Below are 271655 nucleotides of genomic sequence, written 5' to 3'. Positions count from 1 at the left end.
TTATAATCAGGGATATAGATGAAGAAGCAAACAAATAAGGAAATTAAGATTATGATCAGTGCGGGCCGCCTGGGTGTCTCAGTTGGTTAAGCGTCTGTCTTTGGCTCAGGTCATGATCCCAGAGTCCTGGGATGGAGCCCCATTGGGCTCCCAGCTCAGTGGAAAGCCTGCTTCTCCCTCCCCCACTCCCCCTACTTGTGTTTCCTCTCTTGCTGTTTCTCTCTCTGTCAAATAAATAAAATCTTTAAAATAAAATAAACTTTAAAAAAAAGATTATGATCAGTGCTCTAAAGGACATAGATTGGGGACATGACTTGAAACAGGTGTTCAGACAAGCCCTTTGTACAAAGGAGTCAACTTTGCAAAGAATCAGGGAAAAGCTTTCTTGGCAGAGGGATCAACATGAGCAAAGGGTCTGATGTAGGATAGGCTTTGGCAGAAAAGTTGTCTACAGACCAAAGAGAAGTTCAGAAAATGCAAGGTATATATTTTATAAAGACGGTCACATTTAGAATTTCAACTTGGGATATTTGGGATACTTAATCCAATTCACTGTTAGGAAACCAGCTTGAGCAGAGAAGTATGGTCTATGCCAAATAACTTAGTGAATTGGTCTGGCCCCAAAAGCAAAGCAGCTTGAAAAATCAAAATTAAAAATTAAAGGACCTTTATCCGCTATTGAAAATAAAAAGCATTTTACAACCCGAGGGAGTGATCCCCTCAGACAACCCAACAGCAGCTAGAAATGGGTAAAAAGAATCCTTTTTCTTCCAAAATAGTTACTCTGAGCAGGGGAAGACTAACAAAAATTTGGACTTCTCAAGGACAATTTTTCTGGGTGTTTACTGTCTACTATAGACGTTAGAGAAGATCTCAAACCATATCTTTGAAAGCTGCAACACATTTTCATCCTTAATGACGGTGGCCTGGTTGAGAACCAGTGATGAAATGAACACCATGATAAAGGCCTTTTCCTCTATCTGGCTGTGTTGTTTTCAAAGCACTGTCACTTAGGGCAGGCCATTTAATCCTCACAACATCCCTTATGGGTAGGCAGGGTAAGGACTGTTGCTCTCACCCTTTACAGAAGAGAAAATGGAGTGTCAGGTAGCAACAACACAGGGACACCAGAAGTAATCATTAGTACCCAGGTTTCTTCCCTGTCTGCTACAGATCATCTCTAGCATTTACACGTCACTAATAAAAGCAGCAAAGAGACTCCATGGGAAGCACATGGACTTCAAGCCAACAGTGGTGTATGGAACTGCCTTCTGCTAGCTCATGAGAGCCGACTATTAAATTTTCAGGAATTTTGGGGTGCCTGGGTGGCTCAGTGGGTTAAAGCCTCTGCCTTTGGCTCAGGTCATGATCCCAGAGTCCTGGGATCGAGCCCCACATCGGGCTCTCTGCTCAGTGGGGAGCCTGCTGCCTCTTCTCTCTCTGCCTGCCTCTCTGCCTACTTGTGATCTCTGTCTGTCAAATAAATAAATAAAATCTTAAAAAAATTTTTTTTCAGGAATTTTGCCAGCTGTTAAACAGAATAGTTATGAAAAATTAAATTATATAAAACTTCCAATTAAATAAAATTTAAACAAAGCTAATGTCTATTTAAAAACTCATCACTTCCAAACTATTTTAATGTATTTTATTATTATTTGTGCTCTTGAGGTTACTTACATATATTGTGCCTGTCTGGTGAAAATTCTCTATACCGTGTTACTGCCCATTTCTTCTCAATGCTGTATTCAGTGACTTCACTTTGGTGGCTTGAAATTGGCTATGAAAGGAATATTTACACCATGGAAATCAGCAAGGGCCACAGACAGGGCTTGACTTAGGCTTCGTTAATTGTCTAGACTTAAGAAAGTGACAGAGAAACTGTTAAAGCAGATCCAACTTTAAAAAGTGTGTTGTATCTATAGCTGTGACATGGTGAATGGCACAGGACATCCAGTTCAGCAAAGGAGCCCTCACATCATTGACAAGTAAGTACCCATATACATGTTTGCTGTTTTAGTTTTATCGTAAATACTAACCAAGAGGCATGCCAGAATCACATTTGGAAAGCTGGCTGTTAAACATTTATCAGCATACCACTGGATCTGCATCTGCTATGACAATTGGGACACTTCCTGGCTTTGTGACCTTAAGTAAGTCACTTAGATCATTAGCCTCAGTTTCCTTCTCCATGTTCAAATCCCTTGAACATGGCAGGAGTTTAGGGGGACTGACCTGTGTGCAGTTGAAAATCAGCACATAACTTTTGTTCCCCCCCCAAAACTCAACTACCAATAGATTACAGTTGATCAGAAGTCTTACCAATAACATAAACAATTGATTAGCACATCTTTTATGTATTATACATATGTAAACTTGAGAAAAAAATGCTATTAAGAAGATCATAAGGAAGAGGAAATATATTTACAGTGCTGTACTGTAGAAAATCCATGAATAAGTGGACACATAGTTCAAACCCACATTGTTCAAAGGTCAATTGTATTTCTTCTCACTGTATTGTAAGATTTAGAATAGATGAGATGCCCTTGACCATCATATTCTTCTTCCTTCTCACTGGTAGATCCCTCTCTCACTACAGTTTGTATATGGATAATGCTCTCCCAGTCTCCCTCATAGCCTCAAGCACAGTGTCCCAATCCATGTGCCAGCACACACTAGTTTGTCCTGAATGGGTTAGCAATGTGACAAAGTATTGATCCCTTAAGCCCTTGGAATATTTGAGTGAGGATCAGCTGCTGCAACCTGAGACTGTCCTGTGTGGCCACAAGCAACCTCACTCAGATGCCCCTCTATGTCATAAAAATATTCTCTTTCTGTTTGTGTCATGATGTGAAAAAATTGAGAAGCATTGGCTTAAGGCATGTGTACATGATGCAGTTCTGACCAATGGAACTTGGGGAAAAGTCTTGGGAGATGGATCTGGGAAAGATTTTCCTCCCTAATAAGAAGAGTCACCCGAGAGACAATGCCTTCTTCAACCATATGCTGTTACATCTATGTATGAGCTGCAACTTCTGAGCCATCTTGCAAAGAACGAGTGTAACATGGAGAAGGTGAATAATGACAAAAGGTTGGTCCTGCACATTGTTGAACCATTGAGCCATCCCTGCAACACTTGCCTTCGGAATTTATTTTGGGAGTGGATGATATTTCTCATTGTTGAAGCCACTTTTATTTTTGTAGTCAGTTATTTGTAGCTAAAAGCAACCAAATACAGCAGAACTGGTACATCCTTGACACCCAGTGAGTGCTCAGGAAGGTTAGCTAATTACCAAATTAGATCTTTTGCCTTTAGAAAATCTGATGAGGTGAGGTGTATACTTACCTTATCCCTTGATATTTGAAGGATTTGTTCTGTATGTAGATTCACTTTTAATCTTTATCTTGATTCTTTCTTAGAAGTGTTTTTAATTGGGTAGTAAAAACAGTAATTGAAAAATGAAGTCATTTTAGGTTTGAGAGCTATTGATTCAGAGACGTTGTTACGCATTTTCTTTTCTTGAAAGCTCTAGACAGACTAGAGCATTATCACATGAAAAAGGTGATAGAATCCCATCAGGTTCTGCAAAGTAGAACAAGAACCAATTCATGGGGATTACAGAGAGCACAATTCTAGTTCAACATGAGGGAAAGGGAATCAACAGGGACTAGAATATGCCAGGGTCTATACCAGGCCCCTTATGGGTGTTATTTAATTCTCACAACAACTTTGCAAACAAAGATCCTTCCCTTCTCTCTCTCTCACCCCCCCATTTTACAGAAAAGGAACCTAAGGCAGAGAAAAAGAGCTCTTTTGCAGACCTGAGACCGTGAGTCCAAAGTCACTGCTTTTTCAGTCCCAGAAGCTGACTGGGCCTTCTTGCGCTGTCTTTCTCTCTTCTTGAGGAAGTTTCCCATCCACGAAAAAGAACAAGTCCAAAAATGGTGCCCTTGCTGAAGATGTCTTGGAAAAATAAGTACACAGCACATCGAACAGCGAAATATTTCTCAAGCTCCATATAAAATCATCACTTATCTTAGAATTTTGTTTGCAGCTGTCACAAACTCCATTCTCCTGCCCTCTCCACTCAAGAAAAATTTCTCTCCTCCTGTTTCCTAAAACTTTGTCCTTTCTTTTTGGCTGATTCTTTACAAATCCTACTTAGCAAGACAAAAACCAGCATAACAGCCATTGACGGCCACCCTAGGGGTTTTTAGAAAGCACCCCGCCATTGGTACAAACATGGCAGAGGCCTCTTTGTAGAGAAGTAGCAGGTAGAAGGAAGAATTCAGATTAGCCTGAAGACTGACAGCTATAGAGCCTGCCAGGCGGGTCCATGGTAAGTGTGAGACCCGGCTCGGTATGACGACAGGCAGTAGCAAAAACTTCATTTTGTTTGAAGATATTCATAACAATCATTTTTAATATTTTAAACATGTTAAAGCCAAAGAGGATATTCCAAAGCCTATCTCTGCTGTTTATCCTGTGGACAAGTCATTAACCTCTCTCAGCCTTGGTTTCTTCATCAGGAACACAGGAATAATCAACATGCCACATGGCCCAATAGCAGTGGCACAAGAAAATGTATCTGTGACTTTAAAGCACATCATGTGATATTTTTAATAATAACACATTGTAAATGATTGGACACATCCATGCAATATTTTGTCCCTTCTCTAGGCCTACATAGGCATAGGTACAGCTAAAATTATTCTTTTTTTTTTTTAAGATTTTATTTATTTATTTGACAGATCACAAGTAGACAGAGAGGTAGGCAGAGAGAGAGGGGGGAGCAGGCTCTCTGCTGAGCAGAGAGCCCAATGTGGGGCTTGATCCCAGGACTCTGAGATCATGACCTGAGCCAAAGGCAGAGTCTTAACCCACTGAGCCACCCAGGTGCCCCTAAAATTATTCTTTTCAAGATTTGTTTTGACATCTAGCCCATTGGCTTACTGAGGCCCTGTGGGAATGTATGTGTGACCTATGACAAGGGTCCTCTCCTGGAGGATTCTGTCACCCCCACCACTGCCGACCCTTTTTAAGTGAATTTCCACTTCATGCCATCTACACCCAGAGGTGACCATTTGGTTCTGAACCTAAACTCTAAATTGTTCTTACACTGCTTTAAAAGAGGGACTCCAAACCCCATGTTTTATGTGTTACAGTATTTGTAATTTCCAAACCCTATGTTTTATGTGTTGTAATGTTTGCAATTTTTATATTACAGACTTGAGTCACCATCATGCATTTTATCTAATCGATAAAGATAAAGGTATTGAGTACCTCAAAAATGCCAAGCAGTGTTCTAGAGGCTGGGGATACTATGGTGAAGAAGAAAGTCAGTTTTCATAGAGCTTACTTGGGGTTAACAGAAAACAAACAAGATTCTTACAGAGGAATAAATACTCTAAAAGATGTAGAGCAAATTATGGTGTGGTCCAGCAGGATGGGAGAGGGAACAAAGGAAAGGTTACCTTACGGCAGCTGGTCAGAGAAAGCCTGTTATAGGGGTGGCAGCTGGGCAGGCCTGGATGACAGAGGAAACCACCATGTAAACATCTAAAGGAAGACCCAGGTAAGAGCAAAGGCCCTGGGGTGGGAGTGCTCTTGACATGTCAAGGAATGGAGAGAACTCTGGAATTTTCGGGGCACGGTCAAGGTGGGACAGAGTGCTATGTAGAGTGCTATGTAGGCAGTTGCCTATAGACCACAGCAAGCATATATATATATATATATATATATATATATATATATATATATATTTAAGTGTGATGGAAAACCACTGGAGGTTTTCATGCAGGGAAATGATGTGATCTGATTTATGTTTTGCCCTTGCTGCAATATGGAGAAGAGATTTTAGAAAAGTAAAAGTGAAAGTAGAAAAATCCTTTCATGTCAGCTTCATAAATCCTTGAAGAGGAAGTGAAATTAGTCTTCAGCTTTAAATGGCATAAAATGATTACATATTGGTGGAGAGGAATGAGGTCTTCTAGAGAGCTCTTATTACTGGAGTTTCTGTTTTCATTTTCTGAGAAGGATGCTTAGATATTTTTGCCAATGACTCATCATGTAACCTTTCTTGGTTAGTATACTAAAATGTAGCAAGGAGTACCTTGTAGGAAAGGCTAAATTAAGAGTAGGTAAGATAGACCCACATTCAAGTGGTTCAATTTCAGGTGAATACCTCCCTCAAAAATACTCTCCAAGAACCTTATTATCCTCTCCCTCCCTACTTAATGCTCTCCTAACACACATCTGAAGGCTGAAGACCAAAATTCCACTAGTTATTTAGATCTTGTGCTATCCAGTGAGAATAGTAGTTTAAGTGTCCTTACCTAAGGCAGAGATTTTTAATATGAAAATCTTTAGATCTTTTGATTGTTAAATTTTAATACATGGGAAGCAAGTTGCATTGACATGCATTAGTGGGGTAGGGTAAAGCAAATTTAGGAAGGTACTCGGTAAAGACCTCAATAAATCAAAGATGATTCTACTTCTTCCACTGCCATATCTAGGTTCAATCTCACTCATGGACCAATGAAAAAAAGATAAGTACTTCACATGTTTAGTCTTCTTATTTGCTCCTGAGATTTCGTCCTTTAATTTGAAGGTCATATATTGGTAATCTTCAAGGCCTTTTCTAAAGGCCAGAATAGGCCTTTGAAAAAGAACCATGACTAATTTTATGTTTAATCTTGTAATTAGTACATTGCAGATATCCAAGAAATATTTCATAATAAAAGTTATTATGGCTATTGTATTATACCTGTAGAATCTATGATCTCTGCATTAGCGAACCAAACAATTTCTGCCAATAGTGACAAATTCAGCCTGTGCACTAGCTGATATAAATCATAAGCACCTATCATTGGGAAAAATAATCCATCATTCAAAACTAAGTACTGATTAGGAACCTACAATGTGTCAAATAACATTAAATATGGAGAAGGATGTAAATAATAGTTGCTATAGCATATCGCAAACCTCCTGTTTACCAGACTCTGATATATGTATATCAATTCTATTAAAAATATCTTTTAGGGCGTCTCGGTGGCTCAGTCAGTTAAGTGTCGACCTTCAGCTCAGGTGATGATCCGGGAGTCCTGGGATCAAGTCCCGTGTCAGGCTCCTTGTTCAGCAGGGAACCTGCTTCTCCAGGTCTCCCTGCTTGTTCTCTCTCCATCAAATAAATAAATAAATAAACAAATATATGTATAAAAATTAGAAATATTTTGTTGTTTAAATTACATTTATGGCCACCAAAGTTCTTGAAAAGAGTATTTAATAAAATATATGGATCTGTACTTTTAAAGAACCATATGTATATCTTGAGGTGGGGGTCAGTAAAATTACTGACCTTTGTCCAAGTAGGCAAGACATACAAAGCTCTTTTGTGTTGTCAATCACAACAAAAGTATGGGAAGGTTAAAGGGAACGATGTGAGTACTTGAAACATGGGAGGCCCCCCCAAAAATCTTGGCTTGATATAAAATACCAGTGATTTATATGGCCTGTGAGTCATGTGTATCGTATCTGGGTTATGTGCCCATAAACATTGCCCTAAAGGCAGTCAGAGTATTTGGACTGTCATCACTAAATGCACCATCACATGTCAGTCCTGCCTGAATTCAAAAGCAAGAACCAAAATACAGAAACACATGGAACTGACAACTAAAATTTCTGTCCTGTACTTAGATTCTAAAGGGCAGCATTACAAAAGGGTGTTTAAAAGTCCATGAAATGCTACTTGTAACTCTATTGAATTTGGATTAGATAGATCCTTTTTGGTTATTAATATTGGTTTGAGCTGTTAAAGGGTAAGAAATTTCATTGACTTAATAAAATGTTCTAGATGATGTAAATCACAACCCCCACACCTACGAAAAGAATTGTTAGTCAAACACCAAGTTGGAATAAAAACATAATTTGTGTTAAATCCCATTAAACATGGCAAGAGACACAAATAATGGCTACCATTTATTGAGTGCTTCCTTTTTTGTTAGAATCGTTATTTCCACAATAGCTAATTTAACCCCAACAATATCCCTTCAAGGTAGCTGTTTTTACTATATTTCATGAATGAGACATGGGAGCTCAGAAGGGTTAAGTAACTTGTCCAAATTCATAGAACAAGTGAGTGGATGAATTTGACCACCATGTGACTCCAAGCTTGCTGGTTTTTATAACGCAAATTTGAAGTTTAAAACATAATCCTAGCTCTATTAAGGCATCAGGTTATTCAAAGACCCTGTGGCCTGGGGAGTCAGATCACAGGGTTTTAGTTTTGGCACTGATGCTATGCCACTGTATGCAATATAGGCAAGTCATCTCATCCTTCTGAATTTTGAGCTTCCACATATGTAAAATGAAGGGATTGAGTCAAATAGTCCTTGCAGTTCCTTCCATCTTCAACATTCTACTACTCTAGCAATGAAAAAACCATGACTCTGGAACTGAACTTTTTTTTCTTCCACATTCTGGTACCAGTAATGTACATTTCTTTAGGAACCACAACCTCTTCCTCTCAATAGAATTTCTTCCTCTGACCCCAGAATCTGGTGCAAGTTTAGGCACATGACCTAAGTGGACCAATTAGAGTAAATCCTAGGAATCATTTGGGAGTCATTAGAAGAAAGACATCCTGTTCCTCTGTGGTTGTTAGCAGTAAGGATGCTGAGAGTTTGGAGTTTCTTGGGTCATGTGCAAAGATAACTTCTCCTCTGGAGTGTTTAGTTCCTTGAGGCAATATATTCTCTATTTGGTTAAGCCAGTTTAAATTGGGGTTTCTCTCTGGTTCATAAAGTCACAATAGGGGTATTCCTTGAAGGATAGGTTGAATTTGCATTCAGTTGGATTTCAGTGGGGAGAAAGCTCTGCCCAGAATCTTCGAAATGGGCATGACTCTTTTAACTAGATTAGAAGCAAAGTATAAAGAGGTAGTTAGATACCAGGGATGAAAAGCAGTATGAGACTAAATTGTTAAAGATGTTGTAAGGGTCCAGGAGGACTTTAGACTTGGGTGATTATGTCAGATTTTATGTTTCAAAAAAGACCCCTCTCATATTTTGAGTTCTACCTCTCCTTTTCCAAACCTTGCCGTTGTTGCATCAAAAGGTGGGGGAAGATACATCTCTTTACCCATTAATCTTAGTTAAGCCTTTAAAACTGTCTCAACAAATAGATTGTGATTGAAGCAACACTGCATTATTTCCAAGGCTAGGTCATACAGGCAATATGGTTTCCCTATGGGTTCTCTCTCTTTTGGAACATTTGCCCTTGAAACCATACTACCATGGTGTAAGCAGAGACTGTATGTAGGTATTTTAGTCGACAACCTGTGTAATAAAGAATTTGGCCTTTCTCCCTAGTTCCTGGGAAGTAGCCTTTAAAACCTTGGAACATCCCAAGTGCTAGGAGTATCTTTGTTATTCATCACATTCCTGATAGTTTATGCTAATTAGTTGACTAACAATGGGACCTTTCATAATTTAAACAAACGTGATGACTCAGGATCTAAGCTGACCATGCCAGAAAGACCAATCATGAGACTAGACATTTGGGGTTTTGGAGTGGGTGAGATTAGCCCAACCTATGGGAAGGGGTGGCGGATGGTTGGAGATTGAGTCACATGGCCAGTGATTTATGGAAGGCAGTGATCATGGAGGTTTAACATTATGCTCAGAGTTGGAAGTCATTGTAGGGTTTGTCAGCATCAAAAAACATATTAGAAATAGCAGGTTTATTTCAAAGAGCTTGTTGCATCCATTCCCATAGTAGTAATGACAAATCCAGTGTGACTAGCAGCCACAGTTAAGGGAAAAGGGGTTGGGGGAAGTCAAAAAGAAGTAGAAGGCGAGGATCCCAGAGCCATCTAACGTAGACAGCCTTCTAAGATGGTTACAACGATCTCCATCTCCGGCTACTCACATGGTTTTGTAATTCCCTCCCCTTGTGTATGGGCTAGACCTCCTTTCTAACAAACAGAATGTGGCAAAAGTGATGAGCTGTTACTTCCAAGATTAAGTTGCAAAAACCATTGTTTCTGTCTTGCTAGAACTCTGTCTCTCTTTCCAGCTTGTTTGTGCTGATGAAGGAAGCTGGCAGGTGTGAGCTGTCTTCTCCATAGAGAGGTCCATTTGGCTAGGAACTAGGGGCAGCCTCCAGCCAATAGCAAGTGAGGAACCAAGGCCCTTGGTCCAACAGTCTGGAGAAACTGTATCCTGTCAGAATCCTGCCAACAACAGCATGTATGAGCTTGGAAGAGGACCCATCCCCAGTTGAGCCTTGAGGTCATGGCAGCTTTGGCCAACATTTTGAATTTTAGACCGTGGGAAACCTTGAGCCAGAGGACTTAACTAAGCCATTCCCAGGTAATTGACCAGAAACTGTGAGGTAAGATGAGTTTGTTGCTTTAAACCATAAAGTTCTGGGGGTAATTTTAAAGCAGCAATTGATAACTAATATGGCATCTAAGCCCATGATTTCTATATCACTTCTAACAATATTGCAATGATGCTTAAAAATGTTTTTGTAACACAGCTCTCTCTGTGTCCCTAAATATATGTGGTATATTTGTTTAAAGTTATGGTAACTAAAAATAAGTTTCATCTTGATACATTTTTGAAAAGTTAACAACATCTTTTGAAGTAGTTAGAGAAATACTGTATGTAACATCCCAAACCCAGGGGCGTCTATAATTTTGGAAACGAAAATGGACTGAAAGAGATTATATTCTCTTCTTTTCTGAAGACATATAACTCCTAGCAAGTTTATTCCAGGTTTGTTATTTATAGTTTTCTTTTTTTATTTTAAAAGATTTTTTAAAAAAGATTTTATTTATTTATTTGACAGACAGAGATCACAAGTAGGCAGAGAGGCAGGCAGAGAGAGAGGAGGAAGCAGGCTCCCTGCTGAGCAGAGAGCCCAATGCGGGGCTCAATCCCAGAACCCTGAGATCATAACCTGAGACGAAGGTAGAGGCTTAACCCACTGAGCCACCCAGGCATGCCTATTTTTATAGAGTTTAAAAAATTTATTCATTTGAGACCTAGAGGCAGAGAGAAAGAGAGCATGAGCAGGAGAGGCAGAGGGATAGGAGGAAGCAGGCTCCCTGCTGAGCAGGAAGTCTGACTCAGGGCTGGATCCCAGGACCCAGAGAGCCAAAGGCAGATGCTTAACCATCTGAGCCACCCAGGTGCCCTGCTACTTATAATTTTCTTAACAGATTATCAGAATGTAGATAGGTCTAAAGAGTCCAGAGTTGTAAATAGGGAGCGTGTGGCCCATTAACACTGTACAATAATAATTCTTCTTTAATTCTCTCTCTCTATATATATATATATATATTTGTCCCACCAAAGTGTGCCCCTCTAATCCCTGGAACGTGCAGCTGTGTTACCTTACGTGGCAAAAGGAAAAGGCAGATGGCATTCAGCGAAGGGTATTGAGGTAGGAAGATTATCGTGGATTACCCAGGGCACAGTGTAATCACAAGTGTCGTTACAGGAGTGAATCAGGAAGAGTAGAGTCAGAGAAAAAGATGTGATGATGGAAACAGAAGTCAGAATGATATGAAGAAAGAGGGTCACAAACCAAGGAGTTAGGTGATCTCCAGAAGATGGCAAAGGCAAGGAAACTGATTCCTCCCTAGAGCTTTCAGAAGGAACATGGCCTTACAGGCAGATCTTATTATTTCTGATCTCCAGAATGGTAAGATAATACATTTATGTTGTTTGAAGCTACTGCGTTTATGGTAATTTGTTACAAGAGCAACAGGAAGCTAGGGCATATACTTTACTTATTTAGGATCTTAATTTGCTTGTTACTGCTATTAGGAGATATTTTCAAATCTAATTTAATAATGTCATTTTAGTACAGAAAACCAACTGAGCATCATCTTCACTTGGAAAGCTTTTTAAAAATACAGTTCCCTGACAGAAGAAAGAGGAATTAAGGAGTCAATCCCATTTACAATTGCACCCAAAACCATAAAATACATAGGAATAAACCTAACCAAAGAGGCAAAGAACCAATAAAGTAAACTATGAAGAAAACTATAAAGTACTCATGAAAGAAATTGGGGAAGACACAAAGAAATGGAAAAACGTTCCATGCTCATGGATTGGAAGAACAAATATTGTGAAAATGTCTATGCTACCTAAAGCAATCTACACATTGAATGTAATCCCTATCAAAATACCATTCATTTTTTTCAAAGAAATGAAACAAATAATCCTAAAATTTAAAGATTTTTTTTTTTTTAATTTGTCAAAGGGAGAGAGAGCAAACACAGGCAGACAGAATGGCAGGCAGAGGCAGAGGGAGAAGCAGGCTCCCTGCCGAACAGGACGCCAGGATCATGACCTGAGCCAAAGGCAGCTGCTTAACCAACTGAGCCACCCAGGCATCCCAATCCTAAAATTTATATGGAACCAGAAAAGACCTCGAATAGCCAAAGGAATATTGAAAAAGAAAGCCAAAGTTGGTGGCATCACAATTCCGGACTTTAAGCTCTATTACAAAGCTGTCATCATGGGACGCCTGGGTGGCTCAGTGGGTTAAGCCGCTGCCTTCAGCTCAGGTCATGATCCCGGGATCCTGGGATCGAGCTCAGCATCGGGGTCCTTGCTCATCAGGGAGCCTGCCTCTCTCTCTGCCTCCGCCTACCTTTCTGCCTGCTTGTGTGCTTTCTCCCTCTCTCCTTCTGACAAATAAATAAATAAAATCTTAAAAAAAAAAAAAAAAAGCTGTCATCATCAAGACAGCATGGTATTGGCACAAAAACAGACACATAGATCAATGGAACAGAACAGAGAGCCCAGAAATAGACCCTCAACTCTATGGTCAACTAATCTTGGACAAAGCAGGAAAGAATGTCCAATGTTAGAAAGAGAGCCTCTTTAACAAATGATGTCGGGAAAATTGGACAGCCACCTGCAGAAAAATGAAACTGGACCATTTCCGTACACCACACACAAAAATAGATTCAAAATGGATGAAGGACCTCAATGTGAGAAAGGAATCCATTAAAATCCTTGAGGAGAACACAGGAAGCAACCTCTTCAACCTCAGCCGCAGCAGCTTCTTCCTAGGAACATCGCCAAAGGCAAGGGAAGCAAGGGCAAAAATGAACTATTGGGATTTCATCAAGATCAAAAGCTTTTGCACAGCAAAGGAAACAGTTAACAAAACCAAAAGACAACTGACAGAATGGGAGAAGATATTTGCAAAATATCTTGCAAAATATGTCAGATATCTGACCTATCAGATAAAGGGCTAGTATTCAAAATCTATAAAGAACTTACCAAACTCAACACCCAAAGAACAAATAATCCACTCAAGAAATGGGCAGAGGACATGAACAGACATTTCCGCAAAGAAGACATCCAGATGGCCAACAGACACATGAAAAAATGCTCCACATCACTCGGCATCAGGGAAATACAAATCCAAACCACAATGAGATACCACCTCACACCAGTCAGAATGGCTAAAATTAGCAAGTCGGGAAATGACAGATGCAGGCGAGGATGTGGAGAAAAGGGAACCCTCCTACACTGTTGGTGGGAATGCAAGCTGGTGCAGCCACTCTGGAAAACAGCATGGAGGTTCCTCAAAAAGTTGAAAATAGAACTACCCTATGACCCAGCAATTGCACTACTGGGTATTTACCCTAAAGATACAAATGTAGTGATCTGAAGGGGCACGTGCACCCGAATGTTTATAGCAGCAATGTCCACAATAGCCAAACTATGGAAAGAACCCAGATGTCCATCAACAGATGAGTGGATAAAGAAGATGTGGTATATATATATACAATGGAATACTATGCAGCCATCAAAAGAAATGAAATCTTGCCATTTGCGACGACGTGGATGGAACTAGAGGGTATTATGCTGAGCGAAATAAGTCAATCAGAGAAAGACAATTATATGATCTCCCTGATATGAGCAAGTGGAGGTGCAATGTGGGGGGGTTGGGGAATAGGAAAAGAATAAATGAAACAAGACGGGATTGGGAGAGTGACAAAGCGTAAGAGACTCTTTTTTTTTTTTAAGCATAAGAGACTCTTAATCTTGCAGAACAAACTGAGGGTTGCTGGGGGGAGGGGGGAGGGAGAGGGTGATGGGGTTATGGACATTGGGGGGGTGGTGTGTGCTGTGAACTGTGTAAACCTGGCAATTCACTGACCTGTACCCCTGGGGCTAAAAATACACCATATATTTATTAAAAAAAAAAAATACAGTTCCCTGAGCTTTATCCCCGGGTAGTCTAAGTTGGGAAGTACTGCTCTAGAATTAAGTGTGGCTTGAAAGGAGAGCCCACTCTAACAGGGTAGATGGTTAGAGTGTAAATAGCACTTTTAAGCTCATTTATGGTTAAGATATGTTTTTAACCAGACTTTTATAATTAGACTAATTGTTTTGTTTGTTTGTTTGTTTGTTTGCTTTTTAAAGATTTTATTTATTTATTTGACAGAGATCACAAATAGGAAGAGAGGCAGGTAGAGAGAGGGGGGAAGCAGGCTTCCTAATAAACAGAGAGCTCGATGTGGGGCTCGATTCCAGGACCCTGAGATCATGACCTGAGGAGAAGGCAGAGGCTTAACCCACTGAACCAAGTGCCTCTGAACCAAGTGCCCCAGACTAATTGTTTTTTAAACCTAGGATCTGGACTTCTCCAGCATTTACAGATTTCCCTCTTATGACTCTATTTGATGAAGGAACTTGGATGCAAGCATCACAGAGAGAAGCTGACTGCTATCCAGTGATGGTGAAAAAACAAAATAAAACAACAAAATGAAACAACCCTCAATGGGAGTGGGAGTAGGTACTGACACAGATGTACCAACACCACAGTGGGTTGAAGATTGTTCTAGTGCCCTGGGGCTACCATGACAAAGTTCCCCAAACAACCAAAACTTACTGTCTTACGGTTTCTGGGACAGAGTCTAAAATCAAGGTGTTGGCAGGGACATGATCCCTCTGAAGACACTAGGGAGGGATCTGTTCCAGGCCTGTCTCCTAGCTTTTGGTAGCTTTGTTACAGCAGCCTAATGAAAATCTTCATGTAGCATTTTCCCTGTGTGTATCTGTTTCCAAATTCCTCCTCTCTCTCTTTTTAAATATTTATTTATTTATTTGAAAGGGAGAGAGCACATAAGCAGGGGGAGCAGCAGAGAGAGAGGGAGAAGCAGACTTCCTGCTGAGAAAGGAGCTTGACATGAGATTCCATCCCAGTACCCCAAGATCATGACCTGAACTGAAGGCAGACACTTAATCAACTGAGCACCCAGGCACCCCAAATTCCTTCTCTTGATGAGGACACCAGTCATATGGGAAAAGGGGTCCATCCTACTTCAGCAAGACCTCAACTTGAGTCATTACATCTGCAAAGACCCCATTTCTAAATAAGGCCATATTTTGCAGTCCTGAGGGTTAGCATTTCAACCTATGAATTTGGGGAAGACACAATTCAAACCCAAAACAGGGATGTAGGTCCTGGGAGACTAAAAACAAGGCTTGTCAAGAAGATGGTGGGATAATCAGAACCACCTTTTTTATTCTCATAGAGACTGTCCCAAGTAGGTGTTTTTCTCCCTTGCTCTGAGACGAGGAATCCAAGACTGAGGAGGACGAGGCAGTTGCTCTGGGTTCACGCAGCCAGGGGCAGAGCTGGGCGCCTGCCCAGGTTTCTCTGGCTCCAAAGCCTAAGCTTTCAATCACTTTACTGTGCCACCTCCAGGAACAGTCACAAGAGCGAAAGACCTGGTTTGTAGGCGCAGTTCTGCCACAAAATAGCATGAGACATTTAATAAATCATTGAACTTCTCTAGGGCTTAATTTTCTCTCCAGTAAAATGAGCCTAATAATAATATATGGGGAAGCACAAGTACTTCATAGATTGTAAAGCATCCTGCCATTGTGATAAGTGTTATTAAGAGCAGCATCAGCATAAGGCAAAGACAATTAACATGTTCTCAGCGGAGAATGAAAATATGTTTCTGTTCCCTTGGTTTTTAGGCTTTGTATTGCTTTTATGACCCTCCACCCTCCCTATGTGGGCCTCTCCATCAGTCCATACACCTATCATTTAATCTTTCACTTAATTTAGACCTCCTGCCTTGAATAGACAATGAATTCCAGGCTTTTTTTTTTTTTTTAAACCAAGTTTCCTGGGGCATGTGGGTGGTGCAGTTAAGCATCCAACTCTTGGTTTCAGCTCAGGTCCTGATCTCACGGTGATGAGATCGAGCCTTGTGTCTGGCTCCATGCCCAGTGGGGATTCTAGTTAAGCTTCTCTCTGCCCCTCCCCCCATGTATGTGCGTGTGCACATTCTTTCTCTCAATAAATAAATAAATCTTGTGTGTGTGTGTTTTTTTAAACAAGTTTCCAAAATTAAAACTATTTTTTTTTTTGAGACAGTTCTTTGGGTAGCTAAGAAAAAAATATATAGTGTCTCAGTTCAGGCTGTTATAACAAAGTACAATAGACCAGGTGGCTTATAACAGACATTTATTGCTCACAGTTCTGGAAGCCGAGAAGTTCAAGATCAAGGTGCTGACAGATTAGGAGTCTGATGAGGCCTGCTACCTAATTCATAGAATGGCTACCTTCTCACTGTTTCCTCATATAATGGAAAGGATGAGGGAGCTCTCCGGGGTCCCTTTTATAAAGGCAATAATCCCATTCATAAAGGCTCCATTCTCATGATCTAATCACCTCCTAAGACTATCGCTTTGGGGCTTAGGATTTCAATATATGAATGGGGGGGGTAGGAAACATGCATTCCGTCCAAAGCATACAGAAAATGGGGCATTGGATCTCTCTTTTTTTGGTAAAGATTTTATTTATTTATTCATGGGAGACAGAGAGAGGAGGCAGACAGAGGCAGAGGCAGAGGAAGAAGCAGGCTTCCCAAGAAGCAGGGAGCCCGATGTGGGACTCGATCCCAGGACCCCAGGATCATGACCTGAGCCGAAGGCAGATGCTTAACCATCTGAGCCATCCCGGCGCCCACATTAGATCTCTTTAGAAGCTTGCTAAATTCTCCACCATCCTTTGCCTGTTGAATATCTACTACCAAAGTGCAAAAGGCAAACACAACTAAAGAGAAAACCAATTAACCCACTTAACAACTTCAGGTAAACCTATTTATTTTTCTAGTTTAGCTTTTGTTTACATTTTTGAATTGACAAAAAATACATGTTCATTAAGAAGATTAGAAGTTACCTAATAAAGAGGAGCCTGGATGGCTCTGTCAGTGAAGCCTCTGACTCGACTTTGTCTCAGGTCATGAACTCAGGGTTGTGAGATTGAGTCTCCTGTGAAGCCTGCAAAGGACTTGGAGTTTGCTTAAGATTTTTTCCCCATCTCCGTTTGCCCCTCCCCCTCTAAAAAAAAGTTACCCAATAAATACAAAGAAAAGAATACTTACCAATAACCTCATATCCAAGAAAAGAAACCATTAACATTTTGGTTATTTGGGAAAAAGTGGACTTTTACTGAACACTTTGCTTTTTAAATTAGTATTGAAGGGGCACTTGGGTGGCTCAGTTGGTTAAGCCTCTGCCTTTTGCTCAGGTCATGATCTCAGGGTCCTGGGATGGAGCCCCGCATCGGGCTCCCTGCTCAACAGGGAACCTGCTTTTCCTTCTTGCTCTGCCTGCTACTCCCCCTGTTTGTGCTCTCTCTCTCTGTCAAATAAGTAAATAAAATATTTGAAAAAGTAAACTTAGTATCTTTTAATGTTCTTTAAGAAAACATGATTTTTAATTACTATATAATAGTCCATGCTATGATGTATTATAATCCATTTAACCAATTCCCTATTGTAGAGAGATTGTATTCAGATTGTTTCCATGTTTTGTTATTCTAAACAAGGCATGGAGGATATCCTTTTACTTAAATGTGCACATCTAATGATTTACTTAAGATATGTTCAGAAAGTGAAATTACTAGGTTGGAGAGCTTTCTGTATGTATTACTCTACCAGTCAAACAACAGGAATGACTGCAGGAATTTATTGCAAGGTGTTGGGCAGCCCACAGATGAGTCAGGAAAGCTAGAACCTCAGGCTTAGGTAATGGGCAGGAGTGAAGGAAGGCCGGGCAGCCAGAGCCCCAGCCAATGTCTAACCGATGACCCAGTGCAGCAAAGGACTCTTCTACTCCTACCACTGAGGTGGAACGGGAGCCCGCACCTGCGGTCGCTGCTGGCACAGGGCCTGGACATCAGACACCAGGCTGGCACCACTACCGGATGGCTCTTGGACACTAGATGTTGCTGTGGCAGCCAGAAAGTTCTGCTCACTTCCAGCTTCTAGGCATGATAAGCAATGGACACACAATCTTGGGTCACTACATATGAGAGCCCAAACCTAGAGGCTGGGAATGAGAATGCTGGGTGTTTGCACCTCCTACAGGAAGAGATGCCAAGACTCACAAGGTGGAAGAGTCTTCTCACTGCCAGTCTGTAGGCAAAAATTAGTCTCTTAGTCTTGCTTTAATTTGCACTTACTTGTTTGCTAGAGAGGATGGATTTTTTTTTTTAAGATTTTATTTGTTTATTTGACAGAGAGAGATACAGCAAGAGAGGGAACACAAGCAGAAGGTGTGGGAGAGGGAGAAGCAGGCTTCCCGCTGAGCAGGGAGCCTGATGTGGGGCTTGATCCCAGGACCCCAGGATCATGACCAGAGCAGAAGGCAGAGGCTTAATGACTGAGTCACCCAGGCACCCCAAGATGGATCTTTTGGATAGAACTATTGATAGTTTATGATTTTTCTTTTGTTAACTCCTTAATCACATCTTTTGATGCCTTTCTGTAGGAATATTTCTATCAGAGCATATATCTGCCTTTTTGTAAGTACTACTTTTAATAGACTATGAACACTTTGACAGCCAAATATGTTTTTCCCAATTTGAACTTTAACTTCCTTTAGGTATTTGTAATTTTTTAAAATTTATTTTTGGGGGTGGTATTTGTAATTTTAGACTTAAAATTAAATCTATCACCTTTTACCATTAGGGTTTGTTACTTTGCTTTTAAAATTAGGCCCTTCCCCAATCAGGAGTTAGATAAATATTCACCTATATTTTCTGGCTAATCCAAATAAATCTAATTTCCAAATCTTCAGATGAAAGGGTCAAGCTGTTACAAAGTTAAGTGGAGATCTACATCCTAAAACATGGGAGAATCCACCAAAATTAAGTAAATACAATACAGGAGGGGTGTTTTTTTCATTTCAGCACTCCTGCGGTTGTGAGAAAGCCGATTGCAGAAATTGTGGGTTAGAAGTAGATCAGCTAGTTAATAGTGCATTCTATTATGACCTCACTTTGATGTTGTAAGAAAGTGAAAAAATGAAGTGGCTTCTTATTCAGAATAGTGGAGTTTAAAAACAAACAAACAAACAAACTCTGAGTGGTGGGATGGATGTAGGGAAATACTGAAGAAGCATGGAGAACGCTAATGTGGTCGGAGGACAGTGAAATATTCCGTTATGATTTTTTATTGACTGGAAGAAGTTGCTTCTGAATCCCTCCCACGTTGTAGTTGGTATCATAAGAGCTGGTAACTTGCTAAATGGGAAGAGCCAAAGGCAGGCGAGTCTGGGGACATGCAGCATGTGGCCCTCCAGAAGGGCCACAGAACGAGTCAAAGATCTGCGGGGAACGGGTGCATCTGGGCAGTGTTAAGAAACGGGCCTGGGAACTAATAACCATGGGATTCACGTCAGGAATGGTGTGGGAGTAGCTGTTTCCATCACCGCTGCTTCACCCCGTCAGTAAGGGGAAGATTCCCGCCCTGGGATTATGGGGATGGCTGTGACACCTGACATGGAACCGGTAAAATCAAGTTTATTGGTCACACCTCCTTAGCTTGGAAGAGGACACTCCAAGCCACACCAGGTCACACAGGGGTGGCACTTAGGGTCAGAGCGAACAAGTAGGGGCTGTGAGAGGTAGGCTTTGTAGTATCAAGAGGCTAAAGTGCCACCTGACTCCCAAGGGAGAATGGGATTGGTTTGTTTGAATAACTCGGCAGGGGGGGTGCCTGGGTGGCTCAGTCAGTTAATGTCTGCCTTAGGCTATCACGAGCCCAGGATCCTGGAATCAAGTTCTCACATTGGGCTCCCTGTTCAGCAGGGAGCCTGCTTCTCCCTCTGGCCCTCCCCCACCTCATCCCTCCCCTGCCCCGGCCTCTCTCAAATAAATGAATGAATGAATAAATAAATAAATAATCAATCCTTGGATAATTCTGTGGGCTGGCAGGAAACCGCAACCTGCTACTCAGGGATAAGCAAGTGGTGTGCCCGGTCCCGGTGATAAGGAGGGTTGTTTGGGTAAGAGACCTTATCCACATGAAGAGTGCAGGGAGGGGAACTTGCAGTTAGGCCACTGGAAGACCTCTGGATTTTATAAGGTGTCAAAACAGCAAATAATATCGAGCCTTCATGTCAAGCCTTATACCATGATAACATTGCAGGAGATTGGTTGGTGGTGGGCTCTAGCGGTTAGAAGGAGAGAAATTCAAGTCCTGGGCGGAAGTTACTTTATGGTTTCAGAAATCGGGGGATCTCAGAACCAAATGGCACAAACAAGAGAAAGTATCAGGACAGGATGGGAGTCAAAGGTTTGAGGTAAGAAGGATCCCACCCATGGTAGCAGTCAGGAGACTACACGTTGCCCCAAACCAGTGCATAGTACAGTGAGTAGAGAAGACAATGTCTATCTGGAACTTAACTTGTTCTTTGCAATAAGTATGAATCCTTCAGCCAACAATGTGCATGTTGCACTGGGAGAAAAGGAGAAGGGAAAGTGAATGCGAGGGGACTGGTCTCTGGAAACCCTCATGTCACTGAAGTGATGGCAGCAATAGAAGCAGCCAGACAAACTTCTGGGGACTTCCCAGGGATGTTTTGTCACAGGATGTTTTGACATAAGGCGCTGGGGTGGTGATTTCCAAGCAAGCCAGACCTCTCTTGGACCTAGGGTTAGCATCATAAAGTCCAATGTCTCACAATATTCAGTGTTTCATGAAGTATTTGATGAGCACTTATCAAACACCCAGAATTCCACATTAGGTTGCATAGGACAGAATTCCTTCCCTGAGGAGGTTCCTAATCGGCTTGGAGGAATTACTAAATTACTAAAATTTGATGCCAGACACCTGTCCCTGTCTTCCCTCTCCCTAGAACATTGTTTCCCTTGTATCTCCTTCCCATCTATCTGGTTAGTTACCTTCAGATGTTTTCAGATGTCTCGACCATGTCCTCACTGGTGTGATTATTTTATTAATGTGGGGAAGACAAACACTGTTTAAAGAATAGAAGCTTCTTGAAGGTGCCTGTTTTATTCATTGGAACCTGGCATATGCTGTGCCTCGGTGACTATTTGTTGAAAGAATGAATGAATGAGAGAAGCATTCTTTCAGCTTAAGGGAACATGTTTCTCACAGTGCTAGTGCCCCCTAAAATGTTAAGTTGTTCTGCAGACACAAAGAAGTCCATGGTCAGATAAGTTGGGACACTTTGGATCAAACAAAGTTGGACAGGTTCCTTCTCGGCGGGACTTCTCAATACTTCAATATGCTAACGTGAATTATGAATTTCTAGTAGGAGGAAGGTCAAAACCAAACAGGGAGCCATATATGTCATTGATACTTCATTGTGACTGAGTTTGATCAGCCCCGTGTGCGTGAGTGAATGATGGAGGGAGTGATGAAGAAGTAGAAGAAGTTATGGGTTCTGATGCGGAGGATCTCTGCTTCCCCGTAGCCCGCCCCCAAACTCAGAGCCCATGGACTCCTCGGAGCAAAACCAAGTGAAGTCCCATATATCTGAGGCTAGGGGACTGTTCACAACTCGCCCCCTCACCACGGAATCTTGGCCCAGCGATCCCGGCTTGGACCCGAATTCTCCTTACTGCTGTTCTTACCAAAAGACTTCTTACTTACATCTGCCATGGAGGGACTTTATCTATTTGTCATCTTCAATAAAAAGTGACTCTGGCAATGTGGTATAAGGTTGATATGTCCCAAGAAACAGACCTGCTGTCTGTCTGGTTCTGTTTTCTTTGATTGCTTTTGAAATCTACCATTCCTCTTTTCACCACTGGCTTGGGCTACAGAGCAGTACTGGTTTCACTCAAATAGAATATCTATTTGGAGGTGATTGAAAAAACAAAGCTGGTTAAAGGAAGGGTCAGGCCAGTCCTAAAGATAATTACAATAGAAGTAAAAGGAGGACACATGAGCCAGACGGGTATCCCAAACTTGCTTGGTTTCTATATTCCAAACATTGACTTGTGGGAGACCGTGTTTGAGGGTGAGTGTGGGGCCATGCCTGGTGCCTCACAGGGCATGCGGCGTGTGAATGAGGTTGGATAGAACCGAGTTGACGCATGGCTCTGAGTCCTTGGGCTTCCAACAGGTCCCCACAGTAACAGGGAGAGTATCGATGGGCACAGCTAAACTCCTGGGTAGGAAGAGTCTGTCTCCAGCCCTTCTTTTCCACATCTTGCTGGGGGACTCAGACTGCGTCCTCCCTAAGGTCCCATTGCTATTTTCAACCTCGGCCTGCTGGAGGAGCTGACTTAACCCCCATTCCATTCATTCAAGGTCCCGATCCTAGTTTTAAAACGGATGGTTTAAAAATGTGACTACTTCTTTTGTAAAGCCTTTGGATTTTCACAAGGGTTTTCTAGCAGATGCCAAACAATGGGAAATCAGGCCTTGGGTGGGTATTTCAGGGTCGATAGTCCGTCTTCCCTTCAAGGCCTCAGCTGAGGCCGCTGATCTTCCCTTCAAGGCCTCAGCTGAGGCCGCTGGTCTTCCCTTCAAGGCCTCAGCTGAGGCCGCTGTCTGCTCCGGCTTGGAGGCTGGCACAGGGACAGGTCTCTGCTGTGCAGTAAAGGTGGGTGAAAGGGCAGCAGTGCTCCAAGTGGAACTGAGAATAGAAAACAGCACATGGACATGGTATTTTGCCCATGGATTGGGGATTACTGCCCTAAGCAGCCAGGCTTTTTCCAGTCGAGTTTTACACAGTAAAATAAATGTGTTCTGCACTTTTAGTGTTTAAATAAACATGAAGGATTTATTTCTAGCCATAATGTAAATTGGTGATGTGGAAAGTTATGGAAAGAGAATACATGCTAAAACTTCAGCCCTCCTGGTTTCTGTCACTGTTCTGTGTGCTTAAACAACACTGATTTCTACATAAATAACTTACCTCTTATATACGATCTGTAAGATATTTTATTCTAAGAATATATATATACATACATGTATATATATGTATATATGTATATGTGTATATATATATGTATGTATGTATATAAGAATAAAATATCTAGGATAATATCTAGAATAAAAATATATATATAATTTCCCCCCACTAGAGTTTCTGATTTCCTATATTTGTGTTTAAAATTATAACTGGACACAATGACTTGAGATATACATTCCTAAAATTTACCCAGGTATAGTGGCTTTCCACCTATTTTTTTACTTTGACTTGCAGTAATGAATCTATTTTCCCTTGGACTCTAACACATACACACAACTGAAATAAAAGTTTCAAAAACTAAGCTTACACTTGTTATGTGCAATGCACTTTAGTATTTTTATTCTGTTCTCCTCTACTCATTTTTCTTTCTTTTCTAAAAAAAAGGGGGGGGGGCGCCTGCGTGGCTCAGTGGGTTAAGCCTCTGCCTTCAGCTCAGGTCATGATCTCAGGGTCCTGGGATTGAGCCCCATGATGGGCTCTCTGCTCAGCAGGGAGCCTGCTTCCTCCTCTCTCTCTGTCTGCCTCTCTGCCTACTTGTGATCTCTGTCTGTCAAATAAATAAATAAAATCTTAAAAGAAAAAAAAGGATTGGGAATCCCCAGTTTGATAAACACTGCCTTAGGAAAGCTCTTGCACACATATATAGAAATGTTTGTAGGAGCACTGTTGCAAATAGGGAAAAAAGTAGGAAAATTGCATCCAGCCAATGATAAACATTGTGTATAGAATAATGACAGAGGTAAAACTTGGATTGGGGAGTTAGGAAAGGACTTTTTGAGGAAATGACATTTAAATTTAAATTAGAAGGCAAAGTCTGGAAAATAGCATTATACACTGAGCAGGCCTTAAATAAGCAAAGAACTTGGCATTCTCAAGGAACTGAAAGAGGCTAATGTGGTTGGGTCAGAGTGAGCCAATAGGAGAGACACGTGATGAGATTGGGCTGGTAAGAGGGAGATAAATTATGCAATACTTGAAAGTCAAACATCAAAGGTAGCAGACTTTTTTACAGTGAACAAATCGATGGTTGCCAGAGGAGAAGTGGGAAGGGGGGTGGGAAGTTGGGCAAAATGGGTGAAGGGGAAAGGGAAATACAGGCTTCCAGATACGGAATGAATAAGTCACAGGAATAACAGGCACAACATAAGATATGCCGTCAGTGACGCTGTAACAGCAATGTAATGGGACAGATGGGAGCTAGACTTGTGGTGAAAGAGCATCGAGTAAAAACTTGTCAAATCACTAAGTTTGTGCACCCCAAACTAAATAACATTGTGTGCCAACTCTATTTAAAAAAAAAAAAAAAAGAATATACTTATAATGATGAGCACTGAGTAACATAAAGGATTGTTGAATTCCTGAGACTTATTGTACACCTGAGTTTAATATAACCCTGTATATTAATTATACTTGACTAAAAACTGAAGGAAAAAAACAAAGATAACAGAGCTCCATCCAAGTGCCATGGGTAGCCATTGAAGGGCTATTTTAAGCTGGGAAATGACATGATCAGCTTTATCTTTTCGATCATTGCCTGGCTCTTTTGTGAAGAATGGATTAGAGAAAGTATGGAGGAAAATTAGTTAAGAAACTATGGTGTAAGTCTGTGGTGGTTTGGATTGTTGCTGGGGTGGAAACAGCTAGAAGTGGATTGATACAGGTTATATTTTAGAGGTAAAATTTATAGGACTTGGTGATGTCTTATTTGGATTTGAAGTTGGGGTTGAAAAAAGAAGGTGAGATGGAAGGTAAGGGCTAAGTCAAGCAGAGAAATGGAAAAACACAATTGCACTACTAGGTGGATGGGGGGATAGGGCAACGGCCTGATAAGCATTAAGGAGGGCACGTGATGTAATGAGCCCAGGTGTTACATGCAACTGATAATCACCGAACTCTATCCCTGAAACTAGTAATACACTGTATGTTAACACATTTGAATTTAAATAAAATAAATAAAAAATTTTTTAAACAGGGTGCTATGTCAAGCGCGATGCCCCCAGTATTCTAGCAAGACCACCTGGGAAAATGAAGATGTCATTTACTGATGTAGAAGACCAAAGCGGGAAGCACATCTGAGTGGGCAAAAATGAAGAGTTTGACTTTATAAATCTTCAGTCTGAGGTGTCTATAAGCCATCCAAATAGAGAGTCAAGTTAGTAATCACCTATGCAAAAGTGGATTTCCCAAAAGAATTACACTGGAGATACACATTTGAGAGTCCACTGCCTACACAGATGTAATCATTCTGGAATGACAAAACAGCAAGTGAAGAAGATAAAGACCAGGAGAGGGCCATGAAGAGAGCCAACATTTAGAAGTGGCTTGAGAAGGAGGAATCAGAACAGGAGTCTGAGATACTATGGCCACAGGGGCAGTAGTGAGCCAGGAGTGTGCAGTCTCATAGGAGACAAGTGAGAATGGTTTAAGAACTGGTAATGGTCAATATGTCAACAGCTGCTAAGCAGTTCAGTATGATAAGACTGAGAAGTGTCTGTTGGATTTAGTTATATAACTGTCACAAGTACCTTAGCAAGAGCTTTTTTTATAGATTGGTGGCAGAGAAGAAGGAAAGGACAAAGAGATGGTGAGTGAGGATGATGATGGCTTGTGAGACTAGGCTGGAAATGAGAGAAGAATGATCAGAATACGCACAGAGGAAAATGTATCAACATGGAGTCTTTTTTGTTTGTTGTTTGTTTGAGGATAGACTATATAAGATGCTTTGAATATTGTTTGGAAAGTTTGGGTGGAGAATAAGAGGCCAAAGATGCAAAACAGAGAGTCTGACTACTAGAGCAAGAGCCTGAGTTGGAAGGCAAACCAGATGTGGCTGAATGACTTTCAATTAGATGAAAGATGTCTCTTCTACTGTGGAAAAGGGAGAGAAAGAGTGTGTGGGGGTCCAGGGCATTCTGTGGGATTGGCGGTTGGGAGGCATGGTCTGATGAATGCAATATTCTCTGTGAGAAATGAATTAAGAAGGTGATTTAGTTTGGGACGTTTCGGCTGCAAGGAACAGAATATCCAACCAAAAGCTGCTTAAACAAATAAAGATTTAGTTTTCTCCCTTAACATAGAACCCAGGGCCAAGCAGTTGGAATTTGAAGATAGCTTTACATTCTAGTTTTCATTTAGTGAACTTGTTGTCTTAAACTTGTCCATGAATAGAAATTCTACTTTTCATAATACAGCTAAATCTACTCTGTGCAAAGTTACAGATAGTAAGAGAGAAAGAGGGGTAGAAGATAATGGGCCCTTATCAATTCAGGCTCACAAAGGATCAAGGGCTGTTCCTAGTGGGACTTCCTGGAAATGATGCTCCCTGGGGTTGTACAATGTTGTAGCAAGAGTTGCTAAGTGCATAGTAGAATCCACTGCAGATTTCTGTTGGGAGAGTCCAGACCATGTGCAAGGATGGTAGGTATAAATAAACTAACAAGGGAGTGTTTGATGTGGACAGCCAACTGAAGATGTTCACTTAAGGAAAAACAAATGTGGATTTACAATATTCAAGAATCTTTTGGTAAAGAGTAGTGAAAATGTTAGCCTCCTAGTCTGAACAAATAAATAAAACTAACTTTGATTCATGGTTTTTTTTTTTTTTTTTTACTCTAAGCTGTATTGTTTACCTATGGGAAGTCAGCATCCAACTTTTCACTTCTTCCTCTTTGAAATCCAGCAAAATATGTAACTGAGGCACAATCAGAGACACAGCTGAAAGTATTCACCTGATGCTTTTTCACTCTTGTGCACGGTGAAGATTCAGGGACTAGATTTCATGCAGATTGGTTCTGGCCAGCATGCTTTTTACCATCATGAATACATGAATTCCAAGATGAGAGAGAAGTCCTGGAATCTTGCCAAGGATAAAACAAGATACGCCACCGTCAACATTTCTTCTAAGTGATTAAATGAAAGTTGCCATCCCTTCACTGCCACACCCCATATCATAATTCAAAATATCCCGATATTGGCCCCAAGCCCCATTTCTAAAACTATGCTTCACTTCTAATGGAAATATGTTATAAATGCACGAATTCCTATCATGAGTTTATGATGCCTTAATTAAAGAAAGCTTTTCTGATAATACTTTGAAATATCCCTTGATTTACTGCATCAGAGCTTACATCACTGTACAATTCCCCACAGTAAGATTTTAAAAAGGCGAAGTGCATGAATTTCTTCTATAAAGCCAAAAAAGGATAATTGCCAGAGGGAGGTGAGAACAGAGGACCAGTAGGGCATTTTCAGGTGGATCAGTGTAGAAAAACTTACTCATATTTCCTTGGAAAGTCTTTGTGTTCCTTTGAAGATTCACATAACACCGGTTAAAAACCACTGACTTAGCTCAAATGTGATTTCATGTCGCTGAAATAAAATCAGGATTTCATCAACAAGGACAAACCTACAATGTCTGCAACAGATGGTCTTCTGAGAGTGAGGGGCAAAGGGAGTCAGAGAAATAGTCGTTGGGAAAAATGGGAACTCAGACTTCCTAGAGAACAGAAGTAAGATTGCTGGGTCATGTAAACCACCCACTGAAATCTGTAATTGAGATTTTATTGTGATACTAACCAAGATTGGTTCTGTGACTTTTAGACAACAATCAGCGGCTCAGGCATCGACACAGGGGAGGTGGATGGTCAAGTTCATACGGGGCTGGGGTCCTGTAAGTGGATACTGTGGAAGAAGAGGTCAGGTAAGCCCAGCATTTTTGCAACAGGATAATTGAGTGGATGTGCCCAGGAATTGAAGCTGGTGTGGGGGAAGGGAGGACAAAAGTACAAACAAAAACAAAACAAAAGAACCAAGGCAAAAGGATCCATGGATCTAAAAGCCCAGTGAGGCCAAGGAAGAAAGCTGAAAAGGGGAGGTCACAGATGAGAATGAGATGTTTGAAGTTGTGGTTTGTGAGGTGATAAATTTCTGATTTTTAAAAAGTTCCGGGTATAACCATGGGAAGCTGGGGGAATGGTGATCATCAGGCATCAGGAGTTTAAAGAACTGAGATGTAGAGATGTTAGGCCCTTGCATAATGAGATCTTCAAAAGTAATGGTCGGAGCCTCATAGAGAGGAAGGTCCTTTAGTCAGTGGGAGCAGGAAGCAGAAGTGATCAGCAGACTCTTATTCCAAGGTGCGTAGGGCATGGTGGAGTCTGTACCGTGTGAACCAAAGAGAAGAAGCATGTAGAGTGAAGAGGAATCGTCTGAAAGTGTCTCTGGAGAGTGAGAACACTTCCACTTCCCAACTCTGAGGGGTCTGGTGCTTCTCACACTATGAGCTCTTTGTACATGAAAGAGAGTTTCACTTGCCCTTCTATGGTTGAAGTAACATCGTGATTGTTTGTAGTTTCCTGAGCACTCTCATGGAGCTAACCCTGAAACTTGGCGTACCCAACACTGAGAAATATAATCAAAGTGGGAAAGATGCAGTTGACCCTTGAAAAACATGGGACCCTTGAACTGCAGTGTCCACTCATTTGCAGACATTTTTCAGTAAATATATGCACAGTACTGTAAATGTATTTTCTCTTCTTTATAATTTTCTTTATAACATTTTCTTTCCTCTAGTTGACTTTATTGTAAGAATATAGCACAGAACACAAAATATGTGTTAATTGACTGTTTATGTTATTGGTAAGGCTTCCAATTATCAGTAGGCCATTAATAGTTATGTTTTGGGAAGTCCAAAGCCATATGTGCATTTTCTGCTGTACAGGGATCAGAGCCTTAGCACCTGTGTTGTTGAAGACTTGATTATATTTAAAAATTCATATTTTCCAAATGCATGGATGTTTATTTTATAGAAAAAAAATGAGAAGTTGCATTTTTCACTTTTTTCAATTTTCAGCCACTTCTTCGGTACCCTTTTTTCCTGAATTTAGGTAAGATATAGGCCTTCTTCACGTATTGCATGGAACACTGGGTGTGGTGCATAAACAATGAATTTTGGAGCACTGAAAAAAAAATAAATATAGGCCTTCTTACTCTATGGGAAGATATTAGAATACAATTTATTTTTTTCAAATTCTACCAACGGAATAATTTTGGATTCTGTGGCCTGTACCTACTTTTCCCTGTACTTACAGGGTGAGTGTCAGGCACAATGCCAGGCACAGAGTTAATGGTTAGAAAAATATAGTCCTTCTCCCCTCCAAGGAAATTAATCTAAAAAGAAAGACAGTATAGATTGCCATTAGATACCTCATTAATTTATTTATCCATCCATACATTGATTTATCCATCATTTGTCTGTTCATCCGTTTGTCAACAAACATTTATTAAGCATCCAATTTGGGCATAGTGTTGTCTTCGCAGCTTTGACCATGGCCCATCTGTAGAGATCCATAAACTGTAATTATGGGTCTGGTACTAAAGTTATTTCTGGTATTCCTAAAGGTAAAAAGATTATTAAGGTATTCCTTAAGGTAAAAATTATTAATAATTGACATTTGGTAAGAGGCATGTGTCTGACCACCAAAATGCTCTAAGAAGCAGTATCATGTGTCTAAGAGCCTGGATTTTTAAATCAGATAGATTTGGATTCAGTTGGATGTCTGCCAAGTTTAAACTCTGTGCTCTTCAATGTCCTCATCTGTAGATTGGGAATAACACCTATCTCATGGAGTTGTTGGAACTAAGCAAGATACTATTCATCTAGCACTTAGCAAAGAAGTGCTTAGTAATTGACATGATGTCACTGACAAGTAATTATTAAGGTAAATAGAAACAGACAGAACTGTGTGACAGCACTCCATCACTTCTTTCTTGCCTTCCTTACTGTCAAATTCAGTAACAACCATTTCGGAAAGAAAGGATGTGAAAACACAAACAAACGAGTGCACACAAACACACACACACACACATACACACAGATCTGTGAACCCACAGGCAGAGCAGAGAGCCCTGACAGCTCCAGGAGTGCCTGTAACCTCTGTGACAGAAGGCTTTTTCCATTTTACTAAGGATGAGCTGTTCAGAGTGCCAGTCGGAAAATCCCCTTGTCTAACAGAATTTGAATTACATTGGTGCGATGCTTTACCTGGGGCTGAGAAAGCCGCTCACTCAGATCTGGCCATGGCAGAACTTTGCCCTGGTTCAGTTTCGCGTTTTTGACCCTGTCTGCCGCTGTGGCTTTGCCTGATCCGTGAGTGGTGGTTGTTCATTCCTATCTGTCAACTAAAGCATTAACTTCCGGTTGACCAGAGGCTTTTTAACTGCCTGAGCATTGGCTGTGAAGATGTTAAAATGTCCTGAGGCCAGATCCCACCCCAAGAGGATCTGATTTAAATGATCTGGAATGCAGCCCGGGCATGGGGCTTTTTTTTTCTTAAGGTGCCCCCGAGACTCTGATGAACAGCTGGGCTCCAGAATCCAGGCCCTAGCGCCCAAGCTCCAGCTGAGGTCACAGAGGAGTTCCCATCTATATTGTGAGAAGTGGATGGTACCTGTACACACCCAAAACACTCTAGTCACCTGCTGTCCTTGCAACCTCACTGAGACACCGCAAAGTTCGTGTTTGGTCAACAAGATGGTGAAGTGCAAGGCCAAGTTTTTCTGTCTTGTGGTCAGCACCTGGGAGCAGAGCTCCATGTTTTATCATTCTTAGGCATTTCTCCTGGCTACCATTCCAAAAGTGCCATGGGCAGCGACAGCTGCTCTTGTCATGTGAAAAGCCATTAGAGTTTCTTCACAAAGTTGTGGTGAAGACAGGACATCAGAGGCATGGCAAAGTCTGGATGAGTGGCAAGGGCTGGAGAGAGGAGAAAATGCTGGCTGAGGCCATGAATCAGAGCCATCTTGTGTTGCTCAAAGCTCATCACAGTTCTTCCTATGGTTTACAGTGTGGACAGCTGCCAGCGCTCATGAGGGTAAACAATGGCTGGAGTGGAGAGTTCAGATAACTGTGCCTACAGAAATCTCTTGGGAGACTTGGTGGTATCCAGATTATCCTTTCCGTTCTGATTCATTAGGTCTGGGACAGGGTCAAGGAATCTGTACTGTAACAGGTGCCACAGGTGGTTTTCCTGCAGGTGCTCCCCCGATACTTGAGGATCCTAAGCAAATTGATGGTCAATTATATTGAACAAATCCAAAATATGAGGTTGCATTAGAGAAGCATACAGTATAGTTGCTGTTAGAAGATGTATGTATATTCACAAGCCTGTACCCCTGGGGTTAATAATACATTATATGTTAATAAAAAATAAAATTTTTTTAAAAAAGATGTATGTATATGAGTATAAGAAACAAGGACCTTAAAACAGGAGATAGGATATGATGACTGCTATAGAAAAAGGCAAAGCAAGCATGTGGGAACTGAAATGTGACATATGTCACATTTGTCACATTTGGTTGAGAGGATCAGCAGAAACTTCATGAAGGAGGTAGTACTGAATTAGACTTGGATGTGTGGATAGGCGTTCTGTAGGTGGTAATGGGATAGAGAAGAGAAAAATATTATTGTACTGGAGATGTCAAGTATTTCCTGCCTACCCACAGTCCCTTCTAAGGAGACCTGACCCACCCAAGGCCTTAGCTGATTGGACAGTAGATCATATGATCCCACCTCTGGTCAGAGTTGATTCGACCAGATATTGCCATTTGATTAGGGTAAGCCCACCTACAGGCTTGCTGGCCACCTTCCTTTGATACGGTTTCCTCACAAAAATATGCTCTTCTCTTGAGAATAGGAAATTGGGACACTGAGAGACTGAGTGACTTAAAAGAAAGGTTATGTCAAGGAAAATTGTTGGGAATTGTTTTGGGGCATAAGAAAAACAAATCTGTGTTTTGGAAGACTTTTAAAATTATTATTCAGTACATTAAAATATACGACTTTATTAAATTAGGTTTAGTGAAGTGGAATGAAGTGGAATGGAGAATGGATTAATGATGGCGGGACAATTGGGAGGTTACTTTGACAGTCTAAGGAAAAAATAATAACAACTAGCACTTATCTAGCATTTATTAGATTGCAGGCATAGTATTTGAGGCATTATTTCATTTAATGCCAACAATAACCGTATTAGGTAAACGCTACTGGTATTCCCATTTGAAATGGGAAATGAAGCTCAGACAAGTAAAGCAACTTGCCCAAGGTTATGTCTTACAAGTAGTGGAGGCAGAACCAGTGCCTGAACATGATATGCTTGATTTCAGAACTTCTGCTTTGAACCAGTACTCTATGCTCCCCAGATTGCGAAGTGAGAGCTTTTTGGCACTGGGGACAACAGGCATGAGAAGAAGGGGATGATGGCAGGAGGCTGCATCCACGTAGCACTGACATGTATACAATCATGGAATGGTAGAATCAAAACAGATCTTAGAGACCATTTAGTACCGTAACCTTTTTATGGACAATGCTTCAAGACCCTGAAAGGAGAATACTTCTTCTGTGAGCTCCCTGGGCTACAAGCAAAGACTTAACATGGAAATTAATGTCGAGGAGAAAGGGGAAGGAAGAATCAACAATACTTTTGAGGTTTCACATCCAGGTGACTGAGAGGATAGAGGTAGGGCCTGATTGTGATGCTGAGTTTGAGGTCCTGATGGAACATGAAGACGGAGATTTCCCATGAACTATAGGCTAAGTTTAAAGATTGGCTGAAGTCATAGGAGAGGGTGAGATCATTGGAGAGACCCTAAATAGAGGGATGAAAGTCAAGACAGAATGAGAGACAATGAGAGAGAAAAAAAAATCCATAAAAAGTATAGGGAAAGAATAGTAAGAAAGATAGGAGGACTTTCAGAGAGTATAAGGTAACTAAAGACAACATAAGAGAAATTTCAGGAGGGAGAGGATTCAGTTTCAAATGCTACAAAGAGGTAAGGGAGGATGCAACTGAGAACAGGCCTTTGCATGGTGAGGAGGAGTCAGAGTTTGTGGTGGCAAACAATACAAACCAACTTTGGCTAGCTTCAGAAAAGGGTGAATTGGAAGAATACTGGGTAACTCAAAACAATAAGAATGGAGAATCAGACTAAGAACATTGGTAGGAGCCAGAAAAGCTGGAGTTAGGGAACATAGTTAGGGTTTTGCCCAAGAAACTGTTGGGTGAAGAATTGCTGTGGGGTCCACCCCTCTGACATATTCATTGCATTTAGAAAGTTCAACCTCACCCCTGCTTCTACAAATAATTCCTAACTGATTGTGTGTCCTTGCTTCATTCCTTCTGAAAGCATAGTTCCTTTTGCCTTTTTAGCCAATTCCATTGGCCAGACCTAGATCATGTACTCCCACTCTCACAGGGAGAAGGACAAATCTGATCTTTTTCAGCTTGCAACAGGGTCAAAAAATCTGCATCCACCAAGCCTCATAAATGGGAAGTTCTCACATACGAAGTTGTTTCTTTGCTGGATAACCCCAAATGGTCATCATATCACTTGAGACATTTGAGACCAGGATTGCAGATAAGGCTTTAGTGGCAAAGATCGTTTAATGGAATTAATGGATATTAAGGAAGTTTTAGCTGTAGTATAAACTACTCCCCCAAATGGGAGAACACAGTTGAAGAAAGAAACCCTTTAGAACGGGAAAGACAGGGACAATTTGTAGGTAAGAGAGAAGGCATTCATTAGAGATGGAGGAGTGATACGAATAAGTCTCATTGGCCAGTGGATTTTCAGCACCTAGGATAAGAAGAACGGAGGAAGGAAAAGGAGGAAGCAAGCAGAGAGAGAAAGAGAGAGAGATGCAAGAGAACATAGATGTACAGATATACAAAGTCTGCTGGGGAGAAGAGAGGATCCGGTTGATGGTAGGCATATTTGTTGGGTTCTCATCAATTTAATTTGGGACTTTCTTTAGCAGCCACATCCCAACACCCTCACGGATAATCATGGTCCTAATCTCTGCTCCTGACTCAGCACATTTTCTATTTCTCTTTCTTTTTTTTTTTTTCCTTCTTTCACCAGTTTTATAATAGGCACCATGCCCTGATTTTCAGCCCAGTCCAGCTCAGCTTGCAGTCCATGAATTAAATGTAATGCATTCTAATTTGTTCTGATGTTATGCTGCTGCTCTTTGAGTGGGGCAAAGAGATCTGTCCCAGTACCATTTATACCGTTTTGGTTGAGCTTCTCAAAATCTCTAGCTCTCATTTGTTAAATCTGGCAAGGTTTAGAGGTTCGGTAGGCATTGAGGAAGAAAATGTAGCTAAGTGGCCCTGGAAGAGATTACATCCAAGACTTAGATCTCTTTATACAGTGTTCAGCACAAAGGGAAAGGGTAGTCAGTTGGGGTCAGTGGCTCCTTCCCAGAATCTCTTCTGCTATCCAAGATAATCAAGTCTAAAAGAGTGCACTTTTTCTACCTAACTCGATTTCACCAAAATGTTCATAAGGAAGATTTAATTACATGACAATGGACAGCAAAAATGAACAGCTTCACTCCTTTGTTGTGGCTGTCTTTTCATGTAGACTATTCATTTGCCAGCTTGGTGTCTGATGCCCCTAGAAAGATTTCTTTAAGACCTAAAGCATAAAAGATGCCCCGAATATGAGAACCTGTGAATTCATTAAACTAACATACATTCTATCAATTGTGAAATAAAATAAGAAACAATAGGGCAGGTTTTAAAATGATTTCTGAAAAAAAGGCTGACCACCACCAAGAGACATGGCAAAGGATATAAGCAACTGGTGGAGATATAAAAAGGTACAATAACATTTAATATGAGACATATATATCCTTCATCACTTTAAAGGAAAAAAATATATTGCTATAGAATATGCATATGAAGCTGATTTGGACAGTGTTTTTAATCATTGTGGTATCTCAGGTTTATTACCTCGTAGTATTTCCAGTTTAAAGCAAAAAAAAAAAAAAAAAAAAAAAAAAAAAAGGGTGGGGGATAATATTAACCCTAGCTCTACTGTTTGACAGATAGTGAGTTCTGGAGCCAGAATGCCTGGATATAGGGAGCATGTACCACCAATAGCAAGCTCAACCACACAATAGCTATGCAACCTTGGCCAAGTTTACTTAACCTCCTCATACTTCCATTTCCTTTTCTGTAAAGCACAGCCAGTGAACATACCTACATTAGAGGGTCACTGCTAACATTAAATGAGTTGATGCATGTAAAAACACTTGAGTGTCTGGCACAAAGCCCTCACGAGATGTTCTCTATCATAATTTACCAGTTGGAGAAATGGAAGTACAAGACATAATCTACATATACATTTAGTTGGATCCTCAAATTAGCCAAAAATTTGTCAAATATATTGCTGGAAATAGGAAAACTTTTAAAAGAACAATAATAAAATAAATGCTTACATTTCCAGGCATCACAATATACAAATACAGTCAATCAATGCATTCAATAAAATACCGTGAGACTATTCCAATAGTAAACAGAACAATGGCACACTACAGAAATCTTTGAAAACAATCCCAAACACACAAAAATTAACCATCTGACAAAAATGACACTTAAAAATTGAATCTGAAGAAAAGTTAAGCCACGCAATAAATGGTGGTGAGACAAATGGTGAACAATAAAGAAAAGTTGTCAGAGGGGCGCCTGGATGGCTCAGTAAGTTAAGCGTCCCAGTCTTGGTTTTGGCTTAGGTTATGATCTCAGAGTTGTGGTATTGAGCCCCACATCTGGATTGGGAGTCAGCTTGAAGGCTCTCTCCCTCTGCCACTGCCTCCTTGTGTGTACTCGCTCTCTAAAATAAATAAATAAATAAATCTTTAAATATTTAAGAGAATTAGAAAACAGAAAAGTTGTCATATATATTTTTTATAATTTATACCAAAATTCAGATGGATTAAACAGTCAAACATAAAAACAAAATAAAAATACAAAAAGATGAAAAACAGGTATAGTTGATAAAGATAAATATTAATCAGACTTTAAGGTGAGAAATGACTTTAATATTGAAATTAAAAGGAATCATTACTAAAAAACAGCTTGATTTAAATATGCAAAAATGTGAAACTTCTGCATATTAGAAAAATCAAAGATTTTATTTATTTATTTGACAGAGAGAGAGAGAGATCACAAGTAGGCAGAGAGGCAGGCAAAGGGAGAGGAGGAAGCAGGTTCCCTGCTGAGAAGAGAGCTCGATGCAGGGCTTGATCCCATGACCCTGAGAGGATGACCTGAGCCAAAGGCAGAGGCTTAACCCACTGAGCCACCCAGGTGCCCCGAAAAATCAAAGATTTTTTCATGTAGGGAAAAAAGTTGCATATGATGTTAACACTCTTAATATATAAAGTTCACTTACAAATCTGTAAGAAAATACAGTGCCCACAGAAATGGAAAATGGACAAAGGACATGCGAAATCAATTCCCAAAAGAAGAATCTTAATGGCTAATACATTAAAAAATTTAACTGGACTAATATTGAAAGGAAACAAAGTTTCAAAGTGAGATACTGTATTTTTCTCACAAAATTTAATTAAAAATTACCAATTTTTGATAATTATAATTCTTATTATCTGTCGGGGTTTGGGGAATAAATATTTTACTGTTTTAAGAGTGTATTTTGCTACAACCTTTCTGTGGTTTTTAGTGGTAAGTGTTAAAGGTCTTAAAAATGCTTATACCCTTTGGGCAGTAATCCCACTTCTTAAAATTAATCTGAGGGAAATTACCAGGAATGTGACCAAAGGTCACAGAACATCTGTATGCTGTGATATTTGCAGAATATCTTTATCTGCAAAGATATTCATTGAACATTTCTCCTAATGAGAAAAATAGAACAAACAAGGGACTGGGTAAATAGATTATGGTTTTTCCGTATAAAAGAATCATATGCAGTTATTAGAAGTCATATTATAGGAGACTACATAATGATATGAAAAACTGCTCACCGTAAATTAAGGGAAAACAATAGCTTATAAAACAATATGATACCAAGATTTTTAATATGAATTTTTAAAAATCTAGAAGGATACACTTTAAAGTCTTTCTTTTTTTTTTTTTTAAGATTTTATTTATTTATTTGACAGACAGAGATCACAAGTAGGCAGAGAAGCAGGCACAGAGAGAGGGGGAGGCAGGCTCCCAGCTGAGCAGAGAGCCCAATGCAGGGCTCAATCCCAAGACCCTGGGATCATGACCTGAGCTGAAGGCAGAGGCTTTAACCCACTGAGCCACCCAGGCACCCCTACACTTCAAAGTCTTAACAGTTGTTCATTTCTAGCTGATAAAATTGAACGTTCTTTTATTTGTCCTCTTCATACATTTCTTTATTTTCTATATTTCCTCAGAGAGTGTGTACTATTGTCTTAGACGAAATGTTAATTGAGATAATTGTATGCTCACATGCAATTGTAAGAAATAATCCAAGGAAATCCCAAGTACCCTTTATACAGTTCCCCCAATGGTAACATCTCACAAAAAATACAGTATCACAAGCCAAAATATTGACAGTGATGCAATCCACTGATCTTGTACATATTTCTTATTTCATTGTGCTTGTGTGTGTGTGTTGGGGGGGTTCTACGCAATTTTATCATATCTGTAGGTTCAAATATCCACCATTACAGGCAAGTTACAGAGCTGTTCCTTTATAGTAAGAAGCATCCCTCCTGTTGTGTTTTATACCCACAGCTACCTCCCTCTTCTCCCATTCTCCCTCTGGATCCCAACCCTGGAAAACACTGATCTGTTCCCTGTTTCTCAAATTTCTTATTAAATAAGGTAAATAAATATTTCTATTTGTTAAAGAATTTAAACTATGGAATGTTAAATAAATGGAATTGTTAAATGTTCAAAATGTTAAAGTATATTAAATATTGGAACATTAAATGTTAACATTTAAACATTAAATGGAATAACACAATATATAACCTTTTAGGACTGGCTGTTTTTTTACTCAGCATAATTCCCGGAGATTAAACTAAACTGTTGCATGTACCCATAGTTTCCCTCGCTCTCTCTCTTGCTCTCTCTCTCTCTCTCTCTCTTTTTTTTTTTTTCAGCTGAGTAGTATTTATGATATGGTTGTGTTACAGTTTGTTTAACAATTCATCTGTTAAAGGACCTCTGGGCTGTTTCCACTTCAGGGCTATTATGAGGAACATTTGTGATGAACATTTGTCAACTATGAGCATTTGTGTACAGGTTTTCGTTTGGACATCAGTTTTCATTTTTCTGGGATAAATGCCCAGAGTGCAATTGCTACATTGTATGGTATTTGTGTGTTTAGTTTTCTGAGAAACTACCAAACTGTTTTCCAGAATGGCTGTTCCATTTAACATTGTCACTAGCAATATAAGAGTGACTTAGTTTCTCCAGATTCCTTGCCAGCATTTAATGTTCACTTTCCTTTTCACCCTTCTGATTGATGTATGGTGCTATCCTATTGTAGTTTTTAATTCAAAATTTTCTGGTAGCTACTAATGGTGAACATCTTTTCATGTGCCAATTTTCCATCTTCAGTGAAATATCTGTTCATGACTTTGACCATCTTCTTGGATGATTTGGAGTGCTGGGTTTTTTGTTTGTTTGTTTCTTTTTCTTTTTTTTAGTGTTGAGTTTTAATTTTATATATATTCTAGATACCATTCTTTTGTTGGTTATGTGGTTTGCAAATATTTTCTCTCAGTCTGTACCTTGTCTAGTTACCCTAACCATGCAGTCTTCAACACAGCAAATCAATCTTTCTTTCCTGCTTTCTTTTTCTTTCTTTCTTTCTCTCTCTCTCTCTTTCCCTTCCTTCCTTTCTTTCTTCCTCCTTTGTCCCTTCCTTTCCTTTTTGCCTGCCTGCCTATGCTTGTCCAGTTGATTTTAAAACCTGTCTAAAGAGGGACATCTGGGTACCTCCTGATTTTGGCTCAGGTCATGATCTCAGGGTTATGAAATGGAGCCCCATTCTGGGATCCACACTGGGTGTGGAGCCTGCTTGGGATTCTCTCTCTCCCTCTCCTCTCTCTTTCTCTCTCAAAAAACAAACAAACAAAATAAAGAAAACCTGTCTAAAGAGTATTTGAAACACTAGGTATTTTTGATAGTGCAAATGTAAGATTGCTGGGTTGTATAAAAACCGGTTAATGTCCAAAAGGCCACACTGTAATATTTGGGGTTACCCATTCCACCAGACAGAAATTATTTGCATCTCTACCAGACAAGAATCTGTAAGTTCACCTCCACTCCTACGGTTGTAAATTCCCCAGACAATAGAATGTCAAGCTCAGCACGACAATGCAAGAGCATTGAGTAACATTTTTTGCTTCTGCCCTAGTTTAATAGTGTGCCAGGAACACAAAATTAAACTAGAGCCAGTGAGAATCTTCATGTTTGAGTTTTAAGTGGTAGACTTCAAAATCAATGCAAACTTCAGGTTCTTGGTAGAATGTTTAGTTTGGGACAGAACACCCGTGCTGACCAATCAATGGAACAAATTGCTAGGTATGTTCTTTTCCAAATCCGTTTGAGAAAGACTCAATAGGCTTACCTTACATCTTCTTGGGCAGTGGTTCATAACCAGAGAGTGACTCAGGAGCTTAACTGACTATGACACCCAGATGTCTCTTAATTTAAGCATTCATTAACAGTAGAATGGATTTTAAAAAAGGTAAACATATGGTGCAATCAAAGAATACATTTAACAGTGAATGTATGCAAACTGCTTTTATTTATTTATTTATTTATTTATTTATTTAAAAAAGATTTTATTTATTTATTTGACAAACAGAGATCACAAGTAGGCAGAGAGGCAGGCAGAGAGAGAGAGAGAGGAGGAAGCAGGCTCCCTGCTGAGCAGAGAGCCCAATGCGGGGCTCAATCCCAGGATCCTGGGATCATGACCTGAGCCGAAGGCAGAGGCTTTAACCCACTGAGCCACCCAGGCGCCCCGCAAACTACTTTTAGACTCCACAAAAAGCTCATAAACATGACAGTGAATGAAAGAAGCAAGATACATGATATGACTCCATTCATAAAAAGTTTAAAAACAGACAAAATTAAACTATGCCAATAGGGATGCTTACAAAATTGGTATAACTATAAAGTAGAGTAAGGGGGCACTTGGGTAGCTCAGTAGGTTAAGCACTGCCTTCAGCTCAGGTCATGATCCCAGTGGGATTGACCCCCTGCTTCTCCCTCTCACTTTGCTGTTCTCCCTGCTCATTCTCTCTTTCTCTCTTTGTTAAATAAAGAAATAAAGACTTAAAAAAAATAAAGTAAGAAATGATGAACTCAGATGCCAAGATGGTAGCTACCTCTGGGGAGGGTAGGGAAGGAGTTTATTTAGAAAGGAGGGCACTGGGGCTTCTGGCCTGGAAATGTTCCTTCTTGATTAGATGGTGTTTTGCAGATGTTCACTTCATAAATTTTGCTTTAAATAGTAGCACATTTATATTTTACACTGCTTTCTTTGTGTGTGTTGTAGTTTATATTTTGAAAAATAAACAAGAGGAGATCCTAACATAAAGGTCTATGTGTCAGGAGTGAGGAGGTGGAGAAATCACCTTTTCTAGAAACAGAAACCACTTTCAGGTCATTGACGTAGGACTGAAGGGTAGAGAAGTTAGTGGAGACCTTGATTAATGAAACTGAACCACTTTCAGGATTGGTTGTCTGGGTGTCACAGTCAGCTAAGCTCCTGAATCTTGGTTTCGGCTCAGGTCATGATCTTGGGTTATGAGATGGAGCCCCTTGTTGGTCTCTGTGCTCAGGGTGGAGTCTGCTTAAGACTCTCTCTCTCCCCCTCTGCCCTCCCACCCTGTTCTCACTCACTCTCTAGCTCTCAAATGAAGAAATAAATGAGTAAACAAATAAATAAAAAACAATTTAAAAAATGAACACTTAAATTCTGTTCAGTTTTTGGTAAATAGAATTGTGCAACCGCAAACATTCTTGTATGTGTTTTACTGCCACTGTGCCAATAGATTTACCAGGGTAAATGCCTAGGAGGGGAATTTCTGGGTCATAGTATGTGAATCCCTCTGATTTGACTAGATAAAGCCAAAGATGTTTGCTAGTTTCCTCTCGCCAACAGTTCCCATTGCTCCATGTGAGCAGATGTGTTTTTAGAGTTCTGGTAATTTCATACAGTGAGGCCTTTTTCCTTTGGTCCTGCGGATTCATGCACTCTAAAGTAGGCAGGTTACCTAAAGCCCAGATTGAGTCTAATTCCAAAAGACAAGAGGTATCAAAGTCATCTTCACTAAGAAGGTGGCCGTACTGCCGTGATATCACTGAAACTTTGCCAAAGAAAGGATATTATTTTGACCACAAGATGCTTTTGTGAAGCATAACAATATTTGTGGCATTGCATGACATCAGCACAAAATAAGAACAAGATATTAATTGACAATTCTGCCACTCAATAAATCACACTGTTTTTCTGTTTCCTTCCAGACCCGGCTCAATATACTACTTCAATTTTTTATATAATAGTAGTCACTACATGGATATGTTTTGTCTTTTGCTCATCCCCTAGACAAGATAGCATGAGCATTTTTTTTATACTTTGGTACATAAGCTTCCTAATAATTATGTTATTCACTGTGCAATTTTCTGCCAATTGTTGCAGGTGTAGGGGAGATAGCTGTGGTTTTAGTGGCCCCCCCAAGTCCCATCCTTCATTCCCCACAAGCAACACCAAATAAATATTCTAAGGAAAAAAACATGTACTCTGTCTAAACGCAGATTTGAGCCCCCCGTCCTGACTCCAACAAAATTGCATCCTAAACCCTTACCATGTGGAAATGCTGGAGTTTTCTGACTGTCAAGAGCATACCATTACTGACTTCATTGTTTTCCTGGTGGAGAGCCTTCAGATTGCTTCTAATGCCTTGAAATTTTAAATCGTGCCATTCACATAGCCATTTTCCTTCCTTAAGATTATTTTCTTAGCATAAATTCTTAGAAAGTGTTAATGAGGGGCACCTGGGTGGTTTAGTTGGTTAAGCATCCAAACCCTGATTTTGGCTCAGGTCGTGATCACTGCAGTCTTGGGATTGAGCCCCACGTTGGGCTCCCATTCAGCAGGGTGTATGCTTGAGGATTCTCTCTCTCCCTCTGCCCCTTCCCCTACTTGTGTGCACTCTCTCTCTCTCTCAAATAAATAAATAAATCTTAAAAAAAAGAAGAGAGTTAATGAGTCAGAGATGAATGTTTTTTCTGGATCTTGATATATAACACTAAAAGACTTTACAAAAGTGATGTTTCAGTTCATATTTGCACTAAGGATGTAGGAATGTACACACTATTCTGTAATGTCTAGACTACATTAATCAGGATTCTTAGTCTCAAATTAAGGGATTTATGGGTGGATAGAATAAGTCTTAGAAGCTCCACAGCTGTGAAGGATACCCACACCACACTATACAGGGATGTTCCAGAGAAGATTGTGTTGTTGTCTTCAGGACATAGCACCGCAGCTCATCCACTGAGTCTTGGCCGTTGCTGATGCCGGAAACTCTGCTGCCCTCAAAGCTGGACCCATCTACTATTATTACCATCAGGAAATGAATTCTGTGTATCATCTGCTTCCTCCTATTTCCCTCTTCCATATCAGATTTTTTTTTTAAGATTTTATTTATTTATTTGACAGAGAGAGCACACAAATAGAGGGAGCAGCAGGCAGAGGGAGAGGGAGAAGCAGGCTCCCCTCCAAGCAGGGAGATGGATGCAGGACTTGATCCCAGGACCCTGGGATCATGACCTAAGCCAAAGGCAGACACTTAATGACTGAGCCACCAAGGCACCCCCCATATCAGACTCTTAATTGGCTATATTTATAGGTTACATATCAACATCCCTGTTGCAAAAGAACTGGGAAAATGAGTTTTGTATTTTTCTTTCAAAGGCATGATTCATAATTTGACAACTTTCCCAAATATAAGAAATTTGTTCAGAAGATACTGGTGGCCACCAACATGAGCTATGTCTGCCTCACCTTCCATAGCTGTGAACCATAGCTAATTAAATTGCTTTTGCTAATTAGCTATAAAATAGGTTTTTTAGGGGCACCTGGGTGGTTCAGTGGGTTAAGCCTCTGCCTTTGGCTCAGATCATGATCTCAGGGTCCTGGGATCGAGCCCCATATTGGGCTCTCTGCTCAGTGGGGAGCCTGCTTCCCCCTCTTTCTCTCTACCTGCCTTTCTGCCTACTTGTGATCTCTCTCTGTCAAATAAATAAATAAAATCTTTTAAAAAAGAGTTCTTTTTACTACTTGAATTTCCTTTCAAGTTTCTGTGTACCAATTTTATATTCACTTGCAGAAACTATCAGTGCAACTTCTTCGTCTATCAGAAATATTAGAAATATTTCTATCAGAAATATCTGTGAATATATTTATTAATGTATTTCTCATAGCTGTGTAGAAACTTTGTTATACTGTAGAGATTAAACTTAGTTGTCAACATTTTCATCTTTCAACATCTCAGTGTCATAATAATTTCTATGCTGGGTGAAGGTCAGGTAGGCTCAGTTTGTCTGGTCTTTGTGGCCCTTCATTGCTATGATACCATTTATTCTAAGAGGTGGCTGGTCTCTTGACCTATGCCCAGAGAATTCCAAGTAACTCATAAAAGGGAAGAAAAAGTGAATCTGAAACACCTATATTTGTTTTGTGCCTTTGTACATGTCACGATTTCTAGTTACTTTAGGAAGCATGAGAACATTATGACTATAAGTGGCTGAGATCCTCGTGTCTCAGGCGATATTTTTTTAACCAGAAAGCTAGACAGTCCTTGACATCTTCCTCTTGTCTTCATCATGGATTGATGAAACAGTCAAGGGAAATATTTATTCTTTAAGTCCAATATTTCATCCAAAGGGTAGTTAGTTTACAAACATTGACCTCAATCTGAACCAAAGCCCTAATTCTGCACTCCAGAGATGGCCATTTTAAATATGAGGGATAAACAGCTCAGGTATTTTTATCAAGGTTATAAACGCTTTACCACTAGAGTCATAAATCGGGTATTTTTCAGTTTGGGGCCCTTACTGTTATCATCTCATATGCCCATTATACAGAATTACACAACGACCAAGTCACATTTTCAAAAGCCAAGGCACGAGGCAGTATTCTTTGGGGTAGAAGGCCATGCCCTCTTCTCCACCAATAAAAGTACAAAATATAAAGCTTACCTCATAGACCATCGGGCAAATGCCTAAATCCTGGATCAATCTGCCCATGTTTTCTGATGCACAGGGCTTTGGCCTCGCTAATGCTGCCTGTGATTATAAATGTCTGGAAAGCTCTTTGATGGATGAATGGTACTTTCCACCACTTGGTGAATGGTGTGCTCCCATGCATAATAAAAATAAATACAACCAACATGATTGCATTTCAGAGAAGGGGTAGTAGAGCAGGGAGCAACCAATCAAAAGTATCTAAAGTACCAAATTATGCCCTTGAGGAGTCATCTTGCATATCCTTGCTTCTGTTACCATGGTAGTAAGGACTGCTTGGGATATGCAAAGGCAATTTAAATGCATTTAGGCCACAGCTTACTAGGGGATAATCTTAGGAAAATCAGAAGCAAGTAAACACTAACAGCTAGTAAGAGAAGCAGTATTAAAAACCATTCTCCATCTTGCTCGCTTTTTTATTTAGTGAAAAATAAAAAGTTTTGGACATCTGGAAATTATGTCTGCTTCTAACTTGGGCTTGGGATGACTCATTTCGAGAAAGCGCCACAATTTCCATATGTTAGAACACAGAAATTTGAGGCTGCTTGTTTTTTTAAAATTTAATTTTTAGACTCAAAGGTATGAATCTGCATTATTCTCCCTGGGGCCAGCCTCAGGAGTGTGCAGACCAGGGACAGACAGATTCTCCCACCCAACCCCCTGCCCCACAATCTGAAAATACAACTCCTCACCTACCCGTCAGCATTGCATATTCATTTCTTCAAGCTCTGGTGACTTTTCAGCCTTCCAGAGTCTCCAGAGGGAACTCAAAGGCCCCTTGGAGAAACTTGCTGAACCTTACCAGTTGTGATCTGCTAACACCCTGGTAGGAACTTGAAAAGAGGGCTCAAGATGAACGTAAAAGAAAGAAGTGCAGCTAAGAAACACAAATGCCTATTTCTTAATTTTCCCCACAAATGCCTATTTCTTAATTTTCCCCTAGGGCACTGCTTGGTTTCCCAAAGGGGACAAAAGCCTCAGGAGACTTTGTTCATTTTCTCATTTTGTTTAACCAATACCCGTGTAGCCCTTGCTAAGATCTTAGACACCATTCTGGGTATTTTACAAATCTAGCTCATTTGTTCCTCATGACTACCATAAAAAATAAGCACTATTGATTATTTCCAGGAGAAAGAGGAGGAAGCGGGCACACAGCTTGAGGTAAAAGTCCCAAGGGTCCCCAAGAGACCGTAAGTGGAGAGCTGAAAATCCGGATCCAGGTCCAGACATGGCTCCAGGGTCCCCGATCTGAACCATTCCACACCACTCCATATAAAAACCACCTTGTTGTTTTTTTTTTTAACTCTCTTGGAAAGCTTTGGCATTAGGGTATGTAGATAAGGAAAGAGGTCCATTTAATGGAACAGCTCGCTCCCAGAATTCAGCTTTCAGGTGAGAATGTATAATGTTGACTCATCTGCTTTGTGTAACACTTAGAGAGCTACCGCAACTCCTGCCTCTGTATTCATCTTTGAATGGAGATTTTGATGTTGATTAGGTAAGAGTTCTAATTTTCATATAAAAGAGAGGTTGAACTCCCCCAGGAGGCAATCTGGCTTCAGCTTGATAGCCTGTGAAGGAAACCATTTCTTGTTCATTTGAAAGCAGAGAATAGTGGGATGGGAGAAAAAAATGGGGATTCGAACTATTTTGTGGAATCTGAGACTTCTCTTAGCATCAGGGGAATTGTCTTGGTCTGTGTTGTGAAGGTGGCATGACCCCTTCTCTAGAAGGGATGGGAGTTATTCACTATTTCCAAGCGTACAATTGCTTCATTATGTCCACACCCACATTTTTCTGTTTATAGCCAAAGAAAAGGCCCATTGTTGATGCCAAATCACTACCTGAAACAAGCATATTATAATTCACTTAAAATATCTTGGACCGTTCTGGGGAATGGTATATTTTATTTGACTCCGGAAAGCAATTTTCAATCATCCTTTACTTAGGAAAATACTGTTAAAACTTTCTAGGTATTAAAATGACGTTGATATTTAAACGTGTTAAGTCTTCGAAGGAATTACAAATAATCCTCCACAACCCTCAAAATCTATGATTTTTTTACTTTTTAAAATGTTACAAGTATTTGCATATTAGTAGCTTATCCACAGAAACCTGGGTTTCTGGCCTTTGGAAGCTACAGAGGACTGAAGTGGTTGTAAGCCATTGTTCAGAGACTATTGCATTCCAACATCTCAAAGGAGAGTGATTTTGGTCCCCCAGGGGATGTTTCTTTGGCAATAAGGAGAGAACTGGTGGTGGGATGTTTTTATAGGCATTTAGTGAGTTGTGGGTAGAGATCCTACAGTGCACCAGACAGTTCCCTACAACAAAGAATATCGAGACCACGGTGTGATAGACAAACCCTGCAATGGAGAGTTTCCAAAACTTTTATGTAGAACTTTTTACAAAGACCCCTCATTTTATGTTGCTTGCCTTATAAGCCCCTTGTATAGGCAGCTAGTCAGTCTATATTGGAATTTACCAGATTGTGATGGGTGCCCAGGACCATCAGGAACTCCATGGTCACAGAGGGTCAGAGAAGCACTATATCAGGGCTTAAGCTTCCAAACCACACTAAAAACAATTTTGCAAGCTTGCCCAAGAGCCTAACTTTCATGTATAGCTTAGAAAAGATATTTGCAAAGTTCTAGTCTTGAAATGAACTCTTGGAATGCATCTGCTTGAAAACTGGGTACCTTAGTTCACATCACTGGGATAACGGTTCTGTCTGTGTTGTTCAACCTCATGCTCTCTAGCTCCTTGGAGTATTAGAGAAGAAGTCACTGAGAGTAGCATGTTCTGTTGGCAGAGTACGAAGTATGAGGAAGTGGTGCTACAATGACGGGCTTTGGGTACAAATGTCATCACCTTTGTGGTCTTCTTGGCTCTATTCTCCATATATTGCAGAGATTTGTCTGAATGACATGAAGTCGTTTATCCAAATCATGTGTTCCAGGGTCTGAGCACATAGTAGATGTTCAGTTAATGCTAATTCTCTTCTCCCTACCTATTTTTCCTAGGGAGAACTCCTCTCTTCCTCTCCTAGCTCGTCAAAATGAAATAACCACCCATTTCACATGGAGCCTTGTGTCCTCCCCTCTGGGTAGACAAAGACCTCAGGCGGTGACCACAGGCCTTGAGGAGCTGACAGCATCTTTATGCAACAGAGACTCACACTGGCACACCCTGCTTGGCTAATGGAGTGTGATCTGGTTTTCAGCAGCCCCCCCCCCCCCCCTTGCCCTTCTCCTGGCACACTGTGCAGGGTACAACTTAAACTATTGTATACTTTCTCCATTTTAGAACTGCTCTAACTGTAAAGAGCACACATTTTCCTTTGCCCCTGATTCTGTGAGCAAACACACCTGGGTCAAGGTCACAGTGTGGGCACCCAGAGGCAGAACTGTCTTATCTCTGTGTTTGACATGTATAAGGCAGGTGGCTTCTCAGCAAGTCTTGCCTAACCACCAGGGTCTAGAAATCTAAACTTGAAGGGAAGCAATAGGAAGCCTGATTTTGGCTCACAGGGCCACATAGCATTCTCTGACTCCTAACTCTATTACTCTGTAGAAGAAAGAAGTAAGATTAGCATTTCAGAAATTCCGCCAATAATATTATTAATCCATGAATCCATGTTGACATTTACTAAACAGTTTTTCAGCATGTTCATATAATAGGTGCAGTGCTAGATCTTGGGGGTATAATTTTGAAGCAGACACAGTCTCTGCTCTGAAAGTACCTGTAGCCTAGTGGGGAAGAGAAACAAGTCACAACAAGAGGGTGTAACTAATTCTTCAATAGAGGTATATATGGGGTGCTTTGGAAACATGGGACCAGATCAGGAACGTAACTCAGCCTAAGAGGTGCAGAAGAATCCAAGCTCTTCTCAGGAGAAGTGACATCTGAACTAAGGCTTGAAGGCAGAGAAAGAGTCTTTTAAGTACATGAGGAGGTGAGCAGGAGAAGGGCATCTAGGGTGATGTTCAAATGTCTGGCTTGGACGGCGAAGTGAATAATGGTGGCCTGTAAGAGGGAGAAGAGTTGTAGACATGTTGCCTGGTAATGATGGTCTGTGTTTCAAATGAAGGTCGTCCAGTGACTGGGTGGATATGGGAGTTTGGAAGAAAGAGAAGCAGAGAACAGCACGTTTTTAATGAAAATCTAATATATGCCAGATACCGTGTTAAGTGATTTACATGCTTTATTTCACCCATTTTGGTCAGGCTTTGTGAGTTTTATATTACTGTCTCCACCTTACAGACAAGGAAAGCAAGGCCTTTCCAAACCCACACAATGACAGAGCTGCAACTTGAATCCAGGCTGTCTGCACCAAAGCCTGTGATCTTTCCAGGATCTCTGGGAGAGAAGATGGGGGTGGGGGTTGGGAGTCTCTAACCTAGAAATGATGGCTCATTCTGCATCTCCATTTGTCTTATTAGGATTGCATTCAGGTGTTCTTCTCATGGTGATTTATGGCATATAGCTTAATTTCCATCAGGTATTCCTCTTTTTCCTTTTTCTTGCCTTTTTTTTTTCTTTGTAAGTGCTACTCAAGTAGTAATATTTTTTTTTCTTTCTTTTCTTTCTTTTTTTTTTTTTTTACTAAGTGGAGCCCAATGCCGGGCTTGAACTCATGACCCTGAGTTCAAGAGCTGAGCTGAGATCAAGAGTCAGATGCTTAACCAGCTAAGCCACCCAGGGGCTCCAAGTCATAATATCTCTTAATGACTGTTTATTTTTTCTTATCTTATGAGTCAAAATTTGGGGTAGATTTCAGTCGGTCTTAATGCTACTGCTATGTCAGGTAAAATAGTTTGTTGGCTGACTTCCAACCAACCACAATTTAATCTCCTTTGACAGGAACATAACATTTTCATAGCAGGAGAACTGATCATTACAGCTGACTAAACTCAGCTTACATTTTGTCTCAAGAAGATAAAAAGTTTATCCCAGGAGCTAGAATTAGCATACACATTAGAGGAACTGCAGCTGGTGATGTCACAAAGCATTTACTTGAGTTTATTTTCGAGGTTGCCAAAGTAGGAAACCAGTCCCCATTTACTCCGATGAGAATTTAATTTTCTCTCTCTCCCCTCTACTTTTTTTGTCTCTCTGACACTTTTCTTTCTTTGTTGTTAACATACTTGAGTTCGGTTTTTAAACTTATAATCCTTAAAACTGGAATATGAAGCCTTTTTTTGAGGAAATTTTTATCTGACCATATTACTAGGCATGGGGGAATATCCAGACTGTTTGGATGTCCTAGTTTCCACTCGCTTCTCATTGACATTAAGAGAAAGTATCAAAAATCCTATTTAAGGGCGCCTGGGTGGCTCAGTGGGTTAAGCCGCTGCCTTCGGCTCAGGTCATGATCTCAGGGTCCTGGGATCGAGTCCCGCATCGGGCTTTCTGCTCAGCAGGGAGCCTGCTTCCCTCTCTCTCTCTCTCTCTGCCTGCTTCTCCATCTACTTGTGATTTCTCTCTGTCAAATAAATAAATAAAATCTTTATAAAAAAAAAAAATCCTATTTAAATAATCTTGTGCCCAAGGTATTTATTGAGTAACAAACACAGATCATCCAGTAGAGGGCAGTGCTGACTTATTCGTGGATGCCTTCAATGCCTTATTCGTGGATGCAAAATTTAGTACAAAATAAAAGCCTTAATTTTTTTTTAATTGAAATATAGTTAAAACACAATGTTATATTGATTCCAATTGTACAATATAGTGATCGGGTCAGTCTATCCCTTTTGCTGTGCTCACCACAAGCATAGTGCCATCTGTCACCATAGGTTGTCATTACAGTATCATTGACTGTATTTCCTAACTTTTGCCTTTTATCCCGTGAATTATCTCCATAACTGGAAGTCTGTCCCGCCCACTCCCCTTCACCTATTTTGTCCATCCTCTGACACCCCACCTCACCTCCCCACCCCCACCCCCACCGCTGGCAACCATCAGCTCCTTCACTGTATTTATGTGTCTGTTTCTGCTTTTTGTTCTTTCTTTCTTTATTATCTATTATTCTTTGAAAGACAGCCTCTGACAGACAATAGGTAGTTTCACCTAAAATGCTTTGAATTCAGCAGAAGTGCCTTTGTTACAAAGAAGAAGTGTGGCCATCAGCTTTGCTGTCTGAACATCCAAGTTTCTGTGCTGTCTCAGCCCAGGTACTGATGAAAAGGTATCCTTCTGAGTGCTGAGCCAAAACTAAGGTGGTACAGACACTATGTCCCACTCTCCCAGGCCCAGGGCCCATCAGTGTTCCTGTACAGACTTTGGCATGAGGCTTGTCCTGGGGAAGATGATTCAGAGTGTCAGTGGTGCCTGCTGTCCCTAACTGGTCCTCAGGCTGGTCTGTGGCTCCTTTGAAGAGAAGGGTTTGAAGCTGGTACGATCTGGTGGAGTTAAACAAGCCTTTGTGAGGCCAATCAAAGAGACCAATATATAAGGCATGGGGGAAGGATGAGATGACTCTTTCTTCCCTTCTTCAGGAAACCAGTGACTACCCTACAGAATGGAAACATTGGAGAAAGAAGCCTTGACACCAGACTTAATGTTCTTGCAATCGTGGGTGGAAGCAATGAGGTTTCCACAACTACTTCTGTAGGAGTCAGTCATGGACAAGTGGGAGTAGAGGCAAAAGATTAGGAGAGATAGTTGAGGTTGTTGCTGACATTCTGCTTTGTAAGTTCACCTAAATTTCCTCTTTAGGGATACTCGACTGTAGATGGGAGACATCAATTTTTTTTATAAGTACATCATCATATTTTTTAAATTGAGATAAAATCGACATATTAGTTTCAAGTGCCCAACATAATGATTAGATATTTGTGTATAATGCAAAATGATCATTGCAGTAAGCCTAGTTAACGTCCGTCACCACATAAGGTTACAACTTCTTTTTTGTGATAAGAACTTTAAAGATCTACTCTCTTACCAACTTTCAAATACACAATACAGTATTATTAACTCTAGTCACTATGCTATACATTACAACTCCATGATATTTACCATATAACTGGAAGTTTGTACCTTTTGACTACTTGCGCACTCATTTTGCCCACCTCACACTCCATGTCTCTGGCACCACCAATCTCTTCTCTGTATCTATTAATCTGCTTTTATTTTTTAAGGTTCTACATATAAGTAAGATCACATGGTATTTGTCTTTCTCTGTCTTATTTTACTTAATATAATGCCCTCAAGTTCCATCCATGTTGTCACAAATGGCAAGATTTCATTCTTCTTAGGGCCAAATAATATTCCATTGTATGTGTATACCAAATTTTTTTGATCCATTCGTCCATCAGTGGACACTTAGGTGACCTCCCAGTCTTGGCTATTATGAAAAATGCTGCAATGAACATGGGAATGCATGTATCTTTTCAAGTTAGTGTTTTTGTTTCCTTTGGATGAATACTCAGAAGTGGGATTGTTGGATCACACGGTAGTTCTATCTTTTTTTTTTTTTTTAGGAATCTCCGTACTGTCTTCTATATTGACTACACTGACTTATATACAACCAACATTTCCTTTTCTCTACATCATCATTAACACTTGTTATTTTTTGCCTTATTGATAATAACCATTCTAATAGGTGTGAGGTGATAGCTCACTGTAGTTTGATTTGTATTTTCTTGATGATTAATGATGTTGTGTACTTTTTCATGTACCTGTTGACCATCTCTAAGTCTTTGTAAATGTCTATTCAGATCCTCTGTGCATTTTTTAAAATTTTTTATTTTTTTATAAACATATAATGTATTATTAGCCCCAGGGGTACAGGCCTGTGACTTGCCAGGTCTACACACTTCACAGCACCCACCATTGCACATACCTCTCACCCAATTTCTATAACCCCACCACCCTCTTCCGACCCCCTCCCCCCAGCAACCCTCAGTTTGTTTTGTGAGATTAAGAGTCTCTTATGCTTTGTCTTCCTCCTGATCTCATCTTGTTTCATTTATTCCTTTCCTACCCACCACATAGCATCCCCACTTCCTCATATCAGGGAGATCATATGATAGTTGTCTTTCTCCAATTAACTTATTTCGCTAAGCATAATACCCTCTAGCTCCATCTGCATCGCCGCAAATTCCTCTGCCCATTTTTAATTGGATTATTTGTTTTGTTGCTACTGAGTTGCATGAGTTCTTTATATATTTTAGATATTGTCCCTTTTTCAGGTAACATGATTGGCAAATGTTTTTTCCCATTCAGTATGTTGCCTTTAATTTGTTAGTGATTTTCTTTGCTATGCAAAAGAATTTTACTTTGATATAATCTCATTTATTTCTGCTTCCCCTTTTCTCTCTGCCTGCCTCTCTGCTTACTGTGATTTCTCGCTGCCAAACAAATAAATAAAATCTTAAAAAATAAAAAGAAAAAAAAAAGAAACTATAGGCCAATATTTTTTATGAATACTGATGCAAAAATCCTTAACAAAATATTACAAACCAAATCCAATAGCATATTATGAGGATTAAACCCCATCATCAACTGAGGTTTATCACAAGAATTGCAAGGGTGGGCTGCCTGGGTGGCTCAGTGGGTTAAGCCTCTGCTTCAGCTCAGGTCATGATCTCAGGGTCCTGGGATTGAGTCCTGCATCGGGCTCTCTGCTAGGCAGGGAGCCTGCTCCCTCCTCTCTCTCTTTACTTGTGATCTCTCTGTGTCAAATAAATAAAATCTTAAAAAAAAAAAAAAGAAAGAAAAAAAAGAATTGCAAGGGTGATTCTATGTAAGAAAACAAATCACTGTAACACACTACATTAATAAAATGAAAGGAAAAGAAACCATGATCATCTCAATTGATGCAGAAAAAAAATTTGAAAACACTCAGAAAACTAGGATAAAAAGAAACTTCCTCAACATGATAAAGGACATTTAGGAAAAATCTGCATCTAAGATCAAAATCAATGCTGAAATACTGAAAGTTTTCCCTCTAACATTAAGATCAAGACAGGAAAGACTGCTTTTACAGCTCCTATTTTTGAACTGGAATTGCTGCCCGGGGCAGTTGAACAAGAAAAAAACCAGCCAAATAAAAAGAGCCAATCAAATTGGAAAGGAAGAAGTAAAACTTTCTCTATTCACAGATGATATGATCCTATTTCCCAAGAATCCACATAAATACTATTAGTGTTAATAAATTCAACAAAATTTTGGGATACAAGATCAACATGCAAAAATCAGTGTGTTTCTACATACCAGCAATGAATAATACACAAAGGATATTAAGAAACAATTCAACTTGCAATAGCATCAAAAAGAATACAATAACTAGGAATATATTTACCCAAATAGATAAAAAACAGAAAACTACAAAACATTGCTGAAAGAAATTAAAGACAACATAAATGGAAAGACATCCCATGTTTATGGACTAAATCTTAATATTGTTGGGGCGCCTGGGTGGCTCAGTGGGTTAAGCCTCTGCCTTCAGCTCAGGTCATGATCTCAGGGTCCTGGGATCGAGTCTCGCATCGGGCTCTCTGCTCAGCGGGGAGCCTGCTTCCCACTCTCTCTGTCTCTGCCTGCCTCTCTGCCTACTTGTGATTTCTCTCTCTGTCTCTCTCTGTCAAATAAGTAAATAAAATCTTAAAAAATTTTTTAAAAAGATCTTAATATTGTCAAGATGACAATACTACCCAGCACAATCTGACATTTAATGAATTCCCCATCAGTCTTCAAATGGCCTGTTTTACAGAAATGGAAAACTGATCCTTAAATTTATATAGAGTTGTGAGTTGCCTGGAATAACTAAGAGTCAAAAAGAACACAATTCATGTGTAGCTTGTAACAGATTAGGAACAGAAGGCTAAAAAATACAATGCATAGGTTTTGACAAATGTGTAACAGCATATATCTATGATTATGATATCATACCGAGTATCTTCACTGCCTTAAAAATTCTATGTTCTGCCTGTTCTTACCTCCTTCCACACCATCAAACCCAGACAACCAATGATCTTTTTACTTACAGTTTTGCCTTTTCCAGAATGTCATATAGTTGGAATTATACAGTGTATAACACTTTCAGATTGGCTTCTTTCACTTAATAATATGTATTTAAGTTTCCTTTATGCCTTTTCATGGTTTGATAGCTCACTTTTCTTTAGTACTGAATAATATTCCATACTCTGGATATACCATAGGTTGTGTATCCATTCACCTACTGAAGGACCTCTGGGTTGCTTCCAAGTTTTGGGAATCATGAATAAAGCTGCTCTAAACATCCTTGTAAAAGTTTTTGTATGGATATATATTTTCAGTTCATTTGAGTAAATACCAAGGAGCATAACTGCTGGACCATATGGTAAAAGTGTGTTCTACTTTGTAAGAAATTACCAAACTGACTCCCAAGAATGGCTATTATCATTTTGCATTCCCCCAGTAATGATTAAGTGCTCCTTTTGCTCCACATTCTTGTCTGCATTTGGTATCGCTGGTGTTTTAGATTTTGGTCATTCTAATAAGTATGTAGTCGTATCTTATGGATGTTTTATTTTGCAATTCTCCAATGGCATATGATGTTGAACATCTTTTCATATGCTTGTCATCTACATACCTTCTCAATATACCACAGTTTAGGTCTTCTGCCCATTTTTAAATTGGTATTGTTGAGCTCTAAGTATTCCTTGTATATTTTGGATAACAGTCCTTTATCAGATGTCTTTTTTGATACTTTCTCCTTGTCTGTGGCTTGTCTTTTCATTCTCCTGACCCAGTCTTTTGCAGAGCAGATGTTTTTCAATTCTTTTCTTTTTAAAGAATTTACTTATTTATTTGACAGAGATCACAAGTAGGCAGAAAGGCAGGCAGAGAGATAGAGAGTGGAAGAAGCAGGCTTCCTGCTGAGCAGAGAGCCTGATGTGGGGCTCGACCCCAGGACCCTGGGATCATGACCCGAGCCAAAGGCAGAGGCTTTAACCCATTGAGCCATCCAGGCGCCCCAGATTTTTTCAATTTTAGTGAACTCCAGCTTATCAAACACTTCTTTCATGGATCGTACCTTTGATGTTGTATCTAAAAAGTCATTACTATACTCAAGGTCATTTATGTTTTGTCCTCTGTTATCTCCTAGGAGTTATATAGTTTTGCATTTATATTTAGGTCTAATATCCACTTTAATTTTTGTGAAGGCTATAAAGTATGGGTCTAGATTCACGTTTTTGCATATGAATGTTGAGTTGTTCTATACCATCTGTTGAAAAGATTGTTTTTTGCTCCATTATATTGTCTTTGCTCCTTTGCTAAAGATAAGTGGACTATTTTTGTGTGGATCTATTTATAAGCTCTATATTCTGTTCCATTAATCTATTTGTCTATTCTTTCAATGCCACACTATCTTGATTTCTGTGGCTTTTCAGTAAGTCTTTATTCTTCAGTATCATGTGTCTATTCTGGGCTTTTGTCTCTCCATATTAACTTTTGACTCAGTGTGTCAATTTCCACAAAATAACCTGCTGGAATCTTTATTGGAATTGCATTGAATCTATAGATCAATTGGGAAGAATTGACACCGTGCTGAGGGTGCTTCTGGAAGAGAGTCAGATTTGAACCAGCAGACTGTGTAAAGGTCACCCTCACCATTGTGGGTGGGCATCATCCAATCCATTCAAAAAAACAGAAGGAGGGCAAATCTGTCCTATGCTTGAGCTGCGATATCCATCTTCTCCTGCCCTCAGTCAGCAGTACTCCAGGTTCTTGGGCATTTGGTCTTGGACAGTGACTTAAACCATCAGCTCCTTTGGTCCTCAAACCTTCAGACTTGGAGTGAATTGCATCACTTGTTTTTCTGGTTCTCTAGCTTACAGACAACAGATCATGGGACTTCTTGGTCTCTGTAATTGTATGAGCCAATTCCTATAATAAATCTCTTACACACACACCCATAGCTTATTGGTTGTGCTTTTCTGGAGCCCTAATATACTCTTCTATCTTAGCATATCAATTGTACTTTTTTTTTTTTTTAAGATTTTATTTATTTGAGAGAGAGAGAGAGCGCACCAGCAGTGGGGGAGGGGCAGAGGGAGAAGCACACTCCCAGCCCTGTGCAGGCACTCCATCCCAGGACCCTGGGATCATGACCTGAGCCAAAGGCAGACAGGAGACCAACTGAGCCACCCAGGTGCCCTCAATTATACTTTTTAAAAAACTTTTTAAAGTGGTTGCCCTAGAGTTTACAATATGCATTTATAATTCATCAGAGTTTACTTTCAAATAACATTATTTTGCTTCACAGGTAGTACAAGCATCTTGTAACACCAAATTATTCCTACTTTAAGATAATTACAAATTTACGGGAAGTTGCAAAAATGGTACAGAGAGGTCCTGTGTACTGTCCACATCGTGTTCCCCACTGGTAACATTTTACATAATTTTAGAACAATAACAGAACCAGGAAATTGTTATTAGCACAATCCAAAGACCTTATTAAAATTTCACCAGTTGCACATACATATATCTGTGTGTAGGTTTGTGTGCATGTATGTGGTTCTATGCAATATTCTCACGTGTAGATTTGAGTAACCACCACCACTGACTAGAACGTTTATTGCTATATGCAAGGGGAAGTTTGAAACGAGTCATTTAATGAGAGAGTAGGGAGCAGGGACAGAGGCAGGGAAGGAGAGAGACAGAGAGGGAGAGAAGAGAATCATACAGTGAATTGTTCATGTCTAAGAGACTCAAGATAATGTGGCAATCAGCTATCTAAAGAGACTATCAATTCAACGATATGCAGACCTACATGTGGCTAACAGGCAGTGAAATTTTCCTAGTACGGAACCCCGTAAGATCACTAAAGATAAGGAAATAATTTATATGAGACCCAAGACTATTCAAGTAAGACCATTTCTGCCTGCAGAATATGAGAATAGTAAACAATAACCCGAATGCTCCTAGGATTATAGGCAAACAGAGGCAGAGGAATGCAGGAATGTTTCCCTTAAGCAGGGAATAGAAGAAGGAGCATGTGTCCACCATGGCCAGACTTTAGCACTCCTGGACTGTGGCCATTTGGCACTATGAAAACAAAGCATATCTAACAAATTCCCAAAAGTATCTAGGGGTTGTGATATCTCCAATCAAAAAGCACAAATGTCTTCCTCTTCTACAGGAAGAATATTCTTCTCCCTAACTTCCTCAGTTCCTGTTTCCACTCACTGGGGCTTTCTTTCTTTGTGTTTTTTATTTTTTTCCTCCAGAAACTGCCAATGAGGGGGCATTTGGATTTTTTTTGTTTTGTTTTGGAAGATCTGGATTTTTAAAGTTTTTTTTTCTTTTTTTTAAGATTTTATTTATTTATTTGACAGAAAGAGCAAGAGAGCACAAGTAGGCAGAGCAGCAGAGTAAGAGGGAGAAGCAGGTTCCCCACTGAGCAGGGAGCCTGATGTGGGGCTTGATCCCAGAATCCTGGGATTATGACCTGAGCCAGAGGCGATGCTTAACCAACTGAGTCACCCAGGTTCCCCTAAAGTTATTTTTATATATGCTTTTATTATGGAAAGTGAAAGTTTTCTTACACATGACTGTCTTCCATCCTGGCTGATCTATCTCGAGTAGGCCTGAGCCCATACCATCAAAAGTGACCATTACCAATAGGAGAGAAGGGGATACCAAGGTTACCAATTGTACAAAAGGCCTTGACTGAGACTTTATTCAAAGCATTTTAATGGCACTCAGGGAAGACTGGTTTGTTAAAATCTAGCAATTCTTTTTCTATCAATCTAAGAACTTCAGAGAGGGGGCGCCTGGGTAGCTCAGTGGGTTAAAGCCTCTGCCTTCCGCTCAGGTCATGATCTCAGGGTCCTGGGATTGAGCCCCGCATTGGGCTCTCTGCTCGGCAGGGAGCCTGCTTACCCCTCTCTCTGCCTGCTTCTCTGCCTACTTGTGATTTCTCTCGCTGTCAAATAAATAAATAAAATCTTAAAAAAAAAAAAAAAAGAACTTCAGAGAGGGTCACCTGGGTGGCTCAGTCAGTGATAAGCATCTGCCTCTGGCTCAGGTCATAATCCCAGGGTTCTGGGATGGAGTTCCACATCAGGCTCTTTGCTAAGCAATGAGTCTGTTTCACCCTCTACCCTTCCTCCCTGCTCATGATCTCTCTCTCTCTCCCTCTCTCAAATAAATAAGTAAAATGTCAAAAAAAATTTTTAATTTAAAAAAGGAACTTCAGGGAGGTTTAACTTCCAAGAAAAGGAGAATTCAATTTAATGTGGGCTTACCGTTTGTTGTATTAACCCACTAAGATGGGTACTGCGGACTCTTCAAAAGAAGCATTCGTTTTGTTACTTGATCTCAAGGAGGTTAAAGTTTCACTGGGATAATAGCATATTAATCCTGAAAATAATTAGAGATCTCAGATATAGTTCCCATCAGAAGTAATTTAAAAAGAGGTGAGACTAGGGAAGAGATGGTGATGGTTCTGGAGAGCCACATACAGCTTTCTGGAGGAGGATGGACATGGGGAGCTGGGGGTAGTGGTATGCAACAGAATTGGAAAGGGAGAAGGGAGGGATGTTTAAGGAAATGTAATTATTGAAAGTAACATTCTTCAACACATTTCAGAAACCAGAAGCTTGGCAGGCAGACTGGAAAATAAAACATTGAGGAGGGGAGCTGATGTCTGTTGCACTTTCATCGTTTTAAAGTTGTATTTGGCTTATGCCAAGGAATAGCCTTTCATATCAGAACATAAGGTAGTCCAGGAATTAAAAAGGATGTAATTTCTATAGCATCAACACCTACAACATTCTCCATGAAGACTCTCTTTTGTTCTCAACCATGACCTAATTTCTATGCACTTTAAGTGGGTGCCTTGGAGGCTTGTAGATCAAAACCCCTCATCTTAAAATTCTTAATTTTAACATAAGTAGGTGTTTAGAAGGAAGCAATGACACACTTTGAAGCTTATTTGTAGTGGAAAAGTATCAAGACTAGTATCTTGACATTCTGTGTACTTAGTAGTGTTCTTAAATCCTGTTTTTATTGTGCCATTTACTTTGGGAGGCATATCTTGACTTAAGAACAAGGATGTTTAGCAACGAACTAATATTTGTTTTGCCAAAACAGTCAGCTAAGAGTAAGTTTGTGTGCTGTCAGAAGCACATTTTAGGGTATTAAATTATAGCATATGGTGTTAGTCTTTTTCCTTTGGTTGTGAAAGGACCTTGTCCTGAGGGTCTATTGGCCTTGACTCATGGGGACTTGTTTGATGGCCGCTTACCTTCAGCACCACCCTGGCTTCATGAAAAGATACAGAGACATGAGTAGAGGGAGCAGCCAGTGCTCTTTCCAAATGGGAATGAAGAAGGGGCTGAATGGAGAATGCTTTCCTCCTTGATTCTGGCAGTTGTTTCTCTGCTCATAATGGAAATCAGGTAGCTTATATTTGAACCCACTTTTTACAATTATTGGACTTTTATAAATGGTTGAAATTCTGTTTCCATTCTGAATGGACTAATCCAGGAGAGGCCAGGGTTCCATTGCTCTGCCTATTGTGCCCCATGGGCCTCTGGGGAGCCCTTTCATTTATTCATCTGTCTTTTATCCACTTTGCACACTTGGGATTCAGTTTTGAGATAAATTCTGCTCAAAATAGGAAGAAGCAATCCTGGGTACTGCGGACTCTTCAAAAGAAGCATTCGTTTTGTTACTTGATCTCAAGGAGGTTAAAGTTTCACTGGGATAATAGCATATTAATCCTGAAAATAATTAGAGATCTCAGATATAGTTCCCATCAGAAGTAATTTAAAAAGAGGTGAGACTAGGGAAGAGATGGTGATGGTTCTGGAGAGCCACATACAGACGCTACTGTGACAAGAACTTGCTGAGTATCTTTGCCAGAGGCAGCAGATTCTGAGGCTGGATTTTTCTCACTGGTAAAGACAACAAATGAGGACAATTAGGCACTGGCAAAGATATTTCCGATAACAGTTGTTTTTCTGATCATAGTGGCTGATCCTTTAAACATATAATTGAATTTTAATGGGACGCCTGGGTGGCTCAGTTGGTTAAGCAGCTGCCTTCAGCTCAGGTCATGATCCCAGCGTCCTGGGATCGAGTCCCACATCGGGCTCCTTGCTCGGCGGGGAGCCTGCTTCTCCCTCTGCCTCTGCCTGCCATTCTGTCTGCCTGTGTTCGCTCTCTCTCCCCCCCCCCTCTCTCTGATAAATAAATAAAATCTTTAAAAAAAAAATAAACATATAATTGAATTTAAAATGAACTATGCTTCTATTCAGGTAAAAGGAAATTCATGATGTTGAAATTTGTATATTAACTTGTTCTCATTTTCCAAAGTAAGACTTGCTAGTGAGGAGAAATGACCCTGTGGTGTTATTACAGTTTGTGTGTTAAAGATACAGCTCTGTTCCCCTTTCACCTTCCCCAGAACTAGAGTTTCTGGTGGAGAATCCAGGTGTGCATCCATGCTATGATTTGGCTTGGGACACTAAATCTAAATCAATTCTTATATTTTACAGAAGGGAGACAGGGTCAGAGGAAACTCTTGGAATTTTATCGGTGGAGTGAGACTCAGTGTAGTATCTTTAAGCACCATAGTTTAAAAGTCATTTATCATCATCAGAAGAAAACCCATATTGCAAAGGTAACAAACTAAAGAGGGCAAATCTTGAGCAATATTATACCAAGTTGTAATTGAGGTAAACAATCGGTTAAGATCAAAGTTTAGCTAGTGTAGGTCTTCCTAGAATCAGACCCATATCACAACAGTACCTGATGCATCACAATTGAAAACATTCTTATTGCTTTCACGTGCAAGGGTAATTCTTTAGGTCTAAAATATATGTTTATGAACAAAGTGCGTCTTTCAGGTTGGAATCTAAGAACTAAAGGAAACAAATAACAATTAAAAACTACAATTCTCATAATTATAAAAGAATACATATAATCACTGTGTATGAGCTACTGTGTCCTTCACAGGCATTTTCTCATTTAAACTTCTCTATTCTTTGTAGGTACCTAAAGACAAATAATTTACTTAGGCTGCCGAGGACGGCACCAGCTGGGCTCAGGTCTCCAATTCTGCTCCTACAGCCAGTGTTCCTGCACAGTTTGACTGAAACTGTACTTTCCCGTCCAGGAGCCAGGCAGGTGTCTTTTGCAACAGCTTTTCGAATCTGAACCGACAAGGTGGCAACTCAGAGTAGGGTTCATTGGATGGGGGTGGAGGGTGAGTGCCTGGCATGGGTGGAAAATTGATAGTCTGTTCCTTTCATTGAGTTAAAGAAAGAAAGACGAGGATGGTGGGAATCGTGATCCTAGGTCGGACCAACTGTGCTCTTCCTTTTGACACAACCTAGCCTTGAAACAACAGGAGTTGTTCTTGATAGGACAAACCTTGTGGCTGCTGTACGAACAGCCGTCCCGCCGCGACTTCAAGCCCTCCCTGCCTTCTGTCCCCTCTGCAACCTTTCTCAGGCGCAGACGCAGGCGGAGCGAGCGCAGCAGTTTCGGGGTTCGGGACTCCGGGCGCTGCGTGGGGCGATTCCCAACATCCTCCGCTCAGCCCAGGGCGCGGCTCCCAGCCGGCGGGGTTGGAGGGGCGGTGTGAGGGCGGTGCGGAACTGGGCGCTTCGGGACCGCCCCCCCACCAGCCTCCCCCCCCCCCCACTAGCTGGGCGGAGCCGCGCCGCTCTCCGGCCTTGGGGCTGGCGGCCGCGCTGAGTCCTGTGCGCTCCTGCGAGGTCAGTCTTCCTCCCGCCGAACCGGGCGCGCGCGGCCGCGATGAGCTGGGAGTTGCTACTGTGGCTGCTGGCGCTGTGCGCGCTCGTCGCGCTCGTGGTGCAGCTGCTGCGCTTCCTGCGGGCGGATGGCGACTTGACTCTGCTGTGGGCCGAGTGGCAGGGGCGACGCCCAGGTGAGGCCCCGCAGCCGCGCCACCCGTGGGGGGATGGGGGGATGCCGGGCTCCGTGCGGCCGTGCCCGGTGTCGCCGCATCCCTCCGGCTGGCGTGGAGCTTCCCCGCCTTTCCTTGGGGCTGCCTGTGGGGGAGGAAAAAGCCGTGGCCAACGAGGCGGTCCTGTCCCTTTGTCTCTCGCGGGGGTCAGCGAGGTCTTGCCCGCTTGGCGAACGAGGAGGGCGCCGGAATGGGCGGAGCGCCCTCGGGACCCGAAATTCTTACCCGGGCTCCCAGGGGCTCTGCTGCTGCGTCCACGGAGTCCACCACTTTGACGAGCAGTGCCGGTCCCCTGAGTTTGTAAAGGAGCCAGCCTCCTTTTGATAACCGGAGCCCGGTTCATCTCCTTCCTCAAGTTGTCGCGAGTGGTGAAGTAAAGTGAGTGTCCGGACTTACCCCCCTACGCACGTACTGGGATGAAAGTATCACCCCGGAAAGAACTGGATTTTGCCCGGGGCGAGATCATCGCTGGCATCCTGAGGGGCATTCTGCCTCTCCCACTTTCATCTGTACCCTGGTTAGAATTTGGTGGTTGTTTCCTAAACACATTCTTTGTGCGCAAGCGATGTGACACGACCTCTAGCCTTTACAGCGACTCTTGCAAAGTAGGCGTTATTAATCTGAGGTACCCGGAGCTAGGCGTTGGATCTGTGAGCACTAGGGGATGTGGGGTTTGCCTGGACCTAGTTTCCTGTGTGTCCATACCCAAAACACATGTGAGGAAGTTTACTCTTCTTTCCAAGCAGTCCTGGGAGGGCAGGGCAGCGATATGGCTCCCAAGGGTGTCAAAACTGGTTCCTGAGGATTAAAGTCTTAGAGGGTACAGTGCTTTGTGTTCCTCTAAAGCTCAGCCCTACCGCACAAAGTCTTATTCCTTAATATTTCATTTGTCTCGTTGCATTTTCTTGGGGATAACATCTGGAGTGCTGACATTATTGAGTTGGTGGAAATACACCTATGCAGGGTCAACGCTACAAAACGGTGTCAAAGAGGTGCTTGTGATTGTCAGACCTCTGGATGAGTCCTTCTCTTGTCCGATGGCTGCCCTCTGCTTTGTGGATATTTCCATTTGATCCTGAGTGCTTTTGTGTTAATTTTGATTTAGGATTACCTAAAAATAGTTTTTTTAATTTAATTCTGCAAAAGTTATCTGATCCATTAGTTATGTAAAGTGCTGAAGAGGAAGAATGTTGCCAATGCCTGAATGAATAATTAACAGCTGGTTAAAGTTATTATCACATATCAAGCAAAAATTAAAAGTTGACCAAAAATAGTTTTTGGAAATTCATTTAATCTTTTCAGTGTTTTACTTTAGTTGGAAAAATAATTTTGAAGGATTTTAAGATACATTTAGTTACATTGCTATTATTATGAACTTTTAGAATAGGGTAACTTGCATGCTAATGGCTTTTAAATTTTAATTTAACTTTGTTTTTAAATTTAGTCATTCTTTTTAAAAATTTTTTTAAAAGATTTTATTTAATTATTTGACAGACAAAGATCACAAGTAGGCAGAGAGGCAGGCAGAGAGAGAGGAGGAAGCAGGCTCCCTGCTGAGCAGAGCCCCCCCACCCCCATGCGGGGCTCCATCCCAGGACCCTGGGATCATGACCTGAGCCGAAGGCAGAGGCTTTAACCCACTGCGCCACCCAGGCGCCCCAAATTTAGTCATTCTTAAACCTGTGTTGACTGTAGAGTAAGGTTTCGAGAACTCTTTGTTTATGTATAAAGTACAGAACACATAAATGGGGGTACAGTATATCTGGTGTTAAAAATTTGAGGGAGTTTTTAGGGAAAAAAAAAAAACACTAGAAAGTATACTGTGGGTTGGGAGTGTGATAATAAAACAAAGTTAAAGGCACATGGAGTTACACTCAGGTCCCCATCAGATTCCCAGAACGATTTAGACTGAAAAGATAGGCAGACTCTATTAAGGTAAAAAAAATATAGATACATAGATAGATATACAATAGATAGGTTTGTAAATAAGTAAATCCTCCTTGTCTTCTCCATTGGTTTATTATTTTGTCACCTTAGAAAATAGACAATATACTCACATGCTACAAAAGTTAACAACACAAAAGGATATATGATTAAAAGCTGCCCCCAACCACCAAGTATGCTTCTCTGAAGTCAACCAACTTTTCCCATCTTTTATGTATCCTTCTAGAGAAATTCTCCATGTTTCCAAGGGTGTATCTCCCATGGTGAAATTGAAGGGTGACTATAGATACTGCACAGAGATCCAGAAAAATCCATGGCACAAGTCCAGAGTAGGAAATCTCCAGCAGCAGCAGTAGCAGCAGCACACCAGAGGAAAATTCAAGTTTTAGTTGGCAGTAACCACCATGTGAGTGGTGTCTCAAATGACTGCCAAAAAAGATTTGGCAGGTGTGGGAGGCATGTAGTGTGTGAAGCAAAACAAGGCAGTCCACAGTAGGTATCTTCTGAATGGCTGCTTGTGTTATGCCTGAGTTTTTGTGTCCGAGAGACCACCAAGGAGCCAACACCGATGCAATCGCACGAGGGTTTATTTGGCAAGCTTAAGCTTGGACCCAAGTGTACCCCGACACAGCGGAGCAGGGACTTGGACCCCGAACTGGATTACAGTCAGAGTTTTTAAAGGCAGATTAGGGGTGGCACCCCTACTCGGATTGAGCCACAACTGTTGGCTCAGCAGTAGGTGAGGACAAAGAAGATGTTCAGAAGGGCTGTCAGGGTAAAGAAGACTGTCAGGATATTGGAGGCCTGGTTATTATCAAGTCAAGGCCATTTCCCCCTTTAATGAGGCACTAACATGACGACAATTGGGAGTTTCCTGGTGGAATGTCACATTCCTCCTATCAAGTGTTCTTGTTAGTGAGGTTTAGGTTTAACTTTATTTCCATTTTCTTCTGCCTCAACCTCCTTCAGTTTTATAAGTAACTAAATTACTTATCTCTGGAAGTTGGGCTATTGATAAGATAGCTTCTTTATTGTAAATCTCTAGGATATTTATAAACCAAGGGAGACTCCTGTCTTGCAGGATTGTGGTCTCTGCTAGTTAACTATTTGTTTTTCTTTTAGGGCAGCCAGGGGTGCCTGAGGAATGTCACACATATTACTGAGGGGAGTGGGTGGAGAGGGGTACAAGGTGCCAGCTTTTTCTTTGTCAAGATGGCTGTACTTACGTCAGGGCTAGACTCGAGGTGGGTACAGCCTTGTTTTTCTTGGCCTCCACACTTGTATGTGTCAAGGCCTCTGTGCTAGACCCTGGGACACCCTGGTGGCCAGGCAAGCCATTGCCCGGACCTCATGGGAGTCCTGGATCCTTCTCTGGCCAGTTCTGTTCAATAGGAACATTGCCCAGCTAGAGTTTGTACAAAGGGGTGTGAGCCAAGTAGTGAAGAAACCTGAAGCCATGTCATCTGAGGGAAGGTCACAGATATTGGAGGTGTTTATTTACCCTAAGAGAAGCAAGAGATGAGAGGATTTAGGGAAGACACGTAAGCTATCTTCAGATACACAAGGGACTGTCAATATGTGAGCCAGGCGTGATTTATTTTTTCTGTTAATACAAGCAGAGCTGTTGCCAACTGATACGGAGCTGCAGAAGTTAAAGGTAGATCACAATATAAGAAAGAATCCTTGACTCCTTGAATGATCAGACTAGTCCAAGGAAGGAGGGGGTGCTTTGGAGAGAACTAGCTTCCACATCCTTTGAGGGAATTAAATAGACGTTAGTCAACAGCTTGAGGAGAGAATTCTCAAACTGGATTGGGGCTGGAACTCTTGTGAAGTTTCCTTCTAACTCTGAGAATCTGCTTTTAGAGACTCTGTAGGGGACGCCTTTGTGTCTGTTAGATTCTCTGGAACTGGGAAACAAAAGTTGGTGCTAAATACACAAGTTTTCTTCTCCAGGCTGGGCCAGAACTCTAGGTATCCTGAGGTAAGCAAGACCCTAATGGTTTTCATTATTTGTTTCAAGTCATATTTGCTTAGTGGTGTAAACAGGAAGAAATTTTTGTGAGCTGTATGCCAGTTAGTAAATAGTTAGTTTTATTTACTCTCTAGTTTGAGTATTGCAGAATTTTGGAATAATGAGAGGTCAGTCTGAATGTACATTCTGTTCTTCCTGAAGGAGTCCTCTGTTGTGCATTTCCATAGAAGTCCATCGTATGACAGGAAGGCATTGTCGCCTAGACATAGTATTTGGGATGTTTCCAGCCTTGATTCAGATACTTACGTGAAACCTCTTTCCTGAAGACAAGTTTTGTTTTCTTGAACATCTAAGAAACAGTTGAGTTTTATAGGATTGATCATATTAAAATGTGGGCACCACTGGTCAGGGTGTGGCTTTGGAGCTAGATGTACCTGAGCTTATATCCCAGCTCTGCTGGAGTGGGGTGCTTACTCCACAGTTACTGATGTAGTTCTTTCTCTATTCCAGTGTCTGTGCTAGGCGCTGAATAGTGAACAAGGCAGACAGGGTCCCAGCCTTAAGGGAATTTGCAGTCTAGTGGGGTAATGTCTGTAATCCTGTTTCTTTTCCTTGTTTATAAAATTAAGATAATTCTTACTTCATAAGTTTCTTGTGAGGGTTCTAATAAGGTAATGTGTTTAAGCATGTAGGAAGTAATAAGAAGTATTAAACCTTTATAGTTAAGAACCCCCTTATCCCTGGCTGGAGAAATTAGAGTATGCATATTATTGGGTGAATATTCTGTGTGTTGCTGCTGTAGAGTCTATTTGTTAAACACTTTTAGCAATGAGTAGTTAACATTTTACTAAGCACTGAGTATGTGTCAGACTCTGCTCTGGATATTTATTTTAACTCATTTTTTTCTCAACAATGCTATGAGGGAGATTTTACTAATCCAGTTTTCCAGTTGTGGAACATTAAGGCACCAAGCTTTCACAGCAGGGCGTTTCCTTGCTGTGTGTGGTGGAGCCAGGATCTGAACCCTGGAAGTCTCCAGAGCTTGTAATATGTTACTAGACAGGTTTTAGCATGGTCTGACTAAAACAGTAAACTGATTTCCCAATTTTATTTTTTATGATCTCAAATCAGAAGTGTGTGTGGTGGGGCGCCTGGGCGGCTCAATCATTATGTGTCTGCCTTTGGCTCAGGTGCTGATCCCAGCATCCTGGGATCCAGGCCCACATGGGGCTCCCTGCTCAGCAGGAAGCCTTCTTTTCCCTCTCCTGCTTCCCCTGCTTGTATTCCCTCTCTCACTATCTCTCTCCCTCTCTCTGTCAAATAAATAAAAATCTTAAAAAAAAAAAAAAAAGAAGTGTGATTCCTTGTTTATTTTGTTTTTTACTTATTTGAGAGAGAGAGAGCAAGCAGGAACAGGGGGAGTGCCAGAGCAACAAGCTGACTGCCCACAGAGTGGGGAGGCCCAATGCGGGGCTTGATCCCAGGATCCTGGGGATCATGACCTGAGCCAAAGGCAGACACTTAATTGACTGTGCCAACAGACGTCCCTGTATTCATGCCTTTTTAAAAAAAAAAATTAGGTAGGAGGGGTTTCTGAGGATATTAAATTAAAAACTTTTAAAATCACTTTATTGAGGTACGATTAGCATGTAAAAAACGGTACATATTTAATGTATACAACTCAGTGAGTTTGAGGTAAGTGTATACCTGTGAGATCATCACCAGTATCAAGGCCGTAAATAGAGGATATTTAAACTTTTAAACCCCACATATTATTGTCTTCATATTTAGTGGTATTGTTTATGACTATCTTTTTTATGGGTGTAATCCACAGCCCATTTCCTGCTCACTGCCCACGTTTTTCTCCCTAGAATGGGAGCTGACCGACATGGTGATATGGGTGACTGGAGCGTCGAGTGGGATCGGTGAGGAGCTGGCTTACCAGCTGTCTAAACTGGGAGTGTCCCTTGTGCTGTCCGCCAGAAGAGTGCAGGAGCTGGAAAGGGTGAAGAGAAAGTGCCTTGGTGAGTAAACATAAAATGGCAGCAGTGCTTCCTAGAAGTAAACCAGAATCCGAATTCAAATACAATTCTGAGAATTTTAAGAGGAAAGAGTGGGATTTTCCCAGGCAGTCTCCTCTGGTTCCAAATGCTTCCAATACTCAGATTCAAATCTTCTTCATGAGCTGCCCTTGCCTTTTTCTTCTCTTTTCCTGACACCTTTCTAGTTCACTTTTTTTTTTTTTTAAGCCTTATTTCTAGCTAGTTGACATACAGTATAATATTCGTGTCAGGTGTACAGTGTACTGATTCAGCACTTCCATACATCTCCAGGTGCTCATCAAAGTGAGTCACTCCTTAATCCCATAACCTATTTAAACCCCTCCCCTCAGCCACCTCTCCTCTGGTAACCATCAGTTTGTTCTCTAGAGTTAGGAGTCTGTTTCCTGGGTTGTCTCTCACTCTTTTACCACTTTGCTTGTTTATTCTGCTTCTTAAATTCCACGAATAAGTGAAATCATGTGGTATTTGTCTTTCTCTGACTAACTTATCTACTGACATTCTACTTTCTACTTCTTAGCTCCATCCATGTCTCTGCAAATAGCAAGATTTCATTCTTTTTTTTTTTATGGCTGAGTAGTATTTCATTGTATATACACACCACGACTTCTTGGTGCATTCATCAATCGGTGGACACTTGGGCCACATCCATATCTTGGCTATTGTACATAATGCTGCCATAACATAGGGGTGCATGTATCCCTTTGAATTAGTGTTTTTGTATTCTTTGGGTAGGTACCCAGTAGTGCAATTACTGGATTGAAGATAGTTCTATTTTTTAGTTTTTGAGGAAGCTTCATGCTGTCTTCCACAGTGGCTGGACCACTTTGCATTTTGACCAACAGTACATCAGTGTCTTTCTCTCCACATCCTCACCAACATGTGTTGTTTGTTGTGCTTTTGGTTTTAGCCATTCTGACAGGTGAGAGGTGACATCTCATTATAGTTTTGATTTGCATTTCCCTCATGATAAGTGATGATGAGCATCTTTTCATGTGTCTGTGGGCTATCTGAATATTTTCTGTGGAGAAATGTCTGTTCATTTTTTTCTGCTCATTTTTTTAAAGGTTTTTATTTGAATTCCAGTTAGTTAACATGCAATGTATTATTAGTCTCAGGTGTACAGTTCACTGATTCAGCACCTGGAGCTCATCGTGAGTTTGCGCTCCTTACTCCCCATCACCTATTCAGCTCACCTCCCCCCTCTTTGCCCCCCTCCCACCTCACCTCGAGGAGCCATCAGTTTGTTCTCTATAGTTGAGTCCGCTTCTTGGTTTGCCTCTCTTTCTTTTTTCTTTATAGTTGTTTCTTTTGTTTCTTAGTGCTCGCTTTCGCAGTATACATACTAAAATAGTTTTGTTTCTTAAATTCCACATATGAGTGAAATCATGTGCTATTTGTCTCTCTCTGACTGACTGACTAACTTCGCTCAGCATAATATTCTAGCTCCATCCTTGTCATTGCAAATTATGTCTACTTACAAATTGGGTTGTTCATTTTGGGGGAGTTGAGTTTTTGTAAGTTGTTTATATGTTTTGGATACTAGGCTTTCACTGGATATGTCATTTGCAAATATCTTCTCCCATTCAGTAGGTTGCCTTTTAGTTTTGTTGATGGCTTCCTTGGTTGTACAGAAGCTTTTTATTTTGATGTAGGCCCAATAGCTTTTGTTTCCCTTGCCGCAAGAGACATAGCTAGGAGGAAGTTGCCGTAGTTAATGTCAAAGAAGTTACTGCCAGTGTTCCCTTCTAGGATTTTCGTTTGTTTGTCTTTTTAAGTAGGCTGCAATCCCAGCCTGGAGCCCAGCATGGGGCTTAAACATAAGTGACCCTGAGATCAAGACCTGAGCGGATATCAAAAGTAGGATACTTAGCCGACTGAGCCACCCATGCACCTCTCCCTTCTTTTGATGGTTTCCTGTCTCACATTTAGGTCTTTAATCCATTTTGAATTTATTTTTGTGTATGCTGTAAGAAGGTGGTCCAGGTTTCATTCTTTCACATGTTGCTGTCCAGTTCTCCCCACACCATTTGTTGAAGAGTCTTTTTCCCATTGGGTAGTCTTTCCTGCTTTGTAAAAGATTTAATTGGCCATATCATTGTGGGCTTATTTCTGGATTTTCTATTCTGTTTCACTGATCTATGTGTGCCTTTCTACGTTTCTTTTGCACTGACCCTTGCTATTAGGGAGTGACCACCAATTCCTTCAAATGCTGGTGGGTTTTCAGTGACCACATACCTTTTTATTTTTGTCTTAGAGAAAGAACAGTTTGATTGTTATGTACGGCATACATGTATGTAACCACAGAAATTTAATTAGAAAGGATCCTTAATTTTGCTAAAATGTCAGCTATTAAAGTCATATGGGATGCTATAAGATTTTTGTTATAAAAATGAAAGAGCAAAAAAAAAAGGAAAGAATAGGAATTGAATAGGTTTTAAAATGCAGCTTGAGATCATATTCATATTCATAAATTGAGCAACCATGTTAATTTTTTATTTTTGGGGGCCTGGGTTTGGTATAGTTATAGTCACATGAAAGCAGTCTCAAGTTATAAAGTGATTATTTCTCATGGGGCATTTAGTCCCTAAAATGAGATAATTTTGAATTTTCAGGCAGACCATTCTTTTGGTTATCTGTCTACCTGTTGTTCTTTAAACATTAACCACCCAAAAAAGGGGAGTCAACAGACAGGTCCGCAAGGCCTCTTTCCCAGTGTTGCTATCAGAGGCCTCTTGGGTTTTGCGCAGCGACACTCCCATGGTAGCTGTTCCTCCAGCTGTTGAGACTGGCAAGTCCTGTACTGGCAGAAGCAAACCATGTCCGCATTTCTTGGCTGGAGGGAGGCTGGTTGTTTTCCTTTCTTCTGTCCGATCACTGGTGCAAGCATTTCCATTTCTCTTAAATAGTTCATGTTTCACAGTTTAGACTTTCCCATAAATCCTTTCTACCCCTTTTATTTCCTCTCCTTGCTTGTTTTTCTAATTGGCATTACTTATTGCATTTTTTTCTTTTTTCTTTTTTAAGATCTTATTTATTTATTTGAGAGAGAGATCACAAGTAGGCAGAGAGGCAGGCAGAGAGAGAAGGGGAAGATGCAGGGCCTGATCCCAGGACCTTGAGACCATGACCTGAGCCAAAGGCAGAGGCTTAACCCACTGAGCCACCCAGGCGCCCCACTTGTTGTATATCAATATTAGGGCCTTATTCTTTTGATGAGTAGCCACGGAAAGGGCCAATCTAGCTCCATCTGTTTCTTGATTGGGTATTTCAGGATTGTGCCCTGTTCCTTGTTTGCTTCCTGGAATCCTTTTCTCTGGAAGGAAGTGCCTATGTGTCATGTGAGTGGGGAACTCTGAAGGCCTAAATTGTTTTTCTTTTTCATGTGTGTAAAGGGCAGCTATACTTTGTGCACCTATCATAAGACAAATGTACCTCTGTAGTTCTAAAGAAATAGCTCTAAAATTTCTGCTTTTTTTTTTTTTTTTTGCTTGTAGCTTAATCTTGATTTCTTTTAGAGCATGTTCCAATGTTAGACTGTATATATTCATGTTGAGGAGAGCCACCCTACTTCCTGGGGACCCAGCTAGGTTTTTGTTTAATAAGATGTTGTCTCAGGGGACACCTGGGTGGCTCAGTGGGTTAAGCCACTGCCTTCGGCTCAGGTCATGATCTCAGGGTCCTGAGATCGAGTCCTGCAACGGGCTCTCTGCTTAGCAGGGAGCCTGCTTCCCCCCCCCCCCATCTGCCTTTCTGCCTACTTGTGATCTCTCCCTGTCAAATAAATAAATAAAACTTAAAAAAAAAAAAAAAGATGTTGCCTCGGGGCAGGTGGTTGGCTCAGCAGTTAAAGCCTCTGCCCTCAGCTCAGGTCATGATCCCAGGGGATGGAGCCCCACATCAGGCTCTCTGTTTGGCAGGGAGCCTGCTTCCCTCTCTCTCTCTCTCTCCCTGCCTCTCTGCCTCCTTGTGATCTCTGTCTGTCAAATAAATAAATAAAATCTTAAAAAAAAATGTTTAAAAAAAAAAAGATGTTGCCTCATTACCACCAGTCCTCTCGGTCACTGAGAGAAATTCTTCCACAAAGCCGCCAGAAATGAGTTTGTTGCCAAGTCGAATTGTAGGGTGGGTGTTAAACCTAATGCAAGTAGTGAGAAGCCTGATTGAACTCTCATGACTTCGGTACTAATTTTTAAATGTGTTTATCTAGAGAATGGCAATTTAAAAGAAAAAGATATACTCATTTTGCCACTTGACCTGACTGACAGAAGTTCCCATGAAGCGGCCACCAAAGTGGTTCTCCAGGAGTTTGGTAAAGTAAGGAGCCATTTTGAATCAACAAGTCTTGCTTTGACACAGATATGAAAGAGATTCCCATCTTTGTGCTATACTGAAAGGGCTTTAGGTAAATGGGTCCCTGTGCCCATGAGTCTCTTATACTCACAGTCTTGGCTTTATGTAATTTGTACTTTCCATACCTTAATAAGTACTAATTCCTTGATGTAAACAAAAGAAAGTAAAAATTCACTGTGCCTTTTATTTTTGTGGTATTTATAAAAAGTCACTTATGATGGGAAATTATTTCCATAGGTGAATTCTGGTTTTATTTTCTCTCTTTCTTGCTGACTTTTGGAAATTCACCATTCCACTGATTTTTTTTCAAGTTAATGATACAACAGACTATCCCTAAGAACTGCATCAATCCATTTACAGGTCATCCCCAAAGTGCCTTTTTCTGATTTTATTTAACTAGATTGACATTCTGGTCAACAATGCTGGAAGATCCCAGCGTTCTTTGGGTGTGGACACCAGCCTGGATGTCTTCAAAGAACTAATAGAACTTAACTACTTAGGGACAGTGTCCTTGACATTGTGTGTTCTGCCTCACATGATCGAGAGGAAGCAAGGAAAGATTGTTACCGTGAATAGCCTCCTGGGTATCATATCTGCACCCCTTTCTACTGGATACTGTGCCAGCAAACATGCTCTGCGGGTAAGGCTGCTCTGATGGTACTGATCTAAATATGTATATGGGAGATATGGCCATTTCTGCAAGAGGTTATGGGAACTGGGCAGTGATGTAAGGAAAGAGCAAGAATGACCCATGGAGACTTCTGTTAGAGGACATATCCAGAAGATGCTGAAAAGGACTTGAATCTCACAGGCATCTTCCTAATTCAGCAAACACGTATCAAGTATCTATACTGTGCTATGCCATGCACTACAACATGGAGATATAAAGAAATGGTCCCTACCCTCAAGAAGTGTTTAGTCTTGTCAGCCTGTCACCCTTATCTTCATCTTTACCAGATCTTTGTGGCAAATTTGGGATCTACACCTCATTTCTTCCACACACACTTGAGGTTGTATTTGTCATTCTCATTTTTGTGGCTTCTTTTTCTTTCCCCATTGTAGTGGGCATTTATTTTCTCTGATCTAACTATATGTGCATGTCAGAAATAGGAGCTCCCCACTGGATGAGTAGCCCTGGGCTTCATATCCTTACTAGGACTAGGCTTGAATCTGCTGACCATGGCTTCACTGAAAGAAAAGCTAGTCATGGCAGAGGCTAGGAGAAAAGCTTGACTTGGGTTGCTTAAGTTCCTGGATGTAAATATTGGAAAGACATGAAGTTTTCATGTTGGCTTCAGGATAGATATGAAAACATATTATTAAACTGTAACATGGAACAAATTAGATCCTAAGGCCAATAGGAGACACATAATTTATAATTAATGTTGTTGAGGGTCATTGTAAGTAGCATGTTACACTGTTGGAATAATGAGATACAACGGCTGAATGGTCCTCGCAGTTTCATGAAGATCTGAAGCTTGTTCTTGAGGGAACCCTCTTTCCACTGCAGAGAGTGGACAGTTGCAGAGTGGTGAACCGGTGACCACACTGCACACATCCCCATATTTGGTGCTGGGTTAGTAGTCACTTCTTGCAGAGCCATTGGGCAAGTCTCAGGCAGGCAGATAAGGGAAGGCAGTCAACTTTCTCATGACATGCAGAGTGCTTTCAGTGAAACACAGCCTGGCCTGCCCTCCAGGACTCACTGTGGTGCTGCTGGATTTGATCGTCGGCTACAACATGGCAGGTTGAGACTCTATAGTTAGTTAAACCAGTAGCTGAACCCTGGGACCAGGAAGCACTTTTCTAAGAATGTTTTTCCTTTCTTGATTCCCAGCAAGCTCTAAAGTGAATTTGTTTATCATTGCAAAGTTTATACTCTGTACCAGACGTGATTGCAGACAAGGGGGTGCATTAGCATCTGACATGTTGGCTTTCGTGGTGTCCTCATCCTTTTTTGCTACACAGAGGCGAAAGGTTAAGGGTATGAAAGTTCTTGAATTTACAAAAAGCCTTTTTTCCTGTCCGTTTGAGGTAGACACTTTATTAATCTCTGACTCAGGAGCCCTACCTGCCCCTGTTGATTGGTGGTCAGCATTGGAAGCTGGTAACTGGTTAATGGTGGACATTAAAAGAACACATTCTGAGTTAGCTGTTTAGTCTCTTCAGTTGTTAACTCAGCTTATACCTATGCAGTCTTGGAACATTTCCTAATTTAGAAAAGAGATAAGGGGAAGTAGATGTTTACTCCCTATTCGGTTTAGAAATAGCCAGTATCTTTAAATCTATAGAGTCTAGCTTGTGTTTACAAAAGCCATCAAGTAAGCACACATACTATTTTTTAACCAGCCACGTACTCTCTTGCTAACCCTAAAAGTAAATGTCTGCTGAAATGAATTGTCTGTTAAAATAGTAATATACATAGAAAATTCTTCTTCCTCTTTGATAATTTCTCTTAGGTATTACTAACCCCTCTCTCTCCTTCTTGTGCCAGCACTGGCACTTTAGACCACTTTGAGGGATAAAAGTGGCCCAACCTCAGTGATTCTCAGTGGAGAACACACACCTCTTTGGGAGTGGGGAGCTAGGGATGGTCTGAGCAGGGTATGTCAGAATAATCTCCAGGGATGGTTTTCCACTTGTCCAGCATATACCATAAAAAATCACTGATGCCATGAGCCACCACTGCCAAGAGGGGCGAACCATTACTACCGGAAGGTGACAATGCCTGAATATGCCTGTCCTATATTGCTCCCAGTCTTACACTTAAAGTTACTTAGTAAGGTTGCCCAATTATATTTCATATCTTTTAGTAGGCATTTCAAAGCGTATTTTGATAATTGTCCCCCATAAAAAGTTAAAAGAAAAGTAATTTCATGCTAATAGCAAATATGAGATATGTGTATTTAATTTTATTTGCCTTTTTTTTTTCATATTAGGGTTTTTTTAACTGCCTCCGAGCTGAACTTGCTACATACCCAGGTATAGTTGTATCTAACATTTGTCCAGGACCTGTGCAATCAAATATTGTGAAGAATTCCCTAGTTGGAGATGTCCAAAAGGTAAAAGTGCCTCAGAGAATAATTTAAATGATTTAGTGGTTATATATTGATATTGTATCACTATGTCTCAGGGCTTAGAATTTTTCTGACATGTTAGACCAACATGTTACCATGTTATGAATGATTTACAATACTTAACCTTATGGCACCTGGAACACTGTTAAGGTTAGCTGATGGTGCTTTGGCATTAAGTTTTAATAAAGGCTAAAGAAACTGAGAAGATACTGCTTATAAATAATCCACTGTTATGTGGGCTGTCAATATTCTTAAAGCCTAGCTTCTGTCAATTCATAAGTCATAGTGACATTGAAAGGTTCTGTCTGGCTGAATTGTAGTACATGAAATCTTCTGGGATTTTCAAGAGGGGCAATGGCGAAGGAGCTTAGGAAAAGCTTTGCCAAACTGAGGTAATTTTAGGTTAGCTTCACCTGTGCTAAGCACAGGCCTGTGCTTCCCTCAGATCATGAATTACACATAGTGTTACCCAGTGGAAGGCAAATGTCCTGTGAAGAATTCAGTCTCACTCAATCATACAAAATCCAACAAAAGACCGTGAAATTTTTCTTCTTTTCAATGAAGGTCGATTTCTGCTGAGACATAAATCTATTTCTGCATGTATGTAAAAGTTTACAGATACCATTTATATCTTCACATTTTCTGTGGAGGCTCTAGGGTAGAATAGAATGAGTGTGCTCTTCTAGGAATGAGGTGATTTGGACTGTAGAAATGGTTACTGCTAATGGTCTGTGGGAGCACAGCTGAGTCACTACCTCTCTGGGCCTCAGTTTATTTGTAGAATGATAGGGGGTTAACTAGATGAGCAGTACCAGATTTGTTCACTACCAGAAACTGCATTTATTCTCTTCCTCCATTTTATCCCCATGGTGTCCATGTCTCTTGCTAAGTGGATTAGTAATTTGTTTAAAAACTTTTATTGCTAAAATGACATATAGTTATCAGTAAATACATTAAAGGTGATCTAAGGAAAAGCAAAGAACCTTCATCTTTTGTTGAGCCTGCACCATCTTATCTGGTAAGTATATGATTTCTCTTAGGCTTTTGGATATATTACAAATAGCTTATAGACACCCATTAGTAGCTATGGGTACTGCAAATGGGCATGAGTCCCACTGAAAGAGTCACTCCACTAGATGACCTCTATGTCCTTTCTAGCTTAAAAGTTCTGTGAAATATCTTGGATAAATACTCAGCATTCACTTAATTTCCTTTTGTTAACATTTTCTTAGACCATAGGCGTTGATACTGACCAGTCCCACAAGATGGCGACCAGTCGTTGTGTGCGGCTGATGTTAATCAGCATGGCCAATGACTTGAAAGAAGTTTGGATCACGGATCAGCCTTTTTTATTAATAACATATTTGTGGCAATATATGCCTACCTGGGCCTGGTGGCTAACCAACAAATTAGGGAAGAAAAGGATTGAGAACTTTAAGAATGGTTTGGTAAGACCCATTTATACACTTTTTTCTTCTTTTTTAAGATTTTATTTATTTATTTGACACAGAGAGAGAGAGACAGTGAGAGAGAGGGAACACAAGCAGGGGGAGTGGGAGAGGGAGAAGCAGGCTTCACGTTGAGTAGGGAGCCTGACACGGGGCTCCATCCCAGGACCCTGGGATCATGGCCCAAGCCGAAGGCAGACACTTAACGACTGAGCCACCCAAGCACTCCTACCGCTTAATACAGATCAGTCTTGTAGGAAAGTATGAATTTTCCAGTGCTTGAAAACTTTTCTTACTGACCCTCCATCCACCTCATGATATATATAAAAGAGATAAAAAGAATTGTGTCCCCTGTGCATTTCTGTTGGTTTACTATAAATTACTACTGGTCTTAGAGAAAGAGGTTTCTTCAAGGTAAAATCAAATCAAAGATTGACATTCTGTCTTCTACACTTCCTGACCAGTGCATGGGTCAAAATATTCTTTCTCTACTGCTTTCCACAAGTTCCTACCTGGTATGGGTTTCTTGGGTTGATACCTGGCCTTCCCTCCCACTTCTCCCCAGGATGAAGTATACCTCAGCCCGTGCTTAACTCTGTCAAAGCTCTTACCGCACTGTTAAAACATATGCACTCTCTCTGTGTAGTGCTGGTTCCTTTGGCCTCATTCTGGAAGCACTGTGAATATGTGATGTGTGCCAAAATGTCTATGTCTGAGAAAAATACGGTGATTATTCATTCTTTTGGCACTCATTCTTAAAGAAAAGTGAGGAATATTATGGGCTATTTCTGAGAAAATTGTGACCATCACAAGGGTTTGATGTATAAAGATCACAGAAAATGTAATGAGTTAAGCCAAAAATTATAGATAGGATAATGGAAAGAAAAGCCATTTCTGTGGATGGTTTCTATCATAAAATATGTTTTCAAAGACTGTTTCTTCTAGAAGTAAGTTAGCAGGGTTTGATATATATAGAGAATTATTCAGTGGAAGCATACCATATGTATCATTATGTAATCTACTACTATTTAAGCGATCCACAATTTGTTAGGCACTTAATTTATTCCCAGTTTTTGCAGGACAGTGAACATGAATTAGTGAAAAAAGTAAACAACCAAAATGCTTAAAGAGACTTAAGGGTTATAAAACTTCCTTGATGCATTAAACAAGTTCCAAGCTGGAAAAATCCTGAAGGCCATTCATTGGCTACCAAGTTGTAATGTGGACAATTTATAGTGTTTTGGTAATGTTGGGATGTAGGGTGGGATTGTTCCAAAGGTAGAGGTTCATCAAAGATTTACATCTGACTTTTTTTTCTTTTTAAGATTTTATTTATTTATTTGACAGACAGAGATCACAAGTAGGCAGAGAGGCAGGCAGAGAGAGAGAGAGAGAGAGAGAGAGAGAGGGAAGCAGGCTTCCTGCGGAGCAGGGAGCCCGATGCGGGGCTCGATCCCAGGACCCTGAGATCATGACCCGAGCCGAAGGCAGCAGCCCAAACCACTGAGCCACCCAGGCGCCCCTACATCTGACTTTTGAACTCGGAGGACAACTGGTAGAATGGTATTGTGCCCAGTGATGGATGAGAACTGAGAAAGAAAGGGCTTCACGCTGGGAGGTGACATATAACGTCCTGTTTGAACATGGAGCCTCATACCCAGGCTCCCTGGGTAGAAATCCCAGCTCTATCCTGTGACCTCATCCCTCAATCTCAGGCAAGTTCTTCTCTGTCCGTCAGTCTTCCCATCAGCAAAATGGAGATTAATGATGCACTTAGTCATAGGATTGTCATAGGGAGTGAGTGAGTAAGTACATGGAAAGCTCTTAAAACATGTCTTGGAGTGTTATGCTTGTTAAGTATTAGCTCTTAATGCTTTTGTTTTGATGGTAGCAGGATATTTAGCTAATTGATAAAGATGAAAGAGTTCAGCGACAGGGTAGGGAGAGAATACATTGTAAAAGTGATTGATTGGGTTCACGAGAAGAGGGGACCAGGGGCGAGAGCTCTGTTCAGTGCCACTATAGCAGTTGTGCTTTTTGGAATGTCCACAATAACATTATTTTGTCTTGTTTATAGATTATCTAACTGTAAAATAGACAGTACTCAGTAAATCAAGCATTTGATTAAATCAAGTCCTTTCTAAAATGATGGCTTTTCTCTTCCTACCACTAACTTTAATATATTATTACATTGTCTTTTTTTTTTTTTTTAAATAGGTTTTATTTATTTATTTGAGAGAAAGTGTGAGCAGAGGGGAGGGGCAGAGGGAGAGGGAGAAAGAGAGTCCTCACTGACATGGGCTCAATCCCACAACCCGAGATCATGATCTGAGCCAAAGGCAGATGTTTAAGCAACCAAGCTACCTGGGAGCCCCTGCTTACTTCATGGTCTTATCGTTAATCACTTTTTTTTAAAAAAGATTTTATTTACTTATTTGACAGAGAGAAATCACAAGTAGATGGAGAGGCAGGCAGAGAGAGAGAGAGGGAAGCAGGCTCCCTGCTGAGCAGAGAGCCCAATGCGGGACTCGATCCCAGGACCCTGAGATCCATGACCTGAGCTGAAGGCAGTGGCTTAACCCACTGAGCCACCCAGGCGTCTGTTAATCACTTTTTTAATGATAAACTGCATATCCTTTCATTTCCCAAGGATATTTCTGAAATAAAATCCCTCCTTCTTTACACGAAATCATATCAACTAAAGAAAAAAATTGTTCCTCACTTTTTTTTTTTTAAGATTTTATTTATTTATTTGAGAGAGATACAGTGAGAGAGAGCATGAGCAAGGAGAAGGTCGGAGGGAGAAGCAGACTCCCCATGGAGCTGGGAGCCTGATGCGGGACTTGATCCTGGGACTCCGGGATCATAACCTGAGCCGAAGGCAGTTGTCCAACCAACTGAGCCACCAGGCGTCCCTGTTCCTCACTTCTTTAATTCAAGTTTTCTCCCTGTTTTTTCCCCATTATTTTCTATATTATATATATAAATAAATATATATATCCATCTACTTATTGAAATTTGCTTATAAAGCATCTATGTTAAGATGATGCCAATATAGCTTATCCCAAACTAAATGTACTTATTGATAATACTTGAATTTATTTCTGTTGCTAGGAACATTATGTCTGGAACTTTGTTTTTATGAATGTACGTTATTTTTCAGGATCAAGAACAATAGCTGCACTGAATTGTGTTATTTATTATTTATTATTTTGTTCTTAGTGGAAATTCTTAGAAGAGTTAAATGTATATCTTGCCCAATGAAATGTCACATCTTAAGAATTACTGAGTTGCCTTGGTTTACCTTTTTAAGCAAGATTCTAGAAGTTCACAAATCATTTTCGAGTTATCTGTCAGATACTACAATTCTAAATACCCTGGCCTATTCTTTGTATTTATTTATTTATTTATTTTTTAAGGGTTCATTTATTTAGAGAACGAGCAAACATGAGCAAGGGGAGGGGCAGAGGGAGAGAATCTCAAGCAGACCTCTGCTGAGTGTGAAGCCCCAGAGTGGAGCTCGATCTCACAACCCTGAGATCATAACCTGAGCTGAAATCAGGAGTTGGAGGCTTAACCAACTGAGCTACCCAGTGCTCCAATTCTTTATATTTATTATAGGTATGATATGCTGGTCCAGAAGAGTAATGGTAGATATTTCAGCATTTAAGAAATGCCATGGGCAGATGCTAATATGATATTTATACCTGATAGAGGATATAATGATGCTAAATCCTACAGAGATATTTTTGTGTAGGTCTAGAATTCTGGCTATGATTTTTATTCTAATTTAAGCATTTGCTCAGGTTTTATAAGGATTCTTAACAGTGAATCATAATGCTATAGCTCCTGAAAACAGAAGGACTTTGTAAAAAACAAAATAGGGTACATATAAGGAGGGTCTGATTCATGTTACTGTCACTTTGTTGCAGGATGCAGATATCTCTTACTTTAAAGCCTGGAAGACAAAACATGACTGAAGGAGGAGTACTTGTATTTTTTAAGCCACCGGAGGTAAAATTGAAAAACAGCAATCTTCTTATACACTGAAGACTAACTTACGATTTTACTTTCAGTAGATACAACTTTTCTTTCAACATGTAATAATTAATAAACTATTACCATGAATCTTGCAATAAAGATATTAACACATACTGCATTCTTGGATAAAAAAAGCATTTTTTGTATTTTTTTAATTAATTTCAGAGGTAGAGTTTAGTGATTCACCAGTTGCATATAATACCCAGTGCTCTCACATGCTCTCCTTAATGCCCATCACCCTGACCCCATTCCCCCCACCCACCTCCCCTCCAGCAAAAAAAGCATTTCGAAATAACTCTAGCATATATACGTAAGATCTAGTTTAGTAGAATGCTAACCCAAGAATTATAGTAAACATAAATGTATGGAATAGTACACAAAGCAGAGTATGGAGAAAAGAGATAATAAAGAAGTATCTGAAATGGACCTGTCTCTAAGGTACTCACACTCTTAGAAGAGCTAACAGGTACAGACGACTACAATTTGAAGCAGCAAACAGGGCTCATAGGAGCCATCATCAAGCCTCTGCCATATGCACTTTGCTGTACTGAAGTGCTTTGTATGAGTTAGTTCATTTATTCCTCATAACAACCCACTAAGGTATGTGGTATTATCCTTCTTTATAGAGGAAGAAATAGATGCTCGAAGCAAGTAGGTATTACTCTCCCCTCAGGTGGCTATCCTTACGAAAAGGGGAAGATGACAGAGGTAGACCATGGGGTACAGCAGCAATGGAATAAAGAGGGTGTAGTATGGGGATAAAATAAAATACACAAGAGTGCTCTTGTGCAACCAGTGATGAAAATGGGCATTATGACTAATTGATTACACTGCACCCGGGGTAGAAATAAGACGAATTAATGGAACAATTCTAGAATGCTACAAAATAACATTGTCATATAGCATGATATAGACTGTAAGCATAAATAACTCAGAAAAGGGAGAGATTTGAATATAGAATAGTGCGACTTGAATATGATAACCACTACACTATAGAAACCCCTCTGTAGCATAGAGAATAGTGTGGAAGTCATTTGTGGAGAAGACGATTTGCAAGATCTTTGCAAGATTTCAAGATGAGCCTTGAAAGGGTGGAATTCAGACAAAGGTTTCAAGAGATTGGAGTACAGGTCGGTTTTTATTTGTCATGAAGTCTACAGACCTTGTCATTGTGCTTGCCAATGTTTAGGGTTTGTTGAGAATATGCCAGCCTTCCAGAATGTTATGAATGAAAACTCATAGAGACTGAAATTAGCATGGTATGAGGATGAAGGAAAAATGAGAGTTGAGTTTGCTCAATTACTCCAGCCAATCAAGGGTAGAAGAGGCATAAATAAATTAAAATGACTTTAAAAATTCATCTGTATGGTATTCTTCTATGGCATGTACAATTATATACTTTATTATGTATAAACCCTTTCTTTTTTGATCTTTTTTGTGAGCAACCCAAGATGGAAAAGCAGCTTTTTGTCGAAGTTCATTTTGTCAAAAATAGTCAAGGACTGTGAAACCAAGTGTTCACATACTGACTTTTTAAAAAGTTTATTATTTTGCCCTGACCTCTCATTTCCTAACCATTATCTTAAATGGCCCTTGAAGATGGGAAGGAAACGGTGTACTCATTCCATCAATGCTGAAAGGCAGATATGGGGTTGTGCAAGGGGACAGCTGGTGAGCTGGTTAGCACAGTTACCAGTAGAAGCTATGGCTTTAGATTTAGTCTGCTCAACTACTGGGTGCACCAGTAAGTCTCGTGAGACCTCACTCACAATCAGTTATTCAGAGGCTAAATAACATATCCTACCAAACAAATATCCCATTATTTTAACATCTATTATTATTTTTAACACTGAAGTGTAGTTGATGTACTGTGGGCTGCACATATATAAAGTATTCAATTTTATATGTTTTGACATACATGGCCACACTTGTGAAATCACTGCACAACCAAGGCAGCAAATATATTCATCAGCCCCAAAAGTTCTTTTGTGCCCTTTGTAATTATTTCCCCTGCCTATCCCACCCCAGGTAACCAATGATGTGCTTTCTGTTACTATAGATTTGTTTGCATTTTCTACAGTTTATATAAATGAAATAACAGTTTATACACAGCTACTGTTGGTGGGAATGTAAAATGGTACATACAACTAATTTGAAAAAGTTTCACAGTTTCTTAAAATTTAAACCTACACCTACCCTATGCTCTAGCCATTCTAGTCCTAGGTATGTTCCCAAGAAAAATGAAAACATATGTTCATACAAGGACTTGTAAATGAATGTTCATAAAAGCTTTTACATAATAGTACCACACTGTAAAAAACCCAAATTCCACAACATGAATGAAATAAACTGTAGAATAGTCCATATAATGGGAGTACTACTCAGCAACAAAAAGGAATGATCCATTGATACATGCAACAACATGGATGAATCTAAAAATAAACCAGAGCATCTGAGTCTAGATTTTTTTCTTTTTCAGGCCATTTTAAATTAAAAATTCAATTTCTTTAGTGATTATAATATATTGAGTTTGTCTATTTCATCATTTTTTAGTTTTGGCTGAGTTTTAGGAGTATGTGGCTTTTAAGAATTGTCTAAGTTATCAAATTTATGAATATAAATTACATTCAGAGTTACTATTGTAAGATGTGAATTTAGTGCCATTGTATTATCTGTAAAGTCCCTGTTTCTGTATATTGTCTTTGTTCCTTTCTGGTCTATGTTACTTTTGGGCTTTCTTTTCATGTATAGGATCCCCTTTAGTATTTCTTGCAGGGCTGTTAAGTGATCACAAATTCTTTTAGTTTCTGTTTGTCCTAGAAGATCTCTATCTCCTTCCATTCTGAATGACATCCTAGCTGGATAAAGTATTCTTGGCTGCATGTCTTTCTCATTTAATACACTGAATATATGCCAGCCCTTTCTGGCCTGCTAGATCTCTGGATAGGTCTGCTGCCAGCCTAGTGTTTCCACCATTGTAGGTTATGAGATTTGCCTTGAGTTGCTTTCAGGATTTTCCTTTTATCTCTGAAATTTGCAAGCTTCACTATTCTATTTCGGCATGTTGGTCTATTTTTATTATTTTTGAGGGCTTTTTTGGACTCTACCTTTTGGACTTGAATACCTGCTCCCTTCACCCAAATTAGGGAAGGTCTCAGTTATGATTTGCTCAAATATATCATCTCTCCCTCTATCTTTTCTTCCCCTAGAACTCCAATAATTCTATTATTTTTTCACTTTATGGTAGTGCTGATTTCTGGTCTTTCCTCATGGGAAAGTTAGTTTTTCTTTCTTTCCTCAGCTTCCTTACTTTCCATCATCTTGTCTTCTATGTCACTGATTCTTCTGCTTCACTTACCCCAGCTGTTAGAGCATCCAATTTAGACTGCATCTCAGCTAAAACATTTTTAATTTGGACCTGATTAGATATATTTCTGCACTAAGAGTTTTTCTAGTGTCTTTTATGCTTTTTTCGAGCCCAGCTAGTAACTTTATCATCATCATCCTGAGTTCTAGCTCTGATATTTTACTTATAGCTATATCAATTAGATCTGTGCCAGACACTATTACTTCTGGTTCTTTCCTTTGTTGTGAATTCCTCTTCTAGTCATTTTGGCCAGGGAAGAATGGACAAATGAGAGAACAACAACAACAAAAAATATCAACCAAAACCCAAGTGAAATACATAGTAGACAAATCTGAAGAGGTCAGAAACCAAAAAATTAGAGAAAAAATGGAGAAAAGAGAGAATATAATCTTCCAAGTGGACAAATTAGGGTGATCTACTTGGTCCTGGGTGTATTTGTTAGAAGACAATAAATCCCAAAATTGTAAAGAAAGCGGTCTCTCTCTCTCTCGCTCTCTCTCTCTATATATACACACACACACAAATAAATTGAATACAGGGAAAGGAAGCCAAAAATGAAGAATATATCTATAAAATGTAAAAATGAAAGTTAATAAAAAGATTAAAAAACAAAGAATTGAAATAGGAAACGAGTTGAAAAGGAAAAAAAGAAAAAAAAAAGGAAAATTTTAAACTGAAAAATAAAGGAATCATGAGAGGAAACCTCAAATTCTATATATTATTTTTGTCCTAGCACTGGAGTTTTGCAGTTCTTTGTACTTGGTAAGGTTGGTGTTCCCCTGATGTACCAGCAGGTCCTCTGGGGGAGAGGTCCACTGCACTGATTTTCAGGTGTCTTTGCCTAGGAGTTGCACCACCCCTTCCCAGGGGGCAGAGCTCAGTACAAGCTGCTTTGGGTTGTTCTATGTGGCTTTTTTTCCCTGAAGGCTTACTACACTGCTTTAGAGGATGAATATAAAAATGGAAGCACCCAATCTCCAGTGCTGGAGCTGAAAGATCAACTCCTCCCCAACTCCCACCCCCAGTAAACCCTCAGGGAAAAATCAATCTGTACTTTTGTGTATACCAAACTCTGCAGACTTCTGCAGCATGTGCTTGTGCCATTCCTCCAGTAGGAGGGAGGAAGGCGGAGGGTCACCGCATTTCTGTCCTTTGCAGGGCTCCTGCATGGACTGTGGTGGCCAGATTGTTCCCTGGTTCGTGGTTTATGGCAAACTGAGCTGAGAACCCCCTCCCAGGCTCACTGACTATAGCCAGTTTCTCCACTCTGATGCTTGGGGCTCTGCTGGCACAGGTATCCCCATTCTTTCTGTGACCATAGGGTTCTGTGACTGTGAGACCACACAAGCCTCACCCACGATTCTGTCCTGCTTTGCCACCTGAGTGCCTTTCAGGCAGGAATGTCTCTTGGAGGAGATTTTTAAAAGTTCCATTTTGTGTTCTGGGGCTATATCACTTTCTAGTAGCTGGTCTATGGGGCTCCCTTGCCCACTCCCCCATCCCACCATTTACCTTATGATATATCCCCCTTTGATTCACTGCTCTGTACCTCCTACCTTGTGAAAAGTGGCTGCCTTTCTATGTGTAGAATTCCACCAATTCTTTTCTTACATTTCAGGTTGGGTTTGACCTGAATTTCAACCATATTAAATGTCAAAACAAAACAGCACACAAATAATCCAATCAAGAAATGGGCAGAGGACATGAACAGACATTTCTGCAAAGAAGACATCCAGATGGCCAACAGACACATGAAAAAGTGCTCCATATCACTCAGCATCAGGGAAACACAAATCAAAACCACAATGAGCTATCACCTCACACCAGTCAGAATGGCTAAAATCAACAAGTCAGGAAATGACAGATGTTGGCGAGGATGCGGAGAAAGGGGAACCCTCCTACACTGTTGGTGGGAATGCAAGCTGGTGCAACCACTCTGGAAAACAGCATGGAGGTTCCTCAAAATGTTGAAAATAGAACAGCCCTATGACCCAGCAATTGCACTACTGGGTATTTACCCTAAAGACACAAACGTAGTGATCCAAAGGGGCACATGCACCCGAATGTTTACAGCAGCAATGTCCACAATAGCCAAACTATGGAAAGAACCTAGATGTCCATCAACAGATGAATGGATCAAGAAGATGTGGTATATATACACAATGGAATACTATGCAGCCATCAAAAGAAATGAAATCTTGCCATTTGCGACAATGTGGATGGAACTAGAGCGTATCATGCTTAGCGAAATAAGTCAAGCAGAGAAAGACAACTATCATATGATCTCTCTGATATGAGGAAGTGGTATGCAACATGGGGGCTTAAGTGGGTAGGAGAAGAATCAATGAAACAAGATGGGATTGGGAGGGAGACAAACCATAAGTGACTCTTAATCTCACAAAACAAACTGAGGGTTGCTGGGGGGAGGGGGTTTGCGAGAAGGGGGGTGGGATTATGGACATTGGGGAGAGTATGTGCTTTGGTGAGTGCTGTGAAGTGTGTAAACCTGGCGATTCACAGACCTGTACCCCTGGGAATAAAAATATATTATATGTTTATAAAAAATTAAAAATTTTAAAAAAACAGCAAAGTTTGAAAATACTATAAAATTTAATATTTCAAATAAATAAATACACATTATGCAACCTTCAACAGGATCCATTATCATCACATAAAAACACTGATATGTGTGTATATCTTCTAGGAATGTTAAAATTACATAGTTGTTGACTTCTATAAAGCAAGCCACCTATCACATATTTAAGAAAGCATTAATAAATTCATTACTTAATCTCATACAAATGTTTTATATTTGCTAAAGCCTACCACAATCCATAGGGCGCAAATATTGGCCAACTATTTCTAACTTTTGTGTTAGACAAAGTTTTTTAAACATTAAGATAGCTGAGAGAATCAACTTTACAGAGCTTAGCTTTTCTCAGGTATCTGACTTGGAGGAGGAGAGAGAGAAGTCCAGTGAAGTTATGAGAGATCACATTGTTACTTTTCTAGAATGAAAAAATAAAGACATCTCATTTTTGACGATACACTTACAAGTCAAAATGGGCTCTAATACAAATGTATGTGAAGAGGTTTTGAAGAATAAATTGGATATCCCAGGGGAGGATCAGCTGCTTGTACTGTAAGGTTTCTTAAAAGTAGTGGATGAGCTTGTATACTATATCGTTCCTCATCATCGTTTGTGGCATAAAGCAATTCCCATGACAGATTGGCCCACTGACCTTTAACAGCTTCAGCATTTAACTTCCCAACTTGGATCAGCAATTCTTGAAGGGTAAGTACTCTCCCAGTGTAAACACCCTTCAGAGTATAAAAGGTGGGTGGGAAAGGAGAAGACAAAGTTACCTTCAGGCCTTTACATTTTATTTGTAAATTTAGAGAAAAATTCCATTGTAGTTAGGCAAACTTAAACAAAAAGTGGTATATTAAAATATACACAAGAGTTCCTTGTCTTCAGAATCAAGATTCACTTTTATTTGGTAGCTCTCTGAATAAGCTTGATGTGACAGCCATTCATTCAATAACCTAAACAGCAAAATCTCAGCTACTTCTGTTTCCTTTCCTTCTCTATTCCTTCACCCCATCTGGCCTTAACAATGCATAAGTCATAGATAGTAGTCAGTGGACAATCACACAATAAGTTCTTTTTAAAAATTTTTGAGATATAATTCACATTCCATACAATTTACTCATGTAAAGTGTTTAATTCAATAGTTTTTTTTTTTAGTATATTCAAATGTATACAAGCATCTCCAAATTAGGACATCTTCATGATCTCAAAAGGAAACTTGTGCTCTTTAGCTATTACTCTCTTATCCCATCATTCTCCCAGTTATAAGCAACCACTTACGTACTTTCTATAATTTTGCCTTTTATGAAATTATCATATGAATGGAATCATAATGATGGTGACTGGCTTCTTTAGCATATTTTCAAGGCCCATTCATTCATATATCAGTACTTTATTCCTTTTTATGGTAGACTAACATTCCATTGCATGGAAAAACCACATCTGTCTGCTTACTGATTCATCAGTTGATGGACAGTTTGGTTGTTTCCACCTTTTGTCAGTTATGATTAATACTGTAATAAACATCCATATAAGAGTTTCTATGTGTATCTATGCTTTCATTTTTCTTGGGTCTATACCTAGAAGTGGAATTACTGAGTCATATGGTAACTCTAAGTTTAATCATTTAAGAAACCGCCAAAATGTTTTCTAAATGGTTGTACCATTTTACATTTCTGCCAGCACTGTGTTAGAGTTCTAATTCTTCACATCCACCAATACTTATTATTTGCCTTTTTGATTTCAGCCATTTTAGTATGAACTTGTATGAAGTGATACCTCACTGTGGATTTGGTTTGCATTTCTCTCATGACAAATGATATTGAACGTCTTTTTATGGGCTCTTTTATTGCCCCATTTGTATGTCTCCTTTGAAGAAATATCTATAGAGATACTTTGTTCATTTTAAAATTAGCTCATATTTTATTTTATTTTTTTTTCTTTTTTTCCCCCTCCCTTAGCTCATATTTTAAATAAAAACACCTTTTTATTATTGCATTGTAAGGATTTTTAAAATATTCTAGTAACAAGTCCCTTATCATTTATATGCAAATATTTTTCCCATTCTGTGAGTTGTCTTTCCACTTTCTTGATTGTATCTTTTGAAGCACAGAAGTTTTTACTTTTGATGAAGTCCTATTTATCTATTCTTGTTTTGTTTTGTTTTCATGCTTTTGGTATTATATCTCAGAATCTACCACCATATTTAAGATCATAAAGATTTACTCCTCTGTTCTCTTCTATGATTTTTATGGTGTTAGCTCTTATATTTAGAACTTTGATTTATTTTGAGTTCATTTTTATATATACTATGAAGTAATGGCCTGCAGTTGGTTGAATGGTATCCCTCAGAGAAGATATATCTCCAATCCTAATCCGTGGTACCTGTAAATCTTGTTTAGAATATGTTTTTGCAGGTGTAATTAAGAATCTTAAGATGAGGTCATCCTGAATTTAGGTGATCCTAAATACAGTGGTTATGTCCTTAGAAAGGGATACAAAAACTGACATGGGGGTGGATATAGGAAAGGTGTCCATGTGAAGACAGAAACAGAGATTGGAGTTATGCTGTCACAAGCCAAGGAATACCAGGAGTCACCAGCAGCTGGAAGAGCAAGATTATTCCCTAAAGCCTCTGGACAGAGTATGGCCCTGCTGGCATCGTGATTTCAGGCTATTGACCTCCAGAACTCTGAAAGAATAAACTTCTGTTGTTTCAAGCCACCCAGTTCACAGTAATTTGTTGTAGCAGCTCTGAAAACTAATATGGGGTCCGATGACATTCTTTTGAATGTGGCTATCTGTCTCAATACCATTTGCTGAAGAATGGTCTTGGCAACCTTATTAAAATCAGTTTATCAAAGCCACATGCATTTATTTCTAGTTTTGAATCAATTTCATTGATTTTTATGTCTACCTTTATGCCATTGCCATACTGTCTTAATTGCTGGTCTGTACTAAGTTCTGAAATTTGTGTTAGTCTGACAATTTTCAGATTGTTCTATATATTCAAGGTCCCTTGAAATTCCATATGAATTTAAGAAACAGTTTGCCAATGTCACAAAGAAGCCAGCTGAGATTCTGATGGGTATTGTACCAACTCTGTGAATCAACTGGGGAGTAATGTCATCCTATCATTTTGAGCCAGGAACATAGGATGTTTTTTCATGTTATTAAATCTTAAATCATTTCTTTCAACAATATTTCATAGCTTTTGGAGAATATGTTTCATGCTTTTCTTGCTAAATTTCTTCTGAAGTATTAAGTAGAATTGTTTTCTTAACTTCATTTTTAGATTGTGTTTTAGATTTTAGATTACTAGTGTATGGAAACATAATAGATTTTTGTATGTTTATCTTGTATCCTATAACCATGCTGTACTTAATAGTTTTAAGTTTTTTAGAGAATTCCTTAGAATTTCTATATGTAAATTATTTGTGAATAGAGATTTCACTTCTCCCTTTCCGGTCTGAGTATCTTTTTTTTTCTTGCTTAATTACCTTGGCTAGAATCTCTAATATATAATGTTTAATAAAAGTGTTGAATAAAATCCTTTACTACTGATCATAAGTGAACTATCAGCTTTTCACCAATAAGTATGATGTTAACTATGGATTTTTCACAGATGCCTTTATCAAATTGAGGAAAACTCCTTACTATTCCTAGTCTTTGGATTTTTTTGTCAAATCCTTTTTCTGTGTCTACTGAGATGATTATACAGTTTTATTTTTTTTATTCAATTGATATGGTATATTACGTTAACTGATTTTCAGTGTTAAGGCAACATTAGATTTCTGGGATAATACCACTTGGTTATGGTTTTATAATTCTTTTATATGTTGCTGGATTCAGTTTGCTATTATTTTGTTACAGATTTCGGTAACTACATTGATAAAAGATATTAGCCTGTAATTTTCTATCCTTGTAATGTTTCCTTATGCTTTTGATATCAGGGTTAATACAGGCTTTAGAGAATGCACTGGTAAGTGCTCTTTTTTTCTTGAAGAGTTTGTGAAGAACTGGTATTATTCTTTAAAGTACTTGGGGGGGCATATGGGTGGCTCAGTCATTAAGCATCTGCCTTCAGCTCTTGTCATGATCCCAGGGTCCTGGGATCAAGCCTCTCATTGTGCTCCCTAATCAGTGGGAAGCCAGCTTCTCCCTCTACCACACCTCCTGCTTGTGTTCCCTCTCTCACTGTCTATCTCAAATAAATAAAATCTTTTAAAAAAATACTTGGTAGAATTATGTAACAAAGCCATATAGTTTTCAGATTTTCTTTACAGTTAGTATTTTGATCACTAATTCAATCTCCTTAGTTGTTATAGGTCTGTTCAGATTGCCTATTTCTTCTTGAGTCAGTTTTGGTAGTTTGTATTTGCAGGAATTTGTCCATTTCATCTAAGTTATATAATTCACTGGCATAAAAGTGTTCACTGTATTCCTTTGTAATCATTTTTATTTCTATAAGGTCAGTAGTAACATACCTCTTTTTTTCATTTTCTATTTCATAATCACTTATCTTTATTAATTTCTTTCTTCTATTTGCTTTAAATTAAGTTTACTCTTCTTTTTCTAGTGTTATAAGATGGAAGGTTAAGCTATCGATTTGAAATCTTCTTTTTTTTTTTTTAAAGATTTTATTTATTTATTTGACAGAGAGATCACAAATAGGCAGAGAGGCAGGCAGAGAGAGAGAGAGAGAGAGAGAGGAGGAAGCACAGAGCCCGACGTGGGACTCGATCCCAGGACCTTGAGATCATGACCTGAGCCGAAGGCAGCGGCTTAACCCACTGAGCCACCCAGGCGCCCCTCTTTCTTCTTTTTAAATAGACACTTTAAAGCTATGAATTTTCCTCTAAAAACTGCTTTAATTGCACCTTTCAAGTTTTGCTATACTGTCTCTTCTTGCCATTCATTCATCTCAATGTATATTCCAATTTCTTCTTTGACCACTGGCGATTTAGGCACGTGTTGTTTAATTTCCACATATCTTGTTAGTTTACTCTGCTAGTTTACTCAATAAACTGTTATCTGTTTAGTTTACATATCTGTTAGTTTACTCAATTTCTTTCTCTCACTGATTTTTAATTTCATTTCCTTCTGGTCAGAGGATACATTTCAATCATTTAAAATGTATTAAGTTTGTTTTATGTATTAGCATATGATTTACCCTGGAGAATGTTTCATGCACACTTCAGAAGAAGATGAATATTCAGATGAATAGAATATTCAGATGAATATTCTATTGTTTTTAGATGGAATATTCTACAGTTGTCTGTTTGGTGTTATGGGTTTATAGTGTTATTCAAGCATTCTGTTTTTCTGTTGATCTGCCTGTTTGCTCTATCCATTACTGAAAGTAGGGTTTTGAAGTCTTAAATTATTATTATTAAATTGTCTACTCCTTTCTTCATTTCTGTCAATTTTCCTTCATATATTCTGGTGGTTCATTGTTAGCTGCATACACAATTGTTCTAGCTCCCCGATGGACTAACCCTTTTATCACTATAAAATGTCCCTCTTAATCTCTAGTAACATTTTTTGTTTAAAAGTCTATTATTTTCTGATAATAGTATAGGTACTCCAGCTTTCCTGTTGTTGCTGCTTGCCTGATATGCCTTTTTCACCCTTTTACTTTGTTTTTTTTATCCAGCCTGACAATCTGCCTTTCAACTGTTTAATCTTTTAATGTTACTAGTGATACAGCAGGATTTAAGTCTGTCATTTTCCTTTTGTCTTCTATATCTCTCCTTTTTTGTCCCTCTAGTCCTCTTTTACTACCTTCTTTTGCATTAAGTGAATATCTTCTAATACTGAATTTTAATTTCTTTAGTGATTTTTTTCGCTTAAAATTAAGTTACTTTCCTCAGTGATTGTTCTAGGGCTTGCCATAAATAACTTACCAGAATCAGCATTAGTTTACACTAATTCTGGTGAGATAGGAAACAATAATCCTGTATAATTCTACTCTCCTTTTGCCCCTTTTTGTGGTATTGTTATACGTATCACACCTATAATGTTTCAAGCCCAATAATTTATTATTATAATTACCATTTTATATACTTTTATGTCTTTTAAAGAAATTTAAAGGGAACAAGTATATATTTATCACTTTTGCTACGTTAGCTTCTTATTTATCATTTCTGGTTCTCCTTTATTCCTATGGATTCAAGTTACCATCTGGAATCATTTCTTTTGCTAAGTACAGCTTTATTTCCATGGACTTCTATTCTGCAATCACTGGCAAGTATATTACATTTCTGTATGATAGAGGCCCAACAATACATTGATATCAGGAAGCATGATACTACCACCTTTGGTCTTATCAAGATTGCTTTGGATATTAGGGGTCTTTTGTGGTTCCATACAAATTTTAGGATTGTTCTATTTCTGTGAAAATGCCACTGGAATTTTGATAGGAATTGCGGTGAATATGTAGACTGCTTTGGGTAGTATGCACATTTAATAGTACTAATTCTTCAGCAGGGAGCCTGCTTCCTCCTCTGGCTCTCTGCCTGCCTCTCTGCCTACTTATGATCTCTGTCTGTCAAATAAATAAATAAAAACTTTAAAAAGAAAAAAATAGTACTAATTCTTCCAGTCCACCTTTCCATTTATTTGTGTCTTCTTCAATTTCTTTAATCAATGTCTTACAGTTTTCAATGTAAGGTCTTTCATTTCCTTGGTTAAACTTACTCCAAGTTATTTTATTTTTTAGATGTAATTGTAAATTGTTTTCCTAACTTCTCTTTCTGACAGCTTGTTATTGGTGTATAGAAACAACAGATTTTTGTGTATTTATTTTGTATCCTGCATCTTTACTAAAGTTGCTTATTATTTCTAAGTTTTTTGGTGGAGTACTTAGGATTTTTTATATATAATATCATGTCATCTGCAAATAGTGACAGTTTTAATTCTTCCTTTCCAAATTGGATGACTTTATTTCTTTTTCTTGCCTAATTACTGGGGCAGGACTTACAATACTATGTTGAATAAAAGTGGCAAGAGTGGGCATCTTTGTCTTGTTCCTAATCTTAGAGGAAAAGCTTTTAGCTCTTCACCACTGAATATGATGTTGGCTGTGGGCTGTCATATGTGACCTTATTACTGAGGTACTTTCCTCCTATACCACTTTGTTTTTTCTTTAAACATGGTTTCTTTCAGTCCTTTGAACATTTTTATAATGGCTACTTTGAAATCTTTGTTAAATCTGCCATCTAGTCACTCATAGGCAATTTACCCCCCCCCCAGTATATGGGTCTGACTTTCCTGTTTCTTTTTATGTCTTATAATTTGTGTTCAATATTGGACATTTTATATAACACCACTGCAATTCTGAGGATTGACCCTTGCCCCCATACCAGGTCTTGTTATTTATTTATTTGTTTAGTAAGTGGCTGGATCGCTTTAGTGAAGTTAATGCCCACTCTCCCTACAAGTGTGAAGCCTTTGATTTTGGTTCCTTGGGGAGTGCAGCCTTGTGAATGTCCACAGTTAATCTGAGATAGCAGTAGTTTTAGCAGGGCTCACTTCATCTGTTAATTGCTCACACCCAGATGCTAAGCTCCAATGATCGCCAGGTGGTTGCTTTATGTTTTCAACAATGTCCTGGGAAGTAAATTGTTTCATAGACTAATCCAGTTAAACGTGGGCACATTTTTTTTGACCCCAGGAGGGCTCTTCTCTACTGTTTCTTCCCCTGGTTCTGTTTACCTACTCAGCCTACAGTTTAGTTTATGTCTCTAACAAATTTACCAGTAGCCCCTTAATTACTTTTTACCACAGCTCCATTGTTTTTGAGAGCATCTTAGGTGTCAACGTATCTACACCGTTGCAAGTGAAATAATTTCCTTTGGGAGAAATTTAGAAATTGGTTTTGTTTTGTTTTGTTTTATGATTGACTTCTCCCACTGGGCAAAACCTCTTAGCCAGAGCTCTGTATCTGAGGGTGAGACAACAGCATGCTTCTCCCTGAGAGACATCTCTGCTTTAGGAGGCAGAAGGCAGCAGTAATCTCAGGTCTTCTTGACTTGCCTCTCCTTGTGTGGAACCTCCACCTTCTATGAGGTAAGGCTGGTCAGGGCCCCATTATTCTCAGGGGCACCAAGTCCACAGTAAAGCCTCTATCCAAAAAGATGGGGTGGCCAAAAAGGAGTTCTCACCTCTGAACTACACATGCTCAGAACCTAGCCTCACAGCAGGTAGCTGGAGGTAAGATAAATGCTAAAGCTCTGACTCTCCCAGGAAAACAGTCTTCCAACTAGGAGCAGAAGTGAGAAGGAATCCTTCTTGTTTAGATCAGTCTGAGGAGTTTCTGTCTTGCTGAGTTGGGAAGGAATGGGATCTTGGTCCAAATACTGCAGTCTCTCACTACTCTTATTGGGTTTTAGTTGAAAATTTGAATAAATATTTCTTCCTTTGCAAATGCCCTTAGGATCATTTCCAAGTCTTTAAATGGTTGTTTTTTAAAAACAACTTTCATTATTTTTGATGGGGAGGAAATCTACAGAGCTCTTCAAGCTGCAATGCCAGATACAGAACCTCCAATGAGCGTGTAACATTGAATCACACTGTGCACATCTGATGACATTTTAAATGTAATGAGAACCACCATGTTTTTCTTTTTTTAAAAAAAGTTATTTCCTATTTGGAGTCTCTGAATTTTTACAGGTCAGTTTGCTTCAGATAAAACACTGATGTCAGCAAAAGGAATACTTTGCCACTTACAAATTAGTTTTTCTTCTAGGAGTCAAATCCAAAGTGATAATTCATGACTCAGATTTGGCGTAGGAATATAATCCATTTAGCCAAATATGTTATAGCATATTAAGTCTACTTGGCTATCTTAGTGCAGTTATTGCACATTGGCTATACATTTTAAATTAGCTCATATTGGGTTTGCAAAAGTAAATAATTAGTCATTCTAGGATTGTACTATGCTGGCCATGAAGTCATGATTACAAAGGCCTTAATGATATGATTAATATATCCATACCCATAATGTTGTATCTCTATCACTTAAATTTTAGTTTTTTTAAGGTCAATACAGGAAAATGTTTAAAAACACATTTTTAAACTTACCATATTAGGGTCATATCCCAGAGAAAACAAGTATGGTTTTTCTTGTAAAATTGCTTCCTTCCACTTTTCATCAGATACCAAACCAATGTACCAGTCAGTTTCATATTCTTCAAGGCAGTTAGTCAGCTCTTTAAAGTCTTCTATTGGACCTAAACTTGCTTTATCAATCATTAGTTTCAGAGTATACCTTAACAATGGAGAAATAAAGAATTTTAGAAGTTTTAATAAAATTTATAAAATCAACTTCATAGATGAAATAGACTCTGTTCAATCTATATTTTTAAGACATTGCACTAAAATCATACATATTTCAGATAAAAAGATCAGGAAGAAATGATGGAGTGAAGTAAAAAAAATCCAGTAAGTCAAATGAAAAACAGGTTCTCCATATAAAATAAAAGGAAATGGAAATTAAAATGTAATCCTGATATAATCACTGTACATACTAAGCATTTCTTTTATTTTTAGGAAAGTGATTATTATTATTATTTTAAAATATTTTATTTATTTATTTAACAGAGAGAGACACAGCGATAGAGGGAACACAAGCGGGGGAGTGAGAGAGGGAGAAGCAGGCTTCCCACAGAGCAAGGGAGCCTGATGTGGGGCTCAATCCCAGGGCCCTGCGATCATGACCTGAGCCTAAGGCAGACGCTTAATGACTGAGCCACCCAGGCACCCCAGAAAGTAATTATTTGTTATAGTTAGAAATGAAGAAGTATCTCCTTTTAGGTTTTGTTTTTTTTTTTTTAAGTCAGTATTTTTCTGCCAGTTACAGTTTATGTATAATCAAAATGAATTACCTGAAAGCTTTCAGTGCTAGTTGGAACAGTTCTGGCTTTTCTGTGAGCCAATCCAAGGCAAGAGACCAAGGCAAAACGCCACTGTAAACTCTCAATATATGACCAGGACTCGGAACCATATTGTCTACTCCAAATAAACTAAAATAACAAGTCATTACTGCATGAACATAAAAGTCTTTTAAAACTCTGTCCTTTGCAATTTCTTCCAGGACACTTGAGGTATTTTCTTCTGAATGAAAACATTCCAGCTGCTTTAACACAAATTGGTACCACTCTTCTGGAAAGAGTGAGCTCATCTCCCTCATCTTGGAATTAGGCAAACAGCTAGATGTCCACTCTTCAGGTAAGCGTAACAAGTGAGAATGAGAACAACTGAACTCCACAAGGGGGATATATGCCACATCTTTTTGTTTTCCTTTGTCAACAACAGGGTATCCCAATATAACTGACTTGTAAAGACTGTTTTCAGGAACTGTGCCTCCAGAATGCTCACCAATACCCTGAGACTCTACTGATCCTGGAATAGGAAAATTTACACCTGGTACAACTTTTAATTGATCTTTTTCTTCTTTTCCTTTTCTGATAGTTGGCTCATCACCAAAAACATTATCATCAGACCAATCATCCAAAATTTCTGAATTTAAACTATCTGAGTCTTCTGGGGTTTGGGTTTGTGGTGAAGTATTCAAAGCAGGCAGGATTATTAGAGATGCTTGCCCTTTATTTTCAGTTTTGTGAACAACCTCCTGCACATGAGGCCTTCTGGAACAGTACTGAAGAAGTATCCACACAAGTACTTTAATAAGGTCACCTTTAAATTCTTTTAAATTATCATGAGAATCGATTATGCCAGATAGAACATTCCTGGCATCAGAATAGAGTTTTACTGGCAAAACAGAATAGGGTGTCAAGACATTTCCAAAGTGTTCATTAATAGAACATACTCTTGAATATTCTTGTTCAAAGGCACTTTGAAAAACTTCATCAACACTTTGAGCTTCAGCAGTATGACAGGATGTCTCTTGCAATTCTAACCCCTAAAGAAGAAAGAGAAAGTACTTGAATTTATGATCACTTATTACATAGAGAAAAGCAACTACTTTTATATATTCCCATGGATTGGATTCTCATAATGAAAATATGGAAAACACACACACACAAAATTCCTTAACTCAAGAGCTACACATTTACTCCAACTTATTGGCACTTCAACACATTTGATGCTGCATATAGAGGTTAAAAGTTATGGTACTACTTTATGGGGTGCCTGGGTGGCTCAGTGGGTTAAAGCCTCTGCCTTCGGCTCAGGTCATGATCCCAGGGTCCTGGGATCGAGCCCTGCATCGGGCTCTCTGCTCGGCAGGGAGCCTGCTTCCTCCTTCTCTCTCTCTACCTGCCTCTCAGCCTACTTGTAATCTCTGCCTGTCAAATAAATAAATAAAATCTTTAAAAAAAAAAGTTATGGTACTACTTTAAAGGAAATGACAGAAATGCCACTAGAAATTGGCAAAACAATTTAATTGACTATGACCATAATTTTGAAAGACTATACCTATAGTGAAGGTTGAATCATACTTACAAAATACTTTTCTTTTTTTTAAGATTTTATTTATTTGATAGAGAGAGAGAGAGAGAGAGATTGAGAGAGCACAACCAGGGGAAGTGCCAGAGGAAGAGGGAGAAGCAGGCTCCTTGTTGAGCAGGGGATCATGACCAGCCCAAGGCAGATGTTTACCTGGCTGATCTACCCAGGTGCCCCAAAAAACTTTTTTAAATATAAAATTTTGGGGGGCGCCTGGGTGGCTCAGTGGGTTAAGCTGCTGCCTTCGGCTCAGGTCATGATCTCAGGGTTCTGGGATCGAGTCCCACATCGGGCTCTCTGCTCAGCAGGGAGCCTGCTTCCCTTCCTCTCTCTCTGCCTGCCTCTCCATCTGCTTGTGATTTCTCTCTGTCAAATAAATAAATAAAATCTTAAAAAATATATATATATATAAAATTTTTTGGAGGGCAAAAGGCAAAACTGGAATTATTTAGCATATACAGTAGTTTTCTATCCTACTTTAAATGGCAGCATTATTCTACTGTGGATATTCTGGAATTTATTCAATCATTTTCCTGTTCCAGTTATTTATTTATTTGTTTATTTAATTATATATATTTTTAAGATTTTATTTATTTATGTGACAGAGAGAGAGAGAGAGAGAGAGGTCACAAGTAGGCAGAGTGGCAGGCAGAGAGAGAGGAGGAAGCAGGCTCCCTGCTGAGCAGAGAGCCAGATGCAGAGCCTGATCCCAGGACCCTGAGACCATGACCTGAACTGAAGGCAGAGGCTTAACCTACTGAGCCACCCAGGCACACCTGTTCCAGTTTTTTAATTATAATAACATTATCATCATCATACAGATTTATGTATTTGGCTACTGTCTGTCTCCTCCAACTATAATGTAAACTCCAAAAAGCAGTTCTCTTTTGGTTACTAGTATGTCTGCCATGCCTAAATCAGTACTTGACACAGTACTGGTATGCAGAAAATATATGTTGATGAAATGAATACTATGAATGTGTTTTTAATTTATTTTTTACTTATTTATTTTTTAAAGATTTATCCATTTATTTGAGGAAGGGAGGAGTAGAAGAGGAAGCGAGTCCCAAGCAGACCCTGCGCCCAGTGTGGAGCCCAATGTGGGGCTCAGTCCTGAGATCATGACCTGACTGATCATGACTCTTGGCTGAAACCAAGAGTCTGATGCTCAACTGACTGCATCACCCAGGCACCCCTAAATGTGTTTTTTTGTGAATTTTAAACACATTTTTATTACTTCTCTATAAGGAATAATTTGAAGAGGATGCAGCAGGCCACTGTTTACTATTACTATTGCTATCATTGTTTACTTATTTATACATTTTTACAAAGTTACCAGTGCATTTAATAAAAGACAATGCTGTCAGGTTGTATTAGGGTCCAGAGAAAGAACATAGGATATGAACATCAGAAGCCATTTTTAAATCATGGCTTTACCAGGTATTTGCACAGAATCTTGAGTAGATCACTTACCAAGATTCCTTTTCTCTTTCAAAGAAAACTAATCCTAGCACATAGGATTGTAAAGATTTAAGTAATAAAAGTGCTTTGTTGGGGTGCCTGGGTGGCTCGGTCAGTTAAATGTTGGACTCTTGATTTTGGCTCACGTCATGATCTCAGGGTTGTGAGACCAAGCCCCACATCCAGCTCCACACTGAGCCTGGATCTGCTTAACATTCCCTCTCTACCTCTCCCTCTGCCCCTCACCCCTCACAATCTCTAAAAATAAATAATTTTTTTAAAAGTGCTTTGTAAACTTTAAGGCATATAGCATATAAATGTTGGTAAGGTGGTATTGCTAAGCCACCTGTGTCCAAAAAACTGAAAAGAAAAAAAGACTGCCATTAAAAAAATGTATCTTTACATATATAATAGAGCGCAGAAGAGCAATGAAGGAGCCACATTATTAGGCATTATAAAACATACCATTTTAAAAAACAGAGCCTAAATGAAGCAATGAAAATGCCCTCAATATTTTTTTTTAAAGATTTTATTTATTTATTTGACAGAGAGAGATCACAAGTAGACAGAGAGGCAGGCAGAGAGAGAGAGGAGGAAGCAGGCTCCCTGCTGAGCAGAGAGCCCGATCCCAGGACCCTGAGATCATGACCTGAGCCGAAGGCAGCGGCTTAACCCACTGAGCCACCCAGGCGCCCCTGCCCTCAATATTTTTTAAACATTTTTTTTTTATAATGCCCTCAATATTGCATGAGATTTGCCTTCTCTTACTTACACAGGTTAGACTAGGTTCTCAAACTTCAGGTGAGTCAGAATCACTGGATGGCAGTTAAAACATGGGTTGCTGGGCCCTCCTCTAGTTTCTGATTCAGTAGTTCTGAGGTGGTGCCCAAGATTGTTCCTTTCTAAGAAGTTCTAGGATATGTCAATATTACTAATCTGGGGAACTGAATTTTGAGAACCACTGGGCTAAAGAAGAAGCTTTTTAATTACCAGCAATTTTATTCCATCTGTGCTAAGACAAAAAATTCATTCATTTACCACTATTCGTTCAGCAAATATTTATCAAGGGGCTATTAAGTGCCAGACAATGTTCCAGGGGCTTAGGCTATATTCCTTCAAACAGAGATCCTTGTCCTTGTGACAATTACATTAGAGATTAAAGGGATACAGACAATCAACAATGAAAAAAAGTAAATTATATAGTTTGTTAGAAGGTATAAGTGCTAGAAAAATAGAGAAAAAGTAAAGTAAGCCAAGGAGAACTGGGAGTGCCAGGATGGGAGTGGGAATACACTTTAAACAGGATAGCCAGAGATTTCCCTGAGGTGATATTTGGGCAAAGACTTGAAGGTGGTAAGGCAGCTAGCTGTGTGGTTATATGAAAAAGAGCATTCCAGGTAGAGAGAATAGCCAGTAGGCTGGAGTAGAGTGAGAGGATTCAAGTAGTAGGTGAGGCTAAGAGGAAATAGAGAGCCTGAACAGTTAGGGCCTTGACTTTTACTCTGAATGAAAAAAAAAAAAAAAAAAAAAGAGATCCACTGTAGGGTTTTGAGTAGAGAAGTACCATGAAATGAGTTAGATATTAAAGATTACTCTAGCTGAGAACAGACTATTGGGAGGCAGGTAGAAAGAAGCAGGGGGCCCAATTGGGAGACTATTGCAATGACCTAAGAAAGAGATAAAGATAGCTAATTGTAGGGTAGAGAAAGGTGGTGGCATATAGGATATGGCTTAAAGACAGCCAACAGGATTTCTTGTTGGATTGCATGTGGGGTATGGAGGTAAACAGGAGTGAAATACCACTGGACTAAAGCCCAAATGTTTTGGGGCTGAGCTACCAGAAGGATGGAGTTGTTACCAAGGACTGCTAGGCTCTGGACAGTCTGCTGTTTTCGTTTGTTTGTTTGTTTTTTCATTTTGTGTACTTTATTTTTTAAGCTTTAATTCCAGTAAGGTTAACATACAATATTCTGTTAGTTTCAAATGTACAATAAAGTGATTCAACAGTTCCAGTCTGATGTTAATTAAGAGTCTAGGAAAGAGGGGCACCTGGGTGGCTCAGTCAGTTACGCATCTGCCTTGGGCTCAGGGTCCTGGGACTGAGCTCAGATTCCAATTCTGACTCCCTGCTCAGTGGCGGTCTGCTTCTCCCTCTCCTCTGCCCCAATCCCCCTGCTTCTGCGTGCTCTTTCTCTCTCTCTCTCAAATAAATAAAATCTTAAAGAAACTAAAAAGAGGTTAATGAAAAGAGAAGGAACCATCAAAGGAGACTGACAAGGACTGACCCATGAAACAAGCTAAAAAAAGAAGATACTGTGTCAAATGCTGCAGACAGAGGTCAGAGAACTGACATTAGATTTAGCAATCTGTTAGCCAGTAGAGACCTTGACAAGAGCAGTTTTGGTACAGTAATAGATAACAGGGTCAAAAACCTAGAGTAAGTTGAAGAGAGAATGGGAGAAATGAAATTTGAGATTTGATTTAGGTAATTCTTTTAAGGCATTTTGCTTTAAAAAGAGGAGAAAGGCATGTAGCATGGTAGTAAGGATCAGAAGAGGTTTTTTATTAAGTTGAGAATGCTTACGTGATATAGGAGTAAAAAAATATTATGGAGTCACACTTTCGAGATACTCAACTAGATAAGGAAATAAAGAAAAGGCCTGGACAAAAAGAGGGCAAATATATTTTGTTACTACATTCTATTATACAATCAACACTAGTCTACCTAGAATGTGTTCATATTGAAATATGCTTTAAAAATCCCTTAGGCGTTTTCACAGGTAATTAACTGATACTCTTAAGTTGAGCTATTAAGTGTATACTATGTCTATAACAGGTAAAATTTTACACATGTGCTATAAAAACACTAGAGAGGTTTCAAATGTACACTGACCTTAATGTTAATACAGCAGTAAGTATAACCACATTCTAGAATCATTATCCATATTAAACGATCCTGAAAACGGCCTAAGTAATGAGATCCAGGTAAGAGGAGACCTAAAATAAATTAGAAAAAAAAAAAGTAAGTAGTATTCAAGCTTGTTTTATTTTGCCATGTGAACCTTCAAAACTGGTAAGATACTTGGAACTGATTCATAGCTCCTTTTATTCTCTCTTTATGTTAATAGAAACAATTATTCATTGCGTATCGGGGGCATTAAATTAAGCTTTTGATAGGAACAGGAACAGTTAAAAGAGAAAATCTATAGGTAATACATAAAAATTCAAGGATATATTTTCCAGAGAAACAAATTAGAATCTGCTATATAAAATCCTAACTACAGTAGGAAAAGTAGGAAAGTATTAAATGTAAAAGTATATAAAAGCCAACTTCACATTATTTATTTAAAGCATTTTGGAAATTTTTTTATAAACATACATATAAAAATGTTTTGTGGTGTTAAAAATTTACATAAAATGCTACTACCACACTATATAAAAACTTTAAAAAATTAGTTTTCTCTTAACATTATGTCTCTGAGATCTGCCCATGTTGACTGCAAATAGTTCAAGTCATTTGCACCTACAGTTGAGAATTCACTGTATGAATACAGCTAAATTTGAACATTCATTTCCCATTTATAAACACATTCCATATATTTCCAATTTTTCTCTATCATAAATAATACTGCAGGGATTACCTTTGTGCTAGTCTGCTTATGCTATATGCTATACAGTAAAGAGTTAACATAGCAGAACTAACTGTTACCCTTTGAAAGTCCTGCTTGCAAAGCTGTTTGATGGCTGGCAATGGGGACTTGCGTTTCTGGAGAATTCTCACCATCCTCCTTGATAAGAGTGTCATTGTGTCTAAACAGTTTGTACAAACAATACAGTTTATCGGGAACACCTGTTTTCTTTCTAGGAGTCTGGAATCTTGGTACATGCTAGGCAGAGGGTGGCCTACATGACCACACCCCAAATAAAAGCCCTAGGCACTGAGTCTCAAATAAGCTTCCCTGGTAGTCACCGTATCACACAGGTTGTGACAATGTGTGACTGGGGAATTAAACATGTTCTGAATGATTCCATCGGGAGAGGACATCTGGAAGCTTGCACCATGATTTACCCCATGTAACTATTCTCTTCATTGATTTTGTTCTGCATTCTTTTGCTATAATAAATCTTAGCCATGAGTACAAATATATATTGAGCTCTGCAAATCCTCTCAGTGAATCATCAAACCTGGATATGGGCTTGGGGAAACCCCAAAACACATGTACAAAAGTTTCTCTAGAATCAGAATCTAATTAGAATTATGGAATCTAAAAGTGGATCCCTAGGTCATGGGATATGTACACCTTTACTATAGACTATTAGTTTACTCTTCAAGGTGGTTATACAAATTTATATTCCCTTCTATCAAGGGTGTGAAAGTTCTTATTCTTCATACCCTAGCCAATACTTGGTAATGTCAGACTTTTACATTTCTGTCAACCAGATGTATGTGAAATGTTATCTCATTGTTTTCCCCCCGCCAAGAGAAACTTTATGACACACTTCTTGGCTGAGTGTAACTGATTCCATAATAAAGTATAATTTCTACCTTAGGTATTTATTACTTTAGATGTGAGTCAAACCTCACAGGTATTTTTATAAGTGGCATAATATTATATGATAAACCTTAATTAAAACTGGATGAAAAGATTAAAAGTGTAGAATATTTTCTTTGAGAGAGAAAAATGATTATTCATTAAAAAATTTGTACTATAAAGTTTTTCCTAAATTATCTCCCAAATTTAGGTAACAAATAATTAGAAAAGTTCAATCCAAGTAAGTATTTCATTAAAATTCTAATTTGAAATTATTATTCTGCTTGGAATCAGTTTGCCAAGATGCCACTGGATATTTCTAAAACAAGGTTCAAAGGCTAAGGCATATGATAGGAGATAGCACACTACTGTCATCAGCTTGGGCCTTATCTAAAACCAACCTTGAGAACCTTGAGAAGCACAATCTAGTTGAATTTGTAGTTAAGTGTACAATGAAAGCATTAATTCATAAAATTAGTTCATCCTCACATAAAATTTTTTTCTTGCTGACACTTCCATAGTACTTCACTTTGGGAGGCTACTGATCATTGGCCACTGCTTTTGTTATCTTGCCCTGTAACCTTGTCAGACTGTTTACATTGCCATACAGTAACTAACAAGATCCTAACAAACTTCCTTAAGCCCTTCAATCTTGTATTATGTAAAGCTAGTTTTTACTATTTATGGATCTAAGCCATTGCATCTACTTGATGTGAACTCACTATAAATTCATGGAAATTTTGGGAGATAAGGTGTTTTCATGGTTAAGTAATGGGACTATAGCCTGATTTTATCCAAGAAAATATTTTTTTAAAAAATGTCAAGTCACCTTAATGAAATTTCCCTTTACTATTTTTATGACTTTATTTAGCTCAAAATAAGGGGCAAGAGATATACTTCTATTTCATAGTTAGTCCTTCTGCCAGTATTAGAATCTATATAATGGTTGAATCAAAGACTTCTTTTGTATGTCTTTTTTTTTTTTTTTTTTTTTGGTATTTTAAATATATCAGTGAGGATTTTTTAAGCAAAAGCATTTACTTACCTAAACTTCCAGCTGCCATTGCAGCCTGCAGTGCAGTGGTCAGACCTGGGACCATCTGGTCGTAGTACACTGTGTCTGCGCACACGCAGGCCGCGGTGCCCACTGCTCCTGGCCAAATCTGAACAGGTCGGGGAAAGCCCACCAAGAACAAAGGAAGGGTGAAGAGGGGGAGTAAGGGAGAGGAGAGTAGTGTAGAGAAAATGATGAAGACCAACACAAATGGAGAGAAGACAATGTTGAGAATACATAAAGTGGTGGTTGACTTTCGACGTTTTTTCTCAGTCCACGATGCTAAAAGTACAGTCACAGCAAATTGCAGCTTAGAGATGAACTGAATCAGACGATCACGCATGATGCCAACCTGTAGAAATGTAAAAATCTTTCTTTTATTCTCAAAGACTTCATGAATTTTCAAGATCACGTAAGGAAAACTGTATAATTTTATTATTGCTACATTTTTGCAGAAATAATCCTTATATGAGATTCTTTGCTGTAATATTCTCCAACCCCACAAGTAATAAATGAGTCTACATTTTTTAAAATGTTTGGGCTCCCTTAGGAAAAAAGTAATAACAAAGAGGACAAACAGAGTACTAGGATAGCTTAAAGTTGACTAACTTTTTGTAATACACGCTTGTTAGATCATGAGAACCAGAAGTGGTAAATAGTTAAGTAACTATCCTTAATTCATCCTTATTTTAGAGAGTATTGTACAGAGAAACATAAGTCATAAGACAAACCTTAGTAGGCTGAAATCATACAAGTATGTTCATACAAATCATGCAAAGTATGTTCTTTAACCAAAACAGAATTTGATCAACAATAGAAATAAAAAAAATAATAAAGGAATCTTGAAATTAAAAGACACAGTGCTGGGGTGCCTGGCTGGCTCAGTTGGTTGAGTATGTAACTCTTGTTCTTGGGGTTGCAAGTTAGGTGTAGAGATTACTTAAAAATAAAATCCTACCAAAAAAATAATTAAAAGATATATTGCTAAGTAACCAAGGGGTCAAAGAAGACATCACACACACAAAATGAGAAAACATTTTGAGATGAATGAAACAAAAACACAACATACCAAAACTTGTGATTCAGCTAAAACAGCACTCAAGAGGGCAAATTATAGCTAGCTTTAAATGCCTATATAGAAGATTTTTTTTTATAATTTTTTTTTTTTTTAAATTTGAGAGAGAGACAGAGTGAGAGAGCATGAGAGGAGAGGTCAGAGGGAGAAGCAGACTCCCCATGGAGCTGGGAGCCTGATGTGGGACTCAGACCCAGGACTCCGGGATCATGACCTGAGCTGAAGGCAGTCGCTTAACAAACTGAGCCACCCAGGTGCCCTATATAGAAGATCTTAAACCAGTAAGATAATCTTTCACCTTAGGAAACTAGAAAACAAAGCACAAACTGAACCTCAAGTAAGCAGAAGAAAGGAAATAATAAATATTAGGGCAGAAATGAAAAAAATAGAGAATATAAAAACAATCGAGAAAATCAATGAAACCAAAAGCTGGTTTTTTTGAGATCAATAAAATGGACAAACCTTTAGCTACACTGACCAAGAATAAAACAGAGAAGACTCAATTACTAAAATCAGGAATGAAAGAGATAACTTTACCTTATAGAAATCTTACAGAAAAAAATTAGGACAGTAAGAGAATACTATGAATTGTATGCTGATAAATTTGATCACTTAAATGAAACAAACAAGTTCCTAGAAAAACATATAGCAACTCAAGAAGAAATATAAAAACTGAATAGACATATAAAAATTAAGGAAATTGAATTTGTAATTTAAAAGCTACTCACAGAGAAAAGCTGAGGCTCAGATGCCTTCCATATTACAAAATACTACATACCGCAAAATATTTAAATATGATCAAACATTTAAGAATAATTAGTATGGAATTCCCAAATCATTCTATGAGTCAGTACTATTTTGATATCTAAACCAAAGACATGACAATAAAAGAAAGCAACAGATACATATATATATCAACCACACAAAAATACTAGTCAACCGAATCCTGCGACATATAAGCAGGATTATACACCATAACCAAATGGGATTTATTCCTAGAATGTAAGGTTGGTTTAACAACCAGAAATCAACATATTATTCCATGTTAACAAATTAAAGGACAAAAGCACATGACCATTTCAATAGACACAGAAAATACATCAGGCAAAATCCAATACCCTTAATGATAAAAAGACTAACCAGAAATAGAAGGGAACTTCCTCAACCTGACAAAGAACATCTATACTAGGGTTGCCTGGGTGGTTCAGTCAGCTTAGCTTCTGCCTTTGGCTCAAGTCATGATCTCAGGGTAATGGGACCAAGTCCTGCTGAGTGAGGAGCCCAATGTGGGACTTGGTCTGAGGACCCTGGGATCATGACTGTTTCTCCCTCTGCCTGCTGGTCCCCCTGCTTATGTGCTTGATCTCTCTCTCTCTCTCTGACAATAAAAACCCTTAAAAAAAAGTTTCTTTAAAAAAAATAAAAAAGGAACATCTACAATAACTGATGTCATATCTAACGGTAAAAAACTGACATCAACTTAATGGAGAAAGACTGACTGCTTTCCTCATAAGATGTCCACTCTTCTCTTTGACATTTTACAGGAGGTTCTGGCCAGGGCAAGTAGATAAGAAAAACAGAGGAAAGACATCTAGATTGAAAAGAAAGAAGTAAAAATATCTCTACTATTTCTAATTTGCAGATGATGTGATGTTATATACAGAATGTCTTAAAAAAACCCACTAGGGACGCCTGGGTGGCTCAGTTGGTTAAGCAGCTGCCTTCGGCTCAGGTCATGATCCCGGCGTCCTGGGATCGAGTCCCACATCGGGCTCCTTGCTCCGCAGGGAGCCTGCTTCTCCCTCTGCCTCTGCCTTCCACTCTGTCTGCCTGTGCTCGCTCTCACTCGCTCTCTCTCTGACAAATAAATAAATAAAATCTTTAAAAAAAAAAAAAAAAAAAAAAAAACCCACTAAAAATCTACCAGAACTCATAGAAATGAGGTTTTAGGACACAAGATTAATATTTTTAAAAAATTAATTGTATTCTCTACTCTAGCAGTAAACAAGCCAAAAAATGAATTAAGAAAACAACTCTATTTATATCATCAAAAAGAATAATATACTTAGGAAAATTTTAGTAAAAGTGTTAAGACTTAGGACACTGAAAACTACAAAACATTGTTGAAATAAAGATCTTAAAAAAATATAAATACACGTCATATTGATGGATGGGAAGAATTAATATTTTTTAAGATGTCAATACTCCCCAAATTGATCTCCACATTCAAGGTAATCTCTACCAAAGTTTCAGATGCCTTCTTGCTAAAACTTAAAAGCTGAAACTAATATTTACATCATAATGCAGGGGCACTGGAAGAGACAAAACAATCTTGAAAAAGAAGAACAAAGTGGGAAGACTCACACTTCCTGATTTCAAAACCTACTACAAAGTATTGTAATACAGATGGGATAGTACTGGCATAAAGACAGACATACAGATAAATGGAAAAGAACTGTGGGTCCAGAAATAAACTCTTACATTTGTCATTTGATTTTTGACCAGGGTGCCAAGAAAAGTCATTGAGGGAAAGATAGTTCTTTCAATAGATGGTGCTGGAACAATTGTATATCCGTACATAAAAGAATGAATTTGGAATCCTACCTCATATCATGTGCAAAAATAAGCTCAAAGTAGATCATAGACCCAACTGTAGGAGTTATAGTTTTAACTGTAAAACTCTTAGAAGAAAACGCAGTAAATCTGTATGATTTGGGAATGAGCAGTGTTTATTAGAATGATCCCAACAATTCAAGTGACAAAAGAACAAAGAAATAAATTGAACTTCAGCAAAATTAAAAACTTTTTTTGCTTCAAAGGATATTATCAAGGAGAACGACTTCCTAAAGAATGGGAGAAAATTTTTGTTTACCATATATGTCAAGGAACTTGTATCCAGAATATATAAAGAACTCTTAAACTCAACAACAAAAGGGCAAGCCACATAAAGTGGACAAAGGATCAGAATAGACATTTCTCCAAAAAACATACACAAATGGCCAATAAATTTATGAAAAAATGCATAATTAGAATTTAAGGAATGCAAATCAAAATTACAATGAGATAGCAGTTTGCACCCCCCAGAATGAAAAAGTATTGGTATTGGTATGGATGTAGAGAAATCCTCATGATATTGTTGGTGGGAGTGTAAACTGGTACTATCACCTTGGGAAAATGTTTGGCAGTATCTTGAAGTGTTAAACATAGACCTACTATGAATTGAAACTCCAGTCCTAGATACTTAAGAGAAATGAAAACATATGTCCAAAAAATAAATGTCCAAAAACATGTACACAAATGTTCATAGCAGCATTATTCATAATAGTCAAAAAGTAAAAACAACCTAAAAATCCATCATCTGATAAATAAATCAACCAGAGAAACCAAATGTGTATAAATGGTTTCTGGGGCTGGAGTGGGGGGTAGGAAAGATGGAGGGTGGAAATAAGGAAGGACATTAATGTGCATGAGGTATCTTCTTAGGATGTTGAAAATGGTTTAAAATTAGACTACAGTGATGCCTACTGCTGAAATGTATAAGTAGATGATTTTATGGTATGTGAACTATATCTCAATAAAGCTAATAAAATATATGCTTACTAGTAAGAGTCTGATTCCTGTATCCACACTTCTGTTCCACCACACATCCGTACTGGAGATGAACAAGTGTACTACTGATACAATGACTGTCTCCAATAAAGCATTTTCTGTATGCTGCCATACCTGTGGTACACAAATTATCCACTTTATCAAGTAGAATTTGATAAATTTAGGTAAACTGTCAGAATAAACAAAACTGCAATTAAACTTAGCAGTACAAAAATACTATTAAGCGCTTATAAGGATTACCATTCTAAAAGCTCTCGTGAATCCAATGGAGACAGACACAGAGTGGAGCCCTTGTAAGGAACTGTCCAATGAAAGAAATGCTATCATAGCAAAGGGTGATACTAGGGCAAACAAAAAAAAAGAAACAAATTTAATTATGTTGGTTAGTGATTTTTATGAGCATATTTTAGCAGTTAACTGAAAAAACTGATAAACTAAAATATAAACGAATAAACGCCTGTATGTAGTATATTGCAAAAACATGGGCATTCCATATTTTTGTATACCTCCTAGATATAACACAAAGTTAGTAGCTTTTATCTTCCTACCTAGATTTAGCAAAATCCGTCTGACAACACCAATCTTCACAAGCCTTGTTCGCTTTTCTAAGAATAAAGTCACAGTTTGCACATCCTTTGGATAGAAAGGGTTTCGGAAAATTCCAAAGATACAAACACTTTGAATTTCTCTAAGTATCCACAGTATTATAAGCAATATCATCAAAACATAGCCAACAACAGCCTGAGGACTGTTTTTGGAAATCTGTGAGAAACCAGCAAAATGATGCAGCAGACTAGTTTCTATAAGAGCCAAGACTAATATGATGATGTAGAAAAGGCACTCCTTCCAAGTAAACTGTTTTTCTGAACCACTGGGTAAAGCCTTAGATTTGGTTCCAACTCTGTGTCTAGTCACACTGTGTTTGAAGACAAGACACATGTCACTTAGGTTAAGACTCAGTAAGAACCCAAGTGCAGTCATGAAAAGAACCACACCAACAGTGCTGGGAATGAAATACGATGTTACAGCTGTTCCAGCAGAAATGATGAACATTATTAACAACCTGCAGAGAAAAAAAAAAAAAAAAGATTTGCTCGAAAAGAAAGATTGCACTTTTAGAATAAATTACATAGAACTTTAATATTTAAAATAATTACCGGAGGTGTGTTGACATAGATGAGCCTCCAAGGCCAAACTCTAAAACCTGCTCCATCGCCCATAAGAAAAGTGAGTCAGGTGGGGGCAGAGTCCCTAGTGCCCACAGAAAGGGTAAAAATATAAATAAGATGTGTAAAATCTGATTCACTTGTTCTAGAGCTGGTATATTTACCAAAAACCTGTAAGAAAAAGGAAACATTTAAATCATACCAAATAATATACAGAAGAGAATCTTCCCAGGAAAAACAACATATGCAACCCAGTCCCTGAGACAAAGGAACATTTACAAAAAGATCCTAGTCCCAAAATGCAAAAGAGTAGCATTTATAAATTGTGACCATAGTCCTTCCCCCTTATCAGCAACTACCCCTACTCAATTATGTATGAGATTAGCACTTAGAAAATATGTGGATTCAAATGCGGAAAGAAGGAAGAAGTAATTAAAACCAATTTACTGAATAAAATTGAATTTAGGGATTTGTAAAACTGATCTGAGACCAGAATAAAAATATTTCATCCTTAATTATCTAAACTACATTGCCTGAAATTCTACCAATGATTCTTCAGAGTTTAAAGTTTTCTAATTTAAAATTATAACTCTGGAAAGGCCAAACCTTATTGATGTTCTTAACCATTAGTAGCTAGCAAAGAGTATGCTTCTTGTTGTCCTACTCCATCCTCATCCCCATAACTTAATTTAAGGTCAGTATAATTAATATCAGAAGTTTAAGGTCAGTATAATTAATATCAGAAGTCAGCAACATTAGTTCATGAATGTATCTCTGTGGGTTAGCCTGGGAACTTAACTAGCATTTATAATATTGTTTTCATTATATACAAATAGTGGTATGGATTTGAGAATACAAACTTGTAAAATACAATCTCATAAGTTAGAGATGGCTCTATAAAGTGGAAAAATTGGTTCCTGGCATAGCTTTTACCAGTTACCCAAATATGTTATTATATGGTTTATATAATTTAATAAAAACTTAAAGCATAGAAGAATAAGCACTATCAATATATTACTAGTATTTTTGGAATAAAGCTGACCAAACACTTTGCCTAGAAACCAATAATGTCCTAATACTTACAATGTTCTAAAGATAACTTGCAAAAAAGAAAACTAAATCTCAAAACTTATAGCATAATTATACTTGAATACCTGAGCTGCTAGGAACCAAAGTCAAGGAGAAGACACCTTCTGTAATAATCACCCACTTAAGTGTATGTTAATAGCCCAGAAGCAAATGTATAGCAACTATGGCTATAATAATGACATAATGTGTTTTGTTCACACAGGTATCAGGACTATGTCAGCTAATGCACTCTGTCTCATAATGTATGTCCTTCAAATTTTTATAAGCAGAGAATTAATGAATACAAGGTTAACAATGTGATGCTAAATTAGAGGAAAATACTTTCTGTAATGTACTTTTAAAATACATTTCATTCTGGGAAGAAAATACTCAAGTACCAAAAAGGAAAATCAAACCACACACAATAAACTGCAGGAAGGTCAAGGAAAACATGCAGATCTGTAGTTATTTTTCTTCTTAAAGACTGTTAACATTTCTCTAATACATCAAGGATAGTATGTTTTGTGTAAAAATAATATATATTCAGGAAATATTTTACCCAAATTTGATTTAACCTCCCCAAATCTTTTTGTTCTTAAGCAATGACATAGAAAATCTATTTATATACAAGAGTATCATATACAAATACAAGCATATGTAATTTAGGCAACCAAACATTATGATCACTTTCCTGTATGACTCTTACTATATAATATGATTATTGTGATTTAGTCTTTTATATGGAAAATATGTTTAAATTATATTTCTGATATGTAACATGAATTTTCTAGAGCAAAATATCTAAGCCCTCAAGAAAAAAACTTTGTTTGAATCTAACAACCATAAAAATGTTTCAAATTCTATATACTCACTAAGATCCACATGCCCAGAAAAAGATGATTATAGTGACTAAGATAACATAAATACGCATCATTCAATGAAACAATTCCTGAGAGTCTATGAACTAAGAACTATGGGTTTAACACTTATCCTTAATAAAAAAGCACAGAAAAAGTTATTTAAAATTGTTAATATACAAGTGTACTGGGTAAAATAAAGAATGGGGAAAGAGAAAATATTATTATACTGTGAGGCTTGTCTCTTCAACTTTTACATTCTCTGAAATAAAATTAAGACACAATTTGATATATTTGACAACTGTCCAAATTTGTACAGTGTACACATTTCATACATTATTAACTTGCAGTATCATAGCTACTATATAAAGATCATCTTGATTATTTTGTTGACCAAATTTCTTTTTTTTAATTTAAATTCAATTAGCCTACATGTGGTACATTGTAAGTCAAGTGGGAGGTAATTGTTCTGCATAAACATGTCATCTTTTTCTATAAAAATAGATTTGGGCAGGCTTTTGTCTTCTTTAAGTTGAAAATAAACCTCTTTGTAATGATCGAACTGCAAACATTAAAACTGTATATTAAATCCTACTAGAATCAGTAAAAAAAATTTACACTCTTTTATTTAGAAATAAGTAATGCAGAAGGTCAAGGTAACCAAATTATGAATTAACAGATTTTTTAAAAAATTAAAGAACTCAGGACATCATTTTAAATGCAAAGATGTACTATAGGCAAGTATATAATTTCTGATCTCAAAAATAGCACAATGAGACAGTAACTCAAGAACCTAAATTCTTAAAATAATCTTATAAACTTTGTTTATAAGAAGGGGATGAATGTGTATATATACACTGAAACTCAAATTTACTGCCAACTTTTCAAAACCAAGTATTTAACTGTAGTATATTTTATGGCTAATAACTAACAAACCCATTATAAATGGATTTCCCATAAACTAATTCTCCCCTTACATAGGTGATTAGATGAAGAACAACAAGGATATTATAGTGTCCTCTGGTCCATAAATGTAGCACAACTAGAAGAGATTAAGATTTAGGGAATAGCAAATAGTCCCCTAAGAATAGTTCAGTTTCAGTACAAAAACTGGTTAACTATTTTTTAAATGTCTTATCTTATTTTAGGCTGCCATAACAAAATACCACAGACCAGGTGGCTTAAACAATAGAATTTTATTTCTCATAGTTCTAGAGGCAGGGAGATCAAACTGCCACCACGGTTGGGTTCTGGTGAGAACACTCCTCAAGGCTTCCAGATAGCCAACTTGTCACTGCATCCTTACATGGTGGAGAGAAAGATATCAAGCTCTCTGGTCTCTCTTCTTATAATGATACCAATCCCATTAGAATAGGACCACCCTGATGACCCAACTACCTTTCAAAGACCCCCATCTCCAAATCTATCACATTGGGGGTTAGGGCTTCAACATATGAATTTTGAGGGGGCACATACATTTATTCCTTAATATTACACCCCAGTCTCCCAAATTCATGTTCTCACGTGCAAAATATATGCATCCCATCCCAACAGTCTTAAAAAATTCCAGCATCAACTGTAAAGTCCAAAGTTTGTCTACCATCTAAATCAGACACAGGTTGAGACTCACGGTACACCCCAACCTAAGCCAAAATCCCTCTCTAGCTGTGAACCTGTGAAATCAGATAATTTATGTGCTTCCAAAATAAAATGGCATGACAGCCCCAGAATGGACATTCTTATTCCCAAAGGGAGAAGCAGGAAAGAAGGAAGGGGTGACATCCTCCAAAGAAGTCCAAAACCTAGCAAGGCAAATTCCATTAGATCCCAAGGTGGGGAAAGAATCTTCTTTCATTTCATATTCTGTCTTCCAGGCCTCAAACAGCTCCAGGTGGGGTTCCTACCCCCCAAGTCTCTGCAGGGCAGTACCAGGCCCAAAGCCTCCAGCTTTTAGTTTGCTGAAACCAAGAAAGTAGCCCTGACAATCTCTGAATCATTTTTGGGGTCATTTTTTTCTCTTCTTAAACACCTGTCAAATCTAAGAAGTCTAACAGCCTTAGTTTATTTCATCTGGTCTCTGACCCTTTTCAGAGGAAAGGTCCTTTTTCAGTTTTTGTTGAAACTGACAGTATTTTGTTCATATAACCCCATAAACTCTTAATTTAGTGGTAGTCCAGTCACACCCTTGTGCTCACTTCAGAACATGCTTTCTCGTGTTTTTTGCAATATGTATAGGCCCAAAATTTTCCAAACGTTCAAGTTCTGGTTCATTTTTGCTTATCAATTCCTTCTTCAATTTATTTCTCCTTTCATATATGCAGTCAGGAGGAACCAAACTCTTCTCTCAACCAGTTGCTTAGCAATCTCCTCACCTCTACATCCAATTACATCACTCTCAAGTTCTACTTTCCACAAAACATTAGAAAGTGGCTCGGCCAAGTTTTGTGCCACTTAATAATAAGAATCACCTCTCCTGTAGTTTCCAATAACAGGTTCTCATTTCTAAGACCTCACCAGAAATGCCTGTAAGTACATATTTCAAGCACGCACCTCAAAAGTCTTCCAGCCTCTATCAATTACCCAATTTCAAAGCCACTTCCACATTTTTAGGTATCTGTTACAGAAGCAACCCACCTCTTTCTATCAAAATCTGTCTTAATCAGCTTGGGCTGTCATAATAAAATACCAGTGGAGGCTGGAAGTCCAAGATTAGCATTGCCAGCATGGTCAGATTCTGCTGAGAACTCTCTTCCTGGTTTTCAGACAGCAGCCTCCTCACTGTATCCTCATACAGTGGAGAGGGAGAGAGATCAAGCTCTCTTGCAAAAGTTTCATCTTGAAAGAGTACTAATCCCATCCGATCAGGGCCCCACCCTTATTTTCCTAATTACCTCCCAAAGATCCTATCTTCAAACACCACTGAGGTAAGGGCTTTAACATATGAATTTGAGGGGGACATAAAATTCAGTTCTTTACATGTCTATACATTTCTGCCCAGGCAGGAACCTGTGAAAGAGAAAGCTGCAATCTACAGAAACAGAAATAAGTCAGATTTAGAAAAGGTAAGCAAAGGGGGTTATCCAACAATTTGTAAACATTTGTAAACAATTTTAACAACTCTGTGTTCTATTTCTCTACTATAGCAAATAAAAAAAAAATCAACATCCCTTCTACATAGTTACTACAACAAATTAGAAATGTTGGGGCGCCTGGGTGACTCAGTGGGTTATAGCCTCTGCCTTCAGTTCAGGTCATGATCCCAGGGTTCTGGGATCGAGCCCCTTGATGGGCTCTCTGCTCGGTGGGGAGCCTGCTTCCTCCTCTCTCTCTCCCTGCCTCTCCGCCTACTTGTAATCTCTGTCAAATAAATAAATAAAATCTTTTTTAAAAAAGTTATTCATCTTAAGTTCACTCAATCTGTACATAATGTATATGTATATAAATTTTAAATTCTTCACTAGACCCTCATAGGAAAGTTCCATCCCTTTTCATAGGTCTCAGCCAGGCTATGTTATAGATTCATAGCTTGTTATTAAAAGTGAAACACGAACTAAAATTTTATTTATCTTACCTTATAAAGGGTTTTCTTTTTACTTTTCAGTAAGGTTTAATTACTGCTTTGGTATGAATGTTTAACAGAGATTACTCCTAAGAGATTAATCATCAGAAAAACCTATCATCCAGTGGTTTGGTCTTGATGACTTTCAATTCATAGGTTCATTTTTTTTTAATACTAATGATGGGCTCATACTGTGTATGCTTAAAAACAAAGCGAGTAGGGGCTCCTGGGTGGCTCAGTGTCTGCCTTCAGCTCATTTCATGATCCCAGGGTCCTAGGATCAAGCCCTGCATTGGGCTCCTTGCTCTGCAGGAAGTCTGCTTCTCCCTCTCCTACTTCCCCTGCTTTTGTTCCCTTTCTCACTGTGTCTCTGTCAAATAAATAAATAAAATCTTTAAAAACAACAACAAAAAAGCAAGTTATAAAGTATCTGACAGCTTATTACCTGTGTGCAAGATCTACAGAAACAAACAAAAAAATATAAAGAGGTCTCATAAGAGGAGTGATTTCGTAAGTATCCTGGGTTTGGAAAGTCGCAGTCTCTGCAGCTGTGTTTACAATTAACGAATATTCTCCTATACATAATGTCATCCATCCAAAGACAAACAGCAGAACAGTACCTCCTGTACTGCCATACAGCAGGGATATTCTGTTTGGGAGCAGATACCATGTTCCAAGACCACACATTAACCCAGCAAGAAAAGAATGAAGAACTGTATTGGCTATATATTTCTTGCCAGGAATTAGAAATTTGATAGTTTCAGTGCCAGCACAACTTGTAAAGTCATGTTCATCTTCCTCTGCTAAGATATCTGTGGTTAGCATTCTTTCTACTGTCACCGATTTGTTTCTGGCATACAAACTTATGAACTGGATGATAATTGCAGCAAAAAGCATTAGTCCACCTGAAAGAGCTGCTGTGTAATAGTCTTCCAAAATGCCCAACTGATACAAGAGTGTTCCTAATCCACCCCAAACCCATGGCATCAGAAAAAGGACAGTTTGATTAACATATATGTAAGGAGGGGCACAATAGCCTAATTTGAACCGAGGGCCTCCAAGAACAGTCTGCGGAAAGCGCTTCAGAAAGAAGTCCTGTTTGTAATCATTCAGTAGAGGCACATCTGGACTCATCCTTCTCATTCAGGATTATTCTGAAAGTCACATCCTCTTCTGTAATACAGCAGTCTCTAAGAAAAAGAAAAAAGGCACTACTTGACAATGTCATACTTAAAAGATGAGGGGGAACCCCACATTTCCATTTTTATCCCCTTAATTCATTCAAGGGCAGGATTTAGAACTTCACATCTCTAGCTCCTTCCCATTGCCTGACACACACGTGGCACCAAACAAATAGTTGTGAAGTTGTTTTTTACTTGAAAAAGAAACATATTAATTATTAATTTATCTAGAACTTAACATTTGGGATTAGATCTTAAAGGAACATTTTTAGATTTCAAAGTCAAAGATAAGTTCAAAAAACCAGTGCTCTCAAATTAAATCTGCCAGTGGTTTAACTAATTGTTTCCCTAAGAGTTTTTGATGTTTGTTTTTAAACTTTCCCTCTATTTTAAGAGCCAGCAAAATTTTTCTCTAAGGGCTGAAGAGTAAATATTTTAGGCTTTATGGACCATATCTCAACTACAATGACTCAATTCTACTGTTGTAGCAGAAAAGAAACCATAGATAATAAATAAATAAATGAACAGGAATGGTTGTGTTCCAGTAAAGCTTTATGTTACTTTTAAGTATACCTGTGGACCAGACTCAACCTGTGAGCCATAGTTGGCCAAACCCTGCTCTATAAAATGAAGATATTCTCTGTAATTCCCTTGAATTGGACTGAAAATAGAAGTGGAAAAAAAAAATAGAAATACTGTTAGTCACATCATCTAGCAATTACAGTAAACTTGGGATTTTCTGAGAATTTAAAAAGTCAAATCCTGTTAAAATACTAACATTTCTATAAAAAGTCACTGGCGGTTCAATGTGCAGTAGAAAGAACAACAAACTGGAAATTGAAGGACTCCAGGTGTCTGACTAAATGCTTATTATTAGCTATGTTACCACAAGCAAACTACCTTCTGACTCAATTTTTACTTTCTCTGTTATCAGTTTCCAAAACCCACCCAAACTAGGAAAACATGAAACAATAATAGGATCTGTATATGCTATAGTCTAGATTATTTCCATTTCAGGGCCACAAAATTCTAAGTTTCGGGGTGCCGGGCTGGCTCAGTTGGTAGAGCATGTATTCTTGATCTCAGGGTCATGAGTTTGAGCCCCACTTTGGGTATACAGATTACTTAAAAAAAATAAAATATTTTTTTAAAAATCTAAGTATCAAATAACAGATTCTCTTCTCTTTGACTTTTCCTTTTCCTGGGATACACTTAGTAGCATATTCTGAAAAACAGTTGCCTGACACAAGATAGCTAGCAATGTATTACTCAGGGATCACATTCCGGGCTAGAAAAGAAAAATTAAGTTTAAAGCTAAAGCTCAATGAAATAGAATAGAGAACCCAGAAATAAATACTCATATATATGGTAAAATATTTGATAAGAGTACCAAGACCATTCAATGGTGTCAGGAAAACTGAGTATCCATAAGCAAAAGAATGAAATTAGACCCTTAACATCACGCACAAAAATTAACTCAAAATGGACCTAACTGTAAGACCTAAAGCAATAAAGCTTTTAAAGGAAAACATAGGACAAAAGCTTCCAATACTGGAATGACTTCTTGGATATGACACCAAAGGTACAGGTTAACAAAAGGAAAATAGACAAATTAAACTTCATGAAAATTTAAAATTATGTGCATCAAAGACATTATCAACAGAGTGAACAGGCAACTCACAGAATGGGAGAAAGTATCTGCATATCATATATCCATCTGATAAGAGATAGCTATCCATAATATATAGAGAACTCCTAAGACTCAACAACAAAACAAACAAACAAATTCAAAAATTGGCAAAGGACTTGAATAGACATTTCTCCAAAGGAGATACACAAATGGCAATAAATGCATGGAAAGATGCTCAACACTACTAATCATTAGAGAAATGTAAATCAAAACTACAACAAAATACCACTTCACAGCTTTTTAGATGGCTACTATCAGAAAAACAGAAAACAACATGTATTGGTAAGGATGTGGAAAACTAGAACCCTTGTGCACTATTGGTGGAAATATCAAATGGTTTAAGTGTTGCAGAAAACAGTACAGTGGCTCCTAAAAACTTAAAAATTGGATTACCATATGATCCAGGTTGTTAATTTCTGGATATATACCCCAAAGAACTAAAAGCAGGGTATCAAAGAAATATTTGTTATTCGTGTTCATAGCAACATTATTCACAATAACTAAAACGTGGAAGCAACCCAAGTGTCCACCAAAGGATGTATGGACAAATAAAATGTAGTATATACATATAAGGGATATTTTTTCAACCTTAAAAAGGAAGGAAATCCTGCCACATGCTATAGCATGGATGAACCTTAAGGGCCTATGCTAAACAAAATAAGTCAGTCACAATAAGATAAATAGTCCATAATCTCACTAAGACAAGGTACTTAGAGTTATCAAAATCATAGAAAGTTGAATGGCGATTGCCACGGGATAAGGAAAGAGAATGGGAGTTACTGTTTAATGGGCATAAGTTTCACAAGATGATTAGAGTCACAGGGATGAATGGTGGTGATGACTTTACTACAGGGTAATGTAGTTAATACCACTGAACTATATGCTTAAAAATGGTTAAGACCGTAAACATTATATGTATTTTACCACACATGCACAGATTTAAAGCCATCTTAAGATAGCCCGCCTGCCTGCCTTCTCTGTTCTTTCTTCGGTTTAAAACAGTATTCCTACGAGTCAGTTCTACCCAACCAGTATCAGTCCTAGAGAGAGCTTTCCGGCATCATGAAAAGTTTAGGGGTCACAATAAAGAATTACTACTTTAGGGGCACCTGGGTAGATCAGTGGATTAAAGCCTCTGTCTTCAGTTTAGGTCATGATCCCAGGGTTCTGGGATTGAGCCCAGCATCAGGCTCTCTGCTCAGCAGGGAGCCTGCTCCCGCCACGCCCGCTGCCCCCCCACCCCGCCTGCCTCTCTGCCTGTGATCTCTGTTTGTCAAATAAATAAATAAAATATTTTTAAAAATTATTACTACTTTAGAGAACCTTTTGTTATACTCTTAGGAAGTTCTTTAGTTGAAAACACTCACCATTTTTTTATATTCTGGCCATTGGTCTTAATTCTACACAGAATAAGTCACAGCTTTTTTACTTACATGGCAGCCCTACAAGTACTCACAAAATAACAGAACTGCAGGGCCAAATGGAACCTTAGTCATTGATGGTTCAATCTCAAGGAATGAAAAGACTGCTTCCCCCCTCTGAATGAGCTTAACTCCTGATGTCAGGCTCAATGTACTCCCCTATTCTGATAGGGTTGTTCTATAGAAGCCAAAGGGTAAGTAAGGGCATAGTCCTGTGAGCAGGCACAAATATTATTTTGATTTCAATTATCTACAGAAGTTGCTATCAGAAAGGAAAAGGAACTTGGATGTCTGTCCTAGGCTTTTAAAAGAGACCAGATATGCCTGGAATTTTCCCGGATAGTTAGGTAAAAGCTGGTCCCTCTTATTCCACTGAAGCAATCAGGAACAAGGTGAGATGGCTCACTGGGAAAGGAAGACAGAAACTGAAGACACCTTATAAACCAGATTATCTAGCTGCATGTACTTCAGAATCTTTGGTAGAGCTTAGTTTAAGCTCTTACTCATTTGACAGAATACTCTGTGATTATATTCCAAACAGTGAGATATTCTGAAGATTGATATTATTGATGTGGAAACAGAACGATGCCATGAAATGCTGAAAAGTAAAATAAACACATGGATGATCTCATTTGCATATTTTTAAAAAACAATATACACACTTAGGTGTATACATAATCCATGGTTATGTATAGTTTGTGTAGGTGTGAAAAGTTCTAGAGAGCATATGGTAGGTAGGGTGTGCTTGTGTATTTTACATAGAACATTTTGATACCTCTTCAATTGACCACATAACCTCTAAAATTCTCAGCCCTATACCCTACAAACACATCCTGCCCTTTTCCTTCTGGGTACTTATGCTCAGGCCCTTTCCTTGGTCTAGGATGTCCATTCTTCCTTTCCCTAATTGGTATTCTTGGTCAACTTTAAAGATTGAATCTAATCCTTTCTGAAAATTTCCCAGAACACTCTCTTCTCTCTGCATATCAAACATTGCTTGTTCATACTACTCATCTTGTAACATGTATCAACATAGGGCATTTCTTGTATTGTTTACCTCTTTACATGTTATTTTCTAATTATGTATGTCTTTTCTCTACCAATAAGTTATTTGTGGGCAGAGACCAAATCTTGAGACACTTCCAATTCTCCATAACATGTAGGAAAATACCTTGGTATGGACAGGAATATAATACATTAATGGCAGTGCTTAAGTAAGATGATTAAAAGAAAACATTAAACACTGTTGTTTAAAGGGGAAGTTGGAAATTTGACAAGTTGCAAGTATGCTTATTTCTAGTATGGGTATTTTCTTTCTAATATTTTAAGGATAAAAGGGAATTGTGGCACAACAAATACTAGAAATTCATTAAAGCAAAAATTATGGTGAGTGAAGTAAGTCAAGCAGAGAAGAGTCAATTATCATATGGTTTCACTTACTTTTGGAGCATAAGGAATAATACAGAGGACACTAGGAGAAGGAAAGAAGAAGCGAGCTGGGGGAAATCAGAGGGGGAGATAAACCATGAGACACTGTGAACTCTGAGAAACAAACAACATTTTGGAGGAGAGAGGGGTAGGGAGTTGGGTGAGTCTGGTGGTGGGTAAGGAGGGCACGTATTGCATGGAGCACTGTGTGTGGTGCATAAACAATGAACCTTGGAACACTGAAAAAAAATTAAACTAAATTTTAAAAATTATGATAAACTGGTACTGTGTGATTTTTAATTTAATTACAGATCCTGGAATATTTAAAAAATATTTTCTTCATAGGAAGCAGCACTTAACATTTATACAGAAAAACCTTCTAAATCCTAATCTGGATTAGTAGAATGGAAAGGAAAATCAGAATAATTAAAACTTAGTTCCTGAATGAGATTTTGGCATATATTCTCAGAGACAATTCCCAGACTGATGCATTTTTATGGTTGCTGCCTCCAACATGTTAAAATAAAAAAATGTCTCAAGACTTAGGGGAAAAAAAGTGTCGTGAAAAGAGAGGTTACGGGATAAAGATGGCATCAAAACATTGATTTTGGCCATATGCTTTCTTCATATGCTACTCTGAAAGTGGGCCAACAAAGTAGCCATAGAAACGCTGCTTTGTTTGGAATTTGAGCCATGTTTCTTATGCATTATCCAGAAAGGCGAGAAACAGATCAATTTGGCAATGTGCTAGGGGGGGAATTTTTATTTTTCAACTTTAATGCAAGAATCAGGCAAGATATCAATGTGAAAAATCCCTTAAAACAAACAAACAAACAAACAAGCAAAAAGATAACAAAGTAGCAGTTTGGGGAGATTACAATAAATTTATAGTTTTCTTAGTTTAGCAAACAGAATTGCTAAAAACATAAGTTTTAGCCAATCATCTGATTTTTATTTAGTGAAATTTACTTGTTTTTAACCTATCACATTGTTTTTATGGATTGGTCAATTTCATTCATTGAACCTACACTTCCTTTTTCTGTTATATTGGATTCAGATTTTTTTTTTTATGATAAGAACACTTAACATGAGATTTACCCTCTTAACATTTTAAGTGTATAATACAGTATTGTTAAGTAGCAACACAACATTGTACAGATCTCTAGAACTTATTCATTGTAAAACTAAAACTTTATATAGCAAGTCTTCTTCCTGTTTCTTCCTCCCCCAAGCTCCTGACAACCTTCAGTCTACTCTGTTTCTGTAAGTCTAACAATTTTAGATAACTCATATAAGAAGAACCACGCAGTATTTGTCTTTTTCTGACTGGTTTATTTCATTTACCATAATGTCTTCAAGGCTTATCTATGTGATCACAAATGGCAGGATTTCCTTCCCTTCCAGGGCTAAATAATTTTCCATTGTATGTATATAACACATTTTCTTTATCCATTCATCTGTTGATAGTGGGTTATTTCTGATTTTCGGCTATGGTGAATAATGCTGCAGTGAACACAGGAGGGCAAATATTTCTTCAAGATGCTGATTTCAATTCTTTCAGATAAATTCTCTTAAGTAGGATTGCTGGATCATATAGTAGCTCTATTTTTAATTTTTTGAGGACTTCCACACTGTTCTCCATAGCAAACACACCACTTTTCATCCTACTAACATTTTACACAGGTTCTAATTTTTCCACATCCTTGCCAACATCTGTTATTTTTCTTTCCCTTTTCTTTTTCTAGTAGCCATCTTAACAGGTGTGAGGTGACAATGAATCCACACTTACTTATTGGGCACTTCTGCAACCGTACCTCAACTGTATTTTTATTATACCTTCAAAAAACTTGCTCTATCCTATTTGTCAAATTTCATTTAATCTTTGCTCTCATATTTTCAATTCCTAAGAGTACATCTTTAACCCCTAGATGTTCCTTTTTATAGAATCCTATTATTATTTCAGTAACATGGTTTATCTTTCCGAGAATATTCACTACATGTGTATGTGTGTACTGCAGACAAACGTCATTTAATTTCTTTGTAAACTGCCTTTTCATGCCCTTTGCCTCTCTCTTTTTTTTTTAAAGATTTTATTTATTCATTTGACAGAGAGAGATCACAAGTAGGGACAGAGGCAGGCACAGAGACGGCGGGGGGCGGTGGAGGGAAGCAGGCTCCCCGCTGAGCAGAGAGCCCGATGTGGGGCTCCATCCAAGGACCCTGAGACCATGACCTGAGCCCAAGGCAGAGGCTTAATCCACTGAGCCACCCAAGTGCCCCACCTCTTTTTCTTTTAAAGTGTTCACTTCTTTTATTAATTTGAAAGAACTTTTTAAATTTGAAGGATATTAACTCTGACATATGTTATAATCTTTTTTTCTCCCCCTATGTTAACTTGCTCTTGAAACACTGAGGAGTAAAGAGTTCATTCGGACATTTGTTAATATAGACAAACGTGCTAACTTTTCCTTTCATAGAGAAATAGCTAAATGAAAATTTAGTACTTTCCACACATTTAAACTTTTGAATACCTACGATGTACTAGGTTATGGTAACAGGCCGCCCTCTGATCTAAAGAAGTTTATAATCCAGTGGGATAGAGATCATTTCCCTCTCAAATAATTATTATTGGTAAAAATAACTCTGCAATTATTTTAATTTTCATTATCAAGAGAATAAACAATATACAAAGTTTATAAATACCATAAAATTATTAAACAAAATTAACTTCTCAAGAAAAAGTAATTCCTGCTTATTTAAAAAATGCCTACACAAACTTGTCAGTAATATATAGAATATCCTCATCCACGTTCCTAAAAAGTATTTTTAAAAATCTGAAAAGAAATATACTGAAGTTCTACTTTTCTAAATATCACAACAAAACCTTCAGGTCCGGAAAAGAAACAAAATGGCTTACACCTTAGTACTCAAAAAGTATGCTATGACACAACTTAATTCTCATTGTCCTGGATAAAATTACTGTTAGATCAGTTCTTCTTTTTTTTTTTTTTTTAAGATTTTATTTATTTATTCGACAGAGAGAGATCACAAGTAGGCAGAGAGGCAGGCAGAGAGAGAGGAGGAAGCAGGCTCCCCGCTGAGCAGAGAGCCCGATTCGGGACTCGATCCCAGGACCCTGAGGTCATGACCTGAGCCGAAGGCAGCGGATTAACCCACTGAGCCACCCAGGCACCCTGTTAGATCAGTTCTAACAAGAAAGCACCTGTGGACTTTTATGAAAGCCAAGTGCTAACTGTTGAGGGTATCAGTAGGAATCTAGAGATGCAAAGATAGCTATCCCTATAAATCAGAAAACACTCTATGAATCTTGCCTAAATGCCATACCAGGGACAAACAGCTAAATTCTTGAAAAGCCTTTGAAAGACATTTAGTACTAAAACATGAAAAACATATTTCATGTTATAGTTTATCGATCATGTAGTAAGCAATCTCTTCTATACACCAAAAAAAGGAAAATCTACTCAAGCACTTAAAGAGCCTTAAAGTAAAAAAACAAGCACAATAACATCCCTTTGATCTACAAAATGGTATTTATTCAAATTCAAGATTTTAGGAGGGTCTTTGAATTTAAGAGTATTTTGTATATTCACAGGAACTGGTTTGTAGAGAAAGCTATGACTGGATGGAAAGGGTAAGTAGATAGCTCAAAGGATCTATTTATTATAGATATTGGGAAAGCTTTACAGATAGAATAATGAGTTATCAGTTCTATAATTCACCCTTCTCAAATGTGCAACACTAGAATATGAATTATTAACATTCCATTCCTTTTGGAAAAATAAGATGGTAGAAAATAGCCAAGGGGCTCCTGGGTGGCTCAGTGGGTTGAGGCCCCTGCCTTCAGCTCAGGTCATGATTCCAGGATCCTGGGATAGAGTCCTGCATCGGCCTCTGCTCAACGGGAAGCCTGCTTCCCCCCTTCTCTTTGCCTGCTTCTCTGCCTACTTGTGATCTCTGTCAAATAAATAAATAAAATCTTAAAAAAAAAATAGCCAAAAGTCACATCAGTGTATCACAAATGTGCAGCAGGCCCTGCTGACACTTCTCTCCCAATCTACCCTTCCCACTCTGCATACATTTTACCAATTCAAAGCAATTAACAAGTTTTTCTTTCAAAGTCAAGTGTCAGGTGAATGAAGGGTACCATTCACACAGATTACCAAAAAAAACCAACTTGCTTTACAGAAAACTGCGAACCAGTAAAATTAAGTGACAACACACCACATCAGTTGGTAGCTGAGTTTTTAAATCATACCAAGCCGTTGACGAATGAAAGGGAATTTCATTTTTGAGACCAGAGAAATAGAAAGATAATTTGGGAAAAAGAGTTTTCAGGGAAAAGTGGGCCTGAGAGGAATCTCCAAAATGTCAAATGGGAAACTTTTGTTAGCTAAGCCAGCATGAGGACACTGATACACACGACTTCTGAGTAAGAGATAAAGAAACACAAATGGGAAACTGTCTAGAAGGAAAGGTTCTCACCATCAAGAAAATGAAAACCCACGAAATAGGAAAAAATTTTTGCAAATCATATATATGATAAGGGACTTACATCTAGAATATATAAAGAACACTTACAATTTGATAGTGAAAAAAATAAGCCAATTTAAAGGATTAACGTAGGCATTCTCCAAGGATACCATACAAATCGCCAATAATCACACAAGACAATTTTCCACATCATTACTCACTCATTTGAGAAATGCAAATCGAAAGTGAAACAAGCTATCACTTCAAATCCACTTAACTGGCTATCAAAAATAGTACTGGTGAGGAACCTCCACACCAATACTATTTTTGAAAACCAGTCACATGGATTTCAATGACCACAATCGCCAAACTGTGGAAAGAGCCAAGATGCCCTTCGAAAGACGAATGGATAAAGAAGATGTGGTCCATATACACAATGGAGTATTATTCAGCCATCAGAAAGGATGAATACCCAACTTTTGTAGCAACATGGAGGGGACTAGAGGAGATTATGCTGAGTGAAATAAGTCAAGCAGAGAAAGTCAATTATCATATGGTTTCACTTACTTGTGGAACATAAGAAATAGCAAGGAGGACATTAGGAGAAGGAAAGGAGAAGGGAAGTGGGGGAAATCAGTCAGGGAGATGAACCATGAGAGACTGTGGAAACAGACAGCGTTTTAGAGGGGAGGGAGTGGGGGGGATGGGTGAGCCAGGTGATGGGTAGTAAGGAGGGCATGTATTGCATGGAACACTGCATATGGTACATGAACAATCAATCTTGGAACACTGAAAAAATAAAATTAAATTTAAAAAATAGTATTGGTGAGATTGTGGAGAAAACCAAACCCCCAAGTTATAAGGTAAAATGGTGCAGCTGCTTTCAAAAAGAGTCTGGCAGTTCCTAAAAATGCTAACCATAGAGTTACCATATGACCTATTAATTCTATTGCTGGGTATTTACCAAAGAGAAATGAGAACATAAGTCTACACAAAAATTTGTACACAAACATTCATAGCAGAAATAATAGCCAAGAAGTGAAAACACTCAAAAAGTCCATCAACAGATTACATAAAACGTGGTATATCCATATGATGTAATATTATTAGGCTATAAACAAGAATGAAGTACTGACTTATGCTACAACATGGACGAACCTTGAAAACAGAATGCTAAGAGGAAGACAATCACAAAAGGTGACATACTGTATGCTTCCCTATATATGAAATGTCCAGAACATGCAAATCTAATAGAAAGACAGAAACAAGTTAATGTTTGCCTAAGCCTGGGATGGCAGGGAGTAATTCCTAAAGGAAACAGGGCTTTTTGAAGAGGCGATGAGATGTTCTAAAATTGACTGTAATAATACTTGCACAATTCTATGAATATACTAAAAACCAATGTACACTTTTTAAAAATCTTTAATACATTAAAAAAATTTTAATGTAAATTCTAGTTATTTAACATACAGTGTAATATTCATTTCGGGTGTTGAACTGTCCACTTTTAATGACTGAAGTCTATGGAATGTGAATTATATCTCAACAAAGTTCTTACAAAGGAAAAAAGAAACAGAAAAGTTCCCCAACCATGTACTGTCTGTTAATAACTAGTAGGAAATTTAAAAGTGGCTGCCAGGTGTCCCAGTTAAATCACTAAAATGGGGGTGCCTGGGTGGCTCAGTGGGTTAAAGCCTCTGCCTTCAGCTCAGGTCATGATCCCAGGGTTCTGGGATCGAGCCCTCTGCAGAGCAGAGAGCCTGCTTTCTCCTCTCTCTCTGCCTGCCTCTCTGCCTACTTGTGATCTGTGAAATAAATAAATAAAATCTAAAAAAAAAAAAATCACTAAAATGGCAATATCTGGTCATGAGTCTGGCTCTGGATGCTGTGACAGGGTCTGGAGACTTGGCATGGGTGGCAGTGGACACTCAATAATATAAAGGATGGTCTTTGCTCTAGTCGTAGGAATGATTGACTAAATACATGTATATATATACATATATATGTGTATATATATATATATATATACACACACACATATGTATGGCTGAATAAAAGAGAATGACTGGTAAAGAGTAGATAACCAATTCACAGTTCTGATCAATAACCTCCCATGTTGTAGATTTCATTGATGTAAACACTGGTCCTTGACAGAGTCGTGAAGAGAGGCAGCAGATGGGGGGAAGAGTTACTCGTGTTCAGGGGGTCAGAAATTGACCAAGTTGGGGCAAACCCGGTTTAGTTGGAGGTCAGGTCAGAGTACAGCACTATCTAAGGGACGCAACTTGTACACTATATTGGGGTAACAAGGACATCACTAAATCAAGACTCAATGGACCGTTTTCCGTTCCGCAAGTGTCTCTTAGAAACAAAATGCAGTAACTCAACAAGCTAAAGCAGTCTTTTGAAAGAAAATTAAAGTCCTAGTGGACCGATTCCTCTAGCCACTGGGTTCACCTTCCGTGTACAAAATCCAACAATCGCACTTGAAGAACAAGAAATCTGTGGCAATTAAAACTGCAAGAACAATGTGCCTCTGCATAGGCTTGGAAATTAAGGTGCCTAAGAAGTCCCCAGGTGGGTGTCGGGGATGGAACGTACCTCGAGTCACCCGAGGGAAGAGGCGACGCGAAGGAATCCCGGGAACTGCATTTTTGCAGGTAAACCCGGGCTGGGCGATCCCGCCCGGAGGCTGCCTGCGACCCGAACGCAGAGGCGGAGAAGCTCCAGCGGCCAGGCAACCAGCTCACCGCGATCGCACCCGAGGCATCTCCGCGTTTCCATAGCTAACGTCAACTCGAGCGGGCGCCACCGCCGAGGAACGGAGATCTCGCTCGGGGGCGGTTCGGGCGCTCGGCTCGCTCCGCCCCTCAGCTAGTGCTCGCCCTGGGGCACTTCCCCAGCCACCGGGAAGGCGAGGCGGAGGTAGGGAAGAGGCGGGCTTCGTTCACTCCAGGTGTGGGCCCACACTCCTTTGCTGAGGTGTCGTGGGAGTCTCCCCCGCTCCCGCTTCGCCTCGGGCCTCCGTCGAGGCGAGGGGGAAGGGTCTCAAGCAAGCCCTGCCCTTTCAACCCGGGACCGCGCCCCTACGCAAGCGCGCCGTTTCCCTGGTGACGTGACGTGTCTGACGGAGTGGGTAGCGCTTTCTGGCAGATTGACGTGCGGCCGCCATTTCGAGAGCTCTGGCTTGCGGGTGGGCTGACTGCTGCACTGGAGTGTAGTGTGACTCCAGCCGCTCGCGGTCTCGCAAGTTCCATTAACCACATCCTCACTTTGGCCATCACCACCCAGCACCCCGACGGTAATAAATGCTTTTAAGTAATACTTCATACATCCGCTTCGGCTTGGAAGATTTGGAACTGAATATACGTGCTAGCTATTGCTGTTTGTTTCATACTTTTTCTCCGTGAGGAGATTCTTAAAATGCAAGGAAACAAAATGTCCCGTCATTGAATCATGCTACTAAGAAGGTATCTGTTTATTAATAAAACAAGGCAAAGTCTACATATCCTAATTGGGGAAAAAAAAAAAAAAAAAAGCTGCGGCGCATTGTTAATACTCAGAGGCAATTTAAGATCCGGCAATCCTTACAGGGTGAACCCAGAGTACCAGTTTTGCTAGTTTAACGTTACACGCCCATCGCCTCCATTTTCCATCTTCCTCCTGTTGTGGACATCTTCCAGATTGCTAGCTGGAAGTCACAAGGCGGTCCCTTAGAGCATTAAATTGGTAATTGGTCTCAAATGAGTTAGAGGCTCTCGAAGGGAACTCCGAAGCCAATTTGTCACGATTAAGGTACTTGTGTTTCCCTAAGTGATTGACATTCTAGCAATTCGGCATGCTTGGGACTCGTGCGTGCTCAAGGACTGTCTTCTTTGGATCTCCTTACCTCAAGACTAGGAATGTGGCCTTCTTGTTTGTTTGTTTTCTGGCTTTACTGGAAATGATGCCTTTTTTTTTTTAAGCATCTAGGTTTCAGGCCATAGTAGGAAAAGTTTTTGTGTATTAATATTAGAAGAAAGACAAAGCTTATATACATATATAGATAGATACTACTTTATTTAGGGGGAAAGCATAGTTTATTGTTAAGTATGTGGAAGAAAACCCTGTGCAGTTTCATTGCCGTACATATACTTGTCTCAAAGACACCATTAGTGGTCGGAGGGGGAAATGGACTCTTAATGTTTCCCATACTTTGGGGGAAGGCAACCTTAGTTGTCATAGGTCTGGGTACCACATTAAGCATCTTTGAGGCATTTGCAATTGCTAGGAAGTCAGTGTAGTGTGGTTAAGAGTAGAGGCTGTGGAAGAAGAGAGGCTCAGAAGTCCTAAGTTGTCGAAACCCTGACATCACAGTTCACTACTTGTGTGATATAGGGGATACCTAATCTTCCTGGTGCTCAGTTTTCAAATCTTGTAGAATAGGGTTAATAATAGAGAAAATTTATCAAAAAGGGGGTTAGGTAGATTGGATTAAATAATTAGATCACTTAGGCACAGCTTAAGTGCTTAGTGAGAATGAGCTATTTTTCTCATGTAGAGAGGCTGTATTTTTGTCACCCTAAATTATGTATAGTTCAACCAGAATTAACATTTTTTTTGTTGTAATACCTACTGTAGATATTTGGTTGTTAAATTTTCTTTTTTCCAGTACGTTACTTTGCATTTGGAATAAAATTAGTAAAGCCTCTGATACAAGGCCTTTGGTTACTTGTACACAGAAAGTACTCATTCAACATTTACTGGACGATGTTTGCCAGGAACCATGCCTATTCTTGCATATTCAAAGTCAAATAACACATGACCCTTATCCTCAAGGAATTTACCAAAATATAATGAGAGACTAACAAGGACATCAGTAATTACAGAGTGTGTGATAAACAGGCGCTGGAGCCATAGAAACACAGAACTGGGACATAGGAATCATTCTAGGGAAGGAAATTCAGGATGGCTGCAACAGAGATATAAAAATACAAGTTAGCTGGATGAAGATGTGGGAGAAGAGGTTTTCTAGAATGGGAACCATGATTCATTCATTTAGCAAATATTTAGAGCATAAGTCAGGTATATATGAACCCTATTGAATCTTAACCTTATGGAGGTAGCTTATTATGATTCTCATTTCAGTACTCTCATTTCTCATTTTACTTCAGAAGAGTAAAATAAATGAGATTTGGAATTTAACCTATATGTGTATGTCTTCAAGATCCATTTTTTTTGTTAATCCTGCTGATTGACATAAAATGAAACATTACCAGTAATCTGGAGCTGCTTTAGCCCCAGAAAATGTTTACCCAGCCATTATCATGACACATGTTTTTATGTAATGGTAATGCCCATTTTCAAGTTACTCTTCTTGCCAAAAAGTAAAAAACAAACAAAAGAATCCAAAATTATAAAACACTCACTCTTCGCCATTGCCCACAGACTACTGACCAGAGCGCTCTGAAAATAATAACAGCTGCAGCACAGGGTAAGGTGATTTAAAGTCGAGAAGTGGCTCCAGGGAATTTGAAAGCTGAGCTTCCAGGGCAAGGCAATAGAAAAGCTAAAATTTGGTAAAGTTGGATTAGGGTGGGGAATAGGTAGGGGGGTAAGGAGATCAAAGAAAAAGATGAGCCTAAGCTTTAAGCTGTGTGACCACAAAGTTTGAGGTTCCCTTAAAGTAAGTATAGGAGGAAAAATAGGTTTGCAAAGAAAGATAATCCACTTTGAGACATTATGTCTTTTTAGGGCTTTTGGGATATGTCCAGTTCCAGATATAGGATTGGACCCTGAGAGACAGGTCAAGACCTAGAGATCTGGAAGTATCCTACATTTTATTGTTGTTGTTTTTAATTTTTTATTTATTTGACACAGAGGGAGACCGCGAGAGAGGGAACAGGAGCAGGGGAAGTGGGAGAGGGAGAAGCAGGCTTCCCGCTGAACAGGGAGCTCATTGTGGGGCTTGATCCTGCGATTATGACCTGAGCCGAAGGTAGAGCCTTAACAACTAAGCCACCCAGGCACCCCTGGAAGTATTCTACATTTTAAAAAATTTTATTTGAAATCATGAGATTAAAAGAGAATGCCAGGGTTTGGATATTAGTGAACGTGAAGAAAACCATTGGGAGAGAAAAAAGGGACTTTCAAATGAGAGGATCAGTTTTTTACATGGCTTGTTGAAATTCATCTAATTTCTTTATACCACAAAATATATGCATATAAATGTACATAAAGACCATGTGAATGAGGATGTGGTGGGTAGCGATTTTAGTATGTTCACAGGCATATGGGTTGGGTGATATTGAGTTATACGGATATTAAAGATGGAGTAGGAGATTATGGTAAGTGAAATAAGTTAGAGAAAGACAAATACTACATGACCTCACTTATATGTGAAAATCTAAAAACAAACAAACAAACAAACAAAAAGCAGAAACAGACTGATAAATACAGAAAACAAATTCGGGGTTACCAGTGTGGAGGAGAATGGGGGGATGGGCAAAATAGGTGAAAGGTAGCGAGAGATTCAGGCTTCAGGTTAGGAAATGAATAAGTCACAGGGATAAAAGGTACAGCATAGGGAATATAGTCAGTGGTATTATAATAAGGTAGTATGGTGACAGGTGGTGGCTGCACTTACAGTGAGCATAGTATAATTTATAAACTTGTCCAGTCTGTGTGTTGTGCAGCTAAAACTAATGTAACATTGTGTATCAACTATACTTCAATAACATAAAGAGAAGGAGTGACCAATTGTTAGTTATAAAGTTTCACATTGAAACTTCCTTTAATAAAGAAAAATTTCATACTAGGTAAACATTCATAAATAGGACTATAAAATAAACAATGTATAATGTAATCATAGCTTGCCATTAACTAGTTTTAAACTTTGTTGTAAAATATAATATATTTTAAATTACAATTCTGAAAAGTTTGTATTAATATCTGATAAGTATAGGATGAAAAGGATAGAATTTTTCAGAATTTGGATTTAAGAACTTTTAATTTTCTTGTGTGGTTCTTAAATTTCATTATTATTTCCTATCAATAATTTCACAGATTAGGTTTTTAATTTTAGGAGTGTTTTAATTAATATTATTTCAGAAAGTTGTCACCACTGGAAACTTATTTTAGGCATTTGTTTAAAAAGAGCACAGTAGAATTGTTGATAGACTGAAAATCACTAAATTGGAATATTTAAAAGGCTAGAGTTTCATTTTAAAAATTATGTTAAAATTTTTAAGAGTTTGTGAATGAAACTTTCACTGAAAGATCAAACTCTAAATATCTACATGTATATTCATTATTTCACTCTTTACAAAAATTAAGGTATATGTAGATCTGAATTACAACAATTTCCCCTTATTTTGGCACACATAAGTAAGAGCGGACTGTGCAAATAAGATTTCATAGTCTTTATTCCCAGCATCCTACACTAAGATTGGAACATAAATTAACCTCTTCTATTATACTGTTACCAAGGATATGTCTCAGTAATACTAATTTCTAAAGCTAGAGCTGAAGTTTTTAGATGTCCTTTTCTTGGCATTTACCTGCTAACTTCTTTATTTAAAAATGTACCAACTGTTTAGGATCATGTGAACCTTATCTTCACTTTCCTTTAGAATGAATATATAAGGAAATGCAATGAACAAGTTGCCTGATAAAATTTTTGTTTGAAATTGTAATTGAATGTGTGTTTAGGGGGAGGGTGGAGAGGGAGTATAGTGTAATTTGTCTAAAGGTAGAAGAAAGTTTAAATACCTTCTCACAATCTCTCCAGATTCAAGCTACTATTGCCGTTGAATGAAAAAGTCCACACTGGTTAGAATGACTTCCTACAGCTTACAATGGGATGCTCCCTTTGGGTTAATATATTTAAAAATATGAAAACTGGCAATTATTCACAGATAAATATTTAAGGGAAATTAAGCCAACATGTAGCAAAAACACAAAAGCCTTGTACATAAACTATATATCAACAACAAAATTTATACATAAAATATAAATAACAGTATCAACAGTAACCCATGTTGGTGGGATAGTAGATTGGAGGTACATTTTGAAATTAGCTTGGCTCTGCAGTTCCCTTTGACAGAGAAATTTCATGTCTAGAAATATACTTTACAGATGTACCACCTTTACATAAGATTTCTCAGGTATGCAATGATATTTGTACAAAGATGTATTTACAATGTAGCAAAACAGAAAACATTCTTCAACAGAGAACAAGTTAAATAAGGTAAATAAAGTATATCTGCGTGTATTGCTATGCAAACATGTCTAACTTAAGTAAAAAATTTAAAATTTACTATTTGTATAACTTAAAAGTTATAGTATGATTGTAAGGACCTATTTAGCCAGAGTGATTTCATCTCGGTTAAACAGTGGTTTTGTTGTTTATGCAGTAAAACTTAAACTGACCCGGCCCCTCACCCCCCAGGGGAACTTACTTAAAAGCAAGTCTGGGAAACCAGTAAAATATGGTCGACCAGTCCCTGATAACAGAGCCCAAATACAAGGGTGGGTCAGGTCAGGTGGAGACATCAGAGCCCGAATTCAGAGATGAGTGGGGCCAGGTGGAGACATCCAATCAGTGGAGTGTGTATACTGTCTCCCCAGCTACCAAGGAGTGTGGGCCCCACCTTTTGGGCGCCAGTCCTGACCAAGGTGATAGGCTAGTTCAAATAGCTACAATGGGGTGAACTGTAATTCAATTGGCCACACATGTGTGACCTAGCATGACTGTGCAGCTTTCTCTGTGTGTTGCAATCTCATTGGCCACCTGTGTGTGGCCAGGCCCAACCACCTGGCCTTTGCTCTATAAAAGTTAGTCTGTGAGGCTAGGAGTCACTTGCTGTCTCTGTAAGAGGCAGCCCCGAATGGTCAGTTTGATTCTCGATGCTTGGTGAGAAATAAAGCTTTGCTTGACCTTCGCTTTGTATCAGTCTGCTCCTTTGATCACGGACCCTAACATGATCTTATGTTAAAATCTAGATGTATGCATGAGCATGCTTTGTATATGCTTATTTTTGAAGGATACATAAGGAACTATGAGAGAAGTTAACCTCTAGAAGGGTTTGATGGGAAGGGATACTTTTACTTTTTATGTTACTCTTTTGTGCTGTTAAAGTATTTTTAAGTTTGTATCACTTTTATAATCTTCAAATATAAAATTATACTCAAAATTAAACTGACAATCAAAAATATCTCTACACCCTGCCCCCCAAAATCCCACCAAGCCACTATATAACTTGAAAGGTGGCATAGTGGATTTTTGCTTTTATAATAGTACCTTTATCCAGAAAATGATTGGGAGATATAGTTGCTAGTTTCTATGAGTAAAAGATTACAGTATTGATGCTTTTATAGGGAGAGAAATGCTGTTATTTTTAAATGTTATATTACAGTTGGAAATTATAATGTTATAATTTATAATTATAATGTTATAACATTATAATGTTCTAATCAGAGATTGCTTAGAATCTGAACTACTCCAGTGATATACCTGTAGGAATCCTTGAAGTGAGTTCATTTTATACTAAGTGAGAGCCTTTGCTGAACTTATATATACATTCTCAAGATTAGAATTTCTTTGCAATGTTGCATATAAAATTTTAATTTTTGGTATATATGTAAATTTTATGCATTTAGTGTTATTTATACAGACATGTATATATGCTATATATAACATAAAATATATTGGAATCCTATTTTTTTGAATGAGCAATGTCTAAATGTTAATGGAGGAAATTTACTTTTTTTTAATGGAAGAAATTTTCATACATGGCTTGTCTTTAGCAATATAATTTTATTTTTTTTGTAAGATTTTATATGTAAGTAATCTCTACACTCAGTGTGGGGCTTGATCTCACAACTCCAAGATCAAGAGTCCCACACTCCACTGACTGAGTCAGCCAAGCACCCCCAGCCATGTAATTTTAAAGTACAACAATTTTGGGGGGCTCCTGTGTGGATCAGTCAGTTGAGCATCCAACTCTTGATTTAAGCTCAGGTCATGATCTCGGGGCCATGAGATGGAGCCCCATGTTGGTCTCCATGCTGGGCATGGGGCCTGCTTAAGATTCTCTCTCTCTCCCTCCTGTTGCCCTTCCCCACACCACTGTCTCTCTCTCTAAAAAAATAAAGTACAACCATTTTTAATAAAACTTATTCCAGTAATTAAACAATTTTTTTTTACCAGAGTTGCTTTTTAGGCTTATAGCTTAAATGAAAACCAATGTATAGAAACGAATATTAGAGTAATTATTAATCCTACTGAATAAAAATTCTGTTGTGTATGAATTTCAAGCCAAATACTGGATTCATGTTTTTACATAGAAAATTTCCTCCTAAAAGACTTCAGAATTAGAAAATGTATTTAACAACAAAAATCAGCAGGCAAAAAAGAGATGTATTAACTTGTGGAAGCAACCATGTGTTAAGAAACAAACAGAGGAGGTGAGTGGGGGAATGGGTTAAATAGGTGATGGGGATTAAAGAGGGCACTTGTGATGAGCACTGGGTATCTAAGCGTTAAATCACTAAATTCTACTCCTGAAACAAATATTACACTGCATGTTAAATGGAATTTAAATAAAAACTTAAAAGAAACAATGGATCATTTTTGTGGTTTTATATAAAATTATGGATTTTTTCCCCTGTGAATCTTCTCCCTCATAACTTTTTCTTTTGGTAACAATAACAAAATTTTAGAGACAAGCTTTTTTTTAAGGGCACATAGGGCCTAACATATGTAATAAAAACCAACATATAGTTATTGCTCTCTGCTGAAAAATTCTAATGAAAATATTTTTATTTAGAATGGCCCAGTTAGTATAGAGGCATACACTTTGAATTCCACTATCCTTTTTGAATCTGTGTTCCTTTCCCCCCAACATTTTTTAAAAAAACTATAGTGCATCTTAAAAATACTAACCTGAATGTGAAGTGAATTCCTCTGGGAATAATTTTTATTCCTTTTTTTTCCTGGTGCACATGGGGAATAATATTTGCCTTATGAGAATGTGAACAAGGAGGGCCCTAAGCTAATTTCCCCTCCCTTTAATTATAGCATTAATAACCCATCCATTACTACCTCCTCCCAAAGAAAAGGACTCATTCTGTTCAGAAACAAAAGCAGTCCTACCTGAGAACCCTCAACAATGCTTTGTACAGCTTTCATAATTTCTATTTACTGGACCAATATTTTTCTCACTCCTTGTCAAAGCATTAATTCAAACAGTGATTTCTTCCTTCTTGGATAAATGGACATGGGAACTTCAGATTATTTAATAAATATTTAAGAAAATTTAAGAAATATTTAAGAAAAACTTCAGATTATTCAGAAATTTAAGAAAATAGTGCTCTGAGTGTGAAGGAAATTTATGCAAATTTATAAGGTGTCTAAGTTTTCTAAATAATCACACTTTAAACATAGGAATGAGCTTTATTTATTGTTAAGCAGGCCTTCACGAAACAGGATTATCATTGGAAAACAATTCCGCTGACTTTAGTACTGACCACTTTTCCTGGGACAGTGATTTCTGTCAGTATTAACATTAGGTAATTTGTCACCTTAATCAGAATTCATTAACAATGTAGTTTCTGAGGGGTCTCTCTTTAAAGTCAATTAAATAAAAATGTGAAAGCCAGTATTGTTAAGATTTCTGCTACATAATAGTCAAATTATTTTATGTTTAGCCCCTTTGATTAAAAGTAATGGTCAAAGATGTTGAAGCCCTGGAAGGTGATTTTGAAGATGGAGAAGTGCTGGAGCTACCCAGGCAGCAATCAGAAACAATTAGGAAAAATGTACCAAATGCTTCATTCTTTCTCTAGGCTACATGACAAATTACATTTAATATTTCAGGCTTATTGCATTTTAAAATAAAGGCCTCCAATGAAGCAATTTTCAAGACAACTCCAATCAAAAGATATTGCTTAAAATTTTCTTATTGCCACAGAAATGAAAAGAGTGATTGTCCATGCTGATTAACTTGAAAATTGCTTTGGGAAGAATTTGACAGTTTTGTAACAGCCCCATTATAATTTACAACCCATGAAGAACGATTGAATACTATGTTGAATATCAGGATAGTTTAAATCTTCCTTTTTATTTGATAATTTTATTCTAGTACTTTAACATAAAGAGAGTACCTTATGTATAAAATTTATTTGTATCATGGTTCCTTAAAATTATTCTCAATTAGATCAAACAGAAAAAATATAGCATAATATGTATACCAAAAATATTTGGTGATTCCTAGCATGGAAAGTTTTGTCAGTTTGGCAGGTACAAAGATGAAAAAGAAACATTACTTAATGTCAAGTAACTCACAGTTTAATGGCTAGAAAATTCACAGACAAAAAGCCAAAATAAGACAAAGAAAACCTAGAGCTAATGACATTTTGGTTACGATGAGTTGAGAGTGGCTGCTACTATTTTGTTTGCTTATATGTAAATGCTAAATAGAGGTTGTATCTACCCAATAACACAAAAGATGGCAAGTTAGGAAAAGTGACCCCACAATCCTATTTTATGTTTAGAATGAAAGGTTATAATTGAGTGAAATTACATTACACCTGACAATGAATAGGAAAATGTTTACATACCAAGAAAGATCTTTATGCTAGCAAGAAGATTCATTTTTTAATGGACCTTCTGATTTCCTGGCCAAATTTTTTATTGCTTTAAAATAGTTTAAGCCAGTCTAAAAAGCACTGGCTATCATAAATTAGCAAACAAAATAAGATTCAGGAATGGTGAGGATTCAGTAAAATGGCATTCTTATTTATCCATTCATGAATTCAATCCGTAAAATTGTATTGTGTGTTTACCAGGTGATAGACAGCTTATTAGGGAATTAGAGATGAATGGAAGGATAACTCCCTCCAGTCATGGGTCACTGTGGTGAGACTGCTAGGGTAATACAAACTGTTGTGGTCCCTTTGGAAATAAATTTAGTGATATTTGTCAACAACTCTAAAAATTGTATGAACTTTTTAACATTAATACCTTCCTATGGAAAGTATTCAACAGAAAGAAAAAGAATTTATGAACATATGTATTTGTATATTTCTAATGATGTAAAATTGGAAGCAACTTGAATGTTCAAAGTTTCAATGATTAAGAAACCAATAATATTTCCCTTTGGCTGAATATAGTACAGACATTAAAATGATAAATTGGGGCTTTGTAGGAATGTCATGGAAGATGCTTAGATGTATAATGGAGAAAAAAACCCCAAAATTATATAAAGTATTACAGTTCTATTAAAAATATACAAATGAGAAAGCTTTTGGATTTTAGAAAATAATAGCTGTTTTAACATGGTTAGATGATCATTTCAGTGTTTGTTTTTGAAATGTATTTTATTGAAAAATAAAACATTTTAATGTATAAAAGTAGTTCTCAGTTGAACTCCTGGGCATTGCCTGTGGGACTATAAAATGGTACAGCTGCTGTGAAAAATGGATAGTGTCTCCTCAAAAAATTAAACATAGAATTACTATATAATTCAGAAATTCTATTTCTAGATATACCCCAAAGAAGTGAAAGCAGGGACTTGAAGGCATATTTTTACATTAGTGTTCATAGCAGCATTATTCATAATAGCAGCATTATTCCATAAAAAGTGGCAGGAAACCAACTGTCCATTGATGAATGAATGGATAAGCAAATTGTGGTATGTACATACCTTGGAATATTATTCAGCCTTGGAAGGAAATTCTGATACATGCTATGGCATGGATGGACTTTGAAGACATAATGCTAAGTGAAACAAACCATTCACAAGAAAGCAAATACTGTATGGTTCCATTTATATGAGTGTAATCAAATTCATAGAGACAGAAAATAAAATGGCAGTTGCAAGGGGCTTAGAGAAGGGGGAATAGGGAGTTATTGTTTAATGAGTACAGAGTATTGGTTTTGCAAGGTGCAAAGAGATCTAGAGATAGGTGGGGGTGATGGTAACACAACACTGTGAATGTGACTAATGCCATTCATCTGTACAATTAAAAATGATTCAGATGGTAAATTTCATGTGTGTTCCACCATATTTGAAAAAACAAAGGTAATAATGGTAAATTTTATGTTTTGTATATTTTACTACAAAAAAAATTTTTTTAAGTGGTTGAAGCTATGGATGAATTTCTAGATGTGCATCAGAAGTTGAAAAGAGGGCTAGTCAATAGATTTAAAAATACAGTACCATAAAAAAATGAAATATATGAAGCAGTTAGGAAAAGAATATTTTATTTTATTCTTTTATTTAAATTCAATTAATTAACATATAATGTATTACTAGTTTCAGAGGGAGAAATCAGTGATTCATCAGTCTTATATAATACCCAGTGCTCATTACATCACATGTCCTCCTTGATATCTGTCACCCAGTTACCCATCACCCCACCCTCTCCTCTCCAGCAACCGTTTGTTTCCTATGATTTTTTAAAAATTATTTCACCATACAGTACATCATTAGTTTTTGATGTAGTGTTCCAAGATTCATTGTTTATGTATGACACCCAGTGCTCCATGCAATATGTGCCCTCCTTAATCCCCATCACCAGGCTCTCCTACAATTTGTCTCCCTCTCTGATTTTGTCTTATTTTTCCCTCCCTTTCCCAGTGATCCTGTTTTGTTATTTAAATTCCGCACATGAGTGAGGTAATTCTTTCTCTAATTGACTTATTTTGCTTAACATAATACTCTCTAGTTCCATCCATATTGTTGTAAATGGCAAGATTTCATGTTTTTGATAGCAGAGTGGTATTCCAGTGTGTGTGTGTGTGTGTGTGTGTGTGTGTGTGTGTGTGTGACATTTACATCTGGGTTCTTTCCACAGTTTGGCTATTGTGGACATTGGTGCTATAAACATCGGGGAGCAGGTGCCCCTTCAGAGCACTACGTTTGTATCTTTGAGGTAAGTACCCAGTGGTGCAATTGCTGGGTCATAGGGTAGCACTATTTTTAACTTCTGGAGGAAGCTTCGTACTCTTTTCCAGAGTGACTGCTCCAGCTTGCATTCCCACCAACATTTTAAGAGGGTTCTGTTCCATTAAGCTATGTGTTTTTGTGCCAGTTGGAAAAATAATTTTGAGTATCACCAAATTATATTGTATTATGTTCAAATTTATGTTTTGAAATTTGTTCTGCTTGCTCTTCATGCTTTTCTAAGCTCATGTATGTTGGTAGTAACAAAGAGTAATTGTCAGACTAATTTAATGTTCAATCACAATTTTAGAGATGAAAAGAGATGCTTGTGTTAAGAGGTGAGAAACCAGAGGTCCATAGAAGTTAGGATTTTATAGATAATGATAAATCTTACTGTAGTGGATCCTTTGACTTTTATTATAACATTATTTAAGTTGTATCCCACCTCAGGCAAGCCAGATTGTAATCTTAAAAAAAAAAATAACCTTATGAAATATTCAATTATTTCTTTCCTATTAAGAAAAGTCTTATATCAAACATGAATTTCCTATGGTATAGCTTTAATCTCTATCTTTTACTCCTGCTTTTGACTTTCTCAAGCAATTAACTTTACAGCTTTTCTTTTCCTAGACCCTAGTTCCTTCCATCCTAAGTTGCATTTTCTTTACTTTTAAAACTATCTTTTATATGAATTGATGACCAAATATCCTTCCTACCCCTACTGTGGGAAGTGGGGGAATGTATTTCTTTGTTCCTATTTAATTGTAGAACTCAAAACAGAAAGGATATTATCTTCTACATCTTGTGCATTGCACTATGTCAGAAAACTTTTAGTTGCAAATGCCACAATTGAATTCCCTGAAAGATTTATTAGCTTATGTAACTGGGAGGTCCAAGGGCAGATCTTAAGACTGCATCCAGAGGCTCAAAGACCACTGTCAGGACTTTCTCCACTCTTGGTTTGTATTGATTTATTCTTCAAATAGATTCTTTTTTGGTGGCAGACAAATGCTTCAGAGACTTCCAAAGGACCTAACCAGCTGAGCAATTGCGGTGGAAGAAATAAATCACTCTCGTAATGTCCATATCTCAATTTCAGGTCCGAGGGGCCTACCCCTACCAGCGGCAGCCCCAACACTAACATAGAATTGAAAAGCAGTTTCCTAAAGGAATCTGAAGAAACAAGGTAAAAAAAAAATCTGGGCAGACAAAAAGAACAGCTCCCATAGTTTACTATACCCACTTTATAGTGAAGCTCTTCAAAAAATTCTAAATATCAGTGTTCCTGTTCAACTCCATTAAAATGGTTTAAATCATTTCACATACTGCATATTTATTGCTTTTGGTTGCCCCCAATTTAAATCCTTTTCTTTTGTTTGCTTTTGTGGCAGCCTTAGTGGGAAAGCAGGATCCCACCTGGAAAGCTGAAAAATACTGATGCTTGTTTTAAACTCTTAAAACTCAGATTTTGGCAGGCAGTGTAAGTTTGGCCATGTTCCTGGGGCTTTTAATGTAATCATGGAAAGCAAAGAAGCAGAAATAGTTAGAATAGTGTCCAGGAGCACTCATGCAGCAACAAGGCAGCAGTACCCTAATTAAATTATTCTTGTGTCATGACATTGCCTATGATTGTGACCACTCAGCTTTCCATGGAGCTCATTCTAAGAGCCTGGTTTTCCAGCCTTCTTATTTTGTGAGCTATTCACATTGATAAATACTGTTAACTAATCTACGGAACTTAACAGATTTCACCAGTTTCCCCATTCATGTCCTTTTCCTGGTCCTATTATGAAGAGTTGTTACAAAACTTTAATCTCTAGCTTCTCCCCCACTTTCCCTTCACAAAGGTCATGAGTGGGGCTGAAAGTTCTAACCCTTTAATTAGTGGGTCTTTCTGGTAACCAGATCCATATGATGCTATCTATAGCCCCACCCTTTGTCACCTCATTAGCATAAACTCAGGTGTTCCTTAGAGGATTCCTTATGAATGACAAAAGATACTCATCACTCGGAAAATTCCAAGGTTTTTAGGAGCTTTGTGTCAGAAATCAGGGATAAAGACTGAATAGATTTCTTCTTTTGCTACACAGTCCATTGAGTGCAGGAGAAAATTCTGTACCCTGATTAGTAACAAAGATTTGTAAATGTGAACCTGATTAGAAATTCTTTTCATCAGTAAGTTAAAGAAATGGCAGAGATGTTTTTGAAAGTTACAGGAAAAACTGTAAATGTTAAATTATTTACTTCTGCAGAGAAGAGCACAGGTGTACAATCCAGTTATCGCTATTTATTTGTGGGGTCAGTATGATTCTTGATGGGAGTAAGGAACTTCTGTGTTGACTCTTAGTTTTGTTTTGATGGGTTTTTTAAAAAGATTTATTTATTTGACAGAGAGAGAAAGAGAGAGAGGGAGAGAGATCACAAGTAGGCAGAGAGGCAGGCAGAAGGTGGGGCAGGGGCAGGGAGCAGGCTCCCTGTGGAGCAGAGAGCCCCATGCAGGGTTGGATCCCAGGACCGTGAGATCATGACTCCAGCCGAAGGCAGAGGCTCAACCCACTGAGCCACCCAGGTGCCCCTGACTCTTAGTTTTAATCCCACTTTTCTCTTTGTGCAGAATAAACCTGGGTCCACAGCAAAGGATGGGGAAAGCTATGTAAACAACAAAGAGCTAGAACTCCCTAAATCCCTAGCCATCTCATACTTGACAGGAAGATAATAAGCTCCTTCATTTTCTCAATGTAAAAACCTTCCAGGTTGTGACTGCCCTAAGTACAAAGGATAAGTTACTATGGATACATCACACTTGATTACATTATCTGATTATATAGAGCACAAACGCTCTCAAATTTAACATCCCCAGACATTTTCCCAAGATAGAGCTAGCCAGACCATAAGTTATTTTGCCTATAATTCTCATGTATTCATGTGCATGAGTTTGGTTGATTTTGTTTTCATTATAATATCACTTTCATATGGTAGAGCTCCCATTGCCAGGACAACCAAAAGTAGTCATGAGGCTTTACCAAAACCTTAATCCATAGTAGGTCGTATCAGCTTTCTGACTCCTTGGGTTGAAAAACTGCAAAACATTCTTTGCTTCTGTTGGGTGTTTCCCATTTTTACCTAACTTTTCTCAAAGTTTCTATGTATATACTTTTTGAATTTACTAATCAAACTCATTTTATTTCTACTAACATTGATAAAAACCAATCTTTAATACACTAGGTTCTCTTTAGATTAATGTAGCTTTACTCAGCATTTTAGACACTAAACTCATACATGAATTACTTTTGAGTGTTTAGGAAAGACATGAAAACCTTCATGTAAGAACTTCTAGATTAAAATAGGTGAATGAATCACTGTCCCCAATTTCTAACAAAATAACAACTACAACGACAGAAACAATAAAAAAATCTCCATCAACAACCACAGAGAAGGACCTAACCACAAACTTTAAATACTAGCTGACAATAAAGGAAACGGAAAAATTCTGAAGCATGGAGTTGAGTTACTCAATCCTAGAGAAATTTTATCTTTGCAGGTTTGACAAGGAGTAGTCTGGCCCCCTTACCTAGGCTGAAGTTAATTTCCAGAAAAGCAAGTGATCGCCTGTATGACGCTTATAAATATATGGAGTTAAAGACTTGATTTCAATGTTAACATGATTTCACACTTTATGAACTAATTGTGCAGTTAGTTTTTTTAATACTATAATAATGAATAGTTATTTTTAAATTAATTTTCTATTTAAATTCAATGAATACATAATATATTAGTTTCAGAAGTAGGGTTCAGTGATTCTTCAGTCTTCTATAACACCCTGTGCTCATTATATCTCGTGCCCTCCTTAATGTCCATCACCCAGTTACCCCATACCCTACCTGCCATCTCTCTAGCAACCCTCAGTTTGTTTCCTATGATTAAGAGTCTCTTGGAGCACCTGTGTGGCTCAGTGGGTTAAAGCTTCTGCCTTCAGCTCAGGTCATGATCTTAGGGTCCTGGGATTGAGCCCCGCATTGGGCTCTCTGCTCAGCGGGGAGCCTGCTTCCCTCTCTCTCTCTCTGCCTGCCTCTCTGCCTACTTGTGATCTCTGTCAAATAAATAAATAAATAAAATCTTAAAAAAAAAGTCTCTTATGGTTTGTCTCCCTCTTTGATTTTGTCTTGTTTTATTTTTCATCTCTTCCCCTATGATCCTGTTATGTTTCTTAAATTCCACATATGAGTAAGATCATATGATAATGGTCTTTCTCTGAATGACTTATTTCACCTAGTGTAATACCCTCTAGTTCCATCCACGTTGTTGCAAATGGGAAGACATTTTTTTTGACTGCTGAGTAATATTCCATTGGATATATATATATCTCATATATATAGCACATCTTCTTTATCCATTCATTTGTCTACAATAGCCAAACTATGGAAAGAACCCAGATGTCCATCAAGAGAATGAATAGTTATAAGTGGAATTAATGAATTAAAAATTAAATAAAGTGACACTGGAATACCAGAATTCTATAGACTTTGCAAGACTAATATGTAAAAACCACTGTGAAGGATTTTATCCATAATTAAAGTTCTTGTATTTGTGAACACTTTTTTCTGGCCATAAGACTAATATTAAAATATGGCTCCCAGAATTGAAGTCTGAATTTCATACTGTAATCACAACTCCAACCTCACATTAACATCTTGCTGTAGAAAAAAAAAAGGTGTCGGGTGTCAGTTCCAAACCAGATGAGTAATGAATTATAGAAGATCGGCATTGGTGATGCATTACAAATTTGCAACAATCTAAGGCCTGAAGTGTAAAAGGAGGGAGCTTGCTTGAATCCAGAGAGTTTTAGGAGAGCCTAAGTGGAGCTGGGGCCCTTGTAAAGGAATACAGTTACTACTAAACCCTAAATTTTATTCTTCTCCCTCTCTTTGATAGACTACCAGTTCTTCCATTGGCTAAACCCAACTTCCAGATAGACAAAGAACCCTGGTTGACGTTGTCCATGAGTCATTCTCTAGAGTGACAAAGCAAGAAAAAGATGTAGAGTAGATCTGGAAGGGCAAATGGAAACTAACACATTTTATTTCAGTAAAAATGCAGTTGATTATATTTCTGGCTGTTCATTTTTCTTATATCTGGTCTCTTTCATTTAGGTTATGTGGCAGGTCCCTGAAGTCTTCTACATTTATAATTCCTAGGGGAAATAATTTCATAGCTTGTGGGGTTGGCTCTGATACTGCTTTCTTTGTTCCACTGATATTGAAGATTTGATAATGGTATATAATTGAGTTTTGGGTCTCCCAGATGGTGAGGTATACTTCTTTTATAAGTGTAAAAGATCATTAGGGGTATAATGTCATGAAATAGAAGCAATCTTCTATGTGGGAGGTAAGCTCTTTGATTTATGTAATTCTTTTTGTTCCTTGTGTATCCTCTATTCTCTACCAAAACATTATTCACGTGCTTACCTCTTTAATATATATACCATTGAGGGGTGCCTGGAAGGCTCAGTTGGTTAAGCATCTGCCTTTGTCACTAGTCATGATCTTGGGGTCCAGGGATCAGGTACCATTTTGAGCTTCCTCCTCAGTGGAGAGTCTGCTTCTCCTTCTCCCTCTGCCTCTACCTACCCCCCTACTTGTGTGCACATGCTCTCTCTTTTTCAGATAAATAAATTAAAACCTTTAAAAAATAACAATATATAGGCCAGTTAGCTATGGTAAGCTTGATCACACATACAGATGAAAAAGTGATATATATCAAAGGAATAGTATCAATTTTTTAAAAACTTACAAGTCCATAAATTTTTAATATATTTTTATAATCTTATACCATCAGCTAATTGTTTTTGTTCTTTTCCCTCCAAATATCATGGAAAGATTCATGATAAATATAATAAATAAAATTATAAAATTCAGTGGGAAACAAAACAGTATATGTATTAATAACTGATTTCAACGTAAAATAACTTAAATGTTTAAGATCCAGTAAGGGAGGTAAACTTATTTATAACCAAATATGAATAAAATTACTTTATTTTTTTTTAAGATTTTATTTATTTGTCAGAGAGAGAGAGGGAGAGAGAGTGAGCACAGGCAGACAGAATGGCAGGCAGAGGCAGAGGGAGAAGCAGGCTCCCTGCCGAGCAAGGAGCCCAATGTGGGACTCAATCCCAGGACGCCAGGATCAGGACCTGAGCCGAAGGCAGCTGCTTAACCAACTGAGCCACCCAGGCATCCCTGAATAAAATTACTTACTTACCAATATTCTGCTTTGTTTTCACTCGATTTTCCTCATCTAGCCTCAAAATAGTATTCTTTTTTGATCTCTTGAATATAATTGAAAGTAATCAAAAAGTATGCAGGATCTAATATTAAAACAACTGCTTTTTGAGTTAGAAAAGTGTTTTCCAGCAAAAACTAATTTTTTTCATTTTTTGTTTCCCCCATGAGAATAAAGCTCTTTAAAAATTAAGTTTGGCTTTTATTATCCTTAATAACTGTTTTTGATTATTTCTTTTCTAAATGTTGAAGTTAACTGAAATATTCATGTTATAAGTACATATTTCTCCTCTTATTTTCTTAGAATGCACTGAAAAAAAAAACAAACAAACGCTGGAATTAGCATTATATTGAAACAGTTCTGTGATACTAGGAAATCTTCACTGTTGCTGAAGTCTGTTGTAGCTCTTGTTTAAATCCTTGATACTGTCAATATTTGTCAGTTAATACTAAGTCTAAAGAGAATATTTAAAGCATTTAATAACACAAAAAAGGATAATGATTAAAATGGCTAACGTTCTCATTCTTTTTGAAAGTTAATAGCCCAACCTGTTAACATTAATAAATGTTCGTACTTCAGTCTTACTCAGCTTCTATTTATAAACGTTTTAGATGTGTTTCCCTAGATATACCTTCATTCAAAACATTACAGCACACATTCTATATACTTTCTTCAGGTATATTTCTATAAAATTGTAAATCATGCACAACTATAACCCTGAGGCACTATAAATCATGGAAAATAAAATTTTATTTATTCTAGTTACTAAAGCGGAGAAGTGTATCACCCCCCACCCAGGGAAGTGTATCATTGCATTCAATAAAAGCTTTCCCAAAATGTGAAAAAAATCTCTTCTGATTGACTGCCAGCTAATTAAAAAAAATTAAGCCATTCAGTCATGCCACAGTATTCTATTCTATGAGTTATATGTGTCATTTTAGATTAATTTTCTTTTTTAAGGTTTTATAATTGTACACTTTCATCTTTGCCACTGACTCTAAATTAACCTTTTTTGTTCTTGAAGAATGGGAAGTTTGACATATATAGTGTACTGATTTCTGTAGATTATAACAGTAAATTCTTACAATTATATGAGACCTATGTGTTGTATTTCTACTTGCATATTTATCTGTATATGGTATGTATGTATGAAATTCAGAGATGTACACTGTATTGTTGCTTAAAAACTCCAAAGGTGGCAATTTAAAGACTATTTTGTTGCCAATAATGGCTTCATACCTACAGCTGAACAGAGTCCTTCACAAGGTCAATTAACCAGGGAAATATGCCAATTTTGACTTCATTTCCATCCTATTGAATGATTGCATTCATTCTCTTTAGATTGAAAGCTCTTCATTCTACTGTTCCTCAACACTCTTCATAGAATTCCAGCTTCCTTTTCACCTTTTAACAGTTTAACATAGATGGCTGGATCAAGTCCATTGTTCCAATTGTATGTAGCTTAAAAAGCTCTGCAGTATTTTACTCTTTCCATTGTATCTGGCTTCTCTGAGTGCTCTGCTCACTGCATTTTACTTCCTACTCTCTCTGCTTTCTAAACCCATTTATGCCTATTCTTTCTCAAGACACTTGTTCATCTAGGAGCTCAAATTGACTTCTCCCTATTCTATTTCCTTAACTATTACCATTAAGGTTGATTGAACTCTTTTAAAGCACTTCATAAAAAAGTGAAAGAACATAAGAAAGTAGGCTACCAGTGTTTGTAAATACCCATTCTCAGCCAAACTAATGTGAAGAAATAAGAAATAATTGGAAACTTAAAAATGTTATTGATATTTTTTACAGATTAGCCTCTTTTGGTTGTTCTTTGAGAAACATACTTGCGAAACATTTTGGGGACGGGAGAGATGGGAGGGGAGGCATTATGTTATAAGTAAAGATGAAACAAATGGTAAAGCCAAACGACTAAATTATCTAAAACGTTTTTTGGAAAAAAAAAGTTTTACAGTAGTAAGCAAGATGTAAAACATGCAGGTCCATGATAAAATCTACAGCTTTAAAACCACTTGATCTTATTTTTTTCTATTTAAAATACAGATATTTTTATTTATTTATTTGACAGAGAGAAATCACAAGTAGACGGAGAGGCAGGCAGAGAGAGAGAGAGGGAAGCAGGCTCCCTGCTGAGCAGAGAGCCCGATGCGGGACTCGATCCCAGGACCCTGAGATCATGACCTGAGCCGAAGGCAGCAGCTTAACCCACTGAGCTACCCAGGCGCCCCACAGATATTTTTATTTAAAAATAAATGTAACCAAAAAGAGTTTACAAAAATAGTAAGTAACCCTTTTTCCTCTTTGTAATGTTTAACTAATGTAACTCTTCTGGTATGAAATATATTTAAACATTTGTAAGTTAATTTGAATTTTATTCAGAGCCTAAGGAATACTTTTATTTTTAATGATACAATATAAGAAATATATTTTAATTTAAAATTTAAACTTAGCATTTCAGAATCACATGTGTTTTATATGGAAAATGATGATGTTGATGAATTGGCTTTTGATATCCTTAAGAGGCTATACAGTTAAGAAAAGCCCTAATAAATAAAACATATATGATCAATAATTTGATTTCAGATAATTACCACTTCCAAAAGCTACTTCACTTCTGAGTTCCTTTGAATATTATATTTTCAGGTTACAGCATTTTGTGTTTTGACTATAAAATCATTCATTTTATCTTAGTTGTAAGGAAAAATCCTCACCAAAACAATATTTTAAGATTAAAAAATGAACATATTTAGTTTGAGAAATGTCTTTTCAGTAGTTTGCAAAACTTCTTTTTTTTTAAAAGAGGGAGGGAGAAGGGGGGGGCAGAGGGAGAAGAGGAGGGAGAATGTTAAGCAGGCTCCACACCCAGCACAGAGACTGAGGCAGGCTTGATCTCACAACCCTGAGATCATGACCTGAGCCAAAACCAAGAGTCAGATGCTTACCCAACTGAGCCACCCAAGCACCCAGCTTATAAAACATTTTTATTCATCAATTAAAGAAAAAGTCATAAAGAATATTATAATTAATATTTTTATGTATATAAAAACATAAATGAATATAAAAATAAAAACTTCTAGAAGTAAAATATTACTAAAAAATTATTGGTGTTCCTGCTAAATTACTAGTTCCTAAAGGCAACTGTGAACTAAAATTGTAATTTGTATGAGTTTTTCTTTAAAAATAATTCAGTAGGGGCACGTGATTGGTTTAGTTGGTAGAGCATGCGATCCTTGATCCTGGAGTTGTAAGTTCGAGCCCCGCAAAGGGTGTAGAGATTACTTTAAAAAATAATAAAAATCTTAAAAAAATACTTCAATAATGAAGGCAAGTGCAGAGAGATGAATAAGAAAAGCAGGCAGGCACTTGGAGCTCACCCAGAAAATCATATTAGAGCAGGGGAATCTAAAAAACCAGCCAGTTTCTATCTCATAAAAAAGGATTGATTTGATCAGATTCATTGAAAAACCAACAGAACTTGGCCATAAGTGCTTATTTCTACTCTTACAGAACTATAAATAATTTACTTCTTTTTATGTAAGTAACATTTAATTGAAGCTAGAGTCTAAAGCATGTCTAACAATAAGATCTAATGTTTTAAAACAAACACTTCCCATAATGTATGAAAGATATGAATAAATAGTGAAATGGCGTTTTACTTAAATATAAGGATTATTTTAAAACTGGCCATGGGTGCCTGCAAACATATACACAAGGTACACACTAAGCAAAAATATGTTTACAACCATAGTTAATTTTGTGCCATTAATCAGAGAAGTGTAGAACTATAAAAATAGAAGTAAATAATGAAATTATTATTGAATAATTATTATAATCATTCATATATAGATATCAGAAGATCATTTTGATATCATCTATATTCAGTTCAGCATTCTAGGCTCCTAATCTATAAAGTGTCCTAATTTTTAGCTTTCCAAGTTGTTTGTGGAATTGTTTTTAATTTAAAACAAGTTATATATTCATGCATATGACTGCACATAAAATAAATCTATCAAGACATTTGCTAGGAGCAAAGAACTAATTTTACTGTAGAAATTATGCATTTTCCCTAAGCTAAATACATTGGAAGAGAATGAATAAATAGTTTACAGTTTTTACATACATTAGGGCGCTACAAGAGCTGATTACACAGCACATTAGTAATAGTCAAATGTCAATTCACTTGTAGAAATTGAAAAAGTAATGATTCAGAGTTGGAAAAAATCCAGGGTTTGGTATATCTTTTCCTTAAGCAAGTTTCTTTATCTATAAATGGAGACAGTATATGTCATATCTACTTCATAGAGTGGGTTATTAAGATAAACCATGTAAAATATGGGCTAGTGGTTTGTAAATTTAAAGTACTACTTCCTGTTTTGTCATAATCTGTTGTGAAGTATGTTACAAATAATTTGTAACTATGAAATTCCTCTGTTTGTGAATCATTTAATTGAATAATTTAGGGCAGATCTAAAGTCACTCCTCATGTCCAATTACATGTTCAGTTCAGTCCTTTTAAACAAAAGATCTCATTTTCACCTGAGAGTAATAGTTGTTTTGTTGAACAGGAAAGAAATGAAGTTATAGCTATTGCTTTATGAACTGCACATAACCAATGGCTTAACCCATCTAGGCATTCTTAGGGGAATGGAGTGTGTTGTTTATCATGTCATTGACATTTGCTCTCATGGCAGAAAAAAATTGAGAACTGTGTAAATTATGTTAGTAATCATCCCCCTCATTGCTTTATATGAAATTATTTATCACATATTTATATTAAAATGTTCTAAAGACCAGATCTATGTCTATTTTCTATATAGTACCTAGCAATGTCTAGGTACAAATTTGTATTATTTTTAGTGTTATTATCAAATTATGTATTACTGGGGCACCTGGGTGACTCAGTCAGTTAAGCATCTGACCCTTGATTTTGGTTCAGGTCATGATCTCAGGACTGTGAGATTGAGTCCCCACATGGGGTTCCAAGCTAAGCATGAAGCCTGCTTAAGATTCTCTCTCTGCCCCTCCTCTCCTTTCCCCTCTTAAAAAAAAAAAATGTGTATTATAAATTTACTTTTAACAAGAAATTCAGATGTAATTAAGAATATATAATAGAGGGGTGCCTGGGTGGCTCGGTGGGTTAAAGCCTCTGTCTTCGGTTCAGATCATGATCCCAGGGTCCTGGGATTGAGCCCCACATTGGGCTCTCTGCTCAGCAGGGAGCCTGTTTCCCCCTCTCTCTGCCTGCCTCTCTGCCTACTTGTGATCTCTGTCAAATAAATAAATAAAATCTTTATATATATATATATATATATATATATATATATAATAGAAATAGTAAGATATCTCAGAATTTAACAATACATAGTACATAAAAATCAAATGATAAATCTCAAATATATAACAAATACATAGGAAAAATGGCTGCAAGAAAATATGCTGAATGTTAAGTGGATGCTGAATAGTGACTTAATGTTTTTCCTGCTTTATACTTTTCTAATTCATGAAAATTCCTTTTCTCTAGTGAAAGCCAATTATACTTATTTTTCCCATCCAGTTTATTATTTTAAAAAGACAACTGTCATTACAAAAGCAACAGATATTCAGTGTTTAATTTACACAAAATCATCTAAGAAAAAAAGTCGGTAATACCGAGTTACTAATAGAGAAGAGCAGACACTCATCAGGGCACTGTGAGGAAAGCAGTTGTCAAAACTAAAGGGCAACAAAGACATCTTCTGGACATCTTAAGAACTGCATAGTTTTTTTTTTAAATAAAGGATCTTATTTTCACCTAAGAGTAATAGTTGTTTAAAAACCACACATTAAGAAGTATAAAATCAATCTGTATTAGGTTTGAAATTTTAAATATTACATGATTACATCACAAACATATAGCATTTAAAGAAAAAAAGATACAATTTGTTGCATACACAGTGGAATTAGTTTCCAAAACATCTTTAAGTCTATTTCCAGATACATTATAAAACACAAATATTTTAGTAAAACTTTATTTTCATATAAGGAACATCTAAAATAGTATGAAAACTACATGCAATGTAGAACAAATACTTGGAAAATGGGCTCATGAATCAGAGTCCACTTTTATTAAAATATGGTTGGCAAGTTAGTCATTAATTTAAAGCACTGTATTTAATAAAACAATGAAATTCAAAACCATGTTTGATTTATTTGTGATCTGTCCTACGACTATACAGCATAATATTTTAGAAAAATTATTCCAGTGAAATACAATTAAAGGTTTCAAATTTACACATGTCCACTCAATTTGAACATGTGTTCTTTTTAGCTTAAAATTGTTTATAAAATCATATTAATATGGGTATAGTTAACAAATTTTTTATTTGAAATAGTACATTTTTATTCTTAGAGCATGAATGCCTGGTTGCACTGACAGTTAGCCACCTTTAGGAAGTACTACTGATGCCCATAATTTGCATTGCTAAACAAGAGGGCAGATCCGGTTTAAGCCCAATAATAGTCCTAAAAAAGTAATTTGTAGTTCAATGAGCAAAGGTCAACTTGCTTTAGTAATAGTTGTGTTTGATAAGAAATGCATGCTTTAGTTTTAGTTTTAGTTAACTCCAAATAAGTAAATATTCAACAAATAAGATATGCTTATTTACTAGAATTACCTTTTCTTAGTGTCTTCACATGACAGGCCATTAATTAGATTTTGTAACTAAATGCTTCCAATACCAGGATTAAATATTTGATTCTCTGGACTTTGTTTTATGTCACTTCTATCTTTTCAAATTATATGATATAATGGTTCATGGTTTTTCTAATACAGAAGTTCAAATGAATAAGTAAGATAACCATAATGAAAGTTTAAGAGAGGTGATATTAAATAAAATTCAACCAGGGTGATAGAGATTATCTTCATATGGAACTGAAGTGCTTCAGTAAAATAAGTAACATGATTGTCTTTGGTATTTTTTTCACTAACACTGCCTGCTAGTTTTTGTACAACTGCTAAACAGAAATAGGTTTCTTGGTGCGTATATTCATTTCTCTAGGCAGTTACATTCGATTTGATCTGGGAAAGTGGCTGCCAGGAATTCTGTCAGAAATAAAATATTTATGAGTCAAATAATTATGACTTATCTTCTTAATGGATCAGCTAATTTAAGGTAATTCTGCAGTAAATTTCTGTATTTTATATGTGTTCAATTTCAAAAAGACAGTAACTAGAGAATAACCCTATTCTTGGACATCTAAAAACCAGGTTATCCTGAAGACTTAGCAGGGAAGTCAGCAGGTCTACACTAGATGTGTTGATAAATTGGACCTTGGCTACAAAACAGCCGGGAGACAGGTAGTAACTGGAAATCTAGGTGGACAGCTGTTGAGCAACAGACTGGATTCTTAATGAGAAGTAACAGGTTCTTATGCACTGAGTTGGCCTCTAGGGCTTGGGTCCAGTCCAGAAGAGAGGCTTGAAGAATTTACAAAATTCTTAGTCTTTGTGCTTTCAGAATTGAATATATCTGTTGTTCAAAATATAAGTGAAATAAAAAAAAAAGAAAAAAAATATATAAGTGAACTGCTTTGCATATTTAATGAGAAGGGACTTGGGAGAGTGAAATTATGTGTTTATTTCAGTGTTCCCTCATATAAGCATTAGATAAGAACTATTCTACCTTGACAGCCATTTCTACACAGGACTTTGGGAAAGTTTGGTGAATGTGGAAGAAGCAGCCTTATGCTATCTGACAGTTTTTTCCAGCTCTCAGTAAATAAATAACAAATATATAACAGTATTTCCCATTTTTATACATGACTAGCAAATTTGGGGATTTTTTTAATGATGAGAAATTATATTAAAACAATAGTTTTACCTTCCCTCATCTGGGTTGCTCTGGTACATTTGTGCAGTTGGAGATGCCATACTCTGATGTGATAAAAGAGACGGAGAGAGATTGATTCCTCTGAGTTGCCGAAAAGCTATTTCTGCATGGATGCTCCGAGGATTATTTGTCAGAATGCCTGCATTCTTGTTTTTTTTGTCTGAAATTAAGAATTGTGAAACAATGAGAAGTACTAAGTAATAAAATGAATTAAGTAATAAGTCTTGTTGCCCTTCAACTGAATGTGTGCTATACATATTTCATAACATGAATTAAAACATTTTAAATAAAAATATAAAATTGGAATAGGATTTCTAGCACTTAATACTGCTTAAATTTCTCTGAGTTAGTGAATCTACTTGATTGTTTCTTGGTAATTTTTTAAAAATATAAATAGCTAGAGCTGTGTGCTATAATAAATGTAGAGGTAAGATGACCATAATTTTCAGAATAAAAATTGTGGCAACATATTCCAAAAAATAGGAGACAAGAGTATAGGACTTTTCAAGAAAACCCTAAACAATAGTCACACAACAAATTCTGAAGACAGATATCTGAGAAGGACATGATGGAGATGAATCCAAGGTTGAACTACCAAAAAAAAAAAAAAAAAGAAAGATATTGATGACATCCTGAAGATAAATAACATTGTACTGCTAAGGAGGCTAATAATTTGGGATGTCCAGTTTTACTGACAGTTTATATCTATAAAAGCATAAAAATTCTCACTGTAACTAAAATCTTAATGCCATACATATGTAGAAGTATGAAAAATAAGTTAAAAAATAACCTCTTAACAAATCAAGTTATTTTGGGTTTCTTTTACCCGAGTTTCCTTTAAAAATAATCAGACAGAGCACTCTACTATTTTTAGTAGGTTCTTAGATCATTCTATAATTACCGTGATGTTCAATTTTATTGTCCAACAGTGGCCCCATGCAAAGTGGGATGTTATAAGGAAGGGAAGATGTGAGCCCTCAGAGGAGTAGCTATCCCCAGATTTACCAAAAAGATAACCAGCGAAGATCTGGAATATGGGACTAGGTTTAATCTAAGCCTGAACTAAAATGTGTATAATAGAAGGAATCCTTTCCATACCTTGTCCTTTTAATGTACTTGCTCTAGAGAGCTCTACCTCTTGAAACTCTTCTCTAGTTTTAGCTTCATGGTTTATTTGTGGTTTCAAGGATAAAGTCTGATCTTCTCTTTGTACCCAAGAATCTGTTGTCACAGATATTTTTAAACCTTTGACATTCTACTTTTAGCAGGACATAGTAATGAATTGGTTTCATATGCTATGAAATACATACAGTCAAACAAAAGCTTTGAAAATAAATAATTCAGGAAATAATTGTGCAAGTATCACAAAGTTCACATGAGCAAATGTTTACTTACAGTGTATCAGTGGTTCAGCAAAACCCCAGAATACTAGAGACTCTAAAGTCAGAATGACCACATGAAACTTGAACAAACCAAGGATGGCAGCTTTGCTCTTGTAATTTTTGGATGAAGGGTAACTGCTTGTTCAGAATCAATAAATGTTCCCAGGCTTTGATTACAGATATGACTCCACAAATACACTAAGCTACTTCACTTACTAGGGATTCTTACCTACGTATAGCATTTCAAACGGATGGCAGTTATTTGTGACTCCCAGTCATGATGAAGGTGTCTTTAGCTCAAGACAGAGTTGTCTGGTTCATTGTAGTTGTCTAAGCAGGACCATGGACTTTTGTTAATGAGTCCTCCTGAGAACTTGAGCAGTGCTCCCAAATCATGTGCATGTGTCCCCTAGTGGACACTGATTTGGCTTGTGGACTGTCATTGGATAAAGCCCATCACCGGTTTTTAGTCACATAGGTTTTTAAACTTTGAAAAGCCTAATGTCTGCCTCCCCTTCCTGAGACCATGCTTTTCCTATCAGGTTACCTGAGACTTTTCAACTGTACTGGCTGTTTGGGCACATGCTTCTGAGTTTCCATTTCTTGGAGACAGTCGCCATAATTTTATTGAATATAAGTGATGGTTACTAATGGACTTTGATTTCTCCCCCTTTTCTTTCTTTCTTTTTTTTTTTTTTTTAAAGATTTTATTTATTTATTTTTAAGAGAGAGAGAGTGAGAACGAGCACAGGCAGACAGAGTGGAAGGCAGAGTCAGAGGGAGAAGCAGGCTCCTTGCGGAGCAAGGAGCCCGATGTGGGACTCGATCCGGACGCTGGGATCATGACCTGAGCCGAAGGCAGCTGCTTAACCAACTGAGCCACCCAGGCGTCCCTCTCCCCCTTTTCTTTTTTGCAGAAAGGCCTACTTTGTTAACATTATTCTTGGGACTTTTACCATTTGTAGTCTGATTTTATCTCCATTAAAGTATTTTGTTTTTATTGTTACTTTTTGACTAGTGATTACTTGTATAATTCTAGAACTTCTATTTGGTAACACTTCCTTGTTTTTTAACGTCCCTTCTGGTTCAAGATGAAAGCTACTATCCATGTCAGGATTTCTTCTATTTATATCTTACTACAATAGAATTACTGGCATTTTATTCACAAATATTCATAAGCCTATTAATTGTTTGTTGTCTTCCTGTAGTTTAATCAACAAGTTATTTTCGACTTGATTTTCTGACTATGAAAAGCTTTTGCACTAATGTGTTGCGTGGCCTTTAAAATGGAAATGGAAAAGAACTAAAATTCAATTTAGATTATTTTTGCAGTATTTTTCTCAGGAAATCTGATTTATTCTAAAATTAAATCCAGACTTTTTATAATGTGCTGTTACATGAAAAGGGAAAAGTGAATATTTTGAATTTTTAGTTTTCGTTTTCAAAAATTATTTACCAAAATGAATGGAGAAAAACATTTAAAAACATATTTCATATCTATGGATTTTACATTTTAAAGTAGTGGTTATATATTTTAAATTTTATTTTAAAATCTCCTCAGTTTTTCCCCTTCCATGGGTATTTTAGATTACTTTCATACAAGCATTTTTTCTCATATCATAGGTTAGACAGAGGGAATGAGAAGGTTACTTGGTACAACACTTTAACTACACAAACATAATGTGATTTAGTTTTCCATTATTAACCCCAAACCATGAGATTTGGTACGCTTATGTTTTTCTTTAGTGATAGTATATGTTTAGAAAATAAACATTTTTATTTCAGTAAATTTTTAGAATACCAAAATCTTTTCTGAGCACCAAGTGGCTAGGTTGTGAAAGTTTTGTAATAATTTGCAACTGGAATACATGATACATTTTAATCCATTAAAAACTACTGGGAATGTATCAGCCAGAGTAGCAAGTAATTTTTGTTTTATAAATCAGAGTATCTGTCACCTTGCGAGTATTACCAATGCTGTTGTAAATTAAATTTAAAGTGGTATTTTAAAAAAAAACACACCTCCTGTTAAACAACTTTTATCTGTTTGTATCTCTTACTATAGATTATGTACAAGTAACATCTAAATAAAATAATACTTTTAACTCTAAAAAAAATAGGAGTTATATCTAAACTGTAGAAGTCTTTTGAATGCTTAACCTCCCTCAGAACCTTCTGTTTTATCTTTTCAGACTGCATTGAACTCATTAATAGCGTGATGGCACTTCTCCCTTCCAAAGGATCTTAACAAGGTAAGTGCGGAAAATGAGAATTAAGCTTTCCCCCCTTTGTTTCTTTTTTACTGAGCGGGAGTTTCTAGAGTCATACCTTCCGCATCTTTATATTCCTCACATTACCTCATCAAGTGCCTTGCAGTTAATTAGTTTTTCAAAAACAAACAACTAAATAAATGGGGACTAAGGAAAGCATCTTATAATAATCACTTTTAATGAATGTGCTAACTCTCTAAACAGTGTTTACATTTTAAGTTAGTTGAGGATTAAGAGGCTTTTAAAAGAATTTCAGGAGTCAGCAAACAGGAGGGAAGTATTTTAGGTTGGAGACTCTTGGTTTCCCTAGAAGTTTATGCTTGCTCTGTCTTCATTAAAACTGACCTTGTTTATACTTTTAAAAATATGAATATACTGAATTTGGAATATATTCAACTTATTTAGAGATACAGGCTTTTGCCATTTGTATAAAATGATCGATTTCTCTGTTTCAGTAAGTGTTACCAAGCTTTGTTATGGGCACTAAAGTATCAAGCCTTTTACTAAATCTGGTCAGTCCCAAATTCCCTAACTAATTCCTTTGTAGGAATTTCTTCCCGTTACTAATCTAGAATGTTGTCCAACTAACTTTTTTCTGAAACCAAAGCACCAAAATGTTCTGGTTTAAAGGACAACTTTAGAGTTCATTTATTTCCTCTTTACTTGCTGTTAAAAAAGAAAGAACAGCAGTAATTGAAAGAAAAATAAATTAGACTGAACTGATAAACTTGAAAAGGTTTCTGTTTTTGTGTCTCCTGTACAGCTAAAGGAAATAATGGCTCAGTTTTGTCCTAGCCATGAAAATAAGCATTATTATTGAATCTTAAAATAGATTTCTCTAAAATATAGACTTCAAAATATCCCCTTTATTAACCCTGTACAGATGAGCTAAAAAATAATTTTTAATAAAATGCTTACAAATAGAATAATTAGAAAAATAATTAAGTTCTTATATAAGGCACTGATTCAAAAGGCAAGAATATGTGTCTAGATTCACTCAAGACACATTATCATATCATAGTATAGTAATGGAAAAAATCCAAATTTACTGTATGAAAAATAGAAAAGACTAGCCAAGAAGCAAACCTGTTAGTGAAATACTAATTTAGCTTAATTCTCAACTAAAATTTGAATATGTATAGTGTCAAATGTCCAGTGTGCTCTGGGAATCAATTTGTTTTACAGAAGGGATGGAGAGTGTTGGGTATGCCCTGAGTTAGGTGAAAGCATCTATAGTAGTAGTCTCACCTCTTTTTTCTTCAGTATGCATTTTAAAAGTAATCTTTGTTCACTGACTGATGTCCTTGCTCACTGGCTTTCACTTACATTAGAGGTTCACTTACCTTCTTACTGCCCTACCCCAGTTTAGGTCTTCATAATCTCCCTCTTGGGTTATTCTAAAAGCCTCTTAACTGGTTCCCCTGCCTCCAGCCTTTTCTTTCTCAAACCTTGCAAAGACACGGCTCTAATAAGGTTACTACTACTTTGTTCAAAAAACCTTAGCTTTTCTGTGTTTAGTCTTTGTGGAGGATGGCCATGAAGAATCCTTGTGGTTAAGGACAGAATTTCCTAATGATAAGCTTTTGCGGCTTCTGTCTCTAATCTCTTTCATGTCATGGTCAGATAACTTTTTAGAGTTTGTAGGTAAGAAGTGCAATTTTTTCTGGCCAATAAGGAAAGCAGCTCACATCTCCCTTGTTAGATGAACTGCATAGTCTGGAGAGGTGAGGTCAGAATTCCTTCCTTCCCTTCCTAGCTGCTAAACTGAAAGATTTAGTTTCGGTTTATAGAAGTGAAATGTTACAGATTCTTACCCTCTAGCATTATCTCAGATATTCAGCAAGAGGCACACGGATTTTAAATAATTTTCTTAATGTCGAATTAAATTATTGGAAAAAAGGAGCTTCCCTGGAATTTATGTGTGTAGATGTGCTCTCTTCACCAGATCAAGGTGCTTTTGATAGTAATCACTAGAATAGATACTAAAATAGTCTAGAAAAACATCATAGCCCAGATTTACCTGGTAAGTTGGTTTTAATTTACTAATAATTGTGTATTTTAAAAGGAAAAGTATAAATAATAGAAGTATTACCGAAGTTTTCTTTGCTTGGAATTCAGAGAAGTGAAATTCAGCTTTAGCTCTATCATCTGAATTCACTGGAATTCCATCCAACATCTGTAAGTTAGGCAGCCGAAATATGAGCATGTGGCGATGTAATGTTTTTCTGCAAATCTGAATAAAGTTACACATAACAACTTATTACTTTAAGAAAACATTTATTTCAAAGAATCATTTTTATGGAGAAGGAAATTTAACACAGGTAGTAAAAATGACAGATAATAGCTAATTCGTTATAATAGACAGTACAAATATGAGCTCCCTTTTTGAAAGTTTTCTCAATTCCCTATTATACTAAATGCAGATTCAAACTTCTTAAATTTAGTTTTTGGTTTCTTCTTATTATTTTTAATTTAAATTGAATTAGCCAATATATAGTATATCATTAATTACAGAGGTAGAGTTCATTAATTCATCAGATGTATATACACTCAATGCTCATCATATCACGTGACTTCCTTACTACCCATCACCCAGTTACCCCAACCCCTTCCTCCTCCCCTCCGGCAACCCTCAGTTTCTTTTCCATAGTTAAGAGTCTCTAATGGTTTGTCTCCCTTGCTGATTTCTTCCCATTCAGTTTTCCCTCCCTTCCCCTCTGGTCCTCTGCACTGTGTCTTATATTTCTCATATGAGTGAAACCATAAGATAATTGATTCTCTCTGATAGACTTATCTCACTTACCGAAATACCCTCCAGTTCCATCCATGTTGATGAAAATGGTAAGATTTGTATCCTTGCTGATGGATGAGTAATATTCCATTGTGTACATATATACACAGAATATATACATACACACACATACATACACAAACACACACAAACACACACATTGCCTCTTCTTTATCCATTCATCTTTATCCATCCATCAGAACATCTCATCTCTTTCCACCCTTTGGCTATTGTGGACATTGCTGGTATAAACACTGAGGTGCAGGTGCCCCTTCAGATCACTACATTGTATCTTTGGGGTAAATATCCAGTAGTACAATTGCCAGGTCAGGGAAGCTCTATTTTTAACGTCTTGAGAAACCTCCATATTATTTTCCAGAGTGACTGTACCAGCTTGCATTCCCACCAACAGTGTAAAAGAGTTCCCCCTTCTCCACATCCTCACCAACGTTTGTTGCTTTCTGTCTTATTAATTTTAGCCATTCTGACTGGTGTGAGGTGATATCGTGGTTTTGATTTGTATTTCCCTGATGCCAAGTGATGTGGACCATTTTGTATGTCTTTGAAGAAATGTCTATTCATGTTTTCTGCCCATTTTTTGACTGGATTCTTTGTTTTTAGGGGGGTATTGAGTTGGACAAGTTCTTTATAGCCTTTGGATACTAGTCCCTTATCTGATACATCATTTTTAAGTATCTTTTCCAATCCTGTAGGTAAAAAGCAGCAGCTTTTTATCTTGATGAAGTCCCAATAGTTCATTTTTGCTTTTGTTTCCCTTGCCTTTGGGGACATGTCTAGCAAGGATTTGGTGTGGCTGAGATCACAAAGGTTGCTGCCTGTGTTCTCCTCTAGGATTTTGATGGATTCCTATCTCACATTTAGGTCTTTCATCCATTTTGAGTTTATCTTTGTGTATGATTTAAGAAATTGGTCCAGTTTCATTCTTCAGCATGTGGCTGTCCTATTTTCCCAGAGCCATTTGTTGAAGAGACTGTCCTTTTTCCATTGGATATTCTTTCCTGCTTTATCAAAGATTAGTTGACCATCGAATTGAGGGTCCATTTCTGGGTTCTCTATTGTGTCTCACTGATCTATGTGTCTGTTTTTGTGCCAGTACCATACTGTCTTGATAATTACAGCTTTGCAATAGAGCTTAAAGTCCGCCAAACCAGGTTTGGTTTTATTTTTCAACATTCATCTGGCTATTCAGGGTCTTTTCTGTTCCAAATTTTAGGATTCTTTGTTCCAGCTCTGTGAAAAATGTTGATGATATTTTGATAAGGATTGCTTTGAATGTGTAGACCGCTCTAGGTGGCATAGGCATTTTAAGAGTGTTTATTCTTCTAATCTATGAACATGGAGTTTTCCCCAATTTCTTTCATAAGTGATCTGTAGTTTTTAGAGTACAGATCCTTTACCTCTTTGGTTAGGTTTATTCAGAGGTGTCTTATGGTTTTTAGTACAATAGTAAATGGGATAAATTCCTTAATTGCTCTTTCTTCTATCTCATTGTTAGTGTATAGAAATGTAACTGATTTCTGTGCATTGATTTTATATCCTGCCACTTTGCGGAATTCCTGTGTGAGGTCTAGTAAATTTTGATGTGGAATCTTTTGGGTTTTCCACATAAAGTATCATGTCATCTGTGAAGAGGGAGAGATTGACTTCTTTGCCAATTCGAAAGCCTTTTATTTCTTTTTGTTGTCTGATTGCTGAAGCTAGGGCTTCTAAGTACTATGTTAAACAATAGTGGTGAGAGTAGGCATGCCTGTTGTGTTCCTAACCTTAGGGAAAAGCTCTCAGTTTTTCCCCATTAAGAATGATATTTGCCGTGGGCTTTTTGTAGGTGGTTTTTATGATTTGGGGTATGTTCACTTTACCCCTACACTGTGAAGAGTTTTAATCAAGAAAGGATGCTGTATTTTGTCAAATGCTTTTTCTACATCAATGGAGAGGATCGTATGGTTCTTGTCCTTTTTTTTATGAATGTGCTGTATCACATTGATTGATTTGTGAATGTTGAACCACCCCTGCAGCACAGGAATAAATCCCACTTGGTTGTGGTGAATAGTTCTTTTAATGTACTATGGATCCCATTTGTAGTATCTTTGTGAGAATTTGGGCATCCATCCTCATCATGGATATTGGTCTGTAATTCTCCTTTTTGGTGGGTTTTGTCTGGTTTGGGGATCAAAGTAATGCTGGCTTCATAGAACAAGTTTGGAAGTTTTCCTTCCATTTCTTTTCTTTCTTTCTTTCTTTTTTTTTTAAACTGCTTCAGAAGAATAGGTATTAATTCTTTAAATTTTTGGTAAATTTCCCTGGGAAGCCATCTGGCCCTGGACTTGTTTGTTGGGAGATTTTTTTTTTTTTTAAGATTATTTATTTATTTATTTGTCAGTGATGGAGAGAGAGCGAGCAAGCACAGGCAGACAGAGAGGCAGGCAGAGGCAGAGGGAGAAGCAGGCTCCCTGCTGAGCAAGGAGCCTGATGTGGGACTCGATCCCAGGACGCTGGGATCATGACCTGAGCCGAAGGCAGCCGCTTAACCAACTGAGCCACCCAGGCGTCCCTGTTGGGAGATTTTTGATGACTACTTCAATTTCCTTGTTGGTTATGGGTCTGTTCAGGTTTTCTATTTCTTCCTGTTTCAGTTTTATACATATCTAGGAATGCATCCATTATCTTCCAGATTACCTAATTTGTTGGTATATAGTTGCTCATAATGTGTTCTTATAATTGTTTGTATTTCTTTGGTGTTGGGTGTGATCTCTCCTCTTTCATTCATGATTTTATTAATTTGGGTCCTTGCCCTTTTTGAAAGTCTGGATAGGGGTTTATCGATCTTATTAATTCTTTCAAAGAATCAGGTTCTAGTTTCATTTATCGGTTCTATTTATCTGTTCTTTGGGTTTCTATTTTATTGATTTCTGCTCTAATCTTTATTATTTCTCATCTCCTGCTTGGTTTAGAGTTTATTTGCTATTCTTTCTCCAGCTACTTTAGGTATATGGTCAGGTTGCGTATTTGAGACTTTTGTCACTTCTTGAGAAAGTCTTGTATTGCTATGTACTTCACTCTTAGGACCACCTTTGCTGCATTCCAAAGGTTTTGAACAGTTGGGTTTTCATTTTCACTTGTTTCCATGACCTTTACAAATCCTTCTTAATTTCCTGGTTGACCCATTCATTATTTGGTAGGATGCCCTTTAACCTCTTACGTATTTGAGTTCCTTCCAAATTTCCTCTTGTGATTGAGTTCTAGTTTCAAAGCAGTATGGTCCAAAAATATGCAGGGAATGATCCCAATCTATTGGTATTGGTTGAGACCTGATTTGTGACCCAGTATGTGATCTATTCTAGAGAATGTTCCATGTGCATTTGAGAAGACAGTGTATTCTGTTGCTTTAGGATGAAATGGTCTGTATATATATCTGTGGAGTCCATCTGGTCCAGTGTGTCATTCAAAACCATTGTTTCCTTATTGATTTTCTGCTTTGATGATCTGTCCATTGATGTAAGTGGGGTGTTAAATTCCCCTACTATTATTTTGTTATTATCAGTTAGTTCCTTTATATTTGTTTTTAGTTGTTTTATGTACTTGGGTCTTCCTATGTTGGGAGCATAAATATTTACAATTGTTATTATATCTTGTTGGATTGTTCCCTTTATTATTACATAGTACCCTTCTTTGCCTCTTAAAATGTCTGTAGTACGCAAATCAATATATACATTTAATACAATCCCTATAAAAATACCAAGAGCATTTTTCACAGAGATAGAACAAACAATCCTAAAATTTTTATGGAACCACAAAAGACCCTGAATAGCCAAACCAATCTTGAAAAAAAAAAAAAAATAGCAAAGCTGGAGGCATCACAATTCTGGACTTTAAGTTATATTACAAAGCTGTAGTCATGAAAACAGTGTAGTATTTGCACAAAAAAAGACACATAGATCAGTGGAACAGAATAGAAAACCCAAATGAATCCAAAATTATATGGTCAATTAATCTTCAATAAAGTGGGAGAGAATACCCAATGGGAAAAAGATAGTCTCTTCAACAAATGTTGTTGAGAAAACTGGATATCTACATGCAGTAGAATGAAAGCCACTTTCTTACACAATACACAAAAATAAATTCAAAATGGATTAAAGACCTAATCAAGAAAGGGGAAACAATAAAGATCCTAGAGAGAATACAGGGCATTAATTTCTTTGACATCAGCCATAACAACTTCTTTCTAGATAGGTTTCCTGAAATGAGGGAAAAAAAAGCAAAAATAAACTATTGGGACCCCATTAAATTGAATAGCTTCTGCACAGCCAAACGAAACAATCAACAAAACTAAAAGATAATCTACTGGATGGAAGAAGATATTTGCAAGTGATATATCTGATAAAGGATAAGTATCCAAAATTTATAAGGAATTTATAAAACTGAGAGAGAGAAGTAAAGCAAGAAACAGGTTCTTAACTATAGAGAACAAACTGATGGCTATTACCAGAAGGGAAGTGGGTGGGAGGATTCGTTAAATAGGCAATGGGGATGAAGGAGTACACTTGTTACAGTGAGTACCAGGTGATGCATGGAAATGTTGAATCACTATATTGTACACCCGAAACTACTATTATACTATATGTTCGTGAACTGGAATTTAAATAAAAGCTTAAATAAATAAAAGCTAAACCAAAGAATCAGTTACGATGCTAAAAATAGTTGAATAAATAATGTTAAAAACGTCAAAAAAGTAAATTCCAAGAAACTAAAAGAAGGAAATAATAAAGGGGGGAATTATTGAAAAAGAAACCAAATAAATTAACCACTTGATAAAAAACAAAATATGGTTCTTTGAAGAGATTAATACAATAGACAAAGCTTTAGCAAGACTTATCAAACATAAAAGGGAAAAGCAAAAATCAACAAATTTAGGTATAAAAAAGATGAAAAAGGGCGTCTGGGTGGCTCAGTGTGTTAAACCTCTGCCTTCAGCTCAGGTCGTGATCCCGGGGTCCTGGGATCCAGCCCCGCATCGGGCTCTCTGCTCAGCAGGGAGCCTGCTTCCCCCCCAACTCTCTGCCTGCCTCTCTGCCTACTTGTGATCTCTCTCTCTCTGTCAAATAAATAAATAAATAAAATCTTTTAAAAAAAGATGAAAATAACACAAATACAGTGGAGATTTAAAAAAAATTCATGAGCGTATTATGATAGTAATACACACATATAAATACATATGTATTTATGTACAAATAGTATACATACATATAAATTTTAAATTTATATAAAAACTTATATAAAAAAGGACAAATTTATAGAAAAATTTAGCTTCTCAATATTGACTTTTAGAGAAATAGAAAACATGATTAGATTTATAGCCTTTAAATAATCTGAATAAGTAGTTTAAAATCTATTTTCAAGAAATATTGATCCCAGATTGTTTTAGAGATAAGGTTTAATTATCCAGGTGCCTGAGTGCCTCAGTGGCATCTGCCTCCCACTCAGGTCATGATCCCAGGGCTCTGCTGGGCTCTGCATTGGGCTCTCTGCTCAGTGGGTTTTTCTGCTTCTCCCTCTCTACCTCTCCCTTCTGCTTGTGTGTGCTCTCTCTCTCTCAAACAAATTTTTAAAAAAAATCTTTAAAAAATGATCTAATTATCCTTCAAGGAACACACGAGTTTTTTCCTATATAAGCTAATTCATAGACTCTCCAGAGAAAGCTCCCAATTTATTTTATGAGGCAACATCAGCCTTGATGAACTTAAAAGAATAGCATAAGAAGATAATTACAGGATAATTTTACTTAATTCCATAAATACAGATATACTATATGAAACCTTAGCAAATTGAATTGAGCAAAGTATAAAATATGACTACATAGTATTCAGTTTAGGATTAATGATGGTTTAACGCTAAAGCAGGTTAAAGAGAAAACTATATTGCCAATTAGTCAAAATCCTATGACTGATATCCACTTTATGATAAAAACAGGTAGTAAACTGAATTAGAAAGGAACTATTTTAAAATGTTGAAGGTTATCTACCCATAACCTATAGCAAACTCATATTTAATAGTGACAATTTCAAAGTGTTTTTTGAAGTCTGTTACCTGCTATCAGTGCTTCTATTCAACACTTTAGTAAAGGTCCTAGTCAACACACTAAGAGAATTAAAGGAAATAAAAAACACAAGGATTGGAAAGAAATGAGTCATTATTGCAGATAATATGATGGCCTACAGAGAAAATCCAACAAAATTTACAGTCCATTAGAACTAAAAAGAGAGTTCAGCAAAGTTCCTGGAGAAAGAGTAACATGCAAAAATCAGAATTCCTATACTTCAGCAACAAACAATTAGAAACATGTAAACAAATGTTGTTTAAAATAGCTATTAAGACAATGGAATAAATCAAACCAAAGATTATTAAAACCTTTAAGAGAAATCTAGAAATTTTATTGGAGAACACAGATTAAATGTAGCGATGGATATTCGTGCTTATGAAGGGGAAACCTCAATACTACATATATTAGGGGAGACTGCTTATTGTATTGTTATGTCCTGGTTTGAATCGCTCTCTCTGATGTGGCACTACTGGCTCTCTCAGCCCCTCTACTCCTCTACTAGGAGCAGAGTGACTTCACTGATAAACTGGTAAAGATTAAACTGAGCATATTTAACTCCTGTCTTGGGAAGGAACATATTGCTACAGAATGCCCTTTCTTCCTCCTGCAGAAGCTCTCCTCTGTGGAAAGAATTCAGTTAAGTATTTCCTGTTACTGGGTGATCATGATTGCTATTTCTGGGATCCGTTAGCAGGCCTCTTTGGCTTTCTCATGAAGCTAAGTAAAATATTTTCCCCTCTCCATCTGCCACTGTTTTATCTGTCAATTTGTTCAGATGTTAGGTGAGTCAAGGTGCTGCTCATTTGATCCTCCAAAACCTCCAACAGGAAAAATAGCAGGTTTCTCCCAAAATTAATTTACATATTCCATGCAATTCCAAATAAAATGTGGAATTTTATGTGACAGCAAGACTGTCACATAACTTCAATTTCCTAAAACTCACAGCAGTTGTAAAGGGCCAAGAACAGCTGAGACAGTGAAGAGAGAAAAGAGGAGGAGGAATGGAAGGAAAATTAGAGGTGCTTTCTCTACCAGACACCAAAACTTAATATAAAACTTTAATAATTAACCAGTATGATATTGATACAGGGATTGACAATAGTCCAATGAATACAATGTGGAACGCTGAAACAGATCCTCTTATATATTTTCACCAGTTGAAAGAGGACAGTAATCAATAAATTGTGCTTGGATAACTGTCTACACATATGGAAATGGATAAATTCCCACATATAAAAATAGATTATATACAACTATAAACTAAATTAACTGATTAATTATAAAAGTAACATACTCACTGGATTGCCATAAACTGTAAGCTCTTTGAGAGAAGAGATACCATCAAGTTTTTCCAGTTCTGCCATATCCTATTCAAAAGTTAATCAATAAATTACTATTTGGGTAGATCTAATATTTTTAAATATACACTGTTTTGAAGTAGTCATATGTAAGTGCTGGATTACAGCTAGCTCATGATTGAATTCTCCAAAGTGAGCTTGAGTGACAAATTCTGTATTTTTGATTAAGGACAAATCTATGTACTATTAATTCCAAATGCATGATTGGTAAAGATGGTATTCTAACAGGGAAAACAGGCCATATAGTAGCACTTGCAGGAAAAGACCAAATTCTTCTCTGAAAAGTTATGGGCTAGGGCTAAGATTTTATTTGTTTAATTCTTTAGAGGATTGACCCAGAAGTATGAAAAAAGATAATAAATCCAGTATAAATAATTTTATTTTATTTATTTATTTGAGAGAGAGAGGGAACACAAGCAGGGGGAGTGGGAGAGGGAGAAGCAGACTTCCAGCTGAGCAGGGAGCCCGATGTGGGCCTAGGTCTCTGGGATCACGACCTGAGCCCAAGGCAGATGCTTAATGACTGAGCCACCCATGCACTCCCAGTCTAAATAATTTTAAACACAACATTAACCATAAAGGAATATGTAATATTGAGTGGACTACATCCTGATACATTTTCTGGGAGTATATATAGTTGAAAAACTATTTTTCTAGTTGAATAATTTGTCTTCACTACTGGGTAGTTATTTATTATTACCTATTTAACATGAATGAAAGTTTGCAAATACATTTTAACTTTGGCAAAATTATTTTAAAAAATGCTATTTCTGACAAAATTTAGGTGACAAGCCCAACTTTAGTTTGCTGCTAGTTTATAGTGATAAAATAAAGTTATTGATATGCTCCTATTCTTATTTGGAATGACAAGTAGATATAGCCAGTTCAGCTAGCAACTATAAAAAAAACTTAGACATATTTGAGATCATTTGGAAGTGGAATTTGATTAAAATGGTTGATCTTTACAATTTTGATCTTAGAGGTGTCATAATGGAGGACTTTAGAAAAGCTCTGATAGTCAATTATCTGTCTTATCTTTATGCATTTGACCCACAGGTGGTTCCTGTCTGTGGAATCAAAGCCTGATTAGAAAGTATAAAAGTGTGAAAAGTCTTTTCTCAATTATTTCTTCAAATTAAACAGAGTTTGGCAGTGTACACTAGTGAAGTATTTCTAATTAAAATGTTTGTTTCTCATGGGAGATGTTAATATGAGAAACTGTGTTAAATTTGTAGAGGATAATGCTGGTATAAAGAGACATCAAAAAATGAGTATGTTTATAATTGGGGAAGAGGGCTGATGACATCCCATTTTTAATATAAGGTTTTTTTTTTTCACAATGTAGTGTTGGACTTACTCTGTACCCGCTAAATATGGCAAATTTTCGGGAATTTTGTGAGATGGTGTTTTAACTTGAAATTGGCTATGGTGGAAGAAATTATACCATGGAAATTGGCAAATGCTATTTACTAGGACTTTTTTTTCTCTGCAGAGCAAGCCACTAAACATTAACCAACACACAAATAGTTGTTATCTTTCGAGTCCATTTTCTGGATAAGACTTATGGCAATCATGGTAATAGTTAGGCTTAGATTGGGGCCTTTCATTTAGGGCAAGAAATTGCAGTGGAGTATTTCCTGGAGTTCTTTCCAGCCTCAGGTGATTACTAAGCTGTTTGAAAGTAGACACAGTTGTTTGATGCCAGATAGGGGAATCATTTAGACACAGGAATCAAATAGGACTGTAAAGTTGAATTAAATAACTCACCTTTCAGTTGTGTTTCTGGGATTCTATCTGCAAAGGCGGGACTATAGGCAACAGTTTTCCCAAATCTACATTATGGGTCATGATGGCTAAGTGAAAATCTTCACACTGGAATCTGTTATCAAGGATATGCATTTATGAAAGATTTTAAAATAGGTTAATGCAGGGCTGCATATATCTTCATTTGAAGTAGTATCTTCCTAATTTTTCTGTGCCTTTCCCCTCCTGTTCTAGAGGTCTTTATCAACCCAAGTGTTATAATCTGATTGCCCATTTGTGGAAAGTAATGCTGGTGTCAGCCTACCCAAATTGGTATGAATCAAGAGAAAAAAATCTCTTCCAAAAAGAAAATCTGAATAGAGAGTTAAGAATTTTGAAGAACATATTATTTTCAGTAAAATTAAACAGAATCTCCAATTCAACTTCTTACTCCTCTCAGTTAATGTTTTCCAATTAAATGTATGGTTATATTAAGGTACTATAATATTGTTAGAATAAGTTTGATGGTATAATGGTCAATCTAAATTCAAGGAAAAATACTATTTCAAGGATAAAAATAAACCATGGAGGGTGATCATTAAATAATCAATACCCCTTCATTCCATGATGTATTTATAATTTCTCAGGATTTATCATATAGGTTGTCTATTAACTGTATTAAATTTTTATAAAAAATAACCTCAACTAGGCATTATCTTGCTTAAGTTACTGGGGAGTAAGTTGTTACAACAGTGAATCTGTCATTCCTTCTCTTCCTTTAGTGGATTAGAAGGGTAGGGAGGTTGGGCAAGGACAATTGGGAAGAGCAAGTTACCTGGTCTAATCTCTTTGTAATTATGATGGCAAATAGCTGTACTGTCAAATAGACCAATGATACTCACTAGGAAAAAGGTCCTTAATATATGAATTACTTTTAGCAGGATCTCCCTGGTTAAGGAGTGCTTCTAGTAAATAAACCTACAACTACAGAATTATCAGACATGGCTCCCTATAAAATATCACATAAGCTCAAGTATAAAATGGGAGGCATTTCCTAAGTGAAGCACTTCCTTGTTCTATGAGATCAATCACACAAAATCTGACTTGGAGATCTTATATTTTAATCTAAGCTAGAGAGTATGTAGAAAGAAAGGACCTGAGAAGCCACAGGAATGTCCCAGACCCTGTGTATCCTTGAAATTCTAGTAAAACTTGATACTGAGTAAGATCTCCTATGCATGTTCAATCTGATATGACAATCTTTTGTGTCAGCTTCGTTACTATCACTGGAAAGATTTTCCATAGGATTACAATTTTCCCAGTTTAGATCTCTGGATAAAGCTTTGTAAGAATCATTGCCAGTTTGGAAGGCTTTTCTCAGATGAAAGTTGTTTGAATCTTGATAAATTAGTTGTATGCTATTTTTCTCTGTATGTCTATTTCCTAGTTGCTGTGTAGGACAGTCCTCATGATGTCCTTCTAGCCTTGAACAGGCTTTTATATCACTCCAGAAGGGGCTTCCTGAACTCTAGCAAGTAGAGCCACAAATACTGATTGCTTAATCAATTTTGATTACATAGCTATATAATCAATACTGATTGCATAGTTAGGTTCTGATACAAATGTGGACAAGATATAATTGGTTCCTGCTCTTGGGTGGAAGTCCACATTTCATTTTGTCTTTGAGATTGTCTTAGAGGTGTGGTGAGGAGTAGTGAAATTGGTAAGAGGAGGGCTAACAGATCATCATCAAAACACTGAGAGAAGTGTTAGGGCTGTGTAAGGTTATATATACCTTCAATCCTCTTATCTGCAGACTATGTCAGGAGAGAGTTTGGGCAGGCCCAGTTGGGACAGTGCCTAAAGGAAATAGGGTGAATTCCGAGCAAGTAAAACTAAAGTAAGGGAAGCCCTGAGTGGGTAGAGTTGGAATATTAAAGCCAAGTCAAGGTCCATTATCAAGAACTGATTCAGGGGGCCCGGGTAGCTCAGTGGGTTAAGTCTCTGCCTTCAGCTCAGGTCATGATCTCAGGGTCCTGGGATTGAGCCCTGCATTGAGCTCTCTGTTTGGTAGGGAGCCTGCTTCCCTCTCTCTCTCTACCTGCCTCTATGCCTGCTTGTGATCTCTCACTCTCTGTCAAATAAATAAATAAAATCTTAAAAAAAAAAAAAAAAGAACCGATTCAAATGTCTGGCAGACCAAGTACAAATGCCAAGTTTAAAGAGCCAGAGGAGGGGCACCTGGGTGGCAAGATGGGTTAAACCTCTGCTTTCGGCTCAGGTCATGGTCTCAGGGTCCTGGGATTGAGCCCTGCATCGGACTCTCTGCTCAGCAGGGAGCCTGCTTCCTCCTCTCTCTCTGCCTACCTCTCTGCCTGCTTGTGATCTCTGTCATATAAATAAAAAAAATATTAAAAAAAAAAACTTAAAAAAAAAAAAGAGCCAGAGGAAATCTGGGAATGAGATACAGAAATATCTTGGGCATAAACAATGAATTCTGGTACACTGAAAAGAAATTTTAAAAAATTTAAAAATTAAAAAAAAAAAAAAAAGAAAGAAATATCTTGGGCTGAGAGCAGTCCAGAACAAGAGATCTCTTAGAGAAGACTGCTGAGAAGAGCTTAGAACATTTAGTGCTAACTTTTTTTTAGCAGGTGGATGCATGTGGGTTGGTTGGTTTAAAAAGTCTAGAACACAGTGGACATCTTCGCATCACAGACTATTTATATGCTCCTGCTTCACAGAGTATTCATATGGCATATAAATAAGTTAACGTGCTAGCAAAGTTTTCATTGGTGTGTTTGGAACCTTTATGTTCAGAGGAGTTAAGTCTTGTAAATCTCATAACAAACAAATAATGTTACCTGGATTTTATTATATCCTAGGAAGAGTTTCTCTAGTTTTACCAAAGGTTGTAATTTGCTCAGCTCTCGTAGTCTATTTTCCTCCAGGTGAAGTGCCAACAGAGAGCTTGGTTTGGCAAAGGCACTATCATTAAATGCTCTGATGCGGTTATGGTCCACTACCAATTCCTGAAGGACTGCTAAATTGTCAAGCCCTTCAATTTGACTGATTTCATTCCCTGGAGAAACATAAGTCATGATAGGTCAGGTGAGCCCAAACCTTCTGAATACCTATCTTACTGAAATATTTTTTATAAAATGATTTTTTAAATAGTAAAATATTAAAAAGAACATATTTTCAAGGAGAAATAAAAATGTATTTATAGGAAAGTACCCTCATCATCAAATAATATTTGGTGAAATTTCTCCTTTATGTTTGAAAGACCAAGATGTAATGTATACAATGTATGTAATTGATCCAATCTATCAGTTCAGTAATGGAGGGCTGAAATTGTTGATACTGACAAAAGTAGATGTATAAAAGTGCTGCAGAAGATATACTTAAGTATATTGATTATTTTAATAGGTATTTAAATAGGTACCTTTAAATATTTATTAATATAAATGAATTGTGTTTTAAGTTGGAAGAATATACCTTAATTGTGCTATTATTTATTTCTCAACATATTTTTGCACAATCACATTAAAAAATTAAAAATGAATTAAGCATTCATTACATTCTTTGAAATCTCAATCCTTTATATCCTATGATTTCTCTCTACTGTAGCAATCAATAGCTTTGTAAGTATTAATGATAATGATAATAAGAAGAGGACCCTTGAGTTGGCAAAATTCTTTTATATGTGTTTTCTACTAGAGTCTCAAGATAGGACAGGGAAAATGTTATCATTTTTTTTTTTTTTTTTTTTAATTTTTTATTTTTTATAAACATATATTTTTATCCCCAGGGGTACAGGTCTGTGAATCACCAGGTTTACACACTTCACAGCACTCACCAAATCACATACCCTCCCCAATGTCCATAATCCCACCCCCTTCTCCCAAACCCCCTCCCCCCGGCAACCCTCAGTTTGTTTTGTGAGATTAAGAGTCACTTATGGTTTGTCTAACTGAGTTAATTTAAGTTACTTGCACAAAGATGTAAAAGTGGCAACACCAGGCCTAACCTAGACCTTTACATTTTAAGCTTAGTGTTGCTTCTACTATACCATACTGTATTTCATTGACTATTCATCCTTCTTGTTTGTTATGGGCTGAATTGTGATTGCTCCCCTCCCCCAATTCATATGTTGAAGTCTTAACCCCTAGTACCTCAGAATGTGGCTGTATTTGGGGACAGGGTCTTTAAAGAGGTAACTATGGTTAACTGAGGTCTTTGGGGGTGAGCTCTAATCCAATATGACTGGTGTCCTTATAAGAAGATATTAGGACACAGGTAACATGTAGAGGGAAGATCATCTGAAGACACAGAGGCCATCTAATAAACCAAAAAGAGAGGGCCTCAGAACCAACCCTGCTGACATCTTGATCTTGGCCTTCTAGTCTCTAGAACTATGAGGAAATACATATGTTGTTTGAGCCATCCAACTGGTGGTACTTTATTATGGCAGCCCTAGCAAACTAATATATGACGGAATGTGTGATCCTGTGATCTTGAAATTCGTCTCCTTGAAATGTAACATATTTCATCGAATTTAAGACTACAACAATTGTTAAGCTATGTCAGTATTCTATGTATACTAAGAAAGAAAAACAATTGGTTAGGTAAACTATGACATGCTATCATAGCCAGATTTCAGGTATGTTTAAAAAAATAAGCAGCAGATATCTCAGAATTGGTAAACTGTAGTAAATTTAACTTATTTTGTTCTGTTCTTATGGAGAAGTTTAAACATCACAACCTTCAATAAAGTTGTTCACAGAAATAAATCACAGACTTTCAAACTTTACCAGTGCAGTGCTTATAAATGAAAAGAGTTTTTTCAAGTCAGACTGAGAAAAGTGTCTCAGTTATGTTAATATATTACTTTCATGAAATTATGAGCTTAAACTATCAGTTTTAATATGTTAAAGCCAGTCGTATAAAAATCATACATAATAATTTCAAGTGCTGAATATTGTCTGCCATACCATATTTTCGGCTGCTACTCATTTAAAAATGTTCATTAAACTTATAATTTATTTATTATAAATTTATATTACTTATTATATTTAAGAAAGAAAACTCCAAAACAACTATGTTGAATGTGATTTTGGAACTCTTACATCTTTTTTTTCTTCCTTCCCCTCTTCCTTCCTTCCTTCCTTTCAGATTTTGTTTATTTGGCAGAGAGAGAGCAGTCTAGCATGGGGAGCAGGAGAGGGAGAAGCAGGCTCCTCACTGGGCAGGGAGCCCCATATGGGACTTGATCCCAGGACCCTGGGATCATGACCTAGGCCCAAGGCAGATGCTTAACTGACTGAGCCAACCAGCCACCCCCTACATTTCTTTAACTACAAGTGTTTACCATTGTTTGAAAAACTCTTACTTACTTAACTAAAGAGTTAAATTCTAGATAAATTTGACCCCTAATCCCTAAGATTCTAACTTGTCCCTACAGCCTCACTCTGCCATTCCCCAAAGCCCCCACTTTTCCCCATCTTCTTGCTAATATAACACAGTAGATGAAATGTAGGTTCATAAGCTCTCTCTCCTGGACCCTGGCATGGCCTCATCACTGCTTACATTTGTCTTCTTTCCTACAGCTTTTTCCTTCTTGCCCCTTTAGATCTCAGAATTGTTTCTTCCTGTTTAGTCTTTAACCTAACTCACTTATAAACCTCCAAATATGTTCATAACCTAGCCACGTTCTGACTTCTTACCTTCTTTTTTAGGGACAAGCGCCTTGAGTGTGCAACCTCTGTCTGCTCTCTTTACTGCCTATCCAACCACTTCCCTCTACATTGTTTTCACTTTGAGTTTTTCTCTTCCCACATTTCCAAATCTGATCCACTTCAGTTACCGTAGGTGGTCTTCTTTTCGTTGAATCCAGTTTACTTGAAAAAAATCGAACATTTTTTTAAAGGTCTCATTCTTCCCATCATTTGGGTGGCTCCATTGGTTAAGCATCTTTCTTGGCTAGGTCATGATCCTGGGGTACTGGGATCCAGCCCCACACTGGGCTCCCTACTCAGTGGGGAGTCTGCTTCTCCCTCTCCCTCTGCTGTCCCCCTACCCCTGCTTGTGTGTGCGTTCTCTCTCCCACTGTCAAATAAGTAAATAAAATCCTTGAGGAAAAAATTAAATGCAGTTTGGAGTCACCTTTTACTCACCCTTCCCACTTACACCACTCTAGCCCAGACCCTTTCTGTCATTTGTTGTATAGAAAATGCATGTGCTTTGAAGTCACACAGAGCTGTGTTTGACTCTGCACTATACCATTCACTGGTGCAAACTTAGGCAAATTATTTAAAGCTACTGAGATTTAATTTCATTTTTTGTAAAATGCGTATAAAATTATTTAGCATGTTGAGTTGCTGTGAAGGTTGAATGAGATCATCCTTGTAGACAAATACTTGCCAAATGACTCAGTAAATGATAGTTATAATCGTCAGAGTCAACTGCCTCATTCCCTGCGTGAGACAGCTCCATTCTGATTTGCCACGCTAGCCACGGCAAGAGAACACACCCCTTTTTTGTTATTATATTTAAATAGACTGTCCAGGGCTAGCTTGTCTGCTTTTTTTTGGTATGTCACATATCTTTTAAAAGATCTGCAATTGTTGTGCTTAATTTCTTGTTCTTTTAAGGCTTAATCTCTTGTGTTTTTGAGGCAACTCACAGCACATTTGATAGGCAAAAAGATGCATTAAATTTTTAAAAAATATGATCTAGAAAAGCCCGTCTTTCAGAAAAAAGTTATCATACTCAGATAAACTATACAAATATCTCCCTATATGTCTCAATGATGGGTCTTCCCACCTTTCTTCTATGTCATTAAATAATTATTGTTAGACTAATGTTCCAAATTGTTTTTTCCCCTTCCACTTTTCTAAAGATTTACAATTCCTACCCATTTTCAATTGCAAAATGAGCATTCTACATCCAACTGATCATGTGTAGAGGCTCTGTAACTCTCTCAGAGATGTGCACACTCTATTTTTATCAGGTTGGTCCCTTTTAAAATGTTGGCCAATAGACACCATAGTCATACTCTTGTGACTCTTTCCCCACTACTTGCAGAACTCTTGGGGTCATGCTCACCCTCAATCTAAATTTTATCAATCATTCAAAAAGTCCTTTAGTGTTTCAATTTCTCTTTTCTCTAAACTTCTATTGCACTTAAGTTAGTAACAAATAGTTACTCAGAACTAATTTGTCTTTCTTTCAATATTATCTTCACAGTAGATCTTAAACTACTTTAGAACAAGGACCTCAACTATATGTAATTACAAAAATATAGGGTTTCTGTGTATTTCTTAGTACTTAGCCCAATTCTGGGTTTCATAAGTACTTGTGAATTACTGACTTGCTATCTTCTATAGGCTTTTTAAATTAACATAATGTAAAGTAAATTATGATATAATACCATATATAACCCCAGACCACTGCATTTTCTAGGGCTAGAAATAAAATATTCTGTAGCCCTAGAATATTGCATTTATATTATTTATGTAAATAACCCAATAATTTACGTTATTTATGTAAATAACCCATTTGTTATTACTAAAATATTTTCTGTTTTAAATAAATGTTAATGCTGATACTTGCTTATTAAAATAGTATTATAAATCAACTTTTAATAATAAAGACAATCAGAGAAAGACAATTATCATATGATCTCTCTGATATGAGGAATTTGAGAGGCAGGGCGGGGGGTTTGGTGGATAGGGAAGGAAAAAATGAAACAAGATGGCATCAGGAGGGAGACAAACCATAAGAAACACTTACTCTCACAAAACAAACTGAGGATTGCTTGGGGAAGGGGCATGGAGAGGGTGGTTGAGTTATGGACATTGGGGAGGGTTTGTGATATGGTGAGTGCTGTGAAATGTGTAAGCCTGATGATTCACAGACGTGTACTGCTGGGGCAAATAATACATTATATGTTTAAAAAAATAATTAATAAAAAATTATCAAAAAAATAATAATAAAGACTTACACATTGACAGTGTTGCTACTCACCCTGTAGAAAGAGGAATTTTAAATTTCTTAGTCTGTTAAGCTGTAGCTGAATTAAATTACAAATTCCATTGTAGCCCAAATGAAGCACTTCTAAACTGTGCATTATTGGAGGCAAATTTTCACTGCTCATTGTATCTCTGAAACATACACATAAGTTCAAGCCCATAAATTTAATTTCAAATGAGCTGTATCATAAAAATTCTGATTATTTACTTACTACAAGTTGAAGTTTAAAAAAAATAATTTACTAGCAAACCAGGATTTAACTATAATGTTATCTTTTTTGTACTTTATATATAATAATCACTTTTTAGTCTTTAAAAACATTTTTATGTGGTAAAGAACAAAGTACAGAAAGAGCTGTTTGAAATGAAAGGCAAGTGCCAGCACAATCATTCTAGAAAAAGAAAAAAAGAGCATCCAGATTGGAAAAGAATGAGTAAAATGATCTTTATTTTCAGATGACATTATTTTGTATTTTAAAAAATCCTAAGGAATTCACCGAAAAACTTACTTCACTAAAAATGAGTTCAGCAAGATTAATATATAAAAATTAGCTGAATGTCTCCACACCATCAATAAACTGAGAATGAAAGTAAGAAATCTACTCAATAGTATAAAAAAGAACAAAATGCTTGAGAAAAATTAACAAAAATAGTGTAAAATATATACACAGAAAACTATAAAACACTGCTGAGATAAAATAATGATTATGTAAGTGGAGAAACAATTATGTAAGTTAATGGAATAGAGGATTCAGTATTAATAAAATAACAACTCTCCCCAAATTGATCAATTGATTCAATGCAGTCTCCATCAAAAGCCCAGCAGGATTCCCCCCACACCCCAAAATTTCCTTATTTATAAAGGAAATGTAAAGAACTTAGAATATTCAAAATAATCATTAAAAAGAAAAAAAGTTGGGAGGGTTTATAATCTCTGATTTAAAAACTTTTAAGTGGCAGTAATCAAACTAATCTGGTACTGGCAAAAGGGTAGACAGATCAATATAATATAATTAAGAGTCCAGGAATAAACTTTTACATTTGTGATCAATTGATTTTCAGTGAAGTTACCAAGGCAATTCAGCAAGGGAAAAGATAGGATGCTGGGACAAATAGATATCCACATGCAAAAAAGATTAATTTAGAGCTGACATTTTCCCTCATAATATACACAGAAATTAACTCAGAATGGATCTTAAGCCTAAATGTAAGAGAAAAAACATAAAACTTTTTGAATAAAACATGAGAAAATCTTTGTGACGTTAGGTTAGGCAAAGAGTTGTTAGGTAGAACACCAAAGTCACAATCTGTAAGAGAAAAAGTTGATAAATTAAACTTAATAAAAATTAAAATTCCTTTTAAATGACAGCATTTAAGAAAATGAAAAGATAAGCTATTGAGAGAAAATGCTTATAAATCATGAGATACCACTTCAAATCCACTAGAATGGTTGTAATAAAAAATATAAACAGTAAGTATTGATGAGGATGGGGAGAAATTAGAATCTCATAAACTCTTACTAATAATGTAGAATGGTACAACCACTTTGAAAAACAGTTTGGTAGTTTCTTAAAAAGTTAAACATGAAAATACCATATGACCCAGAATTTCACTCCTAGGTTTCTACCCAACAGAAATGAAAACACAAGTGCTTGCAAATACGTCTACACAAATGTTTATAGAAGCATTTTCAATTCTAGCCCCAATGTGGAAGCAATCCAAATGTCCATCAGCTGGTGAAGGGATAAATGTGAATGTGGCATATCCATCCAACAGAGTACCTAACATATTCAGCAATAGAAAGGAATGAATCACTAAAAGATGCTGTAACATAGATGAACCTCAGAAACATTATGCCAAATGTAAGAAGTCAGATACAAAAGACCACATACTATGTGATTCTCTTCATAGGAAATGTATAGAAAACACAACTCTGTGGAAAGTGTATTAGTGGTTTCTTGGGAACTAGAGCTGGAAAAGGGAACTGACCACAGATGGACATGACAGATCTTTTTGATGTGTGGCAAAAATGTTCTAAAAGTGTATTGTGGTAATAGTTGTACAGCTATAAATTTGGGGAAAATTATATACCTAAAATGAGTAAATATGGTGTGTAAACTATACTTCAGTAAAGCGGTTGCAAAATATTAATAGTCCCAATGTAAAGGATATGTATAAATGAAATAGAGTAGCTTTAATCAAACTAGCCTCAAACTAGAAACAACCCAAATGCTCATCAACAATAAGTAGATAAATAATTTGTCACATAATCTATAGTGGTATACTACTCAGCAGTAAAATGAAATGAATTACTGACACTTGCAACAACATAGATGAATCTCAAAAAAATTATGCTGAATGAAAGAAGCCAGACACAAAAGACTCCTTACTATATGATTGCAATCATAAGAAATTCTAGAACAGGACAAAATGACAGTGATCGAAACCAACTCAGTGGTTGTTTCTAGGGGTCAGGGTGTGGGGGAGGGGACTACATTAGATGTAAGGTAGGTTTTTGGGATGGGAATGGTCTGTACCTTGATTGTAGTAATGGTTATATGACTGAATACATTTGTCAGAATTCATTAAACTGTACACTTAAATTGGCGAATTTTATTATACATAAGTTATACTTTGGGAAAGGTGGATGAAAACACAACTCTTCCCTGGGATAACTGGAATAAAAGTATCATGTGTTGGAGATAATGTATATCTCTTTGTGTTCCACCAAAAATGTGTTGGAAGGTGGGAGGTATGTCCTCATTTTCTTTATAAAGTATCTTTTCCATTGGTGCTGGGGCATTAAATAACTAGATAAATAATTTAGGAACACAAACAAAATAAATGTTAAAAGAAACCTAAGTCCATGCTACTGGGTAAGGAGTTCTTTAGTGAGGTGATGAAAACACTTTAGGATAGGATAACTTTGTGTGTATCCTAAAATAATCACTGAATCATACACATACAGGGTGAGATTACTATATGTGAATTGCATCTTAATTAAAAAAATTAAACATACAAGATCTCATTTTCTTTACAACATACATATGAAATGGAGGAAGCAGGAGAAAAGCAATGACAAAGGACTATTTTGAGTATCTTTTCATTTGTGACATTTATTTTTGGCATGTAGCTATTAAATACGTATGAAAGAGAAATGTATACTACCACTATCGCTAATGCAACTAACTGCTTTTTAAACTCCCAATCAAATTTTTTTGTAATTGTGAAAAAAAAATAGTAACCTGTTTATTTTTGAAGTTCCTTGTTGTCCGTAGCCACTTGAAGGCACTTTCTGGTAGAGTAGCTGTCTGTTGGTCAAATGAGTCTGAGGTTTTACTCTGGGCACGATGGATTCAATATGATTATAATTGAGGCATAAGACCTGTAGAAAGAACACCTTATTCATCAGATATTTAAATATGAAAACTGCTGTATATATATTTTTTTGGTTTGAGATTATCAACATCCTAAAAACTGTTAAGATGGTATAAACAAAACTTGATCTATACATCATACTTTAAGAATATATCAATGTTAAAATGACATAAATTTCTATATCCCAAAAGGTTTGGTCTTAGGCTTTGAATGTGTTTTTTATAATCTGACTTGCTGGGAAATAACAAGATTTCAAACAAAATAATGGAGACCCTAGAAAGCTGCTCAACAGTCTCAATCTATTTTCCTAACTTCTTCAAGCCTGATATGAATGAAATAACTGTTTAGTTGGAGAGATCACCATTTGCCTATGTTTAAAAGGCCTTTGAAGATAGCTCAGCCAAAGAGGACAGGAGGGACAGGAGGCAAAAGGCTGAGAACCTCAGTATCCTCCAATTTCATTCCATACCCACCTCACTATAGAGGCACACCTTCCATCCCACCACCTAACTGCAAAGTAAGAGTTACTGCTTACAATACTGAGCAATCCAAAAAATAATTTTGGAAAGTAATACTGTTTCTTGCTTGGTAAAAAAAATATAAAACTGAGCAATCCAAAAAATAATTTTGGAAAGTAATACTGTTTCTTGCTTGGTAACAAAAATTTTTTTAGGAAAATTAAAAAAATCTATTTAAATCTCATTGATTTTGATTTATATTTCTCTTCTTTCATAACATAAAAATACATTTTAATCCAAAGTAAAGAAGATTACAACTTGCATTAAAAACCTTGAAAAAAAAATCTGTAAATGACTCACCTTCACTTTAGGCAGATAGATTAATCCACTGAATGAGGTAAGATTATTGTTTTGCAGATTCACATTACATACATTTCTAAATTGGTCAACTGGAATCAAATCCACAGTTCTGAATTTAGATAAACACAGTCATAATTTTAATAGGAGAATTATGTAGGTGAATCATTCATGTACAATCCCAAAAACATTTTGAAAATAACTCATATGACAAATGCTATGAAAAAGAATTGCCTTAGTGTAAAATGTATGGGTCAAATAACTGGATAAATGTGTGTTTTTGTTGGACACACAGGTAAGAAAATGACATAGAATTTGTTTGCTTTAAAAATGTCCATTACCACATAAACATAGCCCGATCATGAAAGAAACTTTTTAAACAAACATCTCCAATTTCTTTATAAGGTTACATACATGTTCATGAATTTGATGTTGTAAATCACAAGATTTTTCAGGTTATATGCTTCAGAGAATATATGTGAAACATGTTATTTCTGAAATACCAGGAGGAGGTTAGGGATGGGAAAGGAAAGAGGAAAGAAGGCAGGTGAGGTCTTTGAAAAGAGTTTTCTATGCAATCTCCTGAAAATCTTTACGGCATTCCACCTTGTAAAGATGCTTTTGTAATTAAAAAGAATGCTTGATTCCTAGTCCAGAGTTTTACAACTGTTCCACCTTCCTTTGTGCCATGATAGAGAAGAGTATACAGCTAAATTACCTTGCCTTAACCACTTCTTTTTTTTTTTTTTGCCTTAACCACTTCTTTAAACAAATCCTAAACCCTGTAGTTATCATTATGACATACTTTTATCCATTGATAAGTCATTTGTTCAATGTATTTGATTAGTTATTTCCAAGTACAGACAATGTGTTTGGAAAGGCTACAACAAATATGAAAACAAACCATCTCTGCCCTCATGAAACGAGATCCATAAAAATTAAAATAAAAAAGGAAAGTAGATATAATATATTTAGATGTAGTGGCATTTTAGAGAAAGAAAAACGGATCTGGGGAAGTCAGGAGTCACTTCACAGTGGAGAAAGACCTTAGAATGACCCTTGGAGAATTTATAGGCGTTTGTCAGGCAAATTAGAAAGAGAGTTTCAGGTAGTGGAACAAGTACAAGCAAGGGAGAAACAGAATCACAGCACCTTTAATCACAAGGTAATCTTAATCTTAATCACAGATTAAGAAATTAGAATATTCTAGAACTTCTGGAGTATAAAGAGTAATGGACAGTAAAGGTAAGGATTATAAGAAATAAAAATAAGTAATTAAAGAGTCTAACCCTAACCCCAACCCATACAAAGAAATTTTACATTTTATTCTGTAGACAGTGGAATGCCACTGAACAAGGTTGAGAAAGGAAGTGATCTGATAAAACTTGCATCTTAGAAGGCAGTATGGATAATAAATGGATTTGCAGGGAAGGTTATGAAACACAAAAAACCCAAAACTATCACCAAGAGAGTTTCTACAATACTTCATTTCCCAATGTAGGCCAGTGTTAGTGGCTGTGGAAATAAGAGGGGAATTATGAGACACACTTAACAATATGGACTCTGTAGAACGTGGTGATCAATTACAAGTGGGAGACAAAGTAGAGAGAAATGATCCTTAGATTTTTGGGTTGGGCAACAACAGCAGGTGGATATTATCTTCTCCATGCTATATCTAAAAAGCAACTGAATATTTAGCTCAGGTTTGGGCTAAATTTAAAGAGCCATCATATAAATTAAAACTATGGCTAAAGATATCTGTCCGTGAAGAGTGCAGAATGAGAGAGGAGAGAAAAGAATTTATTTGCCAGGAAGACAGTGAGAAGAATAGCATCAGAGAAATGGTGGTGGGAAAAGCCAGACTATACTGAGTTAGAGTAATATGATGACATTTTATTTTTTAAGATTTATTGATTTATTTTAGAGAGAGGAGAGAGAGAAAGCAGGGGGGAGGGAGAAGGAGAAGGAGAGAGAAAAGCAATATCTCCATTGAGTGTGGAGATACAGGGCTCGATCTCAAGACCCTGAGAATATGATGACATTTTAAATCATAATGTGTGATAATGCATTTCAAAGAGTGGTGAAGTTTGCATGAGATTTTGAAGCAGGAAAGATGATTTTCTGAATTACTGGTTATATCTGGATAAGATGTGCATTAAATTATAAAACTTAGAAAATGATATTACATATTTAGCTATAGTATCAAAAAGCATATAATAAAATGATTATACCTGATGGATGATGAAGTCCAATTTAGTTCTTGCATTTGGGTGAAGTTTGAATGTCCATGTCGTTCTGCAATCATATCAGAAGTAAGTCTGCCACCAAACAAATCTTTTGCACATTCAGTCTCTGGTGGTTCCTATATATAAGGACATTTAGAAAGTGATGCCTTCTCTTGCAGATGACTAAATGACATAAAGGAGACTGAAAGGTGCAGAGAAGAAGGCAGACCAGTTAGGGAGGAGCAACCCTGTGGTGAGTTCCCTGGCATATATTGTGATTTATAATAAATATATATTTAGTCTTTATCCACTGTGCCTGGCCTAGTCATAAGGTTAGGCAAGAGAGCAGGGGAAACATAGCCTATTGAAATGATGCCCATATGGGGCAGGGCCCTAGGGAAATTTGAGGAGTACATTAAAATAGGACACATGGATGTCCATCAGAACTCCAATCAGAAAGGTGATTGGAATTGACAAGCAGATATCCCCATATGCTCACTTAAGGTAGCCACCTGGGTTTATGAAGTAGATGGACATTGGGGGGGGTCTACAGCAATGCAGAGATGGTCTGAATGTAGACATATTCCTCTTGCACCCTCTGAGGCACTAAATGCAGTAAGTACTGTTCTGTCTGCCAGCAAAAGAGATTGAGACTGCAGAAGACCATGTGGCAGATTTCCCTGGTGGGAAGGCCTTGAACATAGCTGGCAAGTCAAACTGTTTCTGGTAGCCCTAAGGCATATAAAAGGGTCTTGACAGAAATCGATACTGACTCTGGACTGGGTTTTGCTTACCCAGTGGTAAATGCAAATGCTCAGAGTGCTATAAAAGAACTGGGACAGAAGATAGCATGCCAATTTAGACCAATGACTGTTCTTTCTTCAGACCAAAGAACATACTTGACAGCCCATAATGTCCAACAATGGTCATTAAGATATCCTCCTTAAGAGTAATAGCTTGATAAAGAATTGGAATGGATAATTAAAATACTGGTTGTCTAAAACAGGAAGATAAGTGCATAAAGGGCTGGTTTACACACCTTCATGAGAATGCTAACAGAGTGTGATCATGAGTGGGGCTAAAGGAATGTCCATAGATTTCTCTGTTTTTCTGGTGGCTGTGGGAAAGAATGCTGGTGTAACTATGCAGTTCCTGGTAAGGGAAGATGATGCTTGTATACCACTATCCTTTTTATTCTTCCCCACATTGCCTCAGCTTTTTTTTCCTACCTGATCATAGGACATGGCTACAACTGTAAGGGCTGGAAATGGGAATGATTCCTGAAAAAGAAACTATATGTTTCTAAACCTTCTGTCAGAATTCCTGAGGACCTGACAGGCCCCATCTGACAAAACTGTAGTTAACAGTGAATTTAGTTATATTTTCTAGGGGAAAAATATCCTACTACTAGTCTTGCATCTATCTATATAATCTCACCATATCCACACAGGAGTGGAGTGAGAGTAAAGTACTTGCTAAACTATTACTGTTGTCTACAATCTAGATCAGCATAGTGACCCTAACTATTGTCCCTTCCAAAGGTGGAAAAGTTTGGGTATAAATGGAGAGAAGAAGAAATATGGGTGAAGGAATTAATAAATATAACCTATTAATAAATAGGTTATATAATAAGTTATATAATGATGGAAATCCAGTGTTACATTAACACTTCAAAAGTGTCTTAGAAAATGAAACAAGATGGGATTGGGAGGGAGACAAACCATAAGTGACTCTTAATCTCACAAAACAAACTGAGGGTTGCCAGTGGGGAGGGGGGTTGGGAGAAGGGGGGTGGGGTTATGGACATTGGGGAAGGTATGTGCTTTGGTGAGTGCTGTGAAGTGTGTAAACCTGGTGATTCACAGACCTGTACCGCTGGGGGTAAAAATATATGTTTATAAAAAATAAAAAATTTTAAAAAAAGAGTCTTAGAGCAGGTGATACTATCAACTGATGAATGGATAAAGATGTGGTACCTGTATACAATGGAATATTGTTCAGGCATAAAAGAGAATAAAACCTGGCCATTTGCAATGATGTGGATGGAGCTAGAGTATATTATGCTAAATAAAATAAATCAGAGAAAGATAGATGCCATATGATTTCACTCATATGTGGAATTTAAGAAACCAAACAGATGAACATAGGGGAATAAAAGAAAGATGAAAAAAGAGAGGGAGGTGAGTGGGGTTTTCTGACATCAGTTCCTGAAATAGCTCCAGAGCCATGAAGTGAAAACAGTGTCTAGTTATTCATAACAAGTTTCTTTCAACCACACCTGAGTTTATATTAAAAGGTGACTTTTGGAAATTCCCTAAGGATGGGGGCTGTTTGCCAGGGAGCCAACTATGGTTAGAGGGTTGGAAGTTTCAGTCCTACCCCCTGAGCTCTGGAGAAGGGAGAAGGGCTACATGTTGAATCAGTCACCATTGGCCACTGATTTAATTAGTCATGCCTACTACATAGTGGAGACATCATATAAACCCAAAAGGAGGGGCTTCAGGAAGCTTCAGGTTGGTGAACACAAGGAGATGCTGGAAAAATGCTTTGCTCAGAGAGAGCATGGAAGTTCAATGCCCCCTCCTATATACGTTGTCCTGTGCCTCTCTTCCATCTGGTTGTTCCTCAGTTTTTTATCCTTTTATAATAAATCAGTAATCTAGTAAACAAATGTTTTCCTGAGTTCTGTGAGCTGCTCTAGCAAATTAAACCCAAGAAGAGGGTCATGGGAACCTCCTTTTGATAGCTGGTGAGTCAGAAGCGTAGGTGCCAACCTGGACTTGTGATTGGTGTCTGAAGTGGGGGCAGAGACAGCACTGTGGGACTGAGCCCTTAGCCCATGGGATCTGATCCTATCTCCAGATAGAGAGTGTCAGAATTCAGCTGAATTTTGGGTCAGAGAATTGCTTTTATTTGGAAAACTCATACATTTGGTGTCAGAAGTGTGATTATGGTGCAGTGTGAGAGTAAAGGAAACACACAGACATGGGTTTTCCTTTACATCTGGGTTTCCTTTTTGCTTCATGTATGTGGGACTTGGTGCTGGAAGCAGCAGAAATACAGAAAACAAGAGAAAACAAAAATTCACATGAACACCTGCTCTCTATAGTCAAAAGACTAGGAGAGGCGAAGCCTAATAAGCCAGAAAATTTTTAGACCAATAATGGGTCTACTCCAACCAAACTCCATGGAATAAATCTTGGTGCCATCTATACCTGTAAAAGCAGAATGGAAACAGAGACTTCCCTTCTTGCCTTGGTGGAAGAAGGCACCTCTCTTACTGAGCAAGCAGCTTGGACCTTCATCTTCTCCCAATAATAATGCACCTCCCCACACACACACAGGTGTTACTGGAGAATACTTGGGCAGCCTATTCTGCTTCCACCCAGTAAAATGGCAGGGCATTCATGAGGCATTTCTGACTGGGAAAAGAGTCAGTGGAGGCCTATGGGGACTATGAGCTTCTACCCTAACCTGGCAGGTAATAAAGCACATATCTCCAGGTTGTCAGCAGAGGCCAGGTGGGGGAATTTAGACTTCTGCCTTCCACGTGACAGCAACCTCACCTTACTTACAGTGACTAGTGACACTGACATACCATTTTTTTTGTTCACATATATTTTGCCTAAATATTAACTGTATTTTTCTAGGAAATAGGAAGCTGGCTTTAGACCCAAGAGAATGGTGGGGCTTCAGAACAGTTTTCTATCCTGTCCCATAAAATTGTACTCTTTAAGTTTTTAGGCACTGAATTCAGTGGGTACAAATGTAGGCAACATCTTCCCTTTCCTGCCGTCTCAATTTAGATGAGAACTGGCTAAAGGAGAAAATTTTAAAACCCAGATCTAAAATGTGCTTGGGAGACCTCATATGAGTGAGAAGGCAATGTTCAAAATGATTATGGCCTTTGGATATATGAATTGAATTGAACCAAATGCTATGAATCATAAAACGGCTTACAATTGAGATTCCATCCAAAGCTTTCAGTTCTGGAAGATGAAATATTACAAACAACCGGTAGTTTTCTTGATTCCATACAATAATATTTCCATACAGGTCAAGAATGACCAGGTTGCATAAACCCTGGGTAATAAAAGCACATACCTTTAAAGTTATATCCATATATCTCTATCTCTGTCTCTACATCTCTCTCTCTCTCTCTACACACATATATACATGCATATCCATCTACTTACACACAAAGATATACATCTCCCTACATCTATATATATATAGATATATATATATACATACATATATATATAGAGAGAGAGCAAGTTTTTTTCTCCTTAGTAGTTTAACCATCCTTGAATTTTAATATTTGAATTACTCAGTCATCACTTCATAGTGATTTCAGTGTACATTTAGTGATATACATAGTGATTTAAGTATATATTTTATTGTAGGAGTTATCCTTGCAGACCAGAAAGTTCGATTTTTGTACAATATTTCAGTGGTATGTGTTAAATGATCAGAATCTCTTTTAGGATGCTGCTGCTAAATATATTACTACCAGTAGTAAAGACATAGAGGGAACTTTGCTAAGGTTAAAACCATATGCTTTGTTTATGGAATACTGTCCAATTAAATAGTATGCATGTGTGTATATAGATGTAACAGGAATAAAAAACACTGCCTTCTGATGAGTGATGTTATTCTATCTTCTGAGAGAGTAGCAGAATTCATCTTAAGGGAAAATGGCATTCTTATTAGACAGGAAATTTTGATGTGCCTTTGTTGTGCAGGAAGAGCCTAGAGTAGAGGGGGATGGGAGAGTTAGTTAGGACAAGCTGGAGAAACACTACTCTGCATCACTATGTATGGTTTATTTTTGTTGCACCTATCACTAACCAGGTGGTCTCTGCAGCTTTAGAAGTAGTAGTTGTATTGGGGGAGTAGGAAGGGAGAAGACTGAACACAAGGAAAGATAGGAAACAAATGAAAGTTTCTGGTAGAAGGTAAAATCCTGGCGATATGATATCAGTAAAAGGTAAAGAGGTCATCACGAGAATCCCAGTGATAGGGAATGGCCACTGAACTTTAGAAACAGTGAAGTCACACAATGGATTTCAAGTGAATTCCTCTTCTGTGCTGTAGTTAAATCTCCATTTTATGCAACTCTTCAGAAAAGCCTGTTTTACAGTAGCTTTGACATAGATGTTTTGTTGGAAGAATTAAAGAGACAAAATTAGGCAAAGTCAGCCAGAAAGAGTTGGAGTCACCAGTAAGAACAGTTAAGTAAGTGAGAGATAATCAAGAGTTCCTCTGAGAACAGGAAATGTTAAAGATTCTTACTCCCCAACCAGACTGGGTAATCCTTGGAAATACTGAGGAAGGCACTAGTTAGAAGGGGTGGGGCTTGAATATTTTATTTGTACTAAAAAAAAAAAAAATTTTTTTCCCTAAGTAGGTTGTCAACTTGGGTATGTTACATATATGTATGTTTTTATATATGTATAAATTGAATGCAAGTATATTTTAGTAAACCTTATTGTTCTTGATTTTTATTTTTTTAAAATGTTTTCCAAATCCTATACATTGAACATGCATTATTTTCATAATATAAAGAAACAATACATATTTTAAAGAACAAAAACATTACCACCCCAGTCACCTTTAAATTGTAGATCTCCTGATTGAGAGCAATATAGTTATTGCTTATGTATAATTCAATCAGAGTAATAGCTTTTTGTAAACCACTCAATGAAGTAATTCTGTTGTTCTCAAGAGAAAGGAAGTGAAGATGAAGCAAGTTATCAAAGGTGTGTTTTTCCAGACCAGTGAGAAGATTATTATTTATGCTGAGGCGGGTTAACTTAGTCAGCTTGGAAATGCCTAGAAAAATAAGTAAATTCAAGAAAAGATTCAGATAGGATAGAAAAGTTAATTAAAAAAAATAACTGACAGGCTGCCTTACTTTTTACAGACTGTATATTATTAGCTATTGTTGTTTTAGTTTTTGTTTAAGAAGGATATAATGTGTATAAAGTCCCAGCTAATAAATTCCAGTTTGGGATTTCTAAGTAGACTCAGTCTTTGAGGTTTTAAGGGAAGGTATTATGTAGGAAATATTGAATGTTGCTTTCAAATGAACTTCAAATGATATAATTAAGATTTTCACTATCATAGTAACACAAAGCTCAAAAAAAAAAAAAAAAACAGCCCCCATTTTAAAACAGTAAAGGTAAGGAAGTAGATACAACACTTTGTAAAGTATTCCTCATTGTGGCATCATTCGTATTAAAAGGAATCATTTGGCCTAATTCTACCTTTGTGTACTTAAAAGTACTTTAAGACAGAACTTTAGAATATGTCACCTCTTATCACAATCTAACTCTTATGTACGCTGTGTATTGGAGATACTTTTTTAAAAAAAATTTTTCAATTTATTTATTTTCAGAAAAACAGCATTCATTATTTTTTCACCACACCCAGTGCTCCATGCAATCCGTGCCCTCTATAATACCCACCACCTGGTACCCCAACCTCCCAATCCCCGCCACTTCAAACCCCTCAGATTGTTTTTCAGAGTCCATAGTCTCTCATGATTCACCTCCCCTTCCAATTTACCCCAACTCCCTTCTCCTCTCTAACACCCCTTGTCCTTGGAGGTACTTTTTAAGTGTAGGTAGGATGGTGGATAAGGTGAAAGATGAGAACTTTGGAGTCAGAGTTGGTTTCAAATGTGTAACTTCTAGATTTGGGACCATAAGCATATTATGTAAAATTTTGTAACCTCTGTGCCTCATTTCCCTCATCCATAAAAAGGATGTACTTTAGGGAGCCTGCCTGGCTCAACTGGTTGGGCATCCAACTCTTGATCTCAGCTCAGGTCTTAATCTCATGGTTGTTAAGTTCAGGCCCCATGTTGGGCGTGGAGCCTTCTTAAAACAAAACAAAACAAAACAAAAAAAAACATACCGAAATCTGCTTCTAAGGGGTTATGGAATCAAATGGAATGGCACTTGAAAAACATCAGTTACAGCTTTTGACAAATAATTTGTTTTCAGTACATTTTGTCCTTGCTGGCCTTTCACATAAGCCTTCATCATGAGACTATGTAAGCTGAAAGTAAACTGATCCAGCAAGTAGGATAAAACCATTAAGGCAAAAATCCTTAGATGGATATTAAACCTATCTGTGTCTGGAGAAAATAAGAGAAATAAACTTTAGTGAGATAAAACTATTACCTCTGAAAAGGGGGTATAGGAAAAATACAGGTTGGAGGATTCTTCTCTGCAGTGAGATTATGGATGGGAATAAGAAGGAAACCCAGTTCTCATTTATACATACAAAACAAAACTAACACCCTATAGTATGGGAATGGAAGACAAGTGACAGATCCAAAGACAAATCTCTGAGCTACCCCTGGGTTTATTCAAATGAAATCTACAGAGGAGAAGCCTTTGTGAAGGACACTTTCACTAAGTGTCCCAAGTGATTCTTGTGATCAAGCAAGTTTTAGAAGCAGATTTCAGAGCCACCAAAATAAAGTATAACTAATGTTATACATGCTGTTTTTTAAAGATATTTAGAACTTGCTTTTGTATATGTAATTTTTTGAAACAGAATTTTCTAGTTTATGAAAATGCACACACACGTGCTGAAAAGGACCCAATTCAAAAGTGAGTAAAGTATAAATTCTCTTCCAGTCATGATTTCCAATTCTTACCTTCTCTTCTTGACAAGACAATCTTGTTAGCAAAATGTACAACCAGAAATATTCTATACCCAGATAAATCCCACATTAGTAAAGTTGCTTGATAGTACTTTGTATGGGTCCCTATAAAAGGTTATATAGTACATTTGATTTTCAACCTCTAGAGAATAAAGTTTTCATTTTTTTTTTAAGTTTTCACATTTCCAAATGTAACCTTAATTCCATATTTTGAAAAATGAACTGGGCTGTTTTATCTTTTTCAAAAGCATACCACACTCATTCATTTATTTTTCCCACTCTGTAGATATTAATTACTGCCTGTTTTGTTATGTACTAGGTTTGGTAATAGGTGGTAAACATTGGCAGAGAGAGAAGGAAGTCAGAGGAGGTGCAAGTCGGCTAGCAAGGCGCGTTATGCATAGCAACGAGTCACAGAGCCCATCAGTAGATGTGCAGAATGCTCTGACCCAAACCTTGTTGGAATTTCTCTAGACATCTTCCTCCTCAGACTCAGAAATTCTGTCCTCAGTGTTATTCATTTTTTGCTCTTGTTAATTAGATGTTTATTTTTTAAGATTTTCAAATTCTCACATACCTTCTATCTTTGAGATACAGTTTCCATCCAATGTGAGCTCTTCCAAGTTAACACAGGATTCCAAGCCTTCCATTTTAGTGAGACTATTGTTGCTAAATGATGCCCATTTCAAATTTTCCAATTTTTCTAAATTTGTGATTTCAAAGAGATGTTGCCCATCTAAATTTAAAGCAGTTATCTGTAGAATAGTTCATATTTTATGTTACTTCCGAATCTTATCAATAAATTCAGTGCTACAAAAAGGCTAATGAAATAATTTCAAATGTGGGAAGTGATATCAAAGGAATTCCTTCAGGAACTAAAGACATAGTGAAACTTACAAAAGAGTAAGATTTGACAAGATTATAACTCCAAGGGGGACTTATATGGTTTTATGACACTGTGCTGTGTCAGATTCCCACCAAAGTGAATGACTTGTCCCAGCTGCTGGGAGTGCTGTTGGCGGAAAGCCTTCAGCTGTCGGCACCTTCCGGGACAGTCTCAGCTGCAGAGAGCTCCCTTGCCCAAGGTCACGCTCCTTCCCAGGCTGGCCCATATCCAATGATGAAGGGATTCAAAGTCCTGGCCATCTCAGCCCAACCTGGGGCAAATTTAAAGAGTCATTCAATTCCCAGTCTCACTGTGGGGTCCGCCCAGGTCACTGGGCCTACATCACAGCTAAATATCTGTATATAGCTGGTAGTAAAAATAATGTATGATGCTTTGTGCAGCAAAAAGAAGCTGGTGGTGCCCTCTAACTCTTCCCTTTATCCTCAGTTGAATTCTGACCAGTTCCCCTAGTACTGTGCCAAGATTCTTGGTTTCTTTTACATTGCCACCCAAACTTTTGGCTTGATCTCTGGTTCTGAGCTTTCAAATTTGCTTGCTTATTTTGATGTATTATCAAAACCTACCCTTTGGTCTTGCAGTGTACCTTTATTCTAAATCTCCTGTTCTGTGGTGACCACGATTAAGGCGTAATCCCTGTGACATCAATGTTGACAACTTGACTTCCTTGTGTAATTTTAATTTGACTCTTCCAGTTTTCTGCCCCTTACCTATCTGTACCTCTTTATGATACACAGACCAAAGCTGATTAAAATCAATTGAAGTTAGGGGCGCCTGGGTGGCTCAGTGGGTTAAGCCTTCATCTCAGGTCATGATCCCAGGGTCCTGGGATCCAGCCCCACATTGGGCTCCCTGCTCAGCAGGAAGCCTGCCTCCCCCTCTCTCTCTGCTTGCCTCTCTGCCTACTTGTGATCTCTGTCAAATAAATAAATAAAATCTTTAAAAAAATCAATTGAAGTTAAACTTTTATATTAGGTTTAATAGAATTAGCTGTTACCTTCAAGTACCAGTTTCCACTCAGATGTAAATGTGGTCCTAACTTTGAAATCTGTGTCAGAATTTTGGCAGAAGGCCATATGCTAAGTATCCGTGGTCTCTCTTCTTTAGTACCAGAATGCCGTAAGAGAGAGAACTAATAAAATAAAAAACACATGATGAATAGAAGAAATGACATATAGCAGGTCATTTATATATAGTTTAAAGTATTGTTTCCTAGATGAGTGGCCCAATGAATAATTTTTAAAATTTAAATATATATAAATATAAAATATAATACAGACATAAATTTTATATTAAAATGTAATATATTTAAAATATATTAAATATTCTAATTAATTTAATCATTCATTATTTATATTATTTTATATTCATAATCATAATATAATAATCATAATTATAATTATATCTATATAATTTATATGACTTATTTATTATATGTTACATATTATATTATTACATTTTATTATGTTATAATTGTATATGAATAATATAATTTATAGAATTCTATATAATTATATAACACAAAATAATTATAAGTATATTTAATATATTTTATATTTATATAGAATTATAATTATGCATAATTATAATTATTAAAATTAAAAATAATTATTAATCTAAAATGAAAATAATTTAAATAAATAAATTTAATTTAAAAATAATTAATTTACTTAATAATTAAATATATTAAAATATAAATAAATATAAAAAATTTAAAATATAACATTTTATTTGCCTTAAAAATATTTTCAATATCTAGATATACTTTATGTATTTTACCTTTTATTTTAGCAGATATTTAACCATTACAAAATAAAATTTATAGAACTATGAAAGCTGTAATACAAACATCCTTATAATCCATCCATTAAGCAAGTTTCAGAGCTGGAATATTCCTCCTATCCTGGAAGCACCCTGTGTGCCCCATTTTAACCCTTTCCCTCTCCTTCCCCTTAGAACCCATCATTCACCTCATGTGAATCAATCAATGTCCTAAGAAGCAAATGATCTCAAATATGTTTGTGCTCATAAATATCATTTAGTCTTACACATACTGGAACCTTGTATAAATTGAATAATAAATATGGGTTCTTCTATGATTTGCTTTTTTGCTCAATATTGTGTTCATGAGATTGAGATTCATGTGCGCTGCTGTATGTAGTGGTAGTTCATTCATGGGTCATTGCTAGACAGTATTTCCTTACCAATTCTCCCATCAATGAGCACTGGAGCTGATTTCAGTTTTTCACACTGTTGTTACGAATATTCTTGACTCCTGCTGCATACATGCAAGAGTTCCTTTAGAGTTTATACAACTTGGGGGTTATAGGGAAAGTATATATTCAGCTTTCCTAGATAATGCCAAAATATTTTCCAAAGTGGTTATACCACCTGCCACTTCTACTTCAAACTAGATATTGTCAGGCTTTAAAACTTTCACCAACTTGTGACTCTCAATTGGTAGATTGTGTGGTTTTAATGTTCATTTTCTTGAATACTAGTGCAGTAGAGCATCTTCTCCTGTGATTTGGCTATTCTGATTTCCTCTCCAGTATCTTTTGCCTATTTTTCTGTTTGATTGGTTGTCTTTTTTCTGATATATAAATAATATCTTTTGTCAGTTAGATGTGTTGCAAAATTTTCCCCCCAGTATGTAGCTTGTTTTTTTTTCCCCCTATGGTGTGCCCTGTAAGGAACAGATATATTAATTTCAATGTAGACACATCCAGTCTTTTATATTTATGCCCTTAGTTTCTTGTGTAATAAATTCTTTCCTCATTCACGGTCATAATGACAATCTCTGTTCCTAATTCTAAAACTTTCTTGATTTTTGACTTTTATAGTGAAGTCCTTGATGTACTTGTCCCAGTGCCTCTTATTGACAAGACTCTCTGATCCGTAAAGGCAGCTCTGTTGGGTTATCAAGTTTTCATGTATATATGGGTCTATAGTAGGTCTTTATGTTCTGTTCTCTCGGTCTGTACCAAATCTACATTTTTTTAAGTAGACTCCACACCCAGCATGGAGAACAGTGTGGAGCTTGAACTCATGACCCTGAGATCAAGACCTGAGCTGAAATCAACAGTCAGACACTTAACTGATGGAGCCACCCAGGGGCCCCAATTCTGCATTGTCTTAAAGGATTTTAGTTAGTTTTGATTTCCGGTAGAGTAAAACCCCAAATCTTCTTGAGGAATTAATTATATTTTTAGAAACAAAAAAGTTCCTGTCATTTTGAATAGATCCTAAATTAAACAATACATTAAGGAATTAATAGTCAAATATTCTAACAAAAACTAAACAGCTAGAGAACTAGAGTAAATATATTTAAGATGAAGCTACTTTGGCCAAAGTATAGCATTCTTAATCTGGATAATATGCACATTCCCCATGCCCCCAAGTTAATGGGGTGTGTGTGTATGCGTGCAAGCGCTTTAGCCACACACACATATATAATATCAGTACTAGGTAGGCAATTCACTAAGTGCTTTATCAAGGCTTCCAAGCTTACCTTATCCATAGAAGGTTGTTTATTTTCATGCAGGTTCTAGAAAGGACTCTGATAAGTTCAAGTTGATAGGGAAAAAACAGTTACCCTAGAGGCATTTTTGTGGATTTTTGGGGTAGTGTGCAGGGATAAGAATCCATGCAACCAGTTGGTATTTAAATGGGATATATTTAAACGAAAAAAGTTAAAGTGGTATGAATTGTATATATTAACTGATTTTTTATTAGAACACTAAGAGAGGATATAGAATCTTAACAAAAAGCAAGAGTATGGAAAATTTAATTTGTATATTCTAAGTAGCAAATATATTAAACAGTAAAATCCAACCTGAGTAATCTTTGTTCCAGTAATAAATTTCATAGCTGCTGTTGCTTCTTCTTCAGAAATGAGGAGTCCATCTAAATGAGTAAGAGTCTTTAATCTGCCAATAACACTCAACCTTAATGTGGCTGGCTTGGGAAAAATAACAAAAAGTTAATTTTTACAAAACATTACATATGTTATGGCATAGAAAGGAGTGCTTTTTCATTCCTTCCCATGTAATTCAAAATTATGTATTTCCCACTATTAGCTATATCTACAAATAAGGGCTTAACTTAGTTCTTTAATAACTGAATTTAAGTTATATTTAAGAACTGATCTGTTTTGTTTGAAGGTGGGTAGCTCTACTCTTATGAAGGAAGGGAAGTCCTGTAAGCTGTTGAAAAGTGTGGTGAAAAGTGTTCAGAGAACGGCAGTGCCTCCCAGTTATCTAGATAAGCAGTTACTCAGCTCTGTGTGCATTTCTATCTGGATCTCTAGCTGTTGACATCCAGTTTGGCAACAGGAAGAGAGCTGTATAATGACCAGGCACATTTTGGGTATGGTCTGTCAAAAGAAAAATATCCTTCAATTTTTCTGAGCAGAAAAGAAAAAAATACAACAATGTAAACATAGTAATATGGCAATTTAATAGAACCATCATTAGCCTCTTTTCAAAATGTTGAACAGTCTTATATACATTTTTGAAAAGCAAGGAAAGGAGGATTCTTGCAATTATAAAATTGGGGCATTTTTTAAATACTTGGGGATACCCTTAAACATAATCATTGAATACTGAAATTTCTTAGCATGAATCTGTGTATCTTTGTGATAAGGAAAAAAGTAGCGTTCAATCAAATTTCCCTTTATAGCAGAACATAAGCCTTTATAATACAGGTTTATCAGGGGAAGTGATAAACTGATTCCCTCCTTAATGATGTCTCTCTTATTGTATTCTATTATTCTTTTTTTTAAAGATTTTATTTATTTAAGTGTGATTGGGTTATGAACACTGGGGAGGGTATGTGCTATGGTGAGTGCTGTGAAATGTGTAAGCCTAATGATTCAGACCTGTACCCCTATGGCAAATAATATATTATATGTTAATAAAAATAATTTAAAAAAGAAAAAGAAAAAAAAAGATTTTATTTATTTATTTGTCAGAGAGAGAGAGAGAGCACACAAGCGGGGGGGGGGGTGGCAGTCAGAGAGAGAAGGCAGCTCCCTGCTGAGCCAGGAGCCCTATGTGGAACTTGATTCCAGGACCCTGGGGTCATGACCTGAGCTAAAGGCAGACGCTTAACCGATTGAGCCACCCAGGTTCCCACATTCTATTATTTTTGGTCCCATGCCTCATTACAGTAGGTTCTAGCACACTAAACTATATAAACTCTCTCAAGGTTTGCAAATGGCAATAGTATCTAATACTCTTAAAGCCACAGTACTCTCAAACTAGTAAAAGCTTATTAAAAAAAATCTTTTAATAACATTTGATTCATTTGATCACTACCCTACACTAAATTAAAGTTATGAGATACAAATCATTCTAATAAAACAAAGATAGTTTGTCTATTTCTGGCTATTACTGGATAGTAATGAGAAACTGGCTTTGAAATAAAAATGATCATTTGCTTTTTATAAACATATCTGCTACCTACCTTTTGCCATGGATTATGCCGAATATCAAGAGTAAGAAGGCTTGTGGTGTGTTTGCATAACATATTTATTTCATCACCGGATTTTTTCAGTTGATTCCAGCTTAAGTCTAAGTGCTTCAGTTTCATCAGACCTCTAAATCCTTCTAGGGTTATCACATGGTTATGACTTGCATCCAAATATTCAAGGTTATACTGCAACACATACAAATAGAAGTGGTGCTAAAAAGGGTCACAGCTGGTATTTACAGAGTTCTTTTCTTTATGATTCACTAAGTTCTTTGTATGTATTTCTTTATATGTAATTCTTACAGAAAACCTACACAGTAGATACACTGCAATTATGGTATCAACATATGGTATCAACAATACAGGTATTTTATTTTTAGAATGCTCTTAATTCTCAGTTCACTCTTGTAATGTGGAGTGACAGTGTTTGTTTTCATAGAACAGAAGGCAGAGACTAACTGACAAGACAGGTTGGCCCCAACAAACAAGGAATTACTGTTCTTACTATCTGGACTTCTGGTAGCCTGGCTAAAAAAAGTTTCATTTTTAGAGGTAGAAATTAAACCTATTCTATAATTCTCATTTTTAAAAGTACATGACTTTTAATAACTTAAAAATCATTAAACTAATATATGGTCTATGTTGGAAATTTGGGAAATGTAGTAAATAAATTAAAAGAAAAATAGAAAAAACATGTAATTCTGAACTTAGAAGGAACCACTGAGAACATTGTTTTTTTAATTATATGTGCAAATATTTTCCTTACAAAAAACAGGTTGTATTATATAGAGATTTGTATCCCTTTGGGTGTTCACACATCATTAAGTATTCTTCAAAATGGTTTTTCATGATTGTATAATATTTCAATAAGTGAACTGTTAGGATCATTTTTAAAGATTTACTATGAACAATTATGTGGCTTCTAATTGTTGGCAGCACTGCAACAAAGATCCATGATTGTGATAATTAAACTGAGACTCTTTTATTTTTTCAGAAAAGATTTTTAGAAGTGGGATTATAAGTTTTAAGGATTTCTATATTAAGATTTTTTTAACTTTTTTTTTTTTTTTTTTAAGTAGGCTCCATGAATGGTGGGGAGCCTAACACAGGGCTCAGACTCATGACCATGACCTGAGATCAGGAGCTGGACACTCAACCAACTGAGCCATGCAGGCATCCCTATATTGTTAAGATTTTTGATAAATACTGCTAAATAATTTTCAAGGAAGTTTGTACCAATTTTTTCTTCCAACAGTAGGATATGGGAATGCACATTTTCTTAAATACCCACCAGTTCCACCTGCTTTATTTTAATTTATATTGCTTATTACCAGTGAAGTTGAACATCTTTCCATGTGTTTGTATTAGCTATTTTTAAATTTTCATTTTTGTTTATTGTGTTTCTTGTCTTTAGCCATTTATCTATTTAGATCTTCACCTAATTATTTGTAAGAAGTCTTTAAGACTTAATTTGTTACTTTATTTGTTGCAAATAAAATTTTCTTTTAAGGTATATACTAATTCAGACCTAGAAAAAAGAAGAGAACTTTAAGAAGACGTTTTGCAACACATTTTTTTCTCACTTAATGCTTTTATTTTTTTAAAATTATTTTTATTAACATATAATGTATTATTTTCCCCAGGGGTACAGGTCTTTGAATCATCAGGCTTACACATTTCACAGCACCCACCATAGCACATACGTTCCCCAATGTCCATAACCCAGCCACCCTATCCTTCCCTTCCCACCCCACTGCAACCCTCTGTTTGTGTTGTCAGGTTAAGAGTCTCATGGTTTGTCTCCCTCCTGATCCCATCTTGTTTGCAACATATTTTTTAAAATAAAAGGTAATATTACTATAGATTAACAGTGAACTTGATATCTTTATAGGTAATTCAAAACAGTTGTTTGAATTCAGCATAGAATTAATCACTGCTATAGTTCATGTTCTTGGAAAAGCAGTTATTACAGTGGTTCAGGTTGCAGAAGTTGAATGTACCGATTTAAAAAAAAATCTTTTTTTTCCCCTTTCATTCATTTTTTTTTGAAAAATTTTTTGAAAGATCATTAAAATCTTTCAAAAAATTCCTGGAAACCAAATAATGTTACTGACTTTTTATTCTCATAAAAAAGCATAGTAAAACAAACAAACAAACAAACAAACATATAATCATTTGCTATCATAATTTCTTGAACAAAAGGATATTTGATAGTATTTTTTAAAAAGATTTTTTTAATTTATTTGACAGAGAGAGAGATCACAAGTAGGCAGAGAGGTAGGCAGAGAGGCAGGCGGTGGGGGGGGGAAGCCAGCTCCCCGCCGAGCAGAGAGCCCGATGTGGGGTTCGATCCCAGGACTCTGGGATCATGACCTGAGCCGAAGGCCGAGGCTTAACCCACTGAGCCTCCCAGGCACCCAATATTTGATAGTGTTAAGGACATAATCTTAGAACAGTCTTTAAAATGAAATCAATTTGGCTTTATAAAAATTTATTACATGGCCTGTCTTCTCCCAATTTTCATCATAAAGTGGTAAAAACTTGTCCCAAATTCTGGCATTTGAATGTAGACTAGCATTTTGGAACCATACATCATAAAATGTAACTGCCTTCTTTCCTTGAAAATGGGGGTGGGATCTCAATTTTTCTATTCCCAAAGATATAAAACAGACTCTATGAACATAGCTGTTCATAGAAGAGTACTTTCAGTTTTTGTAGAGGGGTTTCTTTCTTAATATTTCTTGTGCTTCAGTTTGTCATTCTTAAATTCCAGTACAGTACAGCCAACTTACAAAGATTAAAACTCACAATACCTCTTTTAAAAATTCTTAGGGGTAATGGTTCATTCTCTAAATATAAATTAGCTCTCTCTAGGTTATCACTTTAGCAATAAATTTTTCATTAGAAAAGACAAGACAGAAGTATTGTCTCAATAAAAAATTAGGCACATAATCTAGATTAAGATTGCAAATAGCTATACATATTTGTCTTTCCCTGGCCAACTCTGACTGTGGTGGAGCTATTTTCAGAGGAAAAAAATCTCTTCCTGTTCCTTTCTCTTAGATACTCTCCTTTCTTGATAGTTCAGGTGACTGAATGATAAACATGAATCTTAGGACTTTTTAATTTATCTTGTAAGGATGTCTTGCTTAGGCTTTTAAAAAAAAACCATATAGTATATATATTTTCCCTACCATTAACGAAGGCCAAGTCTTCCATTATATAAACAGTGTTAGGTTGGGTGTTTTAATTTAAAAGTCAAGACCAGGATGATAAATACTTAAAAACAATACATTTACTTTCTGGAACTTAGTAGAAGTAACTTCTAGCATGCAAGTGGATTATGGAAACTCTCCATGTTAGAGACATGCTTAAGGAAAATGACAGTAAAAATGAAATATCTTAAAGGCAACTTAAAAAATGTAGAAGACAATAGGAATGACAGGTGAGTGATTAAACTAGATCATAACCTTTTGTAATGCCACGGTAACCATAAATCACATTAAACACACATGCAAAGCTCACTACTGGAGAATAAAGAGGCAGAGGCAGCATAGGTTTTCAATCTCTGAATCCCCACATGAAAACAGAATAAACTGATAAAAACCCAAATTCTACGGACAAGATTTATAACCAAGTTACATGACAGGGTGTCCCCATAAGCCCCCAAAGAAGCTGTAGGATAAACCACCAACAACCACAAGACCTACATGGTATCCATGTCTATGTGAGAGGAAGAAGGAAGCATCAGGGCAGTATCTGATGGACCTGAGAACAATAGAGCCTCCAAATAGTCAGCCAGTGTTTACTGGAAAGTAAGGCAACAAATCTGAGTACAGCTGGAAGGAGTTTTGCATGGGATGAGTGCATGGGACCCATCAGAGAAAGATCTGAAGCAACTGGAGCAATCTAACACTTATGAACCTTAAAACTGCCCCACCAGGGCTCCCTTCTAGAATAGAATCCTTCTCAAAGAAGAAACTGTTGAGGCTAAGGCAAAAATGAAACAGGATAAGGACAAAAAAGGCAAAAATGAGAGACAGAGAGAGAGAGAGAGAGAAAATAGAAGAGAGGAATAGAGTCAGGAAATCTCAGAAAAGAAGCACTACAATTTTTTTTAAAGCACATATAAACAAGAGGGAGATCTGTGAAGGTAGGAAAGCTTTCTCAAACCCCAGTTTATTTTCAAAGTTTAAAAAAGTAATTTCACTAAAAAATCAGCAAAAGAAAAGTATTGAGATCCAATCCCAGGCAAAGCTAGGAGTGCGAGGGAGGCGGAAGGAGGTGGGGGTGCGGAGAGAGAGAGAGGGAGAGACATTGCTGTGGGCAATAAAAGTACACCAGAAAGATATGCTCAGAAATTTAAGATTATTAACTTACTATTTTAAAACAAGCAAAAAGATGTTAAGAAAGCTTCAAAATATAAGATAACAACATAAATCTGGATTAGAAATATTCAGAAGTGAGATGAAAGAGCCCATAAAAGAATTTGAAATTAAATAAGAACATTTTAGAAACAAAGACTAAGTAGTCAAACACAAAAACTAGTAAATACAATAGATAATCGCTTTAAGAGACAGAGAAGGTATAAAAAAGGGAAGAATTGTAAAATCAAATTAATTTAAAATTTTAAACCACAATGAAATACCACCAGTTAGAATGGCCAAAATTAACAAGAAAGGAACAACAAATGCAAGGATGTGGAGAAAGGGGAACCCTCTTACACTGTTGATGGGAATGCAAGCTGGTACAGCCACTCTGGAAAACAATATGGAGGTTCCTCAAGATGTTAAAAATAGAGCTATCCTATGACCCAGCAATCGCACTACTGGGTATTTATCTCAAAGATACAAATGTAGTGATCTGAACGGGCACCTGCACCTCACTGTTTCATTGCAGTAATGTCCACAATAGTCAAACTGTGGAAGGAGCCAATATGTCCTTCAACAGGTGAATGGATAAAGAAGATGTGGTTCAAATATACAAGGGAATGTTAATCACCCAATCAGAAAAGATGAATACCTACTATTTACATCGATGTGGATGAAACTGGAGGTTATTATGCTGAGTGAAATAAGTCAATCAGAGAAAGACAAGTTATCACATGGTTTCACTCACTTATGGAATTTAAGGAATAGTGCAGAGGACCATAGAGGAAGGGAGGGAAAACTTAATGGGAAGAAATCAGAGAGGGAGACAAACCATGAGGGACTCTGGACTCTGGGAAACAAGCTGAGGGTTACAGAAGAGAGGGGGCTTGGGGATGGGGTAACTGGGTGATGGGCATTAAGGAGGGCACATGATCTGATGAGCATTGGGTGTTCTATGCAACTAAAGAATCACTACATCAAAAGCTAATGATGTACTATATGTTGGCTAATTGAACTTAATAAAAACATTTTTTAATTAAGAGATAAAAAAGACTTGGGAGAAAGTGACAAAGAGCGAAGATAGATAAAGATTCAATGTATGAATAAGGTGAGGCCCTGAAAAAAAAAAATAAAAACCCTACAAGGAAACAGAAAAATGGCTAAAAACTTCCAGGTTAGAAAAAGAAAAGAACGGGGCACCTGGGTGGCTCAGTGGGTTAAGCATTTGCCTTCAACTCAGGTCATGATCCCAGGGTCCTGAGGTAGAGCCCTGCATCAGGCTTTCAGCTCAGTGGGGATCCTGCTTCTCTTTCAGTCCTTCCCCGCTGCTGATACTCTCTCATGCTCTCTGTCTCTCAAATAAATAAATAAAATCTTTAAATTAAAAAAAAAAAACCCTTAAAAAAAGAAAAAGAAAGAAAAAATTATTTTAATCTGCATTTTGGAAGAGCATACTGTAGTTCCGAAATACTGGTCCTGGCAACAAATACCAAGACATATTCTAGTAAAATTACTGGACTTTAAAGAAACTGGCCATCTAAAAGTAAAAAGCATGTAACTTAAGGGAAAAAAATTATACATTCTCATCAGACTTTTCTACAGCAACACTTTATGTCAGAGGAAAACAAAATAGCATTTAAGATGCCCAAGGAAATAAACTGTGAGCTAAGGATTCTATATCCTGCAAAGCTGCCATTCATGTATAAGGGATATAGAAAAACTATTATCCACATGTAGTAATGGAAGGATTATAAATATTGTTCCCATTAGCCCTTCCCAAGGAATCTATAATCGAATATTTTTCAGACAATCAAAATGTTTACAGAGATACCAACCTAAGGTGTGGTGATAAGAATTAAATATAATTACCAATGAACTAAAAGGGAGGGTGTACATAGAGTAAGGCTACATGGTCTGACCAAATATATATGGAATGATAATTTTAATTATTTTTTTAAATGAGTAATAATGCAGAGAACACACACAAAATTAAAAAAAAATCTTTCCAGTAACCATATTGATGAGAGTATTAGTGCTATCATTCTGAGACTATTGTGTGTGTAATAGCAATAAAACAATAATCAATTATTAAATATTCCAATGCTATCACTTTGTATCCTTGGGAATCAGGATTCTTGCTGTGAGAGAAAAAAAGAGAGCTGTAAGTAACAGAGAAAAGGTTAAGCTAAAAGATTTTCAGTCTTGAATCTGAATTGGAAATACCAATATAAATTTGTGAGGTTAGTTTTAGATATACATGCATTATACCCTATACATATACATACATATATAGTTTATATGCATATACATACATATCACACACACACATGCAGACGCCCCTTCCCCACAACAAGTCTGTCCAATGGAATGACCTAGAAACAAATACCAAACCTGACATACCACTTCTCTCTAAGATAAATTAGTGCAAAGGTCACCTGGGTGGCTCAGTCAGTTAAGTGCCAGATTTCTGGTTTCGGCGCAGGGTTGTGGGATCAAGGCCTGAATTAAACTCTGTGCTCAGCACCATGCTTGCTAGACATTTTCTCCCTCTCCCCCTACCCTGCTCCTTCTTCTGCTCATGTTCTCTCTTTTTCTCTCAAATAAATAAAATCATTTAAAAAAAATAAAAGAAACTAGAGCTCCTTGAAAAAATGGCTAATCCCATGTCTACAACAGAAGACACAGAAAATGTATGTTTAACATCTCTTATAACAGGTGGTAAAGAAGCTATCAGAGACCACTAGGGTCATGGCAAAAGAAGCAAACTTTAAGACGTTTCCATTGGCTAACGATGAGACCATCTGAGCTTCAATCATGATAAAGGTTGCAGTGGATGGACTCTCATTGAGTATGTTTAAGTCCATGTATTCCTAATGATATTAAAACAAAAAAGGAATTACATATCTGTGAGAAAACACAAGGAACCAATTCATTATCTTCAAAATTGGTAAATAAAGACAAGTAAGCATCTATTCTGCATTTTCTTTTTTTCCTGCTTCCTTCCTTCCTTCCTTCCTTCCTTCCTTCCTTTCTTTTCTCCTTTCCTTTCTTTCTTCCTTCCTTTCTTTCTTTCTTAAGTAATCCCTGCGTGAAACACAGGACTTGAACTCACGACCACAAGATCTAGAGTTGCATGCTCTACGGACTAAGCAAGCCAGGTGCCCCTGTTCTGCATTTTCTACATTACTGGGAGTACTGATAACCAAATAATAGATGAAGGGAAGTATCTATGCAAAAACAGTCTAACTAAGAAATGAAAAAGAAATGACAGAATAAGAATATTGCCATTTTGTAATCACTGATGAATTAATGGACTAAGCATTAACAATGGCTACTGGCATCAGAAAAGTGAGTCAATCAGATATCATCTGCTTCCTATAGACTTGCCAGAGGAATGGAACCTGAACCTGATCCAGTCTCTGTATCTAGCTGTCAATTAGCAGACAATATGGAGGGTTGAGGTCATGTAGGGTTATATCATAAGCAAATCAACAACAGGGTCCAGACTGTGGGACACTTTTGGGACTAGAAGTTCGAAGTATTTCTACAGATAAACTATGGAGAGTGGAAGGGGAGGAGGGAGAGACGGGAGAAGGGAAACCTATAAATTAAGAGAGACAATTTCTAGAATGGCAAAACCAAACTATTGTGCTAGGTGGGGAGGCACATTTGGGTGATAGAACTACGGGGGAAATGCAGGGAGAGGATTACTAAAGAGGTGAGGATAATGATTTATTGAGGGGATGGGGAATATATAGAAGGGGCTTATGTTGTAGGTTATAAAGTTCTGTTTCTTGACCTGCATCAGTAATAAGCACGTTCACCTAATTACTGAACCACATGCTTGTAGTATGTAGTTTTCTATATCTGTATTTTCTTTTATAATAAAAAGCTGAATATACACCTATTGCCTCTCTCTGATCACCCCTAACATCCCTACAGTCATTTTTCAAGACACCTTTACACATCAGATACTTGATTTTTGAGAGGTTTATTACTAGCTACCTTTGCTAATCTTAAAATTTGAAAATACCACTTGGGCATACAGTTTGTCCAGTTCTCTTGTTTGTAAAATGGCCACAGTAATATCAATCCAGTAAGTACACAGTGATAGAAATTTTTCTATCCAAGGAGAACAATAAAACTATACTGCAAAATACATGCTGGGCAGCTGGCTAAGCTATCTAAAAGCACTATCTAAAAGCACTATCCATGTGCTTTGCCTGACTTGGGAGTTTACTTTAAAAACAAACAAACAACACACAAAGGATTTATTTATTGTGAGAATGGTGAGGAGGGGCAGAGGAGGAGGGTGAGAGAGAGAATCTCAAGCTGATCCTTGCTGATGCAGGCTTGATCCCATCACCCCGAAAGCATGACCTGAGCTGAAATCAAGAGTTGGATGCTTAACCGACTGAGTCACTCAGGCGGCTCAAGAGCTTACTCTTTAAATTTTGTGCATAAGCAAAATTATGACTGTTACAACCTCTGTAACCACTGGCAATCAGAAAAAAGTTAAATAAAAAATGCCAACAACTTACATATAGTCTTGAGACCTCTATTAAACTACCTTCTTTCCTCAAACTGTGTATCAAACTATCAGGGATTCTATTAAAAAGGACCTCGGCTTTGGGCCCCTGGGTGTTTGAGTTCTCTCTTCCCATCCCTCTGCTCCTCCCCGCCACTCTCTCTCTCTCGTAAATAAGTAAATATATATTTTTTTTAATTTATTGGACAGAGAGAGAGAGAGAGATCACAAGTAGGCAGAGAGGCAGGCAGAGAGAGAGAGGAGGAAGCAGGCTCCCCGCTGAGCAGAGAGCCCGATGTGGGGCTCGATCCCAGGACCCTGAGATCATGACCTGAGCCGAAGGCAGCGGCTTAACCCACTGAGCCACCCAGGCACCCTAAGTAAATCTTAAAAAAAAAACAAAAACAAAAGGACTTTGGCTTACTAAAAGAAATAAGGATGGAGATTTAGTACTAAAACTTAAGATCAGTAAGGAAAGCAACAGCTCCCACCACAGTGGGAGAAGCAGCAACACAGATGCTTTGATATGGTTGAAAGGGGGTGGGGAATGAGTAAGAGCTGAGAATGATGATATGTTCTGGAAAGTTAGGCCAGTGACTTGGGACCAGTGGAAACAGGGGATGCTGGCTGGGTTGGCATTCTGGAGCCACATATGCAATTACTTTTGTTGTATGATATATAACAGAGAAAACAAAAGCCAGATAAAATGCTTAGCTATGTGTACATGGTGCATTACTGTGTTTGTCCTATGGTCTATGGTGGGGCAAACACAAATCAAATAAGATCTGTGCATGTGACAGAGAGGACAAGGAAGAAAGAAAGAGAAATAACAACATGAATAATGAACAAATGGGAAGAGAACTAACAGCCTTAGATATGAAGTGGTGAATCAGAAAATGAAGAAGTAAAGACTCACAAGGAGAAAAATAAGAATGGGAAAACAAGAGCAGAAGAAAATGGAAATGCCAATTTCCAAAGAACATTTTAAAAATAAGTCTGGAGTAGTTTTAAAATGAATTTACTTTAAAGTAGTTAGAAATCAGGTAGGACCACAGGTGTATATTTGGTTTGCAAATGGAATCTGAATCTGACACTTTTAATTTTATTTTTTAAAATATTTTATTTATTTGAGACAGAGAGAGCACAAACAGGTGGGGGGAGGGGCACTGGTAGAGGGAGAAGGAGACTCCCCTGCTGAGCGGAGAGCCCAATGCAGGGCTCGATCTCAGGACCCCAAGATCATGACCTGAGCTGAAAGCAGACACTTAACTGACGGAGCCAGTTAGGTGCCCAAAGACCTATTTTGGACAAAGTAACATACCACAGTGTTGTGTTCCTAATTTGAGCTGCATAATCTCGAATATAGTATGTTTGAGGTCTTCATTACAAAAATAATATATCTTTTAAATTAATTCTTTTACTTAAATAATTTCAAAAGGACAGTTCTTACCAGGTGGTATACATCATCTAAACAAGTAAATTCATTGAAGCTGATATTAAGTTTTCGAAGTCCTGTTAACTTGGAGAGATCTCTCAATTTACTCAAGCTATTTCCATGGAGATTCAGATTCTGAAATAAAATGAAATGTAAATTAAAAAATAAGACAGATTATATTCTACATCATAGTTATTTAAGTAATATTAAGAGAGAGCCAATAAGAAGTAAGCCTAATGTATGCTTTTAAAAGGTAGAGCTTATAATAGCATTACTGAATCCTGTTCTTGATTAATTTGGTTTTCCACTTGGTCTAGAAATTCTTTTTAGAAAACAGTTAAATATATTGTTAAGATATTTATTGAGGCATGCCTATTTCTCAAGCTAGCCAGTGAGCAACGTAGGCCCTAAAGATTTGGGGTTTTGGCGAGGATATCTCACAAAAGAAGATGGCAGGGCTACACCCTGACTGCAGGAAACTATGAGGGCACTGGACTAAGGAGCAGAGGCTGAGGGTCTTAAAGCAGGGGGACAGACTCAAATAAGGGGCTAGGGAAAATGTTTCTCTATCAGAATTTGGTCTAAACTTTCCCTATCCATTTGATCCTGTGCTCAGTAAAAAGGAATGTTCATACAGCTGTATATTTAGGGGATACCCTGATGACTATTTTTCTATCTTTTGACTACACCATTGTGAATGATATCAAGTGAAGATTACATTCTTGCATAGTCTACACCAAAAGTAGTGGCACAAGAAAATGCGTTAATATAATTGACTGCAGTATTCACAACAAATGGAGATTATGATAAAATCAAGTGTCTACCTCTCAGATCTCTTCACTCACCACCACCATCTTACATCCTATTATACCGTGGACATAACATAAATTCCAAGAAACATCTGAATGTCGAATAGTTGTCAAAACTTGGTTAAGATTGTTAAGAAGGATGAAATTATGTAGAGTAGTTTATTCTACAGGTTACATACCGGTATCATCCATGATAGCATCTACAGAAACCTTACACTTAACATGTCCAAACTGAATACAACATTTTTCCTTTTTATCTGCCTGTCAGTCTATGTTTTTGGACCTGATTGAGACTTTCACTGTCTATCGAACAGATATTGTTTACCACCCCCCTTTCCCCTTTTCCATAAACACTTTATTCTAGAAATGTTTCTCAAACCAACCGTTCCATACTATTACCACTACAAGTGCCTTAGTTCAGTCTCTTATTTGTCCTTCGAACTACTGCATAGTTTCCACTGGATAGCCGTACCATCAGTCTGACTTAAATCTAGCCACAAGTTGCTAAAGTTGGGGTCTTTAAAAACACAGCAACTGTTCCTTAAGGAAAATCTAAAATTTAAAATTTACCTTCAGAAACCCATCCTATTATGTGCTTTGGTGAGTGCTGTGAAGTGTGTAAACCTGGTGATTCACAGACCTGTACCCCTGGGGATAAAAATATATGTTTATAAAAAATAAAAAATTAATTAAAAAAATAAATAAAAAAAATAAAAATAAAAAAATTTAAAAAACAAAACAAAACAAAACAAAAAAAACCCATCCTATTGTAGCATGCCTCCTACTCTTCTAGCCACAGCCCCATGTATCTTCCTGTTTTCCAGCCTATGTCTTTACCTTCCCCTGGTACACACCCTATGTTCATAGTCACCCCGTGTTCCATGATAACACTAGGATCTTTCAAAAACATACGCTTCTAGACAGAGTATTTCCCCTGCCTGGAAGATGTAAACAACCAAGTTTCTCATATCCTTCAAAAATCTGCACAAAACGTATCTCTTTCCGTGGCATTCTCCCAGCAACTCCAAGCTTCCTATGTTTGTTTACATATCTGTCTCCACTAAAATGAGGTCCATGAGACAGGGAAAATAACTAATTCATTTTGAACTCCCAATACTTACCTCATTGCCTAAAACAAAGCAAATGCTCAGTAAATGCTAGATGAATAAGTCGTTGCAAAAACCAGACGTCCAACTAACAAGAATTCTATTTTTTTTTATTCAAGTAAAATTAACATACATTTTTTTTAACATACAGTGTTATAGTAGTTTCAGGTGTGTAATACGATTCAACAATTCTGTACATTGCTCAGTGCTCATCAGAGTAAGTGTACTCTTAATCCCCTTCACCCATTTCACCCATCCTCCCCCACCTCCCACCTTTATTTCTATATATTTTATTTATTTTTATGAATGGCCTCAAAAAAACCTCCATCTAGTGGGGAAGACTGAAAAGAAAGTAAGAGGTGTGTACCCTGATATTTCTCTTATAGTAATGGCAAAAAGGAAGGAAAATAATTGGTGTGATTTCTAAACATTTTTATTGTACTATCTAGTATTCTTACTAAAAGCCTTCAAAGGTTTTTCTGGCTTTTGAGCCATATAGGTAAATTTAGGATGAGACGTTCTTCCATTCTTAGGCTAGGGGTGTTGATAAAATTAAGGCAGTCGGGTGGAGGTCATGAGCAAGCCAGGGTATTCTAAAGTCTTATTCTCCTCATTGTTACTTATTTTACAAACCAAAAAAATTTTAAAAAGACCTACTTTTTTTGTTTTATTTTTTACTGTTGCTGGTTTTTTAAAAAAAACTTTTTTATTTAATCCCTTTAAAATCTATAGAAACATATGTCATAGAAGCTCAGTCCAATCAGAACTCATGCATTTATCAAGCCTTTCATTACTAAAGCTTTTTTTTAAATCAAAAATGCATTACTCAAATATGAAATCTTGACATTATAGTGCAGAAACAGTAATTTCTCCATGCTGTCAGCTCAAAGATTGCTTCTGTAATCATTAGACTGCATATTTATGATACAGGTGGTGATATTGTCATTTTGTTATAAAAATTTCCTCCCTAATAATAACTGGCTAAGGTCAAAACTTACTCTCCTAGACTTGAAGATTTCGTGGATGGTGATGATGTAGTTGGACAAAAGCAATACCATAAACAACTTGAAAACATGTTTTCTAAATATTTTCAGAAGCAGACTCATAACTGTTGGCCACACTTATTATTTTAAAAAATATTTTTTCACTCTTTTTGTTTACCCCAGTCACTCGAAAAAGACTGTCATCATAAACAAGCGATCTAGAAAGTCACACTGGAGCAATGTAATTGACTTTCAAGATAAAAATCATCCTGATTATCTGTATCTCAGCTTTCAGTACACACACACAGAAAGATAGTGTCCTGTGAAAATAACTTGTCTTCTCTCGTATTTTTATCAGTTTATCAATCAAATATCAATTTGCTTGCCACTTCTGTAGGGTCAAGCAAACCTACTTTCTCTGTATGAACTGATTGCTGTTTGTAAAGGTATTGTTTTTGTATGATCTCCCTGATATGAGGAAGTGGTGATGCAACATGGGGGCTTAAGTGGGTAGGAGAAGAATCAATGAAACAAGATGGAATTGGGAGGGAGACAAACCATAAGTGACTCTTAATCTCACAAAACAAACTGAGGGTTGCTGGGGGGAGGGGGTTTGGGAGAAGGGGGTGGGATTATGGACATTGGGGAGGGTATGTGCTTTGGTGAGTGCTGTGAAGTGTGTAAACCTGGTGATTCACAGACCTGTACCCCTGGGGATACAAATATATGTTTATAAAAAATAAAAAATTTAAAAAAAAGGTATTGTTTTTGTAATGAGTATCTCCTATGTGCCAGGTGTTATGCTAGAAAATGGCAGAGCTGATGCTAGACTACACAGTGTTTATGAGTAAATTAGAAAGCGGGATCCATCCTTTCCTTGAGATACCTTTATTTTCAGCTTTTAGGAAATTGTCACAATATGTCGATTTTGTTAGTACAAGAAATTTTTTGAAGAATGGTCAGAAAATTGTAGTATATATACTGCTCTATGATTTAAAGGGTACCCTTTGGATATGGCCCTCTTGTGCAATGCACACCACACCATCTTATATTGTTGCCCTGATACTGGGGATATACATATCGAAGACCTGCCATAGCCCCTGCCCCTGTGGAATTTACAATCTAGGAAGGATACAGAGCATATAACAAAGGAATCTGACCTAGACTCAGAGATAAGAGAAAATGTTAATGCTTCAGTATAGATCTACTTATATATAAGATCTATAAGTTATGTGGGAATTAACTAGGAGAAGGGAGTCAGGGGAGAACATTCCACATGGAGGACTAGCATAGTGGCTCTGCTGGATGCACGCAGAATGCATTTAAGAAATAGAAAGGAGGCTGAGCACAGAGAACTAAAGAGAGGGTAATATGAAGAGAGTCTGGTAAGGTAGGCCAGGGACCAGGTGACGCAAAATCTTATAGGCCATATTAAGGACTTCGGCTTTATTTTTAAAACAATGGAAAATCATTTGAGGATTTCAAGTAGGAGTGGTGAGGGGTGACAGAGATTTCATGATCAGATTTGCGTTTTGAAAAGATTGCTCTAGCTTCCACATGGAGAATGAGTTGAGGGCTCAAAGTGAAAGCAGGATAGTGCCTCTGTTGTACAGCTCTAGGAGGCACCTCCTAGTCCCCATACTGAGTTATATTCAGTTATATAATGAATGGCACCCAGAGAATACATTAATAGCATATAATGTGAATTGCATCTCCTGGAGTTATGCAGTGTTGCAGTGGTAGAGTGCCAGGAGCCCTGTTAGAAGGCATCGCAGTAGTCGAGGTCAGGGATAATTAATGATAGTTCAGATAGAATGGTAGCTGATTTGAAATGGACAGATCTGTAAGTCAAGGTATGGATGTAGGCTTAATATCTCAACAGAACTGCCCCAGTGTATATAAAGTTGCTTTAGTACTAAGTCAAATTCTGTTGATTAATTTTATAAAGCTCTGATATTCTATGTTGATGAATCCTGGAAACTGAAAATTTGAAACTTATCTGTCTTAATCATTTAAAGAGAGCTTACTTGTTATTCAGGAATAAAATACTTTGTAAACTAGAAGGCTATCCTCTAGGCCTGTACTGTCTTGTAGTCACTAGCGACATGTGGCTGTTGAGCACATGAAATGTGGCTAGTCTGAAAGTGCTATAGAATGCAAATATACTCCAGACATCAAAGACTTAGTTGAAACTATCTGATTAATGACTCTTCATATTGATTGCATATTGAAATGATAATATTTTAGATATATTGGATTAATTAAAATTAATCTTTTAAAAAAGATTTTATTTATTTGACAGAGAGAGAGAGAGATCACAAGTAGGCAGAGAGGCAGGCTCCCTGCTGAGCAGAGAGCCTGATGTGGGGCTCGATCCCAGGACCCTAAGGTCATGACCTGAGCTGAAGGCAGAGGCTTAACCCGCTGAGCCACCCAGGCACCCCTTAAAATTAATCTTTTAATTAAAACATTTTTGGCATGGCTAAGAGAAAATTTTAAATTACATGTATGGTTCATATTATATTACTACCAAACAACACTGATCTAGTCCACAAAGAAGGAAAGGTCAAGGCATTTTTAACTTTGACAGCATGATGGCTGGCATCACTAGATAGGTGCTTTAGTGTCCTTAGACTTCATGTGTTAGATTATGATTCCAAATTCGAGGTCCAAATTCCAGATTTTATTCCTTATAATACTCACCACAATATGACTGTAAATGCTAGTCTTGGCAAGAGAAAGTATTGTTTTATCATCCAAACTAATAAGTTTTGGTCTGGGCTTAATCCTGGGATCCATTTTTATAACTTCATCATCAAATTTCAAATCCTGGGACAATACTGATCCTTCTGGATATTTTTTGCTTTCTTCTAAAATAATATTGTTGAATGAAGAAAATAAAGAGCGAGGCTTGACCTAAAAAATTTATTAAAAGTATTGAAAATTTGGTTGTTGTATTTATCATTTTGAACAAGAAACAGCCTATGTAGCAAAGATGAATTATCTCTTTTTTTCAGCTATATAGTAATACCTATGATGATCAGAATCACATTAGGAAATCAATAAGAATAGATTAAAATTGTAGGCTAAGAATAAATGTGTTCATCCCCTCCCATTGAAAATTCCTTAAAACTGGCAAAAGATCATCTTTAAATAATTTTTCAGCAATGGAAAGGGCAGCAACAAAAGACAAGGAATTGTGAGACATAAATCAAAAGGGACTGAATTGAAGACAATAGCAGAAATGTAACCGGTAGCCAAAACATGTATAGGAGATAATCACTTTGAAGAGCAGATGCAGAGAAACCTGGTGTTCAGAGTGAACAAGTAAAACAGCAATGGGATGCTCTAAGTAATTAAGTAATTATGGTAAGAACTATAAATGAATGAGCATGAACAACATAAACAGAAATGGCTCTAGAAAAAAACAAAATGGGACGCCTGGGTGGCTCAGTTGGTTAAGCAGCTGCCTTCGGCTCAGGTCATGATCCCGGCGTCCTGGGATCGAGTCCCACATCGGGCTCCTGCTTCTCCCTCTGCCTCTGCCTGCCATTCTGTCTGCCTGTGCTCGCTCTCTCCCCCTCTCTCTCTCTGATAAATAAATAAAATCTTAAAAAAAAAAAAAGAAAAAGAAAGAAACAAAATGATCCATAAGTGAATTTAAAACCTGGGACAATAAAGCATCCATAATAGAATAGGCTGCTATAGAAAAGAATAGGGTAAATACTTTAGAGTCAAAATAAAAACAATCAGTGAAATAAAAATATTCAATTAAAAATAAAAATATTCAATAAAAATATTCAATACAAATGGATATGGCACAGATCAAATTAGTGAGGTTGAGGAAATCTTCTTGAACAGAGAATTTAAAAATGGAGATATAAAATATGAGAGAAAAAAAATTAAAAGACATGGAGGATCAATTCAGAATGCCCAAAGTTTAACTAATCAAGGTTTCAGAGGGATGAACAGAGAATGGAAGAAAAAATAATAATAAAGGAATTAAGAAAATTACCCAGAAGTGAATAAAGTAGTCAATCTTCTGATGGGAAGAGCTCATGAAGTAGCAAGCAGATGAATGATGGAGCTAAGTTCTTTGCTGACATCTGTAACTGAAGAGTCACAACAGCCAGGACTGCCCACCTCTCGACTTCTTGTTATTTGAGTCATTCTGTTTACTATTTGTCTGCTTCTCCCTCTGACCTTCTCCCCTCTCATGCTCTCTCTCACTGTCTTTCTCTCAAATAAGTAAATAAAATCTTTAAGTAAGTAAATAAATAGTAAGAAGACTGGAAACAACCTCTATGTTTCATCCAGAGTAATAGTCAAATAAATCAGACTATTATTGGATAGTATGCAGCCACCAAAAGAATGAAGAATAGACCTGGGCTTCTGGGTGGCTCAGTTGGTTAAGTGACTGCCTTTGGCTCAGGTCATGATCCCAGGGTCCCAGGACTGAGTCCTGCATTGGGCTCCCTGCTCAGCAGGGAGTCTGCTTCTCCTTCTGACCCTTCCCCATCTCGTGCTCTCTCTCTCTCACTCTCCTCTTTCTCAAATAAATAAATAAAATCTTAAAAAAAAAAAAAAAGTATAGGCCTATATGTACTGAAGTGGGAATATGTCCAAAACATATTGTTAGAGGCAAAAAACACCACAAAATACTTAGGTCTTGATCCTACTATGTAAAATGTATATTTTGTTATATATATAAATACATAGAAAAAAAGATTGAAAGCAAACCCACAAAGTTGTTAACAGTGGATTTCTTCATGAAAGGGAGTGGTGCTGGGGTTGAAGTGAAATCAGATTTTCATGTTTATTATATATTCTTCAATATAGTTTGAAACTTTCTCAGTGAGACTACAGCCATATAATTACTCATAAAAACATTTAGGTGTCATAATATTTATTTTGAAAATTAAACCCTTCACCAAATAACCATTTTATTTTTTTATTTTTTAAAGATTTATTTGACAGACAGAGATCACAAGTAGGCAGAGAAGCAGGCAGAGAGAGAGGAGGAAGCAGGCTCCCTGCTAAGCAGAGAGCCCAATGCGGAGCTCGATCCTAGGATCCTGGGATCATGACCCGAGCCGAAGGCAGAGGCTTTAATCCACTGAGCTACCCAGGCGCGCCCCAAATAACCATTTTATATGTTTATGTATAAATAGACATGTTTAATATAAACCTGACATTATATTATTAGACTTCAAATTACTGTTATGTCCTTATTTAAGGAATTCCAATTTTAAAAATATATCCATACCACTGTAATATACTCAAATTCAACAATGTATTCTGGCAAAACAAGGTCATGATCAAAGACAAACCACTTGCACTGCCGAACGCTGCAATCACAGTTTCTTTGTCCCATGACAGAATCTAGAGTAAAATAAAAAACAAAACAAAACAAGAAAAATACTCTTCAAAATGAAATATATATTTTTCATTATTACACAGATTAATAAACAATAAACTCAGCAAGTTCTAACTATCATGTTATTAAGAGTATTTTATTTCTTATATTTTTTCCACTCTCCTAGGCAGTTTCTTAATTCTAGAAATACTTTCTAGTCACCCTTTCACTACATAGACTAGTAGGGTTTAATTTTATTCATGTTCTTTTTTTTTTTTTAAAAGATTTTATTTATTTATTTGACAGACAGAGATCACAAGTAGGCAGAGAGGCAGGCAGAGAGAGGAGGAAGCAGGCTCCCCGCTGAGCAGAGAGCCCGATGCGGGGCTCGATCCCAGGACCCTGGGATCATGACCTGAGCCGAAGGCAGAGGCTTTAACCCACTGAGCCACCCAGGCGCCCCTCCTTTTCCTTTTTATACTTACCATTTTACTATTCAATGTGTGGCCATATATTTTTGACAAATATATTTCCCAAAAACCTTTGCTATTAAAAGTGGGTGGGTTTTTCATCTTTTGAAATACATATATGTATTATATAACATATGAAACATGTATATAGTATATATGTATAATATATATGAGTATGTATGGATGTGTCATTTACAAAATAAAAGTCTACACACACATATAAATGTCACTGAAGTAGGGAATAGGAAAATAGAAGCTCGCTAGTAGCTAACAAAGGATTTTTTAGAAAAGTTTACAAACTTTGTTGGTAGAAGTTAAACTCTACACATCTGTATTAAACACAAACATTTTGTATTCAGAAAAATTAAAGCACATTTCTCTTTATAGCAGACATACTTAGTATATATTTTCGAGGAACGAACACTGAATTAACCATTGGATAGTTAGCTTGATTGATGGAGTCCTGTTCACGAGCCTGAACACTCTGTCCAAGGAAGACCTTTGTAATGAGGAGGATGCCTAAATATGAATAAAAAAATAATTTTAACACTAATTCATTTTGGTAACTTTCCCATATTACTTTCCTTAATGGTCGCAGACCTGACAATATGTTCTGCAAGGGGAGGAATCCTGGCTACCTTGTTTGCCATTGTATAGCAACCCAGAAGCTCACTAAATATTTGTTGACCAAATGAAGTAAGTATGAAAGAGGATTCTTGTAATTATATCAAGCAAAGCTTTACAGAAAAGGAAGAAGGAAAGAAAATAATAAGTTTTTTTTATTAAATAATTTAAAATAAAGAACTTTTTATTGTTATTAACTGGGTAAAAATTCATCTCTTTATCATCAGCACCTAGCATATACCTTAGATCATAGGGGGCACTCAATACATATTTACTGAATGGATAAACATTTATTTTCCCTTTAGATTCCTAAGGGATCTTTGGATTCACTCAATCCTAAAGATCTCTAGGAGTCAGTCCTATAAAGTAACTTGTAATCACTAGGCATAAAACATTGAGATGCCCCCCCCCTTTTTTTACGATGTATCTGTCATAAAATGAAAACTGAGAGACCCTAATTGTTTTGGGAAACATATTTCAGAAGAATCTAGAAAAACATCATGAGGTGTTTCTTAAGATGGGAATAGAGGAGAATGAGAAAAAAGAAGCAAATGGTTTTTTCAAATAAGGAGTTCTTTCTATATTCAATAATCTGCTTAATTTTCACTTAATAAAAGACTACAAAATACATGTAGTTCAACATGAATAATCTTAGCAGAGCTATTTTCTGAAACTTAGAATATTACTCTTAGAGAGTTAAATTAACCAAATTTCTGACAGCTCAGTCTTCAGTAGGTTGAATAGTGGAGACCAAAGAGTAGGCGTCCCTTACTCCTTGACCAGGTCCGTTCTCCTTATTATATATTCTTGGATCATATGCACTAATACTTCATCTTACAGCTCTTATGAAAATTATAATTTTACATTTATTTGTGTGATTATTAATGTTTGTCAGTACCATAAGGAGCACTGTGTCTAGTTTGCAGAGACTGTATCCCCATCACCCACCAGGTGCCTAACATGCAGTAACCAGTCCATACTACTGGTGGAACTGAACAATGAGCAGTGGGAGGGTGAGGCAGGAGGACCTGATGAGCTGGTTTTTTGCCCCAGCCTGTGGTTAACAGGGAACCTCTCCCACAACTGTCTTGCAAATTGGCTCATATACTTTTATCTGTATATTCAAGATGCAAATAAAGTACTAATCACTGTGAATAAATGAAAGTACCAAAAGCTTATCTTCTATGAGGTAATTTATAAAGCAATCTATACATTTCAATCTATACATTTTATCTTTAGTCAGGTTTTTTTTTTTTTTTTTTTTAAGATTTATTTATTTGACAAGAGAGACACAATGAGAGAGGGAACACAAGCAGGGGGAGTAGGACAGGGAGAAGCAGGCTTTCTGCCAAGCAATTCAGGGCTTGGTCCCAGGACCCTGGGATCATGACCTGAGCCAAAGGCAGAACCTTAACAACTGAGCCACGCGGGCACCCCTTTAGCCAGTTTTAGGTTTACAACAAGGTCTTCTTATCTTCTGTTACAATAATTAAGGACAAATAAGGACTCTCTTCCCCAGTGCTTGGTATGATGATTATTGCATAATTGGGTCAGGTTCTCTTTTCTCTGCCCTGTGAACTTGAGGCGTGGGGTATGTGTGTGTGTGTGTGTGTGTGTGTGTGTGTGTGTGTGTGATGCATATAGATTGAGTTTATTTTTAGGACACAAGTTAATGGAGATAAAAGGAGATTGAGAGAGAGGAGGTAGGATGGCAATGTAGTAGGACCACCCTAGGCTCATCTTGTCTCGTCAATGAACAAAGCAGACCGTGAAAAGTGCTTGTTCCATATAATTAGATTAAACATGAGTAACAAACGGGTCCCATCCTATTAATGTTTACACAATGATCAGTAAATATTTGTTTATAACTTGACTGAAGTAATAGATCAAAGAGTCATATATCACTACACTGGTAAATAATAAGTAAAATAATTTTTAGAAAATCTTTCTGATTGATAAAACCAAGTGTTAAAAACGTTACAAAATTAACTAATGAAGACTTAGAACTAAAAAGTTCAGAAATTCTGTGTATTTGTATTACCATGCCTGAAGAGCTCAGGCTCAAGACAGTTCTTCTTCTCGTCTTTGTACTTTTGCTGTAAAAATTCAATTCTGGGGCACTCACACATACTGAGGCTGTTAGCAAGAATCACAGCTTCTTTTCTGAGAGGCAGCTGTAAAGAAAAAACAAAGTCTGAGTATTTTTATAAAATTGACAGTACTTCAGCTTCAATACAGATGGTTTACTGGTAAATGTTTGTGGGTGTGGGCAAAGAAAAGTCAGGCTAGATTTGCTGAAAAGAAGTAGACAACCTTCAGGTGCAACTTCATTGTATAAGGCTATTTATATGGTTTAAATTTACATGGAAACAGGTTTACAAAAAGTGATACAGTATAATATTTATTCCCATAAAAGCAGCCAGAGTCAAAGCTGACAATACTGTGTAGTGATGGAGCTGTAGTTTTACACATTTGCAAGGATACTCCATGAGTAGTCATGCAAATTCCAAAAAGAAAATCCTGCATGACATTTTATCAGTGAAGGTTCTTATTTAGATATGATATATACATATAGATAGATACATTTAAGATATATAAATAAAGATTTGGTATAATGGTGTTTTTGGTTTAATAATCTACAATGATTTCCAGATACATCTCATTGTGCTAATGCATTGAAATCTTGGTTTGCTTTGTGACTAGATTTATTTCTTAAAGTATTTGATCAGAAATACAGTACTTCCGTAAAATTCACATTACTTCCTGTGAAAGCAGTCCTGAAAAGTCAATAAAATCTCTATTTTTAGTTGTAGGAAACCTAGAGCTAAGAGGGATTAAACAGTCTATCCAAGGACAGAAGTAGAAATTAGCAAAGTCGTGTCTACGGCCATACCACCCTGAACGCGCCCGATCTCGTCAGAAATTAGCAAAGTCGTGATTTGAACTCAGGTCTGCTCTTCCTTTTCACTATCTCAGTTTTGACATTATTACTAGTTTAATATTAGTAGCCACTTTATCTAAAAATGTACTTTTCTATAAATGCTGAATTGCTTATATATTTTTTCTTATTGAAACCTGTCATCCAAAGATTTTTTAAAAATAAATACTAAAATGTGGCTCATGTTACTATAAATTCCACGTTTCAGTAAATAGAATCTTCTCAGACTTCCAGTGAATATCACTAACTATGCATCAGATACAAGCTGTGTGCATGGCATTAGGCAGCTATAGCATGGTCTTGGCCCTCAAATAACAGAGGGAAAGATCATGAAGAGAGCATAGGCAGTAATCTTTCTAACATCAGCTGTAGCAATATTTTTCTAGGTATGTCTCCTGAGGCAAGGAAAATAAAAGCAAAAATAAACTGTCAGGACTACAGAACAAAATGTTTCTGCATAGCAAAGGAAAGAATCAGAACAAAAAGCAACCTACTAAATGAGAGAAGATATTTGCAAATGATATATTCAATAAAGGGTTAGTATCCAAAATATATAAGGAACTTATAAAACTCAATACCTAAAAAACAAATAACCCTTAAATTAAAAAATGGGCAGAAGACATGGACAGACATTTCTCCAGACATATAGATGGCCAAAAAGACATGAAAAGATACTCAACTCGCTGATCAACAGGGAAATGCAAATCAAAACTTCAATGAGAAATCACCTCATGCCTGTCAAAATGGCTAAAATAAAAAACACGATAAACAAGTGTTGGTGAGGATGTGGAGAAACAGGAACTCCTGTGCTCTTTTGATGGAATGCAAACTGGTGCAGCCAATGTGGAAAACAGTATGGAGGTTCCTCAAAAAGTTAAACATAGGGGCACCCGCGTGGCTCAGTGGGTTAAGCCTCTGCCTTTGGCTCAGGTCATGATCTCAGGGTGGTGGGATTGAGCCCCACATCGGGCTCTCTGCTGAGCAGGGAGCCTTCTTCCCCTTCTTCTCTCTGCCTGCCTCTCTGCCTACTTGTGGTTTCTGTCAGTCAAATAAAGAAATAAAATCTTTTTTAAAAAAGTTAAACATAGGACAAGACTACAATCCAGTAATTACACTACTAAGTATTTTCACACAAAAACCAGAAACACTAAGTCAAAATGAGTCATGCACCCCCATGTTTATTGCAACATTATTTACAGTAGTCGAATTGTGAAAGCAGCCTAAATGTCCCTCGATAGATGAAGGGATTAAAAAACATGTGGTATATATGCACAATGGAATATTATTCAGCAATAAAAAGGAATAAAATATTGCCATTTACAACAACATGGATGGAGCTAGAGTATATTATGCTAAGTGAAATAAGGCAGTTAGAGGAAGACAGATACCATATAATTCTACTCATGTGTAGAATTTAAGAAAAAAAATAAACAAGCAAAGGAAAAAAGAGAGAGAGAAACCAAGAAACAGACTTTTAAGTATAGAGAACAAACTGATAGTTACCAGAGGGAAGGTAAGTGGGGGGATGGGTGAAATAGGGAATGGGGATTAGGAGTACACTAAATGATTATGGTGAAAAAAATAATTGAAAAAGTAGATAGCAACAAAAAAAATAGAATCAGAAAATGTAAAAAATCTAAAAAAAAAAAAAAGAGAGGGGAAGACGGAAATAATTTTAAATTAAATAATTAAAAATAAAAACCATCACAAGATATGTCAAATAAGATCTACTTTTTTTTTCTTTTTTTAGGTGGGAGAGTGGGAGAAAAAGAATCTCAAGCAGGCTCCCCACCCAGCACAGAACCAACTTAATGACTAAGCCACCCAGACACACCCGATAATCAGAAATTTTAAAGGTAAGTCTTTTTAAGAGAAGAGCACATGATATATAGAAAAAGGTATGACTTTTATCTACCCATCTATTCAACTATTCATCATGCATGAATCAGATTTCCAGTAAGAATCTCTTAAGAAAGTCCCTCCCCTCAAGGACTTAAAGAGAAACACATACACAATCGCATTTCAATATAACAAACATGCTACAATAAAATTTTCAACTTCCACTGACTGCCACTTAACCAGTTTACAAGATTAAGCAGTATTTTCCATCCTTTCTAGAACCCACAGTATGGTGACAGTTCAAGGATAAGAGGGTACTTTAAAAATTACTGATGTAGGGGCGCCTGTGTGGCTCAGTGGGTTAAGCCGCTGCCTTAGGCTCAGGTCATGATCCCACGGTCCTGGGATTGAGCCCCGCATCGGGCTCTCTGCTCAGCAGGGAGCCTGCTCCCTCCTCTCCCTTTCTGCCTGCCTCTCTGCCTGCTTGTCATCTCTCTCTGTCAAATAAATAAAAATCTTTAAAAAAAAATACTGATGTACTAGTATAGGGAATTGGTCAATAACATTGTTAATAATGTATGGTGACAGATAGTAACTACACTAGTCGAGGTACGCACTGGGAATGTATAGAATTGTTGAATTACTATATTGTAAACCTGAAACTATATAACACTATATGTCATCTGTATTTCAGTAATAAAATTTTTTTTAAAAAAATGGATGTATTTCTATCCACCCAGCTGTGTTTCATGCTTAGGAAAAGCCAGTTGTGTTCCTAAACTTTTTTTTGTACCAGTTATAATGGTTATTGAAATTAAACACATTAAATAAAACAATGAAATATGAGAAAGAATGAGAGTTGTGTCTATGAAAACTAAGTGGAAAGCTTTGGTAAGACTGCAGAGAGAGTAATCATTAGAAGCTTCTTTTAGAATATATAAAGGTGAGGCAAACACAGAAGTTTGGTGGTGGCCGGGAGGATCATACAAACTAAAATTAGTTTGATTTTTGTACTCGAGTTGCTTTGCAAGAATCTTTAAGTTCATGTTCAACTTTAAAGAAACTGAAACTAGTATGTAATATGGTTGTGGCCTGATGTAAGAAAGACTCAGGAGCTCCAACCTCCTATCAAAGGCTTTGGCCCTACATAAAAAGACAGACAAAAGATGGGGCGCTTGGGTGGCTCAGTTGGTTAAGCTTCTGACTTTGGCTCAGTTCATGATCTCAGGGTCCTGGAATAGAGCCCTTGCATTGGGCTCCCTGCTCAGTGGAAGTGGAGAGTCTGCTTCTCCCTCTCCCTTCGCCCCTCTCCCTCCAACCCAGCTGCTTATGTTCTCTTGCACTTTCTCTCAAATAAATAAATAACACCTTAAAAAAAAAAAAGACAAAAAGGGGCACCTGGGTGGCTCAGTCATTAAGCATCTGCCTTCAACTCAGGTCATGATCCCTGGGTCCTGGGATCCAGCCCTGCATTGGGCTCCCTGTTTGGTGGGAAGCCTGCTTCTCCCTCTCCCACTAACCATGCTGTGTTCTCTCTCTCACTGTCTCTCTCTGTCAAATTAAAAAAAAAAAAAAGACAAATGAAACACAAGATTAGAGGTTTTAAAAATTTTTTTTAAACTCTACTCCATACAAGTCTCAAACTCATGACTTTGAGATCAAGAGTCACATGCTCTCCCAACTGAACCAGCCAGGTACCCTTAAGTTTGCTAAAGGGGTGCTTGCTTTGGCAGCACATATATTAAGTTTGCTCAAGAGTTTTTTAAGTAAATCATTCATTTACAATTCTCCATATTGACTTTTTGATAGACCTGTAAACTAGGTAAGAGGGCTCCTACCATTTGAGAACTCGGGAAAGGCTACACAAAGGTAGAAGTCCTTAAGCTGAGACTTGAAGGGTTAGTTTGTCACAGGTGAAAAGCAGAAAAGGGCATTTCATCAGAGGGAGGCATGGCACTGAGGTGTGTTTAGGAGAATTGTAAGGAAAGTACATACTTCATCTGGGATATTTATATATTTGGTAATAGGGAGTTAGGCTGAAGCTAGATTTTGAGGGGCCTTAAATGCCAGGCAGAGGGATTTGGATTTCATTATTATCAGTAATGGGAAGCTACTGAAGAATTTTCATCATGAAACAGTGCAGTGTGAGAGGTGAAAATAACTTTTTAGGAAAGATTAATTTGTACTGTTAAAGGTAGATGGAATAGAGAGGAAGACCAAGGGCAGGACTGCCCACCAGAAAACTACTAGCAAACAGTAGAGGGATTTTTTTTTTTTTTAAAGTAGGATCCACACCCTGCATGGAGCCCAATGCAGGGATTGAACTCGAGACCCTGAGATCAAGTCTTGAGCTGGAATCAAGAAGTGGACATTTAACTGACTAAGCCACCCAGGCACGTCTGGAAGAAATGTTCGAAGTGGTGGCAGGCAATGGGAATGGAGAGGGAAAGGAAGAATGCAAGTGATGCCATAAAGGAAGAATCACTACAAATTGTGAATGATTAGATATATGGATAATGGAGGAGGGAGTGGTCAGATATGATTTCAAGGCTTTGAACCTGGTCTGGTCAGTGAAAAGAATGACAGCATTATTAGTAGAAAATGACAAGAGGGGAGAGTTGCTTATGGACAAAAGATTAAAGTCTAGTTTTAGATAGATAAGGAGATAAGGCAGAGGAACCAGGTAGGAATCTATGGCTTTTGACCAAGTCCTTGGGTATCAAAGAGAATATCTTATTTTTCCCTGCCCTCCAGCCCTCTGCCAACCTAAATCAAATTCGTCTTCTAAACTGCTTATGGAGCTCATGTTTTTAGTTTTTAGTCTTATTCCATCTTTTAAGTGATGCAGCAGATACTCATCTTTACTGCTTGCATGCTTATCATAGCATAAAAATCTAGTTTATCAGATCGATGTGCTACACAGTGATTTTTCTAGCCAATTATGTTCCCCCATTTCTAAGATTTTAACAATGAGTGTAATTGATAGTGTGCAGAGAAAAAAAGGGTAGATTAGTGAACCTTAATCTTGTGGTATTCTCATGTTTAGAGGGAAGAGGAAGCATAAAAAGGAAAAAAGGCAGGATAATCAGAAGAATAGGATAACAAGATTATAATATCGTGGATGCCAAACGAATTCCAAAAAGCAAAGAGCAGTCCATAGCATCAGATGTTTCAGATAATAATGGTAGATTTTACATAAAAACTTTCCATGTGCCAGGAATTGGTCCAAGAACTTTTTGGGTAATTTTGGGGGGTAAAGTTCCATAATACATTTTATTTAATCTAATCTATCTGAAATATTATCATTTTAAAATGTAACCAATAGAAGATGTTATAGTCTTCTCTCTATACTAGGTCTTTCAAAACTATTTGTTTTAAACTTCTAGAGCATCTCAATTCTGACAAGTCACATTTCAAATGTTCGAAGGTCACCTCTGGGTGGTGGCTGCTGTACCAGACAGAGGGCGAATAGAAGGTTTAGGGCTATTCTGTCTCCTACTGGAGGTGCAGGGCACTGAGCGCTAGCACAGGGTCTGGGGCAAGCAGAAAACACAAACGTTAGCCCCGTCCTTCCACCACCCTTTGTGCCCCTGATAACTCCTAGTTCTCCGGAATCACCCTGAGCACCCTCTGCCTTAAAATCCTCTATTCCTCACCTCCTCCTCACTTCTCTTCTAGAAAGCATAGTGAGGGCACTCTCACCACACCACCCTGCTGAAGCCACCAGCACCTCTAGCTTGAGCTGCTGTGGGATCTCCTCCATCTACTGCCCCTGTCATCTGCTCCCGCTCCCTCCAGTCCATTCTCCACGGAGTGGCTGTGATGGTTTTTCAGTGATTTTTTTTTAAATTATGGTAAAAAATACATAAAGTAAAACTACCACTTAGATCATTTTTAAGTGTACAATTCATTGGCATTAAGTACATTCATAATTCATAATTCATTTCCAGAGATTTTCATCATCCCAAATAAAAGGTCTGTGCTCATCAAACAATAACTGCCTATCCCTCTGTCCTCCCCACCCCTTGGTAACCTCTATTCTACTTTCTGTCTCTACCAATTTGCCTATTCTAAGTACCTCATGTTAGTGGGATTATACAATATTTTTTCATTTGTGTTTGGCTGTTTTTTTTTTAGAGATTTTATTTATTTGTTCATGAGAGACAGAGAGGCAAAGGGAGAAACAGGCTCCCCACTGAGCAGGGAGCCTGACCTGGGACTCCATCCCAGGACCCTGGGATCATGACCTGAGCCGAAGGCAGACACTTAAGCAACTGAGCCACCCTGGTGCCCATGTGTTTGGCTTCTTCCACTTATCATAATTCTTTCAAAGTTTAACCACGTTATAGCATGTGTCAGAATTTAATTCCTTTTTATGGCTGACTAATATTCTATTGTAGGGATAAAGCACATTTTGTTTATCTATTCATCTGTTGATGGGCCTTTGGGTTGTTTTTACTTTTTGGCTATTGTGAATAATGATGTTATGAACACAGATGTACAAGTATCCAAGACTTCTTTAATGCATATTTCCCTGAATCCTACCAACAGCTCTGTAGACTAGATACTAATATCACCTTCATTCAGATAGGAAGAAAGAGACAGAGCTATGTGAAGGCACATGGCTGGTGAGCAGGAAAGCCAGGATTTAAATGCAGCCACATTATCATTTCATGTGTGCCATGATGTGAGAAGGACTAGGAGGTACTGCTCTATACCTGCGTGTTACAGCCGCCTGATCAAGAGGGTGGAAGAATAAGGAGGGATGGTTGGATATTTTAGAGCTCAGTGTGACCAGGGGCAAGGTGGGGACAATGAAGTACAGAATAAAGAGGTCTGGCAGTAAAAGAGGAACAAAAAAACAGGATGATAGCTAGAAAGCCCAGCAGTGTCGAGTGAATGGATTTCTTTTTTCAGGATGAATATTAGAGAGTTTAAAACAGATTAGAGAAGTAGATTTCAACACAAAATAGGATACCTAGAAAGAAAAAGTCAGGCAGACAGAGTAACTGACGGACTTACTCTGGTATAATACAAAGAAGGAAGATGCTATACTTTCCAGTACCAAGCTGTGAAACAGCAGTTTGTTCTAAACATGGATAAAAGGGGGCTCCTGGGTAGCTCAGTGGGTTAAGCCTCTGCCTTCGGCTCAGGTCATGATCTCAGAGTGCTGGGATCGAGGCCCGAATTGGGCTCTCTGCTCAGCAGGGAGCCTGCTTCCTCCTCTCTCTCTCTCTCTCTGCCTGCCTCTCTGCCTACTTGTGATCTCTGTCTGTCAAATAAATAAATAAAATCTTTACCATAAATAAATAAACAAATAAAGAAATATGGATAAAAGGATTAAGAATTGAACCCTGCCTAACTAATGGTAGAGCTTTATTCATTAGGAAGAAAGTATTATTCTGAATGACATTTTATGTTACCTTGCTTGTCTCACTGTCTTTGAATCCTTTTTCAAGTATTTGGAGCAGATGCTTTTTCTTCACTGTAACTTCAGGATCAAAAACGTAAAAAAGACATTCCAGCATCTTTCGATAGTTCCTTAAGAACAGTTGAGACAAAAAAAAAAAAAAGAAGAAGAAGAAGAAGAAGTTTGAGAATTGATTTTTAAAAAGCTTAGCTATAGATAAGACAACCATATATCCTGCCCAGGATATTTCTCATTTACAATGAATGTTCCACCAGCATTACTAAGCCTCCAAAACCCCTCAGTCTCAAAATGAGCCCCCGTGTGGGTAAAGTCATCCTAGTTGAAATGCATGAACAGGCAATATTTACTAATAAGGTGTATTTTTAATAGTGTTAACTTTTAAAACAGAAAGACTCTTGTACAAAATAAAATCACACTTCCAAAAAAATGTCCCTTATGGAGTTTAACTTCTTACTCTGAATCATGCATATCTTCATTGTCAAAAAACTTTTGGAATTTCTCTTCAAATTTTAGTCTCAGAATACGGTTGTTGACTTTGGTGACACGTTTTACTTTCACTCCTGTAATACCATATGTTCTGAAGTCCCATGTACAAAAACGTGAGAGAATTAATTCATAGCAAGAGTTAAACCTATATGGGAAGACAGAATATATACAAAGAACAGATTGTCCTAAAAATGTTGAAGAACACAAAGTTACATATAAAAGCTATAGTCCATTATTTTATGTTTTTTGCTAAAGATACATTGGCATATCACACTTACTTGATCAATAAAAGAGAAGTTAAACTTTGAAACATAAAAGTAAGAGTTTTATTAATTATTATATATGTGTTCTGACTAAAAGATACTTTGGTTGAGTAATCCTCCATTATGCCTCTCTGCCCCACTTTCAGCAAATCTGTTTGGCCCTACGTCTAATATCCATCCTGAATATAACCCTATGTCATCACCACTGTTATTACTCTAGTCCATATCCCCATCATCTCTCACTTGGACTACCACAAATAACTTCATAACCAGGTATATAGAAGTGAAAGTGCAAGGTCCCTGCTTGCAGTGAATCTATATTGTAAGAACTTGGCTAAAAAACAAACAAGACATAAATAAAATCATTTCTAGATTGTTAAAGGCTTAGAAGAAAGAGAAGTTGAATGTAAGGATTGGAGTGGGGGCTACTTAAAACTGATCTTGGGTAAGATCTTTCAGAGAAGATATTTGAACGAAGAAATGAAGAAGGAAGGGCCAGCTATGTGAAGTTCTCAAGAAAATGTATTTGGAAGTGCTCATATGCTCTTTACTGCCCTTACTGGGCCATGCCCTGTCTTAAAGTAGCACAGAATTTGGCTTAATTAAGATGATATTTTAAAATGTATCAATTTGAAAAGGAAGTTAAGTGATTTTATATGGGATATATTGCCTATAATGAGATGTCTGGTCCTTACCAGCATATCAAGCAAAGCGTGAGCATGGTGTGGGCTAGGATCACAGAAGTGAGCTTCCTAGTGGTGGTCTCTCCCTGAGACAAACTTACTTAGACTGTTTGCTTTTCTCACTGGCAAAGACTAAACCAGGGCAGTTGGGTGCTGCCCAGTTACTCTTCCCTTAGAACTAAAAAGTGAGCTGCCAAAACCAAACCATTCCCACAGGAGCTCCCAGCCCATAGGGAGCCAGCCAAAAATGTAAGTAGTGTTGCAACTCCTATAATTATTTCAGAGGTCTGGCTAAATAGCTACATCATCACGAGGAGTGGGAAACCTATAGTCACCATGTATAGAGGGATCACTGTCTGGGCCTAATGAGTCCAGGTCACCCCTACATTATATGTCCCGAAACCACAGCAGCTCTCATTACTCCTTGTAACCTATTTATTGTTATTGTTATTGTTGTTGCACTTTGATAGAAACAAGTGCTGTAGGCATTTTATCGAGATAAAGTTTTTGTTATATAGTAATAAAAGGGTAATCAAGAATAGATGTAAGTGGGGCACCTGGACGGCTTAGTCAGTTGGGCATCCGACTCTGGTTTCAGCTCAGGTAGTGGTCTTGGAATCGTGGGATTGAGCCCTGCCTCTGGCTCTGTGCTCATTGGGGGGGAGTCTGCTTGAAGATTCTCTCCCTCTACCCCTCCCCCCACTCATGTGTGAGATTCTCTCTCTCTCCCTCTCAAATAAATAAATAAATCTTTTTTTAGTCTTTTTTTTTTTAAAGGTCTTATTTATTTATTCGACAGACAGATCACAAGTAGGCAGAGAGGCAGGCAGAGAGAAGGAAGCAGGTTCTCCACGGAGCAGAGAGCTCAATGCAGGGCTCGATCCCAGGACCCTGGGATCACAACCTGAGCCAAAGGCAGAGGCCCTAACCCACTGAGCCACTCAGGCACCCCTAGTCTTTTTTTTTTAAGAATAGATATAAGTGATAAATGGACAATACCTAACTTCTAGTTTGGTTCCCAGGAATGCAAGAACCAGGAATGGCACAGGAAACTCCACAAAGTGTGGTCCTTTCTTAGAACTTTCCTCTGCCTAGAAATTCAGTAGCGGGGCCCTTCCTTGCATGGAATTCCTAGAGCCCTGGAGACTGGGGACCCCAGTGCTAAGAGAACATGGGCTCTGTGCTACCTGGGGTCAGAGCAGTAAAACAATGCATTCCATCTCCTGGCCATGCTGGGGATGAAAAGACATCATTCACAGAGTTCTGGAATACTGTTGGAGGAGGGAGAATCAGACCTATGCTGACAGAGAAGAACTGTGACTTCCACTATTACTATTACCAGGTCCTCACAGAGGATGATACTTCCCACAGCATTGCTAGTAACATGCTACATGCACTGGGGGGCATGTCATTACTGGCTTGAGATACATGTATTGCTGTCTGAATCTTAAATAATGACTATAGAAATTTATATAAAGTAGTATCTAAATCTGTTCTACCTCTCCAAAAAGTCCCATAGATCTAAGGACAAAATTCAAACTACCAGCTCAGATGTTATTTCCTCTGCCTGGGAAGTCCTTCTCCTAATACTCTATATAGTCAACTTCTATCTGTCCTACAAAATTCAGATCAAAGCATCTCCCTACCAAGCATCCCCACTTCTAGAAAACTTTCTCTACATCCCCATTCTGGTTTGAATGCCATTCTTCTCCACACCGACAATTATGCCACAACTGAATATGGTTTCATTACCATCGTCTCCTACACCAGAATGCAGCCTGATGAGAGCAGGACCCATGCCTTTTAACCCCAGCACCTAGAATAGAACCTGGCCCCTAGTAGAAACTCAGTGGATGGATCCTGAGCAAGAGAATGGAATAGAAAAGATTCAAAGATGAACACAAATGCAGTCTCTCTCTTCATTGAGTTTATAAACAAAGGGAGCATAAAAGTGATGGAACACGTACAGGCAAAATTAGAGTAGAAGATGGGAGAGGGAACAACTAAGTACTATGAAGACTCAAAAAGAATAATAATGACTACTCTGATAAAAATGACAAAAATATCCCTCACAAAAGATGGCTCTTGATGTTGGCCTTGAAGATAAAGTAAGTTTTGACAGACAGTGATAGAGCATGTGGGCAAGGATGGGCATTCTGGCAAAGGCAGTAGAAGAGAAGAAACCACTTATTTGGTGGTATACCAGGTATGCGCCATGAGCAGTGAGGCACACATGGTTTGACTGGCTCTGAAGGGGTCTGAAAAGGAGTTAGGCTAGTCCAGAGACCATACAGTGAAGGCTGAGGGAGACAAAGCAGTCAAGAATGGCTTCAGTGTTGATTGCGTCTGCATGACTGGTAGGATGGTTGTGCCACAAACACGAATGGAGGAGTCAGTAGAAAGGGTGGTTTGTAGATAGAAAACAAAAACATAAAGATTGGGGCACCTGGGTGGCTCAGTGGGTTAAAGCCTCTGCCTTCGGCTCAGGTCATGATCCCAGGGTCCTGGGATCGAGCCCCGCATCAGGTTCTCTGCTCGGCAGGGGGCCTGCTTCCTCCTCTCTGCCTCCTTTCTGCCTGTGTCTCTGCCTACTTGTGATCTCTGTCTGTCAAATAAATAAAATCTTAAAAAAAAAAAAGATTATGTACATAGAGTGTAACCTAGGTTTTCTGACTCTAACCTTACTATGTATTTTATTACTTCACAGGTGAGTTCTCTTTTGAATGTGTTGAGTTTGCCTTACCAGTTGGACATCCAGATAGCATCTACAGGACTAGAGTAAAGAAGAAAGACTGTAAACGTAAGTAGTTTTTAAAAGTTCAGGAATACAAGAGACTAGCAAGAGAATATAAAAAGGAAATAGAAAATGTCTAAGTACAAAAACCGAGAGAGGTGAGGGATGCCTGGTTGGGTCAGTCGGTTAAGCATCTGCCTTCAACTCAGGTCGTGATCTCAGGGTCCTGGGATCGAGCCTCACGTGGGGAGCCTGCTTCTCTCCCCGTTCCCCCCACCCCGCACTCCATTTGTGTTCTCTCTCAAATAATTAAATAAAATCTTTAAAAGAAACAAAACAAAACAAGAGAGGTGAAGTTACAGAAGGAATGGTTAGCAGCATCAAGTATGGTAGAGGCTAGGAGAATGAGGACCCATCATTTCACTGGGTACTGTCACTCATTCAGTGGTACTGGAATGTGTGAGCATCCTCAGTGGTGATATACATCATTGACTGAGACTGATTTACACAGAGAGATGCCTACAATCATTCAATAATATCCAAATGACACACTCATATAGCAAATGTAGAATGCATATTTTTTAAATGGCTGTACCTCAGTAAGACCTATTAAAATGTACTTCAAAATTCTAAATACTGTCAACTTATTTGCTGACTTATACCAATATCTTACCTGTATAAAACAAAAAGTTGAGTGGGGGGAGGGGTAAAGGGTGATGGGTATTGAGGTGGGCACATGTTGTGATGAGCACTGGGTGTTATACATAACTAAAGAATCACTGAACGCTACTTCAAAAACTAATTATGTACTCTACAGTGGCTAACTGAACATTAAAAAAAAGTTTATGCTGCTGTAACTCCCTGAAAGAGTACAGGAAGCACGAAATCTTTATATATAACAGTAGATTACTGAAAGTCATTATATACACAAAAGTGAAACTGTTAAGTGAGTATTAAGTAATTTTGGAAACATCAAATAGTAGTTTTTATAGAGTTATGAATCCAGCCAGTCCTATGCTAGTTGTTATGACTTACAAGGTACAAGAAACATTTTATAAGTCCCCAAGGAACTTATAGTTACTTATATACTATTTTGTGATGCTTTGAACTTATTTTTTTAAATTGTAAATGCCCTGGGATCTATAACCAGGTTCAAAGCTTTTCAAGCACAAGGACAGTGTCTTTTATGCCTTGGAGTGAGTCCTGACTTGACCAATGTTGTCTGCTGTCAGTGGCTAACTCAACTGGTAATACACAGGTAGATAATAAGAATCTGTAATGATAATGCTACAGTGGCAAAAATCTACTCAACAAGGAAGTCTCTATAAAACAAGGTCTTCTTTGAACTGAAAAATATAGTCCTTTTATTTCATAAAATTAATGAAGTAAAGAAACAGCAAATGATACATAATTAGAAATCTGCAGTGCTCTTTTCCTAAAGAAATAAACGAAGACTATTTTGACATAAAATCTTTGTATTTGGGTTCTAGCTCTACTCTAGTACTTTTTATTTAAATCCTAAATCACTGATTTTTAAAAGTATTAATAAAAGAGAAGCCAGTGCTTAAATAAAATAACCAGACATGTAGCACATTGAGCAATTTAAAGCACATTAGTAGTTATTTCCTTTTTTTAAATTTTTTTAAAATAATCTCTATGCCTAGTGTGGGGCTTGAACTCAGGACCCTTAGATCAAGAGTCACATGCTCTTCCAGCAGAGCCAGCCAGGCACGCCAGTACTTAATTCTTAACATCCATAAAAATACCACAGATAAGGTGGCCAAGCTTGTGGTACACTAAAAGTAAAACACTATCTTTCAAATTCTGCCAATATATATTTGATTTTCTTCTTAAAGTGGGTCAAGGTTATTCTTATTTAAACCAAGTAAACAATTGCTAATGAACATCTAAATCCATAAAAGCTGGGGTGCCTGGGTGGCTTAGTTGGTTAAGCATCTGACCTGGGCTCAGGTCAAGATCTTGGGGTCCTGTGATCAAGCCCTGCTTGGGCTCCTCACTCAGCCTGCTTCTCTCACCCCCTCTCCTTTTGCCTTTTCCTCTCCTTTCCCCCTGCTCATGCTCTCTCTCTCATATAAATAAATGAATAAATAATTTTTAAAAAATCCATCAAATTTTATATACTATCAGGGTGACAAAGTTACCTAAATGGCTTTAAAAAAAAAAAAAAGATTTATTTATTTGACAGAGAGAGATCACAAGTAAGCAGAGAGGCAGGCAGAGAAAGCAGGGTGGGGGGTAAGGGGGCGTGGGGAGCAGGCTCCCTGCTGAGCAGAGAGCCCAGTGCAGGGCTCAATCCCAGGACCTTGAGATCATGACCTGAGCCAAAGTCAGAGGCTTAACCCACTGAGCCACCCAGGCACCCCTCTAAATGGGTTTTTAGTAATTTTCCTTTTTTTTTTTTTAAGATTTTATTTATTTGACAGAGAGAGACACAGCATTGAGAGGGAGCACGAGCAGGGGGAGTGGGAGAGGGAGCAGCAGGCTTCCTGAGCAGGGAACCTGATGCAGGGCTCTATCCCAGAACCCTGGGATCATGGCCTGAGCCAAAGGGAGACACTTAATGACTGAGCCACCCAGGCGCCCCTAGTCATTTTGCTTTTATGTTTTTTACTCTATAATCTACTTGCTCTGTAAAAAAGCCTCCTCTGCAATAAGTTAAAAAGAAAAAAAACAAAAGTAAGAAACAAATCTATTTAGGTTGAGTGAATATTAACGAAAGACTAAAAAATTATTTATGTACCCAACAGACAGACACCATGCAGTTTTTGCACTTAAAAAATCAAGGCCTTTATTTGTTTACATGGAAACTGGAATTAATACCTTTTATATCTTTGTACATAAAAATCAAGTATTGTGGTTAACTGAACAGTGGTAACTGCTGGGCAAATGGATGCAAAGATACAAAAGAAAGTATTTTAAAAGGTCTTTTTCTCACTTGGGCAGAACTTCTCAGACTTTCCCACCAATGTATCACCAAGGCCCTTGAGAAGATTTTATTCACAGAGGTAAGAGCTACATATAGTATAAATCAGGGGCTTGTTTTAAGGTAATCCATAACAATCATGTATTTTTCTTTATACAAGGTAAATGCAATTTTTCCATTTTACTCCAGAAAAGTCAGTATATTTTTCAACACTGACTGCAAGTAAAATCCTCTGGGATGATATATCAAATCCATCTATCACTTTATGTGTTTCCTGATTTCTCTCCACACCCAAATTTACAGTATGCTTCTAGGAGTCTATGACAATCTTCGGCTTGTGAGCTCCCCAATTTTGAGAAAATGATTGCAGAAATGTGAAAGTTAAAGTGATATTTTTCTGCTGCAAAATTTTTCTTTCCCTTCTTTCCTACTTCATTTCTTTCCTTCTTTCTCCTTCCTTCCTCCCCCTCCCCTCTTCCTTCCTTCCCTCCCGGCTCCCTTCCTTTTTTCTGTTCTTTAGAATCATTTCTTTGGTTGTACCCTCAAGATGAGGCGGCACAACCACTTCCTGGTTTTGTACCAGAAGGCTTCAATTTTTTTTTTTTTCACGGATACCTATTTTTATTTTTATTCATTTCTAAATTTAATTTTTTCATTATTCCAAGATTCATTGTTTATGCACCACACCCAGTGCTCCTTGCAATACGTGGCCTCCTTAATCCCCACCACCAGGCTCACCTAACCTCTGCTCTCCCCTCCAAAATCCTCAGTTTGTTTCTTGGAGTCCACAGTCTCTCATGGTTCATCTCCCCCCGTTTCCCCCAATTCACTTTTCCTTCCCTTCTCCTAATTTTGAAGTGTGTATGCCCATTTCCTGCTGCTTCTGTTTCTGGTGGCTCTTTCCTTTTTTTTTTTTTTTTTTTTTTACAGACAGAGACTACAAGTAGACAGAGGCAGGCAGATAGAGAGGAAGGGAAGCAGGCCCCCCGCTGAGCAGAGAGCCCGATGTGGGACTCGATCCCAGGACCCTGAGATCATGACCTGAGCCGAAGGCAGCGGCTTAACCCACTGAGCCACCCAGGCGCCCCTCCATTTTTTATCTAAATGGGTTTTCCACCCAAATTCCTGGCTTTTAAGTGTACCTTATTTTTTTTTTTAAAGATCACATTTTTTTTTTTTTTTCAGATTATTTGAGAGAGATCACAAGTAGGCAGAGAAGCAGGCAGTGGGGTGCGAGGGGTTAGGGAGGTGGGGAAGCAGGCTCCCTGCTGAGCAGCGAGCCCAATGCAGGGCTCTCCAGCCCAGGACCCTGGGATAATGACCTGAGCCAAGGGCAGAGGCTTTAACCCACTGAGCCACCCAGGCACCCCAAGTGTATGCCTTATTTTAATTCACAAAGTCCATGTGCACCCTGACTCTAGCTAGCTCTAGACTACTGGTTTGACTGTGACTATGGACCTGCAGGAAATTTGCTAGGGAGGCTCCTCCAGTGTTTGCAACCTGCTGTGGCCAGTCTTGCTTCTGCACTCCTCTATCTAGCTTCTCATACAGTATTCAGAATCCAGGCTTGTATCTAGTCCAGAAATGAACAGTATAAACATATGTAAAATTAATACTTGGCCATAAACATTTAAAAATTGTATTCTGGCAACAGAAAATGTACTGATGGCAAAATAGGTAATAGCCAATTTCTAGTGGATGAATATTCTATATGATAGGTTTTTTTGAAAATTGCATATCTTGAGATTTTATAAGTTGGTATTTTGGTTGATGACCTATCTTAAGCACCAAAAATTATTTTTAAAGCTGTAACTAAATTTCAGATAGATTTACCAGTCATCAGATCGCGTGCCTTCTTCAAAATGGATATTTCCCACAGTTTCCAACTCAATTAACAAAAATGGGATCAATAATCCATGACTTTTCTTCTTTTGCTTTACTTCAACACGATAAATTGCTTCAATTCTATTTGAGAAAAAAAAAAAAAAACAAAGCTATTAGAAACACTTAAAAATCACAATAAAATTAAAATCGATTTTTTTAATAGCTGATGTTAAAATATAGGCTTCTGTCAATGGATAAATAAAGCCTGGTGTTAACAGTTAAACAAAGGAAAAGGTATTCTATTTCTGACAATTAAAATCACTTCAAATTATGTTAACTTCAGAATATGTGGAGGTTAGAAGGCTATCCTAGCTCTACCACTTATGGCTCTCAGATCTTTTTTATGCTGTAGTTTCTTAGCAAAATGGCAATATTAATAGTACCACACCTGCAAAAGCTTTTTTGAGGATTATATGCAAAATTCTTATAAAGCTCTTAGCAAAGAATTGGCACAAAAAAAGAACCCAATAAATGTTAGTTATTATTATTAGTAGTAGTATTTACAGGGCAAACCTACTTAACCATTTAGTGCCCTAGTAAATAAAAAATTTACAGAACTTACTATGTCTTCCTGTTTTATATTTCTCGTTGATATGCAACCAGAGTTTGTTTCTACATGATTCCGGACAACTGTGTATATGCTTTGCTCAGTCAGATCTATGTGGTAAGTTTTTGCATCAGTAGCAGCTCTGTTTTGTTTGCAAACACTATAGCAGTGATGTGACAGAAAGCCAGTTGGGGGAAGTTCGCTATGCCTAAGTAAGTATTGCCTCTGGAAAAACAACATGTGTCAGCTTTGAACCAATGATGTCTAGCTCTACTGGGAACTGGACTGAAAACACATTCCATGTTTTCCTTCATAATAGAGTTCTTTCCACTCATGAAGAAAGGAACTGAGCTCAACTGATAGTCTAGAACATTCTATTCTCTCATTTTCAAATTTGAAAAACTAGGTAATTCATAAAACATACTCATCTAATTTTTGGTTCCAGAATGTTACCCTTTCATTCAAGGCATTTAGTTTGGTCAGTATCTTCTGTTGAAGATTTGGTTCTTCTGTAACAGTTTCACAGTTCTTTGATTTTTCAAGTTCAGTTACTTTATTGTTATTGGATCTATCATTGTGCCCTTTGCCAGATCCCTTGAGTTCAGCAAGTTCTCGTTCCAGCTGTTGAAATCAGTGTGCCAGAGAGCAAAACATTTTTAGTGGAATTATTAAATATATAATTAATTTAAATTAATAAAATAAAAATCTAGATAATAAATAGGCTAAAGTTCATAAAAACATACTAAATGGGTGATTACAACCTGGGTACAAGTTTAGTTAGCCAATTTATCTTGACCAAGGGACAGTCTTAAATATATGGCAGTTTTTAAAATTGACAACGAGAAAAGCAAATGGATTTTTAAATATTAAGCGACGGGTTTGTTTCTATTATAAAGCCAAAGTAAAATTGTAACAAATACTGGTTTTGGTATAATTAAAATACCTAAACTTCAAATTAATATGACTTCTATTCAATTTTTCAATATTTTTTTAAGTACTTTGATATTCTGGGAAAAAATCAACCATAGCATATGTACAAAACATGTATATAGGGATGCTTATTTTTTCTTTTTGCCACAGTCTCCTATATATGGCTCAGCATAGCAAGGTCTTTGTCTAAAATTTTGATATTTTGTTTTTTCTTGTTCATAATGGGTTTGTTGGCATTCATTTGCATTTTTTAAAAATACTGCACTAGGCATGATTTATTGTGGTTACCGAGGTTTTTAGCACACAGATTTTGGGCACACAGTGAGTGCCTCACTTGTCTTTCCTTATCTCTGCCTAGCAGGATTTCAAGATAAATTGTACTATACATGGAGAAGTGTATATAAAAAGAAATTAACTAATTATCTGTTCTCCCCCCTCTATAATGGCTATATCCAGCTGTTAAAAAACAAATTCAGCACATTTATAAAAATGTCTATAATTTATCTTATCTACAGGTATTATTTTTCACATTTGCAATCTTACTTAATACATTCATTTCCACAATAAAAGTAGATATAAAGTGATTTCCATATACTGGCTCATTTTTTTATTCAAAAATAAATTCTGTTAATGTTTCACTTTAAGGATAAATTTCTATTATACCATTAATTAAAACCTGCTTATATTAGAAATATATAACTTATCTATATGTTCTATAATTAATGTATTTATAAATATTAAATCTATTTATTTATTTATTTAAAATATTAAATATATTTAAAAGACTTGGGTTTTAATGGTAGTATACTATTCTATTTTAAGAATGAATAATTCTTCCTCTCTGGTTAAACATTTAGGCAAGTTTCCAGTTTTTTGTTGTCACTAATAGTACACTGATCAATATCATATCTATGTAAATATTTATCCAAATCCTTAGAATAGAGTGCTATATGTAGATTTATTAGGTCAAATGCTACAAGCGTTTTCAGGCTGTAAATACATACGACCCAAATTATGTTCCATTGGTGGTATAGTAGTGTCACACACCTCTTTACCAGCCTGAGTACTATGATGTTTTATACTTTGACAATTTTATAGGCAAAAATGATTGTTATCTTAATTCACATTTGGAAAATTCATAATCAAGTTGAGCTCTTCGATCAAATGTTTATCAGTCATTTTTTATTTCTTCTTTTGTAAAATTAAAATTTATGTGCTTTGCTTGGTTTGTCTATTTGAATATTTGCTTTTTGTTTTACTTACGACTCTTTATACTACGGATATCACATCTGTCCAGAATGTTTGTTGAAGACATTTTTCAGACTGTCATTTATTGTTTACTTTTATTAATGATGCTTTTTTAAGTACCAAACATTTTACTTTTACTTTTTGCAATCGAATCTACACTCTGTTCTTTTGTCATTTCTAGTATTTCTTTTATTCGGCAGGCTGAGGTCAGGTAAACATATTCATTTATATATACTTCAGTTTTTTCGGGTTTTTAAAATTTTTACATTTAGTTCTTTTTTCCCCACTAGCATTTATTTTTGGTGAAGCGTAAACGAAGTCCAATTCCCCTACTCCCAAATTGTTTATGTTTTGATACCATTTGTTGAATGATTATATTTTCTTGCCTTTAAAAAAATACAGTAAGTTCTAATATATACAAAGTTTCTATTTTGAGGTTAATAATCCTTAATTTTTCATAGTCTACTTTTGGTAAAGGAAATCCAATTTACTCCAAGTTAAAAAAGCACACATAAAATAACTACCGAAGTATAGCTTGATTTAAAGTTCCTACCTTGTCTTAATATCTTAATAATATTAGTTAAGGGGTATTTTAGCACTTTAGGCAAAAATATGAATTTTGAGCACAGCCTTAAGGTGTCTAATAAAAATGCAGCAGAAATAGATCTTTATAACTTTTGGAATTATATTGAATTACTCAGTTTTTTAAAATGTTTATAAATTAACAAGCCTGTACCTTTTTATAGTTGCAGACTTCTAAGCACACAATGAAGTTTAGTCAAGCAAATGGAATAAAAAATTTGTGGGCAAACTTGGAAGTAGTCATAAAAGCATTATATATATATAATTTAAAAAGAAATGCTGTCTTATCACCAGTTTTCTTAAGCTATGGCCACTGAAATTTTATATTAAATCTTACATTTTTTTTCACAAAGCTAAATAATTTTATGCGTTCTTCTGGCAACTTCTGTAATTTGCATTTTCGATCATTCAGTTTTTCAAGGTCTTCATTAAGATGCCTCTGAACAGTTTTTATACGCATATTGTAATACATTATTTTTTTCATTGCTGTGGTCTAAAAGTAAGGGGGAAAAAACACAAAAAATCAGCTGGAGCAAAAAACATTACAAGTAATTATTAGTGGCATTACAGGAGTGTGATATGTTCTATATAATCCACTGGAAAGTTTTGCATGCGCATTTGCTAATAATGATGCCAGTTGAAATGATAATGGCTACAGAGTGCTATGTTTAAACTTAATAAGCAAAATATAAAATTCCAAAGATTTTCTCTGTGGATATTTAAGTGTGAGGCATATTCACATTTATTTCGAAGATGACAATGTTAAGAGCCTCCAGATAGAATTCAGTTTATAAAATCATATCATTTTGCAAAAGAAGCAGTACTACTGAGCAAATGATTAAATTGTCCATCTACCCATTACCTAGAATACCTTAATACCAATGGATCACCCAATTATTAATAAATCACCCAATTATTAATAAATACATGATGATAAATAGATTAAATCTACTATTGAAAAATACACCAGCTATGCTAATACAGCTAATACTCATAAGCAATATTAGTCAAGAAGAACTAGCTAAGGAAAAATATAAACAAATCAAATGCACTATTAAATGTGACCTAGATTTCACTGTTTACCTGAAATAATGAAGGCATTTCTCTTTATTAGGAAAACTGTACCTCAATTAATGTGGAAGCCTTGTACACAATTTTGGACTAGATGCAGGCTATTGTTATGTAATTTATTTGGCACTGTGTGGATCATCAAAATCCCAAAAGAATTATTTGATGTAAAAGATGGAATAGACTCAAATACATGGCATGATGAAGAGGCCAAAAGAATTCCCTTGCCCATGCATATTATGAAGTTCTGAAATTGAAATGACTAAATTCCTCTGCAAAAAATAAGGCATTAATAACACAGAACGCTTCGTGGGGGGAAAGTGTTTTAGGATGATTAAGGTATAAAAAACTCTCGATAAAGAAGAGCTTATTTTGGAAGTGCAACTGAATTAGAAGAAAAAAGGGAATGGCAAGTAGTGTTTCTTAATTTTTGACTATTTGGAGAAAATGGAAAATACAATAAAGAATGCTTTGAGTCAGTGGCAGCTAAAAAATTTTCTGTTTAATTCTAAAATGAGAGAACCTGGATAGAGATTGGACTGCTACATAAAATATAAGATGCCAAGTTAAATTTGAACTTCAGGTAAACAGTAAATAATGTTTGAGTGTAAGTGAATAAGTATAACTAAGTTTAAGAAGTATGATATTAAAACATTATTTGTTGCTTATCTGAAATTTAAATTTAACCTGGGAATCCCTTAAGTGGGTGGACAAAAAATACTGTTTTTCTTTAGCTTTTAATCTTTTTAAAAGTTTTATTTGAGAGAGAGAGCAAGAGAGAGAGAGAGATAGAGCCCAAGTTAGTGGGGGGCAGGGGGAGACAGGGGCAGAGAGACAGGGAGAAGCAGAAACCCTGCTGAGCAGGGACCTTGAGATCATGATGTAAGCCAAAGGCAGAGGCTAAGCCAACTGAGCCACCCAGACACCCCTAATTTTTATTTTTGAATAATATATTCATGTTTTAAACATCAAAATAATTGAAGAGTGTACAATGAAAAGTCTACTTCCCACACCTGTTTCCCATCTGCCCAGTTGCCCCCACCTTCCACAGATATCTATGGATTTCAGTTTCTAGTATATCCCTGCACAGTTTCTTCTACATGCTTCTATATTTTATTAAGAATATATCTATGGGGCGCCTGGGTGGCTCAGTGGGTTAAGCCGCTGCCTTCGGCTCAGGTCATGATCTCAGGGTCCTGGGATCGAGTCCCGCATGGGGCTCTCTGCTGAGCAGAGAGCCTGCTTCCTCCTCTCTCTCTCTCTGCCTGCCTCTCTGACTACTTGTGATTTCTCTCTGTCAAATAAATAAATAAAATCTTTAAAAAAAAAAAAAAAAAAAAAAAAAAAGAATATATCTATGTCTGATTGACAGAATGGGAGAAGATATTTGCAAACAACATATCAGATAAAGGGCTAGTATCCGAAATCTATAAAGAGCTTAGCAAACTCAACACCCAAAGAACAAGTAATCCAATCAAGAAATGGGCAGAGGACATGAACAGACATTTCTGCAAAGAAGATATCCAGATGGCCAACAGACACATGAAAAAGTGCTCCACATAACTCAGCATCAGAGAAATACAAATCCAAACCACAATGAGATACCACCTCACACCAGTCAGAATGGCTAAAATTAACAAGTCAGAAAATGACAGATGCCGGCGAGGATGTGGAGAAAGGGGAAACCCTCCTACACTGTTGGTGGGAATGCAAGCTGGTGCAAGCACTCTGGAAAACAGCATGGAGGTTCCTCAAAAAGTTGAAAATAGAGCTATCCTATGACCCAGCAATTGTACTACTGGGTATTTACCCTAAAGACACAAACGTAGTGATCTGAAGGGGCACATGCACCGGAATGTTTATAGCAGCAATGTCCACAATAGCCAAACTATGGAAAGAACCTAGATGTCCATCAACAGATGAATGGATCAAGAAGACGTGGTATATATACACAATGGAATACTATGCAGCCATCAAAAGAAATGAAATCTTGCCATTTGTGACAATGTGGATGGAACTAGAGGATATTATGCTTAGCGAAATAAGTCAATCGGAGAAAGACAACTATCGTATGATCTCCCTGATATGAGGAAATGGAGATGCAACGTGGGGGGTTTGGGGGATAGGAAAAGAATAAATGAAACAAGATGGAATTGGGAGGGAGACAAACCATAAGTGACTCTTATAAACATGTATTTTTATCCCCAGGGGTACAGGTCTGTGAATCGCCAGGTTTACACACTTCACAGCACTCACCAAAGCACATACCCTCCCCAATGTCTATAACCCCACCCCCCCTTCTCCCAACCCCCCTCCCCCCAGCAACCCTCAGTTTGTTTTGTAAGATTAAGACCATAAGTGACTCTTAATCTCACAAAACAAACTGAGGGTTGCTGGGGGAAGGGGGGCCAGGAAAGGGGGGTGGGGATATAGACATTGGGGAGGGTATGTGCTGTGAAGTGTGTAAACCTGGCGATCCACAGACCTGTACCCCTGGGGATAAAAATACATTATATGTTTATAAAAAAATAAAAAATTTAATAAATTGGGGGGGAATATACCTATGTCTGGATTTAGGAACATACATTGTGAGATTTTACTATTCCTGAACTCTTTCAAAATCACTTACAGTGTTACAACAATAAATAAGAATTATCAGAGTTTTTTTTGTCCGTGCTTGAGGGTATATACTAACACTTTGGAAAAGCAGAGAAGATTATGTTGTAAATTGTAAATACGTGGCAAACTGACTTTGTAGGCTACTATACTCAATTTGCTTTTTTGTGTTTGGACTTTTGAGAATATTGAACTCATTTTTCACTCAGTTCCACTTTGGTAGAATTACTTATTTATTACAGTAAGAATTTTTTTTAATGGTCTAACTGTAATGTTAAATCCAGTCACATGTTTATACTAACAAAATTCGTTCCATTTGCTTCTTTGATTACCAAAAAGAATGAAAAGTCATAGGCTCAACTAAGTTTCATAGTAATTATTTTTATAGTATTTAACAATTAAAATGGGTTTTATGCCCATTAACTCACTGCATCTCTACAATAACAGGACAGGGACTATTTTTATTATCACTATATTAATAGTGCAGAAAACTGAAGTTTGGGAAGGGAAAGGCCTTGCCAAGTAACTGGTTGCAATGGATACATCTGGAGCTTGAATCCAAGTCTTCTGTTTTGAACTCCCATATCCTTCCCTCTTTCCCATGCTGACTCCATGGTGATCCTCCTGACTTTACTTGTCACTTATAGTATACATAAATGACTCACAGTCATGGGTGAAAATTTGAAGAATCAACAGTACTCTCTGCTCAAGGGCTTATCACACTGGAGAATTCCTACAACCTGGCACAACCTGTCTTCTTATGAATGGTAATGAAGAAAAAGTATCTTGGGAATCCATATGCAATCCTTAAATAAAAATACTTTGAATTTGAAAAGTCATCTTGATCTAAATAAAAACCTGAGCTATATTATATATCTTATTTTTGCCTTAAAAGGGTAAAGAAAGAGAAGATATAAGGAATGATGTAACAATTCCTTATTTTATTCTTTTAATGATAGTACTTTGACATATACAAGACTAAACCAAATGTTATGACAATCTTAGGCAGAATGTCAAAAGAACCTCTCTTACTTCTCTTCTTCCATCTCTTCCCCAGGTTCCTCTTCTCTCCCCAGTCTCTAACACCCAACCAACACACTTCCCCATTTACACCATTCCCTGGGTGATTTCTCCAATCCCTGGCTCTATGCACCATCTATCTGCCTTCAACTCTCATATTTGTATCTCCAACCCTGGCAACTCTCTTAAATAGCAGACTCATATACCCAACTACTTACTGAACATATCCTCTTAGATGTTCAAAAGACTGCTCAAAATTTACATGCCTAAGAGGCACTTGGGTGGGTGGCTCAGTCAGTTAAGTGTCAGACTTGATTTTGGCTCAGGTCATGATCTCAGGATTATAAGATCAAGTCTGAATCAGGCTCTGCTCTCAGAGGAGAGCCTGTTTCTCTCCCTCTCCCTCTGCCCTTTCCCCCACTTGCATGTGGGCGTGCTCTCTCTCTCTCAAGTAAATAAATCTTTAAAAAAATTTTTACATGCTTAAAATTAAGCCATGATTTTTCCTTTTTTTTTTTTAAGATTTTATTTATTTATTTGACAGACAGAGATTACAAGTAGGCAAAGAGGCAGGCAGAGAGAGGGAGGGAAGCAGGCTCCCTGCCGAGCAGAGGACCCTGGGATCATGACCTGAGCTGAAGGCAGAGGCTTTAACCCACTGAGCCACCCAGGCGCCCCATGATTTTTCCTTTTAACCTACTCCTTCCCTATTCTTCCTCATCTCATTAAGAGCAACTTCTTCCCTCCTTCAGTTGCTGAGGCCAGTAACTTGGAATTCCTCTATTTCTTTCCTCTGCACCTCACATCCAAACTATCAGCAAATCCAGATGGGTTCCGCCCTTCTAACTACTACAGAATGTGACTACTTTTCGCCATCTCCTCCACTAACTCTTTGTATCAAACCATCAACACCTTTCATCCCAGTGACTGGGCTCTAACTGGTTTCTCTGCACTCGCCTTTTCCCTCAAATCCTCTATTCTTAATCCATTAGCCAAAAGGATCCCTTTAAAACCTAAGTCATTTTGTCTCTCCTCTTTGAAATTTTCCAGTGACTCCACCACACTCAAAGTAAAAGCCAAAATCTTTACAACATCCTACAGTCTCATATGATCTCCCCCTCCGCCATTCCTGTCTTCATCTCTTTTCTTCCTCTCACTTACTCAGCTCCACCTACACTAACCTCCTGTTCCTTAAATATGAGAGGCATGCTCCTGCCTCAAGTGCTTTGCATTTGCTGATCCCTAAAAAGCTTGCTCACTTACTTCCTTCAGGTCTCTAGGGCCTAAGTGCTGCTTGAGGAAATCCTCTCCCAACAATTCTATATACAATAGCCAACACACCTCCTGCTGCCCCCACCAATAATTCTATTTTCTTCACCCTTGTTTTATTTTTCTCCATAACATTTATCACTACTGAGGTACTAGTTGTTTTCCTACTTAGGTGCTTATTATTTGTCTTCTCTCATAAGAATGTAAACTCTAAGCAGCAGGGATTTTGTTGGCTTCAGTCACTCTATATCTTTAGGGCCTGAGCTGTGCCTGGAATGTAACAGGTATTAAATATTTGTTGGATAAGTTAATAAGCCACGTAATTTCATGAAGCATCTACCAGCTCACCTTTGAAGAAACTGCCTAATGTAAAACTCTGCAGATATATGGATGTTTCAAAAAATGTGTTATTGTGAAGTTTTACTGTTATTTTTGACTTAACACTGTTAGAGAAGACATTCTTCCCTGAATCTCCAATGACTCTGCTCATCTGCTAGTAGACAAGAACTCTAGCCCTTTGCTTGATGCTGCAAGACAGCTCATTTTTAGGTTGGGGAGGGAGAAAGGATAATCTAAGTTATGGAAAAAAGGCGAGAATGGAACCTGAGAATACATCCTCAGGCTAGTAAGAGAAGAGGAACAAGATAAAGAGATAAAGGCATGGTTTATATTGAGATGATAGATGAGCCACAAGGAAAAGATGGGAGGGCTCATGCTTGGCACTTTCTAGATGCTCAAAACCTATTTACTGGATGGTTAACTGGATGAACAAATGTGGCACACTGGACTGTAAGGAGAGGAAGAAATACAGTGTGGAAAGACTATTAATAAATATGGCGAGTTCCTAAGCACTCCAATCTGAAACAATTCTTTGATGGCATGTGAAAGTAGCCCCTTTACTGGGAGGTTCATTGTCAGTTAACAGCCCAGGAATGGCTCTCTCCAAGATGTGAGAGCTCTTCAAGATTTGGGGGGTGTGGGGATTGATCCACCTGTACTTCTAAGGAACCCTAAACCATCTTCCATTAGATTAAAATCTACCTAATCCTGGCATACTACCATCAACCATGGACATTTTCTAATTTTGATATATAGTTTTCCAAATGAGAGGTTTACTTATTTCATTTCTACATTAGCTAATCCTTATTAATTTTTATATCTATAGCACTAGTTCAGTTATTCTTAGGACTCATGAAAATCTTTCAGATTTCTTTTGTTTTGTATAAATTGTGCTTTTCTATTAATTCACCTTCCAGTACGGTCATCAAATTTGAGATTCTAGTACTAATATTATTATTTATATACATTTATGTGAAATATCCAGCTCACTGGGGCAAAAGCAGATTTAGTGACAAGAACTGACAAGATAATACCACCTACCATATGTGGACACAGCCAGAAAGAAGCAGTTAATTAAACTTAAGTCACAGATATCTGATTAGGGATGCACTTACATCTGCCAGTTCCTTGATCTGTCTTGCTGACACATCAAACGTGTCAAGTCTTTGAAGGTTAGGCAAGTGATACAATACATGTGTAGAATAATTGCACAGCAGACAAACTGGATTGGCTTTATACTGAGGATCATTCAGACACAAATCCTTTAAGTGACACAGCCTGGTCAAGTTAGTGAGGTCCTAAAACAACAGCAATGATAATGTTCAATTAATTAATGGCAACAGTCCCATTTCTAAAGGAGGCATTTGAACACTTAAGATCACCCATAACTTAAGGTCATGCATTTTACTATGTGCTTAAACATGTTAAAGTGGTTTAGGGGTGCCTTAGTGGCTCAGTTAAGTCGTTAAGTATCTGCCTTCGGCTCGGGTCATGATCCCAGGGTCCTGGGATTGAGGCCCACATTGGGCTCCCTGCTCGGCGGGAAGCCTGCTTCTTCCTCTCCCACTCCCCCTGTTTGTGTTCCCTCTCTCACTGTGTCTCTCTCTGTCAAATCACTCCCTCACTCAATCAATCAATCTTTTAAAAAAATAAAAAAAATAAAGTGATTTAGATGGATAAATTTTTTTTCTCTAGTGAAAAATGTCAAGTACATGAAGAATAGATAGCAATAATTGAAAGCAGATTCTTCTGTATTCAAAGAATATAGAAATATAGTAAATATTCTTTGAATATTTACTAAACATATATTCCATAACTGGGACCTTGGAGCCAGTCACCTGAGCTCATTTATTAAGACAACGTTGCCTCCTCTGCACAGCCCCTTTGCTAGCAAACCTCCCCAGTGTATCTGTAGGTCTCCTGCTTCCTTTGTTACCATTTCCCACACTTAGCACTCTAGGAACATTGCTTACCATTCTTCTGGGCCACCAAATCTTCTCTTCTCATCAAAGGCTAGGGAACCCCTGTTCTGTTATAATCACCATTGATTTCCTGATTTTTAGGGGTTTTTGTTTCTTTGCTGTTTTTCTATAAATGTCCTTCCTACCATTTAAAGGCAACTGAAACCTAGGTTTCTCCTGAGTACCTCATTTTCCTCAGACCCTGTGCAGGTCGGGGGTAGGGGTAGATTAATAATGCACATCCAGACAAGTGCTTCTCCTGAACATCTTTTATCCTGAGGCTTAAGCCACTGTTTACACCTTCCTTTATTTGGCATCTGGCCCTTGCTTAACTCTTCGGTCTTGTCTCTTCTGTCTCAAACCTGACATTTCATGTTTTGGCTCAACCATACAAGTGGAAGTTGTAGAATGTGCTAGACCCTGACTTATCATTATACCTTCTCTCATGCTGCTGCCTTTGAGTGAACTGAATTTCATCCCAGTTTTACCTCTTAATCTGTCAAGACTCAGTCTAGTACCATCTTTTCTGGGAGTCTTGTTTCATCGCCCAAGCGTGAGGCAGATGCTGCTACTATGAACTCTCTTAGCCACTGGGTTTACCTTTGTTACAGAATTTATCTCACCTCTATTACCAACTGCTTACATATACACAGGTCTAGAAGCTAAGGGTCTATGTAGGCTTTATGCCTCAGTCTCTAAGCTAGGAATGGTGGTTATATTTTTTAAGTGTTGAAAAAACTAAAGAAGAACTGACGACAGAGGCCTGGCGGAGGAGGGTACTGTGGTGGGGTTGGCCTTAAACAGATGTAATGCTAGTTAGTAGAGTCAGAATCAGAGTTAAGGGAAATCCAAAGCGAAACCCAGGAAGTGATGGTTCTGAAGATAAAGTACAAATGGAATAAGGAAGTAAGCAGTGAAGTCAAGCTCGTAGAGTCAAAAGTAAGACAGGGTCAGGTGGCTGATGTGTGTCCGAACTCTCTCTGGCCAAGTGAGAGCTTGGCTTGCTGGCTGGCACTGAGGCTAGTACTGGGCTCATGACAGAAGTCGGACTAAGCAGAGCTGCTCTGAAATGGAGATTTCTGGATAGAGCTGTGCAGAGAATTATTTGGTCAAATTCTGCAGGGGCAAAGGAAGGTAGGCTATCAGACTGTTCCAAGGAGTAAACACTCTCTTTGATTTCTGGGTGGCTATGTTGCCTTTGACTACCCATCTGAGCCATGATGAACTATCACTTGAATTACATTAATTACATTAACCTATTCTGTTTCAATCTACTCATCAAAAAAATATGGGTAAAAATTGGATTGTGAAAATTTATTATATGGCATAAAATTAAAAAGGTTCTCTGTAACAATGTTTTAGAAAAACACTGAAACATGATTCACAGCAACTTTTACTATTCTGACAGTAAGAATGTCCCTGAAACACTATTATCTTGAATCTTTATCTCTAATCTTTCCATGAACTCTGAACTCTGAGTAGGAACTCTGAAGTCTTACCCTACCCCCACCTATCTAAAAATCAGATGACACTGCAGACTATGAAAGCACAAAATCTCACTGAAAATTAGTGTTATGGTACCTATTATGGATGGAAAGTAGCACAGGAGTTATTCCATCACCGCCAGTATAGTATCTTTAAGGTGGGTGGAAAGATTAGAGATAAAAATTGAAGATAATAGTGTTTCAGGGACATTCTTACTGTCAGAATAGTAAAAGTTGCTGTGAATCATGTTTCAGTGTTTTTCTAAAACATTGTTACAGAGAACCTTTTTAATTTTATGCCATATAATAAATTTTCACAGTCCAATTTTTACCCATATTTTTTTGATGAGTAGATTGAAACAGAATAGGTTAATGTAATTCAAGTGATAGTAATCACAAAATAGCAGATCTACTGAGTACTTACTGGGTGCTAGCCATTATTCTAAGAGCCTTACATTATTATTTTATTTAAACTTCACGTTACCACAGTACAAGACTGCCTCTGGCTTATGGCAGGCCTACAAGAGACAGATCTTCCTATGCAGCTATGCTCTTTTGCACCACAAGGCTGAAGCACCACATGCTAGCCAGGATAGGACAAAACCTTATCTTCATAGCATTGCGGACTTATCTTCTTCACCTTCAACTCATAAATTCTCTCCCTCACTCTGTTCCAGCCACAGATTTCTAGTTTCTTGAATTTGCCATGCTCTTTCCCCCCCACACTAGGTCCTTCACACGTAGCCTGGAATGCTCTTTCCCTAGGCACCTCCTACTCATGTCTCATAAGTTAGCTTAAAAATTGCCTCCCACAGCATTCCAAATTTATCTTTCATAGTTCCTTCTGCTCTCTTCTGCTGATGTTCTCAAATATACCCCTTGATTTCTTACCACCATATCTCCATGCATATTGTTCTCCCCATCTTAGAATGCCTACTTCCCACTGCATGTATATATATATTTAGTAATCTCTATACCCAATGTGGGGCTTGAACTCATGACCCCAAGATCAAGAGTCCCTCTGAATGCATTATAGAAGATCCTCCTCCAATGCCTACTGAACTTCTGTCAGCCCCTCAGTATTCACAACAAATACTTCCTCTTGAATTTGACCAATAAAATTTTGTTTAAACTTAGTATGTTTTTAAAAGTTTTGGTTAAAGTGCTTATAACATTCTGTCTCATTCTATAACTTTTTGGTATCTAATAGTCTTCTCTGAGTGAGCAAATGTGTATTTTCATAATGATCAATTCAAAATCATTTTTATAGTGAATTTATTCATCTTTGTTACTGCCTAGAGGAAGTGTTTGAGTATGCACTTTCAACTGGACACTGTCAAAATTGTAAAATGCTGTATGTTTTCACCTACACTACATGCCATAAACATTAAGTCTTTTTGTTTTCCTCTCTTTCGTTCAAATGTTTATTGATACTTTACATGTAAAGTATTCTTTTAAGCATTGTGGATACAGCAGTGAACAAAATAGGCAAGGTTCCTGCACTCATGGAGCTTGTACTCTAGTAAGGGATGTGGATCAGTGCCAAGAAGAAAAAGCAATAAGAGTGTGATGGCAATGCTTCAGGTTAGGGAGGACAGTAGGGGTTATCGCTATTTTACAAAAATTGGCCAGAAAAGGTATCACTAAGAACATCTGAACAAAATCCTGCAAGAAATGAGGAGATAAGCCATGAAGATATTTACTGGAAGAATATCCCAGAGCAAGTGCAAAGGCCCCAAGGTGAGAGCACTAGCTATGTTGAAGGACAGTGAGGAGACCAGAGTGGCTGGAAGGGAGTAAACAAAAGAGAAAGTGGTAGAAGCTGTGGTCAGAGACGCAGTGCGAGGGGAGACTAGATTATATAGAATCTTGTGGGCCACTATAGGAATTCTTTGAAAGAGATGAGAAGCCACCGGCATTTTGAACAGAAGATTGATTTTATTTGACATATTTTTTAAGGAGCGGGTTTCTACACAGCAGGTTGCCGTGTAGAAAACACTCATAGTAGTGAAAGGGTAACACAGGGAGACCTGTTCAAAGGCTTCCCCCAATCCCCCGAATGCAGGTTAGAGATAATGGTGTCTTGAACCAGGTTAATAAAGATCTAGGTGGTAAAAAATGGTCAGACTGGACATATCTGAAGGTATAGCCAATAGAATTTGTTGATGGATTAGATATGGGTTATGAAGGAAAAAGAGGAGTAAAAAAAATGACTAAGGATTTTGGCTTAAGTTATTAGAAAAATGGAGATGCCATTTAGAGAGGTGCAGAAGGCTGAAGGAGAAGAAGGTTCAGTGCAGAGGAAATCAGTTTGAGTTAGGATAGCAGAATGTCTATAGTTCTGGGGAGTTATTAGGGAAAGTAGAAATAGAAATAGTTGTTAGGGGAAGTAGGAAGTTGGGTTAACAAATGAAGAAGAGATATTTAAAGTCATAAGATGATGAGATTATTTAGATAAGGAATACAGATAGTAATGAGAAGAGATCCTGGGACTAACCTGGAACAACCCATTTTTTAGATGTTAGAAGTTGAAAAACCAGAGGTATAGCCAGAAAGATCAGATGAAAACTAAGCTAAGTATAAATAGTTTCTTGTTTGGTTTTACTAGTGTCAGAGATCATTAGGGCCAACTTAATCAGCTGCCTCTAAAATTTCCTAGAGTATTGAATAGTCCAGAATAATTAAATTTCCCCTTAAGAAGGAACAATTTAGTGCATTTTCTGCAATAATATGGTTCACGACCTAGGTTGTTAAATATAGACTGTTCCACTTAAACATACCTTGAAAGAACATATTTGGTTACCAGAAAGGTTTAATCTTTCCAGTTGTTCATTGGGATCAAGACATCGACCTTTAATTTAAAAAACAAGATGAAAGAAAAATTAAATTTTCTTTTTTTACCTCCTGTTCATATCCTATCATATTTCGTAGTTGTATATGGTGTATATGATCACCATTTCTTGCATATAAGTAAGGCTAACAGTAACACTGTATAGTTAGTAACAACTGATTAGTATTTTCACATCCTATAATCATAGATTTAGAAATGCTCTGCAAAATATCATACAAAAGAATCTAAAAAAAGAAATCTAAGAATGTACTTTTCATACTGATAAAAAATTATTGTAGCATTATCTCATATTCCAAATGAAATAATACATACCAATGCTGCTTATTAGATTTCCAGCAAGGTTGAGGTCATTTAAATTCTTCAAAGTTTGCAAGCCCTAAAAATTTAGACAATATATCATTTAGAAGAAGTCAGTAAAATATATATTTATAAATGATCTGATCAATCTGGTTAGTTCTCCAAGTGCTCTGAGCACTGGGTACTGTGTACTTTCACAAGCACAGAAGTAAGTAGGTGCTTTAATGCAGTCATCTTTGTTTCTCTGGAACACAGAGAGAATTATTGGAATAGGGAACAGGGAGGGGAGGGGAGAAGGAAGAAGATGAGTAGGAAGAAAAACACATCACACAGAGTGTGTTTATAATCTTTGGCAAATTATATATACAACTTCGCTAAATCTCCATTTTTTTTTTAACTTTCAAGGAAGAAATAATATCCTACCTCCCAGGCTTGGTGGGAGGAGTAAAGAAAACATGGCATATGAAGTTTTCCACACATTAAAAATGCTATATACATGTTAGTTTTTCTTAACAATAATTAAGCTAGTCATAAATATGTCCTTAATATGATCTTGGACATTGTGATTAAAACTCCACAGGGGTAACTGACTTTACATACAAATTACTGAAATAATCTTACCTCAATATTTTTAATTGTATTGTGATTCAGCCAGAGAACCTCCAATCTGAATAATTTCTCTAAATTTTCTATTTTGGAAATTTTATTATAATATAAATACAGTTTTTCTAAATTTCTACATTCTTGAAGACCTCCAATTTTCTGTTAAAAAAAAAGAGACTGAAGAGTGTTAACTTATGTTTTCACATTATCCTTTTAATAAACTAGATTATAAGTACATTTTCTTTTTAAAATCACATTTTATTGCAAAAATCTGTATCCAACAAAATAAACATTTTAAAGATTTTTTTTATTTTTTTTAAAGATTTTATTTATTTATTTGACAGAGAGAAATCACAAGTAGATGGAGAGGCAGGCAGAGAGAGAGAGAGAGAGAGAGAGGGAAGCAGGCTCCCTGCCGAGCAGAGAGCCCGATGCGGGACTCGATCCCAGGACCCTGAGATCATGACCTGAGCCGAAGGCAGCGGCTTAACCCACTCAGCCACCCAGGCGCCCAACATTTTAAAGATTTTTAAAATTTATTTATTTTAGAGAGCGAGAGACAGCACATGCACATGAGTGAGGTGGTGAAGGAAAGGAAGAAAATCTCAAGCAGACTCCACTCTGAGCTCGAAGTCTCAGGCTGGGCTCCATCTCACAACCCTGAGATCATGACTTGAGCCAAAATCAAGAGTTGGACCCTTATCCAACTGAACCACACAAGAGCCTCAAAATGAACTAAACATTTTAAAAGAGAAACCGTGCAATCCTTCTATCTAAATACAACTATTTCCAATGTTCATATTCTTTTAAAATTTTAACTCTATATCTATTTTTATACTATAATCATTATACCTATATAATTTTGTAGATTTTTTAAACTTAAGACCATCTAAAACATTTCTGTAATCATTCAAATAATACTTAATAATTACAAACTATTATATAAACTACAATAACATTCTTAAAAATACCCATGTGTGAAATATTTGTTTAATTTTTAAAATATTATAAATAGTACTGCAACAGGTAACTTTATGTTGTTTTCTGCTGTTGATTTACTCCTCTAGGATTAAATCTTGAATTAGGGATTTCTGAGTTGAAAGGTATACACCTTTCCTTGACTCATGATACATTTTGCAATCTTGCTTTTCACTACAGATGTTACAATTTTCTTTTTCTTTTTTCAGATTTTATTTTTAGGTAATCTTTGTACCGAAGGTGGGCTTGAATTCACAACCTCAAGATCAGGAGTTGCATACTCCCCTGAGCCAGCCAGGCACCCCTAGATGTTATAATCTTCACATAACCAATAGCAAGTGACTAAGTAAGCCAATTTACTACTAAGCAATACTGGGCATTATTTAGATCTGATATGATTACTATAAAGTAAAATATGTCTACATTTTGAGTCTTTGTTTCTATTTTCTCCTTTGTAGAAATCTATTTCTGTATTTTACCCATTTGTTTTGTTTGTTTTGATTTACTGGGTAAAGGGTTTTATTTTACTTCATCATGTATGGCCCTCTCCATCTGTTTTGATCCATGACTCATACATATATTTCAAGGAACTATCTTTCCAAGGCCAAAGAATTCAGCATAAAATACTTCATATATGGTTATGTTTAGACTTACCTCTATGCAGCATTCAGCAATCCAGAGTTCTTTAAGTTGTAAACAAGTTTCTAGCCCTGAAATTTCTTTTATATCTTGAGCAACAACTGTGAGACTTGTTAAATTAGGAAATAATGATAATCCAACTATACGGGGATACCCTGAGAAAAACATCTCCAGTTTTGAAGTATCTGATCCTTCTTGTCCAACCATCTCATAAGACAAACCATTGCATAAACACTGTTCCAAAAAAAGAAATTGGGTTATTGCCTATTTAAAATAATTTAAAAATTATTTTGCTATTAGAAATTATAAACTGTCAATCACACTGATGTCATTTTAACTCACAAGAAGTTAAGTTATACCATATATATGGTTTTTCTCTACTTTCAAAGGCAATGGGGTAAAAGAAATCTAGGTCAGCTCCAGAAAGGAGTGTAAAAATGTTCCATTTAATATTCTTGCAAATGTAATTGTAAAGAAATTTGGCTTTGACTCACCAGTTCTTTAATTATTTCTTCCTGGTTTAAGTTTTCACATTCAATCATCTTCCATTAAAAATAAAGGTCATAATAATATATCTGTTAAGGAAAATGAAAAGTTGAAACAAGACAAATTCTAGAGTCATGTTATTCCAAGTTGAAGGGGCTTTAAAGCTACTTAGGTGGAATTACCCATATGTGGCCTGAAATTTTCACACAGTATAATACCAGCTATCTGTCTGGTCCCCAAGACAGTCCATTCCATCTCTAAAGTTTTCTGTTAGAAAATCAATTTATTTTGAATTTAATTCTGTGTCTCCGTAACTCCACTCCATTGTTATTTTAACCCCTGAGTTCAAACAAGACCAGTGTTGTTTTTTTCCATGTCACAAGCCTTTCATACTTGAAGAACATGGTCATCTCTCGTCTACAACCTTACCTCACTCCCCAGTTCATCTCTTTAGTTCTCTCACAAGAGATAACTATTTCTGTCCTTTGAACAGGATCTAGTGTATCCTTCCTATTATACTGCTGTGTCTAAAACTGAACATAGCTAAGTGTAATAGCAAAGAAAAGAAACCTCAGGGTTTTGTGACATACCTGGCATGGGAAGAAATATTTAATAAAATGAATTAGCCAATATTTTCATTTTAGATTATATGAACTGCTTAATACCTAAGAAGCTATAATAAAAACTCATTTTTTGATAATTTCTAATATTCATTATATTATTCCAGATATATATTTTTAAAATATAGGAACCTAGGGGCGCCTGGGTGGCTCAGTTAAGTGTCTGCCTTCAGCTCAGGTCATGACCCCAGGGTCCTGGAATTGAGCCCCTCATTCGACTCCCTGCTCTGTGGGAAGCCTACTTCTCCTTCCACCACTCCCCCTGCTGTGTTCCCTCTGTGGCTATCCTCTCTTTCTATCAAATAAATAAAATATTTTTAAAAAATAAAATAAAATATAGGGATCTAGGCTTTAATATGACGACATGACAAAGCGAAATGTAGGTATGATGTATATTGTGAACACACTTTTTACAATTCCTCTGTAGTTATGTATGGGTGTACATCTGTGTGTATATGTATATATATGTATATGCATGTGTATATGATTACGTAAGGAGAAAATATGTAAAGATACATACTAAATTGTTAACATGAGTTGCCTTGGATGCAGGTGAAAACTAGTGTGGTTATAATAGACACAAGAGGTTGGATAGGGATAGAACTAGGTAAAAATGGAAAAGAAAAAAAACTTCTTAAAAGTGTGTTTAGTACTGTATAGTATGAATATATAAACCATTTATATTAATTCTACTATTAGGAGATGTTTGGAATGTCTCCAGTTTGGAGATCAATAGTGCTTCCCTGAACAGTTTTATCATGCAAGACATTAGGTCCACTTAAGTCTGAGTTTACACCTAGAAGTGGAATGAGAAAGAAACTATTGTTGTATACAACATGGATGTTCCCACAAACACAAGCTGAGCAAAGGAAGATACGCACACAGTGAGGTTTATACCATGTGGCTCTGTTCACATAAAATTTGAAAACAAACCAATTTATGGTAGGCCCTGAAGCCTCCATTCCAACCTCTACACTACTGTGACGGCCAGCATCCTGAAAGGTAAATACCTGTTTAAGCTTCTTCCCTTGGAAAGCATTCATGGTATCCATGCTCTGACTCCTGCCTACCTGTCAAGCTCATCAACCACAAACTCCCAACACCCTCAGAATCTGGGGAACTATAGTTCAGAGAACTATTGTTCTCTGAATGGGCTGGGGTATTTCTGTCATATGGGCTGGGGTATTTTGCCATATGCTGTCTTCCTTCCCTAAAATGTCTTTTTCCCTTGACTCTATGGCATACTCCGTACATCCTTAAAGATTTAAAGCAAGGGTCTTCTTGGTGAAGATTTTAATTCTCTCTGGTAATATTATAATCATTCTCTTCCTTGTGATTCTAGTTAGGGCCTGCATATGTTCTATATATAGCACCTGTCCCACTGTATTGTGATACTCGCAGGTCTTTCTTTCCTATGAGGTTACATGTTCACTGAAGGCAGGGACAATGAACCTATCACGGTGCCTGGCACTTGCTTGGTGTTCCATAAAATTTGTTCAACAGTTTAAATTGTCATGCTACAGAGTTCTATATGGTATAACTTGGAATATATATATATATATATATATATATAATATGTAAATACTTGGTGTACATGACCAGAGTGTAATAATAATTAGGGTGTAAAGCATCATGTTTCTGTCTGCCAGGAGAGCCTGGTAGGGTAGTATTCTGAGAAAATCAAATTTCTTTTCTACAAACTAGAAGTTCTGTATGATCAAACTGTCTCCTCCCTTGGGTATAAAAAGATCAGAATCCAGCTGTTAGCACCGATGGACCCAACAACAAACACACTTCTGGCCCTAGGTGAGCAATAACCAGTTTGGCCAAGGAGCACTGGCCCTAGGTGAGCAATAACCAGTTTGGCCAAGGAGCACTTGTTTTTCTCAGTTCTGGACCTTAACGTGGGCAGTAAAGTCTGCACAGGTGACTGTGGGCCACCTTTCCTTTCCTCCTCCTCTTAACTTTTGCTGTGGTCACCCTGTCAGCCTCCAATAAATACACGTCCGTATCTCATTATTGTTATCTCCATTGTGCCATTACCGGGGTCCTTTGACCTCAACATTGCTAGTCTCCCATCTAACTCTCGGGGGCGGGCAGAGAGGGAGGACAGGAGAACAAAGACTCCTGGGGCCTGCAGACAGGTGACATAGACCCGAAGGCCACAAGGTGACACACTCACCTTATCCCAGAAAGATGGTGGCTTCCAGGGCAGTCCGAGACAGACCAGAGTCCACTCCGACCCCTCAATCCCTGTCTTGGAACAGCGGGCACGACACCCTCCTCTCTAATCCGGGGCCTGCTGTGTGTACACTACCAGCTCCGGTTGCCTAGGAAACCTGCCCTACGCCTCCCCCGACCTTGGAGTGGGGAGGGGGACAACAGAGGCGGGGAAAGCAGCAGCCGAGTCAGTTTCTAGGTCACGTGGCGGCAACCTCCAACCAATCAGCAAAGGTAGGGGTCCACCCGGAAGACCCCGCTGGTGCTGCTGGGAAATGGTGGGGACTTTTTCGCTCGCGGGTCTGTTTGTGCCAGCGCGCATCTTTTCACCTGCCTTCGCTGGATCAGGGGACCGGACGGGAAACACCGAGTTCTGGGCATAGTGACAGGGACCTCGTCGTGTGACCTCCTCCAGCCAAAGGCTTGGAAGCCCGGAGCCTCGCTGGACTTGAACCTCAGTCATGGCGCTGTGATGTCATAAGGCGACTGGAGAGCCAGGACAGCCCCCGATCCCCTGGCGTGGCCTCCGATCCCCCTAGGAATGTAGCTGACCTCCGCCTGAGCTGCCGAGCACCGACGAGCCGATTCCAAGGACGGCACTAGCAAACGAACGCCCCGCTGCCCTCTGGAGAAGAGATGGGTCCTCCTAGGGTCGTCTCGAAGAGGGAAAGGGAAAGGGAGGAACTTCTAAAAGAGTGGGCAGAACGGATGAGAAATGAATGAACGTAGTAAAAGGCAACTCAAAATAAATGTAGCGCTCCATTTCCTAGATCTGCCCGTCCAATAGGGGAGCCACTAGCCACAGCCAAGCGTGGCTCTTGAACACTTGAACTGTGGCTAGTCCGACCTGAGATGTACCATAAAATACGCATTGTCTTTTGAAGGCTTAATATAAAAAGAAAGAAAGAAAGAAACTTTGTGCATTGATTCTATGCTGAAATAACAATATTTTTGATATATCGGGTTAAATAAAAATGCGATGTTAGAATTTTACTTTTTAAAAGCAGTGATTAGAAATTGTTAAATTGCATATGTGAATTCTATTATGTTTCTGCTGGACAGCGCTACTGAAATTTTTGTGGTTCAGTTGGTTTGTGCAGAACATCTATGACGTTCAGTTAATGCAAGATAGGGCCGGCAGTGCCCTTTTCCGTCACCAGATGGCCGCCTCATTCAATAGACCTGAGTTTCAAGCTACTTTCTCAAGAGAAACAAAAATGTAGATTTTAAAAATATTTCTTGCCAGGGGCGCCTGGGTGGCTCAGTGGGTAGCGCATCCTACTCTTGATCTCAGGGTATAGGTTCAAGCCCCACATTTGGCGGGGAACCTATTTTAAAAATTTTTTTCCATTTTTCTAATAACTATTAACAATTCAACATTTGTCATGATTCACTTATTTTTTCTATAATGTTGACTGTAAATGCATAAACATTTAAAAAAGTAAATTAACGTTCCCTCTATATATTTTATGTCACAAGAATTTGTTCCCATCCGTCATTAATTAGTTAAGAATAAATTAATTAAAATATTTGTGGCTTAGAGGTTTAAAACAAATACCAGAGAAATCTGATTTGGATTTGTATTTTTAATATTTTTAATATTACTTGAAAACCTAGTTAAACAAGACCTGTCTAAGCAGATACTCATCTTGGGGTATAATACTAGATAAAGATAATTTCAGCTTTTAGGGCACCTGGGTGGCTCAGTGGGTTAAAGCCTCTGCCTTTGGCTCAGGTCATGATCCCAGGGTCCTGGGATTGAGCCCCACATCCATCTCTCTGCTCAGCAGGGAACCTGCTTCCTCCTCTCTCTGCCTGCTCTCTGCCTACTTGTGATGTCTGTCAAATAAATAAATCTTTAAGAAAAATAAAACACCTCGGGACGCCTGGGTGGCTCAGTTGGTTGAGCAGCTGCCTTCGGCTCAGGTCATGATCCCAGCGCCCTGGGATCGAGTCCCGCATCAGGCTCCTTGCTCAGCAGGGAGCCTGCTTCTCCCTCTGCCTCTGCCTGCCACTCTGTCTGCCTGTGCTCGCTCTCTCCCCCTCTCTCTCTCTGATAAATAAATAAAATCTTTAAAAAAAAAAGAAAGAAAAGAAAAATAAAACACCTCAACTTTTAGATCAAGAAATTGGGTAATTGATTTAATGAGGAGAATTTTATACACCAAGCTTCTCATTTGGGGGGAATGCAGCTCTTGGATAAAGTATAGAGATTATTATAGTATATTGTTAGAAATCGGTTATGTCTGTCCAAACCAGTAATACAGTTTTCTTTATGTTACATAAACAAGTGATTTTATTTCTAGGTTTTGTGTTCTATCTATGGCTTTTAATTGTAATCACCTTTTGCTCCAAATACCATCTGGAATATGTTAACAGGAAATTCTTCTTTTGAGAATTACTCAGGACAAAGTCTTTAGTTTGGCAAATCACCAATGGTTATTAGCCTACAGCTACAACAGAACTCTGACTCAATTGCTGACTGGCCACATCCTTGAGCTTTTGCAGTAAATAGGGAGGTGCATATGTCTTTTTGAATTAGTGTTTTTGCTTTCTTCAAGTAAATACCCAGAAGTAGAATTACTGGGGAAATGCAAATCAAAACCACAATGAGATATCACCTCACAGCCATTAGAAAAAAAGACAAGGAACAAGTGTGAATAAGGATAGGGAGAAAAGGGAACTTATTCACAGTTGGTGGGAATGTAAATCGGTGCAGCTGCTGTGAAAAACAGTATGGAGGTTCCTCAAAAAATTAAAAATAGAAATATTACCCAGTAATTCCACTAGTGGGTATTTACCCAAAGGAAACAAAAACTAATTCAAAAAGATACATGCATCCCTAAGTTTATTGCAGCATTATTTACAACAGCCAAGCTATGGGAGCACCCAAGTATCTATTGATAGATGAATGGATTAAGAATATGTCCTTAAAATTTATACATCACAACATGTAGTTGAGTATTAGCTTACGTATCCCAAACCATTGCTGCTTTGACTCCATATATAGTTATCCACATTCTTTTCATTTCTAATATTTTATAATAAAATACTTGAGAAGTTAACAGATCAAACATGAGACGCCCCTCCCCCACCCCACATCATTGGCTTACCTTTCTTGATTTGGTGAAGCTAATCTACTACAGGATTTAAAATACTGGATATTTTCTCCTGTTTTCATCTGTTTGTGCCCCCAGACTAGTGGGAAACAGCAGTTTTGCCTAAGTGAACCTTCACCATACCAAACTTATCCTCAGGCAGACTGTTGCAAGATCTGTTTGGAAGGGGGAATGTTAGCCCTTTTCTCTACAGATACACACCCATTTTCCCAATGACATTTCTAGTATTAAAGTTCATATTTTAAGCTCCCTTTATATGTCTCATAACTATTTCCCAGTTGATTCAAAGCTTGGACAGGAAAAACGGGGTATTGTTTGTTTGCCTTCTAAAGCCTGTTTCTATAGTTTGGGTTAGATGTATTTTTGAATAATCCAAATGTTTGAAATTGAAAATGCACATTGACACTGAAAAAGTATATTCTGTAAGTCAAAATAGAGAGCTCTTTTTCCATTTTAGGAAAGTGATAGAGTGCTATACTGTTATTAGAGATCTACCTCTTAGCAGCAAGTGCACAAAGATGATAGTATCTATAGAATTTAGAGCCAGCCTACACAGAAACACTTGATTTGCGTTATAAACCACGGCTAATATGCACATCTGTGTACTTGAAAAGAGGTCCTGAAAAGAGGTCCTGTTATCAGATACAAGCAACTCTAACACAATTGCTGTTTGTGGCTAGCAACATCTTGCTAGCTCTGCCAGAAGGATCACTTCATGAACCAACCTGCAAATCCAACACCTGAGTGGAAGCAGAATTTTAATTGTGCAAACACAAGATGAATGCCACCAAGCAGAACGTTAGACTGTAATTAGTGATTTCAAATGACCCTCAAATAAAAAATAAGAAAGGACATCAAAAATAAGAAAGACATTCATGCCCTTGAAAACAAGTAAAAAGCTGATACATATATAAGGTGAATGTCCTATATGTATTTTCATTTATGTATATGTATTAATAAATACACAGAAGAATTTTACCTATGACAGCAGCTTTTGCATCAGAGTTTTTAAATTATTGTGCTTAGGAGATTTTAAGCATTTAATTCACCTTTTAACATGGAATCACATTTAAAATCATCCCAGATATTCTTTCTTTGAAAGATGTATTAGCAGTCCTCCATTTTATTTTAAAACCCCATATTGGCAGGACATGTAACCCATGTCTGACTGACCTAAATCTGAAATGCTATGGATTCTGTCATCTTTGTCTTTTAAAAAAAAAAAAAAGGTTTTATTTATTTATTTGACAGAGATCACAGGTAGGCAGAGAAGCAGGCAGAGAGAGAGAGAGGAGGAAGCAGGCTCCCCACTAAGCAGAGAGCCTGACACAGGGCCTGATCCCAGGACCCTGAGATCACGACCCAAGCCAAAGGCAGAGGCTTCAACCCACCAAGCCACCCAGGCGCCCCATCTTTGTCTTTTTTGATCTTCAGTAAACATACCTCTTTATCCCCATATTTAAAAGTCCATATTCTAATCAGTTCTGTTCAATAGAAATAAAATGTGGACCATATATGTCATTTTAAATGTTCTATTAGCCATATTAAAAAAGTAAAAAGAAGCAGGTGAAATTAATTTTTATATTTGAAAAATCACATTATCATCAGAAAAGTCTTTCTTTAAATTGAGATTTAATTGACATATATTAGTTTCAGGTGTACAAATTTGATATTTGTGTATATTGCAAAATGATCACTATAATAAATCTAGTTAATACCCATTATCATTAGAATTAGAACTTTCTTTCTTGTGAGACGAACTTTTAAGATTTACTCTCTTAGCTATTTTCAAATATGCACTACAGTATTATTAACTACCGTTATGATTTTGTATATTGCATCCTCATGACTTTTTTATTTTATAACTGAATGTTTCCACCTTTGACCCCCTTTACCTACTTTGCCCAACCCCCAACCCCCAAACCCCATCTCTCCCAACCTCCACCCTGTTTTCTATTCATGATTTGGTTGTTTGGGTTTGGTTTGGTTTGGTTTTGTGCTCTGGGTATAAGTGAGATCATACAGCATTTATCTTCCTCTGTCTGACTTATTTCACTCAGCATAATGCCCTCAAAATCCATCCATATGGTCGCAAATGGAAAGATCTCATTCTCTTTTTTCTTAAAGATTTTATTTACTTGTTTGACAGAGTGAGAGAGAGACCACAAGTAAGCAGGCTGGGTGGGGGGGGGTGGGAGTGGGGGAGAAGTCTTCCTGCCGAGCAGAGAGCCCGATGCTCTAGATCCTAGGAGCCTGAGATCGTGAGCTGAGCCAAAGGCCAAGGCTTAACCCACTGAGCCACCCAGGCGCCCTGCAAAATTTCATTTTTATTTATGGATATATATATATATATATATATATACCACAGAGTCTTTATCCATTCATCTGTCAATGGGCACTTAGAGTGTTTCTGTGTCTTGGCTACCGTAAATAATGCTTCATGTTAGTTTTCATTTTCTCTGCATAAATACCCAGAAGTGGAATTGGATCATATGGTAGTTTTATTTTTAATTTTTTTTTGTGAACCTCCATGCTCTTTTCCACAGTAGCTGTGCCCATTTACCTTTATACCAACAGTGCATGAAGGTTCCTTTTTCTCCGTATCTTCGCCAACACTTGTTATTTCTCATCTTTTTTATAAGTCTTTCTTATCAAAGGTGATACATCTTGTGGTTTTTGATTTAGATTTTTGTGATTAGGAAAGATGATTAGAGAAGATGTTGAGCATCTTTTCATGTGCTTGTTGGCCATCAGTATGTGGTCTTTGGAAAAATGTCCATTCGAATCCTCTGTCAGCTTTTTAATAGGATTGTTTGGGGTTTTTTTTTCTCTATTTGGTTGTATGAGCCCTTTATATATTTTGTATATCATTGTTTGGTTTTTTTTTTCTCTATTTGGTTGTATGAGTCCTTTATATATTTTGTATATCAGCCCCTTATCAGATGTATGGTTTGCAAATATTTTCTCCCATTCAGTAGTTTGACTTATGTTGTTGATGGCTGCCCTTCCAGTGCAGGTGAAATCAGTTTTTGTATTTTCAACCCAACATATCAAAATATTTTCATTTCAACATGCACTCAATATAAAAAGTTATTAATGAGCTATTTGCCATTCTTTCTTTCATATGAAGTTTTCAAAATTGTGGTATATTTTATCCATACAGCACACCTGAATTTAGACCAGCCACAACTTAAGTGTTATTAGATACCTGTGAATCATGGCTACCATATTCAATTGTATAGTTCCAAATGATTGCTTTTAATTTTTTCCAATTTAGAATTTAGATGAATATTGGACTTAGGTTTGGCTGCACTAAAAAAAATAACAAAATAATCATAGCTTTATAAAGATAGAAATTTATTTCTCTCATACAAAATTAGGAGATAGTGGTGTGGGGCTTGTAAGGTGTCAGGATCCAGCCTCCTACCTTGTTTCTCTTCTGTGTATGTCCTTTATTAGCAGGGTCACCTCATAGTCTAAGATCCTTGCATCTTCTCCAGTCATCACATGTGCCTGCCAGCCAGCAGATGGGTGAGGGGGAGAAGGAGAAAGTTTTATGTAATAACTGTATACTATCAGCCAGAACTTAGTGACGGGTCCACAGATTGCTGCAAGAGAGGCAGAATATTTAATGTTAATTTAAGGTAGACCTATGTCCAGCTCAAAATCGGAGCTTTTGCTACTGCAGAAGAAAAAGAACTAGATAAGGAGCGAAAACCAGTAATCTTTATTTCAAGAGGGTCTTTGAAAAAACTCAGTAGGATTTCAAAAAGATTATCTTAAATATACCCACCATCAGAAGTAAAACAGACCTCTTTAGGGTTATACCTTCTTTAGTAGAATTAACCCACAGATTTCTTAGTTTACTGGCAAACCTACTGATATTCAACATTTCAACAGGCTGTGTGTCCTTACCACTTGAGCAGCACAGAACTATGCTTGGGTGATGAACATTCAGAAAAGTTTCTGCCATAGTAGAAAGGTGCCCCCCGTCTTGGCTTTTAGCCAGATCATGTGACATGACCCAGTCTTGTATTCCACATGCAGATGTTTAATTGCCCAGTTATCAAACTTGGGTTGTATTAAATCAAGAATTTGGAACTGTTTTCTAGGGAGAAAAGGGGCTAAATGGAGGATAGTGCCACGTTCCCCCTTTTGGCAGGTGGCTTTGCTACCATTTAACCATTTTGTTAGGTATCTTTTTTTCTGCCTAACTACCTATAAATAACCAGAAGGCAAGGGCCTATGCATTATTGCTTTTGTGTTTCCCACACACAACTTCAGTATTTAAATAAACAGATATTTGATATTTCTAATTAAACCACTGCTCCTTTAAAGCTATGAGTTCTAGGGTAAATACCCACGGATCAGGGTTACAGATAGTACAAACACTCAAAGCCATACTCTTCCTGCTTTTGTTCAAAGACAGTTTACCTACTTTCTCAAGATATATCTTGAAAGCTGAAATCAAAATTCTCTCATTCTTCCTCCCTCAGTCAATATTCTTGACTTCTGATCCCACAGAAAACATCACTGTTCCAGAAAATTATTTAAATTATGTGGAGACTTGAGGCCTGGTGATAAGTAATTGAGTTCCCAGCACAAGTTTTATACAGTGACTTGAGTAATCTAAACAGATACAGCAAAATTCTTAAAATGAACTCATTTTTACTTAATTTAGTGAGTGCACGAATAGACAGCTTGGGTTTGTTTGAGAAAGAGCAGGAGAGAGGAACAAATGAAGGGAAGTAAAATGTCATCCAGTCAAATAAATGGGAGAGATTCACTACGTGCTTTTAAGCCTCACTGCTATTTTCTCTACCAGACTGGGCAGCCCTCAGGGAATGGGGCCCCCCTCTCAATCTCTGTCTTCAGGACTCAGGAATGCTCTTTCCACATAGTGGTTAGTGGGCAAGTGTTAATTGTGAAATGATGGATACTCTTCCTCATTGCAGTGGCCCCAGGAAATACAGGCTGAAATACTGCCAATATCTTTTTACTAACCAAAAGTGGTTGAGTTAAAAGGATAGTTGAGTAGAACACCTGGGTGGCTCAGTTGGTTAAGCATCTGCCTTCAGCTCCAGTCATGATCCCAGGGTCCTGGGACTGAGCGCCACGGTGGGCTCCCTGCTCAGCAGGGAGTCTGCTTCTCCCTTTCCCTCTGCCTGCCACTCCCCCTGCTTGTACTTTATCTCTGTCTCTGTCAAATTAGAATCTTTAAAAAAAAATGATTATTTTAAAGAAAGCACTTGCCCTTCCCACACCAAATTCTTTTTAATGTGTTTAATCATGGTTGTGATCCACATTTAGAACTATTTCTGCAGCCTCTCAATTGGGTTCAAAAAGGGAAAAGAAACTAGAAAAGATTGAAGTCCCTTCTAAAGATGTAGATCAGAGAATGGAGACGAGAGAATAAATGAGATGCTTGCGGGTGAATCTTTGTGCTCTTTGGTTGTAGATGTTTCTCCTTCCCTTGGATGCACTTTCTGTCTTGAATTCTTCACTTATCATCTTTACTTCTTCTCATTCAGTTTATTATTTAATTCATCTGCAATCATTGTTTTGAATGCCCCAATTCTTTAAATTGCCACTAAGAATTTTCCAACTGGAAATTCCATTGGAAGAAAAGAAAATGTTCATTTCTTCATGGCTTTTCAAAACATTCTTCGATTTTTATCATTAATTTTCTTCCCTTTAGTTTTATTTATTAATTTCTAAGTTCAATTTAAATGTGTTCCTAAGCCTTAGGGGTACTATTTGAGCCATAAATACAGGGACTCAGGAGAGAGCAATACTAGACATTCATGAACAACTGTAATGAGTGACTGACAGTTACTTCAAATTACAGGTTTATTGTGTTGTGGGTTTTTAAAATAATAATAACACATTGTCCTAATTTTCAGAATATCCCTCTCTTTCCCAGTTTTCTAGACTATCAAAGCATATTTACTGGAGAGAGCTTTAAGTTTAGAACTTCATTACAAAATTTTCTTGATTAGAACAAGTATTTTCTGTTGCTTTGAGTTATACCCAACTGATACTTACCGTATTAGAAATTAAAACTCAGAACTTCAAAACATGTTTACTTTAAAAAGAATAAATGATTACAGTTAGCATAAATAACATGTTTGTACAAATAATTGTACTTTTTGAAAGAAAAACTTTAGTAAGAAACCCAGCTTTGTTTTACAAGTTCTTTAGTATCTGACTTCAGAGAATATGTCTGACTCAAGTGTCTGACTTAAGATTCTTACATGTGCTTTTGAAGTTGGTCTGTCTCAAAATCTCAGCTCATGTAGCTTCAAACACTCATAAGAGAATGAGAATGAAAGGCAAATTACACCCTAATATTGTTATCAAATAGTTTTGACCTCAGAGACCATGAAGGTCATCCACCACACTTTGAGAACTACTGGTCTTGAACAACATTTGGTCCACGAAGAAAAACATTTTAATATTCATAACTGAGAGTAAAGGAGTTTAGAATTCTAGGCCTAGAAGCTACTCCATTAGTTATTGGAACAATTGTTTTAAATCCATTTAAAATAATGTCCTCACTATTTTGCTTGTAGAGGTCAAGATCAGTTTCAAAATTCAAAAAATTCCACATATGTGCTTGGCATTATTGAGTATATTGACATTATTGACATGATATAAGGATATATACACACATTGAGCAGAACTTTTTTTTTTTTTTAAGATTTTTAAAAAAATTTATTTGCCAGAGAGAGGTAGAGAGAACACAAGCGGGGTGGGGGTGGGGGGATGGCAGGCAGAGGGAGAAGCAGGCTCCCTGCTAAGCAGGGAGCCCGATTGGGGACCCGGTCCCAGCACCCTGGGATCACACCCGAGCCAAAGGCAGACGCCGAAGCGTCTCACATTGAGCAGAACTTTATACAAAAATGTCATCAGAAGTTGTCATTGTTGTGATCGTACTATTTTAAGTAGTTACCACCAACATATTGCCTAATAGTGTCAGCATGGTTCTGGATAAACAGCTCAAGGTTTTGAGTTGTAACTTGAACACTGGCTTCGTGAATGGGCAAGTTACTTCACTCCTCTAAGCCTCAGTGTCCCCCTTTGTAAAATGGGAATAAACGCGCCTGCGTTGCAAAACTGTCAGGACCGGAGGGTGTGTGTGCGGATGCGCTTGCGCAGGGGAGAGTTAGCGAGCTACCTGCTGGGACTAGGGGGATGAAGCTTCCGTCTCACAGCGGAGCATGGATTTTGACCGACAGCCAGGCTGAATTCCACCTGGAAACAGGTGGGGGCAGTGGTGAACTGCATGAGTAGGAAGGCTTTGGCAAACCTTAGCGGCAGATCGGCTGCAGAGACCCTACTGATCCAAGCAAGAAGTGGCGGTGGCATCAGAGGAGTGCGCCGATCAGTAACCCTGAGGTACAG

The 271655-nt window shown here is 37.5% G+C and overlaps 3 protein-coding genes across 7 annotated transcripts; 1 reads left to right on the top strand and 2 right to left on the bottom strand.

The window, feature by feature from the left end:
* Window positions 1–62035: 62035 nt before the first annotated feature.
* On the top strand, window positions 62036–86340 carry DHRS7 (dehydrogenase/reductase 7). Of its 3 annotated transcripts, XM_004738875.3 has the most exons (8): window positions 62037–62280; window positions 68110–68262; window positions 72509–72615; window positions 73052–73291; window positions 75591–75713; window positions 76961–77176; window positions 81109–81190; window positions 86203–86335. In XM_004738875.3, the coding sequence occupies exons 1-7, from the start codon at window positions 62148–62150 to the stop codon at window positions 81154–81156; spliced, it is 1020 nt and encodes a 339-aa protein (XP_004738932.1). In that variant the 5' UTR covers window positions 62037–62147; the 3' UTR covers window positions 81157–81190; window positions 86203–86335. The 3 variants fall into 3 exon arrangements, with proteins under 3 accessions (XP_044926070.1, XP_004738932.1, XP_004738931.1); XM_045070135.1 differs by lacking the exon at window positions 81109–81190 and having other exon boundaries at window positions 62036–62280; window positions 86203–86340; XM_004738874.2 differs by lacking the exon at window positions 86203–86335 and having other exon boundaries at window positions 81109–81335.
* Window positions 86341–87175: 835 nt separating this feature from the next.
* On the bottom strand, window positions 87176–117611 carry PCNX4 (pecanex 4). Of its 3 annotated transcripts, XM_013056732.2 has the most exons (10): window positions 117037–117611; window positions 111532–111711; window positions 110923–111437; window positions 110615–110715; window positions 110366–110488; window positions 105682–106042; window positions 102998–103101; window positions 97062–98098; window positions 96259–96445; window positions 87176–87905 (listed from the first exon to the last, which is right to left on the bottom strand). In XM_013056732.2, the coding sequence occupies exons 2-10, from the start codon at window positions 111585–111587 to the stop codon at window positions 87654–87656; spliced, it is 2736 nt and encodes a 911-aa protein (XP_012912186.2). In that variant the 5' UTR covers window positions 111588–111711; window positions 117037–117611; the 3' UTR covers window positions 87176–87653. The 3 variants fall into 3 exon arrangements, with proteins under 3 accessions (XP_012912186.2, XP_044926049.1, XP_044926055.1); XM_045070114.1 differs by having other exon boundaries at window positions 111532–117611; XM_045070120.1 differs by lacking the exon at window positions 110923–111437.
* Window positions 117612–118007: 396 nt separating this feature from the next.
* LRRC9 (leucine rich repeat containing 9) lies at window positions 118008–261309 on the bottom strand. The gene is made up of 33 exons (XM_045074580.1): window positions 261095–261309; window positions 258301–258381; window positions 257822–258040; window positions 256208–256348; window positions 255602–255665; window positions 255219–255289; window positions 250109–250291; window positions 243019–243174; window positions 240346–240542; window positions 239324–239455; window positions 230835–231011; window positions 230373–230490; window positions 222214–222346; window positions 219945–220067; window positions 218989–219104; window positions 216426–216638; window positions 210840–210959; window positions 200486–200677; window positions 198855–198980; window positions 196017–196151; window positions 194693–194870; window positions 192052–192272; window positions 190398–190520; window positions 186444–186574; window positions 184216–184324; window positions 183265–183404; window positions 180015–180151; window positions 174851–175068; window positions 170184–170252; window positions 162069–162209; window positions 156857–156915; window positions 156316–156573; window positions 118008–118214 (listed from the first exon to the last, which is right to left on the bottom strand). Exons 2-33 carry the CDS (start codon window positions 258346–258348, stop codon window positions 118130–118132), a joined length of 4533 nt encoding a protein of 1510 aa, XP_044930515.1. The 5' UTR covers window positions 258349–258381; window positions 261095–261309; the 3' UTR covers window positions 118008–118129.
* Window positions 261310–271655: the final 10346 nt, after the last annotated feature.

This window comes from Mustela putorius, unplaced genomic scaffold (genome assembly GCF_011764305.1).
Source record: "Mustela putorius furo isolate JIRA1106 unplaced genomic scaffold, ASM1176430v1.1 tig00000129_pilon_pilon_pilon, whole genome shotgun sequence".
In the NCBI taxonomy this organism is placed as follows: Eukaryota; Metazoa; Chordata; class Mammalia; order Carnivora; family Mustelidae; genus Mustela; species Mustela putorius.
Note: the sequence above shows the minus strand (reverse complement) of the source record. Positions and strands in the feature narration are given on the sequence as shown.

Bases quoted from the DNA above. Each gene is read 5' to 3' on its own strand.
- DHRS7 (XM_045070135.1), top strand. From the start codon at position 62,148: ATGAGCTGGGAGTTGCTACTGTGGCTGCTGGCGCTGTGCGCGCTCGTC. The intron at 62,281-68,109 runs GTGAGGCCCCGC...TTTTCTCCCTAG, and splicing joins GTGGCAGGGGCGACGCCCAG to AATGGGAGCTGACCGACATG. The intron at 75,714-76,960 runs GTAAAAGTGCCT...ACATTTTCTTAG, and splicing joins TAGTTGGAGATGTCCAAAAG to ACCATAGGCGTTGATACTGA.
- PCNX4 (XM_045070114.1), bottom strand. From the start codon at position 111,731: ATGTTTCCTTTTTCTTACAGGTTTTTGGTAAATATACCAGCTCTAGAA. The intron at 111,438-111,531 runs GTAATTATTTTA...TTTTCTCTGCAG, and splicing joins TCTATGTCAACACACCTCCG to GTTGTTAATAATGTTCATCA. The intron at 110,489-110,614 runs GTAATCCTTATA...TGTGTACCACAG, and splicing joins TCACGAGAGCTTTTAGAATG to GTATGGCAGCATACAGAAAA.
- LRRC9 (XM_045074580.1), bottom strand. From the start codon at position 258,348: ATGATTGAATGTGAAAACTTAAACCAGGAAGAAATAATTAAAGAACTG. The intron at 194,871-196,016 runs GTAACAGCTAAT...ACTATTCTACAG, and splicing joins GTGGAAACTGGTACTTGAAG to ATAACTGCTTTAAATTTAGA. The intron at 175,069-180,014 runs GTGAGTAGCAAC...ATGTTTCTCCAG, and splicing joins AAAATTCCTCTTTCTACAGG to GGAATGAAATCAGTCAAATT.